This window comes from Dama dama, chromosome 21, assembly GCF_033118175.1.
Source record: "Dama dama isolate Ldn47 chromosome 21, ASM3311817v1, whole genome shotgun sequence".
NCBI lineage: Eukaryota > Metazoa > Chordata > Mammalia > Artiodactyla > Cervidae > Dama > Dama dama.
In genome coordinates, this window is record NC_083701.1 from 70,086,007 (window position 1) to 70,374,364 (window position 288,358).

A 288,358-nucleotide genomic window follows, 5' to 3' on the forward strand; every position below is an offset into this window, starting at 1 on the left:
TCTAGGTTGGGTTGGGATTTTGAGCATAACACTGAGATTTCTGAATTTATTATCCTTTAAAACAAAAAATAAGTAGCATTTCTAAAGATGAACTCATTTAAACCTTCCTTTCTTTTGATGGTTTTTGTAATAGATATTTTCATGATCACTGCCTCATTCTGCCCACCTCAGGATGATGGCCGTAACATAGGTGCTGCCAAGCTTTGAGCATTGATGTTCTGGGTCATAGGAGGTCACATTGATTCTTCAGAGGCTATCAACTCATCCCTTCATGTATATTGATGGCAGCCCTCGCTTTATCTAGTATCCATATGTTGTAAGTGTGATGCATCTTCCATCTCTTGCATACATCCTAGATTGCTTTTTCTGTCTTTTCACCTTACCTCCACTTCAACTTAGTTTCCTCATTTCGTAGATGTATCTTCCGGAGGTTCCCCTGTTCCTCTTCTTTCATCCCCAGGCAATTTGCATCCCAAAGCAAGCTAAACTTAATTTAGAAGGACTTTTCCATGATTTTTCCATCTTTCAGTAGTTACACGTGAATACATTTCACATTTTAAACCATCCTGTACAGACTCTTCTGTTTTCACCACTGTATTTTAGAACAACCATTCCATTTTATAGCAACTGATGTTTTACAGGTGGTCAATATTTATTTAGTAGTTAAAAATTAACTTCTTTAGAATCTGAGCCTTAGAGTGTCGTGTACAAGTTTGTCTAGATTCACCAAAAATCTAAAATAAGAAAGTCTTGGGAGAGAAGTTGTCTCTTGTAATACTGATCAACGTCAGAATTTGTTTTGTTTTTTCAAATTTAACTTTGCATATGTATTCTCTTCTTGCTGCTACTTAATCAGAAGAGAAAATACTAAATTTGTTAGTCATTTGGTTTCTGTGGCTATTAAAGTAGTATTTATCAGTTAAAAGAGATTCTAAAAAAAAAAAGATTCTGAGGAATACCTCTACTGACATCACTTCAGTCTTCCTGTCATTACACCTGGTGCTTAGCTTGGACACAGCAACTTAGAACCGGAGGGGATATTGTAAAATATGTATACATATGTAAATAGTTGTGTATTATATAAATAGACTGCAGCTATTTTGGGGGGAAAAAACTTTCTTTTAGAAAGTAGGATAGGATTAAGAAAACTTTTGCTTGATTGGAGTTGGTATTTCTATCAGGATTCTAGGTCAGGTGGAGTTTGACTATGTGGATATGACATGTGTCATTGAGAATTCTAGGGAGATGAAGCCAAGAAGGTGAAATATAGCACACATTTCTGATGTGGTAAATGGATCCTCACGATCTGTACCAACTATATAGCACACAGAAAGGTGGGTACCCAGTTGACTCCAATACAGCAACTGTCTTTGAACAAATTTGGGGGGTATTCATGAGGTTTAAATAAAATTTATAAAAGTATCATCTCAGAAGTTTGAAGACTTCCCATCAGGGTTCAGACAGTGAATTGATAGCAACAGAAATAACTTCTGTCCCTGGGTGACATGTACTGAGGCAGTAAAAATTTACTGGTGTACATTACTTAATCCAAGCCTCTTCGATGATTCTGTTTTGTCTGAAGTTTTGTGCCCTTTTGTATAGGTGCTTGGAGAAAAAAAAAAAGCAAAAACTTTAAGGTGCTCTTTCACCTTAGTTTTTTTTTTATAAGGAAATAAGTATACAGTCAACCCTCCATATCCACAGGTTCCATACCCATGGATTCAACCAACCACACATCAAACATATTCGGGGGGGAGAAAAAAAAAATCCCAGAAAGTTCCAAAAGGCAAAACTTGAATTTGCCATGCGCTGGCAACTTTTAACAAAACATTTACATTGTATTGCATGATGAATTATAAGTGATCTAGAGATGATTTAAAGTATAGAAAAGGATATGTGTAGATTATATGCAAATACCATTTTTTTTTATTGAAATATAGTTGATTTACAAGTTGTATTAATTCCTGCAGTATGGCGGAGTGATACACACGCACATTCCTTTTAAAATTCTTTCCCTTGGCACAGATTATTGAATGTGGTTCCCCGTGCTGTACAGTGAGACCTTACTGTTTATCCATTCTGTTCGCCTCTGCTACCCCCAAGCTCCCAGTCCACCCCTCCCCCACCCGCCCTCCCCCTTGGCACCCTCGAGTCTGTTGTCCATGTCTGTGAGTCTTTCTGTTTCAGTCTTGGGCATATATCCAGATAAAACTGTAATTCAAAAAGATATATGCACCTCTGTGTTCATAGCAACACTATAGTGGTAGTCACCATACCATTTCATATAAGGGACTTGAACATCCTCAGCTTTTGGTCCCCCTCCGGATACCAAAGGATGACTGCAAATCCATCCTTACTGGGCAACCTGCTACATAATGAGGATGATGAGAGTCCCAACTAACATCTCGTCGGAGTTTAGGATGTGCCATGCCAAACAGGCAGTAGGAAGTACCTCACTGAGTCCTCACCGCGGCAGTCTCGAACGTGGTAGTCTTGTCGGCCCTTTCCAGCTGTGGTCACGGAGACGTGGAGAGACTAACCTGCCCGGTCCGTGTCTCAGGGCAAAGCCAAGACCCCTCATCTCTGGTCTTTAGACCTAGCTCTTCTCCTGTGCTGCCTAGTGCTGCTAATTAGTACTTGGATAACTTAGCATCACCTTTCCCGTTGTCTGTAATAAAAACTGGCCATTTAGAAAAATAATTTTTATGAAGTTATTACTCTTTCCTTAACCCAGTAATGAGAAAAATACCCCCCCCCCCCCCAATTTTTTGCTACTGTGGAGAAGGCATATTTTTTTCCTCTGTCTTCAGACTTTACAAATCTATTCTCATCCAATAAATTATTCTTAAGCCAAGCAAGGTTTTTTCTCCTAAAAATAAATGTCTAAGTAAATCTCTGTTTTACTGCATCATGTGACTAAGTGTGAACCTGACTTTGCTTTCTTTAAAATAGTGTGGCAGATAATCTTGACAAATTAATTACCCATGTCTTATTTCTTTGGAGTTGATAGGCATCAGACAGATTTATCAAGGTCTTTAACAAATGAAAATTACTTAAATAAAAACATTTGGGTTTTTGTCATTTACTGTATAGAAATGAATGTGCACATGAGAACGCTTGGGTACTTCCAGTCCATTCAATTATCAGGTAGTCATGAAATTTTAATGTAAACTTTCAAAAATTGTTTATATATGGAATAATTTTAGACTTATGAGAACATTGCAGATAGTACAGGGAGTTTTCCATATGTCCTTCAGTAAGCTATAAGATTTTGATAATTTAGAATAGTTGTAGAAATTTTATGTTCTGGGCAACTGATAATCTATGTACCCTCAAGTGACTCAGAATATTCAAATGTGTCTAAGGCATTCAAATATAAAATGATATATACTTAGCTAATTTGATTGTGCTTTTCTCATTCTGTAGCTCCATAAAATATCAAAGAGTGGGCTGAATTTCTTTTGACCGTCAACATACATTAGATAAAGTATTCTTTAAAAAGTCTGCTACTTAACATTTCCTATACCTGTAGAGAAAACTTCAATTATTTGAAATTTGTCATGAGTTGAAAGATTAAGTTTATAAAAATGAAAATGATTTTTTTTCTTCTAAATATATAGAATTTTGTTTGAAAAATCCAGTATGAAAGAAGTTTAGAGCATATTTTAGCTGTGGAAGACTGTATACACTTCATTTTTAAGCATGTATAAAAACATGAAAATAAGGTTTCATGGCATTTTCATGAACATGTTATTTGGAGGTTAACATTCCTATATTAACTTTATTATGATCTGTTTTCTCACTTTTAAAATTTGTGCAGCATAAAAGCACAACATTTCATTTAAAGTGGAACTTCGTATCCATCCCCTCACCCCCACCCTGGAAGCATGTCCTGTACTAGTTGTATCTGGTCAACTGGCTCTCTATGAATCCATTCTAATGATTCTTTCTTGCTTCCATCCATGTCAAATCCATATAATCCAATTTTTGTGAGAATTTTTAATGCTCAGCAAGATTTTTTAAAAGTAATTAAGTGTGAGAACTGGTTAGCCATGGAGCCAGGCTCACTTTTTATTGAAAGGTGGTAGAATCGTAGCTGTGTGAAAATTATGTTACTCCAATATAATTTGACTTTCTGCTCTCAATTTGACTTTTAAAAAAGAAAATTGCCAAATACAGTTTGCTTTCTTTAATAAAATATGTTCATAGAAATCCCCATACTTAGGGAGTGCTGGGAACAGTGTTGTGTAACATATTGTATAATGAAAAATGTGGGTTTCCCTGGGGGCTCAGATGGTAAAGAATCTGCTCACAATGCAGAAGACCAGGGTTCGATCCCTGGGTCAGGAAGATTCCCTAGAAAAGGGAATGGCAACCCATTCCAGTATTCTTGCCTGGAGAATTCCATGGCCAGAGGAGCCTAGCGGGCCAGAGTCCATGGGGTCGCAAAGAGTCTGACATGACTGAGCGACTAACATACATAATGAAATATTTAGAGTTGATTTTGTTTTGAGCATATAAGCATTTACACCAGTGACGTATTTTCCTTGAGCTCTGATGACTGGTTTTCCCATTTTTATTTTTTGGAGTTGAAGCGTTTAAAAGACTGTGTTTCTGTAGAGAAGCCAAGATAGTGGGCATTGCTTGCTCTCCCCGTGTGATGACATAACAGTGCTTATGGTGCTTTCCTCCCCTCTCCACCGATTTTTATCCTTCTCATAGATGCACATCGGGAATTCCTTCACAGGCCTGCTTCTGGATATGTGCCAGAGGAGATCTGGAAGAAAGCTGGTAAGAATTGTTTAAAAACATGAGTTTAGTGTTCTGGCAGCTGTGTGCAGTTGTTAATGCAGTGATGTGAAGAATGACAAGGAAGGACTTTACCGCTAACAGCAACAAAATACGCCCCCAACACACACACACACACACTTTAAAAATCCTGATGAATATTCTTAAACCAGGCCTGGTTAGAGCACAGAATAGTTTCTATTTTATAGCATCTGCTAGTGCTACTGTAGTGACGGTCTGGTGATACTTCTGTTATAAACCCCATTTTTCAGGGGCTGTAATGGTTCCAGCTTGGAAGCCTGAGGTTTCAGCTTGCATGCACCTTTTCCTTCCTGAAAATGAAGTCTGGTATTTTACTTTAGCCTTATCTTCTAATTTTTTTAATTGAGCTATAATTGACATCTACCTTTTAAATGCTTTTAAAAAATATCACAGCAACAAATTCACCAGTTGAGGCACTCAGAAATCTTGTGGTTACCAACATTTTTTAAAATTGATCTTTTGTGCTAATTAATATGCAATGACCAAAGCTAAAATAAGTTAGATGACAAAGTTGCTAAATTTATGTTTTCTTTTCCATGTATACTGTCTGATTTTCATTAAGAGATACTGTTCTACATTTTGAAGTAGCTTTAAGTTTCTGATGACTCATTGACTTACTGGGCTTAAAGAAATTCAAATTTAGCAGAATCTTGGTGGGACACCAGTAAGTTGAGCCAAAACCTTATTTAAAAAAAAAAAAAAAAAAAAACTCAGATAAATTATAAACCTATTTCATGACTTAAAAATGACATTGCAAACACATGATGTGTCTTTGAGTTTCTGTAACTCCAACTGTTAGTGTTTCCCTGATGGCTCAGGGGTCAAGAATCCACCTGCTAATCCAGGAAACACAGGTTTGATCCGTGGGTTGGGAAGGTGTCCTGGAGCATGAAATGGCAACTGACTCCAGTATTCTTGCCTGGGAAATCCCATGGACAGGAACCTGACGGGCTATAGTCCATGGGGTTGCAAAGGAGTCGAACATGACTTAGTGATTAAACAACAACTCTAACTGTTAAAATGGTTTGTCCGAGCTGAGAAACTGGAAAATGCTATTTCTGCAAACCATCAGACAGGTGTGGGCCAGTAAACCCCCAGTCAAGGAGAAAAGAGTTTTTTTCCTACAGAAGATTTCAGTTTGGGTTTTGATTTGACCCAGTTATTATGTCTGTAGTTCTGTGCAACTTGGTGACTCTGGTGCCTTGACTCTTATTCGAGTTGTGTGGGTTTTTTTTTTTTTTTTTCTAAGAAATAACTCTTTTGTAAGAGTGATAAGGTGTTTCAAAATCTGATAGTATTCTAGGCTTAGCAGCTTAGATTAAGAACCAAAGAGAAAGATCTCTTACATGTCTATTATACAAATCAGATAGATCCATTCAGCCTAAAGGTTAAGGTTTATATGTGTTGTGTTGTGTGTGTGTGTATGTATGTATGTATAGCCGGTCTGTATAGTCTTACCAGATCTACCACATTGCCTCTAAGAAGATTTCCTACCAAGATAATAGTTAACACTCTTAGGCTGTTAAAATGTGCTGAGTGCCACATGATCTGGAGAAAGAATTGCTGTGTCTTCCTTCTGACCATTTTTCTTCCCAATTTTGAGCTGTCAGTGCAACTTATTCCAATAAGAGGTACAAAGAATTGCCATTTTGGATAGCAGAAGGATAAATTTTTGTGTTGAGGGAGAGAGTTTCTGTATTTCCCTTACTTGTGTATATTTGAGTTAAATCTTGATAGTTCATAAAGAAAAATTGACAGTGAAGTCTTGTGTAATCCAAATTCTTTCTGTGCTATTATCTGCTCAAGTCTTTGTTTGACTGCTATTAAGTGAGAGCAGATTTTTCTGTATATACTACCTTTGTTGGAAAGTCAACTTGAATAGCTATGCACAAAGGAAATCCTACCGTAAGTGGTAAGCAATTGGAAGCAGATTCAAAACAGAGCTATGTACTTTGCACTTAATCAGTTGTTGTTTTTTTTTAACTTGGAATATTGTAATCTATTGAGTCCACTATTAATTTTTCTTCACTGTCTGGTGGATTTCTCAAATCAGTTCTAGGTATACTTTGCATTTTGGGTACTCTGAAAAGAGAGAAAGAGCAATACTTGTTTATGTAGTGTCCATGCATTTTCTGAGGGTTAAACCTTATCAAACCAATGTTTAGAATATTTATAAAATGTACCTATCCATCTATATTAGGTCTTCAGTCTAAAATCTGACCTGGAAGTAATTTTCATTAAATTTGTATTTTTATCACAGTGATATCCCTAATCTGCTGCATAAAAACAGTTTGGGAACAGTTTTCTATGGATAGCTGCCAAATTTTAGGGGGAGTCTATTGAATCTTTGAAGGACAGATGACAGTTTCACCTGGAAGTCTCAAGTAACTGCTTGTCATATGTATAGGCTTTTAAAAAGGCATTTCTAGTGTTCAAAGTGTCAAGGCATCCAACATGAGTAAAACACCAAAGGCAGAATGTGACATCTACATTCAGCCTGTTAAAATTTGAAAGTTTTTTCCCCCAAGATTCTAAAATTCACTAAGGGCAATTTTTTTTTTTTTTAGACAAAACATATAAAGTGTGTCTTTGCAATGAAACTATTATACATTACCTTTGTGACAAATATAGGTAAATAAAATCAAGTTTAAAGCATTTGAACAATATCAAATGCTAATATCAATTATCTAAAATTCAATGGAATGTAACCCATGTGTCTTTTTTTCAGAGAAAATTATAATTTTGGAATTATGTCCTGTGCTCGAAAGTACATCATATAATATTTTGCACCATTTTATTTTTAAATGATTTCAAACTTGCAGAAAGAGTTGCAGAAAATAGTATAAACAATCTCATATAACTTTCTCCCAGTTTTCCCTATTTCACCATATTTGCTTTGATGTCTTCTCTCTGTGTTTCCATCTTTCCTTCACTCTTTTTCTGTTTATGCATTATATATATATTTTTCCCAAGCACTTCAGAGTAAATTGCAGACGTGATATCCTTTTACCCTAAACATTTTACTGTGTATTTCCTAATAAGAACAAGGACATCCTCTTATATAACCATAGTATGGTTACCACAATCAGGATATTAACATTAATACAATATAATTATTTAACCTCTAGACCCTATTCAAAGTTTGCATGTTACCCTAATAATACAATGTAATAACAAGATACATATTAAATATTTGGAATCCTAACAAAATATTGAAGGCCATATCACTTTTCCCCTAAAAGTGGTATTTTTAAAAGCAATAGAAAAGGTAACAAAATATACTCTGTAGTTTAAAAGGTCTTTATAAAATTGGAGAAAGGCTACCATATATATAGTTTTTAAATTGCAACTGTTTTCTTCAGTACATTTTTCAAACAATCAATGAATGTTTGCTGTTGGTAATAAATATTCAAGCACCTTGTAAATGTCCTACCAATTCTCTTTGCTGATCTGTATATGCCTGTGGGATTAGAATAGGAATGCATAATTTAAATATAAATTGCCTGATTTGCATATACAATTAGTCAAGCTACAGCTTTGATCGTAAGCAAAAATTATTGTCCTGTATTACCACTTAGATAGAATTTTAATTCACCTTGAATATTCAAACCAAATTAGACCCTGTCTATACAGTTAGAAGGGCAGTGCTTCCCTAGTGCCCCAAGCCTTTACGATAGGATAATAAAGGTATCTTTCCACCTGCTGGTGAAGGTGCTGCCACCTCTGTGCAGTGCTCTGCTTCCATCCAGGTTTTAAATGCATATTTAAAGCAACCAAAAAATGCTGAACATATTTCAGTTAATATGTCCTGTCTGGATCTTTCCCTTTTAATTTAGTTTATAAAATCTAGCAGACAGTAGTTACAAATGAGTGAACTTCAGAATAGTGCTGTAAAAAATGGTGGAGGCTACGAAAGTCATGATTATTAATTAATAGTGGAGGGCTTCTCCTGATCCTCAAGTCATGAACTATGGAGGTGTGAAATAAAACATAGAAATTTAAAGAACTCTAGGAGTATTTGTATCTCAACATTTTTAATCTGCAGTATAACATTTTTATTAGGAATCTATGTTTTTAATTAAACAGAACATTTAATTAAGGTGCTTTTTAAGTGAGTGAAACAAGTAAGTGCAAACACTTGAATGAAACATGTCATAATTAGTTTTAATAGAGTGTTAATTGGTACGAGATTTGCCAAGTTAATAATTACTGCTTATTAAATTTTCAATTAATCATTGTCATTTTGCTTTGAATAAAGATGAAAATTAGATAAACTAATTCAGGGGGAGGATATTTTCCCTTGTTAATTAGAACAGTTAATTTTTTTAAATGGAAATTACTTGTTTTAGTTGTCAATCTTATGTTGTACATTAGTCAAATCTTTGCACCCTTTCCACAGCCAAAAATAAAGAGCTAATTTGACACCTTGCAGGTTTGTAGTCAGGCCTGATTGTTTTGGCCTGCAGTATGATTCAATTATATTTGTCTAGTGCAACAGTTGGTTATGCAAAACTACTTATATTTGATTCAGTAGATGGACTACAACTGAAAAATTTGGAAATGAGAAAATGATTTTTTTTTAATATCCGCATCACTTAGGAAATGAAAAGCTGGATCTTCCATTTGTTTCATCTTGGATTTTCTTTCAAAGGTCTGCATTAATTGTCATGAGACACCTTTTCATTACTGTATCTTTCACCAGCAAAACAAGTGTTTGCATTTATATATGTGTCTGTGTAAAATCTATTCCCTTCCTCTCGTTTCCTGAAAGCATTACCCATGGACTCTCTATGTTCATATTTCATTGTGGCAAAACACCTTATTCTTCTTCGTGGGTCTCAGTTATGTAGACGGATTTCTTGTGGTAATTTTTGTCTTCTGACTACTTAGTCTGATCTCAGGATCCTGTCTGGAACACTAGTTTGGTAGTCCAGTTATCGTGAGGCTACAGAAATATAAAAGGTATTCCCAGGAGTGTAAATTAAAGGAACAAGGCTTCACCCTTTGCGTTTCCTAAATATTTCCAGAACGTGGGCCTTTAGAGGTCTGGAAGACCCTCCCGGTACGGGCCGGGAGTCGCGCGTGTCTCGCGTTCTGTGGTGACGGGTCGGGAGCCCGGGCCGCACGCTAACCGAGCTTGTTCTCTTGTCCGGTCCCCCCTGCCCGGCCCGCAGAGGAGGCGGTCAACGAGGTGAAGCGGCAGGCCATGACCGAGCTGCAGAAGGCCGTGTCCGAGGCCGAGCGGAAAGCGCACGACATGATCACGTCGGAGCGCGCCAAGATGGAGCGCACGGTGGCCGAGGCCAAGCGGCAGGCGGCGGAGGACGCGCTCGCCGTCATCAACCAGCAGGAGGACTCGAGCGAGGTGAGGCCCCTGCGGGAGAGGCTTCGGCTCCGAGGGCGGGTCTCGCGAGGGCGGGAGGAGACTAGCCGAGGTGCATGTTGGGCCAGAGACAGACTCGTGTCTGAGGGGGAAACGCGCGGTGCAGGGAGGCCTGGCACTTAGAAATCCGCCGAGAGCTGACCAAATTTTGTCTTTGTTAAAGACCTGAAAGAACACCTGCCGCAAAAAAGAGTTTTAGCGTATTTGGTGGGGAACAGATTCAAGTGAAATGCTTAGAACTTCTGGCACTAGAGATTGAAAACTGAGTGTGTATGTGTGTGGGTTATCATATATCTGTGGTTTCCTTCTAAAAGCCAGGATTTAGGACAGAGACCCTATCTAAGCTGTGTCACCTGAAGATATATTGCAGGCAGGGGTCAAATTTATTTCCTTAACTATTGGTTCTGAAGTTCAATGCTAAACCAACTCTTGCATCAGTTAAGAATTCCTAAGAGATCTGCACTGTCTGTTCTTGCACGTTATGTGTAATAACCATTACGATGGTCATTTCATAAGCATCACATCACTGGCAGATGTGATGTTACACATTTTAGTGTTATTACAGTGTATTAGAACACACATACACAGGTAACCTAAATGGCTGAAGGATCACGGAGGTAACTAAAACACAGTGTCTAACAGGGTGCCTTTTAAACAGAGACTGTGAAGTCAGAACAACATGATAATGCTCTATATTAATACAGCACCCCAATCCGCAACCCAAGATAGCCTTAGAGAAGGACTGCCCTTAGCTTGTCACACCACGCTGAACTAGCAAAAGCATATGCTGATAAATCAACGGTCCACTACAACACATATCTATAATTCATGAAGGAGAGTAAGAATTTAATTTGTACCAGGCTTCTCTGTAGATGAAAGACCCTATGGGAATTACTCGATACCCAGAGTTTCTATTTAATGTGTAGCAGATGAATAACAAGGGGACAAAAGGAATTGATTTTCAACCTTTGAAAGTTTCCCAGGAAAGGAGGGACAAAGGGAAGTTTTCTATCCTTTACCACCTGACTTCCATTGTTTAATTAAACTAGATATGAATTCAATTTTATTGGCATCTTATGGCTAAGATGTTTAAGGACTTTGTTCCATGTTTTTTGAAAGAACATTTTATTACCATCTTTTGGACAGAATTTGTCCTGCTCTCTTCAAGTTAGTGATACTGTGAGGCACATCATTAAAACATTATCACTTTCATATAAACATTTTAGGGCTGTTATGCATTATAAGAATATTTTATAGGTCACTAAATTCTGAAGATAAATATCTTAGAGAAATTGAGAATTAAGTCTTTATATTTGGCTAATAGTGCTATATCTCTTTAGTATCTATAATCTTTGTACCTTTATATCCAATATCCAGAAGAATATATGAACTTGACACTGGTATTTAGCATGATAAAAATCTGGTGTATCAATCAGTAGCTATAAATAGTAGATAGGATGAAATAACCTAGATATGAGTGATCTTCTAAGGTAACTGTTTTTTTTTTTTTTCCTGATGTCTTGAGAAACTGATTTTTAATATAGTATTACCCTAGTCTTCAGTGACATTTCTCAAGGATTTTAAAATAGACCAAGGCAATGGCAACCCACTCCAGTACTGTTGCCTGGAAAATCCCATGGACAGAGGAGCCTGGTAGGCTGCAGTCCATGGGGTCGTGAAGAGTCGGAGATGACTGAGCAACTTCACTTTCCCTTTTCACTTTCATGCATTGGAGAAGGAAATGGCAACCCACTCCAGTGTTCTTGCCTGGAGGATCCCAGAGACGGGGAAGCCTGGTGGGCTGCCGTCTATGGGGTTGCACAGAGTCGGACACAACTGAAGTGACTTAGCAGCAGCAGCAGCAGCATGCTAGTAGAAAAGGCTTGGAAGTCAGAGGGCCGCATTTAATTTCTGGCTCCATAATTCTGTGATTTAAAAAAAATAAAACACTAAACCTCTAAAAGCTTTGGTTTTCTCATCTCATGTGGTGGCTACAACTCTGAGACATAATCAGTTTTAATCACATTGCAGGTGAAGAGGCTCACTTGGCTAGTCACACAGCTGGGGGTTGGCAGGATCTCCACTGGGGCTCTCAGCATACCACCCTCCTTACTTTGTTTCAGAACAATGAAATAAGGATCATGAAGGTATTTTTGGATACAGATAAAGAAAGGCAATTTTAATCTGGTTTCCTACTTCTGTTCTTAAACCGCAAGACCACTTGTAAGACTTGCGGGGGATTGAGGCTCTCGAGGCATCACGCCTCTTCTCATCAAAAGTAATATAGACGTTTTCCAAGATGGAAGAGAGGTTTCATTTGAATGAAGCCCAGACTCCTCCAGACTTGCCCATGAGTCCACGGGCACATACATACACACACACACACACCCCAAACACACACACAAAGGGTTTAATCAAGGACTTGACTAAAAGGGGGGGGGGGGTGGTGGTTAATCTATTAGTCATAAATTAATGCTGAAATTCCCCTGAGGAATAACAGTGTCTGAGAACAATCTAAGTTGTATCTTTTGCTCAATCTTAGCTTGAATTTGTAAAGAAATACTTTTCTTCCCTCTCAGGAATTTAAGACTGAATATACAATTTGGAATCTAGCAATTATTTTCCTGCACCCTGTTCTTTCCTCACATTCAAGAATGTGCACCTCTTAGAAGAAATCACCTGATAAAAGCCACCCCAGCAGTGATGCTTAGACGTCACCTCAAGTCTAGGAAATCCTGGGCCCTTTCAGAACAGAGCCAGGACAACTCTGGTTTCTTTGGGCTTGGATAGAGTTCCCTTTCCTACTCCCGCCTTACCACAGTTGGCCCCAGGATAGGGGACTCTGTTAGGTTAGGACTTCATGGCCCAGCTGATCTGCAGAGAAGGCAGTGTAGATGCTACTCAGAATTCTTAGCTGTATTTTTATATTCAGAGAGTTTTCTTGAGTTTTAGCCATTTGGCCTCAAACAAGACCCAGCTCCCCTCCATGGATCAGAGCCTTGACATGGCGAAAGGGCTTGTGTAACTCAATGAAGCTAAGAGCCGTGCTGTGAAGGGCCTTCCAAGATGGATGGGTCCTGGTGAAGAGTTCTGACATGGCCCACTGGAGAAAGAAACAGCAACCCACTCCAGTATTCTTGCCTAGAAAACCCCATAGAGTATATGAGAAGACAAAATGATATAATACTGGAAGATGAGACTCCCAGGTCATAAGGTGTCCAGTATGCTACTGGGAAGAGCAGAGAGCAATTCCTAATAGCGCCAATAAGAGTGAAGCAGCTGGGCCAGGGTGGAGATGACCCTCAGCTGTGGATTGTGTCTGGTGGTGAAAGTAAAGTCTGATGCTGTAAAGAACAATATTGCATAGGAACCTGGAATGTTTTGTCCATGAGTCAAGGTAAACTGGATGTGGCCAAGCAGGAGATGGTAAGACTGAACCTCCAATCTTAGGAATAGATGGACAAAATGGGCAGAAATGGGCAAATTTAATTCTGATGACCATTATATCTACTACTGTGAGCAAGAACCCCTTGAAAGAAATGGAATAGCCCTCATAGTCCATGAAAGAGTCCAAAATGTGGTACTTGGGCACAATCTCAAAAAGAACAGAATGATTTCAGTTGCTTTCTAAGCAAACCATTCAACATCCAAGTAATCCAAGTCTGTGCCCCAACCACTGATGCCAAAGAAACTAAAGTTGACTGGTTCTGTGAAGACCTACAACACAGCAAAAAATGATGTCCTTTTTGTCATAGGGGATTGAAATGCAAAAGTAGTAAGTCAAAAGGTAGCCTTAATAACAGGCAAGATTGGCCTTGGAGTACAAAGTGAAATAGGGCAAAGGCTAACAGAGTTTTGTCAAGAGAACATGCTGGTCATAGCAAACACCCTTTTCCAACAGCACAATTTGACTTTACACATGGACCTCACCAGATGGTCAATACCAAAATCACATTGATTATGTTCTTTGCAGCCAAAGATGCAGAAGCTATATAGAGTTAGCAAAATTAAGACCTGGAGCTGACTGTTGCTCAGATCATGAGCTCCTTACTACAAAATTCAGGTTTAAATTGAAGTAAGGAAAACCGTTAGGTCATTCAGATATGACCTAAATCAAATCCTTTTTGATTATAGTGTAGGTGGTGAATAATTCAAGGGATTAGATCTGGTAGACAGAATGTCTGAAGAACTATGGACAGAGGTTCATAAGATTGTTCAGGAGGCAGTGACCAAAATTATCCCAAAGAAAAAGAAATGCAAGAAGGCAAATTGGTTGTCTGAGGAGGCTTAATGATAACTGAGGAAAGAAGAGAAGCAAAAGGCACAGGAGAAAGGGAAAGATACACCCAACTGAACGCAGAGTTCCAGAGAATAGCAAGGAGAGATAAGAAGGCCTATTTAAAAGGAACAATGCAAAGAAATAGAGGAAAGCAATAGACTGGGCAAGACTAGAGGTCTCTTCAAGAGAATTGGAGATATCAAGGGAACATTTCATGCAAGGATGGGCATGATAAAAGACAGAAACCATAAGGACCTAACAGAAGCACAAGAGATTAAGAAGAGGTGGCGAGAATACATAGTGGAACTATACAAGAAAGGTCTTAATGATCCAGATAATCACAGTGGTGTGATCACTCACCTAGAGCCAGACATCCTGGAGTGTGAAGTCAAGTGGGCCTTAGAAAACATTACTCCAAACAAAGCTAGTGGAGGTGATGGAATTCCAGCTGCGGTATTTAAAATCCTAAAAGATGATACTGTTAAAGTGCTGCACTCAGTATGTCAGCAAATGTGGAAAACTCAGCAGTGGCCACAAGACTGGAAAAGGTCAGTTTTCATTCTAATCCCAAAGAAGGGCAATGCCAAAGAATGTTCAAACTACTGTACAATTATGCTCATTTCACATCCTATCACAGTCATGCTCAAAATCCTTCGAGCTAGGCTTCAGCAGTATGTCAGCTAAGAATTTCCAGGTGTACAGGCTGGGTTTCAAAGAGGTAAAGGAACTGGGAATCAAATTGCCAACCTTTGCTGGATCATGGAGAAAGCAAGCGAGTTCCAGAGAAACATCTACTTCTGCTTCATTGACTATGTGAAAGCCTTTAACATGTGGATCACAACAACTTGTGGAAAATTCTTAAAGAGATGGGAATACCAGACCACCTTACCTGTCTTCTGAGAAACCTGTATGTGGGTGAAGAAGCAACAGCTAAAACCTTACATAAAACAACTGACTGGTTCAGAGTTGGGAAAGGAGTACGTCAAGGCTGTATATTGTCACCCTACTCACTTAACTTCTATGCAGAGTACATCATGAGAAATGCTGGGCTGGATGAAGCACAAGCTGGAATCAAGATGGCCAGGAGAAATATCAACAACCTCAGATATGCAGATGATACCACTGTAATAACAGAAAGTGAAGAGGAACTAAAGAGCCTCTTGATGAAGGGGAGAGAGTGAAAATGCTGGCTTGAAACTTGCCATTTAAAAAATGAAGATCATGGCATGTAGTCCCACCACTTCTTGGCAAATAGGAGGGGAAGAGTGGAAGCAGTAACAGATTTTATTTTCATGGGCTCCAAAATCACTGCAGATGGTGACTGCATCCATGAAATTAAGACACTTGCTGCTTGGAAAGCTATGACCAACCTAGACAGCATATTAAAAAGCAGAGACATCACTTTGCTGAGAAAGGCTCATATAGTTAAAGACAGTTTTTCCAGTGGTCATGTACGGATGTGAGAGTTGGAGCATAAAGAATTGAGCACTGAAGAACTGATGCTTTTGAATTGTGGTGCTGGAAAAAACTCTTGGGACTTCCTTGGACTGCAAGGAGATCAAAGCAGTCAATCTTATAGGAAATCAACCCTGAATATTCATTGGAAAGACTATTGCTGAAGCTTAACTCCAGTACTTGGGCCACCTGATGTAAGGAGTCAACTCATTGGAAAATACCCTGATGCTGGGAAAGATTGAAGTCAAAAGGAGAGGATGACAGCAGACAATGAGATGGTTGGATAGTATCACGGATTCGATGGACATGAATGTGAGTCGGCCCTGTGAGATAGTGCAGGACAGAGGAACCTGGTGTCCTACAGCCCATGGGGTCACAAGGAATTGGACACCACTTAGAGACTGAACAACAGCAACCAAGATCCATGTAGCATAGCGCTCCAGAAATTTTCTGAATTGTTCTTTATTTGTTGAAATGAATGATTGGTCTAGCCATCATAGCAATTGATTGAAATTTGTATATATTCCCATCAAATGTAGGATCCATTGATTTTTCAATCTGTACCCAGAAATGAATAGACATTCTTTTAAAAACTCATGTTTGTGACCTGTTATTTGATACATATTACTCTAAATTATATTCATTTATGTGTTTATTCTACCAATAACAAATTATTGAGCTTTTATTATGTGACAGAGATAGCACCAGGCGCTGGAGGTACCCTGGTCTCTACCTTTGTCCTCACCATAACTCGTTAGAAGAGTCAAATCACTAAATTCTCAGTCTTAATGGAGTTTAGTACAAAGGCTTCTGGAAGGAAGTTTTGTTTCATCTGACGCTTAAGGATAAGTCAGCAGCTATTCTGTAAGCTACCCTCCACACACTATCCATGCCACCCTCATATTGCCTCATCCATTCTCTAATTTCACTTTGGTTTATAGACTAGTAATAGTTATCACAACCATATGAAAGATACTGGACTGCTTAGGCAGATACAAGCAAATGACATTTTCTGTACTTTATCTTTTATAGTGTATTACATGTTTCATCAAGAATGTAAAGCCAGTATTAGCATAAAATCAAAAGAAAGGAAAATCATTGAATCTGGCTGTCCTCAACTGTTTTATTTTTTTCTATATTCACTTCTAGTTCCTATCTGTAAACATATATAGTCTTTTTTTTTTCCAGTGAATATTGTTAAGTTAGAACTATTTCAAAAGGAACGTGCTGCAGCATTTCTTTGAGATCCATAACTTTTTCTAGTTCAGGAATTCAAAGGACATGACTGGAATTGAGCCTCAAACAGAAAGTCAATAATTGTGCTGTTCCAATAGTTAGTTTTGTGTTGAAGCTATTAAAGTGATATTTCACCACAGATTGAAGCAGTCTTTATTCATATTCCTAAGTAGGTGCAGAAATGCACATGCTTATATTGGGTGGTTTTGTGGCACTTAAGTAGAAACAGTGATTGAACCTTCAGACTTCATTTCCAGAACTTTCTGAGCCCTAATATTGTAAACGGGTCAATCTGAGAGGTTCATCTTTTTTGCCCCCTCTAGAGTTCATGGAGCCATCCCCAGGGGATCCTGTGCAGTGCGACCCAGACTCTAGGGATGGCCCCAGGGGACTCTCGCATGTAGCCACCTCGAAGTCTCACAACATGGCTCCTGGAAAAGCCCTCACAATCTGATCAGCCCTGTTGATCCCCAGAAGAATCTGGAGCTTTCAGAGTAGGAGCTGAATCTATGCTAATTCAAGATTTTTGCTTATTTGTTTCATTTACTAAAAGGCCGGCTGTCTGAATCCGTAGATGTTCATGGTGTAGTGGCTGATCCACTGGGCCCAGAACGATCTGGCGTGATTCACCTCTCGGAACTTTGGTTTGCTCATCTATGAAACTGGGATAATGTTTCTGTGACTTATCTGGGAAAGTGGGTAAGAGGTACAAGTAAGATAAGTAGAAATATTTTTTATAAAAAGTCTCCTTACAAATGAGCAGTGTAAATATGTAAGAGAGAGACAAAAAAATCAATTAAGAAGCTATTGTAACAGGAAGGGCAGGGAAGAAATTTCAATAATAACTGTGAGATAGGAAAGGAAGGGAGATCAGGAGAGAAGCAAGGTCTGTCGGGTTTGGCTCTGAGAGGTTGTTGGGGAGTTTCCAATGAGATGACAAAGTCTTTGGCCTGATTGTTGCCAGTGACTGAAAAGGACCATGCCAGGGAGTTGGGTTTGGGGATTACTGACTCAGATAACAGGGGAGCATCCTGGTAGTGCTACAGAACAGGCATTTGAAAGGAAGAGAAGCTCACGAAGGAAATAAAGGCAGGAAGATGATTTAAGAGTCATTTTCTTAACAGCCAATAGTTAAAACCATGACTGAAAGGGAGCCTGTAGGGAGGAAAGTATATTTCTTTTCTTTACACCAACTTCCCTCCTTGCCAAATATTTAGAGGCACATAAAAAAATAGAAACCAGAAAGGTTATAGTATAAGAAACAGAATTTTTGTATCTTAAAACCAAAGTTAGAGGGACATGCCACAAGGAAAATTTGTTTTTTAAATTTTTAAAAAAATTTTTTGTCTATGCCAGTGGCATGTGGAATCTTGGTTCTCCAACCAAGGGTGGAACACAGGCCTCCTGCTTTGGGAGCATGGAGTCTTATCCACTGGACTGCAGGAAAGTCCAGCGATGGAAATTATCTTTAAAAAGGATGAATGGGGAGATGGTCAGTGGTAAATCTTCAGAAGATCTGAGGGCAGTAAAGGAAGGAGAAGAAGTAAGTGGCCACTAATGACATGTTAGTGGAAGTAAGGACTCGTTCTAGCTGTGTAGCTGTCGGTGTCCATCAAGGGGAGGCACCGGACCACGAGCTTTCTGATTGTAAAGGTTGAGCCCTGCAGAGATGTGTGTGGTCTCATTTGCTTTCAGCCAGCGCCAGGAGGAGGAGGTGGTATTAGTTCCTGCCATTTATTCACGATCCACTGAGCATCCAGACCCCTTAGTTAGCACTGATATGATCCTGAATAATCCTATAGTTATACTTCCTACTTTATAGGTACTGCCACTCTAGGAGGTTAAGTAATTTGCCTGTGGTTCTAAAGCCACTAGTGATGTAGCTGGAGGTGAAAAACCAAGAAAGAGTGACGCTGAAGCCACTCAAAATTAGAAGCCATTCCATTACATACCATGATAATACCTTTTCTTTGGTTACAACTTCCTGGTCCAACATCTGTCAACATTTATGGTTGAAGTGCCCTTCTAACATTATTCCTGCCAAAACAGGTTATGAGAAGGATCTGCAATGGACAAGGTGTGGCATTTTAGAAAGAGTGGTTTGCAGTCCAAAGACTGTGAGTCAAACCTTGCCTGTGTAATTTCATAGATATGGAAGTTATTTACTGTAAAAAGTTACTTACCTTTTGGGAATTTCAATTATAATCATTCTGCTTTATTCTTTGGGCATCACTTGTGTGCAAGGGTTTTTTTTTTTGTTTTTTTGTTTTTTTGGAATTATAGGTGGATAATAGCTGCAGAAACTTCTTAGGATAAAATGTTTTGTTTCTTATAAAAGGAATTTCCAACGGTAAGAACCAGAAAAGCTATTTATTATTTTGCTAGTAGGACAGAAAGACCAGTCTCTCTGTATCTAAAATAACCAGATGAAGGAAATAATTTTGTTCATAGGGACAAAAAGAACTGTTGATATGAGACAAGTGTCAATAGTCCTTGACATACAGCACTGGCACCGAAAGCTTCAACTCATCATTTCCACGTCGTATGTAGTGTCAGTACATTTATAAAGGGAGGGCTGTGTTCTGCCTCCTATTCTTCATCTGAATCCTAGCCTAGTTTTGGAAAATGGCTGATTCTCATGATAGGGAGGAAGAATATTCCTTATGCTGAAAAAAGAATAATATTATCACAAGTAAAGGAAGACTATAAAGTGCCATGGACTTTGGGAACGAAATTTGCTATGAAATGGTATTCTTGAGGCGTCTATTCCATTGTGGTAATTGTCACCAGAATCATTACTTAAAAGACTGAAAGCAAAGCTCAGTTATCTGAAAAATCAATGAAGAAAACAAGCAACTATTAGGAAGTACTAGCTTGAATATGAAAAGCACAAATTGAAAAACATAAAGTTAGATGAAGCCATTGACCACCTTAACACCCTGCCTTTATGGATATACCCCTATGGATATACCCCTGGGTATGATACACAGTTTGCAGTTTTCCACCTTTGTGAATGACAGAAAGCTTAGAAACTAAAAATGATTCAAATTAGAGTACTCATAAGCTTCTGCACTCATAAGTACTGATAAGATCCATGGTTCCCAGAAGTGATGGCTGAGAGGCCAAGTGCCCCTGGTCTGGCATCGGTCTTACAGGTATGAATTAGTTAACAGGAAATTTCGTAGAGCCACCCAGAAGGACTTAGTAGAAATTTGCCTGTTTTCTAATGACTTTATTTTTCAGATATTTTTTATTTATTTGACTGTGCTGAGTCTTAGTTGCAGCACGCGAGATTTTCAGTTTTCACTGTGGCATGCAAAAACTCTTTGTTCTCAGCAGGCAGCAGGGAACTCTGTTTCATGTGGGATCCAGTTCCCTGACCAGGGATTGAACCTGGCCCCCTGCATTGGGAGCACAGAGTCTTAGCCAGTGGACCGCCAGGGAAGTCCCTCTAATGAACTTTTAAAAAGGAGTATGCACTCTGGAGTTTTCCATTTGTGAACACTTGAGCTAAAGTTCCCTACACATTCATTGCAATGCATTGTCAAGAGCAATAAAAAATACACAGGTTTCTTCCCACCAGCTTATTTGAATTACTCTTTGTTGCACCTTGCTAAAGTCGTAGGTTGTGTTTTGTCTCAGTGGTGGGTGGTAAATGAATGGGATTCAACAACTTCAGAATGGGACTGGAGGAAAAATGAGAGCCCTTGAATCCTGGATTAGAATCCAGAGATGCTCGGCAAAAAAGTCTCGTTTCCCAGCAGCTTTATAATCCAAAACATCTGTTTCTATATTTGGCATTATTCCACTTTTTTGTTCTTAAAATTGTTCCCATCTTTCAAAACACTTTAAAAAATAAAGAAGTCCCCATTCTGTCTCCTCCTTCCATTCCCCAACACATGCATTTGTAATTACCTGGTTTAGTCTGTGTGTTTAATCAACTTAAATTGAGACGGTTACCTACATCTGATTTCAATCTGAAGGAGCCCTTGAGAACCGGGCAGTCACGGCCTTGTGTCTGCCAAGATGTGACTCTGCCAGGAAACAGATAGGACTCACACCAGGGTATTTCCTAAAGGAGCCACTTGACTCAGATTAGATGTTTAATTTCCTTAAAATACTGTTTTGGATCTAGGTCTGTGTTCTCTAGTTGGGATTTTCTAATGTAATTTAGGAATTTCACTTATTTCTGAGTTTGTTCCAGGATCCAGCTGGCATTGTTTGAAATGCCTAAAGCTCAAGGAAGTAAACACCCTGGGTGCTGAGTGTCATACCTCCCTGCTCTGGAGGATGGGCGGGCCATGTGTGTTCAGATCTCTGTGCACCATTGTCCATGCAGTAAGATTGAGTTAATTTTGAGAGAGAACGGCTTCTGGTTATGGTCATGAAGCCTCTGATCAGAGGCACATATTTTTTGAGATATTTTCCTGGGAAAATTAAACTGCAGTAGAAAAAGATTACTTTGTTCTGGTATTGACTATTAATTGTAATTAAATTTTTATTTATAACATTAGCATAGAAATCAAAGCTTCTAGATTTCCTCAGCTATGTTCACTTGAAACACCTTCTACTGGCCAGACTCTGAGATCTTAAAGTTTTTGTTTTTTCGTCTTCATTAGGCTGTAATTTCTGAGTGGTAAAGAAATATGAACACAGGACTGAGCTCTTTCTAAACGTTTTATGCTATCATTCTTGAGTTTATAGGCTTCAAGGACTTGAAAGACTTTAAGAGCCGTTTATTTGTTAGCCAAATTAGGACGAATGCTAAAATTTCCTTAGCATACTTTGCACAGTGGTGAAAGCCACAGTCCAGGGTGATGAGCTGACATTCCACTGGCGCATTTTTCATAGGCTTAAGAGCCCACCTTAACCCAAGCCACCAGCATGCTGAAAGCAAAAATAGTCACAGGAAACACAGTGGGGAGATTTTTTTCGTATCCACATAGATCGGGGCTTTAAAAAACTATATTTTAATTGTGTTAACAGCCACATACCTTCAGCTGGTTGGGGTTTACCAGATTACAGTCAGAAGTTTGTTTGGCAAGAAAGTAAAACCAAGGAAAATAAAGAATAAAAGGATGAATGGTACAGAGCTAAGATCACTGGATACAACATTGCACAGTGGATGGTCTTGCCAGAGGAGGCACAAACATCTCAAGGAGGCTTCCTGAGTTCCCCCTGCTCCTAGAAGGGCCCTTAGGACACTGCCATCGTCAGCGTGCTCCCCGAAGCTCCCCCGTTCCCCGGGATCTGCCCAGGCAGGGGCTTTTCTGCCTAGTGCCCCTGTGCCCAGCTTCATGGCGTGTTTATCTCAGAGGCAGCCTCATTTCTGCTTCTCTCACTGCTTGGAAAGCACCAGTGGAGACTCGCAGTAGGCTTGCTAGGGTGCTAAAACTCTCTAGAGTTTTTAATTTCCTCTGCTTTTCTGACTGCTCAGAGCTGCTGCGGTACAAACAAGCTTCAAAGGAACTCCATCAGCTAGAAAGTAGTATATGAAAAGAGAATTGTTTACCCAGCTTTAGTAGTTCTGGTTTTTTTAAAGCCAAAGTTAGGTGATATGACTCTCTCATTTCACAAATATTTATTGAGCACCTACTGTGTGTGTGTATATATGTGTGTGTGTATAAATCAGGTACGGGGTCCTTAGAAATATATCAGAGTAAAACCAAACCAAGGATCCAATCTCAAGGGAGCTGAAGTTAACAGGGATTGTTTTTAGACTTTCCTACCATTTGGTGTTCAGGTACAGTGAATAATTAATTGCAGTAGGGAGAACTAAATGCGTGCCCCACTCTCTGATCTATGTTGGAACAGGGAATAGAATCCTCTGTCTAGTCCACTATATTCCTTTGAATCTAATAGTTCAGTTCAGTCACTCAGTCATGTCCGACTCTTTGCGACCCCATGGACTGCAGCACGCCAGGCCTCCCTGTCCATCACTGACTCCCGGAGTTTACTCAAACTCATGTCCTTTGAGTCGGTGATGCCATCCAACCATCTCATCCTCTGTTGTCCCCAGAGCATTATCATAGTTCCTTTGTGATTCCTATTAGTGTCTAGAAAGAAGAAGCTTCTGCCAGGACTGGTGTCTTTGTATCTTTCCAGGATGGGTATTCGCATTAGGAGAGGAAAAATTTCAGATGTAGCAGTTGTTAGTATGGTGAACAGAAAATTTAGATGCGAAGATACTAAACCTAAAGAGAAGGAATTTTACAGCGAAAACAGGAAAGGGTTTCAAACCAGTTTGTGTAGATGTCTTAAGAGTTTGTGAAGTCTGTGCAGTCACCGCACCAAAACCTGCATCTTCAATGTGTTCAGCGTGTGTACAAATACACACATGGATTTTTCATTCTCTCAGTTCTTAAAAATAAGGGGTGAGGGCAGTGCTGCCTAGTTTCTTTCTCAGAGTTTGGCCCGGTCCTGGTGCTAACGGGAGATGTCACCCTCTTCTGCCTCCTCCCGTAGAGTTGCTGGAACTGCGGCCGGAAAGCCAGCGAGACCTGCAGCGGCTGTAACACGGCCCGGTACTGTGGCTCCTTTTGCCAGCACAAAGACTGGGAGAAGCACCACCACATCTGTGGACAGACGCTGCAGGCCCAGCAGCAGGGGGACACGCCCGCCGTCAGCTCCTCCGTCACGCCCAACAGCGGGGCCGGGAGCCCGATGGACACCCCGCCGGCAGCCACCCCCAGGTCGACCACCCCAGGGACCCCTTCCACCATAGAGACGACACCTCGCTAGACGTGCACTCAGAACTGTCGGAGGAAAGACAACACAACCAACGCGAAACCAAGTCCTCATCCTCAGATGCTCAAAGTTGTTTTTTTTTTTTTTTTCCTTTTTGTTTTCGTTTTGTTTTGTTTGTTTATAGACGAACTATCCTGGTTCAGTACTTTCAGCAAGAGAGAACCTAACTGTATCTTGAGGCGATCGTAAAACAGAAGGCCAGTAACGGGTCATAATGACTTATTGTGGATAACAAAGATTTCTTTTCCTTAGAGAACTGAAAAGAGAGCAGAGAATATAACATGAAATGATAGATTTGACCTCCTCCCTGTTATTTTCCAGTAGCTGGGATTTTAAACTAGATGACCTCATTAACCGATGCTTTACCAAACAGCAAACCAAGAGATTGCTAATTGCTGTTGAAAGCAAAAATGCTAATATTAAAAGTCACAATGTTCTTTATATCCAATAATGGAGAAAAAAAAAAAAAAAAGAGGAAAACCCTCAAGGGCATGAGCATTGGCTACAGCGGTAGACATTTTAACAAGAAGATGAATGGCGTCCGTGGGTTGCTAACTGAACTTTGAAGACCCGCTACATAACGCGCAGATGTGTAGCATATTGGAAGGAGACACAGATGTTCGGGGTTTTTTTTCCTGTTTCTGAAAAGAAATAATAATATCCAGGTCAACAGAAGGAAAAATGAAAGATGATTTTGCAGTGGGATATGTGAACACAACAGCAAGAAAAAAATGCCATAACACAAAAGGCTCCTTTATATATATATATAAGTATATATACATACACACACAGAAGTAAGAGACTCAGCCTGCAGTTATTAGCATCCTGGCAGCTTTGACACCAGCCAGCTGCTGCTCTAAACAACCCTCAACGTTTCTTCACTTTTGCAAGGTTCCACAGAGCAAGACATTGGGTCTATTCCAGCTCATTCATTTTATATTGAAAAATAATTTTTAAAAAAATGGTGGCTCCAGCTCCAGCCCCTTTCTAAATTTTTTCAACCCTACCCTGTTTGGATTTTTAATTAAAAACTAGTAGTTCTCTTGGTGTTAAAACACTTCTGTCCTGTGAGGTTTCCCAATGGTGTTTTTCTTGTAAACGTGCTGGACGACTGTGAAGACGCGTTGTAGTTTAACCACGTGCCCACATTTAGTCTCTTTATTCCTAGTTGGTGAGAAACCTGTATCTTTCTATGCTGCTTTTATATCTGTATGTATTAGTGGTATTTCTCTAGTAGTTAAAAAAAGAAAGAAAAAAAAAAAAAAAGACTTTTTTGGTTGTCCTCAAGAAAAGAAAAGAAAAAGGCTATCTTTCGGAGCTGCTATTTCACTCTCTTATAGGATTTTTTTTTCCCCCTGAAAACCAGCATGCTTCACGGAATGCTAACATATTGGTGTTTTTGTAAGAGGGATGTACATAAATGTATTTTGCACTGTCACAATGACTCCCTAGGCATGCTTTTTTTTTTTTTTTTTGAGCAAACTTTTTAAATATGCTAGATCCATTCCACCAAGTTTAGCTGTAGCATAGAGTAGTAGTGGATTTTTTTCTTTTCTTTTTTTTTGATGAAAAATCATTATTAGGGACTTTTGAAAAAAATAACAAGATATCCTACTTTAAAAAAAAAAAAAAGACAGTGCATGTGTATCGCTGTAAGGTTGTTTAAGTATTTCTAATTTTACAAAAAAAAAAAAAAAAGATAAATCATTAGAGCTCCAAATGCCGAGGTGTAGACTGACAGCTTTAACACTGCTGAATGCCAGGTTACACAGTGTTCTTACAAAAAGGGAAGTCAGCCAAAGACTGATCTGATGGACCAAAATTGGAATTTTGAAAAGCACCAGTACTACTTTCCAAAATGATCAGCAGGTTAAACATGTTCAGCAAGGTATAGTGTGAATCCATTAACCCTTCGTCGTCCAGGGTCCAGACCAGAACTACGTGTTAGTTTTGAAAACGGTAGCCCAGAATGTGGTTGTGTGCTTTACGGGAAGTCAGCAGTGCTGCAGGCTGTGTAGACAACCAAAGTTTTCAAGGCTGGGAAGACACTACTCCACGTACATACACACGCCAGGCATTTATTTAAAACTCTAAAGTGGTCCGTTAACTTGGGTTTGGTTTTGTTTTTAAATAAAGCCTTTGGATACAGTTTTACATGGCTTTTAAATATCTGCATAGAGGTAATCCTAAAATCTCTTTAACCTAACATTATTTGCATTTCCCCCTGTATTTTCATGTGCAAGTTGGCTTTTAATTTTGTTCAGGTGGTGTTTTTCTGTTTTTGTTTTTTTTTTTTTTTAATGGCTTTTTAGTTTAGAAACTTCTGATGAGCAAGTGAATACATCTATCCACATGTTGAAAGTCCATCTGCCAGCACACCTGCTTAAAGTGACATGAAAGCACATAACCAGGCTCTGAATGGGTTATATTTTATCATGGTGCTCCCAGAATCCTTTGACCTCACTCTGCTTTCTAGTCTGCTGATGACACTGGACAGTCCTTCCTTACAGAGCTATTATATGTTCTAGGCTACGAAGGGTTAAATCATCCCAAAAATGAGGTATGTCATACCCACATGTCTTTATTTCTAGAAGCTGTGATGTATGTGAAACAGCACTGTTATTCTTAACACTCGTGTGTAAAATAAGGATTTAGTACAGTACGTCTCATTACTTTTAATTCAGGGCACCCTGAGTGAAAACAAATACAAAAAAAAAAAAAAAAAAAAATCCCTAACTCTGAGCTCTATCTCGAATTCCTCTTCCTCCTTCCCCGCTTCCTCCTCCTCCTCTCCTCCTGTTTTGCTACATTCTCCTCAGTGGCAAAAAGTTTCACTCTACCTCTGACAGCATGTATATTGCACCAGTAGCTAACAAAAACTGGTCTAGTCAAACCAAATGGGCACAAAAGAACCAGGAAACCAAAAGTTAAGTTCATACAGCTGCGAACCATATCACTTCTTGGTAACAATGCAGACCTCATAAACCTAAAGAAGAGAAAGAAAAGAAAAACTTTTGTTACTTTCCTTTTTTGCTTGTCACTTATATACAGGCTATGTGAGAGTATAATTTGTAGGTATAACACATTTAAAAAAAAAAGTTATCTTCATTGGATAGAATTGAATGGTGGTCGCTGATAGGAATAGGGCGTCCTCTATCTCTTATCTCTGTCTCTGACTCTTTTCTCTTTCTCTTTTTTCTCTGTCATGAGACTATGTGTGACAGGGCCACCTGTCTTTTTTTTTTTTTCTTTCCTTAACTTTTTTTTTTTTTTTTAAATGTGTAGGTGCATGTCTTGGGGATTTAAGAAAAAATTTCAAGGCTGGTTTTCTTATGCAAAGCATGCCTACGTCTGGAATACTTAGGGAAAGAAAGCGACTCCATGTTGTCCGAATTCCTCAAGGGACAGAAAAAAAATTGGAGACTGTCGAAATGCAGATTTGAAGTAATTTTTTTTTTAAATTATTATTTTGGGTTCTGCGACATTATTGTGAAAAATTAAAGTTGTTGTGCAATACTTAATTCAGACATGTACCACAAGTTAATGGTAGACTAACACTGGGGGGGCGGGGTCTAGGCATCATGCTTTTGTCAGCATACTCTTGAGCTTTGAAGTCTACTATGTCTGAACTGTGGTTTCTTGTTTATCCTTTTTTTTCCTTAGTTGGACTGTAATGTATGGTCTGTCAACCTGTGAATCTTTAAAGTATGATTCAGGTATTGTTGTATTCTTTACTGTGTAATAAAAAAAAGTTAAAAAATAAATACCTCCTCTCGCCTCCCTTATCATCAGTGTCTGCCATTGGCTGTCCACACAGCGGCTCGGGCCTGAGCGTCTGTCTTCATCCTCCCTGGTGCTGAGCGCACGTTCGTAGGGTTTATTCAGCCCACACAACGTGCGTCTGCAGCAGGAGCTGACTCCTCCGTGGTCGATGAATAGGCCATGATGTCAGAACAGTGCCAGCGTCAAGGTGGCTCAGGGCGATGTTTACCCAGGCAGGAGGTGTTGGAAGAATGGGAAGAGAACCACAACCTCCCAGAGAAAAGGAGTGTGTGGGTGACTTAGTTGAGCTGCTGCGTAGGCAGGGCAACCAAGGTCTTCTGGCTGCTTTTTGACAAAATTAGAAACGAGTTGCCTGCTCCTGGTTTGATTGTGCCAGAAAGACACATCCCAACGTGGTGAAGGTCTGGCTCTTAAGTTCTCAGCTCCTCCTGGCAACGTGAGTGGCAGACCCACTGTTGCAGAGCTTGCTTACACCTACCTTGCTCATCATCCTCTGAAACCTGCCATCCTCTCTCCTCGTCCTTTTGTATATTGTTAAACAACTTCTGTGGCAATCTCTGCCTTTGTTGGGAGGTCTGAAGTGTTCCCTCTACTAACGTGTATTTTTTTTTTTCATGCTCTAGTTACAAACTCAAGGTATGAAGCCCCCAACCCTTCTCCCTGCAGTCCATGAATCCTGTAAATGTTTATGTATAATTTTCAAATCACAGGATTTTGATGTTGTTTTTTTTATTTTGAAATTATGTACTGTGTTGTCGCAGGACTTTCTCTTCCCTCAACTTTCTCAAAGGGTTCTCAACTTTGTGGGCTGAAGAATAGTTGCAAAGAACAAGAGGACAGAGTCCGTGAAAGAGCCTGTGTCTGGAGAGAGTGAGTACTGGTTAAGGGGAGGGCGGCTTGAGACTGGCCATTCAGCTTCCTCCCTGTGTCAGCTGGGTCCTCGTCCCAAGACCTAGCTTCTCTGACTTGTCTTCCTGGGATATGTGCCTTTGTTCACATTTCTTCCTCCAGAAACAGACAAGGGAAAAAATGCAAAAAAAAATTTTGTTTTAATCAGTAATGGATACCTCCTCTACAATTGTGATAGGTAGGGTTAGACACTTAACGTAGCAGTTAATGACTTATTTTTGCAAAAGACAAGCCAACCTGACCTAAGGTGCCTACCCTTATAATGTGTTAATATCTTATTTTTTCTCTTAAAAATCTTAAAAACCGAACAAGATAGCAACCAGTAGGTAAGAACAGAAATGAGACTCACTGAAGTAGTTCCCTTATGAACAATTCTTGAAAACACGTCTGTGACACTTTCATGCAAGTGGATATGTTGGACAAATGGCGAATGCTTTGTAATTTATATGAAAGACATGAGCAAAATCTTGAGACTTCTAGGTAGTGGACACCATTTTTTTTTAGAAGTGTTAATGATGTATTTGATAATATAAAAGAGTATGTCTGCCATGAAAGAACATTACAGCCATTTTTCTGGAATGGAATGGGAGGGAATAAGCAAAGGGGCTGGTTCTGTATGGGTATCTATACCCTTAACCCAAAATGAATAAATAAAGTTGTGTTTGCTCAAAGCTGTCCCTCGTCAGTCTCTTCTCAGTCATACTGGGGAAACTGAGTCAGATCAATACAGAAGCTGTTCCCATCTCCCCACCTTTCCATCCATAAAACTGCGGATGTAAGACCAAGGTACTGTGGTCATTTGCTTTGGGAATTTTCAGATTCAGATAACATTTTTGAAAACTCTTTAAGCATATACATGGGGAGTCTATGAGAATTCCTCAAGACCAGTACAATTATCTATTTTACTATAATAAAAATAATATTTGAGTGCAGAGACAATTTACAGTGGATAAGAGAAGGATTATATGCTCTCTGTTCTCAATGTCCTTGTGCTGGAGTTCTGTATTCCATTGTCAAGAAAGGGATAGATTACACACTAAGAATTTTAGACAGTGGGAGAACACGGCTGCCTGGATGCCGTGTAGGTCCCCACGTGAGTCAGTGGCAGCCGGGACCCTTTTTGGTGCCTACTATGGGGCCAGCACCCGGCTAACACTCAATAAATACAATGAGTTTGCAGCTAGAATAATGTACCAGTTTTCCCAGAAATGAACAAATCTGCTGGAGGAACAGAAAGCAAGAGGAATGATTTAATCAGCTGGAGGAATAGTTTGAAGAGGAAGAGATGAACTCATAGGCAACTTGCTCAGATGGTGATGAAGAGGCAGTGCCTTGCTTTTGACTCCCCTCTGCAGTTACCGTTATTACCATTTACCCGATTCCTGCACTTCCCAGGTGCAGCTAGTGGTAAAGAACCCAGCTGCCAATGCAGCCGGTTCAAGAGACGTGGGTTGGATCCCTGGATCAGGAAGATCCCCTGGAGAAGGAAATGGCAACCCACTCCAGTATTCTTGCCTGGGAAGTCCTATGGACAGGAGCTCAGCAGGCTACAGATCGTAGGGTCACAAAGAGTCGGACCCAACTGAACACACGGTGGCCACATGATTCCTGGCAGATCCCTATAACGTGGATAAGGGATAAAAAGAAATGCAAGGCAGTATAGGCGAAGAAACAGCGGTGGACTTGAGGGTGGCAATGCTATTAATTTGGATGGCTGAGGAAAGAAGTGATATTTAAGATGAAACATGGGGGTAGAATGAGTCACATGAACGTCTCAGGGGTGAGCACGCCAGGAAGAAGGATGTGAGTGAAGGCTTCTAGGCAGAGAGTTCGAGGAACTGTCAGTAGTGACATGTCTAAGAGGATGGTATGGCTGCGGTCAAGTTAAGCAGAAAGCAGGTTTACAAGGCCTCACGGGTCACAGGTGACACTTTTGTTCCCTGGGCCCCACTGCAGACTTGTAGAATCTTATAGCCAGATATGCAGCCACATGTAGAGAATGTGAAGTGAAAGTGAAAGTCACTCAGTCATGTCAGACTCTTTGCGACGCCATGGACTATACAGTCCATGGAATTCTCCAGGCCAGAATACTGGAGTGGGTAGCCTTTCCCTTCTCCAGGGGATCTTCCCAACCCAGGGATCGAACCCAGGTCTCCTGCATTACAGGCGGACTCTTTACCAGCTGAGCCACAAGGGAAGCCCAGTGATAAGGAAGCCCTGATTATTGGAGAACTAAGCCTGTCTGACCAAATGGTTGGACAGGCAGGTGGTCATCTTAGAGCAGGGAGCAGAGGGAGCAACGGTCTCCAAATCAGTTCATAACTCACTTTGGGGGAACTTTCATTTGCTTCAGGAAATGTTCTCAGGATGAACTGCAAAAGAGTGAGGACAGAGAGATGCCAGAGAAAGAGGGTATGATGGCGCTCTGATCGGAATGTCTCCCCTCCAAAATTTGTATGTTGAGCCCTAATCTCCAAGTTGACAGTATTATGAGGTTGGAGGGAGTGGGCGGGAGGTGATTCAATCTTGAGGGTGAAACTCTCATGAATGGAATTAGTGCATTTATAAAAAAGACCCCACAGAGATCCACCACTTGAGGACGTGATGAGAAGTCTGCCCCAGAAGAGGAACATCTCCCCACTTTGCTGGTATCCTCATCTCAGACTTCCAGGCTCCAGAGCCATGAACAATAAATTTCTGTTCAAAAACTACCCAGTCTGTGATGTTTTGTTGCAACAACCTGAATGAACTAAGACAGGAGACAACGTTCTTGGCAGAGGTGACTCCATGAGTGCGAGCATAGGTGCCAAAAAAGCAACGTGGCGTGTCTGTCTGTGAAGGAACACAGCCCTGAATTTTGCTGAAACGAGGCAGTGTTGGGTTTTTTTGTTTTTTTCAGAGAGAGGCAAAGTTTCATAATAATAGCCTTTCTCAGGAAACTGATGATGGCTTGACTTTCCTGTGTGCAAAAAGTATATAAATACATTATTGATTTTTGGCTTATTTGCAAGTGAGGTCACCATTTTCTCTGGCAAAGAGAAGGATTTTTGTATTCCTAATTAAACTTGTCTTCGATGGTGTATACTACTATTTTGGCTTCCCTGGTGTCTCGGTGGTAACGAATTTGCCTGCTAGTGCAGGAAACAGGGATTTGATCCCTGGGTCAAGAAAATCCTCTAGAGAAGGAAATGGCAACCCACTCCAGTATTCTTGCCTGGGAAATCCCATGGACAGAGGAACCTGGTGGACTGGAGTCCATGGGGTCGCAAAGAGTTGGACATGACTTAGCAACTAAACAATAATACTGCTGTTTAAAACCCATCTTCTGGAGGTGTGATGAAGGATAGTCAAAAAAAAAAAAAAAAAATGGCAGTCTTTTAAAATTCCCCTTATTACAGTTGTGTACTTTACTAACAAAGTAACAGACCGTAAAATTAAGGCAAGTACAAACCATCTCTTTTGATGGCAAATAGTACTTTCTCTTTGCTCTGTTAGCAAAGACTTTGAAAAATGTTAGGAAGCAACTTTTTCTTGTCCTACCATTTAATATGTTCCCTATAAAGTAGGCATAAAGTAATAACTATCATTTTTTGTGGAATTAAATGGAATATAAAGAATACAAACACACATGCATACACATACATATATAAGCACACACATATACATATGTGTACATGCATATACTGTATATACATATTTGTGTCAGTTGTGATTACTACCTACTTTTATGAAATAGTTTTACAACATTATCAGCTAAGTTTATTTCAATAACTTGGTAATCTAGCGTTCTGAAACAAAAATATTAAGTTGAATTCAAATGTGCTTACACAAGGTCTGAGTCTGATAACCCAAGGCTGAAATAGAAACTACATGTAAAACAGTTGCAGCTTAATCTACAAGTTACTCAGCATTTCTTAAAACACGTTCTTTGGAACAATGGTTCCAGAAGTCAGTAATAGGCAACTCATGGGGAAAAAATGTAAAAAGTGTTCAATGATCAACCCATGGTTAATGTTATAATTTATATGCTCTAAGGGATCTGAAAAGTCTAGCTCTGGAATGATCAGGTAGTTTTGTGTACTCTGATATTTCCCAAACTTTATATGAATGCTTTCATAAGGCACTTACTCATATAAACTTCTGCAATACATTTTTCCCTCTCATTTATCACATTTATTATAAACAAGCCCTTGCATCTTATCAGTCCCTCCCCTTGTATATATTTTTTTTACAAAGGTCAGCTCTTTATCATCCATAACTGTACACCTAAATGACCAGTCTTTCCCAAGTTCAACTTTTAACAAAAGCCTTTATTGGCTGTTCAATTGTCTCTGGAATAAAGACTGAACACCATGGTCTGGATTTCAGGCCCTTCATCACTAGTCTCCCTCCCTCCTCTCTGCCTCTAGATTGCACTACTATCCTTGACAAGTCTCCTTACCAGCCGTATTTATTTGTTTATGGCTAAATTAGCTATCTTCTGCTGTGGGCTGTACACGGGTTGGAGAAGGATTTCAAGAAGTATTTCAGAAAGTAGTGAGCTTATTAAGAACAAAGAGCAGACTTAATCAGAGAACTGCAAGCACAGTGGGCCAATCTCCTGACCGATCAGGGGGAGGCAATGCTTTGTGTATGCTAGTAGCCAATTTGGGGGTTTCCCTGGTGGCTCAGGTGGTAAAGAATCTGCTTGCAATGTGGGAGACCTGGGTTCGATCCCTGGGTTGGGAAGATCCCCTGGAGGAGGGTATGGCAACCCACTCCAGTGTTCTTCCCTGGAGAATCCCCATGGACAGAGGAGCCTGGAGGGCTACAGTTCATGAGGTCACAGAGTCAGACACGACTAAGCACAGCACAGCACAGCCAATTTTTATAGTCTCAAGACAGAAAATTCCTGCTGGAAGGGTGGCATTATATGATTGGTTGAGGAACTATTAAAAAGGAGAGACATTACTTTGCCAACAAAGGTCCGTCTAGTCAAGGCCATGGTTTTTCCAGTGGTCATGCGTGGATGTGAGAGTTGGACTGTGAAGAAAGCTGAGCACCAAAGAATTGATGCTTTTGAACTGTGGTGTTGGAGAAGACTCTTGAGAGCCCCTTGGACTGCAAGGAGATCCAACCAGTCCATCCTAAAGGTGTTCATGGGAAGGACTGATGCTGAAGCTCAAACTCCGATACTTTAGCCACCTGATGCAAAGAACTGACTCATGTGAAAACACCCTGATGCTGAGAAAAATTGAGGGCAGGAGGAGAAGGGGACAACAGGGGATGAGATGGTTGGATGGCATCACCGACTCGATGGACATGAGTTTGAGTAAACTCCGGGAGCTGGTGATGGACAGGGAGGCCTGGCGTGCTGCAGTCCATGGGGTCGCAAAGAGTCGGACACGACTGAGCGACTGAACTGAACTGAAGTGAGGAGCTATAGGGTAAGTACTGGGGTGGGCATTTTTACCTAAGAAGGGGTCAGGGAGCTGTCCAGTAAGGATCAGGGAGGCTCTTGGCAGCAGTTACTGTGGGGCTCAGTCAGTTCTGGAGATGACGCTGCACTGTGACCTTGGTCTAGAGTGCCCCATCCTCCTGTCTGTGTGCCTTTGCCCACACTCTCTTGCCACAAGAGAGCTCTCAGTGGGCCTCCAGTGGGAAGAGTCCCTGCTGGCTCCCTGCCCTTACTTCATTCTCTTCTGTAACACAGACAAGATCACTTCCTTTTCATTCATGAACTTGTCACACTTAGGCCTGTTCTGCTTCTTTGACGACAGTAGATGGAAAGTTAAGAGAGTGGTTAAAGATAGCATAGGGCAGGAATTAGGGCTTCCCTGGTGGCTCAGTGGTAAAGAATCCGCCTGTAATGTAGGAGGTACAGGAGCTGCGTGTTCGATCCTTGGGTTAGAAAGATCCCCTGGAGGAGGGCATGGCAACCCTGTCCAGTATTCTTGCCTGGAGAATCCCACGGACAGAGGAGCCTGGAAGCCTGCAGTGCATAGGATCGCACAGAGTCAGAAGCGACTGAAGTGCTTAGCACAGCACAGGACGGGAATAGACACGTAGCCCCAAGTGGACATCTGGCAACAGGGAAGAACTGTGTGGAAAAGAATGAAGTCCGTCCATCCACACCTCTGGGCCCTCAGCGGATGCCAGTCCCTGTGTGGTCACCGAACTCGAAGGTCCAGGATAGACCGGTTGTGGCCACACCAGTTTACATTCTCACAGCAGGACACAAGACACCCTCCCCAACATTTGTTATTTGCCGTCTTTTTGTTAACAGACATTCTAACAAGTGTGAGGTAATGTCTCACTGTAGTTTTGACTTGCATTTCCCTGATGATTCATGATACTGAACATCTTTTCATGTGCTTGTTAACAATATGTCTTAAAAGATCTGTTCAGATCCTCTGCCTGTCCTTTAATCATATTTTTTTTGCTATTGATTTATAATAGTTCTTTATATATTTTGGATATTAGACTATTCACCCCTTATCAGATATACAATTTGCAAATATTTTCTCCTATTCAGTAGGTTGTCTTTTTATTTTGTTGCTAGCTTTCTTTGCTGTAAAGATTTTTAGTTTAATATAGTCCCTTGCTTATTTTTGCTTTTTTTGCTTTTAATAGTATTATTAAAATAATATTACTTATTTGTATAGTTACCATTATATAGCAGAAAATATTGAGGTGTAGGAGGTTTTGCAATTGCCTAAGGTCACACATCTAATAAATTTGAAGTCAGGATTTTAATCCAGGTCATCTCACTCCAAAGCCTGTGCTTGGAACTGCTTTTTGTGTGTGCTGCAAATGTTAAGGATTATTCCAGTTCTAAAATAAAGTTCTATGTCACTAACGCATTTAAATGCTATTCTTTATTTGGGTTTTAAATGTTTAGAGAAAAAAGCATGCTATAATTTGGGGGGGTGGGAACAGATGTATACTTCATTTCTCTTTTGTAGCATGAATAAGGGAGCACTCTTTATAGGTACAACCATGCTCTTTATTCCCTGCTTGGAAGAACGAAGTGGCTGTTTGCAAAGCAATGGAGTAAGAAATGTATTATGCCCCAATTGGGTGGAATGCATGCCATTAGAAGGGAAAAGATCCATAATCTAAGTCACTCTCTCTCCATGGTAAAATGTTCTTGTGACTTAATTAAGGAAGAGAGAACATGAGAGTTCAATAGGAGTCAGAGTCTGTCCTGTTGTTCAGCGTCTGAATGGATTTTCACACCTGATTTCCATCTGCAGATGTAATCAGCAAGAATGAAGAGGTTTGTGAAGAGAGCCCTTATAAAGTTCAAGGAAGCAGCACTCCAGATATTTTAGTTAGGGCTGAGAGTTACAGAGCAAATCCATATTTCTCATCATTTCTACCGGGAGTATTAATCAATATAATCAATGTGACTACTTAAGAAACAATGCTTGGACACAAACATCAGAAAGAGAGAGGGGTACTGAACACTGTATGTTAACTAGCTTTTGGACTTAGGAGAAGCAATGTCACAGTCAATGTGATATATAGTTGCTATAATCATCATATGGTTTTTTGAGGCCAGTTTGCACATGTGTGGCAATTAAAAATGATATAAAATTGATTCTCTAAAGCAAACCTTCTAGAAATGATACATCTAATCATGGGTGGTTAAAAACCCATACTGTCCAATACATCATTCTTCCCAATTACAAAGTAGTTGCTTGTACATTCTGTTTAAATAAGTAAAATTCATTTTTTTCCTACTACCAGTTGAAAGAATTAGCTCAATAAATATGAATTTCTAACCTCTGTGTTAAAGGAGGGGGGCTATAATTGGAAAAATTTTGAATGAGACATAACCCACAATTTCGTGGATTTGTAAGATAGTGAGGTGATAAAGCTACTGGTAGAGCCAAGATTCTAAACAAATGTGTCAGCTGTCAAAGCTTAGTTGCCTTGGACCCCATCTAAGAGTACTTCCTAAATGCGTTAGAAACAGAATTCTCCCTCTGTTCTCTGCAATCTAATGTCTTCATGTCAGCTGTTTGAAGGGGTATACTGCCTGGCATGATCTTGATATTTAAGTATGGAGAACTTGTATCATGTAAATACACAGAAACCAACTGAAGCAAGGACAGTCAGGCTTCAACAAAATGCAGCTGTCATTATGCAACAGTTCTAGCTTTCCTTGCGCTCCCTTTTTTCTGGACCTCCGGTCTATTCTTTCTGTGAATGAGCTTCCTCTGAAAGGTCTGCAGTTTCTATTTCCATGTGACATCGGGTTGCCATTTCCGTGGACCTACATCATGTTTGTGGCCACTGAGCATCTTTTGAGCAGACTTTTTATGTTCGGGGAGTTAACCACATGGCATGGAAATTCCTACCTACTTAATTTTGAAGTCAAAGCTTGATTTCCCAGCCTCTAGCTCAGGAGTAGGCTCTACCAAATGAAGTCACGCTTCTGAGATAGTCTTATTCAGAAGGGACCATCAGGTAGAGTTGCTGCGTAGAATCCACATTCTCAGGAGAACAGCAGGGCATGAAGGAGAGATATCAGGCACTCCAGACATAGTAATGCAGATGTCCCAGGGATGATGACATGCGTGCACGCAGTGTCCGCTGTGTTAATAAGCCACATCCGTGCTCAGAAGGGCCTCTACTGAAGAGGTTTAGTGTCAATTTGGGTGTGGTTCTTGTCCGTGAGTCTTTAAACCTCCTGAGATTTTCCATTAGTTTTCTAATACTTTACAATAAGCTATTTTTCTACTTTAACTCACATGGGTCATGTTGTTCATAAATGAGATCTTTGGTAAATGATGTAAACTTCAAAGTGATCATTTTCACCAGGTTCAGAATTCAGGAATATCAAGTACAATGAATCATATCAAGTAATAGGCATACTCTGAAGTGATAAAATAGGTCAAACTGATTCTATGATTGTCTACAAAGAGGATGAGTGTGAGAACTGAGTCAGTACATCTTGGTGCTTAACAATGTAGGTGTCGCAACCAAACAAAGTTAGATTTGAATCCTAGCTATTACTTATTAACTGACTGATCTTGATCCTGTTATTCAGTTGTTTAGATTTTCAGTTTTATGATCTGAACATGGGGACTACAAAATTATAGTTTGCTTAGCATATGAAGAGTATGCAGTCCTTACAGTGCCATATGTAGGTATTCACTTTTATTTTTGTGATTTGTTGATGTGGATAATTATTTACGGGTTATTGTCCAGGAGCTTTTGTAAAGACAATGTGATCAAGGCCATCACTGGTTCCTCACATCATACTAGCTGAATTAGTCAGGATAGAATAGCTGATGCAACAAACAACCCTATAATTTCAGAGCCTTATCACGTTTACAGTTTATTTAATAATCAACAGTCAATTCATTGTTGGTCACTTCCCGTCCAAATGGCAACTCAGGGACCTCAATCATTCTGCCTCTTTCATCTCTTCCCTTCTCTGAGTTCTTAGAGTCCCATCATGTAGCCAACGGATGTGAAAAGAGAACGGACGGTTGTGCACAGGAGAGATGTAAAGGACAAGCGTGGACGGGTCACACATCACTGCTGCCCATATTCTACTGAACAGACCTTAGTTTCTTTCTGCTTCTTGGGCAGAGCTTCGTTTCATATAGCTATGTCTAAGTGCAAGGAGAGCTTGAACATGTCATACAACTGTGTGCCCAGAGGAAAGAGGATAACAATTTGGTGAACAACTAGCTTGTCTTCACCACGCTATTTCACTCTTTCGGTCTTGAAAAAATAGAAAAGGGCTTCAAAATTGGGATGGAGCAGCAGCATCTTTTGTTTAGAACTTTACCATCTAAACCTTCTGTGAGATTCCTTGTGTGTTTCATTCAGAATAATGAATGTAAATCCCAGCCCAACTATATATGAGGCGAGCAACCAGCTAATTCATAGTTCTTGCTCATTCTGAAAAATATGATAACTGGATTTGGCTGTTTTCTAAAGACAATCCTTGCTTTAAAATAAACTGAAAGGGACCCAGATTCTATTTATTTAGATGTAAAGAACAGCAATTACAAGAAGTATAAATCCTAACCATTTTAAAGGTTACACTTCACTTATAGATTGGTTGATTAATAGAAACAAATAGATCTAAAAAAGAATCTACTGCATCTCTCTTAGTAGGAATTACTTTAGGCCCAGTAAACCATACTGATAAGTGGTCATAATTTTTATCTCTAATTGTACCACCAAGGTATAAAATGTCAACATGTAAATTTTTATCCTGAGGAATAAAAAAAAATGTTTAACGAAAAAAAAGTTTTTTTAAATTTTATTCCTTGAGGTATAATCAAATACCATCATTATTTATTTTGCTGCTCAAATTGTTCCATTTTTGGTCATTGAATGCTCTTTCTACTTTTTTTTTCCCCAATTATTTTTATTAGTTGGAGGCTAATTACTTTACAATATTGTAGTGGTTTTTGCCATAAATTGACATGAATCAGCCATGGATTTACATGTGTTCCCCATCCTGAAGCCCCCTCCCACCTCCCTCCCCATCCCATCCCTCTGGGTCATCCCAGTGCACCAGCCCTGAGCACTTGTCTTATGCATCCAACCTGGACTGGCGATCTGTTTCACACTTGATAATACACATGTTTCAATGCTATTCTCTCAGATCATCCCACCCTTGCCTTCTCCCATAGAGTCCAAAAGTCTATTCTATACATTTGTGTCTCTTTTTCTGTCTTGCATATAGGGTTATCGTTACCATCTTTCTAAATTCCATATATATGTGTTAGTATACTGTAATGGTCTTTATCTTTCTGACTTACTTCACTCTGTATAATGGGCTCCAGTTTCATCCATCTCATTAGACCTGATTCAAATGAATTCTTTTTAATGGCTGAGTAATATTCCATGGTGTATATGTACCACAGCTTCCTTATCCATTCATCTGCTGATGGGCATCTAGGTTGCTTCCATGTCCTGGCTATTATAAACAGTGCTGTGATGAACATTGGGGTGCACGTGTCTCTTTCAGATCTGGTTTCCTCAGTGTGTATGCCCAGAAGTGGGATTGCTGGGTCATATGGCAGTTCTATTTCCAGTTTTTTAAGAAATCTCCACACTGTTCTCCATAGCGGCTGTACTAGTTTGCATTCCCACCAACAGCGTAAGAGGGTTCCCTTTTCTCCTCACCCTCTCCAGCATTTATTGCTTGTAGACTTTTGGATAGCAGCCATCCTGACTGGCGTGTAATGGTACCTCATTGTGGTTTTGATTTGCATTTCTCTGATAATGAGTGATGTTGAGCATCTTTTCATGTGTTTGTTAGCCATCTGTATGTCTTCTTTGGAGAAATGTCTGCTTAGATCTTTGGCCCATTTTTTGATTAGGTCATTTATTTTTCTGGAATTGAATGAAAAATTTTAATGGGAAGTGAACACCAATACATATCTACTTAACTTTGAAGGGATAAGTGTGAATTCTCACTAAATCAATATAAATAATACCAGTTATCTCTTGTTAGTGAAAGTGTCAAACACAGGCAATATATTTCCTACCCAAAGGTATTCAGATCAAATTTATGATACCTTACTGATCACTCAGTTGTGATTGCTCTGGCTTTTGAGTGTTGACACTTGGGACATCAGTCATTTTCAGGTATAGAAAATACAAGAGAACCAGTTCCAAGATAACCATGTCAACAATGGAAGTTTATTGCAGAATTGGAAAGGACTCAAAGTGACAAATCTGTGACGTGAAACTGCCATGCAGATGTCACTGGTGAATGATGGCACTCTTGTTCTGATGAATCTATTCTTGACCTCAGAGTTCTTTACTTATTCCATCTCCAGTAGCATTCTCAATATATCAGAATTAGCACTTGTGATGAAACAGTTTTATGACCTTTGGGCTAAACTTTGGTGGTCTCACAAAACTGTTAAAAGGGATGGGAAGTTAAAAACATCCAAATAAGCTTCATTGTTGAAACTGGGTGGACTTGAGCCTCCAACCATCAACAAGGACCCTGGATCCTCAGACATTAAGTCACACTTGGATGGGGCTGAGCAAACTGAACTGGAATTCAGTCTTTCTAATTGGGAAAAAAGTAACTTGCTCTCAAGAATGTAAAACCATGCTGGTTCCCTTGGATTGGGGTCTGGCAATTCTGGTCATTCTCCACAAGCCTAAGAAGCTTAGTTTATTCCCTTGAAGAAACCCAAACTACTGGGCTCAAACCAAGGCCAGATGACTGCAGTGTGCAGGGATTCATTCCTGCCATGTGCCTCAGAATTCCAGTTCAGTTTGCTCAGCCCCATCCAAGTGTGACTTAATGTCTGAGGATCCAGCGTCCTTGTTGAGGGTTGGAGGCTTGCAATATAGCAAGTAGTGCTTCTCTAACTTATGTGACTCCATTTTTTGTCTTATCCTATGAAGATTTCCCAATGAAAGACGACCTTAGAAAAATTAATATATATGAGTTTTACTGAAAAAGGATGTAATATACACTGGCAAATGCATCTTCAAATTAGAGGAGTGTGTGTGGGTACATGTGTGCATGTGTGTGAGAGAGAGAGAGTCAGGACAAAAGAGGAAGAGAAAGAAATGTAGTAAGAGGCAACCTTTCTGTTTTAAATCTACTTTCTGTTCTACTTCGTTTGGGTGAAGAAGAATTTTATTAATACTTACAAACTTAAGAACATTTCTATTTGCTTTAGTGCAGTGAATTGGTTAGTAAGGTTTTATAATTATGCCTGCTGTATAGGGTTGGCCAAAAAGTCTGTTATGGAAAACCTCTAACTTTTTGGTCAACCTAGGGTATTTTTCATAATAAATAATGTAGTGATTTTAGACACAATTACACACCATGATTAAAATTCTATACTTCTTCTAAATGTCTATGATTAGGCAAATTACAATAAGGTGAAATGTTAGATTCAGAATTTAAAAATGCTTTTTTCTAAGTATAAAAATATATTTTTTCCTCAAAAAGATAGATCGTGTTTTTGTTCAGTCACTCAGTCATATCCGACTCTTTGTGACCCCATGGACTGCAGTATGCTGTGCTTCTCTGTCCTTCACCGGCTCCTGGAGCTTGCTCAAACCCATGTCTACTGAGCCAGTGATGCATCCAACCATCTTGTTCTCTGTCGTCCCCTTCTCCTCCTGCCTTCTATCTTTCCCAGCATCAGGGTTTTTCCAGTGAGTCGGCTCTTCACATCAGGTGGCCAAAGTGTTGGAGCGCCAACTTCAGCATCAGTCCCTCCAATGAATATTCAGTGCTGATTTCCCTTAGGATTGACTGGTTGGGTCTCCTTGCAGTTCAAGATACCCTCAAGAGTCCTCCAACACCACAGTTAGAAAGCATCAATTATTCAGCACTCAACCTTCATTAGAGTTCAACTCTCACATCCATACATGACTACTGGAAAAACCATAGCTTTGACTATACTGACCTTTGTTGGGAAAGCAATGACTCTGCTTTTTAATATGCTGTCTAGATTGGTCATAGCTCTTCTCCCAAGGAGCAAGTGTCTTTTAATTTCATGGCTGCAGTCACTGTCTGCAGTGATTTTGGAGCCCAAGAAAATAAAGTCTTTCACCGTTTCCATTGTTTCCCTGGCTATTTGCCATAAAGTGATGGGACTGGATGCCATGGTCTTAGTTTTCTGAATGTTGAGTTAGAAGTCAGCTTTTTCACTCTCCTCTTTCACCTTCTTTAAGATGCTCTTTAGTTCCCCTTCACTTTCTGCCATAGTGTTGGTGTCATCTGCATATCTGAAGTTATCCTCATAATCTGAAGTTATTCATATCTGAAGTATTTCTCTCGGCAATCTTTATTCCAGCTTGTGCTTCATCCACACCAGTGTTTCTCATGATGTACTCTGCATATAAGTTAAATAAGCAGGGTGACAATATACAGCCTTGATGCACTCCTTTCCCAATTTGCAACCAGTTGTTCCATGTCCTTCTAACTGTTACTTCCTGACCTGTGTACAGATTTCTCAGGAGGCAGGTAAGGTGGTCTGGTATTCCCATCTCCTTAAGGATTTTCCACAGTTTATTGTGATCCACACAGTCAAAGCTTTCAGCATAATCAATAAAACAGAAATAGATGTTTCTCTAGAACTCTCTTGCTTTTTTGATGACCCAACTGCTGTTGGCAATTTAATCTCTGATTCCTCTGCCTTTTCTAAATCCAGCTTGAACATCTGGAAGTTCTTGGTTCACATACTGTTGAAGCCTAGCTTGGAGGATTTTGAGCACGACCTTGCTAGCATGAGAAATGAGTACAATTGTGTGGTAGTTTGAACATTCTTTGGCATTGCCTTTCTTTGGGATTGGAATGAACACTGACCTTTTCCACTCCTGTGGCCACTGCTGAGTTTTCCAAATTTGCTGGAAAATTGAGTGTAGCACCATAACAGCACCAACTTTTAAGATTTGAAATAGCTCCTCTGGAATTCCATCACGTCCACCAGCTTGGTTGGTAGTGATGCTTCCTAAGGCCCACTTGACTTCACATTCCAGGATGTCTGGTGAGTGATCACACCATTGTGGTTATCAGAGTCATTAAGGTCTTTTTTATATAGTCCTTCTCTGTTTTCTGGCCACCTCTTCTTAATATCTTCTGCTTCTGTTAGAACCATATCATTTCTGTACTTAATTGCACCCATTTTTGCATGAAATGTTCTCTTGGAATCTCTAATTTTCTTGAAGAGATCTCTAGTCTTTCCAATTCCATTGTTTTCCTGTATTTCTTTGCACTGATCACTTAGAAAGGCTTTCTTATCTCTACTTGCCATCCTTTGGAACTCTGCATTCAGATGAGTATATCTTCCCTTTAACTCTTTAATGTTGGTAATAAAATGTTGATGTTTGTTTACTTCTGACTTAAGTCCCATGTGGTTTGTAGCTTTTAATAACACTAAAAGAGTTTGGGAAGACACATAATGATCTCAGACTATTTCAGTGTTGGGCAGTGAATGATTTCCTACGTGCACTAGTGAATACGGACAAAACCAAATATACAATTTGACCAAGTTCTATTAATTCTTCTCCTCATATTCTCTTGAATTTTTCTCTATTAATTCCATTCCAAACCAATTACAGTAGCTTGTTTACCTCCCAGAGCTAAAGTAGATGTAATTCTAGAAATTATCCAATAATATAGTGTTACCTTGAATTCTATTACACAGGCTATCTTCAAAAGTATCTGTCACAACTTACAAGATGACCTCCAATAAGGTCAATAGGTACTTCTTAAATAATTGGGTTAAGTAATTGTGTCAAACTAGAGGTGGTATAGTTATTCCTGAAGAATTTGAAATATTATTGAGAAGAAAGCACTTTCCTACATAAACAATTTGACAGTAGTAAAAAGTAGTATAGAACCAGGTGTTAAATTTTACTGGAATCTATATAGTAATATAAAAATTCAGAGATGGGAGACAAAATGGGTCACTATGAAAATGGCCTACCATGTCTTATGTATCAGCAATAATCATTTAGAAAATTTATAGAAAAAAGAGATTCAATTCATAATAGGAAAGGAAGGAAGAAAGGAAGGGGGGCAGGGAAGGAGAGAGGAAGGAAGAAATCAGAATCCTTATTCACTGATGGTGGGAATGTTAAATGGTGTGGCTCCTGTGGAGAATAGTCTGGCAGTTCTTCAGTAAGTTAAACATAGAATTACCATATGACTCAGCAAATTTCATTACCAAAATAAATGAAAATAGGCGTTAAAAACTTGTGTGCAAGTGTTTATAGCAGCATTATTCACATTGGTCAAAATGTGGGGACAACCCAAATGATTAATGAATAAACTAAATGTATATCCATGCAATGAAACATTATTCAGTCATAGGAAGGAATGAAATACTGATATAAACCACAGCATGGGTGAGCATTAAGAATGTTATGCTAAGTGAAATAAGCCATACACAAGGACAAATATGTGTGATTTAACCCATTCTAGTATTCTTGCCTGGAGAATCCCATGCTCAGAGGAGCCTGGTAAGTTACAGTCCCTGTTGTCGCAGAGTCAAACATGACTGTGCAACTAACACTCTGTTCCATGAAACCCACTGGAGACAGAAAGCAGATCTGTGATTCCCAGGAACTGGGGGGAAGAACTGCCTAATGGGTACAGGGTGTCCTTCTGAAGTGAGGAAAGTGCTTCGGTACTAGATAATGGTGATGCTTGTACGACATTGTGAATGTAGTTAAGGCCACTGAATTGCACACTTCAAAATCGTTAAGATGACTAATTTTATAGTATGTTTATTTAACCATAATAATTTTAAAATGCAAGGGAAAGCTGAGAGGATAGCAATTATTGGGGAGGATTTATATCCCCAGGTAACATAAAACTACAAAAATTAACTGAATGTTGTTCATGTGCTGGAATAAATGATAGACTAAGGGAGCAAAATATAAATCTCCCAAAATAAGCTCAAAGTTTTAAATATTTAGTATGTAATATAGTCTTTAAAACTGGAGGACAATTTTAATTATTTTATAAATGATTACCTGGTAATTGGTGGATAAAATTAATTGATTAAAGAATTAAATGTAAAAAATGAAATAATAGAGGAACTATAAAAATACTGATGAATGTATGAATTTTGAATAAAGAAAATCATTTATAAACTTAACATTAAAATATAGTGATAAATGAGAAAGTTTGACTATCTAAAATGTTAAAATATATGTTAATTTAAAAACTTTATACAATAGAATCAAAAGGTAAAAGATAAATGGGAAAACATTTGCAGTGTATATGACAAAGGCTTATTATCCTCCATAAATAAAGAGATGCTTAAAAAGGGAAACATTTAAGAAATTTGGACATGAGTTACAAAATAGGTTTTTTTGACATTCCTTTAGAAATTGCAATGAAAAATCTGAATTGGCTTTCAGTTACTCTAGTTTTCCACGTACCACACAGTTTTCTCAAAACATCTGCCTTGGTCTCTCAGCTCCACAAATCTCTCTCCTCAAATGAGTGATTTACTTTCATTCTCTGCCTCTTCTCCAGTCTTCTGGGTAGGTCCTTCCTACTACCGTTTCACTAGATTTCTCCATCCAGTATCCTTGGCATTAGGTATTGGTCTACACAGGAAGAGCTGTCTGCCTTACCAACACAGGGAATGATTCAGGCCACGTTTCCTACAGTGAACACAACCAAGTGGAAACTGAAATAGGAAAAAACCATGGTAAACATCATGTGGCAGCAGCCACATGACTTTTGAGCACTTTTATGATCCCCATAGCTAATTGGAAGGAGGGAACACGGGGTGCTTAAGTTCCTGAAGTGAAATAGGTAGGCTCAGAGCCATTGTATTCGTATATACATATACACATATATATGCTTTTACCAACAATTCCCCCTTACACACCCACAAAATTGAGATACACATTTATAAGGTCAACCTACGGATTTCAGACTTGTTCAATATATTATCAGATTATGGGGAAACAGTGCCTCAGTGAGTGAAAATTACATTAATTATTGTTGTTTAGTAGCTAAGTCATGTCCAACTCTTGCAACCCCAAGGACTGTAGCCCTTCAGGCTCTTCTATCCATGGGATTTCCCAGGCAAGAATACTGGAGTGGGTTGCCATTTCCTTATCTAGGGGGGGGTCTTCCTGACCCAGGGATTGAACCCACATCTCCTACATTGGCAGATGGATTCTTTACTACTGAGCCACCAGAGAAGCCCTTAATATTAATTAGTTAACTGCAATATAAATTAATATTAGCATATTAATAAAATTAATGTCAGTTTTAAGCCAGACTATTTGGTAAGCAAATGTATGAGTGAGAGCCATTATATTTTGATATGTCTCTTGGTGTGGGTGCATTAAAATTAATTTTTTCTATTTTATCACACACGTTATTATAATCAGTATTTGCTTTGTACCTTGCAGCTCACCATTTCTGTTGAGTAATACATTTTCCTAAATTTAATTTGTGTACGCCTATGCTGGCTGTCTAGACTGTGTGTCTAGGACAGAGACGTGTTGTAGCATTTTGATCATATCTCTTACAGTGAAACTCTCTATTCCTTTGGTCTCCAAAGTTTCCCTTGGTCGTACTAACCACAAGCAAACAGCACTAGAAAATTCTACTGACAGACTAGAACACTTGTGTTCTGAAACTTTTGATAAGAAAATTGATCTAGCAGCATGTCAATACCAAGGAAAATCTATTCAGCATTTGTTTGATTTGGGTGCTATCTACTAGTAGTGATGGTTACTAGATATATCAATGACAATCTACAGATTTAATGATTCAGCAGGCACGTGTTATATGAGTTCCACGAAGTACCATGCTGTTCTAGCAATTTTCCTTTAACATGTTTATGGCCAGGCTTTCTATTAATTTAATCCTATTTCTTGATATTACGCTTTTGTTTTATTTTGTCTCTTATTTTTCAACCTTTTTTTGTTGAATTTTATTGACTAGGTTTTTTTTTTTTTTTGAATCGGTGATTTTTCTATTCAGAATGATCTTTAGTTGAATGTGGTTCTAAAGACACAAAACCCCTGAAATTATTATCCTTCTAATTCCAATTTATCCATGAGATTATCAGTAAGAAAATCATCCATTTAATTCTATTAGAAACTGAGAAAGGAAAATATGGGGAGTTAATCACTGAAGCTGCAAAAACCATATGCTGTGATCTAAAGAAGTAATTATTGGCTCAGATGGTGTAGAACATGCCTTCAATGCGGGAGACTTGGGCGCAATCCTGGGTCAGGGAGATCCCCTGGAGAAGGGCATGGCAACCCACTCCAGTATTCTTGCCTGGAGAATCCCATGGACAGAGGAGCCTGACAGGTTATAGTCCCTGGGATCGCAAAGAGTCGGACATGACTGAGCAGCTAACACTTTCACTTTCACCACTTGTAATAAAAGATTCGTGCAGAGTCCAGTTAGTGAAAGGTACAGATATCAGAAACATTAGGGAATCGAGTTATTCCAAGAAGATGGAATTGAATACATCATTTGCAAAAGAATCCTAAACACCCATTTCAAATATAAAACAAGTCAATGGGAAAATATGACTTGGTTTGCAATTACACTTTCAGGAACACAACTATTACATAAAAGCTACCTGTGGTGAATCTTTATCTTTTCCATTTTTATTGTGGTAGATTATATCTCTTTTAAATTATAAAATATTCTTAAAGACACCCTTTCACTAGTGAAATGACAAAAGTCACTCACCTTCTAACACTGTCTCATTTTATACCACTTTGTGTTGTAAGCTAACAAAAAAGGCTTTAAGGCTTCAACCAGCCAGAAAGACAAAATTAGTTTTTGAAGGTTGAAAATGAATGTGTTGCCTGTCCAATCCTGTGTAGATATGAACTCAAGTTCTTTAAGCAAAGTAAAACTTGAACTTGTTAGTTTCAAAAAGTATTTTTTACATATATTCTATATTTAAAAAAAAAGACAACGCACTTGAATGAAGATCATGATAGACAGTTACATCTGAGATGTAAGAAAAATTCTGGCTTTACGAAAGTGTCAACATAATCAGTAAAAAATTATTTTTGATGACATGAAGAGGAAAAGTGTTAGCAGAATGAGAAGAATTTTTGAACAGCAGATACACAGCAAAGTCCTTTTCCCTTGTCTGCCAAATGCACCCACACTTGTCATCAGTGAATGCAATTACATTTTTTTTTTTTGACAATACAGAAGAGACTTTTGGCAGTCAATGAGGGCTAATTTTTTCTTCACTTGCATACTCCTTTTAGCCACTGTGAAGATGTGAGCTGAAAGATGTTCATAGGGTTGACTTGTCCCTCAAATATGAATATGTGAAGAAATTGAGACAGAACTTGGAAACCGAAAGATGTAGTATACTGTTTTACATATGAACACAGTCTTGGCCAAAAGGTTAAATCACTTAAGGGTAAAATAGTCCCTTCTGCTATTCTTGTTCATTTTTTAGACAAATGAAATTTTATTTTTTGGACAAAGAAAAAATGATAAAATAACAAAAATCTCTTCATAACCTTCTTAGGCAACAAATAGTGTAAGACTTAATAGTTGCAATCTATATAGTGTAATCAGAATTACATGGCAAGAATTTATAGCACTTCTCAATGCATATTCACATTTGTTATCTTCCATGCAATTCAGATAAGCATCCTGACATATTTTAGTTGTGTAAATGTTAAATGTATCACGGTCTTTGGATTGTTCATTGGTCTGTGGTCACTTTGATGAAGAAAAATGTGTGGAGAAATCAAATTCTCTCAGTCTTATTTGTTCTTAACACCATATCACACACACACATTCACATATACACATACAGTATTTCCTGAAGTGTTGGGTTCAGTGAGAATGAGACTGTTTCAAAACTATAAAACTCAGACATAATGAAACAATCTGGTTTTTATAGTCACTGATTAATCAGGTAGGGAAAAAACTGACGTTGGAAGGCTAACTACAATAGCATACAAGACTGCATTTTTCTGCAACTCCAATAATTACCAGTTATACCTTCTAACACTGTTAGTACTGTGGCAAAGTGGAAAATATTTCGTTTCTAACTGGAATTCAAACTTACCGTTAAAATTAACCATGCTGTTCCTGTCATCCGCTATCCCTTATTTATTAAGATAACTTATGTGGCAAATATTTTTATCTGTTTACCTAAGTTTTTCAAAGTCAATCTTTGTTGAATTAAATTTTTTGAGATCCTAGTGTTCCTAGCATTAGTTAAATTGCACTCCTGGGACAAAATACACTGCAACAAAATATTTGCACTTAACTTCTCATCATGTACGGATGTGAGACCATTAAGACCACTTAGACCATTAAGAACACTGAGTGTGGAAGAATTGATACTTTCAAATTGTGTTGCTGGAGAAGACTCTTGAGATTCCCTTGGACAGCAAGACGATCAAACCAGTCAGTCCTAAAGGAAATCAAGCCTGATAAAGAGTGATGCTGAAGTTAAAGCTCCAATACTATGACCACCTGATGCAAAGAGCTGACTCGTTGGAAAAGACCTTAATGCCGGGGAAGACTGAGAGCTGAGAAGAAGGGAGTGACAGGATGAGATGGTTGGACGGCATCACTGACTCATGGACATGAGTTTGAGCAAACTCTGGGATATACTGAAGGACAGGGAAGCCTGGTGTGCTGCAGTCCAAAGAGTCAGACACGACTTAGCAACTGAACAACAACAAACTTCCCATTAACCATTACTATCACATGTAATCAATAGAATACTAGTTCTAATTGAAATACTTTATTTAACATTTTCTAACAGGTATACTGTTACTGCCCACACATCAGTAAGTTGGACATGAGTGACCCACATGCATTTAGAAAGAGGAAATAAAAATGAGGGCCTCCTATGTAGGTTTCTCAGAGAAGGCAATGGCAACCCACTCCAGTACTCTTGCCTGGAAAATTCCATGGGCAGAGGAGCCTGGTGGGCTGCAGTCCATGGGGTCTCGAAGAGTTGGACACGGCTGAGCGACTTCACTTTCACTTTTCACTTTCATGCATTGGAGACGGCAATGGCAACCCACTCCAGTGTTCTTGCCTGGAGAATCCCAGGGACGGCAGAGCCTGGTGGGCTGCCGTCTATGGGGTCGCACAGAGTCAGACACGACTGAGGCGACTTAGCAGCAGCAGCAGCAGCATGTAGGTTTCTGATAGTAGAGATGACTTCTTGGCAGGCTAGTTGTATTTCATTATTCAAACTCACCTGTTACCTTCTGCTCACATTTTCAAAGGCAGCTGTATTCAGTTGGGTGAGCTTTATTAGGCATTCTAGAAATAAAATAAGTCAGATTCAAGTCAGATAGAGTAACTGGCCAATATGAGGACTGACTGTACTGAAATTGGGTCTTCAATTTCATAAGTACTTTAGTGGTCTCATCACTATGTTGTCCTGACAAACAAGGCTATAGGTGGCCTGATATTGGCGGCCCTTTCTTTCCTCCTCATATTCTCTCTGGTGCTACTCTCTACACTCTCTCGTTTCTCTTCTCTTACATTTGTATCAACACCTACTTATAATACAGTGGTGTAACACAAGCTTCTCTCTTCTCAGCATCTTTATTTTTGTTAAATATTAATTTATTTAGCAGCACCTGTCTTCATTATGGCACACAGGATTTCTGATCTTTGTTATAACATGTGGGATCTTTAGTTGGGACATATGAACCCTTAGTTGTAACCTATGGGATCTAGTTCCCTGACCAGGGATTGAACCTGGGCCCTCTGCATGGGAACACAGAGACTTAGCCACTGGACCACCAGGGAAGTCCCTCAGAATCTTTAGACAATGGAAAAGGCATAGTGAAAGCCACAAAATAAGCTGAATATAAAACCAGAAGTCCTTACCAAGTAGGCTCATAAATATCATTAATTTTTTTTCTGACTCCAGTTAAGTTGTTTTCTCTTTAATTTTCCCCTAGCTCTAGCATTAAAACAAGGGCCAAAAATAATTCAGTAGTCTTCATATTTTTAATGTTTTTTTTTTTTAACTTTACTGGAGTATCGTTGATTTACAAAGTTGTGTTAGTTTCAGGTGTATAGCAGAGTGATCAGTTGTACATATACACATACCCACTCTTTTTTAGATTCCTTTCCCACATAGGCCATTATAGAGTACTGTGTAACATTACACAGTAGGTCCCTATTAGTTATTTTATATATAGTAACGCGTCTACGTCAATCCCAATCTCCCATTGTTTCCCTCTCTGCTTTCCCCCCTCATAACCATAAGTTTGCTTTCTACCTCTGTGAGTTCAGGAGTCTCTAGGAGGTAGAAAACTGAAAAAAAATTCAAAGAATAGTAGAAAGCTAAGACTGGGAGCCTATGGAAAACAATTATTACCTAGAAAACAGAAAATGTATACCTTGCTGTATTTTGCTAGATATTAACAGCCCTCTGCAGTATTGGATCTCATTATCCTGAAATTTCGAGCAGGTACAATTAGAGAAATGAAAGATACAAATTTGATTAGTGCATTTTCTGTGATTGTTCACTGCATAGTCATCTTTAATAGAAACATGATATTTTTAAAGTAAGACAAACAATTGTATCAGAAAGAAAAACACATGGAGTTAGGGAAACTCATCTAGATTTTGGTAAAGCTGAGGGAATCTGATCTTTTTCATCAGCACAGTTGCACTGTAGGCTTGGGATAGCATTTATGAAATTAGACAACATAACCATATGTCTAATTTATTGTAATCAAATTAAAATTACTTGGCAATATTTTATTATTAACGTCTCACAAATATAACTAGCAAATGATAGTTAATTGTGTAAGTTACCTCAGAAAATGTTTGCAAATCTGTAAACCAAGAATTAATATAATTATTCAGTTAGTGAGTCACATTATTAGATACTGGGTTTTTCTTTTTCTTATAGATGAAGTAGTTGAGAGTTTCACCAGGATACAATGAATATGTGCACAGGGTTGAGAGGTACATATAAAATGTCCTATAATTATTTCTGCTTTCGAATCAATAAATTCAAGCTCTCATTTGCTAGTTATTATCCCTCGCCTCAAATAATTATTTAAAATGTACTAATAGCATATTGTGTGTTTGATGCACAAGGCATAGGCTGAGATTCAGCCTAAATAAAACTCAGAAGATAAATTAGACAAAAATGAGATGTCAGACCCTCACAAGTAGGTAGCGATTAAGTTTATGTTAACATTCATTTGCTTTTGCTATTTTATAATGTAATTTCTTCTTATTATAAAAAATAGCAAAAAAACTTGGGTCTAGAAAGAAATATAAGGAATAAAAGGGGGATCAAGATGGCAGAGGAGCAGGACGTGAAGCTCACTTCCTCCTACACAAAGGTTAAAAACAGACCTTCAAGTGGAACGACCTCAGATGCTCACCTCAGACGGCTGATACATATCAATGTATGACAAAACCCACTGAAAAAATAAATAAATAAATAAATAAAGGAAAAAAAAAAAAAAAAGATAAGAAAATGCTGACCTCAGACTTCCAAAAAGATAACCATGTAACCAAGTAGGCGAGAAGGAAAAGGACAAAGATGGAGGCAGGAAGGGGCCTGCACCCCAGGGGAGGAGAGAGCCGTGAGGCAGGAAAGGCTCCTGCACCAGGGGGGTCCCCTCACTGGTGGGCGATCAGACTGGAAGGAGGGGGCGCTTCGAAGGCTGGGAGCAGAGCCCAGCAACCAGTCTGTGGACGGCCAAACAGACGGGAATCTGCACAAAACGTCAGGCCCGCTGCCCTGCGGTCCCCTCTCTGAGACACTTGTCTGTGGGCGTCGGGTTGGGGCTGGGTGCTGAAACTCAGGCTCCAGACCCAGGGAGAGGGCCAGCTTTGGTTGCACAGAAACGGCCCGGAGAGGCTGGCCTGTGGCAGCTGAAGCAGATTCAGAAGACGCCTGGGCCCACCAAAGTGGCAAGTCACTTGCCATAAAGAATGTTAGAGACAAAGAAGGATACTACATAATGATCAAAGGATTAATCCAAGAAGAAAAAATAGCAATTGTAAATATATATGCACCCAACATAGGAAAACTTCTATATATAAGCCAAATGCTAACAGCCATTAAAAGAGAAATCAACAGTAATACAATAATCGTTCAGTTCAGTTCAGTCACTCAGTCGTGTCCGACTCTTTGCGACCCCATGAATCGCAGCACGCCAGGCCTCCCTGTCCATCACCAACTCCCAGAGTTTACTCAAACTCATGTCCATCGAGTCGGTGGCCATCCAGAGATGGCCAGAGATGGCCATCCAGCCATCTCATCCTCTGTCATCCCCTTCTCCTCCTGCCCCCAATCCCTCCCAGCATCAGGGTCTTTTCCAATGAGTCAACCCTTCGCATGAGGTGGCCAAAGTATTGGAGCTTCAACTTCAGCATCAGTCCTTCCAATGAACACCCAGGACTGATCTCCTTTTGGGGGGACTTTAATGCTCCACGCTCATCAATGGACAGATCATCCAGACAGAAAATCAAAAAGGAAACACAGGCCTTAAATGACACACTACCACAGATGCACTCAATATTTTTTTTTTTAAAGAAGAGTTTATTTTGTATTGGAGTATAGCTGACATAGGAGAACCCAGTTCAATTCCTGGGTTGGGAAGATCTCCTGGAGAAGGCATAGGCTGCCCACTCCAGTATTCTTGCCTGGAGAATCCCATGAACAGGGGAGCCTGGCAGGTTACAGTCCATGGGGTCACAAAGAGTCAGACACAACGGAGCAACTAACACACACAAAGTTTAATACAGTATAAACATAATTTTAATATGCAGTCGGAAACAAAAAAACTCATGTGACTTTCCTTATTGTGATATTCACTTTAATGTAGTGTTCTCATACTGAATCTGCAATATCTCCAAGTTTTACCTATACTAAGACTTAGAGATAATGGCAGCTGAGAGTGGAGGAATAGTGATGCACATTGAAAGAATATATATCCAATATACAGTGGAACAATCAAGAAATGGACTTATGATAAGTTGGGTATAGAAATAAGTGAAAAGGAAATATAAAGTGCATTTTAGTGACAGGTATGTGAGTGACTGGTGATGACAATCAATAAAATGAGAATTATTTATTAGTTATAGGAAGAAAAAGAACAGAAAAAAAATCTGATTATTTTTCCCTCTATAAGAATGCGAAAAAATATTTTTTCTTGTCTTTGATTTTCAGTTTCACTCTAGTATCCCCAGGGTTTCCCAGGTGGCTCAGTGGTAAAGAATCCACCTGCCCACAAAGGAGATGCAGGAGATCTGGGTTCAATTCCTAGGATCTGGAAGATCCCCTGGAGGAGGGCATGGCAACCCACTCCAGTATTCTTGCTGGAAAGTCTTACGGACAGAGGAGCCTGGCAGGCTACAATCCATGGGGTTGCAGAGGGTCAGACAGACTGAGCACTCACACGCATGTGTACTATTCCTACAAACACTTTTCTCAGTGTTTATCAGGTTTCTTTAATCTGTGCTTTGCCATCTTTTTTTGGGGGGGGGGTGGAAATCATCAGTCATTATGCTTCAAATATTGCTTTGCTTCCATTCTCTTTCTTCCCTTTCTAGGACTCAATTGCATGCATATTAGAACTCTTAATTTATTCCATTTCTGTATTATCTCTCTTTTTTCTCTACAGCTTTAGTCTAGATATTTTTTTCTGTACCATCTTCCAAATAACAAGTGCTCTCTTCACTGAGTTTAATCTTCTGTTAAATCTACTGTGTCAGTAATTATATTATTGCCTGTTGGCTCCAAGCCCATTCTTCTGTACTCTGCTTCTTGATGCTGAACCAGGACTCTACAAACCACATTTCTGCTTTGTCAGCTGGTTCTGCACTAGCATCTAACAAGAGGAAACGCTAGAGGGAGCGTGCAAGATTGGAGGAGGAAGAAGGAACTTGTTTCTTACTCTTAATGTTCTGTGAGTTTCCTATGAGATTTCTTTCTCCTAGCAGATCATTTGAGCATTACCTCCAGCCATACTTCTTGAAATGCCTTCCTGTAGCAACAGCTGAATCCAGTTTGCTCATCTCCTGTTCTGAGACTACAGAATCTCGGAGATTAAGTCGCAGTCTCAAGAACATCAATACCAGATGGCCAGTGCCTCCTCAGAGGCCCACGTTTCAGCTTCATAGGACTCCTCCTTAAGGTTTGTAAGTTTCAGGAATGTCAATGACTTCCCTTTGTGTCCCTATTTCTGCTGTAGGTGTGGTAATAACTAATTGAAGTTGCTACTTTATGATATTTTAGAGATCTTATCCTACTTTTTCAGTTACTTAATAAATTTATGTCTAGTTAACTATTCTCTATGTTAAGCTCTTCTGTTCAAATTAGTGGTTGTGGTTTTCTCTCCTGGGTCCAGCTACTTTCACTTATTTCGTTCTTATTTTCAGTTGTATTTCTCAATTCTAAAATTAACATGTGTTTTTCTTTTTGAAAACAGAATTTTTACTTTCCTGCTGAAAATCTTCATTGTGTCGTCTAAATATTGAGGATAAAATCATACATCTTAAGAGTTAGGGTCTGTTACTTCTAATATCTCAATATCTAAATCACCTGTGAGTCTATTTCTGCTGTTTTATTTGTATGCTTTTTTTTTTTTTTTTTTGCTTGTTTGTGTTTGATCATTAGGTCTTGTCTCTTGGTATCCTTTGTAATTTAATGATGAATGCTACATATGAATATTTGTAGAGGCAAATTGAATCTTTGGCTGTATTAGAATCCTCCAAAATATTTATGCTATTTGTGTCAACCAGTCCATCCTAAAGGAGATCAGTCCTGGGTGTTCATTGGAAGGACTGACGCTGAAGCTGAAACTCCAATACTTTGGCCAACTCATGCGAAGAGTTGACTCATTGGAAAGACCCTGATGCTGGGAGGGATTGGGGGCAGGAGGAGAAGGGGATGACAGAGGATGAGATGGCTGGATGGCATCACCAACTCGATGGACATGAGTTTCAGTAAACTCTGGGAGTTGGTGATGGACAGGGAGGCCTGGCATGCTGCAGTCCATGGGGTCACAAAGAGTCGGACATGACTGAGCAACTGAACTGAACTGATCTGAACTGTGTCAATCAGATCAAGAAGATCATCTCAATCAAATCAGGAATTATGTTGACAAAAACAATTTTCAATCTTTTTAGGCCCCAACATATTTTAGTTTGTCTTTACTTCTAGGGTGTGACCCTTAGGGGTTTCAAATAAGAACTAAGGTATTTTACATTGGTGACCCGCTTCCTTAATGTATTCTGAACTCCAATTCTTATGCCTCAGCCTTATAAGACATCCAAGAATTTTTTTCAGCTTCTCACTTTATACCTGAGAATCAGCATATTCCTTGAGGGGTTGAAGGGACCCTCTGTCTGTTTCTTCCCTCTGAGATGTCAAGTTATCACTGCTTTGTTAGTGCTCTTATATCTTAATGCATATTTTTGAAATATATATACATTTTATCTAGTTTTAGAAGCATTCTTACTCTATTTAGTAATTGTGTGTGCATGTGTTTTTTTTTTCTCACCTGTTCAAAAGATCCCCATTATACTAAGTAGGTCAAAGATATTCCCTCTTTGAACAAAGAGTAAATAAAACATTGCAGTATTATTTTACTAAAACAACAGTGTATCTTACTTTATTCTCATTCTTACCTTATTCTTCCATACCTTATTCTGATAGAATCATGACTCATGGAATGGAAAGCCTTCTTTGGTCTTCTAACCATGCTCTCCTAATCTCAACTGTATCACTCAAAGTGAATCCTCAAGGTATTTTTTCTTCTTTTTTTTTTCTCTTTTTTAAGCAGACAAGAATGTCCTAAACTGTTCATTAGGCAGGAATTTTACAAACCCTACTTGTATTAGCAGTGACGTTGAGAGTATTGCGACTTCTGCAAGCCGCACAGCGAGAACCCCCAGTCGTGTGGCGGAATTTGCGGCCCCTGCCTCGGCCGCGACTTTCTGCCTGCAGACCTCAGCCTCCTCATCCCGCTGTGTTTGTGAACTGGTTTGATGATCCACCGGACGCCAGGGTTTCTTCTGAGAGCTTTATGGAATGGAGCAATGAGGATGACCTCAAAGAATTTTTATATAGACTCTTCTCCAACCCAGGAGGAATTCAGGATCTTCAGGGCCCTATGGTGGTGTCCGGCATGCTCCTCGCAACTGACTGAAGGCTTCAAGCAAACCTGAGCTGGTTGACAGCATGTTGGACAGGCTTGCCCGAGGCGGCACCCTTAGGACCTGGGCGTTTGGGGCTACCGCAGGGCACACCAATTGATATATGACATAACCTTGCTTGGACATTACTTTGCCAACAAAGGTCTGTCTAGTCAAGGCTATGGTTTTTCCAGTGGTCATGTATGGATGTGAGAGTTGGACTATAAAGAAAGCTGAGCGCCGAAGAATTGATGCTTTTGAACTGTGGTGTTGAAGAAGACTCTTGAGAGCCCCTTGGACTGCAAGGAGATCCAACCAGTCCATCCTAAAGGACATCAGTCCCCCCAGAATTTAGAAACGTTAACTTGCAATATCGATTGCAGTATCCACCTATGTCAGACATTTTTACTAATATGCAAAAATTGAAGTAGTTTCTCCACCAACTTATTTATTTACTAATCAGTTTACTGATTACTAATAGTTTACTAATTATTTACTACTTAACTATCTGGGTAACATTGGTTTACTTCAACTATTGTCAGAAAGAAGTTAGAGAGTCCTTTTCACTTATTCAAGTTCCTACAAACAAATTGCAAGTATGCCTAATAACTTGGATATGGCTAGAAAAATTTTACTTTATTTCCCTTAGAAAAATTTTACTGGTTTTGCAGCATATATGTTTATATATGTGTATACTTTTATATGTATATGTATAAAGTATGGATTTCCCTGGTGGCTCAGATGGTAAAGAATCTGCCTGCAATGTAGGATGCTTGAGTTTAATTCCTGAGTTGGGAAGATCCCCTGGAGAGGGGAATGGCTACTCACTCCAGTAGTCTTCCCTGGAGAATTCCATGGACAGGGGAGCCTAGCGGACTACAGTCCATGGGGTCGCAAAGAGTAGGACATGACTGAGCAACTAATAGTTCACTTCATATATTATGTACAGACATTTTAAAAAGCGGAAGAGTTCATTTAGATCATTTGAAATGACTGTGTTAATATGAGCTTGAGATTTGTTTTCAAAAACAAATTTAGGTCAATAGAAAAACTTTGGACATTGTGACCAAATGGTCAAAGGAGTGAAAAACATCAGGCTAGGATATCATTTTACTATTATTGGAGTCATGCAGCCTTAGGCTATAGGCAGTATATAAGGATATAGGATACACTTATCTATAAGTATATAAGGATATAGGATATAGGCAGTATTGACAAAGATGCAGGAATTGGTCAACTTTAAGTTATTTAAAGTTAGATGGTGTGGACTTTTACTAACTTTAGTGGTCAAGTAAATGAAATACCAGGTCAAGTAATCTAGGCAATGGGGGTCAGGGTTCAGGTTTTTTTGAAGAGATAATAGAAGCTGATGGCATAAAAGGGTTGTAGGTCACATGAGCCACTTCTTTTAAGTAACAGAGTCACTGCCATAGCTATTATAAATAGATTTCAGTGTGTTCCTGCAAGGTCATGGCTGAAACCCAATTAGGGCTTGGGTTGAAATCTCTGCTTGTCATGCTACTGTATGCATCTGAAGTCATATCCCTTTCGATTGCTTGGGAAGACAAAGTTGCTTTCCTAGTTTGTTATTGACTTCATTCCTGGAAAATTTTAGAATTAAGTTTAGAAGTGTTTAAGAGACTGATACACATTTTTTATTTCTTTGCTTCATTCAGTTTTTCCTCAATTATTGTCTCATAACAGAACCAGATTTCCTAAAACAGGAAATCCTTTCCATTTCCTTATTGTGCTTTATTTTTTCCTATAGCATCTATTATTATTCCCTGGTGGCTCAGACGGTAGTGAAACTGCCTGCAATGTGGGAGACCTGGGTTCGATCCCTGGGTTGGGAAGATCCCCTGAGGGAGGGCATGGCAGACCACTTCAGGATTCTTGCCTGGAGAATCCCCGTGGACAGAGGAGCCGGGTGGGCTACAGTCTACGGGGTCGCAAAGAGTTGGACACGACTGAGTGACTAAGCACAGCACATAAGTTATAACTTATATAATATATTCATTTCAGTTATTTAGCTCTTTCTTCCCATCGGAATGTAAACTCCTCTAGGGCACAGACTTTTTTTTCCATTGTTGTATCTCCAACACGTAGAGCATTGTGCCTGGCCATATACAATAAAATGTTGTTTAATGTATGAGAATAACTACTGGAGTCACTAGAGAAAGGAACCCTCACTTTTCAGGTTTTTAAAGCAACTTGAGAGAGCTAAAAATGAAGAAATAATTCTTTAGCATTACTTTGCCTTTGAAATTACAGAATATCATTTTTATTTTGAGTAGTATTTATTCCAATCACTACCCTTTCTTTTCTAATAGTACTCCAGTTCTTAAAAGTTATGGTAGAGGTGGTAATTATGTTCTTTTGTATTCTAGTCATTAATTAAACAGGTTAAACAAAATTACTGAAAACCTTATAATGTTCTGGGCACTCTGCTAGATGCTCTAGGTTTGGAAGTAAAGGATATTTGCTTGTCCTCAAGAGGTTTTTCAGTCCTGTAGAGAAAGCTGCAAGAAAACAAAAGCTTAGAACATGATGCAATGAGATGTGTGCCCAGAGTGTGAGGAGAATCCATAAGTAAGGCATGCGATGTAAAATAGGAGGGTCAGCAAAGATTTGCTAGAACAGATGTTACTTTAACTCAGCACTGACTGATACACATAATAAAAATATTAGCAATCATCACTCATTGAGTGCTCATTATGTGCCAGGCAATTTACAACCCTGATGTCATTATCTCTTTTCGAGAACATTCATGTGGTGGATATTATTATTATTATACTATAGATGAGGAAAGCGTGTTCAGAAATACTGAATTGGTAACTCGCCCAAGATTACACAGGCGGTTAAGTGGCAGAACAGAAAGCTGGAGCAAGATGCTGAGGCCAGCACAAAGGAAGCACTGATTAATACAAAGACGTCCCAGAGCACGACAAGGCCGGAAATAATGGAATCAATTACGTATTCTTCGGAAGATGAGGGAAATTGTTTCATCTAATGCTGGAGGTGAAGAACAGAGTCAGATCATGACGAACAAGGATCATTTCAAGAATTTTGAAGTTTCTATTGGTTTTATCCAGATACTCCAAAGAACTGTTGATTACCTAGGCCTGCACAGGAATTGGTAGGAAAGTGTGAGACATTAAATGTTCCTTACTTTAGTAATCTCTCACTCTTTAGACTGATGATTGATTGACTGATTTTGAAAAGCACTTGTCAACATTTAACGAATCTCCCACCATGTGGCTGCAAGCTCCCAGAACACAAACCCCGACCACACTGCTAATCTTCTCCTCAGCTCTTCTGCTGGAAGATTTGGCCTTCAGGATGACAGGCTGCTCTGGGAGCTTCCTCATCCCCAGAACTTTGAGCTCGATGACACCACATCAATGATACCAGCAGCTAGTCTTGTTCTTCACAGCTTTTAGCCATGTCTGCTTGCTGACCAAGGTCCACAATTGACCAAAGTTGACAGTTGGGCAGAAGCTCTGGTTCCTCTTTAAGTAGTAATACCTCATACCATCTTCCCCAAAGCATCTTGTGCAATATTGTTGAAGTCGATCCTGTGGCAACGCACGTCACCAGCATTACCCTCCTTCCGGGTGTTTCCAGTGTTTGCCGATGTGACTGTGGTCCAGGCTCAAGTGGCCCCTAACAGACTAGAGAATTTAAACACGTGCTTTATTCTGTGGGTTTGTGGGAAAGACTGAGAAGGAAGGAGAGGGGAGGTTTAAAAGGGTTTGAAAAGCAGCATTTCTACAGAGCTTGTCCCCTGTTAGGTTTTTTGAGATTTAAGGGATGGTTCAGGAACTACTAATTAACTTCATCCTACCATATATCAGAAGAAGATATATGGAGAAGACTCTTGAGAGTCCCTTGGACAGCAAGGAGACCCAACCAGTCCATCCTAAAGGAAATCAGTCCTGGGTGTTCATTGGAAGGACTGATGTTGAAGCTGAAACTCCAATACTTTGGCCACCTGATATGAAGAGTTGATTCATTTGAAAAGACCCTGATGCTGGGAAAGATTGAGGGCAAGAGGAGAAGGGGATGACAGAGGATAAGATGGTTGGATGGCATCACCGACTCAATGGACATGGGTTTGGGTGGACTCTGGGAGTTGGTGATGGACAGGGAGGCCTGGCGTGCTGCGGTTCATGGGGTCGCAGAGTCGGACACGACTGAGTGACTGAACTGAACCATATATCAGAGATGGACTTGGATTTTCATGTCATCACAGTGATTTTCACAATCATTCTGTGAAGCAGGAATATTGCCTCCATTCTATGGATGAAGAAACAGCGTATTAGCTAAGTATCTTGTCAAAGGTCACATGACTGTCAACAGCAAAGTCCGATTTGAAGCTTATTTCAAGACTCAAGCTCTACCTTAACCTGCTTTCATCTCTTGAGACTGATTTTTCAACCCTCTAGGTCAAGACTTAATAAAGGATCAATGGGATCAATTTAATGGTTCTGAAACAGCAGTTGAAAAAATACGATTCAGAGACTAGAATAAAATAAAATAGAGACTATCAGAGTCCACTAATGTAGTAAGGCTCAAGATCGGTTGAAATTCTTGTTTCAGTTAGACATACATACATATAAACATAAGTATTTGTGTGTCCTGAGTTGTAAAGGGAAATGTACTTCTTCTTATTGGCTGAGGTTTAAAAACTTTGAAAAGCTCCTCTAGTGAAATAAAGATCAGATTACAGCTGTAACTTTAACCCATTTATTACTTCCTCCTATAAAGGTGAAAGCTTGTAGGTAATCGACAAGCCGCACACTTCACAGCAAGGGTAGGATAATAAGGAAAAACAGCTTCATGAAGCCTGAAGAAGGATAGCAGACTAGTCCTCTTCATTTCAGTGCATGACAGGCTACAAGCCTTCTTTATTTAATCCTCCACCTGCTGTATCAAGGAAAGATAGGGCGTAATTACTGTTTCAAAGAAAACAAATATGTGAACCATTTATTGAGGCAAAAAAATGAGGGATTTCCCCACTCCCTCTTCCTACCTGCCTCTGGATTTTGAACCTGTAATGAAAGAGAAAGAACATTTAAATTTAAGTGTATGCTAATATTTGTATTTATTGAACATGTGCTTCTGCAGATTTATTATCTATACTGTATATAATTATAAGTAAAATCCAACTAAACTCCATGCTTGTGGTTTAAGGTACAATCTGTTTTTCATTGGAATCCAATTCTGTGAATAAACATTTTTATAACACGTGGATTAGTAGTAAGAGTAGGTGGTTAAAAAATGTTATGTAAAAGCAGTAACTTAAGTCAGTATGTTGAAGGAACAAGAAAACCAAAATAGTACTGTGGCTCCTTTTATTTCAGTTCAGTTCAGTCGCTCAATCGTGTCCCACTCTTTGCAACCCCATGGACTGTAGCATACCAGGCCTCCCTGTCCCATCACCAACTCCTGGAGTTTACTCAAACTCATGTCCACTGAGTCGGTGATGCCATCCAACCATCTCGTCCTCTGTCATCCCTTTCTCCTCCCACCTTCAATCCTTCCCAGCATCAGGGTGTTTTCCAATGAGTCAGCTCTTTGCATCAGGTGGCCAAAGTGTTGGAGTTTCAGCTTCAGCATCATTCCTTCCAATGAATATTCAGGACTGATTTCCTTTAGGATGGGCTGGTTTGATCTCCCTGCTTTCCAAGGGACTCTCAAGAGTCTTCTCCAACACCACAGTTCAAAAGCATCAATGCTTGGGTGCTCAGCTTTCTTTATAGTTTAACTCTCACATCCATACATGACTACTGGAAAAACCATAGCTTTGACTAGATGGACCTTTGTTGGCAAAGTAATTTCTCTGCTTTTTATTACGCTGTCTAGGTTGGGCAGAGCTTTTCTTCCAAGGAGCCGGCGTCTTTTAATCTCATGGCTTCAGTCACCATCTGCAGTGATTTTGGAGCCCAAAAAATAAAGTCTGTCACTGTTTCTACTGTTTCCCTGTCTATTTGCCATGAAGTGATGGGACTGGATGTCATAATCTTACTTCTCTGAATGCTGAGTTTTAAGCCAACTTTTTCACTCTCATTTCATCAAGAGGCTCTTTAGTTCCTCTTTGCTTTCTGCCATAAGGGTGGTGTCATATGCATATCTGAGATTATTGATATTTCTCCTGGCAATCTTGATTCCATCTTGTGCTTCCTCCAGCCTAGTGTTTCTCATAATGTACTCTGCATATAAATTAAATAAGCAGGGTCACAATATACAGCCTTGATGTACTCCTTTTCCTATTTGGAAGCAGTCTGTTGTTCCATGTCCAGTTCCAACTGCTGCTTCTTTACCTGCATACAGATTTCCCAGGAGGCAGGTCAGGTGGTCTGGTATTCCCATCTCTTTAAGAATTTTCCACAGTTTGTTGTGGTCCAATCAAAGGCAGAGGAACAAGAGATCAAACTGTCAACATCCGCTGGATAATCAGAAAAGCAAGAGAGTTCCAGAAAACATCTATTTCTGCTTTATTGACTATGCCAAAGTCTTTGACTGTGTGGCTGTTGAAGCTGAAACTCCAATACTTTGTCCACCTGATGCTAAGAGCTGACTCATTTGAAAATTCCCTGATGCTGGGAAAGATTGAGGGCAGGAAGAGAAGGGGACAGCAGGATGAAATGGTTGGATGGCATCACCGACTCAATGGACATCAGTGTGAGTAAATTCCGGGAGTTGGTGAAGGACAGGGAAGCCTGGCATGCTGCAGTCCATGGGGTTACAAGGAGTCAGACACAACTGAGCAACTGAACTGAACTGAGTCAAAGGCTTTGGCATAGCCAATAAAGCAGAAGTAGATGTTTTTCTGGAACTCTCTTGATTTTTGATGATCCAGTGGATGTTGGCAATTTGATCTCTGGTTCCTCTGCCTTTTCTAAATCCACCTTGAATATCTGGAAGTTCACAGTTCATGTACTGTTGAAGTCTGGATTGGAGAATTTTGAGCATTACTTTGGTAGCATCTGAGATGAGTGCAATCGTGCAGTAGTTTGAGCATTCTTTGGCATTGCCTTTCTTTGGGATTGGAATGAAAACTGACCTTTTCCAGTCCTGTGGCCAATGCTGAGTTTTCCAAATTTGCTGGCATATTGAGTGCAGCATTTTCACAGCATCATCTTTTAGAATTTGAAATAGCTCAACTGGAATTCCATCACCTCCACTAGCTTTGTTCGTAGTGATGTCTAAGGCCCATTTGACTTCGCATTCCAGGATGTCTGACTCTAGGTGAGGGGAATCCTAAAATATGGGAATATGTAGATTTCTCTGTATGTATACAAATGTCCCAGCTGTTGTTAATTTCTCCTGGAAGAAACTTAGACACACTGAACTTCTGAATAAACATTTTACTTTTTAGCAAAGAAAATTAACTACTTGCCTATTAAATCAGCTTTGAATTTATCATTTTCCTCTTTACCCTTTTTATATTTAAATATTAGTTTTAGTGCTGTTTTGAAGAGCCTAGATTTTACTCTCAATCATATTTAGATAGATTTTTATAAGTCTGAATGAATTATTGTAGCTAGCTAGTTGAGTAAATTGTATTTGGGTTTCTAACTAGTCAGGTTTTAGAGAATTAAAAGACATAAAATTTAATTGCATAGTGTCAATGATTTACAAATCCATGATGACACCAATCTGAGTGGAATTAGATATAGTGAAATAATTCCACGTGTGTCTCACTCACATCACAAGATATTTAAATTTATATAATCCAACTCTTTTCATAGTGTTGCTTACTATAAATTAATACAGAAAGTCCTTAGGATGCTTAGCAATTGTCAAGGAAATTGACACAGTAAACATTTGTTTCCTGTCCTTAAAATTGTGTACATGGCAAATTGATGGTGCTTAATGGATTTCACTTTTTCAGAACAAAGATAAATAATTATGTATTGGCTGTGGAAATTTTGAAGTTGTTAAACACCTACCGCTTTTTGGCTTATACTGCCCTTTCCTGAGTCCCTTGTTCAGGAGGTGAAGGCTAGAATTTGTGCAGAGAAAATGTGTTGTCTCAAATGACTGAGAGGTAAAAAAAAAAAGTAGGGTAAATTCAAGCATGACTGGATTCAGAAGCTCACATACTGGGACTTAGTATCTGGTTTCAACTTGTTGCCCAGGTCTGCCATATTTTGGCTTCATTTTCAGGGTCCATGTGGTCACAAGATGGTAGCAGCTGCTCCAGCCTCATACCTCCTCAAATCAAAGCCAAATCCAAGGGGGAAATGTCCTTTCTGTTGAAATATCTCTTTGTGTTGTTCAAGTAAAAGTCCTGAAATTAGTTCTGATTCATTCTGACTAACTTGGTTTGAGTTAAGTGCCTGCTCTTGGATCAATCTTTGCAGCCAGGGGAATTCACAGTTCTGACTAGCTGAACTTGAACCTTATCCCAGGAGCCAGGAATGGAGGCTGTATTGAAAGCATATGGATTGAAAGTTAGGAAGGGGAACTGTTTTTAGGATAAAGATGAGTGGGCTACTGGAGAATCAAAAATATTTACAATGCTCTGATCATTTTTATTTTCTTTAAGCTAATTCAACATTTTTTGTGAGAATGGGAAATTTATGTACATTTATCAGCCTTAGTCTGAGGAAAATATATATGGAAGGAGCCAGTCACTTACTGACATTGTAATCTGGGGCAGATCAAAATATCTTTGATCCTTGTTCTGAGGAGACCAGAACAAGCAAATGGGGATAATATTGTCTTTCTACTGCCTTATGGGTGGTTGTGAAGAGCCAAACAAATAATGCTTCTAGTAAAAGCTATAATATCTAATATTTAATGAGCAGTTTATGTAGAAATTGCATTGTTTAATCCCTACAATCATTCTGTACTATAGGTACTACTAATACTACTTGTTTTTAAATAACCTAAGGCTTATAGCTACAGCTGCTTAGTCATGTCCAACTCTTTGCTGCCCCAGGGACTGTAGACTGGCCAGGTTCCTTGGTCTATGGAATTTTCCGGGTAAGAATACTGGAGTGTGTTGCCATGCCCTCCTCCAGGGGATCTTCTCAGCCAGGGATTGAACCTGTGTCTCTTAATTCTCTGCATTAACAGGCAGAACTAGCACTACCATCACCTGGGAAGGCTTGTGGAGGTTAAGTAATTTGCGTACTATCAAGCATACAGCAATTAAAAGACTGAGTCAATGACTATGAGTCCAAGACTCATGTCTATCTGGCTACCAAGTTCATGCTGATAGCCACCATGATAAAATTATAGGGAATTGTCATTGGAGTCTTCAATTCTAAGATTCACATGTTTTCATATTTCAACATTTTAAAAAATTGGTATACATCTTATAACGAATGGTCAGAGGACAATCATGATGTAGTAGCCATTGCTTGAACTTGGTTATTGCCAGTCTTATTGTTATTTCAATTAAGTCTGATGCATATGTTGAGTTTGAATGCTATACAAATATTATTAAAATATTACATTATGAGTTAGCATTGAAATGGAAAGTCATTTAACAGAAAGATACAGAAACAGAGCAATTAAGCCTACATGTGATATACTGAAGCAAATATCTATGCCCAGAGGAATAGCCAGTTTCACACTTTCTTATGAGGCAATGTCAACATGTTTTATGGGATCTCACAAAGGAAGATCCCTCAAAGTAGAAGCCATCTTATGTTTGTTACTGACATATGTGCTAAAGGATTGCCTGTCAAATGACAATCTTTACCAAAGCCATAATGAAGTTACTTTGCTTATATTTTCCATTCTATGTAGGAATATGGTGACAAAGATCTATGTCCAAGTAAGTCTCAGAGATCTCTTTTTTAAAATATAAAATAAAATGTTAAGTGACAAAAGGCATTGTGCCAGTTTAATGGCATTGGTTTTCTTTTTTTAACATATATAAAACATTTGTTTTTCTTGTAGCTTATGAAGTCTTAAATTCTATAAAATATGGTATTATTGTATTATAGAAATAAAAATTTTTATTTTTTGAGTTTTTCTTACAGATCTGTAGTAGATCAACCATTTTTAGGCTCTTTAATCTAAAAATGAAACCATTAATTCTGAAAGCTACATTATTGGAGGCTTGTTTAAAAAAAAAACTAAGAAAAATTACATTTAACAAATTATATAATTGGCTAAAAGAATAGAAACAAGAACAGATTTCTGGCCAGGTAATTACTCAGCCTATCCTTTCCTTAGCACATACTAGACAAAGATGGGTATAAAGGTCTCAAAGCTTTTTTAAAAGCTTTATTTTTTGGCTGTGCTGGGTCTTCGTTGCCGGGCAGGCCTTTCTCTAGTTGCGGAGCTGCAGCGCATGGGCCTCTCTTTGCAGTGGCTTCTCTTGTGGGGCACGGCGCTCTAGGGTGCTCGGGCTTCAGGAGTTGCAGTCCTGGGCTCTAGAACACAGGCTAATAGTTGTGGAGCATGGGCTCAGTTGCTCAGGGGTTTATGGAATCTTCCTGCACCAGGGATCGAACCCGTGTCTCCTGCATTGGCAGGCAGATTCTTTACCATTGAGCCACCCTGAAATTGATTCCTAATCTGGGGCTCCAGATTGCTGTTTATCAGCTCTACTTCTACTTTGGTATAAAAGGGAGTTTTAAAAAATATTCTCTATCATCCATAACCATAAATTCATAGAGAAGAAAGAGGGAATCTGTTGAAATCCATGAGGACTTATTTCTTACCATTAATGACTCTCCTTGCTGTAAAGAATTGAACTTTAACTTACTAAGCCTTTCCAACCACAAAACAATTATTACAGAGAAAGGGTATCCATTCTCAATGTGCTTGAAGTATTTACTTAAAAATCTCATTTAAAAATTTAATTTATGTATTTTTAAATTGGAGGATAATTGCTTTATAGCGTTGGGTTGGTTGTGCCATACATCAACATGAATCAGCCATAGGTATGCATATGTCACCTCCCTCTGAACCTCCTTCCCACTTCCCACCCCATCCCACTCTTCTAGATTATCACAGAGCCCCAGTTTGAGCTCCTTGCATCCTATGGCAAATTCCCACTGGCTGTCTGTTTTACGTATGGTAATATATACATTTCTATGCCACTCTCTCAATTTGTTTCACCCTCTCCTTCCTCCACTGTGTCCACACATCTGTTTTCTATGTCTGTGTCTCCACTGTTACCCCTGCAAATAGGTTCATCAATACCATCTGTCTAGATTCCATATATATGTGTCAATATATTTGTTTCACTCTTTCTGACTTACTTCACTCTATATAATAGGCTCCAGGTTCATCTACCTCATTAGAACTGACTCAAATAAATTCCTTTTTATGGCTGAATAATATTCCAATATATATATGTACCAGAGCTTCTTTATCCATTTATCTATTGATGGACATCTAGGTTGCTTCCATGTCCTAGCTATTGTATATAGTGCTGCAATAAACATTGGGGTACATGTGTCTTTTTCAGTTATGGTTTTCTGAGGGCTATATTCTCAGTGATGGGATTGTTGGATCATATGGTAGTTTTGTTCCAGTTTTTTTTTTTTTAAGGAATCTCTATAGTGTTTTCCAAAGTGGCTATATCAATTTATATTCCAAATTACATTACAACAGTGCAAGAGGGTTCCCTTTTCTCCACATCCTCACCAGCATTTATTGTTTGTAGATTTTTTGATGATGGCCATTCTGACTGGTGTGAGGTGATAACTCATTGTAGTTTTGATTTGCATTTCTCTAATAATGAGCGATGTTGAACATCTTTTCATGTGCTTACTAGCCATCTGTATATTTTTGGAGAAATATCTGTTTAGGGCTTCAACCCACTTTTTGATTGGGTTATTTGTTTTTCTGGTATTGAGCTGCAAAAGCTGCTTATATTTTGGAGATTAATTTTTGGAGATTAATCCTTTGTCAGTTGTTTCATTTGCTATTATTTTCTCCCATTCTGAAGGTTGTCTTTTCACCTTATTTATAGTTTCCTTTGCTGTACAAAAGCATTTAAGTTTAATTAGGTCCCACTTGTTTATTTTTGTTTTTATTTCCATTAAGCTAGAAGGTGGGTCATAGAGGATCTTGCTATGATTTATGTGAAAGAGTGTTCTGTGCTGTGCTTAGTCATTCAGTCATGTCTGACTCTTTGCAACCCCATGGACTGCAGCCCGCCAGGCTCCTCTGTCCATGGAGATTCTCCAGGCAAGAATACGGAGTGGGTTGCCATATACTCCTCCAGGGGATCATCCCAACCCAGGGACTGAACCCAGGTCTCCTGCTTTGTGGGCAAATTCTTTACGAACTGATCCACCAGGGAAGCCCAAAGAGTGTTCTGCCTATGTAAAAACCCCATTTTGATCAACCTTTGCAGTTATTAAACTGTAGAAATCCACAAGAATGTCTTATTCAGTGGCTGTGAAGTCACTGAATGAAATAAAATCAGATTTGGCCTGGTATTGCATGGAAGCTCACTAGCAGGGCCTGGGGCCTTTTTCCTTGGAAGTGAACCTACTTAGCACTGTTTTTCTGATGCTCTCCTAAGTCTCCAGGTTCAGTAATAACAGAATCTTTTTACCACTGGATTATCCTGAAAAAAATACAATTTATTTTTTAGGAAAATTTCAATATGAGTAAATTGGGTTTGATCTCTAATTTCATATCCTTAAAACTTTATAGACTGCCATTTTAGTCTTAAGAGGTCCTCAAACCATGCAGTTTTGCAAATAAGTAACAATGAATAAGTTCTTAGAAACTGTTACTGTTACTACTGCCAGTATGGACTCGTCTGTCTAAATACTTTGTGATTTATAGCATCCCTTCACACGTGTTTCTCACTAAATTCTTTCATGTTCGTTGTAGAACACCCTATAGAATTGAATATGTGAGATATATTTTTGCCTCAAGTGCTGGTTTCCATACACTGACTCCCATCTTCTCTGTTACAAAGGAATATCTGTGCTTTGTTTGATAGAGCCTCCAAAGATGATGCAGTGTGTCTGTCAGAACAACTTTGAGTTAGTCAGGGTGGGTAATCTGCCTAGTATTAGAATAGTCTTGATACAATGTGAAAGCAAGTGTTGGGAATTTGTGATACAGCCATAAATGAAGTGTTAGTCACTCAGTCGTGTCTGACTCCTTGTGACCTCATAGACTACAGCCCAAAAGTGATGTGAAGTGTAAACTATTGGAAAGGAAGTTGATTAACACATTGAAAGCATAGAGGGAAAATCGAGGGAAAAACATGCTCTCGCCACACCTCGGAAAGTGTCACACCTCGGAATTCTTGGTTATTTAGCTATTTTTAAAAAATTTTTAAATAATCTGTCAGGCATACTCAGTCTCCATTGACTTTGGTGTTGGGACATTGATTTGGGATTTTTTGAATTCTGCTTGTATTTATCATATAAAAAAGGATTATCTTGAAAAAACAGTCTTTCATAAACTGAACATTTTATTCTGAGTGGAACTTTCCTCATTTGCTTTATTGCATGTATATGTTTATGATTTTTTATCAGGATGATGAGAATTATTTAGATTTTAATTCTTAGGATAGACTCCAGGGCATGTTCATACAAATCAGGGTCCTGGCAAGCCTCCGTGAGCCAAGGCCCCTCGGAGGGAGCCAGCAGCAGGAAACGATAGGTTGAGAGGCAGTGAGCAGAAGCTCATATCTGCACATGTTTATTTTCAATAATTAGGCATAGTGTTAATAGAAACATTCATTTGAGGCAAACGCTGGTTATTTGCACAAATAGTGGAAATATGTGGTGCTGTAGTTTTGCTACGAAGATTACAAGATTAACTAAGCAAGAAATACTCAACTCAATGTAAATTTAAGAGCGTATTTCCTAAGAGAATTAGAAATAGAATAAACTTCAAAATGCCTAATATGTTTTATTTCAGAACAATGTCCTTAACATAATTAGCTCTATTTTCTTTTAAAAGGCTTCACTGAAGTGTAATTTATATACTATACAATTCATTTTTTGAGTGTAAAATTCAACACCTTTCAGTATACTCACAGTTGTGTATACATCACCACAACCAATTGTAGAACACTTCACTGCCTGAAAAAAAAATCCTGAAAATATGGTATATTAATGCATATACATGGGATCTAGACAACGGTGCTGATGAATCTACTTGCAGGACAGGAAGAGAGACACAGATGTAGAGAGTGGACTTGTGGACTCGGAGCCGGGGGAGGAGAAGGTGGTTGACTGAGAGTGTAGCACTGACATGCACACACTGCCACGTGTAGAACAGATAGCCGGGGGAAGGCGCCACACAGCCAGGGAGCTCAGCCGGGCGCTCCGTGACGACCTGGACCGTCGGGTGGGGGCAGGCGGCTCAGAAGGGAGGAGGACATGTGTGCTCATAGCTGGTTCACGCTGCCCTACAGCAGAAACTAACAAAATTGTAAAGCAATCATACTCCAATTAAAAATAGATGAGTAATTTTAAAAAAAGAAACCCTGGACCCCTTAGCCACTGCTCTCTAATCCTCTGGTATTTCCACCATCCTTAGGCAATTGATTTTCTCATTGTATAGATATTCCAGTTCTGTACAATACGTGGTCCTTTGAGACTGATTATTTAGCTTAGTCTATAGTTTTCAAGGTGCGATTACATTGTAGCATGTGTCGATAATCTATTTTCATTGATGACTAATGTTCTGTTGTAGGGGTATACTGCTTTTATCAGTTGATAAATATTTGGGTTGTTTTCATCTTTCGACTCTTATGAAGAATGCTGCTAAGAACATTTGTGTATAAATTTTATGTGAACATATATTTTCATTTCCCTTAGGTATATACATAGGAATGGAATTGTTGGATCATAGAGCGATTCTATGTTTAACCTTTTTTTTTTTTTTTATGTTTAACCTTTTTAAGGAACATCTAGGCTATTTCCAAAGTGGCTGCAGCACTTTACATTCCCATCAGCAATGTTTAAGTGTAACAATTTCTCCATATCCTGTCTGTTACTTGTTATTTTCTCTCTCTGTGTGTGTAAAATGATAGTCATCATAGTGACTGTGAAGTGGTATCTCGGGGTTTTGATTTTTATTTCTATATTGGCTAATGACACTGAGTATCTTCTCAGACATTTGTATATCATCTTTGGAGGGCTATCTATTCAGATCCCCTGCCTATTTTTAATTGGATTGTCTTTTTGAGTTTTATTAGCTCCTTATATGGTCTAGATACAAGTCCCTTATCAGATATATCATTTGCAAAACTTTTCTCCTGTGAGTTATCTTTTCACTTTCTTAATAGTGTCTTTTGGAGCAAGAAGTATTTAATTTCGATGATTTCCAGTTTACCTATTTTCTTTTCTTGTTGTTGTTTTTGCTTGTGTTTTTGGTGCCATTTCTAATATTATCTGATCCAAACTAAGAAAGACTTAGAGCTAACATTCATTCTAATATCTTTATAGCTTAGGCCTCTTAGGTTTAGTTCTTCAATCTAGTTTGAGTTAATTTTTGTATATGGTGTAAGGTAAGGGTCCGACTTGATTATTTTTCATGTGAATATCTAGCAGTCCCAGCACCATTTGTTGAAAAAACTATTGCCTTGGCATCTTTGTCAGGAATCAATTGGTTGTAAATCCAAGAGTGTGTTTCTGGACCATCAATTATATCCCATTGTTCTATATGTCTGTTCTTAAGCTAGTGCTATGTTTTCTTTCTTTCTTTATTTTTTTTTTTTTGCTTACCGTGGTTTTCTAGTAAGTTTTGAAATTTGTAAATGTTCAGTTTAGTTCAGTCACTCAGTCGTGTCGACTCTTTGCAACCCCATGAACTGCAGCAGCCAGACCTCCCTGTCCATTGCCAACTCCGGAGCTTTCTCAAATTCATGTCCATTGAGTCAGTGATGCCATCCAACCATCTCATCCTCTGTCGTCCCCTTCTCCTTCCACCTTCAATCCTTCCCAGCATCAAGCTGTTTTCCAATGAGTCAGTTCTTCATATCAAGTGTCCAAAATTTTGGAGTTTCAGCTTCAGCATCATTCCTTCCAATGAATATTCAGGACTGATTTCCTTTAGGATGGACTGGTTGGATCTACTTGCAAGAGTCTTCTCCAACACCACAGTTCAAAAGTATCAATTCTTCGGCACTCAGCTTTCTTTGTAGTCCAGTTCTCACATCCATACATGACCACTGGAAAAACCATAGCCTTGACTAGACAGACCTTTGTTGGCAAAGTAAGGTCTCTGCTTTTTAATATGCTGTCTAGGTAGGTCATAACTTTCCTTCCAAGGAGTAAGCATCTTTTAATTTCATGGCTGTAGTCACCATCTGCAGTGATTTTGGAGCCCCCCCACCCCACCAAAAAAAAAGCTGTCACTGTTTCCACTGTTCCCCATCTATTTGCCATGAAGTGATGGGACCAGATGCCATGATCTTAGTCTTCTGAATGCTAAGTTTTAAGTCAACTTTCACTCTCCTCTTTCACTTTCATCAAGAGGCTCTTTAGTTCTTCTTCACTTTCTGCCATAAGGGTGGTATCATCTGCATATCTGAGGTTATTGATATTTCTCCCAGCAATCTTGATTCCAGCTTGTGCTTCCTCCAGCCCAGTGTTTCTCATGATGTACTCTGCATATAAGTTAAATAAGCAGGGTGGCAATATACAGCCTTGATATACTCCTTTCCTGATTTGGAGCCAGTCTGTTGTTCCATGTCCAGCTCAAACTGTTGCTTCTTGACCTGCATGCAGGTTTCTCAGGAGGCAGGTCAGGTGGTCTGTTATTCCCATCTCTTTTAGAATTTTCCACAGTTTGTTGTGATCCACACAGTCAAAGGCTTTGGCAGCACTTTAACAGCATCATCTTTTAGGATTTGAAATAGCTCAGCTGGAATTCCATCACCTCCACTAGCTTTGGTCTTAGTGATGTTGATTCCTAAGGCTGAGTTCAGACTCCAGTATGTCTGGTTCTAGGCGAGTGATCACACCATCACGGTTATCTGGGTCATTAGGATTCCTTTTGTATAGTTCTGTGTATTCTTGTCACCTCTTCTTAATAGCCCCTGCTATTAGTTCCATACCATTTCTGTCCTTTATTGTGCCCATTTTTGCATGAAATATTCCCTTGGTATCTCTAATTTTCTTGAAGAGATCTCTAGTCTTTCCCATTCTATTGTTGTTGTCTATTTTTTTGCACTGATCACTGAGGAAGGCTTTCTTATCTCTCCTTGCTATTCTTCAGAACTCTGCGTTGAGATAGGTATTTCTCCTTTGCCTTTAGCTTCTCTTCTCTTCTCAGCTATTTGTAAGGCCTCCCCAGACAATCATTTTTCCTTTTTGCATTTCTTTTTCTTGGGGATGGTCTTGATCACAGCCTCCTGTACAATGTCACAAACCTCTGTCAATAGTTCTTCAGGCACTCTATCAGACTTAACCTCTTGAATCTGTTTGTCACTTCCACTGTATCATTGTAAGGGATTTGATTTAGGTCATAAATTAGGGAATGTATATCCTCCAAAATTATTCTTCTTTTTCAAGATTTTTTTGGCTATTCTGGCTCTTTTGCATTTACACATAAATTTCAGAATTAATTTCCTAATTTATCAATTTTATAGGCCATTGCTACCTTAACAATATTAAGCCTTACAATCCAGGAACATGGATGTCTTTCTATTGACTTGGATGTTTAATTTCTTTCCACATTTGTAGTTTTCAGTGTATAACTTTACTTCATTGTTTGAGTTTATTCCCAAGTATCTCATTACTTTGCTGAATTGGTTTATTAGTAGTTAGTTCTATTTTTACAATAAACTTTCAGTGGCATATTTAAAACAAAGTTTGATTATATTCTCAATACTTTTGACAACATTAGAGACATTCTGGGTTATGGCAAAACATGGTTTGAAACACATAAAAACTTTATCATTTTTTTTTTTTAGGTAATTTAATAGTGTGGTGGAATAACAAGCAAACTGTTCATTTTGTGACACTAAATTTCCATTATTTTGCATACTAGGTTTAGCTAATGATATAGATCTGAACTTAAGAAAATCATAAGTTAGATGCATGAAATTCTCTAAATCATTCTTTCTCAAAATGAAATCATACCAGCAGTATGTACTAGCATCAGTTGGAAAATTGTTCGATACTTTTGAGTCCCACTTCTGATTTATTGAATCAAATGTCTTGTCACACTGCACTGACTCCTAAAGCTTTATAGTAAGTTTTGAAATCAGATAGTGTGAATCTTAGGGATTTTTCAAAATTGTTTTGGCTATCCTATGTCCTCTGCTTTTTTTTTCATATAAATATCAAGGTCAGCTTCTCAGTTTCTACAAAAGCTTTCTGGGCTATTGATTGGAATTTCACTGACTCTATCTATCAGTTTGAGAAGAATTGATGTCTTAATAACATTGATTCTTCTAAACCATGGATACCATATCTTTTTTTTATTACTCTCACCAATGTTTTATAGTTTTAACAGACAAATCTTTTTTAGATTTGTTGTTGTTTACCCTCTAAGTCATGTTCAACTCTTTTGGGACCACATGGACTGTAGCCCTCCAGGCTCCTGGGATTTCCCAGGCAAAAATAATGGAGTAGGTTGCCATTTCCTTCTCCAGGGGATCTTCCTGACCCAGGCATCAAACTCGCATCTCTTGCATTAGCGGATGGATTGTTTACCACTGAGCCATCAGGGAAGCTCTAAAAAGGAAGCCCTTTTAAGGTTTAATATACAAATTTTGTTAGTTTATTTCTAGTTTTTGAATGCTATTTTAATAGTACTTTAAAATTTTCAATTTGCAATTTTGGGGTGCTTGAATAAAAATTACAAATGATGTTTCTATCTTCTGTGTGTGCTTAGTCACTCAGTCATGTCCAACTTTTTGAGACCCCAAGGACTGTAGCCCACCAGGCTCCTCAGTTCATGGGATTCTCCAGGCAAGAATACTGGAATGCATGTCATTCCCTTCTCCAGGGGATCTTCCCAACCCAGCAATTGGACCTGGGTCTCCCGCACTGCAGGCGGATTCTTTACCATCTGAGCCACCAGGGAAGTCCATTTATATCTTAAGACCTTGCTAAACTTACTTACTAGATCCAGTAGCCTTTTTTTTTTTTTTTTAAATTCTTGGAATTTTCTGCATAGACAATCCTGTCATCTGAAAATTTTTAAAAAGTTTTATTTCTTTTTCCCAATCCTTTCAATTCTTTTTCTTTCCTTGTTGCACTGGTTATTATTTCCCATACAGTGTTAAATAGGAGTTATCAGAGAATAAAACATTTTAAAATGTTTTATCTACTATTACATGATACCTGGAAGTGAGGGAGAAGGGTTTAAAATATAGAATTATAGCATTCTTGTTTTGTAATAATTAGGAAAAAATCAATTAGCAGTTTTTAAAAAGAAAAGAATAGATTATGCAAAGTTATACACCAGCATTTTACAACAGAAATGGGAGGTATGGGAGGACCTTGGAGATCCCTCTGTCCAACTCTCCTATTATACATTGAGTAGAAATGAGGTTCTCTGTTGCAGTGACTGGGAAATTTTGGTTATAATAATCAGATGTCTAGATGCTTAGCCCCATTTTCTTTCCCAGGAAAGATAATTTCTTGAGACATGATGACATCTCCACCACCAGTGGCTTAAGTTTTAATTTTGGGTGTCCAGATCTCAGTCTCTACAGCCCTAACCTGCCACTTAGAAAACAATCCAGGGACTCCCCTGGTGGTTCAGGGGTTCAGAATCCCTCACCCAGTGCAGGGGACAGGGGTTCGATCTCTGGCTGGGAAGATTGCACGTGCTGCGTGGTAACGGGGTACATGTGCCGACTCCCGAGCCTCCCCTTAGAGCCAGCAGGCCCCAGTAGAAGAAGGCACCGCAGTGAGAAGCCTGCGCTCAACTAGACCGTAGCCCCCGCTCGCCACAGCTACAGAAAGCCCACACACAGCAACGGAGACCCATGAAGCCAAAAATAAATAATACATATTGAAAAAAAAAACAAACAAACCAAAACACTCCAGCTTTGTGCTTTGAGACGTGCTCCTTCTGTCTGTAACCTCCCCTCTGCAGGGGCTGCTTAGAGATGGGTACTGATGCTTGGATCCACCCCTAGAAATTCTGACCTGATTGGTCTGGGGTATGCCCTGGGCATCGGGACTTTTAACAACTCACCCTGTGATTTTATTGTGCTAATATACTCCTTCCCAGAGCTGTTTGGCGCTCAGAACTTTAGGTGGAAGCTTGTTATAATCTTCGTGTCAGATGCGATTCAGGTGTTTGGGACTTTAATAGACACCAGGCCCTTCTTTGGCTAGCTGAAGTATTTGGTGTCTATTGCCCTTGACCAACTGCCTGTGTGACCTGCTGGGGTCTTACCGGGTAATTTCTGCTGCTGGGGAAACAGGCTTTCTGTGCATTGACTTTCAATGACCTTCCAGCCGCGATTCCCTCCCGGCCTTCACCTGCAGATGTCTGCCTGCCTGTTCTTACCGGCTGGCTTGGCAGAACTGCTCGCACCATCTGTCCTGGGCTGTCTGGACCAAGAAGCTTTGAACAGGGGGCGGACTTTCCTGTGGAGTCAAAGGTCAGCCATACTACTCTGGCTCAGAGCAAAGATTTTCTAGTTAGCTCTCCCTCACAACTTCTGACATGGCCTCAACTTCTCACATTGTGTCTTAAAAGAGATGTGGAATACACATATATATGGGAAGATTTTTATGTACATATAAAATAAAAAGCAAAGGGGCATATTTGCGTAAAATGGAGGCATACACACCTTATTTAACAAAATATATTTTCTCTTGATTTCACTGACCATTTTATTGGCTGTAATAAGAACTATTCCAGGACCAAAGAGTTAAAAGGCTAACAAACTGAAACCACTCCTGATGTGGAAAAAGAAGCATTCCTCCTGATTCTGTTTTCAAGCTCTATAAACACCATATGTTGAGTGGACAGTATTATAATGTTTTGGCTTAAACTGTGGTCTGTTTTTCTTTCTTTTTCTTTTTTTATCCCCTTGAGATGAACCTAATTGATTCAAAAGACAAAAGACCAAGGACATTACAAGAGAAACAGGAATCGAATACTAACAGTTCATGTACATATGGAATTACTTATTTTACCATCAGAAAATGTTCCCTTCATGCAGAGAGTGGCCAAAGTGATTCTTTTACCATCTGATCACTTGGTTAATATACAGAGTTCTGTGCTGCATTCCTGGCCTGGAAAGACATGCCGTAAAGTAGATACATAGAAAGGTCTCTTACCTTGGCAAAATTGGTCAAAGTACAAATTTTGCTGCTGAGAAACTTGGGAAAAATGTGCATATACCCAATTTCACAAGATCATGGGTTCTTTTTCTCTGGGAAAAAAGGTCAAGTTTTATGGATTATGAACCTTAATAAGAGTTAAAGTCCTTTAGAAAATTATTCTCTACCTAAATCTATCTCCACATCACTTTTTGCAGCCCGCCCTCTCTCCTGCCCAGAGCCACTTCAGTCCCTCACTACGCACATTCAGACTTGCTGTTTCAAGTTGTTCTTGGGTGATGAGTGAGAAGGCCTAACATTTGTATAAGATGCTCATCGCGTTAACACAATTGAATCTGTGAGCTCAAGGGCTTAATATGCCACAAGTCAAGGCACTGTATTATCGAACATATGTATTTTTTAAAGAGTAAGCATTCCTGACATCAAGCATATGCTTTATGAAACTGATAACATTCAGTCCAGTGTTGTTTTATGTCAGCATTGGAACACCTGGGTGTACCTCAGCCCTATGCACCAGCAGACAATAGAGTTCTTAGCGGTAATGTTCAGTAAGATTCATCATCCAGTAAAATCACTTTTGTCAAGGGCTGTGCCACAGACAAGTTGCTCACTAGCAGTGGGGGCCACATTTGTGACTAAAGAGGAATGTCTAAGACCTCTTCAGTTCAGATATTCAAAGGAGAGTCCTTCATGATATCAGGCAGGAAAATGCATATACCTGTAGCCATCTAATTTCACAACTTGCAGGGCAATGCACACCCCATCCTGGAGGTATTGATAGACAGGAGGGTCAGGATGGATCAGGATGCAAACCTAATGTGGAACCCGCCCTGTTCCCCACAGTCAAATAAGCACACCTCCTTTCTCCTGGGAGCAAAACACATGGGTTTAGAATGATGGGAACTAGATAAGCAAGCAGCTGAAAAGGAAGCACTATTTCTTTGGCCCTGGATGCTTTCCAAGTAACATTTTTAGGAACACTAAAAATATAATCACATCTCATATTTTTGAGCATTTATCATACATTAGGCACTTTTTATAATTATCTAATATAATCTGCACACAGAAATGCTCCTCATATTTATTATCTCCGTATTCCCAAAGAGGAAACTGAGACCAAAAGAGAATTTCACAAAAAGTTAAGTGATGGGTTTATGTTTAAAACTTACACTGAGGCTGGTGTCTGCATAATTAGCCATCATTTTATAGGGGTGTCTCTGAATAAGCACTTTATCTATATCGTCTTATTAATTCTTGACAATACTATGAAGTACTATTGTTTTCCTACTTTACGGATGAGGCTTAGAAAGCTTAGAGAGGTTAAAGAACTTAAGAGAATTCTCTCTAAGAGCTTAGAGAGAACACATCTGTACATTTCTGGAGGTGGGGCCCAAACTCACACACGTTGACCAGAAAGAACTACCTTCACCTCCTTGCAATACCTCCAATGCTTCTGATCAACCAGGGTCAGCAGAGACTGCATCCCTGTGGTCTTCTGCTTGCCTCCTCCTTTCGCCCTTGGCATTGCTGTCTCCACCCCATCCTAGGGTGAGCTCACATGAGTACATCTGACTACACGGGCTGCAGGCTCACTCATTTCACCATTCCTAGATTCCAGATCGTGGCAAGCTGCATTTTCAAATCACATAATCATTATACTTTAGGACTAATATTAAAACTGTTGGATGGTACTTCTACCTATGTTTGCCCTTGTGACAGAAAAGACCTATGCAAAATGAATGCACTTTCCAACATCGAAGTATACTTCAAATAGAGCTTAAATACTTAGACTTTTAGTCTGACCAGGTGCCTTTAGAAGACGAGCTGCCTTTTCCTCAATAAACATTTGATATGAAGAAGCAAAAGTTAGAATATATTTTCCCTGGATTCTATAAAAATCACATTTCTTGCAATAGAGCATCATAAATTTACTCGAGCCCTTTCAGATATTGACTTGAATATATCAAATATAAAATACATTCACATATCTTAATCTGCACATGTTTATGGTAGTTGGTCCCTGTGGAATTTCTCTTCTCATTATATAATGACTCTAAATGCTTTGGGAGGCAGGGAGAGAAGGAACATTCCTTTCAATATCTCCCAATGATAAAAGATAGACATCTTTTGTTTGATGAGAACTATGGTCAAAACAACCATTTAAAGTGTACACAAAAAGAAAGCACAGAGCAAAGTACAATTGAATAAAACCAGACCGTGAGTCTCTTTGGCACAGAGATTCCAGATATAGCACAGATGGATCCACAAAGAGGCCAGCATCATTAGACTTTTAAAATAGAGATGCAATCTTTGATAGGAGGTGGGGAAGGAAAAGCCTTCTTGGCGGCTGTTCACTCTGGAAATCTTTATCAGAGAATACAAGGAGTTTCCTTTTGATAATGGCCTCTTGGATAGAGCTAATCCTTTAATTTTGGATTCCCCCTGTTCTCTTTTGCCAACTACGAATACTTAAAACAGTTCCCAGATTTCTAAGGTGTATGAGAGTGCAACTGCAAACTCTGAACAAAGTGTGAACAGTTCACTACATTATAAGACATCTTAGCTATTATTCAGTCTTGAAACTCCAAATTTGGACTTTTGTGTTTACCTGAATAGCATCACATGGGAATCTCTGTTTAGAAAATTTTCATGTTTGTGTAAAGGTCAGGGTGTTTTCATGGTTTCCAGTGATTTTCTGACAGAGGATAGAAGGGTTCCAGATGTTGGGATGATAGCAGGAACCATTGCCCTGAAAAATCAGAAGCACCTGATGCGAGGGACATCCTAGAACAGGGGAGAGAGTATTAAACAGAGAATCAAAATTGTAGATTTCCTCCTGAGTCTGCCATAAACTTAAGTTGCCTCCCCTGGATCTCAGCTATTATACTGGGTGAACTCTGGGGGCCTCTTCCAAAAGTCTAAGCTATAACTTTATTGTTGTTATTTGTAGCTATTATTATTTTTATTATAACTCACTTTGTACAAAAGTGTTTGAGGTCATAGTTTGAAAAAAAAAAAAAAAACAGAAAACCTGCAACTGTATACAATAAGCAGATAAATAGGTCAAAGGAAAAGTAGACTTTAGTCAAAATAAAGATCATCTGAAGCACTGTCTACAACAATGTTAACTATAGTCAGCATTTTGTACTGTATATGCCCAGTATTTATTTCTTACAACTTACAGTATTTATCTTACAAGTTATATTACAGCTTACAACTAAAGTTGTAAGGTTTTTTTTCTTACAACTTTATCTTTGTACCTCTCAACCACCTTCAGTCAATTCCCCCTCTCTCCACTCCCAGCTGTTGATAAGAACAAACCCTATCTCTTTTTCTATGAGTTTTGTTTGTTTGTTTCTTAGATTTCACATATAAGTGAGGTCAAACAGTATTTATCTATTGGTCTTATTTCATTTAGCATAGTTCCTTAAGACACATCCACGTTGTTGCAAATGGCAAGATTTCCTTCCTTTCTTGTGGCCAATATTATCCATATATCCATATACATATACTTATACATATATACTACATACAGTAAGTCCCCTACCTATGAATGAGTTCTGCTCCAAGAGCATGTTCCTAAGTTCAATTTGTTTGGAAAGTCCAACAAAGTTAGCCTAGGTACCCAACGAACACAATTGGCGATGTAGTACTATGTAGGTGTTTAATACTTTTCATACAAATAATCCATGAAAAACAAATGCAGAAAACAAAGAAAACATTTTTAACCTTACAGTACAGTTCTCTGAAAAGTACAGTAGTACAGCATGACAGCTGGCACACAGGGACTGTATACAAGGGAACAGGCAAGAAGAGATGCTGACTGTAGGAGGGAGAGGAGGGGGGAGACTGAAGAGCCGGAGAATCACCAGCAACGGGGAGCAGAGGGCAAGCTACAATTTCACTCGCCCCTGACATTGATGACAGGGGTTTTGGGTCCTCGCTAGATTCAATTCTATCTACCTTCTTGAAAAATTGATCCAGTGATGCCTGGGCAGCAGTTATTTTTCTCGCATCACATTTGACATAGCAGTGCTGGACTGCGTTGTGACCGGGCGGCTGCAACCTTTGAGTACCATTCTACATTTGGGTTCCGGGCCTCAAAATTGGGCCTCGTCAAGTAAAGAACATCTTCTTGCCATTTCTTGCGTTGTGAACCTCTTTGGTCCTCCGGTTACATATTCTCCCTGTTGTCTCTCTCTGTCCTTTCTCTGGGCCTCCAGTTCTACCAGGTCTTCACTCATAAGCTTCTTGTGTTGCCCAGCAAGAAGCTCAATGAAGTTGTCCTCGTGCAGACCTAGCTCCAGCTTCTCCTTGATGGTCATGAAGTTGCTGAAGATCTCTGAACTCCTCATCCACCTTCTCAAATCCACGAAAATCGTGAACAAACTGTGGGCAATTGTTCTTCCAAACTCCATTCATGGTGACAGCTGTAACTTGAAGCCAAGCAAAAATCAATGTTTTCATAGCCTTGTAGATGTTATAGTTCTTCCAAAATTGTTTCAAGTTTGTTCCTAATTCTCAGTTCAGTTCAGTCTCTCAGTCATGTCCAACTCTGCTGCCCCATGGACTGCAGCACGCCAGGCCTCCCTGTCCATCAGCAACTCCCAGAGTCTACCCAAATTCATGTCCATTGAGTCGGTGATGCCATCCAACCATCTCATCCTCTGTCATCCCCTTCTCCTCCCACCTTCAGTCTTTCCCAGCATCAGGGTCTTCTCAAATGAGTCAGCTCTTTGCATCAGGCGGCCAAAGTATTGGAGTTTCCGCTTCAGCATCAGTCCTTCCAATCACACTGCCTGACGCAAAGTGTGACATAAATAATAATTCTTGAAGGTCACTATAACCCCCTGTTCCATAGGTTGGATGAGCAGCGGAGTATTCAGTGGCAGACTGTATCACTCTTCACCCTCCTTGATGTGCCAGTCGTATTGCTGACCCTGTTCGTGATGCCAGTTGCATTGCTGTATCTCACGGTGTTCACCGACCCAGGGTAGGCAAGGTGCGAACTAAGAGGCTGGAAGAAGACATGCTCATTCTCCCTGGCTGGCGCAGCCGCTGTAGCGGCAGCCATAGCGTAACCCAACGCAACACCACCTCTCCCCTGGCTGATGCAGCCGCCGCAGCAGTAGACACCTATATTTTCTGCTCTTGTGGCTGACCCCACGTACACAGCCGTGACGCAGCAGCAATGCCGCTGCCTTCTAGGTGGAGCTCACATATCCCTACAGCACAGGGCGGCCTGTGACCGAGCACGCACCTCACGACGCACATGCGCAGTGCTACAGATGATCTCGGCTGCTACGTAGTGAATATTTACAAAACATGGGGCGAGAGAGCCTGAACACCCGTCTTGGCCAATTTGCCCTCTCCCCACACAGATGCACTATTTTGATGTTGGGGTTAAAGTCATTCAAGAATGCAGCCTGGAGCATTTTTGAGCAGCAAAATATATTGAATGGGATTTCCTTCTCCAAACAATATTTCCCTATCTTTGGGATAAAGTGGTGGAAAAACTAGTCTTGTACAATGGCCTGTGTATTCCAGGCTTTGGGGCTACTCTTCCACACAACAGGAATGAGCTCTTGGCTATGTTTTCAAGGGCTCCTGGGTTTTCTGAATGATAAACTAAGAGAGGCTTCGGCTTCTTATCTCTGAAAGCGTTGCCACCAAACAACAAGGTTAGCCTATTCTTGGCTGCTTTATAGGCTGGCATCAACTTTTCCTCCTTACTGGTGTAACTTTAGTCTGGCATCCTCTTCCAGTACAGTCCTATCTCATCCCCATTAAAAACCTTCTTGGGTAAATATGTGCCTTCATCAATAATTTCTCAAAAAGCCTCAGGAAATTCCCGGGCAGTTATTGTATCTGCACTTCCACTTACTGTATTTGCCTCGCCACTTACTTTTATGTTGTTAAGATTGGCTCTGACCTCGAACCAATGGAAGCAGCCACGGTTGGCTTTAGAAGATGCACCCTCTGATACTTCAAGTCTTCATAAGGCCATTCAGCTTTCTAAGTGGGGCTTGATGCTGACGCTGATCCTGCATCCACACTCTGAGAAGTTCCTCCATCTCCTTTATCACTTTTCCATGCTGATGCTTCGTTATATTATTGTTGATGTCATCAGCATAGCAGACCTCACATGTTCCGTGATTTTCTCCTTCAGAATTGTGCCGGTGGTTGAACTACTTACGTTATAAGAACAAGTAATATCTACCCACTTCTGCTCCACTCTCTCAATTCTTTTCGCTTTTGGTTCTGTCATTACTGCATGGTGCTTCTTAGCAGTACCAGCTACATCCCTGCTGCTTTTATGTTTGCTTCCAGACATCCTGTGCTTGAAATAAAGATACCGTACTACTGTACTCCACGCAGGAATGTACAGTAAAGTACACGAAAGCAGAACCACCTGGGGAGGATGCTAGCCTGAGACGATGTACAGGGGCATATGAACTAACGTACGCGATTGGACATGCAAACACAAGTTTGCATCTTTGAAAGTTTGCGACTTGAAGGTCCATATGTATGGGTTTATTGTGTGTGTGTGTATATATATATATATCTCATCCTCTCTTTTTCCATTCATCTGTCTAATGGACACTTAGGCTGTTTCCATGTCAATGCTGCAGTATATGTGGAGGTGCAGATATCTTTTTGACATGATAATTTCATTTTATTCAGATGTATATGTCCTGAAGTGGAATTGCTGGATAAAATTTTCTTATTTTCTTTCTTTCTTTCTACTTTGGATCCTTCCAAGGTAAAACTGGGGTCATACTCACAGAGTTAATAACAGAAAATGAGGAGTCAATGCTAAAGACTCAAGAAAAATAATTAACGTAATAAAATTCCAGTGGTAAAGAGATAGAGATTCTATAAAATTCTGCCATTTCTTTCCTGATTAAAAAAAAAAGGCTTTTTAGATACCAACCAGATTGTCAATCCTATAATTGTATTTATTTGCCAGATTCATGACAAGAGAAAATATATTCTTTTCTAACTGCCAAAATCATATCTTACTATCAGGATTATTATATTTACATTTTATAAGGGCTGTAAAGAGCCTAGTACAGTTTCAATGACACAAGAACCTAAATGACTATTTCCAGATTCTGTTTCCTACAGTACCACTCCAACCTGGCCAACGGTTAGTTTAGCTTCTTGGTGGTCTTCTTCAAACAAAGGACAAGGAGAGTGAGTCCCATAATCAACTACACTCATAGTATATGTATAAGTTTTAGTTTTATGTACTGAGTTTTAGTTTTATACCGGCTGAGTATTTGTGTGTTGTCCCTCTCCCCACCAAATTCTAATGTTGAAATCTAATCCCCAGTGATGGTATTAGAAGATAGCCCTTTGGGAGGTAATTAGGTCATGAGGTTAGAGCCCTCATGAATGGGATTAGTGTTCTTTAAAAGGGATCTCAGAGACCTCCCTTGTTACATACTGTCATGAGAGGACACTGCAAAAAGACAGTAATCTATGAACCAGAAAATGGACTGTCATCAGACACTGAATTTACCAGTACCTGAACTTGGAATTTTCAGCCCCCCGTGAAAAATAAATTTCTATTGTTTCTAAGTCACCTAAGTCTATGGTATTCTGTTATAGTAGCCTGAATGGACTAAGACACTGAGACATCAGTGATGGAAGTTTTTAAAAGTTCCCAGTCTTCAAAGGTGGCTTCCTAGGTGGAGCTAGTGGTAAAGAACCCACCTGCCAACGCAGGAGGCTCGAGAGATGTAGGTTCAATCTCTGGGTTGGGAAGATCTCCTGGAGAAGGAAATGGTAACCCACTCCAATATTCTTGCCTGGGAAATCCCATGGACAGAGGAGCCTGGTGTGCTACAGTTTTTGGGGTTGAAAGCTGGACACTACTGAGCATACACACACACACACACACACACACAGTCTTAAAAGGTCACTCACTAACGGAGTTTAAAAATTTTTTTTCATTCCATTTTTCTAACATTTGAGGTCTTACCATTCCAGTCTTATTAACAAAACAGTACGATATAACTTTCTTAAAGATTAGGGAAGGGACCACTATTGTGCTCTACTTGACCTTCAAAAGCCATCCTAAATCTGTTGGGAAGCAAAGAGGATAACTATAATTTGATCTGTAATGTTGGCCCACCAGGAGGGGACTCAAAGAAAGGTACCATAGATTTATTTTGTGTTCCATCATTTAAAGTCTTTGTATAAGATATTTCACATATATTATCACATTTTACAGATGAGGAAACTGAAGGTAGGAGAACGGGAATAATGTTTACCAAATTTAGTATATATAAGCCTTTTCTGATGTTGTCTCTTTAAAATAAGAAAGCATTTATTAATTTAGGCTCCTCTGTCCATGGGGATTCTCCAGGCAAGAATACTAGAGTGGGTTGCCATGCCCTCCTTCAGGGGATTGTCCCAACCTAGGGATTGAACCCAGGTCTCCTGCATTGCAGGCAGATTCTTTACCATCTGAGCCATCAGGGAAGCCCATTTATTAATAATTACTTCATTAAAATTCAATGTTAAAGCTTTTGCTGTCTTAGTAGATTACGGTTTGTAAAAATCTTCAGGTAATAAATTTAAATAAGGAATATTAGACCATAGACATTTAAGGAGAAAATATTGTTAAGTTACATATGTTTTCTCTTTGCAATAATGAATGGTATCAGTTTTCTGTTGGCCTACATGATTATCTACTTCTGTTTATGATATAACTGTAATAATTTCACCCAAAGTTCCAAGTACAATGTACCAATAACTGGTTTTATATTTCCTATAATACAGCTTGATCTCATTTTGTAGTTTATCTTTATTTTCATAATCAGTATTTTCCTTGAACTTGCTCTCAATGCAATTATTATGTGAGTTTTCAATGAGTTGATTTTCATTCAAATCTGGTGTCTTAGAGAGAAATGTTTTGTATTAAAAATATTGGGGTAGATCAACTATTTGCCTTTCAGCTACTGTTTGGCAAAGCCCTCACATTCTGCATATCCTTAGAGCAGTCTCAAGGGGTGAATATGTCTTGCTCAAGATCTGTCTTTAGGGACGTGAGGGTCTGACCCAACAGGGACAAGGCCTAACTGAGAGATGATGCCTTTAAAGGATGTGTCAGAATACCCTTCCAGAAGAGAAAAATGAAACAGAAAAAAAATATCCAATACATCTGGGAAATGATATACTCTACTGTACTTTCCATCTGGTAAGTGAAAGAACAAATTACATTATTGATTAACATATCTCATGGATGGATTTTATCTTTTCAGTACTTCTAGAGGAGGTTACTAGTACATAGTTCTGTATCAAAAAGCTGGAGCCAGCAGAAATTGCACTTGTCAGTTGATCGCAGATGCCACTTTTTAGGAGAGCCTTGTAGGAAACAAAGACTATCACATGGGTTTTACGTACCTTTCTCTAAAAATCACTCAGCCTTTTGCCAATTGCATGAGAATGAGCCAGTAGAGTTTTATTTGGTCATGTCATAATCTTTCTTCACTAGAAAAGTTGCCATCCCTTCTACAAGTCTAGAAATCTTAAGCTGCAAAGTACCAATCTACAAAGTCTATCAAGACTTCTCAGTGCTTCACTCACAAGTGCACGTGGTTTTTTTTTCTAGAGACATCCAGGCCCTCAAGCTCTCTGCTTTCTCCCTTTCTGCCCACTTCCTTCTCTAGTTCAATCATTCTACCACCTTTCCCTCTTCATGGCCAGCACAATACTTCCCTTATGTTTTCCCTTCATCTGCCCCACAAACTCTCAATTATGGATCAGTCCATCCATATGCCAATAGTTTTCAATTCTAGAGCTGCTTTTTCATAAATTTCTCCTGTGCTTGCAGTGCCTCTGTAAACTCTTTTCATCCACAAAACTGTGTTATTTCCTCTTCTAAGACTTAGTTCAGATGCCCCCTCGTCCTGAATCCTGACTTGGCCTTCTTCCTTTACTCTGTTCTTAAGTCTTTACTCTGTTCTTAAGTCTTCTGGGTTGCCTCCTTAGAACCAAAGTACAGTTTCATCCTATATCAATAATATTTGTTAATTTTTCCTGGCCTGTGGACTATAATTGTTTTAGGCAAGGCAATATCCAATCATTTTATTTCCTCAGAATCTACCCAGGAGTATGCCACACTGTAAGCATTTGTTGGACAAATAAACGAAGAACTTATTACAAGTCTGAGCACATGATAAGATAAATGCCCTCAAAGGACTCATGCATGTCTTTCTCTGGGGAAAGGCAAAAATTGAAAATAAGAACAAAACATGAAGATTTAGTTAAGACTAGTAGCCTAACTGCTAGGAATACAAAAACACCCTAATTTGCTGTTTAAGAACATAGACTTTGGAGCCAGGGTTCAAATCCTAGCACTCTCTGGCCTCATTTTCTTCATCTGTTAAGTGAGATAAAGAATACTCTCTAACTCTTGTTCTCATTAAATAAGGCTAAATATGTAATAAAGCTAGACTATGCCTTGTATTCGGGGAAGGCAATGGCACTCCACTCCAGTACTGTTGCCTGGAAAATCCCATGGACGGAGGAGCCTGGTAGGCTGCAGTCCATGGGGTCGAGAAGAGTCGGACATGACTGAGCGACTTCACTTTCACTTTTCACTTTCACGCACTGGAGAAGGAAATGGCAACCCACTCCAGTGTGCTTGCCTGGAGAATCCCAGGAACGGCGGAGCCTGGTGGGCTGCTGTCTATGGGGTCGCACAGAGTCAGACACGACTGAAGTGACTTAGCAGCAGCAGATGCCTTGTATTACATGCAAAGATGGGCACAATAAAAGACAGAAATGGTATGGACCTTAAAAAGCAGAAGATATTAAGAAGAGGTGGCAAGAATATACAGATGAACTATACAAAAAAGGTCTTACTGACCCAGTTAACCACAATGGTGTGATCACTCACCTAGAGCCAGACATCCTGGAGTGTGAAGTCAAGTGGGCCTTAGGAAGCATCACCACAAACAAAGCTAGTGGAGGTGATGGAATTCCAGCTGAACTATTTCAAATCCTCAAAGATGATGCTGTTAAAGTGCTGAACTCAATATGCCAGCAAATTTGGAAAACTCAGCAGTGGCCACAGGACTGGGAAAGGTCAGTGTTCATTTCAATCTCAAAGAAAGGCAATGCCAAAGAATGCTCAAACTACCACACAATTGCACTCATCTCACATGCTAATGTGAGTAACGCTCAAAATTCTCCAAGCCAGGCTTCCACAGTATATAAACTTCCAGATGTTCTCAAACTTCCAGTATGAAAACTTCCAGATGTTCAAGCTGGATTTAGAAAAGGCAGAGAAACCAGATATCAAATTGCCAACATCCATTGGATCATAGAAAAAGCAAGAGAATTCCAGGAAAACATCTACTTCTGCTTCATTGACTACGCTACAGCTTTTGACTGTGTGGATCACAACAAACTGTGGAAAATTCTTAAAGAGATGGGAATAACAGACCACCTTACCTGCCTCCTGAGAAACCTGTATGCAGGTCAAGAAGCAACAGTTAGAACAGGACATGGAACAATGGACTGGTTCCAAACTGGGAGAGGAGCATGTCAAGGCTGTATATTGTCACCTTTCTTATTTAACTTATGTGCAGAGTACATCATACAAAATATTAGTCTGGTTGAAGCACAAGCTGGAATCAAGATTGCCAGGAGAAATATCAATAACCTGAGATATGCAGATGACACCACTCTTATGGCAGAAAGTGAAGAGGAATTAAAGAGCCTCTTGATGAAAGTGAAAGAGGAGAGTGAAAAAGTTGGCTTAAAGCTCAACATTCAGAAAACTAAGATCATGGCATCCAGTCTCATCACTTCATGCTAAATAGATAGGGAAATGCTGGAAAAAGTAACAGACTTTATTTTCTTGGCTTCCAAAATCACTGCAAATGGTGATTGCAGCCATGAAATTAAAAGACAATTGCTCCCTGGAAGAAAAGCTATGACAAACATAAACAACATATTGAAAAGCAGAGACATTACTTTACCAACACAGGTCCATCTTGTCGAAGCTATGGTTTTTCCAGTGGTCATGTATGGATGTGAGAATTGGGCCACAAAGAAAGCTGAGCGCCAAAGAATTGATGGTTTTGAACTGTGGTGTTGGAGAAGACTCTTGAGAGTCCTTTGGACAGCAAGGAGATCAAACCAGTCAGTCATAAAGGAGATCAGTCCTGAGTGTTCATTGGAAGGGCTAATGGTAAAGCTGAAACTCCAATACTTTGGCCACCTGATGTGAAGAACCAACTCACTGGAAAAGACTCTGATGCTGGGAAAGATTGAAGATGGGAGGAGAAGGGGACTACAGAGGATGAGATGGTTGGATGGCATCACTGGCTCAATGGACATGAGTTTGAGCAAGCTCTGGGAGTTGGTGATGGACAGGGAAGCCTGGCGTGCTGCAATCCATGGGGTTGCAAAGAGGCCGATGCAACCGAGTGGCTGAACTGAACTGAACTGAGCATTTAGCAATAGCATCAATTGTAATTTAAGAACTATTCTAGTCCTCCAAATAAATCTTGGTCTCTTTACTTATTGTAGCAATCTTAGACTTAGCAAGACTTAGAAAAGTGAATGCTTTTCACCAGTTCTAAATTAACTTAAATATAACTTAGCATTTTAGGTTTTTTTTTTTTTTTTTTTTGGTTCCATGCCTCATAACATGTGCAATCTTAGTTCTCCAAACAGGGATAAAATCTCTGTGCCTCACATTAGAAGTACAAAGCCTTAACCCCCGGACCACCATGGTGTGCTAACTTTACATTTTAGGCTGTCATTTTAACTTTTGTATGACTTATAATTTGAGCCTCCTAGGTTTTTTCTGGCTGGCTTTACTGGTATATTCTTGTTTTTATTTATTTTTGGTTGCACTAGGTCTCTGTTGCCACACTTGGGTTTTCTCTAGTGGCAGCAAGCAAGGACTACTCTTGGTTGTGGTGTGTGAGCCTCTCATTGTGTTGTCTTCTCTTGCTGTGGGTCACCAGCTCTAGGTTCACAGGCCTCAGTAGTTGTAGCCTGTGGACTCAGTTCTTGCAGCTTGCAGGCTGCTCCATGGCATGTAGACTCTTCTTGTACCAGAGATGGAACCCGGGTCCCCTGCATTAACTGGCAGATTCTTATCCACTGTACCACAAGAGAAGTTCAGCATAAGCTTGTTGTTAACAACAGAATTCTAGGATAGAAGGAAATAATAGTACCAGATGCAAGGAATCAAAATGTCTACATCTGGATTGGCAATGGTGATCCCATTTGCCAGCTGACTAAACACAACATAATTGATGCTGAGATACTACACTGCCTGAGAAGAGGAAAGTAATCTCCAAAGTTTAATATCAAAAGGATATTAGTTTGATATTAACTTGAATTCTTTTCTCAAATTAAATATATATTTGTTCTGGTTGTTGTTCAGTTGGCAAGTCATGTCCAACTCTTTGTGACCGCATGGACGGCAGCACACCAGACTTCCCTGTCCTTCACTATCTTCTGGAGTTTGCTCGGATTCTTGTGGATTGAGTAGGTGATACTATCTAATCATTTCCTCCTTCACTACTCTCTTCTCCTTCTGCTTTCAATCTTTCCCAGCATCAGGGTCTTTTCCATTTAGTCAGATCTTTGCATCAGTTGGCCAAAGTATGGGAGACTCAGACTGAGCATCAGTCCTTCCAATGAATGTTCAGGGTTAAATTTTTTAGGGTTGAATGGGTTGATCTCCTTGTAGTCCAAGGGACTTTCAAGAGTCTTCTCCAGAACCACACTTTGAAATCATCGATTGTTTGGTGCTCAGCTTTCTTTTATTATCCAATTCTCACATCTGTACATGACTACTGGAAAAATCATAGCTTTGACTATATGGGCCTTTGTCAGCAAAGTGATATCTTTGCTTTTTAATTACTGTCTAGGTTTGCCATAATGTTCCATCAAAGGAGCAAATGCCTTCTAATTTCATAGCTGCAGTCACCATCCACAGTGATTTTGGAGCCCAAGGAAATAAATCTTGTCACTGCTTCCATTTTTCCCCCATCTATTTTCCATGAAGTGATGGGACTGGATGTCATGATCTTCGTTTTTTGAATGGTGAGTTTTAAGCCAACTGATTCACTCTCCTCTTTCACCTTCATCAAGAGGCTCTTTAGTTCCTCTTTCCTTTCTGCCGTTAGAGTAGTATCATCTTCATATCTGAGGTTGTTGATATTTCTCCTGGAAATCTTGATTCCAGCTTGTGCTTCATCCAGCCTGGCATTTTTCATGATGTACACTGCACATAAGTTAAATAAGCAGGTTGACAATATGCATCCTTGTCATACCCCTTTTCCAATTTGGAACCAGTCAGTTGTTCCATGTAAGGTTCTAACTGTTGCTTCTTGACCCACATACAGGGTTCTTAGAAGGCAGGTAAGTTCATCTGGTATTCCCATCTCTTTAAGAATTTTCCACAGTTTGTTGTGATCCACACAGTCAAAGGCTTTCCTTAGTCAATGAAGCTGAAGTAGATATTTCTCTGGAATTCCCTGACTTTCTCTATAATCCAGTGGATGTTGGCAATTTGATCTCTGGTTTCTCTGCATTTTCTAAATATAGCTTATACATCTGGAAGTTCTCAGTTTTTCGTACTGCTGAACTCTTGCTTGAAGGGTTGTAAGCATAATCTTAGTAGCATGAATAGTAAGTTCAATTGCCTTTCTTTGGGATTGGAATGAAAACTGACCTTTTCAGTTCTCTGGCCACTTCTGAGCTTTCCAAATTTGCTGACATATTGAGTCCAGCACTTTAACAGCACCATCTTTTAGGATTTTAAATAGCTCAGCTGGAATAAGGCTCACTTGACTTCATACAGGAGGATGTCAGACTGTCTACTCTGAGCGGTCCATCTTGTGTGGGCCCTGAATGGCATAGCTCATAGCTTCACTGAGTTACACAAGCCCCTTCACCACAATAAGGCTATGACCCATGAGGATCCATGAAGTCTTGTCCTTTTCTCTTTTTGAAAAAAAACATGTACTACAGATTATTTACTGCAATGATTCACTAAGCGCATCATTTTACAGATGATGGGAATATCTTTACTGGCAGGACTGTAAAGTCCTATTTTCAAAGGTGTTAACAGTTTTAATATTATAGCTGATTGCTGTGTTTTAGGCAAGCACATCGGCTAGAGAGCACCACTAGTAGAGTGTCCCTATCTGTTAGCCACTACTTCTTTTCTTGTGCTAAGAGATTTCTGATTTTGTCCAGAATGGCAAAGTGTCAGGAGAAAAGTATTTAACCTCTCAGCTTTTCTTACAGTTAGGGTTGCCCATGTGACACAGTTCCTCAAATGATATTTTTGAGAAATACTTTCTTGACCTTCCTGCATTAAAGTTATCAATAAAACCCTTGTGATAAGAAAACCCTTCTCCTCTTTCCCCTGTCTTTTCTCCTCTCTGGAATGCTATTGATAGAACTGAAAGTACAGCATACATTGAGCAGCATTGTAAGGTACATCTGGACTTCTGTGCAGTCAGTTCAGTCACTCAGTCGTATCCGATTCTTTGTGAACCCACGGACCGCAGCACGCCAGGCTTCCCTGTCCATCACCAACTCCCGGAGCTTGCTCAAACTCATGTTCATCAAGTCGGTGGTATCATCGAGCTCTTGCTTGCAATATGAGGCAAATAAACCTTTTCTTTAAGCGACTCAACAATTATAATACATACATGTATATATATATAAATAATCTCAGAAGCAACAGATATAAGTGCATTTGTAACTTGATTCACTAATTCCAGACAAATGAAATCCCTTGAAACAAAAAAGTAACGTATAACATACAGGTTTCAATGTTGTCCATCATCATGCTCACCCTAGCTACTTCCAGCTTCCAATCTTTGCTCCCCAAAATCCATTCTCCACACAATAAACAGAACATTTTAAAGAAGATTAAGTAGGTTCTGTTACTTCTCTACTTAAAATTCAAGTTTTTTTTTTTTTTTAAATAGCAACTAAAAAAGATCTCAGAAGCCCTGTGAGGCCTAAAGGTCTGGCTCCACGATGTTTTCTTCTCCTATATCTGGTCCTCTCTACTTTTCTGACCTCTTCTCATATTCCAAGGCATAAGAACATAAGAACAAATAGTCTGTTGGTGGTATTTTGCCAGGCGCTGCCATGCATATTAGTTCAAGAAGATAGGAACAACTATTTCTAGCCGACAGCTCGTCTTTCTAAGGCTAAGATTTACCATTTCTATTTTGGGGGAGTGGTGCACAAAAATGTGGTAAATGGCCACTGCCTCTATCTATACAGTGGTTTCTATTAATCTAGTCATTTGTTAAATCTGCTACTTTATTCATATTTCATGCTAGACCAAATGCTAAAATTGGATACAGCAAATGTCTAAATTATCCAATTGAGGAAGATTACAGAGAAGTAGACAGTTTTACCCTTGGCATCTCCCTGTATTCTTCCCAACGGCAGGACACATGTATTGTTTGTGAGGAGGTTGCCTTTCCATTCAAGAATATAATTTAATTACATCATTAAACTGTTTCAATTCCTGAGAAAAGTAGTTTGAAATTGTTGTAGCCTTTATGCTTCTGTAGCTAATACAGCAAGCGCCTGTTGAAACAGTCCTCTCTCTGGCAGCCCGGTGAGAGGTGAGCGACCCAGTTGACTACCGAAACCAGGTAATGTCTAGTTTTCCAAAGTGAGGCATTGAGATTCAAATTATTGAAACCATTTGAATTCACAACTGTTTTTCCTTACCAATATTCTTCATTGCAAAAAAAAAAAAAAAATCCATATCAAGCCCTGAAGTGGTTATTTCTCAGTTTCCCCTCTGATTTCAAAACAAATTCTCTGAAAATCTGGACTCCTAGGACCAGAAACAGTCTGTCTTATGGTCAAACATACCAAGTTGGGAAAGCTGAGGAGAGCAAGAATGCTGCTTCAAACGATCCAGAGGAAAAACCATGAAAATTGATAAAAAAAAAAAAAAATAACTTTTACTTACTCCTTTTCTCCTCTAGCTTGTTTGAAGAAACTTTTTAATGATCACTGTTAAGAGAAAATGCCTGGTCTTCCTCCTTCTAAATTTTGATTTCCAGATGTACTCAATGATGGTTTAACAAGAAGAGCATATGTTTTCAACATGATTTCAGTTTGTAAGGTCTTGCTACCCTGAAATGCAAAGTTGCAGGGTGATTATATCTGACCAGCAGACTTTAAAAAGATGCACCAGAGATTATCCTGCCCCATTTTCATCTTTCTCGTCATCCTCCTTTAATCAAGCACCCTTCATTTAAAGAGACTACAGTACATGCATTATGCACATGTATGGCTTTGCATTATGATTTGTAGTAGTCCGTGTGAGTCTTTCAATCAAGGGAAAAATTTTAGAGATTGGATATAAGTGATTTTGAAAGAAGGGCAATTCATTTCATCCTCTCAGAGCCAGGAACTGCCTAATTGATTACATCATTTTAGGATGAAAGTTTTAGTAATTAACATTCACATAAGTTGAAATCAGAGAGAGCATTTAGTAATAAGAAATCATGGTTCATCTCCAAGGACCAGACCACTTAGCTTGCTCTTCAGTGCTACTGAAAACGCCACCCTGCCTCTGGCCCTGGCAGAATAACCTGGAAGTCATCTTTCCTTCTCTCTGTGTAGCCAGAGCCAGTATGATGGCCTGCCATTGTTTCCTCGGAACTCACTGTGGGTCGAGCAATAAGATGCTGAACAAGTGGTGCACAGTATAAGCTGCTTTGAATCCTCTCATCTCCTTCCTCCAGTCCCTGCCTCAGTGAACAGATTTGTGGCATCCACCTTCCTTACCAGATGCAATAGGACATCACTCCCCTCCTCAGGCCTGCAGGGTATACTACTTGCCTCCTGACCTGGTGTTTCTCTGATGTGGGATTTTCACTACAAAGGGAAAGAGATGTTAATACCCACGGGACCACTCCTGGCCAGCAAGAAGTAGAATATGACGTCTTACCCTTGTGTCTACTGGGAAAATATCTTTGAGAGCATTTTATAAGATTCCTCAGAGCTGTCCGTTGTGATGGCCAGCTCAATAACTTGACCCAGTGTTGGCTATCCCCATTTCCCTGTTTCCCTGAAATCACCTCCAGAATGTTCTACCTGTTCATTCGCCTTTGTCCCAGACTCTGTCTTCAGGAGAATTTAGTCTAAGACACAGAAATGGCATAAAACAAGATTCACAACTGTATTAAGAAGAGGCTTCCATTATTTTTAGCCTTCCTATTATTCCATAAGCTACCTGGCATCATTTAAAAGAATCTACTATCTGTTTCAATTAATCAGAATTAATCTCATGGATAAGGCTATATGTACTAACCAAGGCACATATATTTCCAAGGTGATAATTTGTCATTCTCTGATTATTGATTTAAACACTATACTTCAGTGTAAATTTTGTGTAAAAATAACGCTTTTGTCAGATTTAACATGGCTTCTCAGACTTTTAGAACCCAGTCCCTATGAGGCCCTATGAGGCCAGCCAGAACAAGGCACTGTTGCCTGATCGTTAGGCACATGGAACCCTAAATTTGAATCTTGACTCTGATACTTACTTGGGCAAGTTACTTAGTATCTCTATGCCTCATTTTCCCATCTGTAAAGTGGAGGACGTTCATGGCCAAGATTAGATGAATTAACGTGCAACTTGCTTTTTAAATATTTAGTAAAATCTTACTCTTCTTTGAAAAGGAATCAGCCTGATCATGAATTGTGCCCCAAGTATCTCTTCTAACTGCGATTTGTTACTCGCCTCTCAATACTAACTTAATGCTTTCTGGTTATTTCTCTCCCTTGTAGTCTGCATCCTCAACTTCTAGATGATCATGCCAGACACTACCATCTGGTCACCAAGACCCCATTGTTCTCTTTTTACTGGCCACGCATCTCGTTCAGTTTAGATGTTAGGATGGGCATGTGTCTAAGTTGCAGCCAATAGTAGAGGGCAGAAAGGATGTACCTTGCTTCCAGGCAGGGCTTGTGAACACCTCCCTTTAGATGCTCTGAGCTCTTTTCATCCACAACCAACTATATGCAAAGGATATAGAGTTGTATCTTGTACCTCAGGAGGGCAGAGCCACAGATGGAGCCTGGGTTCTTGAACAATCCAGTAGGGCTCTACTTGGCAACCTAGAATATCCTTGTTGTTATGCCCAAGATGACAAAGCTAGTACGTAATGGAGGCTGGATCTGAACCTGGATCTATGCAGGTTTTCTTTTTCTAAAACACCCTGCTAAAACTATGCTAGGTAAGTAAAGGAGGAAAACATTTTTCTATCTGCTTTGACCTTGTTAATGGAAAGCAAAGGACACATAAGGGAAAAGATTTTAAAGTATTTACAGGAAAGAGTTCAGACATGGGTAACTTTTTTTTTCCCTTTTATGTAGCTTCAGTAATTTAGACCTTTATCTAGGTATAAGTCATACGTATTCATTTCAGATGAAAGTGTTTTGGGGCTGAAGATTTAGACATTTAAAAATCTTCACTTTGAATACACAGACTGTCCATAAACTCAAAGAAATGCTTCATGTGAAAGCACTGTAAAGGTTTCATTTGTCTTGTTCTTCAGAGAATGTTATTAAAAACTAATTTTTTCAGATGAAATGAATGTGATAAGTGATCTAAAAAGCTATCAGTTGTTCACAGAGAGAGGCTTGTGTCTTATTCGTCTCCACAGCCCCAATGCTTAGCACTGACCAGGGCACAATGAGTGAGAAAAACCCCTGCCTGAGGGCTACAGATGGAGAAGTCAAGTCCTCAGAGGGTTAGGGATTGCTTCATGTCCGCAAAGCTGATGAAGGGTAGAGGTATAATTCAAATCCTAATTTTTGGTTTTCATTTTCACTGTCCTTTCCACTCCACTATACTTTTTGTTTAAGTTTATCTCTACATTTGTCTACTCAACAATTCTGATTGGTTGTTTCCAGTGAGCCAAACCCTACACTAGACACTAGGAAAGAAAGATGAAAGCTATGATTCCATCTGAGTTTGTAAAGCTAACAAGGAAAACAGTAAATAATCAACAGTAAGTAAGTATGACATAATGTGATTTGTGATATGAGTTACATAATAAATAAACATAAACAAGTACATAAATACATGTTGGCAGCACTTTATAAAACACTGCTCAAAGTGCTTTTAAAGTCAGATTTTATTTAAACTTTGCAACATTTTCAATGTTGTTGTTTAGTCTCCCAGTCAGGCACACCAGACCTCCCTGTCCCTCACCATCTCCTGAAGTCTCCAAGTTCATGTTTATTGCATTGGAGATGTTGTCCAGCCATCTCATCCTCTGATGCCCTTTCCTACTTTTGCCCTGAATCTTTCCCAGCATCAGCATCTTTTACAATGAGTCATCTGCATCAGATGACCAAAATACTGGAGCTTCAACTTCAACATCAGTCCTTCCAATGAGTATTCAGGGTTGCTATCCCTTAAGATTGACTGATTTGATCTCCTGCAGTCCAAGGGACTCTCAGGAGTCTTCTCTAGCACCACAGTTCAAAGGCATCAATTCTTTGGTGCTCTGCCTTCTTTGTGGTCCAGCTCTCACAGCTATATGTGACCTTGGGAAGACCAGAGCCTTGACTATATGGACCTTTGTCAGCAGAGTAATGTCTCTTCTTTTCAACACACTGTCTAGATTTGTCATGGCTTTCCTGCAAAGAAGCAATTGTTCTCTGATTTCATGGCTGTATTATTATTCCTGTTTTACAGATAGGAAATCTTGCAATGACATATAAATCTAGAACGTGCAGACTGCCTGACTGCAGATTTTACTTGGCTAATTCTATCATAATATGTACTACCTGCTTGAATTCACATCTTTTAGTCATTGGAGTGGAGACAATATAAACCACTGGTTCCAAAATTTCTGCATTGTAGAATCACCTGGGAAGCTTTTAAAAATTCTAATATTCAGGTGACAATGAAACCACAATTCTATGATTGGGAGCTATGCATCAGTATTTTTAAAAATATTTCCAAGTGATTCCAATGCACAGTAAAGTTGAGGACCACTGATACAAACTATAAAGACTATATCAATGTAAGATTTTTCTCTTCTATCCAAACTTTTTAAAAGAACTTAGTTTCTAAAAGTTCAAAATCAGAATACTTATGGATATCTAATTTCAGTTATCTTAGCAGTCTTGTTTGTATCGTAGGTGGGCATGGTACAGTGTTTGTTGAGCCAGTCTCTGATTGATTAAGCAGTTATCATTACTAGTCACAGGCCAGACACTTCAAGCTTAACTCATGGGTAAGCTTTAGAAAAAGTAGTCAGGTTTTGCCAGAATGCCAGAGGCACAAGGGAAAGGGAAATTCATTCCTGAAAACAGACCCTGGGAGCTGAGTCAGTGGGTTCTGCTTGAGTGAATGAAGTGAGTGTTTATGAGGACCTCTGCCACCAGCAGGCGGTGTCAACAAAGCTCAAAGAAGTGGGTTTGATCATTTTTAAAAGAAGAAGTAAGGTTTTTTTAAAAAAGTTAATTATGTATAAAGCAAAAAAGCAAGGAATTTGAGACTAGATCCTGTTTACTAGTCCGGGATTGCCACATTCTACCCTTGTGACTTTAAGCATTTTTTTACCTCTCTTATTTTAGAATAAGATTAGTATGGAGACAATACTTTTCTAATGATGTTGTTGTGAAAACTAAATGATTTGTCAATTGGCTTGTGAATAACTCATAGATCATTAAAAGTGGTTGTTGCTGTCACTGTTAAAAGTTCTTGCATTAAAGCAATTCTATGGTTTTCTCTGATCTTTATTCTCATATTCAGGCTATGGATTCCATACCTAGCACAAAGAAGCATGATAATAATCTTTTATGCTGAATTCTAATTTTTAAACATGTGTAGCTAAGTTTCATTTTATATAATATCTGAATAGGTACTTTCAGGCAAATCGTGAGTAAATACTTAATTCTTATGACCATCTTCTCTCTTTTTTATTAATAGTTTGCTTGAAAAGGACCTGTGCATGGAGAGAATAGCTATGAGTCAGATCCAGAAAGGCTAGGATGCTCAGGGTTGGTCGAACAGTGATTGTGAACATAAAAGAAAAGGCAGAGATTCTGTGTTTGGCAGTAACCACAGGAAATGAGCCCACAAGGGGTCCCAAAGAGAAAAATATGGGAGATGAGGCTTATGAGAAGAAACAGAATCTGAGACCACTAGCTAAACACCCAAACTGAATTTATGATTCCAAGACATCATCCAAGATCTGCCTGTTTTGGTTAATCTGGTTCAACGTTATACATAGAAGAAACCCTTGGCAACAAAGACTGATGTAGAAGATGGAGCCTTATCTAATTGCTTACAAGGAATATTATCAAAACTCAACCAGACTTTTGTCACCTAAAGGGCTTTCTATGATGAGATCCACAGTCATCAAAAGACCCAGTTAGGCACATGGTTTGGAGTGGTGAATATTTTTTATATTCCCCTCCAAGAAAACTCAGCCTAAGGGGATTGTTGTTTGGGATCTACATGGAAAAGAAAAATCTTGAGGAAAGCCAAGAAGACAACACTCAAAAGGCTGTGTCATGAAGATGAGACCAAGGCATCATTCTGAATGTCTAGGTTTGTTAGAGGCATGGACTACCCCGAGTGCATTGTCGCTAATGTGATGTGATTACTCTTTGTTCATCTCCTTCTGTTTTGCTCTCAGGTATTTCCTTTCAAAATCATGATTTCATATATTTTAAGCCATCATGTCCTTTTTAGCTCTACCTATATATCATGACCCACTGCAGTACTCTTGCCTGGTAAATCCCGGGGATGGAGGAGCCTGGTAGGCTACGGTGCATGGGGTCTCAAAGAGTCGGACACAACTGAGTTGCTTTCTTTCTTGTATATCATGACTCCCAGGAATGGCTCCTAGCACCCTCGCAGGTCACTGGATTTCTTAGCGATTCATTGCCCTTGGATCAGGTAAAGACTTCTAGTCCAGTCATCTGCATACAGGGAGAGGAATTTTACAAAGTCTAGTATTGCTGCTTAGCCACCAGATCTTTGGTTAAGGGCAACTTCACTTTGAGGAAAATGTGAATGGGTCAGGAATTATGACTGACACATCCAGCACTTTCCCAAGGCTGCATATAAACTAGATAGAAGTGGAACTTGAATTCTAACTCCCTGGGTTTAAGTACAGGGCTCTTCATCACATCACAGCTTCCTCTTAGGTGTAAAAAAAAAATCTGTCCCTTGGTCACGTAAAGCATTTCTCCTCATCCCCACCCACATTTATACACTTGTACTCATGTGCACCCACACAAGCAGTCTCTCCCTCCTCTGCCTTTATTCTCATTCTCTCTCTCTCTCATACCCGCTCTAGACCACAGCTTAAAAGAGCTTATGCCTAGAGTCCTGTGTGTTCTCTAGCGTGGTTGAACCATGTGGATTTGTAATGTTAAGATAATGTAACTTTCTTCTCAGGGCCAGGGGTCAAGCACTAGATTTGAAAAATGAATCTGCTCTGATAACTAGTTGAGAAGATGAAGACCCATTCACAGTCATCATAAATGCAATTTCTCTAGGTAAAATCTCCTTTGAATCCTTACTCATCACATTAGTTGTTTCGATATGCATTTCAGATCATGTAGGAAAAAATGAAAAATCACTGCGGGGACAATGGTGAAGCTCTCTGACATTAATCAAGCCTGTCACTAACCACCTGAGCTTCAATATTCAAGTCAGATTCCTTAGGGACATTAACTTTTTTCTTTTTCCTTAAAAATGAAAAGACAGGGAAGTAAATGTCTTCCCTTCATTCGCTAAACCCATGATTATGAATATTTTATTTGTGACTCAAAATAAGAAACTTCGAAGTGTGAGAAAAGCATTGGAAGCTAGAATTTTGAATTAGTAAATGAACCAGTTCCCTGCTATTCCTCAAAAGAAAGACATCTTTTAGAGGTTATGAGAAATCCAGTGGTTTTTGGAAAATTTTTGGCAAATGTCTAAAAATATGTTTTGAATGTTTTAAACTCAAACAAATTAAAAACATATTTTTTCCTGGCACTTCCTTCCTTCATTTTAAAATATATATATATTTTTCAGGGAAATTTTAGGCATGTGGCTCTAATTTTCACTTAACTCATCATGATACTGTTTCATAAGATCTATTCGATGACTAGAAATCTTTGCCTTTTTAAAACTAAACTTTTAAAAAACCTTTTAAAATAACCTTTAAAAAAGTTTTTTAAAAAGCTTTATTTTTTAAAAATGGGAAGTCAAAGAAATCAGAACTGGAAAAGGACAAGGAAATCCTGCAGATTTTACCTGACAAGACAGGATCAACCTTGATTCATTTTCTTCAGGTGAGACTTAATTCCTTGAAGTCAAGTATTTTTCTGGAACGATGGCCTAATTTGGAGGGGACCTCTTTCATTATGACACAAAGTAGGAAAAACCATTCCAGACCTGATGATAGTACCCACGTATCACGCTAGTGACCAGAAGTGGTTCTGTCCTATAGAAAGGCGTTGGGCCTTCAGTTTTCTCCCATTATCTTTGAAAAGGTCTTAACGCCCTTCTGTGTTTCCCAGGCAGTGTTGTTCTTGTTCAGTTGCTCAGCCATGTCCAACTCTTTGTGACCCCATGGACTGTAGCCCGCCAGGTTTCCCATCCATCACCAACTCCCGGAGATTGCTCAAACTCATATCCATTGAGTCGGTGACGCCATCCAACCATCTCATCCTCTGTTGCCCTCTTCTCCTCCCACCTTCAACCTTTCCCAGCATCAGGGTCTTTTCAAATGAGTCGGCTCTCTGCATCAAGTGGCCGAAGTACTGGAGCTTCAGCATCAATTCTTCCAATGAATATTCAGGACTGATCTCCTTTAGGATGGACTGGTTGGATCTCCTTGCAGTCCAAGGGACTCTCAAGAGTCTTCTCCAACACCACAGCTCAAAAGCATCAATTCTTCAGTGCTCAGCTTTCTTTATAGTCCAACTCTCACATCCATTCATGATTACTGGAAAAACCATAGCTTTAACTATATGGACCTTTGTTAGCAGAGTAATGTTTGTGCTTTTTAATAAGCTGTCTAGGTTGGTCACAACTTTGTGTGAGTATAGGCCACGTCTAATTTTCTTACTCATTCAATCTTTCAGCAGATTTTTGTTACACTAAAACTTGCAGTAGCCCAGGAACTGTCCAAGATATTAGGGTTTAAAACTCAAAAAAGACAACAACTCTGACTTCAAGAAGTTCAAAGCACAGTAGTTGAGAAAGTAAGTTAGTAAAAGTATAATAAAGCATTAAAATAGGAGTATGTTGAAGACTGAAAGTTGGTATTTCCAACCCCAACAAGGAAAGACTTGTGTGTCAGACCAGGGTCTTACAAAATGAATAGATCTTCACCACACAGACATAAGCAGGTAAATTTAGGCAGAGGGAGCCATATGAATGCAGACATGAAAGTGAAAACTCCTGACTCATTTGGATATAGCCCAGGCATTCGGCATGACTGGTACTGTAAGTGAGAGGTGGATGTAAAATGGCCCAGTGAAGGGCACAGCAGGCCTTGTTAAGGACTTGGGACTTTATTAGAGACAGTGGAGATGATTACATGATGTTTGCCTTTTAGAAAAATGATTCTGGTGGCTTTATGGAAGACTGATTGGGTGGGAAGTGGGGAAAAAGAAGAGAGGAAAGTTTATCTAAAATACTTACCTAAAAATCTGAGTGAGAGATTACTGGTATCTGAATAAAAGGCAGCATCCACAAACTTGGAGAGGAAGCATTAAAGAAGCAGAACTGACAAAATTGGCTGTCTGTTGAAAGAAATGGCAAGATGGAAGTACGTGAGTATTGTAGGATTATGTCAAAGAGGAGAAGAATGGAATTTCCATATGGAAAGTGTGGGAAAAGGTTGATGAATTTTGTTTAAAGTATGGTGAATCTGAACTGCCTGAGAGACATCCATGTACGCAAAAAGTATGTATTTCTGATCAAAACTTACAGGTTTCCCACTGTATGGCTCTTAATGAAATAGAACTGGTAAGCAGACATCCCAAACAGATATATTTCTTTTACAGAATTTTAAGAAACTTTCCAGACAGAACTAGCCCTATTTTCACAGCTAAGTCCATTAGAAGGGGATGGCAGAGGATGAGGTTGTTGGACGACATCATCAACTCAGTGGACATGAGTTTGAATAAACTCTGGGAGCTGGTGACGGACAGCGAGGCCTGGCATACTGCAGTCCATGGGGGTGGCAAAGAGTCAGACACGACTGAGCGACTGAACTGACCGACTGAACTGGCCCCTTAAGAGACCTCCCATTAAGTCCTCGCCATGAGTACCCCGTTGCTAAAGGCCCACTGTGCATTCCCCATTCTCACAGTTCCCATGTTTGCTATTGACTCCTATCTGATGGCAGAGTTTGTTTTGCATATAAGAGGTGGGATGTGCCATCAATACCCACCTCCCATGACAATTTCTGTAAAAGGTTTATATGCCGTTGATATTTACGCTTTATGAATTTACTCTGTTTTACTGTTCCCTGTGGTCTTTATCATTGCCTCTGAGTTTTAGATTGTTGATAAGATTCTTGTTTCTAGCAATCTCTGGGATCAGTCACATTAGTTAATATATTTGTATTAAGGTTACACTCTCCTAGGAATGTGATCATATTTTCACTCTTCGCTAATGAAAATTCATTTTAATTACTCTTGGATAAATTCAGTTCATTGTCTCCAAACACCTCCACCCAGGGTGCTGTTTTGTACACACAAAATGCAGAACACTTATTGTTTCCATTGTTTTTTTGAAATTAAATCTTGTCCTTCTCTATGACATGCATTTCATTTTACTGTTCCTTAGTATTACTCTTATTGCTATTTACATTTGTGGATGTGTCTAGTTAGAGACTATTTTTTGTACCTTCCTTTATTGTCCAGAGTACTCAGTTTGGCAATAGGCATAAAATTAAGAACTCCATAAATATTAATCAGATGAATGAATAAATATTCTCCATAGTGATCTTAGAATCTGCAATAATATGGATATTTGAGTCAGATAGGTCTGGATTCAGATTCCCTCCCAGTTGTTTACTTAATATATGTTATTTAGTTTCTAAAAGCCTTACTTTCTTCATCTATAAAGTGGAGACATTACAAAATTGTAACAATAATAATAGTAGCACTGATCATACACTTAAACTGTACTAGTCATAAAACTACACAGATACAGTTTTAAAATATTTTATTATACTTTTATGATTGAAACATGATTGACTTATATTAATTAATTAATATTAATTTTAGACATATGACAGAGTGATTGGATATTTTTATAAATTATACTCTATATAAAGCTATTATATGATATTAGCTATATGCCCTGCACTGTACATTACATGCATGTATCTTATTTATTTTATGCACAGCATCTTTTGATTCCCTTCACCTATCTTATACCTCTCCCAATCCCTCTCTGCACTGGTAAACACTAATTTGTTCTCTGTATCTCTGAGTCTATTTCTTTCTTTCTTTCTAAGTATACATTTTAAATTTTTAAAAAATTTTATATTTAAGAATTTTTTGGCTGTGCTGCATGGCATGTGGGTTCTTAGTTCCCTGAGCAGGGATCTAACTTCCCTGCACCCGCTGCTTTGGAAGCACATAGTCTCAACCACTGGACCATCAGGGAAGTCCATGATGAGCTTTTTTCTGTTTTGTTATATTTGTTTATTTTATTTTTAATAGTCTACATTTAAATGAAAATATTCTGTATTTGTCTTATTATGCTTGTTTCACTAAGCATAATACCCTCCAGGTTCATCCATGTTGTTGAGAAAGCCAAGATTTCGTTCCTTTTTATGGTTGAGAAATATTCCATTGTGTCCTTGAGTATGTGTGCATGCTCAGTCATATCCTGCTCTTTGTGGAGCCACGGACTGTAGTCTTCCAGGCTCCTCTGTCCATGGAATTTTTCAGGCAAGAATACTGGAGTGGGTTGCCATTTCCTCCTCCAGGGGATCTTCCCGACCCAGGATCCAACCCCCTTCTCCTGAGTCTCCTGCATCAACAGGTGCATTCTTTATCAGTATATGTTTATATACACACATATATATACGTGTATATAAAGGCCATATATTCTTTATTCATCTATCAATAGGCACACAGGTTGCTTCCATATCTTGATTTTCATAAATAATGCTACAATGAATAAATGTGTATCTTTTCAAATTAATGTTTTCATTTTTATCAGATGTATACCAAGGAGTGAAATTGCTATATCATATGGTCCTTCTATTTTTAATTTTTTGAGAAACCTCCATACTAATTTCTGTAATGGCTATATCAATTTACATTCCAACCAATAAGGGTTCCATTCTCTCTATATCCTTCTCAACACTCCTATTTCTCGCTTTCTAATGATAGCCGTTCTGATGGGCGTGAGGCGGTGTTTCACTGTGGGTTTGATTTGCATTTCCCTGATGACTAGTGATATTGGCGTCTCTCAAGTGTCTGTTGGCCATCTGGGTACTTTCTTTGGGAAAAAGCCTATTCAGATTCTCTACCCAGGTCTGTCTGGTCAAGGCTACGGTTTTCCCCGTGGTCATGTATGGATGTGAGAGTTGGACTGTGAAGAAAGCTGAGCGCCGAAGTATTGATGCTTTTGAACTGTGGTGTTGGAGAAGACTCTTGAGAGTCCCTTGGACTGCAAGGAGATCCAACCAGTCCATCCTAAAGGAGATCAGTCCTGGGTGTTCATTGGAAGGACTGATGCTGAAGCTGAAACTCCAGTACTTTGGCCACCTCGTGTGAAGAGCTGACTCATTGGAAAAGACCCTGAACCTGGGAGGGATTGGGGGCAGGAGGAGAAGGGGATGACAGAGGATGAGATGGCTGGATGGCATCACTGACTCGATGGACATGAGTTTGAGGCAACTCCAGGAGTTGGTGATGGACAGGGAGGCCTGGTATGCTGTGATTCATGTCGCAAAGAGTCAGACAGCGACTGAACTCAACTGAACTGATACATTGTGTTCCCATCAACTGTCTGTTTTATACATAGCATCAGTATGTGTCAATCCCAACCTCCGGTTCCTCCTGCCCAGCTCCTCTCCCCCTTGGTATCCATACATTTGTGCTCTACCTCTGGGCTTCTAGTTCTGCTTTGACTGTTTGTTTACTGATATTGAATTGCCTGAGTTCTTTATATATATTTTAGATATTAACCCCTCATCAGACATATCATTTACAAATATCTTCTCCCATTCAGTTGGTGGCCGTTTTGTTCTATTGATAGTTTTCACTGTGCTGAAGTTTTTAGTTTTTGCCGTTTTTTAGTTGATGTTCTGTTTGTTTATTTTTGCTTTTGTTTCCTTTGCCTTAGAAGACAAATCCCCCCCCAAAATATTACTAAGATCTATGTCAAAAAATGCATTGCCTATATTTTCTTCTAGTAGTTTTATGGTTTTGGATCTTACATTCAGGTCTTCAATCTATTTTGAGTCTAATGTTGCATGTGGTAAGAGGAAATGTTCTAATTTCAGTCTTTTACATTTTACATGCAGCTTTTCAATTTTCAAACCACTTTCTGAGGAGACCCTTTTCCCCAATGTATATTCTTACCTCCTTTGCTATAAATTAATTGACCATAAGTGTGTGGGTTTGTTTCTGGACTCTATATTTTGCTCCATGGATCTATGTCTTTTTTTTTTTTTTTTTCATTTATTTTTATTAGTTGGAGGCTAATTACTTTACAATATTGTAGTGGTTTTTGTCATACACTGACATGAATCAGCCATGGAGTTACATGTATCCCCCATCCCGATCCCCCCTCCCACCTCCCTCTCCACCTGATTCCTCTGGGTCTTCCCAGTGCACCAGGCCCGAGCACTTGTCTCATGCATCCCGCCTGGGCTGGTGATCTGTTTCACCCTAGATAATATACATGTTTTGATGCTGTTCTCTCAAAACATCCCACCCTCGCCTTCTCCCACAGAGTCCAAAAGTCTGTTCTGTATTTCTGTGTCTCTTTTTCTGTTTTGCATATAGGGTTATCGTTACCATCTTTCTAAATTCCATATATATGCGTTAGTATACTGTATTGGTCTTTATCTTTCTGGCTTACTTCACTCTGTATGATGGGCTCCAGGTTCATCCATCTCATTAGAACTGATTCAAATGAATTCTTTTTAATGGCTGAGTAATATTCCATGGTGTATATGTACCACAGCTTCCTTATCCATTCATCTGCTGATGGGCATCTAGGTTGCTTCCATGTCCTGGCTATTATAAACAGTGCTGCGATGATCATTGGGGTGCACGTGTCTCTTTCAGATCTGGTTTCCTCGGTGTGTATGCCCAGGAGTGGGATTGCTGGGTCATATGGCAGGTCTAATTCCAGTTTTTTAAGGAATCTCCACACTGTTTTCCATAGTGGCTGTACTAGTTTGCATTCCCACCAACAGTGTAAGAGGGTTCCCTTTTTTCCACACCCTCTCCAGCATTTATTGCTTGTAGACTTTTGGATAGCAGCCATCCTGACTGGCGTGTAATGGTACCTTATTGCGGTTTTGATTTGCATTTCTCTGATAATGAGTGATGTTGAGCATCTTTTCATGTGTTTGTTTTTATTTTAACCTGACTACTTTGACTACTGTGTCTTTGTAGTCTGAAATCAGGGTGAATTATATCTCCATGTTTTGTTTTGTTTTCTTTTCTTTCTCTCAAGATTACTTTGGCTATTTAGGGTCTTCTGTGGTTCCATGTGAATTTTAGAATTATTTGTTTTACTTCTGTGAAAAATGTCATATGAGTATTTTGATAAGAATTGCATTAAATCAATAAATTGCTTGAGGTAGTATGGTCATTTCAACAACATTAATTCTTATAATACATGAACACAGAGCATCTTTTTAATTTATTTATACGATCTTCAATTTCCTTTATCAGTATATTACATTTTTAGATTATAGATTTTTCACTTTTTTGATTAAACTTATTCTTAGGTGTTTTATTCTTTTTGAGGAAGTTGTAAATTAGATTATTTTCTTCCTTTCTCTTTCTGATAGCTCATTACTAGTATCTATAAATGCAATAGATTTCTATATATGAATCTTGTATCCTGCAACTTTACTAATTCATTTCTAAATTCTAATTCTTTTTAGTGAAGTCTTTTGGGTTTTCTATATATTATTGTCATCTGTAAACAGTGACAATTTTACTTCTTCCTTTCCAATTTGGATGCTATTTATCTTTTTCTTACCTGATTGCTATGACTAGGGCTTGCAATACTATGTAAAATGGAAATGGCAAGAGTGGGCATCCTTATCTTATTACTGAGCTTAGAGGACAGAATTTCAGCTTTTCACCATTGAGTATAATATTAGCCATGGGTTTGTCATAAATAAAAAATGTTTCCTCTATACCAACTTGAGAGCTTCTATTGTGAACAAATGTTGGATTTTGTCAAAAATGCTTTCTTTGCATCTATTGAGATGATTGTGTGATTTTCATCCTTTGTTTTGTGAATGTGATCATCATAAAGTTTTTATATGTTGATCTAAATCTACTTGTTTTAAACTGACTCTCATTGAAGTTCAAACACATTCTAAGAGATTTATATTTTTTACCACTCCAACTACAGTTTGTTTTTGATGTCATATTTCATATTTTCATGTCAATTCTTTAACTGTTTATTGTAGTTATAGTTGATTTTTACAATTTTTGTCTTTTAACTTTCATACTAACTTATTTAAGTGTTTGATTCACTGCCTTAACCACATATTTTCCTTTACCATGGAACTTTTCCCTTCCTATATTTTCTTTGTTCTCATTATAGCCTTTTCTTTTTTATTTAAATGTGACACTTTAACATTTCTTGTAAGGTTAATTTAGCAGTGATGAACTCTTAGTTTTTGCTTGTCTGGGAAACCGCTTGTCTCTCTTTCAATTATGAATGACACCTTTGCTAAGTGGCAAATCCTAGAATGTTGGGGGTATTTTTGTTTCAGTACTAGCTTCCCTGGCAGGTCAGACATTAAAGAATCTGCCTACAGTGCAGGAGACCTGGGATTGATTTCTGTGTCAGGAAGATCCCTTGGAGAAGGAAATGGCAGCCCACTCCAGTGTTCTTGCCTGGAGAATCCTATGGACAGAGGACTCTAGTGAGCTACAGTACATGGGGTTGCAAAGAGTCACACAAGACTGAGTGGCTGACACATTTACTTTAAGTGTATTATGCCTCTCCTTTCTGTCCTGCGAGGTTTCTGCTGTAAAATCAGTTAATATCCTTATGGGAGTTTTCTTGTATGTGACTCTTTATTTTCCTATTTTTACCTTTAAAATTCTCTCCTTAACTTTTGCCACCTTAGTTATGTTTTAAATATCTAGAGCCTTCTGATAAGTTAGTAAGCCCGACTGGTTTCAACCAGCTTCTCCCTAGTGTTGGACCCTAGGGCTGGGGTGCCTAATATGTGGCTTAAAGCTCTTGCTTCTTAGGGAGGACTTCCAAGCCTGTGATATTCCCCCTTCTCGTCTGAGTCACCCACTAGGGTTGTGAGTCCCTACTAGATTGCTTATTGTCCTCTCCTACCAGACTTCGTGTGGTCCTTTCATTACAGTCTTGCTTGTAGAACAGTTCTGCTAGTCTTCAGGTTGTTCTCAGCAAGAGTGGCTCTATATGTAGTTGTAGTTTTGATGTGTTTGAGAGAGGTCACGAGCTCAGGGTTTCCCACTGCACAATCTTGTTCCCACTCCTCTGTCCATGGGGATTCTCCAGGCAAGAACACTGGAGTGGGTTGCCATGCCCTCCTCCGGGGGATCATGCCAACCCAGGGATTGAACCCAAGGCTCCCACATTGCAGGTGGATTCTTTAATGTCCGAGCCACCAGGGAAGCCCAAGAATACTGGAGTGGGTAGGCTATCCCTTCTCCAGGGGATCTTCCCTACCCAGGAATCGAACCGGGATCTCCTGCATTACACGCAGATTCTTTATCAGCTGCACTACCGGAGAAGCCCATTATTATTATTCTCATTTTGCAGACAAATAAAGTGACAGCGCAAGAAAGTGACCAGATCAGACTTTCTTCAGATTTAATGTTAGGATTTAATAAGGCACCGTATGTAAATCAGACAGCATAGGGCTTGGCACACTTTTAAAAAAATTGTTGATATGTGTTAGTTGATTTCCTTCATTGTGCCTATCTAATTCATTTGTAAAACTCAGAGGACTTGGACAGACCGAATAAACCAATTGAGACAGTTTTGAAAATGAAAAATATTTTGTATTCAAACTAGTTAAAATTATTTTTCCAGTTACTCATCAATCAACCATCAGACCTAAGACCAATGGGTGAGGAACTCTAGTTTTATAATGACAGAATGAAGAATACAAAATGCATTTTAAAAATAAGATTCAAATTTAAAAGTCATGATTTCTACTCATAATGTTTAAGAGCCCTTTTTAAAATGAAAATTACTCATTTAGTGCCCTCTGGATGCAATCAGTATTGTGGGATTTAAAATGGATCACTCTTTCTTGCCCTGGTGGCACTGAAAATCTGAAGGGGCAAACTTAACAGAAGTTCCATAGGCTGACCATGAATCAACATTTGCAATCTTTCTTTTAAAGTGTGTGTACTTGAAGTTTGAAGGAGACAGATCCAAGAGATAAAGGCCTTTACATAAAGCTAATCTTAGCAGTGTTTTCAGCATATTTTTGTCTTATGAGCAAATTCATAATTACTTTGTGTTTCAGCTCTTTTTAAGTCATCTGTATGTCGTAAAGTAACTTTGAACTAAATTTACATTTTATCTCTCTGTCTTTCCATGTGCATTTCATTTTCCTTTAACCACTGGTTTTGAAATCCCTTTGCCTAAAGTTTTTATGTTTGTTTGGGGAAAGTTTCCCACATACAGCCTCTAACTTGTTTTTTAGGCAGGGATATATACACAGTATCTTGAACAGTGACTGGTAATCAGTGCAAGCTAAAAGATTTTTCTCAAACATATTCGGTTCTTTACAATGATGCATCCATGTCTTTCTCATGGTATAGCCCCTGTAAGCCTATGTGTCTCACTCTGACTCTTTACTCCTTTTTTCTCCCTGTTTCCCCCCATAGAGATGAGTTTAATGGCTCCAGGAGAGGACACACAGAAAGGCAGTGAGTGGGCAGAAAAGAGACAGAGGGGAATGCAGAAATACGCACATAGGGCCCTTCCTCCAATTCCCAGGACATTGCAAACCTTTTGTCTTGTTACCGAGATATCTGGGGAGATACTAATAAAAAAAAAACAATAGCCAGAAAAATTATCTCAAAAATAAAAAAGAGATTGGTCAACATACAGATCAAGCAGTTTGGGGGTTTTGGGGAAACTTTTATACCTTCAAAGCTTTGTGCTATGCAGTGGCATCTGGGGATTGACAACTAATAATTATCAACTGATAATCAGCTCTCGTTATTTACTATCATTTAAAACAATCTTCAGGAACAGAAATCATGGCTTATATTTCTCTCTTTGTAATTGGTACTTGGCACACAGTAGGCTTTCATTAAATGCTTGCTTGCTCAATGAATGAGTGAAATTTCTTTGTCCACAACAAAAGGTATTGAAATTTTTCATAGAACTAAAACCAATATCTAGAAAGCAAACTTTCCTTCCAAGTGCTCTGAACATAGAAATCTTATGCTATTTCCAAGATGCTGAGAAACTTGTGTAAATAATGACATTACTGACATTTCTTTTAATTATATTAAGGCCAAGAATGAATCTTAATTAAAATAATTTAGAAACGTCTCAATATCAAGATGAAGAGAAAAGGGAAATTAAACAAGTGGAAAGCCCAAGAGAAAAAGCTCTTGTGTCTAAAGAAATATTAACCTTATTCTCTGTATCTTTCATATCAATCATTTGGCAAATATATATAAGCCACCTTATGATACTTTTCAATTTGGTGTCTTCTACTTAGGCTTCCCTGGTGGTTCAGCTGGTAAAGAATCTGCCTGCAACGCAGGAGACCTGGATTGGATCCCTGGGCTGGGAAGATCCCCTGGAGGAGGGAAAGGCTACCCACTCCAGTATTCTTGCCTGGAGAATTCTGTGGACTGTATAGTCCACGGGGTCGCAAAGAGTCAGGCACGACTAAACAACTTTCACTTCATTCCTACCTAACTTTTCATATATTTATTTTTCTCTTTCCAAATGTAGTGTAGATTCCTTAAAACAGAGACTACTGTATGTTTATCACATACATAGCCCTTTTATTTCCCACTCCAGTGTTCTTGCCTGGAGAATCCCAGGGACAGGGAAGCCTGGTGGGCTGCCATCTATGGGGTCACACAGAGTCGGACACGACTGAAGCGACTTAGCAGCAGCACTTTTTTTTATACAGTGTATGTGCGTGTGTGTCTGTGTATGTTTCTCTGCATGTGTATAACAGAGATTCACATCCTTTTTGAATCATATTTTAGGAAAGGTGAACACTAAGAGGAAGAGCCAAGAACTAAGGCTGCAAGTGAATTCTTAGCTGGCACAGTCACTTACACAAACCGATGACATTGACTTGCATGTTCACACATGTTTACAGTGCTTTGTATCTTACCTGTAAATATGTGTGAACATGTAGTAGACGCCATCGATTTGTGTAAGTGATTATGCTAGCTGAGCTAGTAGTACATAATTGGCCACATATGGAAACTTGTCCACTTGCAGACAGGCACATCCACCCACAAGTGATTGGCTGTGTCCAACTTTAGAGAGTTATTTAGTGGCATTCAAAATCAACCATAGTATTAACATACTGTGAAAGACAGTTCCAATGTCTTTCTAAGGCACTTATGAACTGGGTCTTTCCAACTGATGGCAATATATATTGTTTTTTTTTGGATTTGGACAGCAGCTTTTAAGAACTAAGACTACTGAAACTAAAGTTTGCTGAGCACCTAGTGTTTATTCTGAAATTCATTATTATTGTGTCTTGCATCAGCCAAAGTAATCACTGACAAAAAGCTTCTAATATTTCTTAGCTATATAAATTGTCCCTTTTTCATGCATTTAATGTTGGGAGGATTGGAAGGCAGAGTCCATCATTAAAAAAAATAAAACCTTACTATAGAAGATCAAGTACATATCAAGAATCCGGAGAGTGAATAAAAAACATTTTGCTTTGCCCTAACTTCCCTGGTAGCTCAGATGGCAAAGCATTTGCCTATCGTGCAGGAGACCTGGGTCGGATCCCTGGGTTGGGAAGATCCCCTGGAGAAGGAAATGGCCACCCACTCCAGTGCTCTTGCCTGGAGAATCCCATAGATGGAGGAGCCTGGTGGGCTACAGTCCATGAGATCCCAAAGAGTCAGACACAACTGAGTGACTTCACTTTCACTTTAAGTCATCTATATGTTCATGAAAGTCCTCCTTGGACCAGCATGTGCTGTTCCTCACAGTTCGCCCTCTCCTTTGGCCCAGCCTGCCAGGATTCCGTTTCTTTTCTCTCGACCTCAAGCTATTACATCACTCCTTTGGCCTCATCTGGTTTCCCAAGAGCAGGGGGAAGTTGCCTCTGAGAGCAGAGGATAAAGGACAGTAGGTTTTCAGGATCCAGTCTCAAACTGAAACTCTAAACGGCAATCTTATTATTGCTCAACTGTGCTCTGAACACAACTTTGGGAGTTATTTTGCTTTAAGGAATCTGTACTTCTTGTTTTGTTCTGCAAAAGATCCCCTCCTATTATCCTAGCTTTGTGTTTATTATGATACACCCCAGAAAGTAGCTGATGGGAGAAGGAAACCAAATTTTACTATAGAACATAAGATGATACTATCACACATTTTTGCCTCCTATGCCTGTATCTTCCACATTTTATCTCGCTTTATTTCTGTTAAGTTGTCTTATCTCAATGTACTTTGTGATAGTTAAATTTAGTAAATCATTAGTTCGACTTTGCAATTTACTCACCTTATTACATCAACTCATGTTCTGAATGGAAAGCAAAAATGAGTGATTGCCGCAACAACTGTTTATAGAAAGGCTAAGAGCCTTAAAAAATAAAATATAGTAATAATAATGATATTGGTAATAATAAAAGCCTTGAGGATAAACACTTCAGGCACTGTCCTAAGTGCTCTATATAACTTGTTTAATCCTCACAACAATGATAAGAGGTGACGCTATTCTCATTTTACAGATGAGGACACTGAGGCAGAATGAGATCGAATAATTTGCCTAATAGCTAGCGAGAGGGAGAGCTGAGATTCAAACAGTTTGGTTCTCGAGCCTAAGTTTATAACTGTCACACTATTTAAAAAACATTGTGGGCAATGCCTCTATCACACATATTAGCATATAAACAATTGGTGTTTGAAAGGCACAATTTAATAGAGCAAAGAACTACATACTGAAAGAGAACTGGCTTGCTGATCCCAGAGATATAAGCTCTAACCTCATCTCTGCTGCTTATTAATATACGGTCTTTAATTGGAAATGCCCTTGGGAGCCTCCTTGGTTTCTGGCATAACTCAGTGGGTAAAAGACCAGTCTATCTTGCAAAGTCTTTAAGGTTTATTGATTTTTATCATGGTCACTGGAATTAAGAAATCAGGCAGCATATGGGCAATGGAAAGCATATTTTCTGCTTCTGTTATGTTTTATTGTGATTCATTTCAAATACTTTTTAGTTCAATGTGCTGGAAGCCATTTGCCATCCAAAATTTTAATTATTAATGTAAAAGTGTTTAAAAATATGTCCATTAAGGCTGATAAAGTTGTGTCTGATTAATGGGCTTTTCATAAGTGCACTGACACAAACTTTTTTTTTAAATTAATTCAGCCTGCAAATGAACATCATCCATTTTGCTATCATATTTTATCAGTCTGTAAAGCGCATTCTCACTTTAGTTTTCAGCTCTGAATGCAGAACACTGTGAAAAATGACAGAATTTTAATGAGAAAGTGAACAACATGCCATCAACACCCCTTTGCCAGTAAAAATGGCACAACATCAAAGCTTTAAATCATGTTCTCTCCACACCTTTTGGACATCTGTGATTCTGTCTAAGTCCTCAAAATCTGCCACATCCATCACCAGGTGCAGCCTTTAAACATGGAGGCGCTGTCTCCTTCACTGGTTGGCATGGCAACAGTTGTCAAATCATCCCTTGATAATGCTCTTTAATTGATTGTATAAATTATTCTGAGATATGTGATTGCAAAATGATGTAGTGAGGCTCTTAAGAGTGCAGATCAGCCTAGCTGCATTTAAAGATGCATTGTATCCCCTCCCTTTGCCCAGGAAACTGACCCTCTTAGAGTGCTGGAACACTCGGGAAGCAGCATAAATATTAAGTGTTAAGGAAAAGTTTAAAGCAATGGCACAGTTAATCGCTACTCCCAGTGCAAGTTAACTTACTAAAAACCAATAGGCAGCATACTGCATGCAGATGTAAAGATATGTCTTAAAACCACATGTAGAAGTCGGTCTATTCAAAGATGGCATTATTACCAGAACTGAATTTTTATTGCATTGGTAGGGAAGTTACAGGGTCTTTGGAGACACATGGCGTAAACTTTCTTCGTCGGCCTGCCTTGGGCTCTTTCTTCTCATGATCCTTTGTATACAATGAGTACAGAGCGTGTTGCCAGCGTATTGGCTCTCCCGTTGCTGCCATCTCAGCTGAATGGCATTTTGTGATTTCTGGCGTCTCAAGTGATTCAACGTGGAAGTGATTAACTGGGAAACTATGCCTAAAGCATCCCCTTATTTTCAGTTCAAGTCTTTTTGTTTCCCCTCCATAAAATATCCTAGCTAGCTTTCCCTCCGTTTTCAAACTGAAGTCCAGTGCAATCTACATGAAAGTGTAAGTGTGGTTCCCAGTCCAGCAACATCAGCAGCACCTGGGAATGCAGAAATGCAGACACGCTGGAAACTTGGGGATGGGACCCAGAAGTCTATGCGTATAGGCTCTCAAGGATTCTGATGCAGTCACATTTGAGAACCACGGGAACAGGCTAGTCTTAGTTGCATATTAGAATTACCTAGAGAACTTCAGGGCTTCCCTGGTGGCTCAGACGGTAAAGTGTCTGTCTACAATGCAGGAGACCTGGGTTTGATCCCTGGGTCGGGAAGATCCCCTGGAGAAGGAAATGGCAGCCCCCTCCAGTACTCCTGCCTGGAAAATCCCATGGAAGAGGAGCCTGGTGGGCTACAGGCCAAGGGGTCACAAAGAGTCGGACACAACTGAGCAACTCCACTTTCTTTTACTTTTCTTTTCTTCAGAGAACTTTAAAAACTATCAAAACATAAGCTGCATCTCCCAGATATTCAGATTTAATTACTTTGTGATTCACCTGGTACTTTCCTGTGTGATGCTAATGAGCTAAGAAGATTGAGGTACCTTGGTATGGGACAATGACGTTGAATGTAAGATGCTGAAGTGTTTGGGAGATGGTTACTAACAGACGTTGTTACAGCATTCTTTTTGCTTCTCTTTCACATTTGTCCCTATTTCACATTTGTTCATTTAGTTGTACTTTCACCATTCATTTACTGTATATTATATGCCATGTGCTGTATTCAGCTTTGAAGATATAATGAGAAACATAGTCTTTAAGTTGGGAGGAGGGGCAGATAATTAAAAAAGTGAGCAAAAGAAAGTAAAAGCATATGTAATTACAAATGGTGATAAAGTCTCTGAAGGAAACAAGTCAAATGCTATGATGAAGAATCCAGTGGACCTGCTTTTTATAAGGAAAGTCTAAAAGGGGGATATTTAAGTTGAAAGCTAAAGAATGATTGCACAAGATTCTCTGATTTGGTGGGCTCTGGTTGTGGCGCGCAGCTGTGTGTTTGGGGAGAGATGGGGAATATACTGAGAAAAGATCATGTATACAACCTGTTCTGAAGGAAAGCACTTGATGTGTTCAACGAATTGAAAGTGAAAGTGAAGTTGCCCAGTCGTGTCCGACCCTGCGACCCCATGGACTGTAGCCCACCAGGCTCCTCCGTCCGTGGGATTCTCCAGGCAAGAGTACTGGAGTGGGTTGCCATTTCCTTCTCCAGGGGATCTTCTCGACTCAGGGATCGAACCCGGGTCTCCCGCATTGTAGGCAGACGCTTTACTGTCTGATCCGCTAGGACTTCCCTGGTGGCTCAGACGGATTTGATATGAGATGCAATAAGGAACCACGTAGGAGCCATTGTGAGGTCTTAAGAAGAAGAAGTAATGCCAGGAGATTACTGAGGTGATTTCAAGTCAGTGAAGTCAAGGAATCTTTTTATTTATTTTTTTCAAGGACTCTTAAACTAATCACTTTCAGCAGGTTTATAGCTGCTTAAACAGACTGCTGCCACTTCAGCTCAACTTTTTGACATCCATCTCTTCAGGAACTGTTGGCCTTCTTGGCTGGAGCAGCTTGGGATGGTATGCTGCCTGAGCTGACAGAATCTAGTACTGACTTTTAGACCTAGAGGCATAATAAAAATTTTAAGATGTATGTAGATTTTCCTGGAGTGACTCAGAGTTTTAGCTTCGTCTTTAATTACTAGCAGCAGTAGACATTGACTTTACTGTCTATGTAGTGGGAATAACTATTTATCTAAGTAAGTTGAATATGTAAGGAGGAAACTTAGATTTCCCCTTTTGAACATGTTCGGATTCGTTCTGCGAGATTTCTTTGTGTCTCTTGTGTTCTTCTTTAAATTCATGTTCTAAATGTTTAGTACCTTCTACAAAGTCTTTCTGGAATCTAATTTTCTAAAGTACATATATCCTGGTTTATTATTGCCACAGGTTATTTCTGTCTTTGAATTTTAGTGTCCTATAAACATCAAAACTTACTTTGGAACTAGCCCTAACAGAGATGAGGGAATTGTAGCCAAGTTACCTACTAAAAAGTATATCAAACCACCCAGTAATTGTGTCCATTTACCATACAAGAGGTCCAAAAGTTTGAAATAATTAAATTAGATTCTATTAAACCTAAGTTTTATGCTAACTTTGTAAAGAAGGATACAATGAGGTGGATAAAACTGGAGCTTATTGTACAGAGTGAAGTAAGTCAGAAAGAAAAACACCAATACAGTATATTAATGCATATATAAGGAATTTAGAAGGATGGTAATGATGACCGTATGTGCAAGATAGCAAGAGACACAGATATAAAGAACAGACTTTTGGACTCTGTGGGAGAAGGCGAGGTTGGGATGATTTGAGAGAATAGCACTGAGACATGTATATTACCATATGTGAAATAGATCACCCGTCCAAGTTTAAGGCATGAAACAGGGCAATCAAAGCCGGTGCACTGGGATGACCTAGAGGGATGGGGTGGGGAGTGAGGTGGGAGGGGTGTTTGGAATGAGGGGACACATGGCAGATTCATATCAATGTATGGCAATAACCACCACAATATTGTAAAGTAATTAGCCACCAATTAAAATAAATTAATTAATTTTAAAAAAGAAGGATAGCATGTCAGAAAGAATGCAATTTTAAAGGAGCCTTGGCAAATACTACCTATTAAAATTGTTTTAAAAAGGAATACTATGACGATTAGCAGGAATAGGGCTTCTTAAAAAATATTTTTCACCTTAACGCTAAGGATACAATAGAAACGGTCACTGGTAAGTTAATGATCTATGCTCTAGCAAACACGTTGTCCTTCAGGGCTTGTTGGAGATCCAGGATGAGAGCAAGTCAGTCAGCCCACAAGTCAAGTCTAGGAGGCTTGCTCATTTCACTCTTTAGAGGTCATCAGAGGGCAAGGAGAGGATGCTCTTGTAGATCTTCTTGTCCCACTTTAGAGACTTGGTTTAATAGTCGTATAAATAGTGTAAGATACTGATTAAGATGGTGACTTTATTCTCAACTTGTTGCAAAAAAGCTCTAGACCTAGTAGCTCCCAGGATTTTCCCTGGGGCAATATCATTTCACTTTGAAAACTTTTAAATATATATGCAGAGAAGAATAGCATTTTCTTTCTGAAATTGCATTTATTGACAGGAAGATCATGAAAAAAAAGAGAAAAAAGGAACTTCACATTGTGTAGACATCTGGAATGGAATGCAGGAATTATCTTTTATATTCCACAAAATAATATACCAAATTATCTCCATTCACTCTTCATTTTCAGACTGTACTCAACAGGCACATTGTACGGGAAACCTCAGCAGTTAGAAACTGTGGAGAAAGCAAGTCTGGAGTTCACACATGTGCAGACAGGGAGCATGCCATGTAACCCGTAACGGCGCCGCATCAGTGCATACTGGGACATCTTTGTGCCAGTGTTTCCCCTGGGATCATTAAGAGTGGCACTGTGAGCCCAGAGGGCGAGAGGAACTTACTTTTTTAACGAATTTACTTATTTTTGATTATTTAAGAATTTCTTTTGGCTGCGCTGGGTCTTCATTGCGTTTGTGTGAACTTTCTCCAGTTGCGGTGAGTGAGGGGTATTCTTTGTTGGCTGGGCGGGCTTCTCATCGCAGTGACTTGTTGCAGGGCACAGGCTGTAGCCCCGTGGGCTTCGGTCGTTGTGATGCACAGGCTCAGTAGCTGTGGCTCGTGGGCTCTAGAGCATAGACTCTGTCGTTGTGGTACACGGGCTTAGCTGTTCAGTGGCGTGTGGAATCTTCCCAGACCAGGGTTCGAACCCGTGTCTCCTGCACTGGCAAATTCCTATATACTGTGCCACCAGGGAAGTTCAGGATGAACCTCTAAAAGAAAGAGTTTCTCGGAAAGAGGAATAAGGACATCATTTATTGAATATTTTTTGAATGTTTACTGTGTGTCGAACACTAAGGCTATAAGAAGTTTATTGTGTATCGGGGGGATATAGATGGTCAAAAAAAAAATAATTATCTTGATGCTGGGAAAGATTGAGCACAGGAGGAGAAGGGAGCAACAGAGGGTGAGATGGTTGGATGGCATCACTGATTCAATGGACAGGAGTTTGAGCAAACTCTGGGAGACTGTGAAGGACAGGGAAACCTGGCATGCTATAATCCATGGGGTCACAAAGAGTCAGACACGATTTAGTGACCACACAACCAAACAACAAGATGAAATGATAAAATATGTGATAACATTAATAAAAGGCTAATATTTATTGAGCATTTACTGCCATGTCAAATGCTTTTCGATCTTCATTTAAACTTCACAAAACCTAGACTTTTTTGTGAACTCTACTATTTCTATTACTGTAACTATTACCATTGCTATTGTTACCTCATTTTGCAAATGAAGAAACTGAGGCCCACGCAGTCTAAACTTGTCCCTCGGTTTAATCACCAGGTAAGTTGAAGAGTGGAGATGCACACTCAGCTTGAGTGGCTCTGGAGGCTGGGTTTAAGCTCTCAGTGATGCTGCCTTGGCAAGTGGGGGGCAGGAAAGGAATCCCGAGATGGGGCCTGTGTCTGGCCTTGCGGAGGAAAGGGGCAAATGCTTCTTTGAGAAAATAACTGGCTAGGAACTGCCTATTCTTTTTTTCTCTCACAGGGATAAATCTGTCATTTTTCTACCAAGGGAAGTCTAGAAGGAAGTTGGTGCTGGGCTGGGAGGCTGTACAGACTTATAGTACAGAGCATTGACCTGGAGCTCACCTGGGGTGAGAGCATCGCTCACAGCCTTGGAGCCCTGCAACCTGAGGTCAAGATAAAGATTTATACCTATAGGTTCATTATGGGAGATGAATTAAATGAGTTTATCTCTGTAAAACATTTACACGTGGCACACACTGCACAAGTGTTAAATAAATAAATTTTAAAAACCATAATACATATACATAGCAGCATAAATTCTTTTTTGGGAGAGTTGATCACAAAATGGCTTTGCTTAAGAATGCTTTCTAATTCTAAAATTTTTGTCATTTTAGGTATACTATTGAGGTTTTTGGTGGTAACAAGGGAGGAGGGCCTTGGGGTGAGAAGGACTCGGGGTGTGTGTGTGTGTGTGTGTCTTGGGTTTCATAAAAAGAAAAAGCTTGATATTGGTGTTCAAACATTACTGGATTCAAATCCTCCCTGTCTCTTAGGTCTTGAACATAACAATTTAATAACTTTATTTTCAATTCTTATTGGAGAAATGACAAAAAGAACTCCTATAATTAAATGAATTATTTTTTATGACAAAGCTTGACATTGAGTATGGACTAAAATGGTGGCTGTTAAAAACATTATCACTTATTAGGGCAGTAATTTAGGGACACCCAATTTATCTTAAGTTTTCACTTTCCTCCTATATATATCAGGATTATGAAAGTTATAGTATTTATATACACAGTATTGGCTTCCCTGGTGGCTCGGATAGTAAAGAATTTGCCTGCAATAAGAGAGGCCCGGATTTGGTCCCTGGGTTGGGATGATCCCCTGGAGAAGGACATGGCAGCCCACTCCAGTACATTGGCCTGGAGAATCCCATGGACAGAGGAGCCTGGTGGGCTGCAGTCCATGGGGTCTCAAAGAGTCATACAAGACTGAGCAACTAACACACACACACACACACACACACACACACACACAGTATTAATAGCTAAGGAAGTTATTTCAGGGAAAGACAAAGAAATGTGTAGGATAGAAATGAAATTTCATCAAATTGCTGTTTCTTTGATAGATTATCAGGTGTAATAGTTGACATATTTAGGAGTCCTGTGTATTGATGCCAGACAAGCTTAAATGACTTGGAGGGTTTCTCCCTCCGAGTAGCTTAGTAGACAGTGGGCTCAGCTGAACTGACTCAGGTAGTCAGTTTTACTGCCAGGTAATGATCTTCCGATGGCCCTCATATTGCCCTTAAGTGTGGGAAACTACTAGCATTGTTCCTGGGCCTGAAGATCTGTAGAGGTATTTTTAGGTGCTCAGATGAGCGAGGTGCTCCCTAGCCCCTCTCAGGGTCACCTATAATTAGACACTGCGATGTATGATCAGGGCTCATGTTCTCCTGGCAGGCTCGCTGTCAGGCATCTAGTCTACCGGCCTGGGCAGGCTCCTCCTGGAATTCTGGCCATGGTGTGTTATGACCACCTATGCCTGACCTATGCTGTGAATAATGTCAGTGCAATGCATATGTTGTTTTGCTTTTCTCCAAGTTTTTTCTCCAATCAACCTTATATTGTGTTTGTATTGTGCTTGAACAACATGTACCAAAAATATGTCTTGAAATTGTACTTTGAGTTGTAAGATCTTCTCATAATAAGTGACTTGAAAGCCTGAGAGCAAACCCTAGTGAATAGTCCCATTGAAGAATTTGTGAGCAGAAGGCCTCACACTTCACTATTTCAATTCTCTCTCTTTTTCTCTATCTACTCTCTCTTTTTCTTTTTGCTGGGTGATGGCATTTGGTCCATAATTCTTTCAAGTTAACTGTCCAATTTATTTTATGAGAAATTTTGATGATTCCATGGGAAGGACCTGTCCTTACTTGGGAAGAAGTGAATGAGAGGTGAGCGGTACCTTTTCCCTGGAGGCCAGGAGGATGGCCACAGATGGAAGATAGCTCTGGAAAGTGTAGTGACAGGTTCACAAGTCTGCAAGCCAAAAACCCTTTTCAGAGGAGCCCTGCGTTGGGCTGGAATAGGCCACTCCTTGGACCCCTGCTTCGCTCAGACAATGACTAGGGGCAGCCTCCAGGGAGCATTGTCTTGCCAGAGGGTACAGACACATCCAGAGGCACAGCAGCTCAATCTGCCAGGCACCCACGCTTCAGGAAGCAGAGATCTGAGTGCTCTTTCCATGGCTGTTGCAGCCATAAGACCCTGTAGTCTCGGGCTCCTTCCGTGCTGCATCACCAACCACAGTACCCCGAGCTTGTCTGCTCCTGTCCTGCTGACCTCCCTGCTGCTTCGTGAACACGTTGAATGCTATCCTGCCTCATGGCCTTTGTGTTAATAACTTCACCTCCCTGGAAAATTCTTACCGTATACTTATCTCTATGGTTCCCTTCTCAGTTTGCTTTTCCTTCAAGAGTTCCTTCTCAGAGTTGCCACCCGTGACCGCTGCATCCAAAATAACACGTGCTCTCTGTTGCATCATATTCCATCTCTCTCTCCTTTGTTTTTCTGTTTTGTGTTTGCTTATTTTCTCTGGTGGTTTAGTCACTAAGTTGTGTCTGACTCTTGTGACCCCATGGACTGCAGCCTGCCAGGCCCATCTCTCCATGGGATTCTCCAGGCAAGAATACTGGGGTGGGTTGCCATCTCCTTCTCCCTTGTTGTTTTCTGTTATTTCCACTAGAACATAAGCTTTGTGAGAGCAGACCTTTCTTTTGTTCACTGATAAATGGCATGCCCCTAGATGAAGTGTCTCTCACGTAGTGCTCAGTAAATATTTTTGGAATGAATACATTTTTATTTGCATTTCACATAGTCTCTCTTGTTATAAACAGTACCCTTACATGCCAGGAGGGAAATCTATTACTTTAAAGCATATGAAAGTAAGAATTATTTCCGTCATCTGCTGAAGAATCTCTGCCAGAAAGGTGATAAATGTTCTTATTGATTTTTAATTTCATGACACAGATGGGTGGGGGGAAAGTACATCCTTATTTTTAATTGACTTCATTTATTTACAAAGTCTTGGACTCAAGTGAGCCTTTCTAACAATGCAGCAAACTCCACTCTCTGAATCAATATGATGTCTTTTGTTTAGGCTTTAACACTATAGTGGTGTGTGTTACTCACCACTGTGTAGTTAGTCTCTGGATATTCTAACCCCTCCTAGCATTATCCATCTTTCATTCCTTTTATACAAAATTAATTTTACATCTAGCTTACATTTTTGTGTTCTAGTGTCCCTATTGGATTATTAGTCTCCGTAGGATTCAAGGACTCCACTAATCAGTATCCTCTATTTTGCTGACCACATGGAATGCAACCCTTTCCTTTAGATTATTACAGCTGATGTTAAATGAGAACCTAAGCCTGATTCTTTTGACCCACCCCTGGATACCTCTTTTATATACTCAGTCTATTGCTATGTATCATTATTCCTTGCTTATATTCCTCTCATTCACTTTCTGTTTGTGTGAACATGTTTGTGTGCAGGCCAATTTTACTTCAATTTTAAACTGAGATTTCATGAGATCTAATTAAGTATTTTTTTCTATTGCTCAAATATACAGTATCTACTACAGGAATCCCTTTCTGCTCTAATCTTTTAATGAAACTGAAAAGAAATCAATCACATTTTTCTGGCGTGGGTTGGTTGTTATAAACTCATGCTGTTTGTTGCTTATTTTATGTTCTTATGCATTTCACAGAAATATTTTTCAGTATGCTTCCACTATTCTGGCAGATTATTACTAAACCTTGATCATACTGTTTGATTTCAAAAAATTAAATACTATCTCTGTATTTCTTCATTCTATCTCAGTTCTTACTGATTTAAAAAATGACATTTAATATGAAAGGATTAAGTAGTTCATCTGACAAATGTATTTGTATCTATACTATTAGTTACTTATAATATATGAAGTTTTCCAAATGAATTTATTCATAAAAATATAATATCACAGAAGCATTCCCCTAAAGACAGTGTGGCTTTATGAAGTACAAGCAAAAGAAGGGTTATGAATTTATCAGCTTTGTCATGAAGAAAAGACAGTGATGGTCAACTTATTGGTTAGCTAGGCTAACATAACAAAGTAACACAAATTTGGTGGCTTAAAAGAGCCCCCTCTGAAGGCTCCACAAAAGAATCCTTTCTCCCCTCTGCCTAGTTTGTGGTGGTTGCTGGCAATCCTTGCCTTAGAGCAGCCTCACTGTACTCTCTGCCTGTACTGTACTCTCTGCCTGTACTGTCCTCTCTGCCTGTCCTCTCTGCCTGTACTCTCTGCCTGTACTGTACTCTCTGCCTGTACTCTCTGCCTGTACTGTACTCTCTGCCTGTCCTCTCTGCCTGTACTGTACTCTCTGCCTGTACTCTCTGCCTGTACTGTACTCTCTGCCTGTCCTCTCTGCCTGTACTGTACTCTCTGCCTGTACTCTCTGCCTGTACTGTCCCGGGGCCTGCGACCCTGCGTCTCCTCTCACTCTCTGGTCAAATATCCATCTCCTTCTCTTACAGATAAATCTCGGTCATCATGTCCATCGAGTCGGTGATGCCATCTAACCATCTCATCCTCTGCCATCCCCTTCTCCTCCTGCCCTCAATCTTTCCCAGCATCAGGGTCTTTTCCAAAGAATCAGTTCTTCGCATCAGGTGGCCAAAGTATTGGAGTTTCAGCTTCAGCATCAGTCCTTCCAATGAACACCCAGGACTGATCTCCTTTAGGATGAGCTGGTTGGATCTCCTTGCAGTCCAAGGGACTCTCAAGAGTCTTCTCCAACACCACCGTTCAGAAGCATCAATTCTTTGGCTCTCAGCTTTCTTCATGGTCCAGCTCTCACATCCATACATGACTACTGGAAAAGCCATAGCTTTGACTAGGTGGACCTTTGTTGGCAAAGTAATGTCTCTGCTTTTTAATATGCTGTCTAAGTTGGTCATAGCTTTTCTTCCAAGGAGCAAGTGTCTTTTATTGTAAAATAAGGTAAAACTCCAGCATAAAGACTTTTTCTAGAATACTGACTAAGTTATCCTTTAGCTAGCATCTTGCTTCAAATACATTGTATATAATCTATCTTAAAAAATAAAGCAAACTTGGAATATGGTTCCCATACTTCATATTATTACAGCATCTTTGATGACAGGGAATTGTACAAAGAACATTCATTACCTTAAGCACTCTCCTCCTTCTTAAACACGGAACAAATACAAATAGTTCCTGTGGTAGACATTAGTGTTCACCAAGAATCCTGGATCTTCAGGGAACATATGCCCTTGGAATTAGATGTGGACTTCTGACTTGCTTTGGTCAATGAAATTTGGGTGGGAGTGAGGAAGATCACTTCCAGGCTAAAGTGTGTAATGGTTGGTGGGCATGTTCTTCATCCTTTAATCCCTGCTGCAGAAGATTTGAAGCATTATGTTGAAAAGGTGGAACTGTAAGGTGATGGAACCTGTGTTATTTTGTGTCCCTGCTCACCTGTGATGACAGCACACCAGGCTGATCTCTACTGGATTCAATGTGAATGAGAAATAAATGTTTTAGACCACTGGGATTTCAGTGGTTGATTGTTAGCACAATATAATCCGGATATCCTGACTGACAAAGTGCATCTTCTTTTAAGAAAGGAATTTTCACCCATAATTATCAGATTGCTTGAGAAAAGTTATTATAAGACTATATTATTGCTTTTACATAAAGTTAAAATACACAAAGTGCTAAAAAGTTTATAGATCTTTACTTTTCTGACTGAAAGATTAAAGCCACATTTCATAATCTATTTTGCTTTTTTCTACTACAGGGACACCAACAGTGTCTCCATATTTTTAGTATGTTTAAGGGAGATTATTATTATAAAAGTTCTGCCTTTATAATTTTATATGTTCTTGTGAAAGGTGATTTGTTTTTATTTCATTTATTTACTCTCAGTTTAACATTAAGAAAAAGATATAAGGATCTATGACATGCAAATAAAAAAATGTTTGCTTTATTCTAATACAGAAGTTAAAAGCCAATTAAAATTTTTTTGTTTCTAAAAATTGAAGTCAGGGGAAGATGCTGGAAAAAGCTAAATCTGTTTACCAGTCCATAGTTTTTATTTCATGAAATCTTCTTTTACATGTTTATCTTATATGCAAATACACGATGCTTCTTTTCCTACTCAGTCTCACATACATCCTGGAATCCCCTGCGAGCTATCAGCCTGGGAGAATAGTCCTTTAAGATTTTGCTGTCTCTATTCATCACATATACTGTTGCTTTGTACATGTTTATTTTGCTAGTTATATGTGTTCAGGCAGGAGTTCAAATATGTGATTCTTGTTCTTGCTTTCCAAGAGAATTCTCTTGAGGGAAGAAAAAAGCAATGTACATGTTTCTCTTCTTATTTGACAAAACCAAAAACAATCCTGGATTTAGACACTTACAAGGAAATATGTTCCATACAAAGTAAGAGCAGAGTACTTTGTTTTTCTTCCAGCTTTGAAAACTGACCCACTTTTATTATGAGAAAAGTATAGGCAGCATAGCGTTGACTCTAAAAGCAAGAGATCTTTTCTGCTCCGTTACCAGGCAGAAGGGACATGAATTTGCAAAGTAAAATTTTTTAGGATAGGAATAAATGAGTCATGGTCATACTTTGTGTTTAAGAAGGATATAATCTTTTCATGTTGGGACTAAGTTGAGAAAAGTATGCATACTTTTGAGCACAGGAAATGCTTAAAATATTTAAAGGGAAAAAACCAACTGTTTAAAAATCCAGTTTAAGGAAAAATGATGCGACTTTTCGAAGAGAAGGAATAGTCAACTTCAAGTCAGTTCCTGGGCCCATAAGTGCATGAAGTTCATAAAAATGTCCCCACCAACCAATTATGATTACTCTCTGACTTTAATTACTTTTCAACTGATGTGGAACTCAAGATATTATCAGCTTCTGCTTTGCTGAGACAGACAGTCGGGCAATAGAGTAGAGGGCAGAAAAGGAACAAAAAAAAAATCAGAATGATGAATAGAGAACGCTACTTGAAAAAACTTACAAAATTTTTTTTTGATAGGGTCTTTGTTGGACATTTTCTCTGCTTATCTGCTTGTATTTTCACTTTCAAGTTGATAACTTCCAGACTGAGTTGAAACACGATGATGTTTCTGCCATTCTCTTCAGGGTTCATTGTGACTTTTTTTTTTTTTTTATCATCAGCAGAAATAGAGGGAGAGTGAATTAAATGGGAGCTGCAGAACTTGTGAGTGCGATAACAATACAAATGGATTTTCTCTAACAGAGAAAAACAGCTGTCTCCATTATTTGAATGCTTCACCTTTCTCCATTCCATTAATTGGGTCTTTGATCACAAGCTGAGGTGGAGAGGCCCTGATAAGGAATAGGTTATTAGTAAAGTAGCCTAAAGGAATGAATTGGGCCTGCTACTTGCTGCAGAAGATGAGATAAACTCATAATGCCTGTGGATGTGAGTGGTGGAGAGTGATAGGGCCTCTGACTGCCCTGAACTGCTTGCAAAGGGAGAAGACTAATACTCTAGTGCTATGATAGCTAATGCAGGATATAAATTTAGCTCCCGGGAATGGAATAGGATAAAAATTCCATAAAGAGTTTTCTGTAAATGGCTTACACTTTTATATCAAACTGTGACAGCGTAGTCACTAAAAAAAAAAAAATAAATAAAATAAAACAGTTTCTTGATCTCAGTATATGTTGAATACAACTGAAAGCTTTCATATAAGAAGGAGGAAAAATGACTGTTAAATTTGTTCACCAAGACATTAATAAGAGCACCCTTTGAAGTGCGGCAAAGCTAAATTGGAGGAATTAAATTTGATTGAATCTAAGCCTGTTTATTTTTCACTTTTGCAGAGCAAGTGTTGAGTGATTTGTAATACTTCATTGGAAATCTTCAGGAACTTGCTATCATGTAATCCATTTTTTTTTTGGTGAAGAATACGACCGCAGGGGACAAGGCCATATTGGTTTGTTGTTAATGTACTGGAAAGAGGTACTATGGAGAAAACAGTTAATATTAAATTACGAACACAAGGTTATCTTTCTGCTGCACATGCTCCACCGCCCTAGGCAGGGGTAATCTGTTAATAGCATTCAGCCAAAATGACACCATTAAGCAACTGAAGCTACACATCTTTTGCAAGCTGAATGATGTATAAAGCTGGTTTTCTATCATCCTAGATGCAATAAATTATCCATGCTGCTAAAAATTGATACAAGACAGGAGTTTGATAAAACAGGCGCCCAGACATAAATGGAAGGCCAGTCTGGCAGGAAATGACATAAAGGTGTGAACGCTGCTATCAGGGTGTTTTTATTTTTGTTTTCTCTCCCTGCAGCTCTGATTTTTAGGTTTTAGGGGCCATGATGGCAAATACACTATCGTGGCATTTTCACGGTAGAGAGTAAGGAGTGACTGAGAGAGACAGAGAGAGAGAGAGAAAATGAATAACACATACAATTATGCAGATGAGCACCTCGGGAAAGGTTTGGTTGTCAGGTCTACTTTGAATGAATCATTGCATTTCATCTTTAGTTTCTGATTGTCAATGCCTGAACACAAAGCGAAGGACATTATAAATGGCTTGCATGGAGAGTCATCTGATTGGTGTGAAGTACATTAGGAAACCATAACCTACTCATACTCATTGCCCTTTGTATTATTGGTTCCATCAACATACACAGTAAATAGCTGGGGAAACAATTTAGGATTATTTCCCAGGATAGTTTTTTCTCATTTTAAATTAATACAAATGCTCAATAGACTTAAGAGACACAGAGCAGCTATTTGCTCTAGCAGAGATTCTCACAGTATCAGGAAAAAAGATTTTCTAAACTGCAGTGGCAATATCAGTGAAAGAAAGTATTATATTAATTCAATGTACACATATTAAATTTGTACCATATTCTCCAGCTCTCTGGTAGGCACTGGCCATGTAAAGATAAAAGAAATCATCCCTTAAAACCTTACAATCTAGTGGGGACTCAGACAATTGCAATGAACTGTTGTGATGAAAGAGGTGTGCCTAACGCAGTAAGTTTGGAGGAAAGTCTTGCCAGGGGATGAGGGCTGGCTTCACAGAGGAAGTGACCAGCCCAAAGAGAGGTTTTTGAATATCTTATGAGAGAGAAAATAAACATCACCAATAAATCCAACCACAGTCCTTATCATACATAGTTCATAAGATTTTGAGGGTAGAATTATCAGTATATACATAAGCAAGTAACTGTAGCCAAAACATGGAACTCAGCACACAAACCAAAGGAGGAGAGTTTGTGAGGTGTTTCCAGAAGCCGAGAAGTGAAAACTTTAGAGTGGGCTGCGGTAACCAGAAAGGAGAGATTTTTGGGGGGTCCAGAACATCATCCCAGACCCTCTCTCTTTCTTCACTCCCAACTATTCATGGTTCCGGTGTGTTCTATATACAAAATATCTGTCGTCTGATATACTTTGTCCATCTTTATGAACATAACTTTAGGGAAAGAAAAATTTTGATTTGTATCAGTGCCACAGGCTCTTCACTGCTATCTCTGCCTCAGTTTTGCCCCTATTCAGTCCCTTCTCTGGAGAGAGGCCAGAGTGATTTTTCTTAAACAAAAATTGAACTGTCAAACCCAGTTCGAATCCTGTGCTATGCTTGCCATAAAGCCAAGACTGAAGCCCTTAATCTGGTGCATAAAGCTCAGTGTCTTCTGGCCCGGCCGCCTCTTGAGCCTATCTACGCTTCTCATTAACTGCATCTGGGCTCCAGGCACTGCAGCGGTCCTCAGTTTACCAACCCCTATCCACATTCAAACCCTCAAGCTTTGGCTGTTTTCACTTATACTTTCTTCCAAAACCTGTCATCTCATTCCTTCCCTTTTCCAAACTCATTTGCATTTATTATTCAGAGGCTGGGACTTTCCCTGAAAGATAAATATGGGGCAACGTGCCCTTGTCTCTGCCCTTGCAGCACTCCCTGTTTCTCCCAGGTATGTCTGCAGTTCCCCTGGAGACGGGGCATTCTGTGAGGGCAGGGTCTGTTGGTTTGTCCACTTCATATCTCCAGATCCCTACACAGTGAAATCCCATCATGGCAAATAGATGGGGAAACAGTGGAAACAGTGGCTGACTTTAATTTTGGGGCTCCAAAATCACTGCAGATGGTGACTGCAGCCATGATATTAAAAGACACTTCCTCCTTGGAAGGAAAGTTATGACCAACCTAGACAGCATATTAAAAAGCAGAGACATTACTTTGCCAACAAAGGTCCATCTAGTCAAGGCTATGGTTTTTTCAGTGATCATGTACGGATGTGAGAGTTGGGCTATAAAGAAAGCTGAGTGCTGAAGAATTGATGCTTTTGAACTGTGGTGTTGGAGAAGACTCTTGAGAGTCCCTTGGACTGCAAGGAGATCCAACCAGTCCATCCTAAAGGCAATCAGTCCTGCGTGTTCATTGGAAGGACTGAGGTTGAAGCTGAAACTCCAGTGCTTTGGCCACCTGATGCGAAGAGTTGACTCATTGGAAAAGACCCTGATGCTGGGAAAGATTGAAGGCAGGAGGAGAAGGGGATGACAGAGGATGAGATGGCTGAATGGCATTGCCGACTCAATGGACATGAGTTTGAGTAAACTCCGGGAGTTGGTGATGGACAGGGAGGACTGGCGTGCTGCAGTCCATGGGGTCGCGAAGAGTCGGACATGACTGAGTGACTGGAACTGAACTGAACACAGTGAGAGTAAATATTTGTTGAACACTGAATAAGTGATGTGGACAACACACAAATAAAACCTGGGGAAATGGCTGGGGATGACCTCAGGAAGATATCAGGACCACAGGGGATGAGTTGAGATCATTCTGATTATTGGAGACATTCCTCACTGACCGAACCAAGTAGAACTAAGCAGTAAACTCAGTTTGGGAGATAAAGAAAGAAAGAAGGGTGGTTTTTAAACTGCAGTGTCTTAACAAGAAATAAACCTTTATTGGAAAAGAAGAAAAGATTGGTCAGTAAATTTTAGATGTCTGGGCTATTTTCTCCTGTGCTAAATTGTTCAAATTGAACTAGGATATTCCATGCACTTGCCATATAGTTGCTCAACATTGAACTTTTATTTTGTACTGTATAGACATTTTGATATCAGAGGGGGTAGTCTTGAGGTAGATATAGCATAGGGAAGTTATTTTCAATATCTTTTACCAAGACTATATACAAATATCATGGTGAAGCAACTATAAATTCAAAATTAGTTTAACAATAACTAAAAATTGATTAAAAATCAGATTAACAATAGATTTCTTAGGTAGCATTTATTTACTCTTTATCTTGCTGCAAAAACTGGTAGACAAATGAATGAAGAATAATGATGATTTGCAAAATGTCCATAGTTGGGGAGAAAGTACTGAAAAAGTAAGTGAACAAATAATTACAATTCAATGTCATTAAGTGTTTTAACAAGGTGGTATGTAGGGCAGAAACTGAGGGAAAGAAGAGAAAGGAAAAGAAGGCAACAATTGAGCTGCATTTCAAAAATCCAGAAATAATGGGTAAAGAAAAATACAAAGAGGAAGGATGTTAGAGGCAGAAAAAAAACCAAAGATATAAAGTGAAAAGAATAATTTTAAAAAGATTTGTGAGCAACTATATGGTCACATCTAAAATGTGGCTTCCCAGGTAGTGCGGCTGCTGCTGCTGCTGCTAAGTCACTTCAGTCGTGTCCGACTCTGTGTGACCCCATGGACTGCAGCCCACCAGACTCCGCCGTCCCTGGGATTCTCCAGGCAAGAACACTGGAGTGGGTTGCCATTTCCTTCTCCAATGCATGAAAGTGAAAAGTGAAAGTGAAGTCACTCAGTCATGTCCGACTCTTCGTGACCCCATGGACTGCAGCTCACCAGGCTCCTCCGTCCATGGGATTCTCCAGGCAAGAGTACTGGAGTGGGGTGCCATTGCCTTCTCCCAGGTTGTGCTAGTGGTAAAGAATCCACTTGCCAATGCAGGAGACTCAAGAGACACAAGTTCGAGTCCTGGGTAAGGAAGATCCTGGGGAGAAGGAGATGGCAACCCACTCCAGTGTTTTTGCCTGGAAAATTTCATGACAGAGGAACCTGGCAGGCTATAGTCCATGGGGTCGCAAAGAGTTCAACATGACTGAATGTACACATACACACACACACACAAGATTTTTCACAACAGCTGTTTTCTCAAATATTTTGTCTTGTGTTCCCCTTAAGAATTCTTATATTGTCAGATCCTTCAACAATCTTGGTTTCCTAGATAACTCACAGGGTATAAATAAGGCCCTCCTGATATGGTTTATCTCTTTAGCTGCAACTGTCTTCTGCTTTAACACTAGACTGCTTGCTGCTTCTTTCCTACCACGCATTTTTTTTTCCTCCATGCATTTTTAAAAAATGTATTTATTGTTAATTGAAGGATAATTGCTTTATAATATTGATTTGATTTCTGCCATACATCAACATGGGAGACCCAGGTTCAATTCCTGGGTTGGGAACATCCCCTGGAGAAGGAAATGGCAACCCACTCCAGCATCCTTGCCTGGAAAATTCCAGGGACAGAGGAGCCTGGAGGGCTAAGGTCCATGGGGTCGCAAAGAGTTGGGCATGACTGAGTGGCTAACACACACATCAGCATGAATTAGTCATGGGTGTACACATGTCCCCACCCTCTTGAGCCTCCCGCCCTCCTCCCAAACGTCCTATCCCTCTAGGTTGTTACAGAGCCCCAGTGTGAGTTCCCCAAGTCAAACAGAAAATTTCCATTGGCTATCGACTTTACAGATGGTCGTATATACGATCCTATGCTGCTCTCTCCACTCATCCTGCCCCCACCGTCCTCCCCATCCCGCCCTTGTCTGTACGTCTGTTCTCTATGTCTGTGTCTCCACTCTTGCTGTTGCTCTGCAGTCACCCAGTTGCGTCTGACTCTTTGTGATGCCATGGACTGCAGCACGCCAGGCTTCCCTGTCCTTCCCTTTCTCCCGGAGTTTGCTCAGACTCATGTCCCTTGAGTCAGTGATGCCATCCAACCATCTCAGCCTCTGTCATCCCCTTCTCCTCCTGCCTTCAATCTTTACCAGCATCAGGGTCTTTTCCAATGAATTGGCTTTTCACAGCAGGTGGCCAAAGTATTGGAGACTCGACTTTAGCATCAGCCCTTCCAATGGTTATTCAAAGGGTTCATTTCCTTTAGGATTGGCTGGTTTGATCTCCTTGCAGTAACTCTCAAGAGTCTTCTCCAGCACCACAGTCTGAAGGCATCAGTTCTTCAGTGCTCAGCCTATTTTATTGTTTTAATATGCTGTCTAAGTTTGTCATTGCTTTTCTTCCAAGGAGCAAGAGTCTTTTAACTTCATGTTTGTGGTCACCATCCATAATAATTTTGGAACCCAAGAAACAGTCTGTCACTGTTTCCAATGTTTCCCCATCTATTTGCCATGAAGTGATGGTACCAGATGCCATGATCTTCATTTCTTGAACATTGAGTTTTAAGCCAGCTTTCTCACTCTTCTCTTTCACCTTCATCAAGAGACTCTTTAGTTCCTCTGTAGTTATTTTTGGTGGCATCTTTAGGGTTTTCTATGTGTATATCTTGTCATCTACAAACAGTGAGTGTTTTACTTCTTCTTTTTCAAACTAGATTTCTTTTTTTTTTTTTTTTTTTCTTCTCTGATTGCCATGACTAGGACTTTCATAACTATATTGAATAATAGTGATGAGAGTGGGCACTTTTATTCCTGATCATAGATGAAATGCTTTCAGTTTTTCAACATTGAAGATAATGTTTGCTATGGGTTTCTTATATGTGGCCTTTATTATGTTGAGGTAGAGTCCCTTTATGCCCACTTTCTGTAGAGTTTTGATCACATATGGGTTTATAATTTTGTCAGAACATTCTTGTGCACCTATTGAAGTTACCATATGGATTTTATTTTCCAATTTGTTAAAATGGTATACCACATTGGTTGATTTGTGTATACTGAAGAATCCTTGCATCCCTGGGGTAAACCCACTTGATCATGGTGTATGATGCTTTTAATGTGTTGTTGGATTTTGCTTGCTAGTATTTTGTTGAGGATTTTTACATGTATGCTTGTTAATGATATTGGCCTGTAATTTTTCTTTCTCTGTGATATCTTTGTCTGGTTTTGGTATTAGGAAAATGGTGACCTCCTAGAATGAGTTTAGGAGTGTTCCTCCCTCTGAAATTTTTGGGAAAAATTTCAGCAGGATAGATGTTAGCTCTTCTCTTAATATTTGATAGAATTTGCCTGTGAAGCTATCTGGTCCTGTGCTTTTGTTTGTGGGAAGATTTATTTATTTTTCACTGCACTGGGTCTTCCTTGCTGCGCATAGCCTTTCTCTAGTTGCAGTGAGTGGTGACTACTCTCTAATTGCAATGCAGAGGCTTGTGGTGGCTTCTCTTGCTGCAGAGCATGTGCTGTAGGGTGCCTGGGCTTCAGCAATTGTGGTGCATGGGTTGCCCTGAGTCATGTGCAATATTCCTCTGCTAGGCATCAAACTGAGGTTCCCTGCATTATCAGGTGGATTCTTGACCACTGGACCACCAGGGAAGTCCTGTTGGAAGGTATCTGATCACAGTTTTGATCTCAGTGATTGTGACTGGTCTGTTTACATATACTTTTTTCTTCCCAAGTCAGTGTTGGAAGGTTGTATCTTTCTAAGAACTAGTCCATTTCTTCCAGGCTCTCCTTTTAATTGGCATGTGGCTGCTCATAGTAGTCTCTTGTGATCCTTTGTTTTTCTACGTCGTCTGTTGTAACTTCTTTTTCATTTCTAATCTTATTGATTTGAGTCTTCTTCCTTTTTTTTTAATTGATGGTTCTGGCTAATGATGTGTCAATTTTGTCTATCTTCTCAAAGAACCAGTCTTTAGTTTTATTGATCTTTGCTATTGTCTCCTTCATTTCTTCCTACTCTGATCTTTATGATATCTTTCCTTCTAACTAACTTTAGGTTTTTGTTGTTCTTCTTTTTCTAATTTCATTAGGTGTATGGTCAGTTTTTTTTTTTTTTTTTTTTGTTTAATTTGATGTTTTTCTTTTTTCTTGATATTGGCTTGTCTTGCTGTAAACTTCCCTCTCAGTAATGCGATGCTTTTGCTGCATCTCATAGGATTTTGGTCATCATGATTTCTTTGTCATTTGTTTTTATTTCCTCTTCTATTGCTTCTGTTATCTCTTGGTTATTTAGAAGTATATTGTTTAGCCACCTTATATTTATGTTTTTTACAGTTTTTGTAACTGATAACTAATCTCATAGTGTGTGGTCAGAAAAGATGCATCATATGATTTATTTATCAAGGCTTGAATTGTGACCCAATATTTTATGTATCCTGGAGAAATGTTCCTTGTGCACTTGAGAAAAAATTTTATTCTGCTGCTTTTGGATGGAATGTCCTATATATACCAATTAGGTCCATCTGGCTTAATGTGTCATTTAAGGGTTGCATTTCCTTATTAATTTTCTATCTGGATGATCTGTCCATTGGTGTGAGTGGAGTTTTTAAATCTCCCACTATTATTGTTTTTCTGTCTGTTTTTCCTTTGATAGCTGTTAGCATTTTCCTTATGTATTGAGATTCTCCTATGTTGTATGCACATATATTTGCAACTGTTATATATTTTTCTTTGATTGATTCCTTGACCATTATGTAGTGTCCTTCCTTGTCTCTTCAAGTAGTTTTAAAGTTTTTTAAAAATTCTGATACTAGTACTGCTACTCCAGGCTTCTTCTGGATTCAGTTTGCATGGAATATTTCCCCCGCTTCTCACTTTCAGTCTGTACGTGTCCCTAGGTCTCAAGTTGGTCTCTTGTAGACAGCGTATATACGGATCTTGCTTTGTTTCCATCCAGCTATTTTGTCTTTTCTCTGGCACATTTAATCCATTTAAATTTTAAGTAATTATTGATATACATATATAATCCTATTACCTAATACTTTATTGTTTCAAGTTTGCTTTGTAGATCTTTTTCTTCTCTTATGTTTCCTGCATAGAGAAGTTCCTTTAACATTTGTTTTAAAGATGGTTTATTGGTGCTGAAATTTGTTAGCTTTTGCTTCTCTGTAAACTTAATTTCTCTCTCAATTCTGAATGATATCCTTGTTGGATAGAATAATCTTTATTGTAAGTTTTTTCCTTTCATCCTTTAAGGTATATTCAGCCACTCTCTTCTGACCTGTAAACTTTCTGCTGAAAGATAACTCATAACCTTATGGGGATTCCTTATGTTATTTGTTGCTTTTCTATTTTTCCTTTTAATGTTTTTTCATTGTGTTTAATTTTTGTTAGTTTAATTAATATGTCTCAGTTTGCTTTTCTTTTGGTTTATCCTGTATGGAACTCTCTGGGCTTCCTGGATTTGGGTGCCAATTTATTTCCCCTTTGTTAGGGAAGTTGTCGATTATAATCTTCTCAAATATTTTCTCATGCCCTTTCTTTCTCTCTTCTTCTGGAACCTCTATAATTGAACTATATATGGAGCCCTTAACATTGTTCCAGAGGTCTCTGAAACTGTTTTCATTTCTTTTCAGTCTTTTTCAAATTCTGCTCTGCTTCAGGTATTTCCACCATTCTATATTCCAGCTCACCGATCTGTTTTTTTTTTTTTTTTTTTTTTGCTTGTTTGTTTACATCGGTTATTCTGCTATTGATTCCCTCTAGTGTATTGTTTCATCTCAGTTATTGTGCTTTTCATCTCTGCTTTCTATTCTCTAGTTCTACTATATCTTTGTTAAAATTTTCTTCCGTTTTCCTAATCTGCGGCTTCATTCTATGTATCTGTGCCTCCATTCTATTTCTGACATTTTGGATCATCTTTGCTTTCATTGCTCTGAGTTTTTCCAGGTAAATCTTGCTCCTTCATCCGCTGCATGTTCCTCTGTCCTCTCATTTTCTTTAATTGACTGTGTCTGTGGTCTCTGCAGACTGTAGGGTTGCTTTTCCTCTAACTTGCAGAGTCAGCACCCAATGTGTGGCCTGGGACCAGTGCTTCGGGTAGTCTGACTGGTAGGGTGAGTCTAATCCCTGTCTTTTGGTGGATGTAGCTGGGTCCTGTTCCTCTTTTGGGCAGTGCCACCTTTAGTGGTGTGTTTTAGAGTGACTGTGAACCTCGTGTGACTTAAGGCAGCCTGTCTGTTAGTGAGTGGGCTGTGTACCTGTTTCACTTGTCGTTTGGCATGAGGCATCCAGCACTGAGGCTTGCTGGCCATTGGGCTGTGCCAGGTCTTAGTGTTGAGCTGGAGGCATCAGGGAGATCTCTCATTGATTAATCCACTGGGAGTTCTCTGATGGTCCAACATCCTGGACTTGGGTCTCTCACCTCAGAGGTTTAGGTCCATCCCCTGGTTGGAGCTCCAAGACTCTGCAAGCCACTCAGCACAAAAGAGAAGTGGGGGGGGCGGGGCAGAAAACCAATGAGCCAAACAAACAAAAATGGACAGACAAAACTCCAAGACAAATGGTTGAAGCAAAACTAAACAGAGAAGACCACAGAAAGAAACACACACTCATTAAAAGAAAAGAAGAGGAAAAAAGTAGAGAAAAGAGGAGACAAAAAGTGCAATAAATCCAATGAGCAAACCCACAAATAAAACAAACACTAAAAACGAAGCTAGCAAAAACACAAAACTGAGAGCAAATCAAATGCAGAAAGCAAGCTAGTAAAGGCCAAGAGAACATAAAATAAACACACCAATACCATTGAAAGAAGAAAAAAATAATGACTAAATTGAAATGAAAAGGAAATGAAAAAGTACATCAAAGGAAAGGCAAAAGCAGAGAAATATTAGATATAGTTAAAATAAGATAACAACAAAGCAGAACAAAGGAAAAAACAAAAACATGGGAAAATGCAATATAAAGAAAAAGTACAGTTGTTGCTATGCTCTCATCTGAGACTCCAAAGCTTCCCACTGTCCTTGCCAGTTGGGGGGCGTTTTCCAGTGTGCATGGGCTACCCTGATAACTCAGCTAGTAAAGAATCCACCTGCAATGTGGGAGACCCTGGTTCGATTCCTGGGTTGGGAAGATCTGTTGGAGAAGGGATAGGCTAACCACTCCAGGATTCTTGGGCTTCCCTGGTGGCTTAGCTGGTAAAGAGTGTGCAGAAAATCTTCCTCCTTCACAGCTCCATCCCAGAGGCACAGGTTATGTTCCAATTCCTTTGTCTCTGTTTTTCTTATTTCTTTTGCTCTTCCCTTTTATATGGAGATTAGCTTGCATTTTGAAAGTCTGAGGTCTTCTACCAGCATTAGGTGTTCTGTAGGAGTTGTTCCACATGCAGATGTATTTTTGTGGGGAAGAAGGTGATCTCCATGTCTTACTTTGCCATCTTGAAGGCTCCCCCCTCCATCTATCTTTTAAATACTTGATAATCTCACCACTGTAAGTATCATTTCAAATTTTCTTAACATGCTTTTGCTACAAACGACTGACAAAGAAAACATTTATTTGAAAAAGTCACCTCCTTGATTTCTTGATCTGTGCTACATCTGCCTTAGACATTAAATAATTACATACTTCTGAAAAGTAATAGATTTTCTGGGATGACAAAAACCCAAAAACATCCAAAGAGATTATCTTGTTCAACCTCTGACCTATTTAGGAAAAGAACTCCATTGGACAGGGCATTTCTGGTCTCTCTATTATGGTTAATCTGTCGTTGTTGATTACAAAAACACTGCCAAGAGGAAAGTGAAGTCGGTGAACCCTTTATTAAATAAAAGATAGGCTTATTCTAGAGCTTTCAGTGACTTTTCGTTTAGGCCTGAGTTTATGCTCTCCTGACTTCTTTGATTCTAATTTTTAAATAATCTAAAGGGACTTCTTTCTAAAGGACAGGGAGAGGATGGGTTCATTTGCCTGTTTGAAACAAACATGCTTACTCTCTGCTCTTCACTTTTTTCTCCCAAATTTTCCTCACTTTGCTAAACTAGATCATTGCATTACTCTAGTTTTAATACTAACTCCTGACTTCATGAGATACATTGCATTACACTCATGGTGTGAAAAAAAAATGTGATTACAGCATACTGTAGCAGATGTGGCAGGAAGAATACTATTTCTAAGCCTGTGGGAAGTCATTGAAAATTTCCCAAAGAATTATTTAATAAATTCTTCTGCTCATGCAACTAAGAATGAGATTATTGCTGATATATTCATTCAAGACAAAAAGTAACATAGAAAAGAGAAGATTGTCTGGTTAGAGAAAGACATGAAAGCAAAAAGATTTTAAGACACAATTATAAATGAGCTTATAGATAGTCTAAAGAACATCTGGGTAGTCTACAGTGAATATTTAAACTCTATAAAAAAATCACAAAAATTAAAAAGAATAAAAAATTATTTTCCAAGTGCCTTTCATGCTGTTGGTGAGTGGATCAATGTGACTGCTGGAGTTAACTGCAGAATTGGTTTTTATGTCACTAACACAGATACTTGAGACTTTAAAAGATTTTTTTCCTAAAGTTCCCAAGAGATCTTACTTGCTAAATAGTTCACAAGATAAATGGAAACTTTAGGTTCTTAATAGGAACTCTACTTTTGACAAATTTACTGCAGGATTTTTCTGGAAGTCAAGTGACACATCTAACAGTCAGTTTGGGTTGTTTAGAGCTCTGCATGTTTCTGTAACCTTTCCTTTCCATTCATTTACTTTTATGCAGGGAAGGGAAAGAAACCAGTTACTTGCTTCTTTGTTATAACACAAGTGTGATTCCAGTAATTAGGAAAGCAGTGTCATTACCACTGTCTTATCGATTTATCTGAAATTTGACATTCAAGACTAATAATTTCTAAGAGTCATAAGAATAGTTTGGATAACACCTACAATTTTTACCAATAAATTCTGTCCATAATTATTCTTCTATGGTTTTATGTACATTTTGAACTGTTTTTCATATCATTCATATTCTGTTATTCCCTACATAGCATAGTTTTCACATGTGGAAAACTTCACACTATGTATTTGGAAAATGTTGATACTCATGATTTGTGTATTGTCTTCTAGAAAATTTTATACCTATCAAATAAACAGACTAATCATTCATTTTTTTCCCTGTATCTGATAGATATATGCACTTACCACATACCTTATCCATTACTGTTTTAGCCTCTTAAAAATACTTTTTTTTTTTTTACCATCTTTTGCCTAAAAAAAAAAAAACTCAATGAGACTCTAACAGTTTGAAATTTGTCACACCTGATCAACATCTCTTTCTACTCACACACTCTCCACTTATAAGCTTAGATCAAACCACAATACATGCTTAATTGAGTTAAGATCAAGGAGAGCTTAGAAAAATGCTTAGAAATCATGCTGAAAGACATAAATCTCAGAAAAAATTAGTTGAGAACTGCTCTACAAAGTAGGAAGCACAATTGGAGAGAGAGAGAAAAAGAAATAACCCCCTATTTCAAACAATTAAAAGCAGTGTATATAGGTGAGTGACCAGGGTTTCTCAAGTGTCTCAGTGGCAAAGGATCACCTGCCAATGCAGAAGACATTGGATCGATCGCTAGGTCAGGAAGATCCCCTGGAGGAGGAAATGGCAGCCCACTCTTGTGTTCTTGCCTGCAAAATTCCATATACAGAGGAGTCTGGCAGGCTACAGTCCATGGGGTTGCAAAGAGTCATATATAACTGGGCATGCAAGAGCAGGGCCAGAACTTCCATTCTATTTAGATGGAATGATGGGATGAGGAAATGGAGATGGTGCAGTGGAGATGGTGAGGAAATAAAACAGACATGCCATCTTTGCAGGGAACAGTAGTAAAGGCAAAGTGAGAGAGAGTATCTTTGTGTGATAGCAGCCCTACACCGACTACCTGTTCTGAGGGAATTGTGAATACTAAAACCATTCACTCACATGCACAATATTTTATATTTAAAAAACCTATATGCAGAGTACATCATGTGAAATGCTGGTCTGGATGAATCACAAGCTGGAATCAAGATTCCCAGGAGAAATAACAACAACCACAGATATGCAGATGACACCTCTCTAATGGCAGAAAGTAAATAGGATATGAAAAGTCTCTTGATGAGTGTGAAAGAGGAGATTAAAAAAGCTGACTTGAAGCAACATTAAAAAAACTAAGGTCTTGACATCCATTTCCATCACTTCGTGGCAAATAGAAAGAGAAAAAGTGGAAGCAGTGACAGATTTTATTTTTTTGACTCCAAAATCACTGCGGATGGTGACTGCAGCCATGAAATTAAAGGACGCTTGCTCTTTGGAAGGAAAACTACGACAAACTTAGGCAGTGCTTTAAAAAGCAGAGACGTCCTTTGCCAAGAAAGGTGTGTATAGTCAAAACTATGGTTTTTTCAGTAATCATGTACAGATGAGAGAGTTGGACCATAAAGAAGACTGTGCACTGAAAAATCAGTGCCTTCAAATTATGGTCTTGGAGAAGACCCTCGAGAGTCCCTTGGACTTCAAGGAGAACAAAACAGTTAATCCTAAAGAAAATCAACCCTGAATATTCATTGGAAGGACTGATGCTAAAGCTAAAGCTCCAATACTTTGGTCACCTGATGCAAAGAGACACCTCTTTGGAAAAGACCCTGATGCTGGGAAAGATTGAAGGCAAAAGGAGAAGGCAGCAGCAGAGGATGAGCTGATTAGATAGCATCACTGACTCAGTGGACATGGATCTTGGCATACTCTGGGATATAGTGAAGGACAGAGGAAAATGGCTTGCTGCAGCCCCTGTGGTCAAAAAGAGTCAGACACAACTTAGTGGTTGAACAACAATAACAAGGTGTACCAGAGAGAATTTCTGCTGGTCAGGTATTTTGACCTGGTCTCCCTCTCTACACAGATCTCTTCCAAACTTATGGTCCAGGGAAAATGTTATCATTCAAAAATGATATAAACAACATAAAAGCACAGGATCAATACAAAAATATTAAGTAAAAAGGGAGAAGAAATAAATAAAATAAATGATAGATGAAGAATATCCACTAGAGAAATGTTACTAAGAGGTATTTAAAAAATGAGACCATATATGTTCCTGTGACTTGTAAAACAGATATATTTTGCAAGTATATTCAAATATATTTTGAATTCAAAGTAGAAATTTCAGAGGGTAGGAGAGATATTATGAAAATAAGAGGAGATAAACAGAAGCAGATATATTTCAAGAATTAAAAAAGGGGAAAAAACAGCATTTTCATTATAGAGACCATTTTGTAAGTAGCACAAGGGAAACTCAGCACTATTGAAAATGTAAAGTATTGAATTGACCCAAGAGTTTGCTGGGTTTTATTCTGCAAGATGACTCTAGTAGCACTTTGTTATCTTTAACTTCATTCTGAACAATTTTGTTAGATTGTATTGTGACAGCTGTTGTATCAGCATGTATTAAAAAACTTATCAAAATTGGTGAATTTTTGTGTAGCCATGTTAATATTGAAATTGGAAGAAAAGAAGAAATATTATGGCATGTTATGCTTTATTATTTCAAGAAAGGTAAAAATGCAACTGCAACATACACATACACGAAGATTTGTGCAGTGTGTAGAGAAGGTGCTGTGACTGATTGAATGTGTCAAAAGTGGTTTGCGAGGTTTCATACTGGAGATTTCTGATTGGATGGTGCTCAACAGTCAGGTAGACCCATTAAAGATAGAGAGAGAGATAGGGATCCAATGAAGACATTAAATGAAAACAATCAATGCTATACAACATGGGAGATAACTGATATACTCAAAATATCCAAATCAAACATGGAAAATCATTTGCGTCAGCTTGGTTATGTTCATCGCTTTGAAGTTTGGGTTCCACGTAAGTTAAACAAACAAAAAAAAAGAAACCTTCTCGATCATATTTCTGTATGTGATTCTCTACTTAAATGTAATGAAAATGTTCCATTTTTAAACAAATTTTGATAGGCAATAAAAAGTGGATACTGTACAGTAATGTGGAATGGGAGAGATCACAGGCCAAGCAAGATGACCCACTACCAACCACACCAAACGCTAATCCCCATCCAAAAGGTCTTGTTGTGTATACGATGAGATTGGAAGAAAGTCCTCTTTTATGAGCTCCTTCTGGAAAACCAAATGATTAATTCCAACAAATATTGCTCCCAATTAGACCAAATGAAAACAGCACTCAATGAAAAGAATTCTGAATTAACAGAAAATGCATACGCTTCCATCAGGATAACACAAGTCTATGTGCTGCTTTGATGACCAGGCAAGAACTGCGACAGCTTGGCTGGGAAGTTCTGATTCATCCACTATATTCAACAGACATTGCATTGTGGATTTCATTTATTTCGATCTTTATAAAATTCTCCTAGTGGGGAAAAAATTTCTATTCCCTGGAAGACTACAAAAGGCACCTGAAACAGTTCTTTGCTCAAAACGATAAAAAGTTTTGGGAAGATGGAATTACTAAGTTGCCTGAAAATGCAGAAGTTGACTACAATGCTCAATAAAGTTCTTGTGTGAAATTAAAAATGTGTTTTTTTTTTAACTTAAAAATTGAAGGAACATTTTGGCCAACTTTAAGGACAGGATTGAGATGAAGTGGTGATGAACAAAGGATTAAAAATAGAAGGATAGATACTGAGCACAAAGAAAAAGAGAATAAAACATAGGAGAAGTACTTTGACATTTTCTTCATTTTTTTATTGCTGCATACCAAATTCTGCTTCCCAGATTGCGCTAGTGGTAAAGAACCTGCCTGCCAATGCAGGAGACATAAGAGACGTGGGTTCAGTCCCTGGGTCAGGAAGATCCCCTGGAGGAGGAAATGGCAACCCACTCCAATATTCTTGCCTGGAAAATTCCATGGACAGAGCAGCCTGGTGGGCTACAGTCCATGGGGTCAGACACGACTGAGCACACAACACACACACACCAAATTCTACAAATTTAATAGCTTAAAACTTAATAGCCCGTTTATTATCTTATAGTTTTTGTGGAGTAGAAAAACAGCATGGCTTGACTGCATTCTCTGCTTAGGGCTTCATGAAGCTGAAATTACATTGACCAACTATACCATTACCTGAAATATCTGGTGATGAACCTTCCAAGTTTATTCAGGTTGATGGCAAAACTCAAGGATTTTGGCTGTGAACTGTGGGTCACCCTCACCCTTTAGAGTGCTGCCTGCATTCCTCATTAGGTTACTCCATCTATCTCAGAGCAGCAATAGCACATCAGATTATTCCTATGCTTCTAATCTCTTTTTCTTTTGCTATCAAACTGAGAAAATTCTCTGCTTTTTAAAGGGTTCATGTGATTATATTTGGCTCATTCAGATAAACTCCTTATTGTGAGATAAATTGTGCCATTTAATGTAACATAATAATGGAGGAGATAAGTCATTGTAATCACAGGTTTCAAAGACTAGAATGGGGAATATTAAGGATGATTTTTAGAATACCGCCTAACACTGAAATGTAGCTACAGAAATTCCTCCAAAACGAAGGGAGAATTAAACTTACAGTTTCAAAGGGCAAGTTGTCCTTAAAAATAAATGCAGATACCATAATGATGGATTCATGTCATTCTACATTTGTCCAAATCCTTAGAATGTACATCAAAATGGAATGGTAATGTAAGCTACCGACTTTGAATGATAATGATGTGTCAATGTAGTTCATCAGCTGTTACAAATGTACTGCTCTGGTGAGACTATTGATAATGGGGGGAGGCTATGCATGTGTGGGGGCAGGGCATGTGCAAAATCTCTGTACCTTCCCCTCAATTTTGCTGTGAACATAAAACTGCTCATAAAAAGTCTTACTAGTAAGTGCATGCATGCTCCGTCACTAAGTCATGTCCAACTCTTTGTGACCCTATGGACTGTGGTCTGCCAGGCTCCTCTGTCCTTGTGATTTTACAGGCAAAAATACTGGAGTGGGTTGCCATTTCCTCTTCCAGGGGATCTTCCCAACCCAGGGATTGAACTCTTGCCTCCTGAGTCTCCTGTATTGGCAGATGGATTCTTTACCACTGAGCCACCTGGGAAGCCCAGTAAGTATGGAAGTTAATGAATAAATGCATAAGTTTAAAATTGACGCATATCCTAGAAACACTACAAAAAAAGAGAGAGCAGCACTGTTCACAATAACTAAGATATGGAAACAACATAAATGTTCATTGATGGGTGAGGATGGATAAAGAAGCCTCATAAAAGAAGTAAATCCTGTCCTTTGTGACAACATGGATAAAACTTGAGGATAGGCTGCTAAGTGAGAGAAAGAAAGAGAAAGAAATATACTAAATAACTTCACTTATACCTGTAATCTAAGACAATAACGCTCACAGAAGCAGTGAACAGAATAGTGGACACTATGGGAGAGTGGAGAACGGGAAGATGTTCATCTAAGTGTAGAAAGCATCGGTTATGCAAGATGAGTAAGTTCTTGAGATCTAACATACAGCATAGTGTCAATAGTTAATAAGGCAAGTATAGCTGAGATTTGCTAAGAAGATAGTTTTAAATTAAGTGTTCTTATCATACACACACACAAATAAAATACAGTAGCTATGTGGAGATAATGTATATTTAATTAGCTTGATTGTGGTGATAATTTCACAATGTACATTTATGAAAACATCAAGTTGTAGAGCTTAAATATATACAATGTTTATATGTCAATTATACCTCAATAAAGCTGTTGGAGAAAAGATTTTTCTTCTTTGCTTACAGTATAAAAAAAAAATCAATGCACCCAAAAAGCATAAAATTCAAACTGGTCTCAGATTTTTTCCTACTGACATTAAATGCTAGAATAGAATTTAGCATTTCTTGTGAATGTCTCAGAGAAAGAAAGTATAAACAAAGAATTTTATGCTCAATAAAACCATTAATTAAGCATAAAATTCACAGACAAGCATTTTAAAATATGACAGAAAACAAACAATATAGTTTTAATTAAGCATCCTTGAATAAAGTATTAGAGGACTTCAGCCAGCCAAGTAATGAATAGAAATACTCCCAAGTGGGCTTGTACTCACATAATCAGGGTTGTCTGCTACAATATATATCTGCCCCCGGTTTCAATGGCTTAACAAAACAAAAGTTTATTTATTGCTCATGTATTTGCCTTGTGATATGAATTTTGACTCCTTCCATGTTGTAGCACAGTCATATCCTAAAGCCTCCTCAGAAACCTTCTTGAATATTCTGCATTCTACCAGCTAAGGAGCAAGGTGAAAGAGGGTAGAATCATAATTACTAGGCCAGGGTATTTCCTTGGTATCACGTTTTCATTGGTTAGAACCTAATCTGGTGCCCCCAGCCTAATCCAAAGATTTGCATAATTTTCCTGTGTGTCCAGGAAGACTGAATGGATTTGAAGGCTATCTGGCACTAGGAACAGACTCCAGAATCTCCCTTTCCCGTCACAACATGTTGTATCTCATTCCCTCCCTCACGAAGCACACACTCCTTCTCTAAGGCAGACAATTCCAAATCCCACCCAGTTACTCCATTTAGTTCAAGGGTAAGGCAATGCACAGGCTTCTCGTCAGATCCTGATCTGGCTCCTGTGGGCTAATCCGACTCTTTGTGACCATACGGACAAAGCCCTCCAGGCTCTTCTGTCCATGGGATTTTCCAGGCAAGGACACTGGAGTGTGAGTGTTATGCAGAAATATCAAAATAAATAAAAATAGAAATTAAGATATATGCCCCTTCCCCCCACTCATTTAATATACGGTAATGAAGTGGTCCCATCATAATTCTCTGTTAAGGCATAGCATGTGGAAGTCTTGTCCCAAGTATGGAGTCTTGGCTCAAGTATGAAGCATAGTTGGTCCAATGATCACTTCTGCAGTTAATTATAAGAGTGATTTTATATATATATATATATATATATGACAGATATATTTAGCATTAGGCAATTCACTCACTTTGGTTCCCAGACTAGTGGTATAAGAGCTATAATAAAAGGGAAAACCAAGTGGAAAACCCCTGAAATTGCCCTTTCCCCCACAGTCAATATATTAAGTGAATCAGCAGAAGCCATATGATATCCTGAGTTCAATGCTAACTGCCTTCATTCATGTCTGACTCTTTGAAACCCTGTGGACTGTAGCCTTCTAGGCTCCTCTGTCCATGGTATTCTCCAGGCAAGAATACTGAAGTGGGTTGCCAAGTCCTCCTCCGGGGGATCTTCCCCATCCAGGAATCAAACCCATGTCTCTTATGTCTTCTGCATTGAGAAGCGGGTTCTTTACCACTAGCACCACCTGGAAAATGCAATGGCCACATAAAAGCTCAACTAAACATTACCTTGGAGAAGATATCCTGTGTGTGTGGAGCAAGTCCTTTAAGAATGTGGTGTACATATTGAAGTAGTAGCCATTACACATTGTTTCTGTGGTGTCAGGATACTGAATGCCTGACCATGAAACATAGAATACAATCAGAATTGCTTATTACAAAGTATTTTCATACCAACAAAGTCATGATGTACAGCATTAATTCACAGCACAGTGGAAATGGTACCTTTGGGAATGAAGCCAAGCAGGCCTGGAGGACACAAATGAATCCCATGAATGGATATCACAGAGCCCCAAGTCACCCACCTCTGCTGCATCTATGCCGCTCACATCTGTGTCCTGCCTTTGAAGTACCATCTCCTTAGAACACTAGCCATCCCATGATGACAAGTTGGTTACAGCAGATCGTCATCACCATGGAAGTGTGATACAATCTCTCAAGATCACAAACCAGCCACTTGATGGCAGATTAATACCAGAGTCCTACCCTGAACAGGGCCTGAGTCCGCCTTATGACTTCCCTTACCAGCCATGGTACTTTGCTCAGCAGTACCTTCCAAATGTGTACAGAATGTCGGATTTATTGCTATGAGATCGTGTAGAATGATGCCTCAGACAAAGGAAGATGGTGAAGAAGATGCAACAATGGGTCCTTGGTCACAGCATCTGCTAGCCGTACCATAGACCCTAAACACTTCAGCCGTCAGCCTCTGATTACATTGAAACGATCTCCTAAAGGCTTAGCCAAGACACCAACTTGATGATGACATCCCGTTATTTGGGGTGCTGTCCATCAAGGTGGAGTATATATACTGGATTGACAGTTGTTATATAGCACTGACCTCTGCCTGATGGAAAACATGGAACTAAGAACCAAGGGGTAGAGGGAAGAGTGGCCCCTCTCACCCACCGGTCCTCACGGTGACTTTGTGTTTCCTGTCCCCTTAAGGTTATTGCCTGCTGGACCAGAGGTCTACTTTTAGGGAGGGTTCCTTCTATAGGGGACAGAGCAAGCAAATATTTTTGTTTTATTTTTCTTTCTCTCTCTCTCTCTTTTTTTTGGTGTGTGATGGAACCATTTAGAACATTCATTTTCCTTTTAAAAACAGCTTTTCCAAATTTCCCTTAACTTTCCTGAGATACAGTTGACATAGCACATTCTGTAAGGTTAATGTGTACATGTTGATTTGATACATTTGTTTCTATACTGCAAAATGATTACAGTGAAAGCTTTAGCTGACACCTTAGCTACTTCACATAATTGCTATTTATTTTTTGTGGTAAGTATATTTAAGATCTACTTTCTTGCAACTTTCAATAACATAATACAGTATTAAATGTAATTATCATACAGTACATTAGATCCCCAGAACTTACTCATCTTATTACTAGAATCTTGTACACTTTGGCCTCCATCTCTCCATTTCCCCCACTCCCCCAACCCCTGGGAGCAACCACTCTGCTCTGTTTCTTTGAGTTTGGCTTTTTTATATTCTACATACAAGTGATATCATTCAGTAATGTCTGTCTTTGTTTATTTTAATAAGCAAGATGCCCTCAAATTCATCCATATTTTTGCACATGGCAAGATTTTCTTTTTTCTCATAGCTGAATAATATTCCACTGTATATGTATATATATACACACACATGCATCTTTATCTATTTATTTACTAATGAGCACTTAGGTTGTTTTTCTATCTTGCCTATTGTAAATAATGCTTGAATGAAAGTGGAGTGCATATATCTCTTTGAAATTCTGTTTTCATTTCTTTTTGATATATACCCAGAAAAGGGATTGTTGGATTACATGATAACTCTATTTTTAAGTTTTTGAGGAATCTTCATATGTTTTCCATAGCAACAATATCAGTTCAGTTCAGTTCAGTCGCTCAGTTGTGTCTGACTCTTTGCGACCCCATGAATCGCAGCACGCCAGGCCTCCCTGTCCATCACAAACTCCCGGAGTTTACTCAAACCCATGTCCATCGAGTCAGTGATGCCATCCAGCCATCTCATCCTCTGTCGTCCCCTTCTCCTCCTGCCCCCAATCCCTCCCAGCATCAGGGTCTTTTCCAATGAGTCAACTCTTCGCATGAGGTGGCCAAAGTACTGGAGTTTCAGCTTCAGCATCAGTCCTTCCAATGAACACCCAGGACTGATCTTCAGGATGGACTGGTTGGATCTCTTTGCAGTCCAAGGGACTCTCAAGAGTCTTCTCCAACACCACAGTTCAAAAGCATCAATTTTTCAGTGCTCAGCTTTCTTCACAGTCCAACTCTCACATCCATACATGGCCACTGGAAAAACCATAGCCTTGACTAGATGGATCTTTGTTGGCAAAGTAATGTCTCTGCTTTTTAATACGCTGTCTAGGTTGGTCATAACTTTCCTTCCAAGGAGGAAGCGTCTTTTAATTTCATGGCTGCAATCACCATCTGCAGTGATTTTGGAGCCCCCAAAAAATGAAGTCTGACACTGTTTCCACTGTCTCCCCATCTATTTCCCATGAGGTGATGGGACCAGATGCCATGATCTTAGTTTTCTGAATGTTAAGCTTTAAGCCAACTTTTTCACTCTCCTCTTTCACTTTCATCAAGAGGCTTTTTAGTTCCTCTTCACTTTCTGCCATAAGGGTGGTGTCATCTGCACATCTGAGGTTATTGATATTTCTCCCGGCAATCTTGATTCCAGCTGGTGCTTCTTCCAGCCCAACATTTCTCATGATGTACTCTGCATATAAGTTAAATAAGCAGGGTGACAATATACAGCCTTGATGTACTCCTTTTCCTATTTGGAACCAGTCTGTTGTTCCATGTCCAGTTCTAACTGTTGCTTCCTGACCTGCATGTAGGTTTCTCAAGAGGCAGGTCAGGTGGTCTGGTATTCCCATCTCTTTAAGTATTTTCCACAGTTTATTGTGATCCACACAGTCGAGGATTTGGTGTAGTCAATAAAGCAGAAATAGATGTTTTTCTGGAACTCTCTTGCTTTTTCAATGATCCAGCGAATATTGGCAATTTGATCTCTGGTTCCTCTGCCTTTTCTAAAACCAGCTTGAACATCTGGAAGTTCACGGTTCACGTATTGCTGAAGCCTGCCTTGGAGAATTTTGAGCATTACTTTACTAGCGTGTGAGATGAGTGCAGTTGTGTGGTAGTTTGAGCATTCTTTGGGATTGCCTTTCTTAGGGATAGCAACAATATACACTCCCATAAATAGTGCACAAGGGTTTCCTTTTCTCCATATCCTTACCTATACTTATCACTTTGGTGAAAGTCATTCTAGGAGTATGAGGTGGTATGTCATTGCAGTTTTGATTTGCATTTCCCTAGTAATTAATGAAGTTGAGCACTTCTGCATGTACCTGTTGGTCATTTGTATGTTCTCTTTGGAAAAATGTCTATTTAGCTTTTCTGCAAATTTTTTAACTATTTGCTATTTTTTGAGTTGTGTGAGCTCTTTATATATGTTGAATATTAATCCTTTCTGAAATAAATAATTTGTAAATATTTTATACCATTCCATACATTGCCTTTCCAATTTGTTGACAATTTTTTTTTTTCTCTGCAGAAGGTTTTTAGTTTGAGGTAGTCCAATGTATTAATTTTTGCTTTTGCTGCTTGTTTTTGGTGTTGTATCAAAAAAATTACTTCTGAGAACAATGCCAAGGAATTTTTTCCTGTTTTATTCTAGGAGTTTTATGGTTTTAATTCTTACATTTTAAAGTATTTAATCCATTTTGAGTTAATTTTTGTGTATGGTTTAAGATAAATTTCCAGTTTCACCCTGCATATAGGTATCCCATTTATCCAACACCATATCTTGAAGAATTATTTTTCCCTGTTGAGTATTCTTGGCTTTCTTCTCAAATATTAGTTGACCATATATGCGCAAGTTTAGTTCTGGGTTCTCAGTTCAGTTACATTGGTTTATGTGTCTACTTTTATGCCAATATAATTCTGTTTTGATTATTATAGCTTTGTAGTACAATAGGAGTTGTGATGACTACAGCTTTGCTCTTTCTCAGGATTGCTTTTGATATTTGGGGTCTTTCCTAGTTCTATACAAATCTTAGGACTTTTTTTCTATTACTGTGAAAACTTCCACTGGAATTTTGATTGGGATTGCATTAAATCTATAGATGACTTTGGGTAGTATGCACATTTTACCAGTATTATTTCTTCTGATCCATGGCTAAGGGATATCTTCACCTTTGTGTCTTTCTCAGTTTCTTTCCTTGCCTTGTAGTTTAAGCATGCAGATCTTCCACCTTGTTGGTTAAATTTATTCCAAAGTATTTTATTGTTTTTGATACTATTGTGAATGCTTGTTTTCTATATTACTTTTTCAGATATTCTATTGTCAGTATATATAAACAACTGATTTCTATATGTTGATTTTGTAACCTGCAGCTTCACTAAATTTGTTGAATAGTCCAAACAGTTTATTGTTGGCACTAACAGTTTATTTAGGATTTTTAAAAATAAATTTTATTAAGTAAAATCTTATTAGAGGAGTGGTTAAGATGGCAGAGTAGGGGGAATTTGACCTTATCTCTTTCAACAGGCACACAAAATTGCAATAATTTTCAGAGAGACTATCTATGGGAGCAACTAGAAGACTAGCAGAAAACATCATCTGCAGCTAAAGATATAAAGAAGGAGTCACAGTGAGACTGACAGGAGGGACTGGGATATGGTATAGTCAACAGCCACAAACCTGGGTAACTACCCACACGTAAGAAGATAATTACAGTTTCAGAGGTTCTCCCCCAAGGAGTGTGAGCCCAAGTGCCACGTGGGGCTCCCCAGTCTGGGGGTCCTGCACCAGTAAGATGAGCCCCTAGAACACTTGGCTTTGAAGATTCATTAGATTTACTTTGGGAGAGCCAGAAGTTCGCGAGAAATAAATACTCCACCCTTAAAGTATGTACACGAAATCTCACATGTTCCAAGATCCAGGGCAGAAACAATTTGAAAGACACTTGGGTCAGGTTCATCTGCTGATCTTGGAGAGTCAAACCAAAAATCTGTACTAGATACATAGACACAAAATGAAAGGGATCCATACATAACACTAAAGATTGTTGTTAAATCACAAGGGAAGAGAGAAAAGAACAATGAAAAGAATCCTCAAAACTATCCCAAACCAACAAATAAAATGACTTAAAAGGTACATACTTATCAGTAATTACTTTAAAGATGAAAAGGATAAATTCTCCAATCAAAAGATGTAGAGTGACTGAATAATTACAAAAGAAAAAAAACAATATATACTCACTACAAAAAATGTCATATCTAAAGGCACACAGACTGAAAGTGAAAAGATGGGAAAAGGTATTCATGAAAATGGAAACAAAAGGAAAGTCAGGTAGCAATACTTATAACAGACAAAACAGACCTTAAGACAAAGACTGTAACAACAAAGAAGGACATTACATAACGATCAAGGGATTGATCCAGGAAGAGGAAATAGCAATTGCAAAAGTATATGCACACAATATAGAAGCAGCTAAATTCATAAAACAAATAAACCTAAAGGGAGAAATTGACAGTAACACAATAACAGTATGGAACTTTACACCTCACTTACATCAATTGACAGATCATCCAGACAGAAAATTAACAAAGAAACACTGGCTTTAAAAGAAACATTAGGCCATAAAGACTTAATAGATATCTCTAAGACATTCCATCCAAAGCAGCAGAATACACATTCTTTTCAAGCACATATGGAACATCCTCTAGTACAGATCACATGCTAGTCCACAAAACAATATCAGTAAGTTTAAAAAGATTGAAATCATATCAAGCATCTTTTCCAACCACTAGGAGTATAAGACTAGAAATTAACTACAAGGAAAAAACTCCAAAACAATAGAAGCTGAAAAAATCAAAAAGGAAGTAAAAAAAAAAAATAGATCTGGAGACAAATAAAAACACAAAGGTCCAAAATCTATGGTGTGCAACAAATGCAGTTCTAACGGCAAGTTCATAGCAAAAAGAAAAGCCTACCTTGGGGAATAAGAAAAATTTCAGATAAGCAATTTAACTTCATATCTGAAGGAACTAGGAAAAGGAGAACAAATAAAACCCAAAGTTAGTAGAAGAAAAGAGACAAAAAATCAGTGCAGAATGAGAGACTTTATAAGCAATAGAAAATATCAATGAACCTAAGAGTTGGTTCTTTGAAAATATAAATGAAATTGATAAACTTTAACCCAACTCATTACAAAAAAAAGAGAGAGGACCCAAATCAATAAAATCAGAAATGAAAATAGAGAAGTTACAGTCAATACCACATACATACAAAGGAATATAAGAGATTACAATGAACAATTATATGCCAATAAAAAGGACAAACTAGAAGAAATGATAAATTTCTAGAACTGTATAATTTCTCCAAGGTGTATCAGGAAGAAATAGAAAATATGAGCAATCAAATTGCCAGCAAAGAAATTGATGAAGCAATAAAAAACAAACAACAAACAAAAATCTAGGGCCAGGTGGCTTCACAAGTAAATTCTACCAGGTATTTTGAAGAGGAGTTAATAACTATCCTTTTCAAATTATACCAAAACATCACAGAGGAAGGAATGCATCTGAACTCATTCACTGAGGCCAGCGTCATCCATATAAGAAAACCAGGTGGAAGATATCGCACATAAAAAATTACAGGCAAATATCACAGATGAGCAATACTGAAAAAATTACCAACAAAATATTACAAGCCTATTTCAGCAAAACATTAAAAGGAACATATACTGTGATCAAATAAGATATATCTTATTTGCAAGGATGGATTGATATTCACAAATCAGTCAATGTGATCACATTAATAAAACATAGGATAAAAATTACAAGATCATATCAACAGATGAAGTGAAAGCATTTGACATAATCCAAATATACATCCACAGTAAAAACTCTCAAGAAAGTTGGAATAAAGGGAACAAAACATAAAAAAGGCCATAAATAGCAAGCCCACAGGTAACACCATATTTAATGTTGAAAAGATGAAAGCATTTAGTCTAAGATCAGGAGCACAACAATGATGCTTGTTCTTGCCACTTTCATTTAAAATAGAATGGCAAGTCCTAGCCACAGCAAATCAAGAAAAATAAATAAAATTCAAATTGGAAAGGAAGAAGTATAGCTCACTGTTTTCAGATGACAGGATGCAATACATAGAAAAATTCTAAAAATTTACCAAAAAATTGTTAGACTTCATCAATGTGTTCAGTGAGGTTGCAAAGTACAAAATTGATATACAGAAATTTCTACCACTAACAACAAACTATCATAAAAAGGAAACTAAGGAAACAATCCCATTCACAAGTGCATCAAAAAGAATAAAATACTTGGGAAGAAATCTAACTAAAGATTTTAAATACCTGTACTCAGAACACTATAAGACACTGACGAAAGAAATTCAAAATGACACAACCAAATGGAAGCCACACTGTGCTCATGACTTGGAAGAGTTAATGTTGTTAAAATGATCATACTACCCAAGTCAATTTTCAGATTCAATGCCATCATTATCAAAATACTGCTGACACTTTCACAGGACTAGAACAAATGATTCTAAAATCTGTATGTAACCACCAAAGATCCTGAATAGCCAGAAAACATTAAGAAAGAAGAAAAACCCCAGGAGCTATCTCATGCCATGATTTCAAACTATACTATAAAGCTACAAAAAGTTAATCAAAACAGTTTGGTACTGGCAGAATAACAGACACATAGATCAATAGAGCTGAATAAAGAGCACAGAAATAGACCCACAGTTATATGCATGATTAATGTATGACAAATGAGGCAAGAATATAAGCGAGAAAAAGACAACATCTTCAATATATGGTCTTGGGAAAACTGGACAGCTACATGTTAAAGAATCACACTGGACTGCTTGCTCACACTGTATACAAAAATAAGCTAAAAAATAGATGAAAGACTTCAATGTAAGACCTGAAACTGTATAATTTCTAGAAGAAAACATAGGTTGCACACTCTTTGACATAGATTCTTTGTAATATTTGTTTTTTGGATCTGTCTCCTCAGGCAAAGGAAACAAAAGATAAAATAAACAAATAGGACTACATCAAGCTTCTTAGCTTTTGCTACTGAGCAAGAAATTACCACCTAACCTAAAGGCAGCTTGCTTAAGGGAGAAGAGATTCACAAATGACACATCTAACAAGGGGTTAACAGCCAAAATATACAATGAACACATATAATTAAACATCAAAAACACAAACAACCCAGTAAAAAAAAAAATAGGCAGAAGATCTGAATTGACATTTGTCCAAAGAAAACCGACAGTTGGACAACAGACATAGGAAAAGATGCTCAACATCACTAATCATCAGGGAAATGAAAATCAAAACCATAATGAGATATCATCTCACACCTGTCAAAATTGCTGTTATAAAAAGAGAACAGGTAAGAACTGTTGACAAGAATGTGGAGAAAAGTGAATTCTAACGCACTCTTGGTGAGAATGTAAGATGATGCACCCACAATGGAAAACAATATGTAGATTCTTCAAAATAATACAAATAGAACTAACATGCATGCGGGCATGCTAAGCTGCTTCGTCAAGTCTGACTCTTTGTGACCCCATGGACTGTAGCCCACCAGGCTCCTCTGTCCATGGGATTCTCCAGGCAAGAAATTCTGGAGGGGGCTGCCAGGACCTCCGTCCTCCAGGGGCTCTTCCTGACCCGGGGGTTGACCCACGTCTCTTAGGTCTCCTGCACTGGCAAGTGGGTTCTTTGCCACTAGCACCACCTGGGAAGCCCAGAACTATCATATGATAAAGCAGTTCTACTCTTGGGTATTTACCTGAAGAAAACAGAGAATTTAAAAGTCTTAATTGGAAAAGATATGTGCACCTTTCTGTTCCTTGTAGTATCTTTTACAATAGCCAACATATGGAAGCAACCATGGCTTGATGCTGGTAGATGAATAGATAAAGGCTATATGGTACATATATACCATATATAGTATATATACATTGTGTGTGTGTTTGTGTGTGTGTATACACACACACTATATACATCATGGAGTATTTGTCAAATATAAAAATAAATGAATTCTTGCCATTTGTGATAACATGGATGGACTTAATGGTACTATGCTAAGTGAAATAAATCAGAGAAAAAACAAACATTTTATGATTTAACTTATGGAATCTGAAAAACAAAATAAATGAACAAATACAACTAAACAGAAGCAATCATAGACTCAGAGCACAAGCATGTAGCTTCCAGAGGAAGGGGTGTGGGGTGGGAGGAAAGAAATAGGAAAAGGACTTTGAAATATATAAACTTTTATTTACAAAATAAATGTCACAGGTATTAAACTTACATCAGGGGTAATACGGGGTGTCCCGGGTGACTCAGACAGTAAAGAATCTACCTGCAATGCAGGTCACCTGGGTTTGATGCCAGGGTCGGGAAGATCCCCTTGCGGAGAGCATGGCAACCCACTCCAGTATTCTTGCCTGGAGAATTCCATAGACAAAGGAGCCTGGTGGGCTACAGTCCATGAGGTCGCAAAAAGTCACACGACTGAGTGACTAACACACTCTCATGGGTAATAGAGTCAATAATTATGTGATATCTTTGTATGGTAACAGAGGAAAGCTACAGATATCGTGGTTATCATTTTGAAATGTATAGAATTACTGAATCACTCTGTTGTATACCAGGAACTAACAGTGTTGCAGGTCGACTATACTTCAAATACAAACAAACAAATTCATAGAAGAGAGATCAGATTTTTGGTTACCAGAGGCAGAGGGTAGTGGAGGGAGGGGTAATTAGATGAAGGTATTTCGAAGTTACAATCTTCCAGTTATAAAGAATAGAGATATAAGTTACAACATGATAAAGATAACTAACAACGTATGTTAAAAGGAAAATTGTTAAGAGAGTAATACCTAACCATTCTCATCAAAAGGAAAATTTTTTTCTCTTTCTTTAAAGTTCTATCTTATGAGAGCTGGATACCACGAAATCTATTGTGGTATTTATTTTGTGGTATATCTAATTATGTTACACACCTTGAGCTTAAGTTGTACGTCAATTTTATCTCAATAACTCTGGAAAAAAATTTAGAAAAGTCAAAACTGTGGTGGCAATAGGCTCATCTGTGATGCTAGGTGTTGGTACTAAAAATAGGAGATTAATTGCAAAGGGGTATGATGGAATTTTGTGGGTGAAGGAAATGTTCTATATCAGAGATTAGTAAACTTCTATAAAGGTACAAATGATGAGTATTTTAACTTTGCTGGTCATATACTCTCTGTGGCTTCCACACAACTCTGTCATTGTAGTGCAGAACAGCCACAGACAACACATAAATGAAAGGGCATGGCTATGTTCAAATGATTTTTGTAAAAATAGGCAGTGCCTAAATATGACCTGTGAGCTGTAGTTTGCCAATTCTGTTTTGTATCATTAGCATTGCACCTAGATAACTTTATTTGTTCAAAGTTTCAAAATCTTAATATTGGTGAATTCTTACCTCAATTATACCTTGATAAAGCTGATTTTTTCAAGTGAAGAAAAAATCGACACATCTGCAAAGAAACAAAACAAGGATTTTTTTGTAAAACTTAAAGTTATACCTTCTGGTGTGGTCGTTTTGGACCCTCATTTCCATAGACCAACAAAGAGAAGACAGGACCCTGCTTGTCAGGAGCCCTAACAGCTGCCTCTAATAGCAGCGGCAGGGAGGAGCGTGTCTGGAACTCAGGAGACTGGCTGTGGTGTTTCTCGCTGCTTCCATATTTGGTACAAACTATAAACCGGTCACTGCAGCAACAAAGGCCCGGACAGGGTCTGACAGCTGGGGGCACAGGCCTCTCGGGCATAAAGGTCTGGACTACCTCGCCAGACAAGCAAGACCAGCAGACGTGCAGGCTGAGGGAGAAAGAAGATAGAGGCAGCGGGAATGGATGGACTGGAACCACAGGCACTTCAGTTGAACCCACTAAACCTTCTTCTTTTTTTTTTTTTTTTTGCTTGTTTTTGTTTTAGAATTGTGATAAGCTATCAGTCTGAGCAAGCAGATGCCAGGAGTGGACTGAGAAGGTAAGTCTGTTCTTCGCTCATACTGCCTGGATCCCACTAGTCTGGTGTGCAACCAGCCCACTTCCAATCACCAGTTGCTTCATTTCGGGGGCTTGAAGAGCTCTCAGGTTTTTCCCAGAGCTGTGTTATGTACCTGAAAGTTGCAGGAAGCATTTTAAGGTTCTCACACCAACATCAACAACAACAAAACGGTAATTATGTGAAGTGAAGGGCATGTTAACTACTCTTATTATAAAAAATGTTCCACAATATCTATGTGTATCAAACCATCACAGTGTACACTTTACGCTTCCGCAGTATCATATTAATTATCTTTCAGCCAAGATGAGAGTAAATGATTGAGGGAGCTGGTTTGTCAATGATCTTTATTCATTGGGTGATAGAATAAGTGGGGGAAGGGAGAGGAGAAGAGAGAAGGATGGAGAGAAGAGGAAAAGGAAGGAGAAGGGGAAAGAGAGAGATTTTAAGGAGTTGGTTCACATGGGAGCTGGCACATGTGTTGTTTATAAGACAGGCCAGCAGACTGGACGTTTAAGGAAGCTGATATTGTAGTTTTGAGTTCAAAATCTGCAGAGCAGGCCAGCGGGCTAGAAACTTGGGCAGGGTTTGTTTTTTTTTTTGTCACAGTCTTTTTCCTTTTATTTTGGTAAAACATGATTTTTCAAATACAATTTTATTTTCCTTAAGAAAATTTCCATCTGTAAATTACATGAAATATGTTGTATATGTTGTAACACTTACTTTCTAGATCTCAGCCTGGGACTCTACCCCTAGATGGAGCTCTGGTTTCTTGTTGAGCCGGGAATTATCACTATTTAATTTGCAGGAAACACCACAAAGGAAAGAAGAATCACTAGAAGGAATGAATAGCTGAAGCAAAGGTAGTCTGCGGAAGTCTAAGCTGTGAACGTTTTCATATTACATCACTGCAACACTCAACTGATTAGTTTATAAAAACATATTCCTAGTATATTCCTCCTGTGTTTCTATAGAAGACCTTCAGCAGAGGGTAGGTCACAGTCTTGGGACAGAACTCTGTCTTCTTCAGGAAACCTCAGTCTTTGCTCCTAAGGCCTTCAACTGATTGGATAAGGCTCGTGCATATTTTGTAGGGCAATCTGCTTTACTGAAGGTCTACCGATTGTGAATGTTAATCACATCTAAGAAATACCTTCATGGCAACATCTAGACTGACCAAATGACTGAACACTATAGCCTAGACAAGAGGACACATAAAATTAGCCATTGCATGTGGCTTGTGTTTACACGGTTTCACAGCATTTCCTCATGAGATTTAGCCTTTGTTGCCCATATGGTGACTTAACACACTCTTTATTGGCATCCTTCTCTTCCGTTTGTTATTATATTACTCTGATACCTCCAAAAGAAATTATGTGCTTTTGAATGCTTGGAAGGTTATTTTGTTATTAACTTTTGAAACATCTGTAGGAATCAAATCTTCTGTAACAGATTAGATGAACAGATAGATAATTCATTGGATATTTCTTACAAACTACCCTAAGTTTCAAATATTATTATGAATGCCATTGTATAGACAGCTGAAGAGTCCTCCAGACTTAGAGAGTAAGAGGCTCACTGACGTTTGCAGTTCACGGGGAGGTGGAGAGGAGAATATGGAAAACCGTACTTCTAATCACGTGCAGAGGCCCCAGGATCCCTCTCATGAGCCTGTGGAAGAAGTTTAAAAACTGGAAAGCACTCTGGTGTAGCCTTTCAAGGATCCCAGGCAGCAAATTGGCACCAGCACAGCGGCAATCCCCACGATTCCCTGGCATCACAGGGGTGGTGTTGACGGTGCTGCTGCAGGCTGTGTTGACGCTATCTTGAGACAAGGAACAAAACCTTTATTTGTCTTTACGTCCTGGGAAGGGAAGGCAGGTTGCTGAAGCACCACCCAGTTTTAACTGTATTTTCTTTTGTCCCAAAATTAGGGGACTGAGGATGAGATACAGAAAGGAGAGGCAAAACACTATAAACTAATCGATCTATATTAAACCATCTCAAGATTTTATGTGCCTAAATGTATGAATAAGCATGAACATAGGGCTTATAAAAATCATGGTAAACAAGTAGGTAAAGGAGTTAATGAAGTTAGATGTTCCTCTTTTATCTCAATTTAGTAATCTTATTCAAGAAACTTTAAATTTTATATATCTTAGGATAACTCTGACCTATCTGTTTAAATTCTTTGGTGTAGAAAAATAGCTAACATTTATTTTACTCTAATTAAATACCACACACAGTGGTAGACTAAAGATATTATAACTATTGACTCAGTTAAGCTTCTCAATAGTCCTATTATTATACATATGTACTATTTTATACTCATTTTATAGAAAAGGAAATTGAGATGGAAAGATCAAATAAATGTCACAGTCTGTAATTGGAACAATCAGATTTGGAACTCAGATTGTTCTCCTCTAAAGCTCTACATTTATTAGGACATTATGCATCTATGAATGAAAGTATTAAATAGCTACTGGTACTTCATTGGCTAAAAAGTAAGTTATACTGTATGGACAACTTCTTAGCAGGGATTAACTCAGGCATTGGAAACAGCTTAGCTCTCATGGTCAAGAGTTTTTCTTTGAGGGTAAACTTAATTTTAGGCTTATCAGAGACTATTGTCCTAAGACACTTATTTGCAGTAAATCTCCTAGTCAAAATCAATTATGTTGAGCATTTTAGACCAAAGCCCTCCTTTCACATGTAAAATACACAAATTTACACTAGCATTATTTTAGTTGATGTTTTGCCTCTATCTAAAGAGTTCACTCATCTTAAGGAACATAACAGGATGAGGAGTAAATGGAGAAGCTGAACAATTCATCTTAGACCTCATGGAAATCCATAGTGGGCTCTTTATTAGCATTTCCAGTAGTCAAGTATGGATGTGAGAGTTGGACTATAAAGAGGGCTGAGTGCTGAAGAATCGATGCTTTTGAACTGAGGTGTTGGAGAAGACTCTTGAGAGCTCCTTGGACTGCAAGGAGATCCAACCAGTCTATCTAAAGGAAATCAGTCCTGAATATTCATTGGAAGGACTGATGCTAAAGCTGAAACTCCAATACTTAGGCCACCTGATGTGAAGAACTGACTCATTGGAAAAGACCCTGATGCTGGGAAACATTGAAGGTGGGAGGAGAAGGGGATGACAGAGGATGAGAGGGTTGGAGGGCATCACCAACTCAATGTACATGAGTTTGAGTAAACCCCAGGAGTTGACGGACAGGGAGGCCTAGTGTGCTGTAGTCCATGGGGTCTCAAAGAGTCGGACATGACTGAGCGACTTAACTGAACTGAACTACTTGGCATCAGCCTCAACTAGGCTGCACCAAATATTTTTAATATTACATTATCTGTGATCCATATTTTTTTAATACATGATTCACCTCTACTCAGCAACTAATGGACTCTCAATTTTTGTAAAAGGAAGCAAGAAGAATGAACAATAGATTTAACCAAAGATACTCTCATGCAGAAAATATGTTCTATCTCTTTTCCTAACAGTTCTGTGTGTCTGTGACCAAAACTGGTCCTGAGCCAGCTTGAGAAGGCTGAGAGAGTCTCACGGCCTTTAGACAGCCCAGAAAGTTAAGGCCAGTTGTTTGACTTGTGCTTGGATTGTCCCATATTTGTTTTAGTGCTTCTAAGATACTGACTAAGGGCTTCCCAGGTGGTGCTAGTGGTAAAGAACTCACCTGCCAATGCAGGAGACAGAATGAGAGCTGGGTTCGATCCCTGGGTTGGGAAGATCCCCTGGAGGAGAGCATAGCAACCCACTCTAGTATCTTTGCCTGGAGAATCCCATGGACAGAGGAGTCTGACGTATTACAGTCTATAGGGTTGCAAATTGTCGGACATGTCTGAAGTGACCAAGAATAACTGATGTGTCAACAACAAAACAGAATAGGAAAATTACAACTTCTCATTTATTTTGATTTATTGGAATTGATTTAGCAATTTTGTAGGGTTTTTGTATGTATCTGTCACTTTATCTTCTGATATCACTGTGAGGGCAGCATCAACACAGAATACCCTAGGATCCTTGAAAGCTGTATCCTATAAAGCAGTAGAAGATCCAAGAAACATTAGAAATTGGGACTTAGGTTCCAAATATCAATAAATTAATGATAATTTTGGAATCCTCAAAAGCATCATGAGTAAATGTTTCCTGATTAACTTGGATAACATAAAATATTACATATTGTTCATCCCAGCCAGAACAGAGGGCAATGTGTTTTGCCTAAGTGTCTCAGTCATTAAAATTTAAAGTATCTATAAAATTACTTTTCATTAAACTTTAGGAATGACTTGTTTTGGACTCCAGAGCTGGATTTACATATGCTGAGGTTATATTTTATGATAAAAGGGAAGATAACTTTTGTCTTCCATCTTAGAGAAAAACCTACTATTTTCAGAAAGCTTGGGCATAGTTATATCTGAAGAGGATGAGGTTTATACTTTCTCAGTTCCTTGGAGAATACTTTATAGCTTTCTTTAACTTTGATGTTCTAGTGCTGGCTCCATCAGGGAGAGGCTATTTTTCAGTGGTGTGGAGGGTACTCACCCAAGAGCTTTTTGCCTTATGTTATGAAACTTTAAAGAAAGAGTTTTAAATATATATAGAGAGGTAAACAGCCCCAAAATGAGATGCAGTGGATATTTTTGGGGGTTAAGAAAGGCAGGAAATCCATGTGTTTATGTGAGCCTAAAGTAAAAACAGATTATAGATGTTCCACTGTGTGTGTGTGTGAAAGAGAAGGAGAGAGGGGAAATGGGAAGGACAATTATCTATTTTTTACTTGTTTTTGGCTGCAGTAGGTCTCTGTTGCTGCGCGTGGGCTGTCCTCTAGCTGTGGAGAGTGGGGCCTCTTGAGCGTAGCACGGAGACTATAGTGCGCTGGCTTCGTTATTTGCCGCGTGGACTCTGTAATAGAGTACATGGCCTCGGTTGCCCCATGGCGTGTGAGATCCTCCCAGACCAGGGATCGAACCTGTGTCCCCTGCACTGGCAAGTGGATTTTTAACCACAGGACCACCAAGAAAGTCCCAGGAAAATTACTTCTCTTCTTCAAAGTTTTTTTAGCTGAAGAATTACCATCAGGCTTATTTTCCTTTTGCACTAGGGCATAGGCATGCTTAAGACAATACACTTAGTGAGTCCTTTAATGGCCCTAAGGAAAAAATGATTGCATATAAAAGGCATTATTTTATATTGAACTAAAAATATAGGCCGTGATCTACTTAGAGTTTCCAAGTTATGTGGCATCTCTGGAGGATGAGAGAAACATAGAGTGAGGAGAATTTACTCTTGGGAATACACTGCTGTTCACTAACCTCCATTCAAGCTTTAGGCACAAATTGAAATCATCAGAGTTCACTATCAGTGTCAATGCAGTATAGCATTGACACGGACGTTGAATAATTGGGCTACACGCTGCTGTGTGGAGTGTACTTACCCAAGAGGTTTTTGCCTTATGTTATGAAACTTTAAAGAAAGAGTTTTAAATATATATAGAGAGGTAAACAGCCCCAAAATGAGATGCAGTGGATATTTTTGGGGGTTAAGAAAGGCAGGAAATCCATGTGTTTATGTGAGCCTAAAGTAAAAACAGATTATAGATGTTCCACTGTGTGTGTGTGTGAAAGAGAAGCAGAGAGAGGAAATGGGAAGGACAATTATCTATTTTTTATTTACTTATTTTTTGGCTGCACTGGTAACAGCAACAATGACAAAGCACTTGTGAAATGAAAGTACTTTATTTAGCATAAGTAATTTTAGAATATTCACCTGTAAGCTTACTTTGTAAAATGAACCGAAAAATGAAGAGTAGAAATATTCAGTTTGTGTTAAACATCAAAATTCTGTGCTATAATCTAAGTAATTTGTAATTTCATTTACTTTACCCTAATGCAGTCTTCAAATTGCATTAATTTCACAAGAATGACTTAGAGACTAAAAGCAACAAAAAAACTGATAACATATTCTGGATGGATTGATTTTTTAAAAATAGCTAGTACTTCAAAATAGCCTCCCTTATTTGTTTTGTAGTTATTTTAATGAAGCCATTGTCTTGATAACAACCTACTTTAAATGAAATTATATGATGTCTGGGTCTCCTGAGTTGCAGGCAGATTTCCTACCATCTGAGCCACCAGGGAAGCCCATATTATGTCTTTATGTTTACTCAAATCTTAAGAAGGGCTTTGTTATAAAACTAGAAATTTAAGAGAAATAATCTCTCTCTTGAGTGGCAGATTAGTATCATGACCAGTGATCGGTGCTCAGAGACATTCTCTTTCCTCTTAACCTCAGCCTTGCTGTCTCAACCTTTTTGTTTGCTTGTTTCAAAAATATTCTTATGTAAAGCATACTCCACAAGTATTATTACTCAGGAAAAGTAATAATTCTCTGGTGTGTCTGAACTGATTACTTTCCCCACCCTCACCTTAAGGGGTTATATCTAAATTTTCAAGGGCACTGCTGTGAAAATGAAATCCCAGACAGTCTGATACAAAGATCTCTTACATTGTCTCTGAAAAGTTAAATCATTCAATGATTATTTTTGCTTTATATATTTGTAAGTGGAGATTTGCATATCTTTGGAGAAATTCCTGTAAACATGAAGCTCAGTCGTGTCTGACTCTGCGACCCTCTCACAGGCCCCTCTGTCCATGGGGGTTCTCCAGGCAAGAATACTGGAGTGGGTTGCCATGCCCTCCTCCAGAGGATCTTCCCAAAGCAGGGATCAAACCCAGATCTCTCACATTACAGGTGGATTCTGTACCGTCTGAGCCACTAGGGAAGCCCAAGAGGGCTGGAATGAGTAGCCCATCCCTTCTCCAGGGGGGATCGTCCCAACCCAGGAATCGGTCCAGGGTCTCCTGCATTGCAGGTGGATTCTTTACCAGCTGAGCTACCAGGGAAGTTCAATCATGAGATTAGCTCATCCTAATTTCCAACCACAGTGGAGTTCTCAGTGTTCTTATCAATTCTAACTCATGCTTGGTCAGCCCTTGCTTTCCAGTCTTTTGAAGGAACTAAACTGGTAGGACTCTGTAGTTGATTGATTGAGTATGGCTGCTGTCCTGGTTTGTATCTTAGGCAGCTGAATGGCACCTAAGAAACGAAGGAATGCAGAAGGAGCATATATGTGGTAAGTGATGATGCATTACTCTGACTCTTGCTGAGTCTGAAATTTTTATAGGATATTCAGGAGGCAGTTGTACATTCCCACTCCTGTTGATTTAGTTTAGAAATCATCTCCTCTGGAAAATCTTCTGTAATCACTCAATGTAAATTGGCTCCTCCTTTATGCTCCTTCATTGTTTCATTTGTTTCTCTGTTTCTCTATTGCTCTTCTACATTATATTATGCTTTCTGCTTATGTTTCTGCCTCTTCCACTAGCTGTAAATTTCTTAAAGGCAGAGATTATATCCTATTCAATTTTGAAATCTGTAAACCAAACATGGTGCCTGACACACAGTAGACATTGATTATGTTTGACAAGTGAATCAATAGAAGAATGATTCTCTTTAACTTTGAAGGTTGTTTTTATATTCTGTAGATGTAAAGGCTATTGTCATAAGTATTCCAGGGTCAGTTACGAGATTCAAGGCAACTGACACAGATAATAATTACCAGAAATCTCTGTGCCATGAAACATTTTTTCACCTAAAACACATTAGTCTCAAGTCACAAAGCCACTTTCAGATCAGCGCTTATTTGCACATAGCAGTACTGCTGCTACTGCTAAGTCGCTTCAGTTGTGTCTGACTCTGTGCGACCATATAGACTGCAGGCCAGGCTCCTCTGTCCGTGGGATCCTCCAGGCAAGAATACTAGAGTGGGTTGCCGTGCCCTCCTCCGGGGGATCTTCCTGACCAGGGATTGAGCCCAACTCTCACTATGTGTCCTGCACTGGCAAGTAGATTTTATACCACTAAGGCCACCTGGACGCCCCAGATAGCAGTACAGGTGGTATTAAAAAATCCAAATATTATCATAAGTCATGTCCAACGCTTTGCAACCCCGTGGACTGTGGCCTGCCAGGCTCTATCCACGGGATTTTCCTGGCAAGGATACTGGGTGGGTTGCCATTTCTTCTTCCTGGGGATCTTGCCCACCCAGGGATCAAACCTCAGTCTCCTGTGTCTCCTGCATTGCAGGCAGATTCTTTACCCACTGAGCCATTGGGGAAGTGTTTCCGGGGCCACATGCACCTAGTAAAAGTCATTTATGCCATTTGCAGCTTATGTTCGCAGGGAATTTTGAAGTCTTGTAATCCATTTGGCTGCAGTAGCCTTTAACCTTTAGAAAATTAAGCTATGATTATGGCAAGAACAGGAATAATGTGGGTCAATACTAAGCAAAAAAGCTTAAAAAAAAAAAAAAAGGATAACAAGGGAGGGGATTACAGCCTTTTGCAAGGTGAGAGAAAGAGTCAGTAAGGCAAAGATCGGGAGGCTTAACATGGCGGTTAAAAAAAAAAAAAGCTCCAGAAGGGATGATGGAGACGGCAGATGCAATAAATTTAGGACTGTTTTATGTCTTGAGGGTTGATATTTCTGTCAGTCAAAGTTCCAACAGAAAACAGATGGTGCATTCAAAATGATAATTCAGTGAGGATTTCTTTACAATGTGTTGTTTAAAAGTGTTTGTAGAGTTACCGCAAGGGAAAATGTAATAGCTTGGAGATGACTATTCTCATTTCAGCCTGAAGAAGAGGAGGAGCCAGTGGCCTGATCCTGGAAAAACAGGATCTTAACCTTTCGGGGAGAGAATCAAATGAGCAAATCAAATGAACAAAACCCTCCTTCTTTTCTCACCTCTGTCCTCCTAACGGTGCTTTTCGTAGACCTTCTTCAACCATAAGCGAGAAGTCATGGGAACTCTGGTGATGCAAAGGATAATCTCTATGAATTTCCAGCGAGTTTTCATCTTTATAAAGAATAAAAAAATTATATTTGATTTTCTATGATAACACATCTACTAAACATATCTTTCTTGGCAGAAAGTCAGCTCTCTGTACTGTGAAAAGAAATTCAGTTACCAAATCATGAACATGTAATTTCATTAAGTCTTAGCCACAGACACCACAGCATTCCAGAGTTGGGACTTGAGTGACCCTGATTTTATCAGACCCGATGTTAATGGATAGTTTAGAGTTTTTTTTTATGGCACGTGCTAAATCCCGAGATAGGATGTTCCCACAATCTGACTGAAGTTATACCAAGTGATCCTCAATTGAAAGCACCCTGAGAGACGTAAATGTAAGCAATTCATAGTCACTGTCCTCCAGGAGTCACAATTATGCAGACGTGGCAGAGGTTCCTCAGTTCTCCGGGATGAACAGTGTTGTAGTACGCAGTGGGCTCTGATAAAGACGTCCTCAAGAAGACACACAGACCATTCCTCCGTGAGTACACGTTAGGGCGGCTGACGTGGGAAAGACTGACTAATTTGCTGATTGCTTTGGGACATTAGCCAGTTGCCAGACATAATTCCTCTATTAGTTTTTTTTTTTTTTTTTTCAGTTTTAACCTGAAGAGTTTTAAAAACTCTCTGCATATCTAATCCTACCTACCCAATCCCACTATCTCAGACATATAACCACTTGCAAATTTGGGGTAACGTATCGCCTTATAGAATTGTTCTCATTTTAAATGCTTTAATGTAATGTGGCATACTAAACACGGTGCCCAAGAGGTAGTCACTCTATTTCATCAATTTATTACTTTTACTGTTAGTGTCATTAACGGCTAGTCTACTTACTGTTTTATCATTTGTACTTTCATATTCTTAATTTTTTGCCTTTACTCATAAAAGAAACCCCTCATATGAGCCCACTTAGTCTCAATTCAGTTCAGTTGTTCAGTTGTGTCTGACTCTTTGCGACCCCGTGGACTGCAGCACGCCAGGCCTCCCTGTCCATCACCAACTCCCGGGGCTTACTCAAACTCTTGTCCATTGAGTCGGTGATGCCATCCAACCATCTCATCCTCTGTCGTCCCCTTCTCCTCCTGCCTTCAGTCTTTCCCAGAATCCAGGTCTTGTCACATGAGTCAGCTCTTTGCATCAGGTGGCCAAAGTATTGGAGTTTCAGCTTCAGCATCAGGCCTTCCAATGAATATTCAGGACTGATTTCCTTTAGGATGGACTGATTGGATCTCCTTGCAGTCCAAGGGACTCTCAAGAGTCTTCTCCAACACCACAGTTCAAAAGCATCAATTCTTCAGCCCTCAGTTTTCTTTATAGTCCAGCTCTCACATCTATACATGACTACTAGCTTTGACTAGACAGACCTTTGCTGGCAAAGTAATGTCTCTGCTTTTTCATATGCTGTCTAGGTGTGTCATAACTTTTCTTCCAAGGAGCAAGTGTCTTTTAATTTCATGGCTGCAGTCATCATCTGCACTTAGTCTACATGCACAAATATTTAACTCAGAAACTAAAGGCAGGTAGGCCATGAACTGGTCTGTGATGTTTATAGCTGAAGAGGCAGGGAGGTCATAGGCCTGAATCTACTACTCAGGTATCCAAAGGCTCAACACTGATTATCACAAAGTCAGAGGGTTAGCCCAAGTATATAGGGAACACTAACACTACATTGAAAGGATCCATAGCTAAGCCTTAAATGCAAGGGCTATCAGGGACTTCATGAGGGACTGTCTTATCCTACATGCATCTGATTTCAGGTCACAGATACAGGAAACACAGGCTGATGGTGAGGGGTAAGTGAAGAGCCCTTTAGTCACTCTTTAATTAGAACTGAAAATAAGACAAGTAATTGGATTTCCTGGAGATTTATGTGAGGTGTTGAAACTTGCTAGTAAGTGATAAGCATGAGGTAAACTCAAGGCCCAGAAGCAGACTTTGAGGATCATGGTGAAAGTACCTGCCTTTCTCATTTCCCTTAAGTCTCTTTCAATCATGGCAAGTACCACTGATGGAATCCTCTTCTAGAGGTCATGAAGAGGGCAATATTTTGCTTCAGAGCATAGTCTTATAGGAGACCTGAACATTAGGGGGTGCTATACTTTATGGGCACCCTTTCCCATATACCAACCACTGAGGCTGGACCTATATCCATGACCAACTAGTGACTTGGAAAAAGTAAGCAATGTGTTGGGGTATTCTGTCATTGTTGTCTACTGTTTTCAAAAACTCAGATACTCTATAGGAAGAGCTTCTCAGAAAGAAAACTAATTGTCAAATCTCTACAGAGAAGCTCCTCCCCTCAGTAGAGTTACTGGGTACTTGCCTGGGGCTTGAGTTCCTGAAAATAAAAACTGAAAAATTAAAAGCGATAGCTTCCATTTTGTAATTATCCATTTACTTCTTAAAACTTATTTTTATTTAGATTCAAAGGCAACCAATATAGTGAAAATTCATAGGAAAATGTGACATAATTTGTTCTAGATATACCTATGCATGAATAAAACATAGCTAGTTCTTCTTGAGATAACAAGGTGTAATTATCTTGGATAGAATTAATCTAACACAGGGGAAGATGAAATTTTTACTACTTGGTAATCCAAATAATCTTTTCAAGTTACTCATGGAGAAAAAAATTATTAACTTTTCTTCAAAACCTTTAAAAATTGCTAGTTTTCCCTATGTTCATATTGTTCCAGAGAATAGCTTCTGATATTGACAAGGATACTTTCTCTACATTTGATGTACAGAAAACTTTTAAGCTTAATATACTCATGTTTTCACTTAAACATATATAGGATATATTCATATTTGTTTCAATTTCCCCAAACAGAAAGTCTCCAATGATAAAAATAGAAATATATGTATTATGTAAATACATATATTATGTATCTATTGAAGCACTACCCATACTGTACTTACTATCTACTTCAATTTCCAAGTAAAATTTCTGCTATAGATTACGTTAACCTAGACCAATAGTCTGCAGGTATATATTACTGAGAAGTCAAGGAGTTAGGGACCGTTTAATAAAGAGAGAGAAATTTGTCAAGGAGCATTATTCCATCCTAAGCAGCAAAGATGCCATCACCTGTTACAGCTGCTAAAGAACTCTCTGTGTGTGTGTGTGTGTGTGTGTGTGTGTGTGTGGTCTCTTGAATTTAAAACATGAGAACTGAGGTTCAGAAAAGTAAAATATAGTATCTGTAGCCACAGAGCTAGATAATGGCTCTGTGCAACAACTGATTCAAGATTTCCTAAGTTTACTATTTCTTTCATCTGATTATAACAGAATGAGGAACTGAGGAGTTCTAAAACATGAGCACTATTTAATAGGGGAAAGATCCTTTAAGGTTTCTGTTTGTTTGTTTTTTCAGTTTTTAAAAAACTAGTGTTTATTGGAGTATCATTAATTTACAGTGTTATGTTGGTTTCTGCCATGCAGCAAAGTGAATCAGTATCCACTGTTTTTCAGATTCTTTTCCCATAAGGGTCATTGCAGAGTATTAAGTTGAGTTCCCTGTGCTATACAACAGGTCCTTATTAGTTATTAGCTATCTAGTTTGTATATTGTAGTGTGTTATGTGAAATGTAACATGGCTCAGAGGGTAAAGTAACCACCTGCAGTACAGGAGACCCAGATTTAATAATCCCTGGGTCAGGAAGATTCCCTGGAGAAGGAAATGGCAACCCACTCCAGCATTCTTGCCTGGAGAATCCCCATGGACAGAGGAGCCTGGCGGGCTTCAGTCCACGGGGTTGTAAAGAGTTGGACACAACTGTGTGACTAACACACACATATATGTGTAATCCCAGTTTCCCAATGTATCTCCCCCTTTTCCCCCGGTAACCATGAGTTTGGTCTTCCCAGGTGGTACTAGTGGTAAAGAACCTGCCTGCTAATGCAGGAGACATAAGAGACGCAGGTTCGATCTGAAGTCAGGAAGATCCCCTGAAGGAGGGCATGGCAACCCACTGCAGTACTCTTAGCTGGAGAATCCCATGGAAGAGGAACCTGACAGTTTATAGGATCACACAGAGTTGGACACGACTGAAGCGACTTAGCAGGCATGCAGGCCACCACGAAATTTTCTTCTACATCTGTGACCCTATTTTTGTTTTATAAGTAACTTAATTTATACCAGGGTTTCTTTGGTGGCTCAGATGATAAAGAATCATCCTGTAATGTAGAAGACCCAGGTTCGATCCCTGGGTTGGGACGATCCCCTGAAGAAAGGAAAGGCTACCTACACTAGTATTCTTGTCTGGAGAATTCCGTGGATAGAGGAGCCTGGTGGGCTATGGTCTTTGAAGTCAAAAAGAGTCAGATACAACTGAGTGACTAATGCTTTCACTTCACTTTTATATCTTTAAAAAAAATTCCACATATAGGCGATACTATATGATGCCTTTCTTTGTCTGACTTACTTCACTTAGTACGATAATCTCTAGATCCATCCTTGTTGCTGCAAATGGCATTATTTCATTCTTTTTTTTGTTGCCGAGTAATATTTCATTGTATATAAGTACCATATCTTTATCCATTCATCCATTAATGGATATTTAGATTGCTTCCATGTCCCAGACATTGTAAATAGTGTTTCCATGAACATTAGGGTGCATATCACTTCAAACTATGGTTTTCTGTAGATATATGCCCAGGAGTGAGAATACTGGATCATACAATAGCTCTATTTACATTTTTTTTCTTTTTTTTTTTTTTTTCATTTATTTTTATTAGTTGGAGGCTAATTACTTTACAATATTGTAGTGGTTTTTGTCATACATTGACATGAATCAGCCATGGAGTTACATGTATTCCCCATCCCGATCCCTCCTCCCACCTCCCTCTCTACGCGATCCCTCTGGGTCTTCCCAGTGCACCAGGCCCGAGCACTTGTCTCATGTATCCAGCCTGGGCTGGTGATCTGTTTCACCCTAGATAATATACATGTTTTGATGCTGTTCTCTCGAAACATCCCACCCTCGCCTTCTCCCATAGAGTCCAAAAGTCTGTTCTGTACATCTGTGTCTCTTTTTCTGTTTTGCATATAGGGTTATCATTACCATTTTTCTAAATTCCATATATATGTGTTAGTATACTGTATTGGTCTTTATCTTTCTGGCTTACTTCACTCTGTATGATGGGCTCCAGTTTCATCCATCTCATTAGAACTGATTCAAATGAATTCTTTTTAATGGCTGAGTAATATTCCATGGTGTATATGTACCACAGCTTCCTTATCCATTCGTCTGCTGATGGGCATCTAGGTTGCTTCCATGTCCTGGCTATTATAAACAGTGCTGCGATGAACATTGGGGTGCACGTGTCTCTTTCAGATCTGGTTTCCTTGGTGTGTATGCCCAGAAGTGGGATTGCTGGGTCATATGGCAGTTCTATTTCCAGTTTTTAAAGAAATCTCCACACTGTTCTCCACAGTGGCTGTACTAGTTTGCATTCCCACCAACAGTGTAAGAGGGTTCCCTTTTTTCCACACCCTCTCCAGCATTTATTGCTTGTAGACTTTTGGATAGCAGCCATCCTGACTGGCGTGTAATGGTACCTCATTGCGGTTTTGATTTGCATTTCTCTGATAATGAGTGATGTTGAGCATCTTTTCATGTGTTTGTTAGGCATCTGTATGTCTTCTTTGGAGAAATGTCTGTTTAGTTCTTTGGCCCTCTATTTACATTTTTAAAAAGAATCTCCATACTGTAATCCATAATGGCTGTACCAATTTACATTCCCAGTAACAGTGTATAGGATTTCCCTTTCTCCACACTGTGCATGGATAGTTTCTTCTAAATCGCCTGAATGGTATAGGATTGACAATGAGCTGTTTCTTTATTTTAGAGATTAATCCCTTGTTGGTCACTTTGTTTACAAATATTTTCTCCCATTACATAGGTTGTCTTTTTGTTTTGTTTGGGGGTTTCTGTGCTATGCAAAAGTTTTGAGATTAATTAGGCCCCATTTGTTTATTTTTGTTTTTATTTTCATTACTTTAGGAAGCGGATCAAAAAAGATCTTGCTGAAATTTATGTCAAAGAGTGTCTGGCTATGTTTTCCTCTAGGAGTTCTATAGTATCCAGTCTTACATTTAGCTTTTTTTTTTTAAAAAAAATCTATTTTAAGTTAATTTTGTGTATGTTGTTAGAGAATGTACTAATTTCATTCTCTATGTACATGTAATTGCCCAGTTTTCCCAATGCTACTTATTTGATCAGGTAAGTATATCAGTTCAGCTCAGTTCAGTCACTCAGTTGTGTCTGACTCTTTGCGACCCCATAGACTGCAGCATGACAGACTTCTCTGTCCATCACCAACTCTTGAAGCTTGCTCAAACTCATGTCCAGCAAGTCAGTGATGCTATCCAACCATCTCATCCTCTGTCACCCCCTTCTCTTCCTGCCTTCAGTCTTTCCCAGCATCAGGGTCTTCGTATGAGGTGGCCAAAGGATTGGAGTGTCAGCTTCAGCATCAGTCCTTCCAGTGAACACCGAGGACTGATCTCCTTTAGGATGAACTGGTTGGATCTTCTTGCAGTCCAAGGGCCTCTCAAGAGTCTTCTCCAACACTGTAGTTTAAAAGCATCAATTCTTCAGCACTCAGCTTTCTTTCTGGCCCAACTCTCACATCCTACTACTTTATGTAGTAGTAGTATCATATGGATCATGTACCATCATGGTACATGACTACTGGAAAAACCATAGCTTTGACTAGATGGACCTATAAGATAAGTATATATTCCATTATATCTTCTTGCCTCCTTTTTCATAGATTAGGTAATCATAGATGTGTGGGTTTATCTTTGGACTTTCTATCCTGTCTCATAACCTATCTTTCTGTCTTTGTTCCAGTATCATACTACTTTTATGACTGTAGCTTTGTAATGTATTGTGAAGTTCAGGAGCCTGATTCCTCCAGCACCACTTTTCTTTCACAGGACTGCTTTAGCTATTTATGGCCTTTTGTGTTTCCATACAAATAGTAAAACTTTTTTGTTCTAATTTGAGGAAAATGCTATTGACAAGTTGGTAGGGATTGCATTGAATCTATATATTTGGGTAATATAGTTATTTTCTCGATATTGATTCTTCCAACCCAAGAACATAGTATATCTCTTCATCTATTTGTGTCATCTTTGATTTCTATTGTTAGTATCGTACAGTTTTCTGAGTATGGGTCTTCTGCCTTCGTAGGTAGGTTTATAGGGCATCCCAGGTGGCCCACGTGGCAAAGAACCTGCCTGCAATGCAGGAGACCTGGGTTTAATTCCCGGTTCGGGAAGATCCCCTGGAGAAGGGGATGGCAACCCACTCAAGTATTCTTGCCTGGAGAATTCCATGGACAGAGGAGGCTGGCAGGCTGCAGTCCCTGGGGTCACAAAGAGTCAGACATGACTGAACGGCTAACACTTCCACTTCCAGATAGGTTTAGTCTTAGGCATTTTATTCTGTTTAATGTGATGGTAAATGGGATTGCTTTCTTAATTTTTCTTTCTGGTATTTTGTTGTTAGTGCACATAAATGTGCACTAAATGTTTGATAGAATTTGCCTATAAAGCCATCTGGTACTGGATTTCACTGTTGACAATTATGTTTGCTGTAGGTTTGTTTTATTTTTTAGTTTGTTAATGTGGTGAATCACAATGATTGACTTACATATATGTAAACATATTTACATATATTGCATTTTCTGGGATAAAGTCTACTTGATCATGGTGTATGATCCTTTTAATGTGTTTTTGGATTAGTCTGCTAATACTTTACTCAGGACTTTTGGGTCTATGTTCATCAGTGGTGTTGGCTTGTAATTTTATTTTTGTATTATCTTTATCTGGTTTTGGTATCAGGGTGATAGTGGCCTCATAGAATGAACTTGGAAGTATTATTTCTTCTGCAATTTTTGGGAATAGTTTGAGTACAATAGGTATTAACTCTAACTAAAGGTATTAACTCTCTAAATGTTTGATAGAATTTGCCTGTAAAGCCATTCAGTACTGGATTTCTGGTTATTGGGTTTTTTAACTACAGTTTCAATTTCAGTAACTTTGATTTACCTGTTCATATATTTCATTTTCTCCTGGCTAATTCTTGGAAGGTTGTGCCTTTCTGAGAATTTGTTCATTTCTTCAAGATTGTGTAGTAATCTCTTATGATCCTATGTGTTTCTGTGGTATTGGTTGTAACTGCTCCTTTTTCATTTCTAATTTTATTGATTTCAGTCCTATCCGTTTTTTTTTTTTTTTTTCCTTTATGAATCTGGCTAAAGGTTTGTCAATATTGTGTATCTTGTTAAATAACAAGTTTTTAGTTTCATTGATATTTGCTATTGATTCTTTCATATGTCTATTTTCATTTCTTTCTGCTCTAATCTTTACAATTTCATTTCTTCTACTAACTTCAGGTTTTTTTTTATTCTTCTTTCATTAGTTGTTTTAGATGTAAGGTTGGGGTGTTCATTTGAGACTTCTTGTTTCCCAAGATAAGATTATATTGCTGTGAACTTCCCTTTTAAGACTGCTTTTGCTATCCCATAGGTTTTATATTATTGTGTTTTCATTGTCACTTGTTTCTAGGTATTTTTTTACTTCCTCTTTGATTTCATTGATTATTTCAGTTCAGTTCAGTCACTCAGTTGTGTTCAACTCTTTGCGACCCCATGAACTGCAGCACACCAGGCCTCCCTGTCCATCACCAACTCCCGGAGTCCACCAAAATCCATGTTTTATGAGTCAGTGATGCCATCCAACCATCTCATCCTCTGTCGTACCCTTCTCCTCCTGCCCTCACTCTTTCCCAGCATCAGGGTCTTTTCAAATCAGTCAGCTCTTCACATCAGGTGGCCAAAGTATGGGAGTTTCAGCTTAAAGAATGAGGTTCATTGGTTATTTAGTAACAAATTATTTACCTTTCATGTGCTTCTGGTATTTGCAGTTTTCCTTTTCTTATAATTGATTTCTAATAGTGTTATTCTAGTCTTATAGTTTTCTTCATAGGAAAAGATGCTTGATACAATTTCTATTTTCTTAAATTAACCAAGGCTTGATTTATGACCCAAGGTGTGATCTCTCCTGGAGAATGTTCCATGTGTGCTTGAGAAGAAAGTGTATTCTTCAGCATTTGGATGAAATGTCCTATAAATATCGACTAAGCCTCTCTGGCCTAATATGTCTTTTGAGACGTGTTTCTTTGTTAATTTTCTATCTGATGATCTACCCATTGGTGTAACTGAGTGCTAAAGTCCCCCAATATTATTGTGTTACTGTCAATTTCCCCTTTTATGGGTGATAGCATTTGCTTTATATATTGAGGTGCTCTTATGGTTAGGTGCATATTTACAACTGTTATATCTTCTTAGATTGATCCCTTGATCAGTATGTGGTGTCCTTCTTTGTCACTTCTAGAAGTTTTTATTTTAAAGTCTATTTTGCCTGATATGAGTACTAATATTCCAGCTTTCTTTTGATTTCCATTTGCATGGAATATCTTTTTCCATTCTCTCACTTTCCGTCTGTATGTGTCCCTAGGTCTGAAGTGGGTGTCTTGTAGACAGCATATATACAGATCTTGTTTTTGTATCCATTCAGTTAGTCTGGGTCTTTTGGTTGGAATATTTAATACATTGACATTTAAGCTAATTATTGATATGTATATTCCTGTTACCATTTTCTTATTATTTTGGGGTTTGTTTTTGTGAGTCTATTTCTCCTTTTATGTTTCTTGCCTAGAGAAATTCCTTTAGCACTTGTAAAGTTGGTTTGGTGGTGCTGAACTCTTTTAGCTTTTGCTTATCTATAAAGCTTTTGATTTCTCTATTGAATCTAAATCAGAGCCTTTCTGTGTAGAGTATTTTTGGTTGTAGGTTTTCCCTTTTCATAAGTTTAATGTATCATGCCACTCCCTTCTAACCTGCAGAGTTTCTACTTAAAAATCAGCTCCTGAAACTTACATTACCATATGTAAAATAGACAGCCAGTGGGAATTTGCTGTATGGCTCAGGAAACTCAAGCAGGGGCTCTGTAACAACCTAGAGGGGTGGGATGGGAAGGGAGATGGGAGGGAGCTTCAAGAGGGAAGGGACATATGTCTATCTATGGCTGATTCATGTTGATATTTGACAGAAAGTAACAAAATTCTGTAAAGCAATTATCCTTCAATTAAAAAATAAATAAAAAAAACCCAACTCCTAACATTACAGGGATTATCTTGTATATTATTTGTTGATCTTCCCTTGTTAATTTTAATATTTTTTTCTAGTTTATTAGTATGTGTCTCAGCATATTTTTCCTTCAGTTTATCCTATATAGGTTTCTTTGTGTTTCCTGGGTTTGGTTAACTATTTCCTTTCCCATGTTAGAGATGTTTTTGACTATAATCTCTTCAAATATTTTCTCACACACTTTCTCTTTCTCTTCTTTTTCTGGGACTCCTGCAATTCAAATATTGATGTGTTTAGTGGTGTCTAAGAGGTCTCTGAGACTGTCCTCATTTCCTTTCATTCTTTGTTCTTCATTCTCTTCCACAGTGGTTATTCAGCCATTCTATCTTCCAGCTCACTTATCCATTCTTCCGTCTGTGTCTTATCTGCTATTAATTCCTTCTAGTGTAGTTTTCATTTTAGCTATTATCTAGTTAATCTCTAATTATTTGTTCTTTAGTCCTTCTAGGTCTTTGTCAAAGTTTTCTTGCATTTTCTCCATCTGTACCTTCATTCTTTTTCTGAGATTTTGGATCATTGTTACTATTATTACTCTGCTTTTTTTTCCCACATAGATTACATATCTCCTCTTCATTTAGTTGTTCTTATAGGTTTTTATCTTGCTCCTTCATCTGCAGAATATTTCTTTGTCATCTCATTTTATCAAGCATACTCTATTGGTGTTCTTTCTTCTACAGGCTGAAGGATCATTGTTCCTCCTGCTTCTGTGTCTGCCCCCTAGAGCCTCATGCAGGCTTCTTGTTGAGAGAGACTATTTCCTCTTCTCTGGTGGATGGAGCTGGGTGGGTCTTGTTCTTTGCAGGGCAGAGTCTGTACCTTGACATAGGCAGGGAGATGTCAAGGGGCATATTCTGAGGCAGCTGTGAGCTCAGCATGACTTTAAGTAGCCTATCTTCTGAAGAATGGGGCTGTGTTCCACTCTTGTTGGTTGTTTGGCCTGAGGATTTCCAGCTCTGGAGCCTGCAGGTTTTTCAGTGGGCCCAGGTCTCAGTGCTAAAGGTGGGACCTCCAGGAGAGCTCATGGCAATCAATATTCCCTGGGGCTTCTGCTACCAGTGTCCTTGCTCCCATAGTGGAGTCTCTGTTTCCCCCAGTCTTACGGAGCTCCTACACTCAAGCCCCACTGGCCTTCAAGACTAAATGCTCTGGGGGTTCTTCTTCATGCCAGACTGTCTTGGAGGACTATTTTTATGTAAGGACTTCCCTGTGTAGCCTGCATGGGTTTAATATGTTTTGGTGTGAGGGCTGTTTTAACTATAGATATCATCACCAACTCAATGGACATGAGTTTGAGTAAACTCGGGGAGTTGGTGATGGACCAGGAGGCCTGGTGTGCTGCAGTCCATGGGGTCGCAAAGAGTCGGACATGACTGAGCGACTGAACCAAACTGAACTGAATCTGCTATTAAATCAGAAGACAGTTGCTTCTTGGGAAGAAAACTATGACAAACCTAGACAGTGTGTTGAAAAGCAGAGACATTACTCTACCGACAAAGGTCCATATAGTCAAGGCTATGGTCTTCCCAGTGATCACATACGGTTGTGAGAGATGTACCATAAAGAAGGCAGAGCACCAAAGAACTGATGCCTTTGAACTGTGGTGCTGGAGAAGACTCTTGAGAGTCCCTCAGACAGCAGGGGGATCAAACCAGTCAATCTTAAGGGAAATCAACCCTGAATACTCATCAGAAGGACTGATGCTGAAGCTGATGCTCCAGGAGTTTGGTCATCTGATGTGAACAGTCGACTCACTGGAAAAGTCCCTCATGCTGGGAAAGATTGAGAGCAGAAGGAGAAGAGGGCATCAGAGGATGAGATGGCTGGAAGGTATCACTGATGCAATGGACATGAACTTGGGCAAATTTCGGCAGATGGTGCAGGACAGGGAGGCCTGGTGTGCTGTAGTCCACAGGGTTGCAAAGAGTCAGACACAACTGGGCCACCGAACAATAGCAACACCTCCATCCTCTGTATGCTGGCCATTATCCTCTCAATGAGAGTTGTGACTGGTGTGGTGATGAACAGAGCCTGCACTGAATTTGAGCGAGGCTTCTCCATTGCTCTGTGGTCGTCACTGCCCGGTCAGGGTGGGGTCTGCTCCCTCGTTGTTGGAGTCGAGGCCCCCAGCTCTGTTCCTCAGCTGTGTTTCTGATCTTCAGTGTGAGGCAGGCAGACTGGAGTGCTCCCACTGGGAGAGAAGTCACTGAGTATTTCTCTTCTGGAGCTGCTCACCTGCGGATGCACTTTGTTGAATTACTTGTCATCCTTTGCGCCAGCTCTCCAGATTACACTGTTGTTGGCATGCTCTCAGCCCCATCTTAACTGTGGGTATGCCAGCAACTGGCCCTGGTGTCTCAGGAGATTTTTGCAACAGGCCACCAGCATAAATCCATGGAAGTCATGTTCCAGGATTGCAGTTACCATGCAAATGGACCTGCTATGGGTGCTGTGGGCGCAGCTCAGACTCTGGCCTGGTCCTGTCCACCCTGTCCCGACCTCCAACCCCATCCGGGTGTACATGCCTCACAAAGGCTATAGCTGCTAAAGCTAGACCTGTCTTGGCTGTGGGAGCACTTGTGGTCTGCTCAGATGTTTTAAGGTGTTGAAGTTACAAAGCCAGTGACAGGGGTGTCAATGCATGGTTTGCCCAGCTGTGAGGAGTGATTTCCTCCTTTTGTCCTTCTTCCATGGCCCTTGGGGCTTATTTTCAGCCGCAGCCCTGGGTGCGGGCCACCCACAGAGTCCTGCTCTTGAAGCTCGCTGAGCACGTGAGTCTGCCCGAGCGAGGAGCAGGCATGCAGATGGCAGTGGTCAAGGTGGCGATAGCACCTACCACGGAGAGGATGAGGTGCAGTCAAGTGCAGCCGCGGCTGGGTGCAGGAACTCCGTTCCACCGGGAGCTCTTCTGAGTGCCCAGAGAGGCAGAGGCCAAGGCGAGCGGAGAGAGGCTGCAGCGGGGGCCTCTCCCCTTTCACTTCGCTCGACAATGGTGCTTTGTTTCTATGGCCCCGGTTTGCAGATTCCCTCATCCCCATCCTCTCAGGCTGTCTCCTTGCAGCTGACAGCAGTCTTCCCTTGGGTTTGCTCTCCAAATTCCATGTTCCAGCACCTAGCGCCCTGCCTGCACTGGCAAAGATATGTCTTCGTCTAGGGTGTGCAGGGCTGTACCTCACACTGTCTGTGTAGGTCTCACGTTGTCCTGCCGGCCACACGCTGGTTGCTGCAGTCCTAACACCAACTCACTACATCGCGTCTGACTCTTGGGATCCCACGAACTGTAGCCCGCCAGGCTCCTCTGTCCATGGCAAGAATACCAGAGTGGGGTTGCATTTCCTTCTCCAGGGGAACTTCCTGGCCCAGGAATCGAAGCCAGGTCTCCTGCACTGCGTGCAGATACTTTACCAACTGAGCTATGCAGCTTGCTGTCCTTTCCTGTAAAAAGCCCCCAAAGCTTCCCATCTGTCCCAGTTTATCCTGCTGCTGGTGAGAGGGCTTCCCCAAGGACAGGAACCTCTCCTCTCCTTCAGCACCCCGACCCAGGGGCACAGATTCTGTCCCACTTCCTTCCTTCTTTCTTCTCCCTTCTCCTTTTGTGGGTCCTATATGTGTGGGCAGGGATCTTTCTTGTCCTTCCAGGTAGGTGCCCAAGGTCCTAGGCTAATGTTCAGCTGGGGCTCTGTGAGAACTGTTCCATTCTTCGATGTATTTTTGATGCGTTTATGGGGAGAGGTGAACTCCACACCCTCCTGTGCCTCTGCCGTCTTGACTCCTCTCCAGAGGTTTTGGAAATCAGAACCAGAGGAAAGTTTTCAGAATTTGGAAACTGTGAATCAATTCTTTGGTGATGATTGAGGACGTAGGGCTTCAGTACTTAAAACTGAGAATTTAAGAAAATTAATTGCAGTTCTGAAGATAATATTTTTTCTCTTTTTCATTTTTTTCTTTAAACCTTTATTTTTTGAGCAGCTTAGTTTTTTGACAGCAAAATTGAGAGGCATGTGCAGATATTTTCCCTAAACTCCCATATACACATAGCCTAATAATACTTATTCTTGAGTGATGTGGTCTCTGTGGTTAGGTTGTAATTTCTTGAAAGAAATTACTTTATACCACGTGTATCTTTCTAAGCACCCTGGTAAGTTCTGTACACATTATAGGGAGTCAACAAATATTTGATCAATGAGTCAGGAGAAACTGAAAAATAAAGAACTGATGTTAATATGCTTTGCCCAGTGAATAATTCACTGCCTTGTATAATCCCTCTGGGATGCCTTTCTATCTGAAGCCAAACAGCATCACCATATCCTGTGGATGTGTGTGTTTGTTTCTGTGTGTTAAGATTGCACTTGCTGAGAGATTGCAATGTGTCAGGCACTTGGTTAAGCATTGGATATAGATTATTTTATTTAATTCTTATCACAGGCTTATGAAGTAAATTCTAAAACAAAAGCAAAAACAACCAGAATGTGCACTGGGAAAGAAAAAGATACCAATTTAACCAACATGATCAGTGTCTGATAGTAATAGGAAATCTAAGAGAAATTCTCCACTGATAAGATTAAAATGAATTGTCCAGTTTACAATGATCTAAAGGGTTATAAATAATTGCGAATCTTTTAACCTTTTCTTAAACATAAAATCATTGAGGCTATGGATTTTATTTAAGAGTTAACAAGTTTAAAAATATAACCACATATATAAAGTATAAAGTGAAGTCGCTCAGTTGTGTCCAACTCTTTGCGACCCCATGGACGGTAGCCCACCACACTCCTCCGTCCATGGGATTCTTCAGGCAAGAGTACTGGAGTGGGTTGCCATTTCCTTCTCCAGAGGATCTTCCCAACCCAGGGATCGAACCTGGGTCTCCCGCATGGTAGGCAGACGCTTTTCAACCACATATATGAGTTTATGCAAATTTGAAAATGATGGTCACTAAAAGAAACATGAGGTATAATTTCTTAAGATCCTGGAAAGAGTCAAGTGCATTGAGAAGAAATTTGCGGCTGATGATTGACACCGTTAAAAATGTTATCTTAAGTATTTCAGCAAGTTTAACAAAAATGAAAGCCAGTTAGCTACCAAAGTAAGCTAGTTGGTCTTAAAAAATACAAGTATCATAAATAGCAGAGAAATTCAATCACAATGTAAGTATTTATGCCCAAACACATTCCACAGAAAATGTTTATTTGGTAAATGTGCATTTCACTAAATTATATTTCGTATTATTGCACCAAGCAAAATATGTGTAATCTTCTTTTAATGACATCAAAACAGGACCTAACCATCTGTCTTACAGTATTTCCTATCACTCATTTTTGTAATGAAAGAAAAACAACTTAATGCCCTACAGGATAATATTTAAGATGTGGAAAGTAGCACCTTTGTGTTCTGTGCATTTTTAACAGGATGGCAGTCTGATGTAGGTGCAGAGGGGATCCTGCAGATGGTCTTTTCTTTATGGCTTGTTTCGATAAGCACTACCGAAATAGTTCTTATCCAAATCTGAAAGATTCATTCTTTCAGAAAATGACTCCAAACTTCCTTTTATTTTCCCTGAAATTCATTCACTGCTGTGTGGACCAGAGCCCCAGGGACTCAGCAAGCTTCGCGCTAAACAGCCTTTGTTCAAACAGTGTTACGCAGCAAGCTGGCATCTGCTCTGAGAGCCAGGAGTCAGAGGCAGACTGGTCTCCCGGGTATTTCAGCAGTACAGTGCGGTCCTCAAAGAAGAAGCTATCTGCCTGGGACACAGGGTAAACCAGTGCCACGCTGGTCATAGTGAAATGTCGCAGCTGTGAGCCCTCAGCTACGCTGGGATTCGTGACCCCTGGAGGAGAGGATTTCTATCCGGGGCCAGAGATGATGCTCGATCCCTTGAAGCTTCTGTGTAATAAAGTTTTACTAAAGTATAAAGGGACAGAGGAAGCTCCTGACGTAGGTATCAGAACAGGGGCAGAAAAATACGCAACCTCCCCCCCCCCCCCCCACCGGCTAGTTTGTAGCAAGGGGCTATATATCTGTTAAAGAATCAGCTCAAAACTGAGAAAGTTGCATCAGGCCCCTCTCCCACAACATGCATTTTGAGACAGCATTGGCACAAGGTGAGTCTTCCGTATACCAATGGACATGAGTCTTAAAGAAAGGCAAATTTCCGAGCAAATGCATAGTTTCATGAACGTAGCTTAGGAGAACATGTCCATGCCTAAGACATACTGGTTTGTTGAGCCATTATCCATTCAAGGTTTGACTCTTAGGCAGAACCGACTTGAAGAAAGGCAGATTCCAAGGCAAATACGTAGTTCATTAACATAGCTTAAGAAAATCATTTCCATAAAACATGCACTGGTTAGCTCAAGGTTTGAGAAAAGTTACATTCAGACAGAGTCAGGTGTCCTCATGACAGCACAGAATTTAAAAGAACCTTCCTTTAAATTTTGTGTAAAAAGGAAAAAAAAAATCTGCCACTTGCAGCTTATTAAACAAGTTCACTTTTGAAATACCATCTCCTATAGTCTTCATATGTGTGTGTGTGTGTGTGTGAGTCGTTCAGCTGTGTCCGACCTTTTGCGACCCTATGGACTGAAGCCCGGCAGGCTCCTCCATCCATGGGATTCTCCAGGCAAGAATACTAGAGTGGGTGGCCATGCCCTTCTCCAGGGGATCTTCCCAATCCAGGGAATGAAACTGATCCTCCCACATTGCAGGCAGATTCTTTACCATTTGAGCTATCCGGGATTACCATTTTATAATTCACTTAGCAGAAACCAAAATTGCTATTTAAAAAATAATAAATTGTGTTCATTTCTTTATATAGTTTTTCAAACATAGGAATGCGCCCAACAGCAGCAATATTAATGTGGCTTTTATTAACTTAATGCCACGATTTTGCTGTAACTTTCACCTCCACAACCAGTAATTAAGTACTTGGTGATTTCCCTCTCTAGGCACTTGGATTTCCTTCCTTCTATAATGGCCCCAGTGAACTCTGTAATGATTCATCACCAATAGGGTCCACGCAGCAACTTCTTTAATTGCCTCATATCTTCCTCTCTCCCCCAAAATGGAATTCATAAATGCAGGTGTGGAAACATAAATAAAGGCATAATGTTTTCCATCTCTTCTTGACAACTGCTTTACTTCATTCAGGTTTCTGCTTATAACACCTTAGTCTCAATGGAGTAACCCACAGGAGGAACTTCTCAGATGCTAAAAACACACACACACTATAAATTAATCTTTGCCAGTTGAAGGAGCTAAGGAAAAAGAAAAGAACTCACACAATCCAATGTAATGTATTAGATATCTAGTGACATAGCTTTACATTTAAACTTAATTTGTTTGATCCCTGGGTCAGGAAGATGCCCTGGAGGAGGGCATGGCAACCCACTCCAATACTCTTGCCTGGAGAATCCCATGGACGGAGGAGCCTGGCGGGCTACAGTCCACGGGGTCGCAGAGTCAGACCTGACTGAGGACTGAACAACACTACGATGTGCAGATTTAGGCACCAAATACTAAAGAATAAAAAGCTGGTTCTTTCTGATAAATATGGTCAAATGGTTAATACTTAACTGTGCTTTTTGGGAAAATGGACATATGTTACATAAATAGGACTGTAATGCATTTGAGAAAGAATACATTGTGAACTTTATCCATAGTGGTTGAAATAATATAATACTATTTGAATACCAAAATAAATGTTCCATGTTTCCGTATGATGCCATATTTATATAACATATCTATTTATAAAACACTCTCTTGCACTCTATTTTCTTTAGGGTTTACCACAGTCCCGTAAAGTAAGACTATCATAATCCATGTCGGAGGTTTTGAGATGACTGTACTGTGCTCAGTCACGTCCGACTCTTTGCGACCCCGTGGACTGTACCTGCCAGGCTCCTCGGTCCATGGGGATTCTCCAGGCAAGAAGACTGGAGTGGGTTGCCCTGCCCTCTTCCAGGGGATCTTCCCAACCCAGGGGTCAAACCCAGGTCTTGTGAGTGGATTCTTTACCATCTGAGCCCCCAGAGAAGCCCATTGAGAAGGCTAATCTAATATTATTCACTTATTGTGCCATGAAATCAGAAATTAAATCCTTTATTTATTCATTCAGCCCATTAATACTTTTCTAGGTGTTAGAATCCATGTTTTCTAATGACGTTTTAAAATTTTTACTTAGAAATAATTGACATACATCACTGTACAGGTTTAAGGTATACAGCATGATGGCCTGATTTACATCTGCTGTGAAATGTGATAAACACCAGGTTCAGCTAACATTTAGCATCTTGGATAGTTACAATAAGAGGGAAAGAAAGAAGAAAGAGGAAAGAAAAATATCTCCTTGATCTTAGAATTCTTAGGATTTATTTTCTTAACAGCCTCCTTCTATATCATATAATATATAGTCATCATGTTGTACATTAAGTCCCTGGTGTTTATTTATCTCATAACAGGAGGTTTTTACCTTTTGATTATATTCTTTCAATTCCCCCTCACCCAACGCTCTGTCTCTGATAATCGCAAGTCTTATCTCTTTTTCTATGAGTTACCTTTTTTGGTTTATATGATTTTTTCTTCGTATTCCATACATAAATGAGACAGTAAGTATTTGTCTTTCTCTGTATGACTTATTTCACCTAGTGGAATGCTGTCAAGGTCCATCCCACTTCTGATACTGCAAGATGAATTTTTCTACACTACATAGGGTTTCCCAGGTGTCACTAGTGATAAAGAAGCTGCCTGCCAAGACCCATGGGTTTGATCTCTGGGCCGGGAAGATCCCCTGGAGGAGGAAACAGCAACCCACTCCAGTGTTCTTGCCTGGAGATGCCCATGGACAGAGGAGCCTGGAGGGCTGCAGTCCATGGGGTTGCAAAGAGTCAGACACAACTGAAGCGACTTAGCGTGTAGCACACTATACATAGTCTCTCAATGAATACCCTATGATGGCTCTCTTGGGTCACAGTTCTTTATTGACATTGTGATAGCAAAAGTGAATTGGTGATTCTATACCTACCTTTTAATACAGTTTGATATGAAATGAAGTTATAGAGGTATGACTGTAAAAAGTTCATGGGGTTCAATAAATTGCATTATGTCTGTCACATTTGAGTAAGAAAACATAGCAGTGGAAGGAAATATGATAGAGCAAAATTGTATCAATGTATCAAATGTATCAATGCAAATTTGCTCATATTTTCATAAAGAAAAGGCTGTGTTTTCACTAGGGTACTGGCACTTCCTGTGTTCAACATGTAACACAAAACCTAACAGGGAATATCATCAAAGTTATTAGTAGGCATTTCATCTCATGGATACTAAACTAAATAAGCTAAAGATGGGCCTAGACAATTGCTCTATTTTTTGCCTTTTGATGATGGATAACTGCCATGATACCACAAGGCTGCCTGGGCATGTCTGAAAAAAACTCTTTTCAATCTGTGTTTTTCCCAAGGAGTATAGGTTCATTTATTATTTTTTGAGTACTTATAAAAATGCTTAAAAGCTCACAACTCTATATTACTTTGCATGCTTTTATTCATTTATTTCTGCACTCATTACACCAATTGCACTGCAATAGAACCAGGGACTTCCAGCAATGCAGGAGGAATTGGATAGGTACATATGTGAGAAAATTACTGGGCCATCTCTCTTGCATTTGGTCTCTTGCATTTGACCAAACATTGTGACTTTTGTTTTGAGCTTTTTAACTCATTTATTTTGGGACCATGATTAGCAGCATAGATAACACTTTTACAGATATAACTTGGAAGAATGATTTTCTTCGACACACTTACTATAGGTTTAAAATATGTTGATAAATTAATCTATTTTCATATATGATACTTCAAGATCAAGAAAAATGTTCATTGTGGGGAGTTCCCTGGTAGTTCAGTGGTCAGAACTCTGCACTTTCACTGCCATGGCCCTGGGCTCAGTCCCTGGTCAGAGAAATAAGATCCTGCAAACCTTGCAGCAAAAAATTAAAAATTAAAAAAGATTCATTGTACATAGTTGAGTAATTCAATAGTTTAGGCTTTAGAAGAACTGGTTCCTAGTTCAGACTTTTCTATTTTCTTAATATTTTTTGATCTTTGATTCATTCCTCTGAAAACTGACTGTAATCACATCCTGTTTATTTTCTGGACATCTTGAAACTTTGTTGAAGTCACTATTTAAATGGAAAATGACAGTGATTTTCTTGTTATTATTATGGCTTAAAAGGATTATTAAATTATTTTTTTATTGACTTTATACTTTCTCTAAAAATTGGTGGTTTGGTATGTTTATCATTAGACTTTTTTGGTTGTCTTTTACTTAACATAGAATTTCCTGAAATATAAAGTATTAATAAGTCACTGATGAACTTAAACAATGGTACTGGTAACTGAGCAACATACTAATATTTTCCCTTTCAATTTAACTTTTTTGTTACTAAAATAGTTAATATTGATACTTACATTGTTTATATTTTTGTGGTTTAAAAAAAAATCAATAATATATATGCCTTTGGATATTTGTATACTGTAATCCCAAGTTTCCTGGTTGGAATTGTATGTACTTTAGGAAGGCTTTTGTCTGGAACCTATCTGGTTGAAATGAAAGACCTTTTCTTTGTCTTCTCCCAATCCTTTCATTGTAATAATTTTAAATGTATTGGAAGGATAATCTGAATGCCATGTTTTACAATATATAAATACTGAAACATAATCAATTTATATATATCAGAAAAGAAAAAGAATAATTTTCTGTTATTGATTTCTGGTTTGATTCTATTGTGGTCAGAGAACATACTCTCTATGACTTGTGTCATTGGTTTTATAGCCCAGAATATGATCTTAGTAACTATTCTGTTTGTAATTAAAAGAAATATGTATTCTGTTATTATTGGGTGTTGTGTTTTACAGATGTCAATTAGATGTTAATTGACAGTGTTGTTTATATTTTTAAATCTCTGTCTTTGTTTGCTAGAGCTTCAGTAACATTGTACCACAAACTATCTCTTTTATGTGACTTTTTTTATTATCATAAAAATGCTTGAGATTTACACAACTAAATTTTAAATGCACATTACAGTATTATGGACTATAGGCATAAAACTGTAGTTTTTAGTGTACAAATCTTTCACGTTCTAGGTTAAGTTTCTTACCAAGAATTTGATTCTTTTTGATGTTATTGCAAATGGGATTGCCTTCTTAATTTCCTTTTTGTGTAGTTTATTGTTAGTGTACAGAAATGCAATTGATTTTTATATGATGATTTTGTGTCCTGCAACTTTACTAAATTTTTAAATTAACTCTTTAACAATTTGTTTGTGGAGTCTTTTGGGTGTTCTACACTTAAGAATGTCATCTGGAAACAGACAATTTTATTTCTTTCTTTACGATTTGTCTGACTTGTTTTGTTTTGCTTTCTAGTACTATAGTTGGAATTATATGTATGTATATATATATATACACACATATATATATGGCATATGTATACACTAATAAAGCTCCAATTTATAATTGAATAGAAATGATAAGAGTGGGCATCCTTGCCTTGTTCTTGATTTTATGGGAAAAGTTTTCAATTTTTCACCATTGAGTAGGATGTTAGCTGTGGGCTTTACATATCACCTAATGACCTCCCAAAGGTCCACCTCCTAATACTTGATCTCACTGTGTTAAGATTTCAGCATATGAATCCGAGGGGGACACAAATCTTTTGTCGTGTCTTCCACTTGGAGAGTACACTGATAGGCTGAAGATGAGCATCACTCCTGCTGCCTTCTTGCAGGAAAAATCTCAGTTTTGTGCTCTCCCCAAAACTTGCAGAGCCTTGCCGGCTACAGAAAGATCCCTAGCTGCCCTAATTGTCTGGGCCACACCAGCTCTAAGTACCCTGTGTGAGTTGAGGCAGAACGCAACCCTATTGGAAAGCACAGTGACAGTCTGGGGAGCTGACTCCATGCTTATTACTCCCCGGAAAGGAGCAGCAATCTCTCAGAGCTGAGTTGGCCAGCTTGGGGGAAGGAATGATGTGGGTAAAGTAAAACTGCTCTTTGCAGTTTCTCAGTTGGTTAATCTCCTATTGGCACTCATCTGACATTCTGCAACTTCCTAGCTGGATTCCGAACTTCTCCTAAAGGGATTGCATTGCTTATGTTGTTAAATCTGTGTTTCTGTGGGCGAATGAGAGCTCAAGCTTCCTATGCTCCCATCTTGTTGACCTCACTCCCCTCTCTACTCCCCACTTCTTCAGTACTACTCCTAAGCGATGTATAAAGGAATAGATTCAATCAGTGCAACTGTCAATCTAGCATATACAGGCTCCAATTAACCACAAAACCAAGATCTTTTAAAATAGCCTTGAAGAGTTTCATGTTTATTCTCTGAGCAGGTTTTTCAAATTAGAAATTAACATTTGAGAGAAAACAAACAGAGGGTTGTGGCAAACCAGGGCTAAAAAATCTCACATTAGCACATGGTCATGTGGATTCTTTTTTCAGGAAAAACATTTGAGATTCCACAGATTGTCAGTGGAAAAACAAAAACAGGATTCCCGTTCATTTCCAAGTAAGGCAAAGTCTGCATAAAACTTATGTGTTTCGGCCCTGTTCTCTCAAAAGCAAAATCCATTTCCCTGGTAAAGCACGCCTAGTGCACAGTAGAGAAGATACTGGACAAATCACAGAAATATTGATTTTAGCCTCAACACTACTATTACCAGCCCTGGTATCTGGAGCCTCAGTTTCCTCATCTCCAAAATGTGATGCTGATAATACCTTCTCTACTGCTTTCACAGAATTTTTTGAAGATTAAGTGAGATAATATATGAGAACCTGTTAAGACATAAAATATACAAGGAACATTTATTTTGTTCAATTGCTTTTGTCTTGTAAACATCACTTAAAAAAATCATAGACTCAGATGATAAAGAATCTTCCTGCACTGCGGGACACCTGGGTTCAATCTCTGGGTCAGGAAGATCCCCTGGAGAAGGAAATGGCTCCAGAAGGAAATACACTCCAGTATTCTTGCCTGGAGAACTCCATGGACAGAGGAGCCTGGGGGGTTACAGTCCATGGGGTTTCAAAGAGTAGGACATGACTGAGTGACTAACACACAGTATTAAATACAGACAACATCCAGAAGTGTGCTGCTCTGAGGGGAAAAATTACCGACTTACCGTGTTTGCTGGTATCTATGGGATAAATACTTCCATTATAGCCAATTCTTAAGCTATCAGTTCACAAAATTCCTGAATATTTAACAACTGGCTCTTGGGAACTTGTGGTGAATGGCTCCTGCATAGCTCTGGAATATTAAAGAATATTTAACCAGAATAGAGAGAGTTTTGAGAAAGAAAAAGCTCAACTTTTTACTTACTGTTCTTTGCAGTGGTTCTAGCTTTTTGCTCTCTCCCCTAAACTTTTTTAAAGCTCTCCCTTATCTGCTAAATCAACTATGACTGCCTCCGGCTGTTATGAAATTTGAAAACTGGCTGAGTATTTGTTTTGTGACAGATACACAAATTCTATAATATGAATATCAAATGCTGTGACAGTTACGCTAAGAATATGAAAATTCATTTCATAAACCACACTAGAAATTAAATAATAAAACTACTTTGTAAAACCTGGCAAAAATATATACTGGAAAAGAAAGAAAATTCACATATAATATGCTTTCATTCTCCAATGGGTTAGATGTAGTGGCATGCGAAGATAATAAGCTCTGTCATCAGACATTCTATGTTCAAATCTAGCACAGTCACTGTTCAATATTTGTTAATGGGCAATTCTCCTCCAAGTCCCCCGGCACAGGTATGTCATCTATTCAGAGAAGACAATAGCACACATCCTCTTGCAACATGAGTTAGTTTTGAGGCTACATGAAGCTCAGAAGAAACAAAAGCAACTTTTTATCCCGAGATAACCTCAAGAATCAGACACACTCAGCTTAGTAAAAGTCTCCAAGATGAACCTTTATTACTTATTCAAGAGGAAAACCTTGAACCTTTCCTGAAAGTTAATAACAGATATATCTTTGATTTTTATAACCTTGATATCTATTGCTATATAATGACCATTTAAGATATATTAATAATAACAAGTAAGGAACTTCTTTTTGAGCAATGAAAATAATAGGCAGAGTTGTTATTTTAAAAACGTATTTTTACTGAAATTAGATGACCTACAATATTCCATTGATTTTAGGTGTACTACATAGTGATTTGACATCTTTTGTTTTTAGATGCTGTATATAAGAGTGAGTATACAGTATTTCTCTTTTTCTGATTTGTTTCATTTAACATAATAATAACTGATTATTACTTAATACATTAATAATATTAACATTAATAGTAACATTGATAACAATCAGATCCAACCATATTGTCACAAAAGGCAAGATTTCATTTTTGAATATGGCAGGGTAAAAATATATTTGTGTATATTTTTATCACACTTTCTCTATCTATGGACATCTAGATTGCTCCTTAGCTATTATAAATAATGCTTCAATGAACATGCAAGTACATATATCTTGTCAAATTGGTATTTCATATTCTTTGCCTAAATACCCAAGATTGAAATTTCTGGATTGTACTTCAATTTTTAATTTTTTGGGGAACTTACACATTGTGTTTCATAGTGTGATGCTCCAATTTACGTTCTTTATATCCTCATCAATACTTGTTATTTATTGTCTTTTTGACAATAACTGTTCTGACAGGTATGCGGTAACATCTCATGTGGTTTTGATTTTCATTTACTTGCTGACTAGTGATTTGGGGCAGTTTATCATATGTCTACTGGCCTTCTGTACGTCTTCATTAGAAAATCAGAAAGATGTTGATTCAGGTCCTCTCCTTATCTTGTTGTTTTTCAGTCACTAAATCATGTCTGACTCTGATGAATGGATGAATTTAAATGGAACGGACGAATTTAACCCAGATGACCATTATATCTACTACTGTGGTCAAGAGTCTGAGAGAAGAAATGGAGTGACCCTCATAATCAGTAAAAGTCTGAAATGCAATACTTGGGTATGGTCTCAAAAACAACAGAATGATCTCACTCCATTTCAAAGGCAAACCATTCAACATTATAGTAATCCAAGATGATGCCCCAGCCACTGATGCTGAAGAAGCTGAAGTTGAGCAGTTCTATGAAGACCTACAAGACCTTCTAAAGTGACACAAAAATATGTCCTTTTCATCATAGGGGATTGGAATGCAAAGGAGGAAGTCAAGAGATACCTGGAGTAGCAGGCAAGTTTGGCCTTGGATAGAAGAGAAGTGAAAAGTAAGGGAGAAAAGGAAAGATGTACCCAACTGAATGCAGGGTTCCAGAGAATAACAAGGAGAGATAAGAAGGCCTTCTGCAATGAACAATGCAGAGAGACAAAGGAAAACAATAGAATGGGAAAGACTAGAGATGTCTTCAAGACAATTAGAGATATCAAAGGAACACTTCATGCAAAAATGGGCATGATAAAGGACAGAAATGGTAAAGACCTAGCAGAGACAGAAGAGATTAAGAAGAGGTGGCAAGAGTACACAGAACTGTACGAAAGAGTCATAATGACCTGGATAACCACAACGGTGTGGTCACTCACCTCGAGCCAGACATCCTGGAGTGTGAAGTCAAGTGAGCCTTAGGAAGCATTACTAGAAACAAATCAAGGGGAGGTAGCAGAATTCCAACTGAGCTATTTAAAATCCTAAAAGATGATACTGTAAAAGTGTTGTACCCAATATGTCAGCAAACTTGGAAAACCCAGCAGTGGCCACAGGACTGGAAAAGGTCAGTTTTCATCCCAATTCCAAAGGTCAGTGCTGAATAATGTTCAAACTATTGGACATTTGTGGTCACTTCTCATGCTAGTAAGGTTATACTCAAAATCTTTCAAGCTAGGCTTCAGCAGTACTTGAATTGAAAACTTTCAGATGTACAAGCTGGGTTTAGTAAAGGCAGAAGAACCAGAGGTCAAATTGTCAACATTCGTTGGGTCATGCAGACAGCAAGGGAATTCCAAAAAAACATATGCTTCTGTTTCACTGATTACACAAAAGCTGCAGTTCACGGGGTCACAAAGAGTCGGATACGACTGAGCGACTGAACTGAACTGAACTGAGCAAATGAACAACTGAACAACATGTGATCTGAATCATATCTGTGAATCTTTACTGACACTTTCAAACTACTTGTTCTGGGCTTTATAGCAGATGGTATTATAGGCAAATATCATTGTATATTAATAGCAGGTCTTTAGCTCCAAATCCCTGTTTATTTCCCCTAGTAATTTGCCTTTGTTGATCTCTGCACTTCATTCCGCAAATTCCTAAATCTTACTGATCACTATCTTCTTCTATAAAATAGGATAATTATTTACCCCTTTACCACAGTATAGAATGTCAAAAAGAGACCCTATCTCTCTTAAGGCCTAGAGGTGAGCCAACCTACACTGCTCCTCCATATGCTTCCTCCTCTGGACCCGAGTATGGATATATTTAGACTATGAGTATTTCAATACAAGTAGGTTCCTCCAAGACTTGTTCCATCCAATTAGCTACAAAGAGGTGGAGAAGGAAAGAAAGTCACACAAGGAGTAGAATCGAAAAACAGAAAATGATTTCTCCTCTAAGACCTACATAAGGGTACTCTACTTGGCTTCCTAAGAATGATAGTGTGTTCTTTCAGCTGGTTAACTTTAGGTCTAGTTTTACCAAAAACAGTTAAATGGGATAAAAGAAAGAGAAGAACAAAGGCAGAGGTCACAAAAAAAGATTTAATTTCTTTCTAGTCCTACATATAATCCCTCAGTCCTCCCACTAAAAATTCTATTCCTCATATTAGTATCCCATTTTGAAATATTGAGGATTCTATTTTTTCATACCTCTTTCTCTTAAGGTGTGGCGTGATGGGGGTAGGGAAAAATAGGGGAAGGGTCTTAAATTTTCCCATAACTAGTGACCAGCAATCATGATTCATTCCTAGTGTATTTGAAATAAAGGTAAAAATATATGCAAATTTGTCATAATCTCATTTTCTGACATAGCAATATGGAATAAATATCTGTAGCATTTTTATGTTAGTATCATTGCACTTATTTAAATTTAAATTTATGCTAAGAGAAATTGCCTAAGAAACCAAAAGTAAAAGCACAGTTTTTAGACTTTTGAGTAATTATTAATATAATCCATAATTTTCAAGAGCTTGCAAATGAGGTCATATAAACTTCATAATTCAAAGAGAAATAGATATGTTGTAGGGGAAGAACATTTAGATGTTAATATTACATAGTGCATAAGACTAATGAGAGAAAAATTTTCAAGAAAAAGAAAGGAAAAAAGATCAAGCATTCAACTGAAAGATTTCTATATTTTATAATACAGAAATATATACTATATGCAAAATATAAATGACTCCTTCACTGTAATAAAAATGTATATTTGACAAGGAATTGAAAAAATAGTTGTATATTAAAGAGATATGTTGTTGTTCAGTCACTAAGTTGTATCCAAATCTTTGCAACCCTATGGACTACAGCATGCCAGTCTTCCCCATCCTTCACTATCTCCCAGAATTTATTCAAACTCATGTCCATTGAACTGATGATGCCATCCAACCACCTCATCCTGTTTCCCCATTCTCCTTTTACCTTCAGTCTTTTTCCAGCATCAGGGTCTATTCCAGTTAGTCAGCTCTTCACATCAGGCGGTCAAAGTATTGGAACTTCAACTTCAACATCAGTCCATGCAATGTATGTTCAGGGTTAATTTCCTTTAGGATTAACTGGTTTGATCTCCTGGCAGTTTGAGGGATTCTCAAGAGTCTTCTTGAGCACCACAATTTGAAAGCATCAATTCTTTGGCACTCAGCCTTCTTTATGGTCCCCTTCTCACATCCATACATGACAACTGGAAAAAACACACCTTTAACTATATGCAAAATGATGTCTCTGCTTTTTAATATGCTGTCTAGGTTTGTCATAGCTTTTCTTCCAAGGAGCAAGCTGTAGTCACTGTCTGCAGTGATTTTGGAGCACAAGAAAATAACGTCTGTCACTGTTTTCATTTTTTCCCCATTTATTTGCCCTGAAGTGATGAAATCGGATGCCATGATCTTTGATTTTTGAATATTGAATTTCAAGCCAGCTTTTTGACTCTCCTTTTTCACCCTCATTAAGAGGCTCTTTAATTCCTCTTTGCTTTCTGCCTTTAGAGTGGTATCATCTGTATATCTGTGGTTGTTGATATTTCTCTTGGCCATCTTGCTTCCAGCCCTGATTCATTCAGCCCAGCATTTCTTATGAGGTACTCTGCATACAAGTTAAATAAGCATAGTGACAATATGCAGCCTTGATGTACTCCTTCCCCAATTTCGAACCAGTCCATTGTTCCATGCTGCTGCTGCTGCTGCTGCTAAGTCGCTTCGGTCGTGTCCGGCTCTGTGAGACCCCATAGACGGCAGCCCACCAGGCTCCCTCGTCCCTGGAGGGAACAAGGAGTGGGTTGCCATTTCCTTCTCCACCATTGTTCCATATCCATTTCTAGTTGCTGCTTCTTGGCCTGCATGCAGGTTTCTTAGGAAACAGGCAAGGTGGTCTGGTTTTCTCATCTCTTTAAGAATTTTCCACAGCTTGTTGTGATCCACACAGTCAAAGTCTTTAATGTAGCCAAGGAAGCCAAAGTAGTGTTTTTCTGGAATTCCCTTGCTTTCTCTATGATCCAACGGATGTTGGCAATTTGATCTTCAGTTTCTCCATCTTTTCTAAATCCAGCTTGTACATCTGGAAGTTCTTGGTTCATGTATTGCTGAAGCCCAGCTTAAAGTATTTTGAGCATTACTTGGCTAGCATGTGAAATGAGACCAACTGAAGGGGAGTTTGAACATTCTTTGGCATTGCCCTTCTTTGGGATTGGAATGAAAACTGACCTTTTCCAGTCCTGTGGCCACTGCTGAGTTTTCCAAATTTGCTGATATATTGAGTCCAGCACTTTTGTTAAAACTGCCTCACCATGGCATCATCTTTTAGGATGTTAAATAGAGCAGCTGGAATTCTATCACCCTCCATCAGCTTGTTCCTAGTAATGCTTCCTAAGGCCCACTTGACTTCATAGTCCGGGATGTCTGACTCTAGGTGAGTGACCACATCAACATGGTTTTCCGGGTATATAAAACCTTTTGTATAATTCTTCTGTGTATTCTTGTCACCTCTTCTTAATCTCTTGCTTTTCTGCCTTTCTATCGTTTATCATGCCCATTCTTATATGAAATGTTTCCTTGGTATCTGCAGTTTTCTTGAAAAGGTCTCTAGTCTTTCCCATTCTATTGTTTCTTTGTATTGTTCACTTAAGAAGGATTTCTTATCTTTTCTTTCTATTCTTTGGAACTATGTGTTTAGTTGGACATATATCTTTCTTTTTCCTTTGCTTTTTGCTTTTCTTCTATTCTTAGTTATTTATAAGGCCTTTTCAGATAACCACTCTATCTTCTTGCATTTCTTTTTCTTTGGAAAAGCCAGTGATATCTGTGCTGCAATAAACTCAGAAACATCTATGGTAAAGAGCTATTCTTTTGGTAATGAGATTGTTACTTCACTACTCAAGTCGGGTAGCAAGTAAGTGGAGTCACAGTGAGGCAGTTATGAGTTCAGTTAGAAGAAGCTCTAAAAATAAGTGCTTTCTAATCATACAATAGGCAATTTCCTGAAATAGTTAATATCATTGTTGGAAGTGTTCAGTCAGAGGTGGCCTGACCACTGTTGGCATGCAACTGGCCTGATTTGTATATTGGATGGGAAGCTGGGTTAGATGACATGCTATGTCAAGCTTATTTCTCAATGTGGTGATTTGGTGCCTCAGCAGGATTACAGCACAATTAACAGTGGAGAACTTAATGGTTAACGTCACAACTGACCCACTGGTTTGTCAAGTACATCTGTGCTTCTACATGGAGTCAGTTCTTAATGATGTATTTCTCCTTTCTTCTCTATTTTCAAGCAATAGTGAATGAAGATTTTTCCTACTGCGATTACCAATTTACTGGGCAGAGCTGAGGCTTGGGATGGAAGTGATGTTAGGGAAACAAAAAAAAGGGGGGAGGGGGGAGCAGCTGCCTTTGTGTTTCTAGGCACAGAAAAAAGTGATCCAGACCAGTCAGAGACAAAGGGAGTGATGAACTTGGGGACAAAGAACAAATGGAATGTGATGAGGGAACAGAGAAACAGACTTCTGAGAAATACAGTGAGGAAAATGCAAAGTGGGACGAATGAGACTATAATGGAAGAGAAGGACGAAAAGATATGGGCCTAAGAAAAGAATGAGATAAAATCAGAAGAAGCTAATGGAAAACACAAAGAGGAAATGCAAAGCAAAGGAGGAACAAACACAATTTATTAAGCCACATTTTGGTTTCCATTAAGGGTCTTCTTTCCCGAGTAGGGAACAGAGCAAGGAGTGAACATTTGTTGATGTGTTGGGGTGTCCCTCCAAAATGCCACAGCGCAGATTATTCCAGATGGGCTTGGTCCCCAGCAAGCTGCCACAGTTCAGAGTAGAACCATGTCTCTCTGCTTTCTCAGTGAGAAGGACCGAGAACCTTCTTCAAGCCAAACAAAAATCTTTTTAGTACAAGAATGATTTTTGATGAGTAAATATTTCTTAACCTCTGGTTATTCTTCCAGGCCAAGTAGCCTTTCAGCTTCCTCATTAATCACTGGGTTGCACACATATTCTATTCAACAAAAGGCAAAATAAAAATGAAATGTTTATCATTCTGCTTATAATCATGAGCATTATTTATTTTATTTTTTTTTAATTTACCAGTTATAGAAAACGAAGGTAACTATGACTATCTATCCTTTGGAATTCTCATTAGCCCTTTTTTTGGCCACCCAAGTGTAGGATAGGCCCTCTTCTGTGGGTATCAGCTTCAGACACAGTAGACTGCACTAGGATAGAGAATCAGAAGGAACGGCTGCAGCCATCAGCAGGAAATAAAAAAGAAATCTGATGGGATATTATCTTAGCCCAAGCAGTAATTTTTTAAAACACTGAGATTCCTCTGTTGTCTTTCTTGTCTTCATAATTCATTAATGGCATTTTGTTCAGCATCTTGTCTTGAGCCCCTTTGTTCTTTTTTAACCCTCATATTTTATATATGCCAGATACTCTGCCACAGAGCCTTGTCATAAAAACGCATCAAAGTGCTTGTAATGCTGTATTTATATGCACTGAACTGCTGTCATCTATTACTCTGTAAGTGGTATCTCTCCCTATCTCACTTTAAAACATCCCTCAATTATCTTTTACTTCTGGCTCAATATTTACTACTTTCTGTGTTTTTATTTTGAGAAAACAATCGTATTAGATTTTTAAACAAAGGCTATGCAAATATTTAGGAATTTTAAAATGCATTTAGAAAATTATTTTCAAGTTATGTTCTTTAAAAATGTAACTGACAATTTTCATATGTTCAAATAAGATGGATGAAAGTGCATCTATGTTTTCTGAGTTTGCTGCTTTAAAAATTGAACAACTTTATCCTGCGAGTAAAAGAACTCATTTGTGCAAGTTACAAAATGTCTTGGCTGCCAGTCTGAGACTAAATGTGAACTTTTGGTGGTTGAAATTCATTTACTTCTGGCAAAATGTGACTTCCTGCTTCTAAGAATAAAAGCTTGAAAAGACTTATTAAAGGGAGTCTCCAAAAAGACTTCTTAAACTTCAAACAGGTCTTACAAAACAACGTTCTGATGAGTTAAGTGCACATGAATTAGAAGCATATGTATTAAATTTCCCTCAAAATACACATGGGTTTAAAAATTAAGGGCGGAGAAAAGACTCTTGACAAAAAAACTATTTTAGGTTTGGCTAAATCCAAACCATTTGAAAAGTAATTCTAAGGAATGGGATAAAAGATAGATTAAAATTCTTAAACATCTTCGGGCCTTGAGTGTGCTTTATTTATTTATTTATCTGTGACTTAAGTTTACTTGAGTAGGAAATGCTGCATTAAAAAAATTCTCCTTAAAAAAAAAAAAAAAGAGGAAAGAAAACTGCCTGGGAGCAATATCCATATTTTGAAAACTCCAAATGCCTGGGAAAAAAGTTTGAAGCTCTGGAAAATCTTAAATCAAGACCAGAACTGCCTGGAGGAAAAATAAGACTTTATTCAAGGGAGTTAAAACTTTTGTCCTGATCGTGGCGTATGTTCCATCAGGAAAAGCTGAAAACCTTCCAGGTCGTTGTTTCTTCATCTCTCACATTGGTGACGTCATGTGTTCTTTCTCCTCCAAATACACACACACACACACACACACACACACACACACACACATACACACAAGTACATAGAATTGACTGGATAATGCTTGTCAGCAATATGAATGTAGAGGAAAAAAAAATCAGTAGTAATGTCTTAATTAAATCAGGCATAATGCCACAGTATTCATTTAAATGGAATGACAGTAAAACATGAATGGTTTCAAAATGATTGACTTGATTGATGTGAACCTAGAAATACTGGACCAGAAAAATACTTGGTGTGCCCCATTCTTACGTAAGACAAAGGCTAGCATTTACAGTTTCTGCGCTGTTTAGTTGCTCAGTCTTGTCTGACTCTTTGCGACCCCATGGACTGTAGCCCGCCAGGCTCCTCTGTCCATGGAATTCTCCAGGCAAGAATACTGGAGTGGGTTGCCATGCCCTCCTCCAGGAGACCTTCTCCAACCCAGGGATCAAGCCCAGGTCTCCTGCATTTAGGCAGATTCTTTACCATCTGAGGCACCAGGGAAGCCCAAGAATGCTGGAGTGGGTAGCCTATCCCTTCTCCAGGGGATCTTCCCAACCCAGGAATCGAACTGGGGTCTCCTGCATTGCAGGTGGATACTTTATCAGCTGAGCTACCAGGGGTAGCTGTAAGCTACCCTTACAGTTTCTTCCTGTATCTTGTTCTTAAAATGTTCCTTTTCAATACATATCATGGACTTGGTGTCTATGTAAGCCACAGAAATACCAGGTCACTCAAAATACATTACAATATGACTATTGTGGGAAGGGCATAAAACTAAAGCCATAAACCTAAAAGTGACATAGATCTGTGAAAAACATTTTAAAATAAACTATAGTTCAGAGTGCTTGGGACCATAAAATTGTCATTTTCATCCTTCTAGCTTGTTTGTTGTTTGTTTGGGTGAAGAGTTAAGTAAAATTTAAGCAAAAACAAACCGGGGACAAGGCTTAGATAAAGTACAACATTAAAGGTCAAATCAGTTCAGTAAGTATTTATTACGCACTTGTGTCATTCCCAGCATTATGCCAAATATGTAATTTAAAAGACAAATATTGTCTTGACTCTCAAGGTACCAAGAATCTACAGTGGATTTAAATATTTCATGTACCATTAGTACTACCTGTATGACCTTCAACAATTTGTGTACACTCTTTAAGCCTTATTTTTCATGTCTATAAAATGGAGATACTATTATCTTTCCTGTAGATATTTTGGATATTAGTACAATTCTAGCTATTAATACACAGCCAAAGCAGTGATTTCTCTGGAAGAACAGAGAAGACAGAGTGGCTATACTCTGCAGTGGAGGAAGGTGAAGAAATAAAATAATTTTGAACTAAACCTTTGAATTAGTTTGTTTTTACTCTGAAACACACCACCTCAAAACATAGTGGCTTAAAATAATGAACGTTTATTGTTTCATAAAAATCTATGGTTTAACTGTGTGGTTCTTCTAATCTGGGCTGACTTGGCTGGGCATGAATGGCATAGAATTTCCTCACTTTATGTCTGGGACCTTACTTGAGATGTCTAGGGGGCTGGGACAACTGGAATAGCTGGAACTTCTCTAAGGTGATCGCTCTGCATCAACAGGCTAGCCTGTAATCATCCTGGAATCAACCCTTCTGGAACAGGGTTTCCAGAAGCCAGAGAGGGCAAGTTCTAATGTACAAGCCCTCGCATCACATTTGTTATTGATTCATTGGTCTAAGCAAGCCACATAGCCAAGATCAGATTTAAGAAGAGGAGAAATAGAATCCTCTCTTGAGAGAAGAAATGGTAAAGTCATGTGGCAAAGGGAGATACTTACAAGGAGATCTGAACACACTGGGGCTAATTATGGTAACAATGTACCAAAACCTAAAAAAAGAAAAGTTTTTGCACTTTTGTGTGCATAAAAATCACTAGAAGTGCTGCTGGGGCAGACTTATCTTGTTCGTGTATTAACAAAAATGATAATTAGATCTTGAATAAAGTTATTTTCATCATGTTTGAGTTCAGCATTGAAGAATGCGAAGATCAACTCTGACTTAAGAACCCCATTCAGGAGGGCAGCTCCCCCATGCCCCCTTTACCTGCTTATACAGGCGCATGGCTGTAGCGGCAACACTCAGCTGTCTGTGTGCCTCAAGGAGCACCAGATCAAGGACAGCCAAGCAATTCCGAGGCATTTGTGACACCCTCCCCCATCACACACACACATTCTGAGATAATTAACATAAAGATGCAAAGTTTGTCATTGTCAGACCTTAACAACCTACATGTAGCAATTACTAGGCATCCCATGTGTGTGGTCAGAGTGCAGATATGTATCTGGGCCCGGATCAGAGGCATAAGCAATTGCTTATCTGCTGCAGCACAGCGCCAGAGTGGAACCAATCATGACATGTACAGAAAATATCTTGTATAGAGGTTTACTAAAAATAAAAAGTCTTGGGTAAAAACGTGCTTTTTTCCCCCCTAACTTCTGGGATTCATGATTATGGAGACATATGGATGGGATAAAACTTGAAGCTGCAAAATTGAGACTGTAAACAGGGACAGTTGTCAATACGTGGCCCATTATAGAATAACCTTTCCATATTAATTAAATAAAAAGATCTTGCCATAATCTTGGGAGAAATAAAAGTTCAGCTACTTGGTCTCTACTTGAAGCCGTACATCGAAGGCCTCTACTTATTCAAGTATATCAACTTCAGGATCTAATAAATGCTCTCAATCACTAAAAAAATCATTCATGGGTTGTTGTGACTTGGGCTGGAATAGATCAATAGCTCTCTAACATGTTCATTATGTTTAATATTTTATGCATGTATAAGATGATTGATCGTCTAAATTGTCTGGATGTGATTACTCATCTTAAGTTCTGCGCATGACCTGCTTGTTTGCAAAAGGACTTTGTTATTAAGAAGCAATAATGAAGTACTCTAAGTTTATAGGTTTATTTTCAGCCATAAAGATACAGTCCATTCAATTCTCAAGAGTTTTGAAGATGCTGAAGGTAGTAAATATCCCTGCTGGTCTATAATAAATGAATTTCTATGCCTGAGATTTTTCAATATAATAGTTTCAGTAACATTCTTATACTAAGTGTTCACTTGTGGATCTCTAAAAGACATAAACTAGAGAAATAAATTAAATCTGAATTAAACCATTTTATTAACAATTGCTTTATTCTACAAAGAGTTAGACAATATATCTCTTTGGTGTAAACCTGAAACATTCCTATTTAATATGGAAATTTCCTCTACAACAATCTTCTACTTCTAACTACTGGGTTTCAACCTTCAGACATTCTTTTGTTTTTTTTTTTCCAGATATTCTTGACTGTATACTTTGGCCATGAGATTTTGGAAGTCGTTTAAATGCCTTGTCCCAAGAGCTTATTGTCTCATCTAAATTGGATTTATTTCCTGATGGCCATAGCTCTGCTAACTGCTTCCTAATTTCCTCAGTCCCCCTGGCTGTTGAATGTGAGGATTTCATTAAAATCCTTCTCATCACTTTGTTCTCCAACAGGTTCCAAGACCTGAGATTTCCATCACTAAAGGATTTGAACATTTACCTTTTTCCTCTAATTTCTGTTTTTGCTAGTCTACATAAAGTTTTTATTTTATCTCTTTTAGGTAATTTCAGTTTAATACATTCTATGAGTTGTTTTCATTGTGCTCTATTTTTTCATCTAATATATTTATCTATTGATTCATACATTTACTACACGCTGGATTGTTGTCAACAAAGCAGATAAAGCTGTGAGCAACTAAAACATAAACCTCTGTCTTCTTAGAGCTCACATTTTACTAGAGGAGACAGAAAATAAGATAAATACAAAGATATATGGACTGCTATGGTATTAAAAATAAGTGTTAAGGGAAATAATAAAACAGTAAAAGGGACATGAAATATTAGAGGTGGATAAAGTTCTAGGTAGGAGGAATGGAGAAAGTCTCACGAGGAGATGAATTTTTGAGGAAAAACTGAAGGAAAGAAGGAGCCAACTGTAATATAGTTAGGATAATTCTAGTTGCTATAAGCCCTCCAAACTCATGGACTTATTTTTTTTAAATGTGCATCTTTCATTCATATAATAGTTCAGTGCAGGGAGGCTGATAGGCAGGAGATCTCCAGGACACAGATTTCCTAGAGTCAGGCCAAATCTCACAAGTTATGGGCACAGTCTTCCAAGTGACAGCCTTCACTTTAGGTGCCAGCTGCAAGTTTGAGGGTCCTCAGGCCACACTTCTGACCAACAGGCTACAAATTCAGGGGCTCCCACTATCCCTCTAAGGTTCCCTGGAACAACTCAACGTGCACAGGAAAGTGCTATACTTACAAGTTCAGTTTTATCCCAAAAGGATTCAAGTTTAAGCCAGCTAAAGAGAGAGCAGTACCTGGTGAGGTTTCGGAGGGTCCTAGAGCAATGATGGGTGATAATACCCCTGCCAAGGAGGGGTGCTCCCCACTCCCATCTTTGAAATCCATAGTTTTTAGCAAGGAAACATTATGTAGGCATGATTGGTTGAACCATTAGCCATGTTACTCAACCTCCAAATTCTCTTTCCTCCTGGGAGGTTAGACCAACATCACATAGCTCAAAGAGCCAACCAATCACATGTTTAGTTTTCTGGCATGTCCAACCCCCAGCTTCAGTCATCTCCTTAGCACAAACAAGGGTTCCATTATGAATAATAGAGACACTCCTATTGCTCTGGAAATTCCAAGGTAAAGCTTTAAGTGTTTTATGTATTTATATTTATTCCTCTCACTCCTATCTACTATGTATACTTTTAATTTAAACATTGAAATGTGTCGATATAAATCCTTCTTATGTGCAATGAGTAGGTAAAATCCATGGTATATTGAACAGAATGCTCAGAAAGGTCTGACTTTAAGTGCTGGGGGAGCAATTAGCCCTAAGTAAAACATGACTCTGGTCCCACCTAATAAATCTTGAAGCAAAAATGTGAAAAGATCAATCTGATTCCAAGTAACTTAACTACATCCTATAAGAAAGCTAAAAGCATTTATTTCCCCAGTCCTGTGGGAGCTGTAGGTGCTATTTCTTCTAATTCTTTCAGGGAGCCCTCTCCCTCGCCACGGATATTTCCCCAGTATACACGTGCTGATCAATTTTCTGCTGAATATCCAAGGGGAACTCCTACAGATCCCCATCATGCTTTCTGTGTGCAGATCTCTACTCTCCAGAACGCGGCTTTTTTTCGGTTTCTCTGAATTCTCAACTTGCGTCTCTTCAACTGAAGATGTATGTCCCGCTCCACATGTCCTCATTCTCCGTGTCATGTCCCGGAAGTTCTCTCAGAGCACATAGAGATTGGCCAGTTATAGGATTCAACTCTTTTGTTTCCTGTCTTTGCTGGATTAGTCTCCTTTGTTACCTGATGTTCAATAGGTTGAAAATGGTTATTTCATATTTTTATCTCTTTTCTCTTGTTGTTTCAGATGGCAGGGTGAATCAATTCCCCACTATTTTATCTTGATTGGAAGTGGAAATTGGCAGTGTGTTTTTTATTTGTTTTTTTTTATTTTGCATTTGTGTTCATGTTTTAAAAATATTATACAAAGGCAGTAATTATAATAAATATTTTTTAGAGGAAAAGAATGCTTGTGTTTAAGGAAAAGAGAGTTCTAAAGTTTTCGAGAGTGGTTGAGAGTTATCTATTCTCCAAAGAAGTTATTTGGAGAAAGCTAAGCATTTCATTATGTTCTCTGTCTATATATATGTGTGTGTGTGTGCGTATACACACTCTTCTTTCCTTTGCGTACTTTTTTTTGTGGAGATTTTAACTATTCATTAATTTTAAACTTTATATGCTATGGCTTCAGTATTTTTTCTTTGAATAATACTTCCAGGTGTCCTTAAATAACACTATTTTCCTGGGCAAGAATCAAACCAGCAAACAAAGAAAAGCAATCTTATCTTTGCCTTGAAGCAGCTATCCTTCTGATCACTTTATCAAGAGAGAGAAAGAATTTGTGGAAGCAGTTTGGAAGAGACTGACCTACAAGTGTGTTTATGTAAGCATATTGTCACTTTGACAAAGGCCACGGGAAGCTGACTGCCCAGAACCTCTGTGTTTAGAGACACTCAGAGGGTTGAGGATAAGACAACATAGGAATTTGGGGTCTCACCAAACGTCAAGATGCTTCATTTAATAAAGTCATCACTTCAGCAACTTTGTTAAAAGAAAATTTTGATTTTGCTCTGTTTACCATATGGAGTAAAGCCCTACAGGCCTCCTGACAAAATAGGTCATCATCAAAGAGGGAGATGGAACAAGATTTTATAGACATTCAGGGAAAAGCTAATAATATACAAAAGATATGAAGAGCGGTAAGACAAGGTAGGCCGGGACAAACTTTATGGAAAAAAACAAAAAACAGTGGCCTATAGCCACAGAGACCAGAAAAGCCAAAACAAACAAAGAAATCCCTAAATTGGCATGCCGCCCAGCCCGGGGAAACAGTTTAAAAACTGAAATGGAACTTGATCTCGACTCCCAATCTTGAGTCCCTCAAGGCCATTCTAAAAGAAATAGAGGGTGAATGTAGATGACTGGAGGGCATGCTCCTTCCAGTAAAGAGCAAATCCACAACTTCTTTTTCCAAGGAACCATGGCTTTTTAAACTATATTAAACCATGATCCTCACCCAGCACCTCATCCAGGGGCTCGTTTCTCACATTTTTGTTTTATACTATTTACTACCACACTGCAGAAGTGTTGAGATCTTTTCCTTCTCAATCTTTGCCTCATTTCCATTCAACTCTCTACAGTTTGCCTTCTCCCAGTGCATACAATTATCACCTCTCCATTCTAATTAGCTTCCAAGCTGCCTATATGCCGTCCCTACTCTTATGATATTGGCTGCATATATTTTGATCTCTTAATTGGCTTTTGATTCATCCTATTTTACAAACTGTTGCCAAGTGCTTTATTTTTTTCACTTCTATATACTCTTAGGGACGCTTTGCAGTGTACTTTTTTCTTTAGCATGTCTTTTTTCAATCTAGTCTCCTACTCAATATAACTTGAATCTGCTCTTGCTGGCAAGATAATAAGTCTCTGAAAAAAAACCTTTACTGAATTTTTTGTGTTTTTTTTGTCATGGTGCACAAAGCGCTGGCAGATCAATTTTTTACAAGGATTTATTTTCAGTTGATATTCCTGGACTCTGTCAGGGATGACAATCACTTTCTATTGAAGCTAGGAGACTAGGAAACTTCTCCCCTGCAAATCACATTTGTGATAGTTGGTAATGTCTTGAAAACTGTAGGAGGTAGGCATTTGAAAAGTGTGATTTCTTGACAGACTGTTTATGTACTAATGTGTAAAATTTCCCAAAAATCTGCTCTGCCATTTCTGTTGCCCATGGGGTTGAGAAATCCAACAGCTCTGTATGGTGGTAGATGTCTAATTATGTTGCACTGGTTGTCTGCTCCCATTGACTGTCACTTGGTAAAATAGTCCATCAGAGTTTCTAAAAATGTAAAAATAGCTATTTTTCTTATAATTTTATAATATTTTAAAGTTAAAATACTCGTTTCAGTTTATTACATGTATCAAGGATTTATATTGACACATTCCAATATTTAAATAAAAAGTAAATATAACATTTAAAAGTGAGAAATAATATGGAATGTAAAACACGTAAAGTATTACCGTTACGATAATAGCTGTTGCAATCTTCAGTTTGTTATAGTTTTATTTTTAACTACCCACATTTTGAGTTAAATGAGTAAAATGAAATGAGTGATTCTGTTTTAAGGTGTCATTAGAAGAAATAACTGTTAACTCACTTGCATGAAGAACATTAGAAACTAAAGAAATCTGTGAATCATTTGAAAATTGGAAAGTGTGGATAAACAGTAATCAGGTATTTCTTGTTGTTGTTATTGTTGTTTGTTTAAGTCACTAGCTAGGTCAAACTGTTTAAATATTCTATGCCTCAACTGCCTCATCTGCAAAACAGAGATAATGAAAATCTTTAACTCAGAAGATTGTAGTGAGGATTAGATAAGATGACACATATTACAGTGCCTGCCACATGGAAATACTCAGTAAACGCTAGCTTTAACTCTTATTTGACTAAGTAGATTGAATCAAATTATACTTAAGCCTTAAGCAAATACACTGTTTCTAGTACATTGTTGGAAGTACTATATTAAACTTTTCAGTTTCTGGAGTAACCTTGAGTTCTTAAATATGTGCATGTTTCTGTGTGATCATATTGGATGAGAAAAGTGGGTTATACCCTAAGTACTTCACCGAGTCTCTCTCATCAGACAGGTGTAATCATATTAACATCATCACCAGAGGAATTGAACACAGGAAGGAAGTCCAGGCAAAGCCTTGGGAGTGGTCACGTGTTGGTTCAAGGGGACTTAGTGCTCCCTAGATGTATCTGGTTAAGAATGGAAGAAAAAGAAGGGTTGACTGCAAAGGGTTATATGAGAACAGGACAAATTTAGGGACCTGAATGACAAAGCCAAGCCACCATTATGCCACATATGACAAATAATCCATATTAGTGAGAATTTTTCTCCTGAATAGTTTTATAGTTTAGGAAGAAATCACCAACAAAGCTTCTCTATTTTAGGAGCATCAAGAACTTATTTTTAGAATGCTGAAGACTTGCCAGACATCTATATTACATCTATTATTTTATTTAATCCTTCTAACATCTTCCATGAAAGAGATATTCTTATTTTTGTTTTACAGACAAGGAAGCTGAGGCTCTGAGGGCTTAAGGAGCCTTCCAAAGTTACAAAACCGCTAAGTGTCAAAACTAGTGTTTGAAGACAGACACGCCCAATCTTCATGTGCACGTGATCAGTAGTATATGTGCTTCCCAATGTACTCTTTCATAATATTTCAATCTTTTGGCTACTAGAAGTTGACTTTGTGGCTGAGCTGGTAAATCTCTCACGGTATGTCAGTAGAGTGGTATGGGATCTCCTGGAGAAGGAAATGGCAACCTAACTCCAGTATTTTTGCCTGGGAAACCCCATGGACAGAGGAGCCTGGCAGGCTACAGTCCATGGGGTTGCCAAGAGTCACATATGACTGGGTGATATCTGAGCACACGCACATGCATGTATCTACTTCATGGAACTATGGGCTATTCCAGATACTCTAGGGCTATGTTTGCATTTGTGTTTCCAGTAGTCTTTGAATAGACATGTTTAGAAGAATTTGGGGGTGAAGCCATGAGTTTTAGGAACCCAAGTTTTCATGTCTTCCCACGGGTCCCTTAGAAGAGTCCTACAGACGTTAGAATGCTGACCTTACAGCATCAGAGGGTAGCACTCCCTTGTTCACCTGAGGAAAAAGCAGGATGAAGCCAAGGGAGGAAAGGCTGATACATGGGATTTCTGTGTCATGCTTTGTGGTCTTACTCCTCTCAGATAACAAAGACTTAAACACAAAATGAACTCGGTGAGTCATTGACACCACAAGTCTCCCAGTGTGAGCAATCTCCCTGCAGGAAGTCATCTTCATCTGTTTTGTTCCTGTGGAATGTTCATGAACATTGCAGGGATGAGGCTCCTAAAAGAGCCCCTAATTGGGAACTGCCAAGACCAGAAGACTGACTCTGGAAATGTTAGGTTCTAGGAGATAGAGCAGAGAGCGTCCTCTAACAATAAGAGTCATAGACAGCTGCTGCGCTCCAGGAAAGATCAACTGCACCCAAGAGGATCAATCACTGGGGGTCCACCAATAGCTTGCTTCACTTTTAGAATTAGCCAATGGGAAGAGAAGACAGAGCATTTGGCTGAGATGGCCATGTCGATAATATAGTATAAATCACCATATAAGTCTATGTACTTTCAAGAGAGATAAAAAACTTGTTACTTTTTTATTCGTGGCTTCAAGCTGCTGCAGGACAAGGCAACTCACAATCAAGTCCTCCTATATAGGTCTCAGTGAAGAGAAAGAAGAAATTTTCATCAAGAAAACTGGCATTATTATATCTATTTTATAAATGAGAGAACAGAGACTCATAAAACTTAAATATATTTTATAATATACAGCAACTAAATAGCGTAGAGCAAGTTATCTTCCCAAAGTTACCAAGCTCAAAGCTGATAGTACTGACACCAAAGCTGTATAAGTGTGTTCCCTTCATGTGGGTCTACTTCCCCGTAGGATATATTTATACGCTTTCAGCATGATCGGCTTTATTTTGCAGCCCTATCCCACTTCCTGAGGTCTTCAGTTCTTTTTGAATTAGAAGAGTTGTTGCCCTGGACCATGAACCTAAATAGGCCACAATAGTTATGTTGATAGCATTTTTAGCATTCTTTTTTTTTTTTTTTTTTAACACTGGACTGCTCAACCCAGAACTTGGAACTGACTATTGATGCTACCATTGTGCCAGGGAACTGAGTTTACTACTCAACTTCCAAAGTAATAGCTCCCTGCCCTCAAGTCTCTTCCTTCAGACCTACTCAGAGCAGTTCCACATAAGAAAGGCTCCAGCCTGGCACTGCTGAGTGATCTTGGAACTGTACCCCTCTCATCCCAGCAGTCTTATTACTGCACTTTGCATTTTTGTTTAAATTGATTACTTCCCAGGTTTGTCTTCAGACCTGCTGAGTGAACATGTTTCAGATTACCTCCCCCAAGACTGATTAGCTGCATGTTTCTGAATGGAATCTAATTTTCCTCTTTTCTTCTCATATTTGTAATCTCATTAGATCCATTTGTATTAATTCCTAGTCTCCTGGTGTGTACAACAGCTTCCAAATTTGTAACATCTGCAAATTTTATTAACATGCTGTGTGTTCTGCTTTCACATCATTAATGCTAACCATCAATAATCCAGATGTTAGAGAAGACAGGAGCTTCATGCCGACCCCTGTGGCCCTCACAAGAGACAGCTCTCTGCTCTGAACGTTGCATTTGTCACACCTTTTATTTATAACTATTCTGCCAAATTGATGTTAATGTGATCACATTTCTCGAAGTCTAATGGTCATTAAAAACAAAATTTTAAAGTTGTAGCTCTTATTTTAAGGACTGGAATGTCACACTCCAACCTTCTGTGTAGAAATTGCAATTAAAAATGCTGTAGCTATAAAATTCTTCAAAAAATCCATGCTAAATATTTACATAACATTTTCTTATTCCTAACTTTCTAATTACCAGTGAAAGTCATTTTATAAGTATCCACTGATTTGGATCAAGTGAGTCTTTTTTTTTTGTTTGTTTGGGAAAAGAAAATTAATTAATATTTACTGAGCATTTGTGAAAATATGTGGTTCCTAAATTCAGATGAATGAGAGCTGGGATTTGATGAAATTGCTAGTTGAATTCACTGAAAGCTACACCTTTATGGTTTTCCTACTCATACTCTTATTTAAATTTCTCTTTGCGAAAGATATTTAATGGATTGAAAATATTTTATTAGAATAATTATCTAATTGTTGGCATTGATATTTATGATAACATTATTCATAAGGTGATTCTTCTCACTTTAATGAAATCTATTTTTAGAGGTCATTTTAGTGATTCTCATTTGAGCAATCTCTTTTTAAAAAGTCTATGCTGCCCTGTGTTTTTCTCTTTTTTCAATTTTATTGTCTTTCTGTTTTAGCTCATTTCTAGAACTGATCATTTTGGAGACTTAATTCTGTTTAATTCTAGCATCTTAGAAACCCACCGATTACATTCATAAAGTGTGCCATGTTCTGAAGGAGTTTTACTCATAATTCATCAAAATTATGTATAGTATATTTAAACAATGTTTGACAAATTTAAAATAGCAGGCAGTAGTCAGATCAAACTATTAATGCATTGCTAATGATTATATTTTATATACAAATAGTTCCATTCTTCAGTATAACTGTACATATTTTAACTCATTTGCACATGGGATCTTGATGTAGACTACATGTAAGATTGACTGATTCCATTCTAAAAGGGAAGAAAATTGGAATAAAAAAGAATTCTGCTTATTTATTCAAAGTCTTGCCTATGAAGTATTGAAGAGAAAGTATCCACAGGTATGCTTGCTCATGGGGAAAGGCTACAACTAAGATTCACTATAACAAAGGCTATTATAACTGACTTTTCTCTGTCTGAGGACTAACAATAAAAGATACTGAGGTAAAAATAAAGCCTATATAATTTGGAAATGAATGCAGCTTAAACATTACTAAAACTTCCTAATCAAATAAAAGTTGACTTTTCTACTTTTGGAAATAGGCAATTCCAGACACGTGCTCAAGTAATTAAATAAGAACCCAACTTCCTTCCAACTTCTGGCTCTGTAATCTTTACTGGGAGGGTTTGGGGCTCAGTCAAAAGACAGCTGCTGTTATTTCAGGTATCACATCTGTATTCTAGACAGAATGAGGAAAGAAAAAAAGATGAGAGAAGTAGAGATGAGGCTGTCCTCTTTCATCAGGAAAGCAACAGGTTTTCCCCAAGCTCTACCTATATGTTCCTGTTTACACCGCAAGAGAATCTGAGAGGTGAATATTTTTTGACATCCTTCTGAACTGACACTCTGAGAAGCCAAGAACCCAGGCAAACCTCTTTCTGCATAAAATTTGAGCCAGCCTTCTTGATTTTCTAACTGAAAACCCTAGAAGATCTTTGTAGCTACATACATCAAAGGATATGAGGCTTAAGTTGTCTAGGAAAGGAATACAAAAAACAGGAATCATGCCTCCCTGTTTATTGAGAAAAGCCTGTAAAAATGGACTAGGCTAGTTCCTAAACGCTCACAGGTTCAAGAGGCAGGACTATTCAGGGTATAGGAGAATGAAGGACTTGGGATAGAAGCCTGACAGCTCTGCCCTTTACTAGCTTCTGAGGTTTTGGCAAGTTAATTAACCTCAGTAACCCTCTATTTCATGACCTCTACAGTGTAGTAGGGATAATTCTTACTTTAAGGGTTATTTGGGAAGTAAAAGAGATACTGTATGAAAAGAGTTTGGGACAAAGGAACTACCCAATAATGACAGTAACTGAAAGCAGTGTTAGAGTGCGTCTACTGTTCCAGAGTTTGGGGAAGGAGGTAATCCATGACCACATCTCACATCTCTCTCTCATGGAACAGGGAAGTTCTGAGTGAGAGCTTCATTACCTAACAATGTTTAGCTTAAATCGAAGGCTGGTTATGGGCCTGAAGACTTGTGTTCATTATATCCAATTCACAATAAATTTAATCAAAGGAGAAATGTAGGAAATAGACCTGTAAGTCTATTTTATTGCCATTTAGACTTTGAAAAACTAAGAACATGAAAAACCAGCCGTTTAAAATGCTCCTTAAAAGTTAGGCTCTCTCAAGATAAAAATCACTGTGGAAGGTGACTGCAGCTATGAAATTAAGATGCTTGCTCCTTAGAAGAAAAGCTATGACAAACCTAGACAGCACATTAAAAAGCAGAGACATCACTTTGCTGACAAAGGTCTGTATAGTCAAAGCTATGGTATTTTCAGTAGTCATGTACGGATGTGAGAGTTGGGCCATTAAGAAGGCTGAGCACTAAAGAACTGATGCTTTCAAACTGTGGTGTTGGAGAAGACTCTTGAGAGCTCCTTAGACAGCAAAGATATCAAACCAGTCAATCCTAAAAGAAATCAACCCTGAATATTCATTGGAAAGACTGATGCTGAAGCTCAAATACTTTGGCCACCTAATGGAAAACGTCAACACCTTGGAAAAAACCTTGATGCTGGGGAAGAGTGAGGGCAAGTGGAGAAGGGGATGACAGAGGATGAGATGGTTGGATGGCATCACCGACTCAGTGGACATGAGTTTGAGCAAACTCCAGGAGTTAGTAAAGGTGTGTTGCTGTTCATGGGATTGCAAAGAGTCAGACACGACTTAGCGACTGAACAACAGGGTGGTTATAATTTAGCAGCCTTGCCTAATCAAAGATATCTGAACTGAGTAAGTTGAGATTTCTAGGTCTCTTGAGTGGCACCATGGGAAGATGATGAAGAGATTATTAAAAGGAGGCCAGTCTGTGGATGAACGTCCTTCAATACTCAAATTTTTCTTTGTGTATCTTGCATATTCTAGTTCGTTGAATTAATAGCATAGTATTAGCTGAAAATCCAGAAAAGGAGAAAACACAAGATGTTATCAACTGATTAAAAATCCTCTCTTTAATGAAATAAAGTGAACATCAGCTCACAGAGAAACTGATCTCATAAAGGTGATGAGAGCTCTTTGGCCTTTGTGAGATACAGCTTCAGAGTATTCTCTTGGGGTTTATACTGCTCACTTGTCAGTCATCTTCATGAGACCGTAGGACACTTAAGTGCAGGAATGGAACAGCATTCTAATTGGATCTCTAGCTTTAGCACAGACTCTCCTACGTGGTAGGCATTTAGCCAATATTGAATTGAATTAATTCATAAGAAAAATGTAATGGGAAGTAACAGCGACTAGTATTTCAGTGAAAACAAAGTGGGCATCTTCAAATAAAGGCTTCTCATTGAATTTCTGATATAATAATAGCTGAGTTTTACCTAATTAAGAAGCTCACCAAAGTAAGTGAGATGAGTGTGTTACTGTGGAGCTGCTCACACTGAAGGGCTTCCATTTCCCTGCCTCATCATTTCTGCCAGCCAGTCAAAATCCATGCAGATCATACCATCTTCGTGAAGTCTTCTCCTTTAAGGCCAACAAATGCTGACTTTTCTCTCTTGCTTCATGTGTGTGCGCTTATCAACTTAAAGACGACAGTCAGCCCAGAGCTCTTTTAAACTGGATTTTCTTATTTCCTAATTGTTTCCTAAGTCTTGCATTTTTCATTGGTTCATTCCTGTACTCACTCAGTAATGATTTTATGTGCTAGGGTAGTTGCTCTAGGTGCCTGGAATATATTGATGAAGAAGTCAACCAAGAAGATTTCAAATGCAAAGTCAAGAACGTCCGTTTGCCTCTTTATACACGATACCTGAACCCTTAAGTATGCTGCAATCAATTTTGTTGGGCTGAATCTCATCATTAATTGGGAGAGCATATTCCAAACAGCAGGCACAAGGACTCCCAACATGACTATTCCTTCTTACACCAGTGCCCATTTTAAGGCCAATGTGTGTGTTTTCAGACGCTTTGTCATGATCCACTCTTTGTGACCCCATGGATTGTAGCCCACCAGGCTCTTCTGTCCATGGGATTCTTCAGGCAAGAATACTGGAGTGGGTTACCATTTCCTCCTCCAGGGGATCTTTCTGACCCAAGGATTGAACCCGGGTCTCCTGCTTTGCAGGTGGATTCTTTTAGCACTGAGTCACCTGGGAAGCCCTTTGAGACCTGTATTTGTCAGCCTATTTGAGGCCTATACTTGGCACCATATTCTCCCACTTGAAGCCTTGGGACTCAAGCTTTATCTGAGAATCACTCACATGCTTGCCTCAAATTTTCATGAATGGTTCCTTGTCTTTCAAGGGGTTGGGAATTATCTTAATTGGGTTTTTGAGGAAGAAGTCCAAACCTAATGATAGGTATATATTTGATGATGGTAGTAGAAAACCTAGAAGTTTGAACTTTTTCTTTCCTCTTCTGACCAATATGCATAGATGGTGTTTAAATTTAAATTTTCATGCAACTTCCAGCAAACCAGGAAGTCTGGAATCAACATAGGTAAAAACACATGCATCATCACAGAGTATTAGTAGGTATACCAGATGTATCCCCTCAAAATTGGAGTTTTCATTTTTCTTGTATCCAGTAATATATAAACTACTACTGGGGAGCCTTCCTCTGAAATATCACTCTGACTAATGTTCATTTGTGTTAGTCTAGTCTTATGAAGAAGTAAAAATTTTAAAAAAGAGCAACACTTCTAACAGATTTATCACTGCAACTAAAATTTAATCACTAAAAGTTAATAACTAAAAGTTATTTGGCCTTCATATAGTAGAACCAGAATTAAATCTGTCTGATTAATATTTCTACTATGTGACTAATATTAATAATAGAGAAGTTTATCATTCTCAGCAGATGTAATATTCATTTCTCATGATGCTATATCTTGCCATTTCAAAATCATTAATGACCATAGGTATCTTAATTTTGATATGTATGTTAGTTGCTCAGTCATGTGCCCAACACTTTGCTACCCATGGACTGCAACCCGCCAGGCTTCTTTATCCATGGGATTCTCCAGGCAAGAATACTGGAGTAGGTTGCCATTTCCTTCTCCAGGGGATCTTCCCAATCTGGGTATCAGATCCAGGTCTCCCACATTGCACTTTGATATATCTCCCTTTATAAAATAGGGAGACAGTCTTAGGTTACCTATTCTGGTGTATAGAACAACAATTAAGGCATAAATTCTAGTTTAAACTGTGATTATTACTCATTCTGGAATGTGTAACATTTTTCTCTGGTTTTGAGAACGTCTTTTGATTACAAGAAAAACGTGATTGCAAGAGTGCTACTCATGAAGTTAATTTGATTTTCAGATAAACTGCAGTCTAGTATTCTCAAGAAAAAAATGACAGAGAATTTTAGGAATAATGGATATTCTGTATGTATAGTACATCATAATAAGATTTTCATACTGATAAGGAATGTTATTGCTCTGTTGTTAGTAAAACCATCTGGTTAAATGTTTGTGGATTTTCCCTTTGAAAAAAAGCATGCATGTAACATAGTGATAGTACTGTTAGAAAAAATTATTTAAAACTTAGAAATATACAAATGAGATAGATTACTGTGTGTCATTTCATTGTACTTCTTGGATCCACTTGCTATTGGCTAGGCAATGTCTGACATTTTAAGGGCAAAACTGATGCTTTCAAATTGTGATCCTGGAGAAGACTCTTGAGAGTCCCTTGGACTTCAAGGAGATAAAATCAGTCAATCCTAAAAAGAAATCAACCCTGAACATTCATTGGAAGGACTGATGCTGAAGCTACGCTCCAATACTTTGGCCACCTGATTCGAAGAGCTGACTGACTGGAAAAGACCCTGATTCTGGGAAAGACTGAAGGTGGGAGGAGAAGAGGGCAGCATAGGATGAGATGGTTGGATTGCATCACCAACTCGAAGGACATGAATTTGAGCAAACTCTGGGATGTAGGGAAGGACAGGAAAGTCTGGTGTGCTGCAGTACGTGGGGTTGCAAAGAATCGGACACAATTCAGTGAACAACAATGAAATTGACTTGTAGATTTTTTTTTTTTTTTCCTGGAAAGATGCATATAAGATCTGTCCAGTGAAATGAATGACCTCAAATGCTTCAGGATTTGGCCCTGTTAGACAGTAATTTTTTTTTTTTTTGGTCTAATATAACAAACCAATCCAAATATTCCTTTGTTAACTTGCCTTTATATGCTAGCTTATCAAAAGAAAACAATTTTGGACCAGCTTTAACATCTTATTAGTTCCTTTATTAATTACTAAACTAAACAGTCATTGACATGTGCTCATTTTATATTTACCTTTTTGAAAATTATATTTCTACAATTAGCAAACAAAATGAATAAAAACAGAAACAGGAAAGCTCTTATATTCTTTCCTTTATTCCCCTTTCCCAGTAGTTTCTTTTTACTTTCCAAGGTCCTATTAAGTTTCTGATTCAGCTCTTTTTTCATTTCTAGTTTACATGTAATTCATAAAATAATTCACTGTCCAGAAATCATTTTAAAGATTTTACCTAAAAATATATATTTTTTTCTGTTAGTAATAAAGATCAACCAAATAACTTATTTCCATTGAGAACTGCAGGGTACTGGAGCATGAAGAACCATCAATGTTGATGGTACATCACTGTAACGTAAGCAGTACATTTGTTTCTGGGGAAATGACTGAATTATAATTTATTTTTTTTACTTTGAATTTGTTATTAAGAGTTTTTCAGAGCAGTTTAAAATTAACAGCAATACTGAAGGGATAATCCAGAGATTTCCCATTTGCTTTCTGCCCTTCTCATGCGTAGTCACCTCCATTATCAACATCCCTCAATGGAGTGGTACTTTTATTACAATCCATGAAGCTATACTGACACACCCTAATCACCCAAAGCCCATGTCTACATCGGAGTTCTCGCGATATTGTTCATTCTATGAGTTTAGACAAATATATAAGGACATGAATCCACCATGATGGTGCCATACAGGATATTTTCACTGCCCTAAAAATCCTCTGTGCTCTGTCTATTACACCTTCCTCTCTCCCCAACCCCAACCACCCTCGACCTTTTGTAGTCTCAGCATTTCCTTCTCTAGACTGTCATACAGTTGGAGTTCTACAATATGTAGCCTTTTCAGATTGACTTCTTTTACCTGTGAGCAGTGCGGTGTTGCTCAATCTTGTCCAACTCTTTGTGACCCCATTCTCTGCAGCCCATCAGGCTCCTCTGTCTATGGGATTATACAGGCAAGAATACTGGAGTTTACAATTTCCTCCTCTAGGGGATCTTCCTGACCCAAGGGTAGAAACTGCATTTCCTGTATCTTCTGCACTGACAGGTGAATTTTTTACCACCGAGACACCTGGGAAGCCTGTCCCTTTTCTTAGCAATACGTATGTAAAGTTCCTCCATGTCCTTTTATGGCTTCATAGCTCATTTCTGTTTAGTGCTGAATACATCCCATTGTCTGGATGTACCACAATTTATTTTTTCATTCACTTTCTGAAGGACAACTTGGTTGCTTCCAAGTTTTGGCAAATGTAAATAAAACTGTTATAACATCCATGTGCAGGTTTTGTGTGGACATAAGTTTTCAAGTCCTTTGGGTAAATAAATGCCAAGAAACAGAATTGCTGGATCATATAGTAAGAGTATGCTTAGTTTGATAAGAAAAATGTCTTCCAGTGTGGCTGTCCCATTTTGAATTGACTGTGCATTCCTTTTGCTCTACGTAGTTAGGCTCTAGCTATAAAAAGTAGTTGTATATTGAGTAGTTTCAATGAATCTAGAATATTTACACACAAAAAAATCTATCTGAAGCTTGAGAAGAACTATAGTTCAGTGACAGGGACCAAGAAGTGAAAACAAGAAAGAAAGAAGCTGAAGGGAAGCTGCTGAATTAGCCATGAAACATAGATCTCTGCTAGCTCTTTGTTCTTCATCTTAACAATTTCAATCATTTAATTATTCATAAGAATCTTTCCTATCTAGGACTGTAGAACCAGTCTTATCTCTGGTCTGGAGTATAGACAGAAGGATCTCTGGATAGGTATTCCAGTGATTCAAGAATGAGCAGGATTGACTGCTACTCCTAATATGAACTTGATACCCAGTTCTATGGAAGTTAAACCCTTGCTTTACCTCCCAGTTCCTCTGTGACTGCCTTATGCCTTAAATCTTCCTATTCTATGCTCCAGCTCTGTGGCAGCACGTTCCTACTTTATTTTTTAGTTCTTCAGTGACTTGGCCCTTCCCTATTCTTCTCTCTCCTTTATTTGGAATATAATCTGAAGAGTATCCAGTATCTCTTGCTTTTAGTGACTGCATCCTGTCTCTAGATTTCAGGCTTCATTTCATTCTTTGATGTCTGACACTGGCCATCTACACGCCTTCCTGTACTACTACTTCTTGTTTGTTGGTGTTTGTATCAGCCTAGCCCTCTATATTCTTGACCCGGTTGGATTTCCCACTAGATTTGAGGCATTTTTAATGTGATATGCCTTCTTTGTCTCCTTTTATGGCCTACACTTGAACTCATATACATGTAGCTGCCCTATCCTAAAACCTGAATTTGTGCTTTCAGAGTTCTCATATCTGAAACACAGACTCTTCTCCACCATTTCTCAGCATCAATTATGACATTTTGCCAAAAGTTAAGAAAAAACAACACTTGCTCCATGAATGGATACTGGTAGATAGATTTCTCAGAGTTCCAAAGAAAAGCAAGGAAAGATAAAGACTTCCTCAGTGATCACTGCAAAGAAATAGATGAAAATAATAGAATGGGAAACACTAGAGATCTTTTCAGGAAAATTAGAGATACCAAGGGAATACTTCATGCAAAATGGGCACAATAAAGGTTGGCATGGACCTAACAGAAGCAGAAGATATTAAGAAGAGGTGGCAAGAATACACAGAACTATACAAAAGAGATCTTAATGACCCAGATAACCATGATGGTGTGATCACTCACCTACAGCCAGACATCCTGGAATGTGAAGTCACATGGGCCTTAGGAAGCATCACTGCAAACAAAGCTAGTGGAAGTGATGGAATTCCAGCTGATCTTTTTCAAATCCTAAAAGATGATGTTGTGAAAGTGCTGCACTCAATATGCCAGCAAATCTGGAAAACTCAGCAATTGCCACAGGACTGGAAAAGGTCAATTTTCATTCCCATCCCAAAGAAAGGCAATGCCAAAGAATGCTCAAACTACTACACAATTGCAATCATCTCAGTTCAGTTCAATTCAATCACCCAGTCATGTCCGAATCTTTGTTACCCCATGGACTGCAGCACGCCAGACCTCCCTGTCCATCACCAACTCCTGGAGTTTACTCTAACTCATGTCCATTGAGTTGGTGATGCCATCCAACCATCTCATCCTCTGTCGTCCCCTTCTCCTCCAGCCTTCAATCTTTCCCAACATCATGGTCTTTTCAAATTAGTCAGCTGTTCACATCAGGTGGCCAAAATATTGGAGTTTCTGCTTCAACATCAGTCCTCTGAATGAATATTCAGGACTGATTTCCTTTAGGATGGACTGATTGGATCTCCTTGCTGATTTCACATGCTAGCAAAATGATGCTCAAAATTCTCCAAGCCAGGCTTCAATAGCACATGAACCATGAACTTCCAGATGTTCAAGCTGGATTTAGAAAAGGCAAAGGAATTGGAGATCAAATTGCCAACATCCGTTGGATCATCGAAAAAGCAAGAGAATTCCAGAAAAACATTTGCTTCTGCTTTTTAGACTACCCCAAAGCCTTTGACTGTGTGGATCACAACAAACTGTGGAAAATTCTTAAAGAGGTGGGAATACCAGACCACCTGACCTGCCTCATGAGAAATCTGTATGCAGGTCAAGAAGCAACTGTTAGAACCGGACATGGAACAACAGACTGGTCCAAATAGGGAAAGGAGTATGTCAAGACTGTATATTGTCATCCTGCTTATTAAACTTATATGCAGAGTACATCATGTGAAATGCCAGCTGGATGAAGCACAAGCTGGAATCAAGATTGCCAGTAGAAACATCAATAACCTCAGATACACGGATGATACCACCCTTATGGCAGAAAGTGAAGAAGAACTAAAGAACCTCTTGATGAAAGTGAAAGAGGAGAGGGGAAATGTTGGCTTAAAACTCAACATTCAGAAAACCAAGATCATGGCATCTGGTCACATCATTTCATGGGAAATAGATGGTGAAACAATGGAAACAGTGACAGACTTTATTTTCTTGGGCTCCAAAATCACTGCAGATGGTGACTGAAACCATGAAATTGAAAGACACTTGCTCCTTGGAAGAAAAGCTATGACCAACCTAGATAGCATGTTAAAAAACATTACCAACAAAGTTTCATCTAGTCAAAGCTATGGTTTTCCAGTAGTCAAGTATGGATATGAGAGTTGTACTATAAGGAAAGCTGATCACTTAAAAATTGATGCTTTCGAGCTGTGGTGTTGGAGAAGACTCTTGAGAGTCCCTTGGACTGCAAGGAGATCCAACCAGTCCATCCTAAAGGAGATCAGTCCTGGGTGTTCATTGGAAGGACTAATGCTGAAGCTGAAAGTCCAGTAATGTGGCCACCTCATGGGAAGAACCGACTCATTTGAATAGACCCTAATGCTGGGAAAGATTGAAGGCAGGAGGAGAAGGGAACAACAGAGGATGTGATGTTTGGATGACATCACCGACATGATGGACATGAGTTTGAGTAGCCTCCAGGAATTGGTGATGCACAGGGAAGCCTGGTGTGTGGAAGTCCATGGGGTCACAAAGAGTCAGACTGAGTCAGACTGAGCAACTGAACTGAACTGAACTGAAGAAGATTTCTCACTCTTAACTTATAATTTATCACCCAGAGAATTTCAGTAAGCTTACTGGTAAACCCTTGTAACTTTACATTTGTAATACAGAAATGTCTACATGTTTAATTCTTAAACAGTTGTATTTTACTTGTAACATGCTTTATCACAAGTTCATTAGACACATGGGTATTTTCCAAAGTCCTCTTGAGAATCTAATAGACAACCCAGAAAGTTAGGGTGGATATTTCACATGGTCCATTGCTTTAATAAACTCATCCATATACATGAAAACATTGCAAACCATGGATATAAGGATATTTTATTTATTTTATCAAATAAACAACTGGGACTACTTTCACATAAATTGCAACTAAATAAGACTTTTTGATGGCATTTCTGAATTTTATTCCTAAATCTTGTCCCTGGGCTCTTTGCCTAATGTATTTTTAGTTGCTATAACAATAATGTACTAATATCTTGAACATTTAATGAATAATGAACTAATAGCTCCCATTTAATGAGCCAGGATTTGAACTAGGAAATCGAGACTTTCTGATATGAATTAATCACTTCTTCTAGAAAATGCATTTATTACATTGCACTTGAGAAATTCCAAAACTTAAGACTTTAATAACAACTATAATAACAGCTTATATATTAGTCTTCCTTTTAAGCCCTTTATAAATATTGAATCACATAACCCTCATAAAAATCCTGAGGTTGGTACTATTTTTTTTTTACTTTATATATGAGAAAACCAAAACAGAGATATTAACCAATGTGCCTAAAATCACACTGCTATAGAAGGTTTGGCTTTCTTTGTCCTAGGTTTTCTTAAAATGAAGAATGAGCAGTATGTCTATTCTGTGCTTTAGAATGTGCTCTGTGTATGTGTTCAGTCACTCAGTTGTCTCCAACTATTTTATATATATTAGTGTGCATCAGTCCCAATCTCCCAGTTTATCCCTCCCTCCCTATTTGTTGATTGTTAAACTCATATCTTTATGAGACTGAGAATGCTAATTTAGCTAACTGAATAGCTGGAAAATGGTATAATGCATGATTCAGGTTTTCCGAAAACAGAAGATACAAAACCAGTCACTTCTCAGTCTGCCTCTGTCTCAGTGGCGCTGACCTCTGTTCTCTTTCCTCATCTTGTTCACCTTTTATTCCCATTTCCTGACTGCATCCCCCCCCACCCCCACTTTGAAAAGCATCACTTGTGTCCGGAAAGCCTTATGGATTATCTTCCACTGGACAGATTCAGTTTTAGGTCCATTAATACTTTGAGTATTGGCTAATATGTTTGTCTGATCTTTCATTTGAATGCATTTCCCTAATATCGAATCCCTAAATTGTTTTAAATTCTCCATTAGGATCATTGGGGGTATTTAAAAATGTATGAAGGTTTGATGCCTCTTGATGTGAACCTGTCAGTCACTGCCGATGTCTGCAGTCAGAGGCTCTGGTGAGGAGGATATGAACCACTGCTGGACATAAGAGGAGAACTGTGGAGTCTTCAAGGGCATGAGTGATATTAACATGTCTCTAATTTAATGCTTTTATCAGCTAATTCTATTTTCTATTCAGACTGTATTGTTTTCTTTCAGGTTAGTGAATTGGTGAGATAAAATGAAGAAGCAAGATAAGAAACAAAATTTTCTAAGCATAACTCCACCAGCTTCTGAAATGCACACTAGAAATGAGCTTAAACCTTGACGAAAGGTATTTTAAAACATTATTTAGACAAATTTTTAAAAGACTGTTTTTCTCCCAAATAAATCTAGAGTATAGTCTTCTTTTAGGAAACATCCAGAACAACTCAACAAGAAGAGAGGTAGCACTGGTTCAGAAGCATTCAGATGTCTATTCTGAAACTCTAATGATGAGCCATGCTGGGAAGTCAGTTACTTCACTATTATTTTGAGTTATAACCATGGAGAACCAGACTGGACCAATTCAACAAATTGTGACATTTGTAAGATTTTCTCTGGAGGGAAAAGAAAAAAAAAATTCTAAGTCTTTCCACTGCAGTTTGAGACCAAAATCTTTGAAGGTTGTTTATTTCCCCCAAAATAAAGCAATTCTGTTGGTAGCAATTTGATGGTCATGATTGCTGAGGTAAGTTTACTGATGCAAGGTGTTTGGATTATACTAAAGTCTGAGGCATTTGTTTGGGGATGAATGGTCTCAGGTCATGGCCAGAGTCAAAGACATCAACATGTGTGGATCAAGCAAATAATTGTCACAGTCAAGAACACATACGTCTAGATTAAATGTATCATATGCTGAAATATATCACTTATTTAGCATTTATATTTTAAGTAGGTATTATTTACATTAACTTGGGTGACCTCAGTACTTGCTACTATTATGACACCTGTGGACATATTTCTGTGAGTTAATATTGTTTTGAAACTTAGATATCACATTTCTTATGTGAACACAGTGATTCTGTATTACTTTTAAATCAGATGGTGAATTAGAATAACTAAAGCAAGGCATTAAAATAATGTGCACAAAAAATGTCCTTTTTGCATTATTAATTTTTTCACCCTCAAGAAATAAATCCTGAGATTGTCTTTCCCTGATGGAAAAACTAAGCTAGGTTGGCTGAGAGCTCAGAAGAATTCAATGAGGTCAGACAGGGGAAGACTTCATGATTCCTGATCCTCATTGATGCTGGCCAGCAAAGGACACACCCTCCCTATTTCTCTCATTTTGAAGAGAGACACTTCAGTGGGCACAATACAGCTCTCAGCCATAGGTTCAGGGTATTATACTCCGCAGCAGGGCTCCTTTTCATCCTGTAGGAAAATAGGCTTCCATTATAACCCTCAACTCTCTGCAAGAACACAGTTAAGGGCTGAATTAAGCTATTGCCCACAATTGCAAAAAATTGGATACAACGTCTTTTCGTTCCTTTTGAAGACATAATGACAATGCATAGGCTTTCTTGAAGTGGAACAAATGTGCTCAGCAGGCTGATGGGAGCATAAATCTGTCTGTGACAACTGTAATAGAGTTACGCAGGCTACTGCTTGTTAATCAAGAGTTTAAGTCTTAGCTGAATAATCAAGTTCTGTTGATTTCTGTTTTTTGAAGATCAAATCAAGCTAGTTTTCTCCCACAGATTTGACACTGCTCATCTCCTGTTTCTTTTTTATCTCTCCTCGTGTTTGCTCATCTTTAATGTAAATGTACCTTATGGATTGTTGAACTTTCTAGAGACTCCTGCTGTGTTGATTAATTGCTAATGAATGCTAATGAAGGAGTGAGGTGAATCTACACTATGATGTAGTTAAGGGATGATTGATTAGATTTAGCACTAGTTGTCAGAAGAGTACTTACCACAAGAACAACAAGTCCATAAATATGCACAGAGTGGATGGTAGTCTCCCTCTGTGACTTTGGCCTTTCAAGTTCCTGGGTTATTTGAATCAAAAAAAAGACTAACCTTTTAGGTTTTGTAACTGAAATTAGTTTTCTTGTTAAAAAAATAGTAATTTTACTGATGGGTTTTAATGAAAAATTGATGATCAGTAAATATTTAATTGTTAAAATATTTGACAGATTTTTTAAAGGATAAAAGTAATCCTAGTAAAAAATAGGCTTTACCAAATATGTTTCGAATTCATGTAGTTAAATAATAAATTAACTGACTGCAAGCAGGGCAGTGCACAGTTATTGTTCATAATTATTTGTGTCTTGGTTCATCTAGAAAATGTACTGAAGTTCTAAAATCAGATTCTATGATTCTAATGAATTTGATTTTAAAAGTCAGTTCCTATTCTTTTCCCATTTATGACACAGTTTTAAACTTCCTTAACCTACTTGGTGGAAAAAAAGTACCTCCATGGGCCCCTCTCTCCTGCTAAAGTTGCCCTTAAACAAACAAAAAATAGCTCAGGAGAGCTGAATAATGTTGGAATTTGTGGAAGGACAACTGAATTATAATGCCCTCCTTTCCTACCAGCTTTGTGACTTAGTTGAGACATAAGATAAAGCATTTCAGAAGGAAATCCATTTTTAAAAATTTAAAAATTGCTTATATATATGTATGTATATATACCAGTTATTTACCAGCAAAAAAAATTTTTTTTCTTTCATGAACAGCAAAGGACTGTAACTTGGATAGACAAGGTATAGCAAATGCCATGGACAAGCCCAATAAAATTATTTATTCACAAAGCTAATGTTAGAGAATATGATTTAAGTTTGCAGCAGCAATAGGTGTGATAGTATAAAGGATCAGATACAGTCTCAGGCTCAGGTAGCATTGAGGACTCATGGACCTCTCCAAATGGGGACTAGCTTATATTTCTTACATGATAGAGAAGTCCAGGAGAAAACCTGTTCCCTGTAGGTAGGTATTGCCCAAACAATAAATGGGCAGGAAGGGCTAAGACACAGATATGTAATTCATCTCCTAAACCCACAATCAAATAAGTCGGATCCCTCACCCAAGAGAGGCTAGAGGAAAATATCAAAAGAAAGAGGAAAGTGAAACCCCCTTCACATAGCAAGGAATATTAGGAGGATATTTTGGGGAAGAATATTGCTCCCAATTATGAAAAAAGTTGATATGATCTACCTCAAGTCAACAAAAATCCATTAAAAAATAAAAAGGAACATGTGAAATATTACTATAAAAAGAGAACAGCTTATTATGAAGAGTGGTGATGAGACATCAATTTTAAGAAGCACAGAATTAGATCAAGCCAGAGTTCAGAAATATATACACTTAAAAATTATTTCTTGAGAAATGTGTCAAGATAAATATTAAAAAAAAATTAAAAAGTTATAGATTAGTGTTATCTCCTGGAGAGGGAAATGGCAACGCACTCCAGTACTCTTGCCTGGAGAATCCCCTGGACAGAGGAGCCTGGTGGGCCACAGTCCACGGGGTCGCAGAGTCGGACACGACTGAGCCGCTGACTCACACACTGTGCTATCTACATGATAACTGTAGATAGAGTATATATATTTCTAACTGATCAGATATTAACATGTGGATTCAAGCATAGCTCACTGATGCCTTTTTTCATGTAGCTATTTTGGCCTTGTGTTTTGTTGTCATGCTATCAAGTAGTATACTAGAGTAATATTCCATTGTATATATGTACCGCAATTTCTGTATCCATTTATCTGTAGATGGACATCTAGGTTGCGTCCATGTCCTAGATATTGTAAAAAGTGCTGCAACGAACATCTGGGTACATGGGTCTCTTTCAATTATGGCTTTCTTGATATGGTACATGACCAATGCACATGGAATGTAGAAAGATGGTACTGAGGAACCTGTTTGCAGGACAACAGTGCAGACAGACACACAGAACAGATTTGTGGACACAGTGAGGGGAGGAGAGGGTGGGATGCATTGAAGGACTAACATAGAAAGATATTACTGTATGTAAGATGGATGCAAGTGGGAATTTGCTTTGTGACACGGGGAACTCAAGCTGATGCTCTGTGACAGCCTAGAGGGGTGGGATAGGGTGGGAGATGAGAGGCGGCTTCAGGAGGGAGGGGACATGTACACTCTCGCGGCTGATTCATGTGGCTATGTGGCAGAGGCCAGCATAATATTGTAAAGCAATTTTCCTACAGTAAAAAAAAAAAAAAAAAAATAGTCCACAAGATACTAACATTTCTTGTGCTGGTCGTGCGTAGCCACCTCTCCAGTGGACTCTGAACTCTGTGCTTGGCGCCTGTGGGAATGACAATGGAAGGATAAGACCCCCCTCCGGGCAGGGGAATCTTGAAGAAGAGAAAACAGACACTAATCACCCCTGCCTCCAGACAGTATCTATCGAAATGTAACCACAGGCTTATCGGTTATTAACTTGTTGGAATGTAACTGCGGGCTTATTGATTATTAACTGTTTGAACACATAACACGTGAATGATGGGGTTATTGTGATTGTGTTTACCCTTCCTTTGTAAGCCTCAAGGGATTGGGGTGGTGGGTTTGGACACGTACACATGGGGTATAAAAGATTTTCACAAATGCTGGTCGGGGTCCTTGGCTAAGAGGAGGCTTTGCCTTGGGCCCGCAGGTGTAATAAACTGCACTCCACTAAAAAAATTAAAAAAAAAAAAATTTAAACAGAGATCATTCAATGTAGAGCTGCATATTATTTTGATGATCAGATTGAGTCAGTTTTACAATCAAATGTTTCTAACAGTTTTACCAAGGGAACATTTCTAAACTTTTTATCATATAAAAGTTATTACATATTCTGTACTTAGTTGCTTAATCATGTTGCTTCAAAAGATGTAGAATATAAGTTTTAGCTGTTTCATTTGTTTATAAAGATTATAGAGTTGGATAATAAAACTGAGCTAATTGCTTGAGATAAGGAAGATGTGTAAAATACTAATAACTTTAAATTTAAGTTCATTTTAAAATCTATATTTCATACTACTTTATTAGAATATACTATTTTATTTCTTTTTCAAGAAGGTCTTTCATATGGCATGCTTTATTTTTTTTATCTGTTTTCTAACATTTTTATTCACAGATCATAGAATATGTCTATTCCTCCACAGTACCACAGGGATGTGAAAATGTAATTGCCTTAATGTTAACATTATGTTGTAGGCAAGCATCTGAATGATAACTGAATATTTCTTTATGGATTATTAATTGAATTATCTTTTCTTAATGTTTTAAAGATTAGATAGATTGTGCCTTAAGTCTTTATATCCTATAGGTTTTCCTATCTTATTTAATTGATCAACTTATGCATGTGCTTATATGTATGTTTTATTTTGCCATCTGAGCATGTGTCTATTTTTTAAGATATATCATTTTACTCTTTTTCTATAGCTCTTCCAGAGCAGGACAGCATTAATCAATAGCTAGTTGAATCTTTATCTAACTCACATAGTATGGCCTCTTGATTCTGGATAGTTTCAAATAATATGTTCAGAAAGTTTGCACGAACACAATATATTTGCTTTTTAGTCTTCCTTTTCAGACATACGTCTTGAAAAAGGTTAGATACTATACAACTTCATAAATTCAGGACAGCCATACCTTAAAATAAAAGTAAATAACTAAAACTTTGCTTCTCTTTTACTAAGTTAATTACTTATTCTTGACTAGAGGGAATGCTTAGTACATCATGCTAGTATTTTTCTGTCATATTGATGCAGTTTTTCTGCAAATATTCTTGTGCAGCCCAATAAATGTCTTTCTTTGTTTTAAATTCCTTCTTGGATATTGAAAAAGACTTTGTCTACTCTGGTAGAAACTAGTGAAAGTTGTTTGCATCCCTTTATCTCTTAACCTTAAATAGCTTTAATATTTTCTTTTGTCTTGACTTTAGAATTCCATTTGTAATTGCACTGTTCCACCTTTGCAATATTCCTAAATCCATCATGAAACACTAATATGGACAGTACTCTCAAGGGAAAAATAAAACTCTTTCTTGTGAGTTAGGTTCTGGTCATGTGTGAATATCCACATTTAATTATTAGTGTAAATTCTCGCGTGCTTGCTCAGTCACTAAGTCATGTCCGACTCTTTGTGACCTCATGAACTGTTGTCTACAAGGCTCCTCGGCCCATTTTACAGGCAAAAATCTTGAAGCAGGTTGCCATTTCCTACTCCAGGCTATCTACCTAACCCAGGGATCAAACCCACATCTCCTGCATCTCCTGCATCGGCAGGTGAATTTTTTTACCATTGAGCCATCTGGGAAGCCTGTATCTCTAAAACTTTGGAGTTACATCTGCCACAGTATATATTAAATAATTGCATAGGGGGAGAGAATTAACAAGTGTAGGTAAGTTTCTCTTGGGTGAGAGCTGAAACTCAGAGCTGATGATGTGAAGAAACTCCCAATGGTAGAAATCATTTAGTTCTAGTAAGAACAGAAAACTGATACTTAATTTTATATTCCAGAACATGACAAGGTGGAATTTAGAGGAGTGCTTTATGAAAGAATTTATTGTAGTTAGAGACAGAGGAAAGAAAGAAGAAAAGAGACTACTAATTAGTAGTCTCTATCTTTGGCTTTTAAATTTTTTATTATAATGTGTCTTATTGTGGGTCTCTTTGAGTTCATCTTATTTAAAGTGTGTTGAGTTTCTTTGTGTTTTTATTCAGTTATTTTTAATTAAAAAGCATGTATCTGCCATAGACTTTGGTCCTCAAAGAACTTCATTTCAAAAATGGGGAACTCAAGTTCAGTGATTTTCAGTGACTTGGCCATAGTTTATAAAACTAGTGTTGTAAGGAGGTAAGATATACACATTTGAAAGTTTGTTTTGGAGTTATCTACTGGGCCTTATTTTCAAAATCACTGCAGATGGTGATTGCAGCCATGAAATTAAAAGATGCTTGCTCCTTGGAAGGAAAGCACTGACCAACCTAGACTGCATATTAAAAAGCAGAGACATTACTCTAGTCAAGGCTATGGTTTTTCCAGTAGTCATGTATGGATGTGAGAGATGGACTATAAAGAAAGCTGAGCGCCGAAGAATTGATGCTTTTGAACTGTGGTGTTGGAGAAGATTCTTGAGAGTCCCTTGAACTGCAAGGAGATCCATCCAGTCCATCCTAAAGGAAATCAGTCCTGACTATTCATTGAAAGGACTGATGCTGAAGCTGAAGCTCCAATACGTTGGCTCCCTGATGATGCTGGGAAAGATTGAAGGCAGGAGGAGAAGGGAATGACAGAGATAAGATGGTTGGATAGCATCAGTGACTCTATGGACATGAGTTTGAGCAGGCTCCTGGAGTTGGTGATGGACAAGGAGGCCTGGCATCCTGCAGTCCATGGGGTCACAAAGAGTCGGACACGACTGAGCGACTGAACTGAGCTATTCTCAAAGGCAATATAATTAATGAGAAAAATGATTAGGGTACAAATGAAAAGAAACAGTAGCAAAGATTACAGGAGGATTGTTTGTGTCTAATAAAAGTTTATCCTCCTGTTGTTGCTGTCATCACCCAGCTATGCCTGACTCTGCAATCCATGGACTGCAGCACGCCAGGCCTCCCTGCCCTTCACCATCTCCTAAAGCTTACCCAAGTTCAAGCCCATTGCATCGGTGATGCCATCCAGCCATCTCGTCCTCTGATGCCCTCTTCTTCTATCCTCTTATCCACCTATACACCATCCCCAAATTAGTATTTGAATAACTACTGAAAAGGATCAGGAGTTCTATTAATCCTAATTGCTATTTCCCTCCGTAAACATAACTGTCTTAAGGAATGCAAAAGAAATTTAGCCCATTTGTTTTTCTTTAAAAAAACTTTTCCTTGAAGTTCTCATTTATCTTGTCCAAGACATAACCAAATGTGGTTGATCAAGCATATTCATAAAATTATTTTCCGTGCAAACAGGAATTGGAATGACTCATGAAGGATTACATTTTTGTTAAAATTTTATAGTCAATTTGAAAGAGACGTTAAAAAAATTTTTTTGTTCCTCTTTTCAGGTGGTGCTAGTAGTAAAGAACTGGCCTCCCAATGCAGATGTAGAGTCATGGGTTCGATACCTGGGTCAGGAAGATCCCCTGGAGGAGGACATGGCAACCCACTCCAGAATTCTTGTCTAGAGAATCCCATGAACAGAGGGGACTGGCAGGCTACAGTTCACAGGGTCGCAAAGAGCTGGACATGACTGTAGTGACTTAAGCACGCATTCACATACATAATTTAACATTTTAACCATTTTAAGTTCATAGTTTGTGGTATTAAAAACAATTCTTCTTGTTTTACAACCATCATCACCATTCATTCCAGAATTTTTTCTTCATTCCACCTGTAATCTGGACTAGTGAAATACAAACTCTCCATGCACCTGGTAACAACTATTCTTCCTGCCTTTATAAATTTGATTATTCTAAGTATCTCATGTAAGTGAGTTAGTGCAATATTTGACCATTTTTGTATGTCTTATTTCCCATAGCATGATATTTTCAAGGTTCACCTATGTTGGTGGCATATGCCAGAATTTCATTCCTTTTTAAGACTGAATAATATTCAATTGTATGCGTATACAACATGTTGCTTATTTGTCCATTCTTTGATGGATGTTTGGATTGTTTCCACCTTTTGGCTTCTGCAAATTATGCTGCTATGAATGTGGGTGTACAGTTTGACCCCTTTTAAAAATGACATTTCTCTATGGACTTCTCACGTTTCCAGCTAAGTTGTTTCTCGCTGTATTTTTTTCTCCCTAGGCAATCAGTGCATAAATTTTTCCCTTTACGTCCATTTCTACCCTCTACTCTTGACCTTCTTATCCTGTCTTCCTTGCACCCACTGCCAACAAAAATAAACCCCTCCCAGTATCCACTTGAAAAGCATGCAAGGCTATCTCACACACAGGTAAGATTTGGGTCTTTGTTAGCAGTGAAATTTGGTTAACGAGTTTATTTCTTCTTTATCCTCTTGTCACATTCTAGAGTGTTATTGTCCCAGACTTCTCATTAACATCTCATTATTATGCTCCTTCATATATTGCGTTTGTTTTTAGGTTTCTCTGAAATGCCCTGCTAGCAAAATATCACTGTGTCAATTGCCAAGAACTTTTACTCTGTAGCATTGGAAATACATTTGATATCTCTTAGAAATGAATAGTTCAGGAGTTAGTGGCCTAAAATGCCAAGTGGAACAAATAAACTGCACCTGAAGAAAAATGACCAATGAGTCCACATTAAATTTATCTTCTTTCTTAGCCTCTTGTTAATCCTTAATTGCTAGAGACATGTAGGAGGATAAATTTCACAGCTATTGTACTGGCAGAATGCAATTTGAATGACCAATTAATTATTGGTCTGTCATGATATTTAATTTAGATAAAGTAGCTCTTTAGTAAACTGTTGCTTTCCTGACACACGGTCAGAAATTACTTGTCTAAAAAAAATACACATTTCTGTTGAACCAAGGTCTAGTATACCCTTGCCCCTTTACTCATCAAAATAATGCAGAGCTAAAGAAATATCTGAATTCTCTGTATAGCTTTAATAATAATGTCCCCAGAGACCAAATAGGAGGACATGAATAGCAAACCAATCTCACATCATCACCTTGATGATCATGTACTACGCTCCCTCATTTTTCCTTGTGACAACCTAGAAAAGACAACACTGGATCCTAACCCGGCCCACTCTTCTAGAGATGACAATAGTGGATTTAAAAAGAAAGGAAATCCACAATTTCTCAACATCTGTATTTTCTGAGAAAGTTGCTGCAACACTCTTGAGTTAAAACTGTCAAAGTCCAGCATTAGATCAGAAAGAACCATGTACCATAGATGGTACTTTTCACATGTCTTTTTCCTGGAGCTTTTGAAGAGTAAAGACCAAGTTCATGGCAACACTTGCTCCTCTGCAGCCAGGTGGGCTTTCTGGGAGAAGTGCACTTTAATACTCAAAGCAGCAGTCAAGAAAGATTCCTGCCAGAGCATTACTAAGGGTAGATTGACAGGAGAGCTCCTAAGCAATTTTCACACTCCAATCTGCCACCTTTGTCTCGTGTAGATGCATTATAATTGTAGCTTTGAAGCCATTTGGCAGGATTTCATCCCTTAAGAGAAACAAATAATTGTTAAAGACCATGCGATTAAAAAGAAATATACCATGGATGTGGTAATTTGGTCTAAGCTCTCTGATTTCAGGTAGGTGACTGCTCTCTTATATCTTATATTTTAGATTATCCTGTCCTTGTCTCTCTGGTGACTGAGTAACCTGTAGAAATCATTCTGCATTTTGGAAATAAGAAAATGAAATTATTTTTATGCCATCTAGGTTGTTTCCATATAGCTTATAAAACTATAGTTTAGACCATTTGCTAGAGGGGAAGCCATGAAATCCTTTTCAATTGTCTTTCCTAAAAGAATTGTGAGAATTATTGCAATTCCATGTCAATATCTTTGGTGATGTCTGTCAGTGTAAAATTACTTATTTATTATTTTGTAATGTTCTTTATTGTGATAAAATTCACATAATATAAAGCATACTGATTTAACTATATTTAACTGTGTATTTCATTGGCACCAAGTACATTTTTATTGTCCTTTATTCTGTACATTATTGTATGGTATTGTGTAACTCTCATCACCATTCATCTCCTGGATTTTTCACCTTCCTAACAAAATTCTGTCCCCATGAAACACTAACTCCGTAATACAGTCATTGACAATAGTCTAATAATAATAGCTGTATTATTATACCAAGTTTTATGGCAGCCACTTTTACATGTACTTCCTCACTTTTAAGCCATACAAAATTCTAGGGAGCTCCTGAAAATCAAAGGGTTAAAATCTACCCAAGTTGATAGGCACTAAATGGACAAGCAAGATTTGGATGTAAACGACTTGAATTGAGCCTTCTTAACCACTGTGATTTATTGCTGATTAACTCCATACTACTTCCCATAAAACAATTTAAAACTATTACAATAGTTTTTGACTCTTTATTGAAAGTGCTCCATGCTCTCATGGCTACTTCAGTCATTTTCTACTACACATTTCTTTCTTTCCACTGAAACTGTGTGCTTTGTATTTAAAACAACAACAATAACAACAACAACTTCGCTTCCTTATGTCATATTTGTTACCTAGAAACACTGGGCTGGGAGAAGCACAAGCTGGAATCAAGATTGCCGGGAGAAATATCAATAACCTCAGAGATGCAGATGACACCACCCTTATGGCAGAGAGTGAAGAGGAACGAAAGAGCCTCTTGATGAAAGTGAAAGAGGAGAGTGAAAACGTTGGCTTAAAGCTCAACATTCAGAAAACTAAGATCATGGCATCCGGTCCCATCACTTCATGGGAAATAGTTGGGGAGACAGTGGAAACAGTGGCTGACTTTATTTTTCTGGGTTTCAAGATCACTGCAGATGGTGACTGCAGCCATGAAATTAAAAGACGCTTACTCCTTGGAAGGAAAGTTATGACCAACCTAGACAGCATATTAAAAAGCAGAGACATTACTTTGCCAACAAAGCTCTGTCTGGTCAAGGCTATGGTTTTTCCAGTGGTCATGTATGGATGTGAGAGTTGGACTGTGAAGAAAGCTGAGTGCCGAAGAATTGATGCTTTTGAACTGTGGTGTTGGAGAAGACTCTTGAGAGTCCCCTGGACTGCAAGGAGATCCAACCAGTCCATCCTAAAGGAGATCAGTCCTGGGTGTTCATTGGAAGGACTGATGCTGAAGCTGAAACTCCAATACTTTGGCCACCCCATGCGAAGAGTTGACTCATTGGAAAAGACCCTGGTGCTGGGAGGGATTGGGGGCAGGAGGAGAAGGGGACGACAGAGGATGAGATGGCTGAATGGCATCACCGACTCGATGGACATGAGTTTGAGTAAACTCCGGGAGTTGGTGATGGACAGGGAGGCCTGGCATGCCGGGATTCATGGGGTTGCAAAGAGTCGGACACGACTGAGTGACTGAACTGAACTGATCTGAAACTCTCCAAAGAAACCAAAGATTTCATATTTTAGCATTTTATATACCTAATGGCTTCAGAATGTGTAGAACTTCTATTTATAGAATGGAAATAGTGTTAGGAAAATAAATCCATGAATTTATGAACACTGACTTTGTTTCATTCAAAATCAATCCATTTTTGTGAAATCTTTCTCTGTTTTGTTAAATAAACTTGAATTAATGTACTACTCTCACAAGTAAAACAAAATGGATATTTTTCCAAAGAAGACATGGATTGCCAACAGGCATGTGAAAAGATGTTCATCACTGTAATCATCAAGGAAATACAATCAAAACCAGTGTGATATCACCTCACACCTGTCGGGATGGCTATTATTGAAAAGAAAAAGCACAAGTGTTTGTGAAGAGGTGGATAAAAGGGAACCAATGTGTGCTGTTGGTGCAAATGTGAATTGGTGCAGCCACCAAGGAAAACAGTATGCAGGTTCCTCAAAAAATCAAAAATAGAACTACCAGCAATTTCACTCCTGCGTATTCAACTGAAGAAAATGAAAAAGATAGATGTGCCCCTGTATTCATTACAGCATTATCCACAATAGCCAAAATATGGAAGCAACCTAAGTGTCCATTCATATGTGAATGAATAGAGAAGATGTGGTACACACACACACACATGGAATATTACAGTCATAAAAAGAATGAGCTCTTTACTTCTGTGTCAACATAGATGGACCTAGAAAGTATTATGAAAAACTAAGTGAAATAAGTCAGACAAAGACAAATAGTGGATGGTCTTACTTATACTTGGAATTTAAAAATCAGGACAAATAAATACAATAAAACAGAAAAGAGTCATAGAAACAGAGAATGAACAGGTGGCTCCCAAAATGGAGGGGTGTGAGAGGACAAATAACTAGGCAGATTAAGAGGTACAAAATTCCAGGTATAAAATAAAGTCACAGGGGTGTGAATATATTCAATAATATAAAAACTTTGTATCATGACAGATGGTAACTGGTCCTATTGTGCTGATCAGTTAATAATGTGTAAAAGTATTTAATCATAATATAGCACATCTAAAATTAATAATTATTGTATGTTAATTATAACTTAAGTAAAAGTTGTTGAATTAAAAAAAAACTTGCATAGTATCTTAATTGCTCTATTCAAGGGATTGGGGGAGAGACTAGACAATTCTTGTTTCAGAATATTAGAAGACTTATTTCATTTCAATATGGACACAGACCTCCAGATATATATATGCATTTAGAGAAATATAATCATGCATTGATTTTTTTGTACATATGCTTATCCATCATAAATTAAAACACAGGTATGTTTATCAAACAAGAGAAACTGTTATGTACCTGATGTGCAATTCTCTTAAACACCCATGTTTATTTTTCATCAGTACTAGGGTTGTGTTCTAAAATTATTTTTTGTTCATCTCCCTAAAAATATATTTTACTCTATCCTGTGTATATATGTGTGTGTGTGTGTGTGGAACTTCCTGACAGAATTTTTCTTGATTTTAACAACAAAGAGCAGAAATGAGTTAGAACTCAGAAAAGTGAGAATCCAGATCTCAGAGAATGCTGAAATCATTGGACTCAAAGCCAAAATCTGTAAATGGCTTTTATGCTTGTAGCTCTTTCTAAAAAATGGATACTGCCTTTGTTCTTCATGGATTTCCGGGAAGAATGACCAGTGTGTTTGTGATAAAAAGCTTTGAATGCTTCGATAATTATATCAGTCACACTTCTTAGTCAAGTTATAAAATGCATGCTGATTTTAATAAAGGCATTTTCCCCCTCTAAGTATTTATAAAATGAAATTTCTGATCTTCTAGTTATTGCAATTCATGTTGGCATTAGAACTACATCCCTACATTTACCAATTCATCCTTTTCAAAACTAAAAATGTTAAGAAATGCTGAAATGAAACAGTGTAGGAGGAAAATGCAAATAGTATTATAATGTAATATGATATTAAGCTTTTCCTGGTTCTTGGATATTACGTTAGCCACTTGAAGAATTTTCCTTTGGTTTTAGCATTTCATCTTTTAATTTTTATCTATTTATTTTTTAATTTTTAAAAACTTTTTTATTTTGTACTGATGGTTTAGTTGAGAAGTCATGTCCGACTCTTGCAACCCCATGAACTAGCCAGGCGTCTCAGTCCATGGGATTCTCCAGGCAAGAATACTGGAGTAGGTTGTCATTTCCTTCTCCACGGGAGTTTCCTGATCAAGAAATCAAACCTGGGTGTCCTGCATTGCAGGCGGATTCTTTACCAACTGAGCTAAGAGGAAAGCCCCTATTTAGTATTGGAGGGTAGCCAATGAGCAAAGAATGTTGTGATAATTTCAGGTGAAGAGCGAAGGGATTCAGCCATATATATACATGTATCCATTCTCCCCCCAAATACCCTGGCATGCAGCTGCAACATAACGTTAAAAATTTTATTTTTGATAAACTTTATTTAAATATAATTGACATTCAATCAAATGCACCAATTTAAAACGTTCAGTTCAACGAGATTTGACAAATGCATACAAATGTGTAACTGCTAGTACAAAGCATGGAAACATCACTCACCTGAATTTTCTCACGCCTTTCTGCAGTCAGTCCCTTCTCTCCACACTGGTCTCTTGAAATCACTGATCTGTTTTCTGTCATTAAAGATTCAGTTCAGTTCACTTCAGTCACTCAGTCATGTCTGACTCTTTATGACCCCATGGACTGCAGCACATCAGGCTTCCCTGCCCATCACCAACTCCCAAGCTTGCTCAAACTCATCTCGTCGAGTTGGTGATGCCATCCAGCCATCTCATCCTCTGTCGTCCCCTTCTCCTCTTGCCCTCAATATCTCCCAGCATCAGGGTCCTTTCCAATGAGTCAGTTCTTTGCATCAGGTGGCCGAAGTATTGGAGTTTCAGCTTCAGCATCAGTCCTTCCAATGAACACCCAGGACTGATCTCCTTTAGGATTTACTGGTTGGATCTCCTTGCAGTCCAAGGGACTCTCAAGAGTCTTCTCCAACACCACAGTTCAAAAGCATCAATTCTTAGGCACTCAGCTTTCTTCACAGTCCAACTCTCACATCCATACATAACCACTGGAAAAAGCATAGCCTTGACCAGACGGACCTTTGTTGGCAAAGTAATGTCTCTGCTTTTTAATATGCTGTCTAGTTTGGTCTTAACTTTCCTTCCAAGGAGTAAGCGTCTTTTAATTTCATGGCTGCAATCACCATCTGCAGTGATTTTGGAGCCCCCCAAAATAAAGTCTGTCACTGTTTCCATTGTTTCCCCATCTGTTTCCCATGAAGTGATGGGACCAGAGGCCATGATCTTGGTTTTTTTCCCCAGCTCTGGGATTCTCCAGGCAAGAACACTGGAGTGGAGATGAGTGCAATTGTGCAGTAGTTTGAGCATTCTTTGGCATTGCCTTTCTTTGGGATGGTAATGAAAACTCACCTTTTCTAGTCCTGTGGCCACTGCTGAGTTTTCCAGATTTGCTGGCATAGTGGGTGCAGCATTTTCACAGCATCATCTTTTAGGATTTGAAATAGCTCAACTGGAATTCCATCACCTCCACTAGCTTTGTTCGTAGTGATGCTTCCTAAGGCCCACTTGACTTCACATTCCAGGATGTCTGGCTTTAGGAGAGTGATCACACCTTCGTGGTTATCTGGGTCATTAAGATCTCTTCTGTATAGTTCTTCTGTGTATTCTTGCCACCTCTTTTTAATATCTTCTGCTTCCATTAGGCCCATACCATTTCTGTCCTTTATTGTACCCATCTTTGCATGAAATGTTCCCTTGGTATCTCTAATTTTCTTGAAAAGATCTCTAGTCTTTCCCATTCTATTGTTTTCCTCTATTTCTTTGCACTGTAAATTGCTCTGCAAATGGTTGTAATTCTGGTGCGCCTGTGTAAAGAGGTGTGCTCATCATCTCTGTACTCTCCCATCCTGGGTATGAAGTCACCTTCGTCATGTTTTTTAAATTCAATTTACCAGTGCTGCTCCTTCCCTTCTGACTAACCCAATTATTAGTGTGCTTAAGTGGTGTCATTTCTTAAACAGAGACTGGACCCTGAATCCTTCAAATTTTATTTTTAAATCCTTGCTGTCTACTTCTTCATTAACTTCTCAGCATTCAATCTCAGATGTTTCCTTCCTCTGCCATGGGATCGCCTAATTGTGCAAACAATGTATTCTTAAATATTAAAAGGTCAGGGTTTGGTTATGCTGAATGATAGAGGTTTAGACAATGAAACACGAGATTTGAGGCCTGTGACATCAGTCTCCACTGTGGCTGGCTTCACAGAAGATGGTCCGAGTGTGGAAATAGGTGATGCCTATTTTCCTGTCCTTCAGTTCAGTTCAGTTCAGGTCAGTCACTCAGTCGTGTCCAACTCTGCGACCCCATGAATTGCAGCACGCCAGGCCTCCCTGTCCATCACAAACTCCCGGAGTTTATTCAAACTCATGCCCATCGAGTCAGGGATGCCATCCAGCCATCTCATCCTCTGTCGTCCCCTTCTCCTCTTGTCTCCAATCCCTCCTAGCCTCAGGGTCTTTTCCAATGAGTCAACTCTTTGCATGAGGTGGCCAAAGTACTGGAGTTTCAGCTTCAGCATCAGTCCTTCCAATGAACACCCAGGACTGATCTCCTTTAGGATGGACTGGTTGGATTTCCTTGCAGTCCAAGGGACTCTCAAGAGTCTTCTCCAACACCACAGTTCAAAAGCATCAATTTTTCGGCACTGTCCTTAGGTTTTACTTAATGCTGTATTCTGGGGGCACCACGGTGAAATTACACTCCCAATTATTTCTCTGCAGCACAAGCACCCAGGAAAAATCAATATGACCAAAACCTTGACCTCTAGCCTATCTCCTTTGTGTATTGCAGATTGGATACAGGAAAAAGACTGTTATGGATCTAATAACAACCAAATGCTAAGTGTCTCTAAATCAAAAGATGAAAAGTTTCTCTAGCTTAACCCTTTTCCATCTGGCTTCTATAGATGTAAAACTAAAGTGCCCCTGGATTTTTATTGTGTCAATAATGACTTCAATAAATAATCAATACTGACCTGTTTGAATGTAAAGGTCGACTATCTTTTTCTAAGTATGTGTTCAGAAATTCAAGCTTTTATTTTCATGGTATTCAGCTGATCTAACTTAAGAGGAAGAATGAGGAAACCAACCTCTATTAAATATCCACCATTTGCAAGGTCTCTGTTATGAGTTTTATGTATGCTGTCTCATTTATATCATTAAATATCCCTACGTGATAATTATTAATGTTTTGACTTTCAATTATTAATGTTTTGACATAATTGTAGCAAAATTGAGGTTTGAACCCATGTTTGTCTGGCTGCAAACCCACACCACTTTCAATTCTGATTTCTGTTGTTAATAACCTTGAATAAAAATTTGAAATTTCTGTCTTATGGAGTCATTTGCACCATAAGAGTGAGTATTCTATTCTTTTTATTGGGAAATAATTGAAAATGTAAAAGGTGATAAAGAGTAAGGAACAGTTTTATGCACCTTGTCCCTGCTAACTATTTTAGCTATTTTTTATGATGCACGTCAACTCATTCAACTTCTCTCAGTCTTCGTTTCTCATCTGTAAAATAAATATATCATCACTTAGCTACTTAAATTGACTATGATAATCTGAATACATTTAAATTATAAAGCACTACATAAATACATATATCCACATTGTTTTAACTTGTAATAGGTATATTAGTTTCATAGAGCTGCCATAACAAAACATCAAAAACTGGGTGACTGAAAATAATGAAAATTTATTGCCCCAGAGCTTTGGAAGTTGGAAATCTGAAATCAAGGTATCCCCAGGGCCATATTTTCTCTGATATCTCTAGTGGAGAATCTTTCCTTGGTGCTTCTGTTCTGGCACTCATTGGCAAAATCCTTGACATTCTTTAGCTTGTATGTACAGTTGTTCCTTGGTATTCAAGGAGGATTGTTTCCAAGAGTCATGTGCATACCAAAATCCAGCAAAAATAAATAAATAAAAACTGAATCTGTGGTTCTGCATCTGCAGATTCAACCAACCACTGAATGTGAAGCATTGCATGTATTTATTGAAAAAATCCACATATAACCAGACCTACCCAGTTCAAAACTGTGTTGTCAACCGTACACCATTTCAATCATGGCTGTCTGCTTCCTGTGTTTTTTCACATTGTCTTCTCTTTGTGTGTGCTTATCTCTGTGTCCACATGGCCCTGTTTTATAAGGTTTAGCACCCAATGTAATGACCTCACATTAACTTATTTCTGTACAGATCCTGTTTTCAAATACGTCACATTCTGCCTTAATGAGTGTTAGGACTTCAACATAGCTTTTTGAAAAGGCACAATTCAATCCATAAAAATTGAATCATTTTGAAAGTAATGGTTAGTGACGAGAATGCAAAAGAAGTAAAAATGCAACGAAGACTAAGTCCTATGTACCTATATGTTTTCTTTATCAGAAAAGCAAAGAAAAATCCCTGTATGACAAACCTCCTTGGTGATTAGGATTCCTGATACCAGAATATCCATTATATTCCCGGAAGCTGTCAGGATCATCAGGCTGAGTGATCACAAGATAAGGATTTTGAGGCCTCTAAAGATCCCACAGTTCTTGCAGATGGATCACAAAGTTGCTTAGATTATATGATTTTACCTTTGGACTCAAAATAAAGGTCTCTTTGGTAAATGAGACAGATTATTCAGTTGGAGCTGGGCCTCTGATAACTTATCCCTGTAATTTTTTCAAAGTATGTTTCACAAACCATTGTTGTCAGAATCTCCTGGGAACTTAGAAATGTATATTCTCAGGTCTCATCCCAGATCCTCTGAATCATAAAATTCTGGATCTAGGGCTGAAAACTCTAAGTTTAATTATCCAGGTGCTTCTGATGAGTCACAGAATTAAGTGCTTTTTAATCAGTTATGAACAACTGATGAGTCTGTAAATTTTTATAAAATATAAATTTGTCCTTTTCTCTGTCCCAGAATTAGAATTAGGGGGACTCTGAATTAGAGGGACTGAGATAGGACTTGTGAACTGGTTTAAAAAGCTCCCCATGTGATAAACACTTCTGGTTTAGAACTATCCAAGGCCTGCAAACTGTGCCAGAGTCAAGTCCAGCTCAGTAACCTTGAATGGATTAGAATGAAGTCACAGCAGTTCCTGGGAGTCAAGGACCTTGGTGCTGTCCTTGGTGCTAATCTATCTCCACCTGACGCTTTCAGCCCAAAAGTTTCCTTGTTTATGGATTCTGTCAAGTGCTGGGCTATGAATTAAACTGTTTGCTGACATTTACCATGACACCTCCCTGACCATGAGATTTAACTTCAAGCATTTATGTTGCCCCATCTTACTGAGTTAAGTCTGGATGATACTTATCACAGAAGAGAATCAAAACTAACATAAGTATACTGTAATGACCAGACAGCACAGTTAATAAGTTGCTCAATTACTGTTTCTAGAACCTGAGTATAAGCAGATGGAGAGTGGGACACATAGGAATCATGGGAAGTAAGTAACAACAATTAGACACCTGAGCCACAACATAGGGGCTGGGATTAAGGGAGATGTGGCTCAAAAGTGCAGTGGATAATTTTTGTTGTCCACCACCAGTTAAGAATTACTGTCTTATTAGGTGCTGACTGATCAAGGTTTCCTGGTATTTGATATTAGTCTCTTCAATGGCAGAATTCATGTAGGTTCACCTGAGAGTTTTTCAACAGAGAGAGATGCGTACACACTTCCTTTTTCTTCTCTTTTCTGGCATTTATTTTTGATGAACAATTTGACAAATAAATACCTTTAGTTCATGCTGTTGGATTATTAGAAATAAGGAGGACTGAAACAAGCTGAAAGACCTACTAATTCAGAAAAGAACAATTATCTCTACACAACTCTCAGCTTCCCTTTGCTTTCAGGCAAGGACTCACCTGTCATCTTACTCTTTTGGAAGCAAAAAGACAACAGTGTTCATAAAATTAAATATTTCATCATTGTATATTAAACCACACAGCTTTGTCACTAATGAATATAACAAACACCAATGCATTGCAAATCTAGGGCTTAAATCTCAAATCCCAAAGCTCTTTTTATTAGTTGCAGAGCATTGAAAGTGGGATGTGTCCTTGGATGCCATGGAGATAAGAAATGACTTGAATCTTTTAACATTTATTCACTGGAACTGCTGTTTAACTGAGTAAATAGTTGCAGACATAGTAGGAAGCTTAACTTCTCTCAAAATATTTCATATTATCACCACACAACCTAATAGACCTATTTGCAGTTTTACAAAGAGCTAGAGCTGCAGCTGCATTGAATTTAACAAGGTGTCTCTTTCCAGGAACATCAGCCCCAGTAACTTGCATTAATTGAAAGCAGAAGAGAGGGAGTGCTATTAACAATGTAGCTCTGAATGCCTGAAAAGTCAGGTTGTAAAAGGAACCGGAGCTATATACAGTGTCCAGATTCTGAAATTCCATTACTTCTCAGTTTCAGGAATACAAGAATATGATATTACCCACTGCTTTTGAAAAGCCATCTAAAAATAATCTCCTTACATTCCAGATACAATGAGCTTCAACCATGGTATTATTGCCTCAAGGCATTTGAAGTTGTGGAGGAACTGAATCTTGTCAGTTGTTATAAATTTTACCAAGCTGTTAGAACAGATGTTTATGCCTTACTATCTTTCAACTCCTCCACTGTTACCTGAGTTTTAAACTTATGCAAACAAACTTTAAACTATTAGCCAAACTGGACTTTAGGAAATGCCTATCATTTGATGCAATACTTTCAAATGGATTCAATTATATAATAAACAAATGAGAACTACTTAGGTGCAAAATTGGTATTTTGGCATAATCTTATCAAATTACTTGTTTTGCATGCTTTATCTATACAGACCATGATTTCAGAATGGTTAGATAAGAGAAGTGTAACTTTATCATCCAATGGGGTCTTGTAAATCTGTCATATATTATTGAACTAAAAACCTGTAATTCAATAGCTAAAGTGACCTAAATAATATTTTTCCTATCCCCTTTCCTCCAAAAAAGTAAGAGAAAGAAGAAAAGATCATGGTAAAATACAGTCCTTTCTCCTCGCTCTTATTCCTGAGTCTGGTAAGGTGCTCAAAACATTTCTATTTAGTTATTTTTGAAATCCATTTCTTTTAATTCAAACCAGCTGTATTCTCTGAAGAACAGGCTGGAAAAAATATTGTTTGAATAATCCTTTCCCAAGCCTATACATTCTTGGAGTTAGAGCTAGCTAAACCCATGAATGATTTACATTCCTGTATATTGTAAGAGCTTTATAGTTTCCCATCAGTCTCCCCCGCCCCCCGACCCAGATCCCGAAGGGTTTCCCAAGCAATAGCAGATTCACTAAGAACACAGCTAATTTAATCACATTTTTACTAAAAGACATTTGGGGGGATAGAAAAGTTTTTGTTAGAATCTCGGTTTTAGATAAAATTGGGCTGATAAAACTGAAGGAGAGCTTTTTTCTATTACATGTATTGCTTGTTTTTCTGCTACATTTAATTGTTCAAATTGCTTCTCTCAGAGTGAATCCAATCTCATAATTATAAATAATTAATGTTTCTCTTGAGCAATACTAAATCGAGCCATCATATGAAGGATACAAACAAGAAGTAGCACCCAGTAAAACACACGCCTTAATAATTACTACTAAATCAAAACCAAAGTGAAATCTCCAGAGGATTTGGGCCTTAGAAAGATACATGATATGAGTGACTTGATTCAAAAGAAGGAAGGATAGATGGAATTTTTTATTGTATGGATGTCTTCATGGGACTATTGCAAATTGCTCCATTTACATAGCAAAACCAACATCTACATGACCATCACAATTTTTATTTAAATAGGTAGCCTATCCCATATGACTTTTATAACTGACAGTAATTTTGCATGTAAAAAATTTTATTTAATTATGTACTTCATATGCAACTTAGATACGTTTCCAAAGGCAATCTATAGAAAATTAATCCAACAGCACATGTTCTTGCCTGAGAGGCCCTTCCTCAATATCTAGTGTCTGGTCTGCACTTTTCATTCTGAAATACTGATTAATGTGTGGAAAGAACAGCAAAGTCATGACCGTAACTTCTAGATCTTGAAAATGAATACTTAATGAAGAGCAAATTGCTGGTATGTTTTCTGGTTAAATCAAACCCTGGATAGCTAGAGTTATGAAAAGGGTAATAAAGTTTTTATAACAAGCAATAAATACAAATCTCTGTTAGGACTGATGGAAGAAGGTAGTTCATCATCTATTTCTGGCCCCCCATTTCCTCCTTGCAATTACATGCAGAAGGTGCTTTGTTTTGTATTCAAAATTGTGGAGGGCAATTCTGTCAGAAGCTCATTGCTATGTGAGAATTCTTCGGCTGCAGCTTTATTTCGTAGAATGGGTTGGAGGGAGATTTTAAAGCTTTTGTGTAGTTGCTAAACCTCCCATTTATTTAGTACACTACAGCAAGTAGGTAAGCTTACGTCATTCATCTATTCATCCATCTGTGTCATCCATTCATACATCCTTGCATGCATCTATTCTTAGTATGTGGGAGGCATGCTAAGTTTTAGGAAAATTCTACTCAATGGTAATAGGAACTGAATAAAATAGGAAATGTTTTCTGATGACTTCTAAATGTGAGTGCATGCTAACTTCTTTCTCACTATTGGCAGCAGCAAGATGGTCCATCTGTATGCCTACTCTCCCTTTTATTCCTATCTTGAAAGGTATTACTACAGAAAACCTGGGCATCAAGTGCCTCCTAAGGCAACGCAGGGTATATTAAAGATGGGAGCCATTTCTGCTCTAGAATAGCAAGCCTTGTTTAGGTCCAGACAGTCAATGATTTTTCTCACTCGGCATATTTTGACACTAAGCCAAGACACTAGAAGATGCTTGCTTAAAACTCCTTCAGAGCTCTATAAAGTGCCATGAAAACATAAAATACCACTTTTAAAATGTTCAGATACTCCTTCTTATAGTAAATACATGTAGGTACTACATTTAAAATTTCTAAATTTTAGAACTAAAACTAGAAGGGTGAGGTTGCATATTTCTAATCTATTGTTAGATTCAATTTCAGAATAGTTTCTTCCTCAATTGGATACCCAGTTTTCTTGCTCTGTTATGTCATTTTTGATACAGGAAACATGTATGTCTTGGTTAGGAATCACTTGACTTAAAGAAAAACCCACTGGAACAATGTTGAACAACAACAACAAAAACTCCACAAAAGTATGTTGGAAAGATATAAGAACATCCTATAGAATCTAGGTGGCAGACATCTGACCCAGTATATAGAAAGTTAATCAGCAACTAAGCTAGCAATTCTTTCTGGTCTTTTCTCTTCTGGTGTCCCAAGATCGTTGTTTCCTTCTGGATGTCTGCAACCACTTTCTCTCTTTAGACTAACTTCCTCTTCTTTGTCATATACTTGGAACACAAAGGACAGCCCTGTACCTTTACTAGTCCTCTCAGCTTTAGCACTTCTGATTAGCTGAAGTGCATCTTTGTCTGCAGCTGCTGCTAAGTCGCTTCAGTCGTGTCCGACTCTGTGCGACCCCATAGACAGCAGCCCACCAGGCTCCCCCGTCCCTGGGATTCTCCAGGCAAGAACACTGGAGTGGGTTGCCATTTCCTTCTCCAATGCATGAAAGTGAAAAGTGAAAGTGAAGTCGCTCAGTCATGTCCAACTCTTCGAAACCCCATGGACTGCAGCCCACCAGGCTCCTCCGTCCATGGGATTTTCCAGGCAACAGTACTGGAGTGGGGTGCCATCACCTTCTCCTGTATCTTTATATACCAGTTTCAATTTCCTAGTCAAGAGACTCTGATTGACTTGGTTTCGCCAAGCGATTTGACTCGCCTGAATCAGATATTATCCTAGCTATAATATTTAGATCCGGACATTTTTTCCTAGGGTGGTGAAATCCACAGACTCATTTTCACAAAAATACTTCAAAGGAAAATAACCGTGGAGTTACATTTCTTCCTTTGAACTTTCTTTATATAAAGTAACTTTTATTTTTATGTAGAGGCTCTTCCCATATGAGTTTATGCAAAATAATAAGTTCTAAGTGAAAAAGAAAGATTAAGTTTTAAAATAACAAAAGTCTGCTGAGTCAATGCTAATACATTACTTTGAGCAATGTTTTTTCCCTGCTGAAATGAAGCATTTTGTTATTATCTACCACCTCATTATCCTGTGAACATCTTTAATGATGAATTATAATAACACATTCAATTTAATGTGTTTTTTATCTAGAGATTTTCCCTTTTAACTGTTTTCATTAGCTTTAATTAATTGGCTTTTATTAATTAATTTTAAACTTTTGATCAAATAATTTTAAGCTCTCACATGATATCATGTTCCCTGAAATCAGTCAAGCGGTCAAGGAGTCTGAAGAAATAATTATTCCATTGCATACAGATTAGGTTCATAAATTATCTGATATCTGTCCTCTTATCCTATTATTGGATTTTGTAATTTTCTCTTTACCTGGTCTTATTTAACTTCAGTTTAGCCTCCACACTTCAGATAGTATTGTTTTAAAATAAAATATTTGCTTATGATATTCCTTCTCTCTCCCACACTTCCCCCCGCCCAAAAAAATCAACTCTTTTGTTTATATAATAAAGCTGAAAAACCTTCTTAGCCTGGCACCAAGACCCTTTAAAGACTCTTCCCAAACTAAACCTAATCTTATCTCCTATTGTTTCCATTCCTCAAGTTCGTGACACAGCCAGGCTGTTATTTCCCAAACAGTTCATGTTATTCTATGCTGTGCCTGAAACAGCCCTCCTTCAAGCCTAACTAATCTGGTGAACATCCTCCTCACCCACCTCGACTCCTTCTCACTGCCTCCTTTACCTTCAAACCTAGGTTAGATCTCAATTCTTTGAGCAGCATTTCCTGATTCCCTCCGGTAGAGTTACTTGCCACCCAATTAAAGTGACAGTAACTTTGTATCCTAATCGGTTATATGCCTGGGACACTGTCCACCCCAATTGTGATTTGCCTTGAGGCCAGTGATCTAGTTGGAAGAATTTCATCTCCAGTATCTAGCACAGGGTTCGCGTGTGCTCAGTAAATGTTAACCCAAGTGCACATATAAACAGATAAATGAATAGAATAAATGAGTGAATGAGTCTATTATAAATCACTTGGTGTGCTTTGTCAAATCATCTGGATTTTTTGGAGGGTTTTAATTTCTAATGATTAAAGAGGTTATTATTCTACTCTTACTGCTATTTCTGCAACATGGCCCTTGATTATCCATATTTTTCTAGTATAGTTATTAGGATAAACTTTTCAACTTCTTTGTTGATTTCCCAGTTAATTATTTGGTTTGCCATCTTGTCTTCTTCACCATGATTGAAACTGGGCTTCCCTGACAGCTCAGTTGGCAAACGATTTGCCTGCAATGCAGGAGACCCCATGTCGATTCCTAGGCTGGGAAGATCCACTGGAGAAGGGATAGGCTACCCACTCCAGGATTCTTGAGCTTCCCTTGTGGCTCAGCTGGTAAAGAATCCACCTGCAATGCAGGAGACCCAGGTTTGCTCCCTGGGTTGGGAAGATCCCCTGGAGAAGGAAAAAGCTACCCACTCCAGTATTCTGGCCTGGAGAATTCCACAGGGCCGCAAAGAGTCAGACATGACTGAGCGACTTTCACTTTCACTGAATTACTTTAGTCCAAATATGTTCCATAAATTATTATTTGTATCCTGATGCATAAAAATTCAGAAGTAGTCTCATTGTAAAATTTTGTTCATTTAAAAAATTAATAGTCCTCAGACTTACTCTAATGTTTAACCCTAGACTGATTTCTTGATTGTTTAAACAATAAACAGAAAAATTCACCACATTATCAAAATTATCCATGAAAATGTATTCTTGTGTGATCATTTTTAGTGCATCCTCACCCTGGGACGTTATAAGCTGCTGGCCTTTCCAATGCTTCAAGTCACAATATAGTTCAGTGTTAATGCCAATTACACAGCCAGCTGGATAGTTTTGCAGTGTATACAGGTATTCACGATGACCCAATGACCTAATTACTTCATTCATTTCAGCAGGTGACTATAATTTCACATGGTGATATTTCAAAATATTATCTCAAGTCATCCACATTACCTCTGGTTAGTCAAGAATAAATATGGAACATTTCTAACCTAAAATACATTTCATCAGTTTACAGTTCCTTTTATTCAGCAAATCTTGACTAACTGGACTTTTAATATATTTAAGAAATTGCTCATATCATTTCTTCCTGCTCTGACTAAATTTCTGTGCCAAAATTTTAGTGAAAAAAATTATGCATCGTTCCCATTCTGGAGAACATAAGCAAAGATGGTTAGTTACAAGAGGTCAATCCTGACTTCAAACATTTTACAAATTAGTTGGGAAAATAGAATGCCATCAAATAACCATGATATCCTTTTAAGGGGGATGAAACAATGGTCCATGAACCCATGGAGAATGAAAAGATTTCCTCTAGTTCTGAGAAATAATCTTGTTGGTATAAGTAGCAAGCAGGAACTACATCTAATAAACACCTACCTACTCTGTGCCGACATGGAAAGAACACTCTACATAAATCAATGTATTCATTCTTCACAATAATTCTGTGAGGTAAGGATTTTTCAGACAAAGCAACTCAGGTTAAGCAATACATTCTGGATCCCACAATCTGGAAGACAGAGTAGTGTCTTTTTTTATTGAAAACATATTATATTCACTCTTTACACATCATAGTTTTTAAAATTTATTTATTTTTAATTGAAGGATGGCTATAGCTTTGTAGCATAGTCTGAAGTCAGGAAGGTTGATTCCTAAAAGTTCCATTCTTCTCTCTTAAGATTGCTTTGGCTATTTGGGGTCTTTAGAGTTTTCATTTGAATTGTGAGATTTTTTTGATCTAGTTCTGTGAAAAATGCCATTGGTAATTTGATAGGGATTGCATTGAATCTGCACATTACATTTGGTAGTATAATCATTTCACAATATTGATTCTTCCAGCCCAGGAACATGGAATATCTGTCTATTTGTTTATGTTGTCTTTGAGTTCTTTCATCAGCGTCTTACAGTTTTTTGTATACAGCTCATTTGTCTACTTAGGTAGATTTATTCCTTGATATTTTATTCCTATGTTGCAATGGTCAATGGGATTAATTCCTTAATTTCTCCTTCTGATATTTCACTGTTAGTATATAGAAATGCAAGTGATTTCTGTGTATTGATTTTGTATTCTGTACTTTACTAAATTCATTGATTAGCTCTAGTAATTTTTTAATGATATCTTTAGGGTTTTCTATACACAGTTTCATGTCATCTGCAAATAGTGAGAATTTTACTTCTTCCTTTCCAATAGGATTCCTTTTATTTCTTTTTCTTCTCTGATTTCTGTAGCTAGCACTTCCAAAACTGTGTTGAATAATAGTGGTGAGAGTGGGCACCCTTGTCTTGGTCCTGATCTTGGAGGGAATGCTGTCAGTTTGACACCACTAGAATGATGCTCGCTGTAGGGTTTGCCATATATGGGCTTTATTATGTTGAGGTAGTTTCTTTCTAAGCCCATTTCTTGAAAAGTTTTTATCATAAGTGAATGTTAAATTTTGTCCAAAGCTATTTCTGCATCTAGTGAGATTATCATATGGTTTTTATCTTTCAATTTGTTAATAAGGTGTATCACAGTGGTTGATTTGTGTATACTGAAGAACCCTTGCATCTCTGGGATAAACCCGACTTGATTATGGTGTAAGATGTTTTTAATGTCTTACTGAATTATGTTTGTTAGAATTTTGTTGAGGATTTTTGTATCTCTGCTTATTAGTGATATTGGCCTATAATTTTATTGTGTGTGTGTGTGTTGTCTTTGTCTGTTTCTGGTATCAGGGTGACTGTAGCCTCATAGAATGAGTTTGGAAGTGTTCCTTCCTCTGCAAATTTTTGGAAGCATTTTAGAAGGATAGGGATCAGTTCTCTAAACGTTTGATAAAATTAAACTGTGAAGCCATCTGGCCCGGGCTTTTGGTTTTGGTGAGATTTTTGATCATAGTTTTGATTTCAGTGCTTGTAATTGACTTGTTCATAATTTCTATTTCTTCCTGGTTCAGTCTTGGGAGGTCAAACTGCTCTAAGAATCTGTCTATTTCTTCCATGTTGTCCAGTTTGTTGGCATATAGTTGCTCGTAATCGTCTCTTATGATCCTTTGGATTTTCTGCTTTGTCTATTGTAAACTCTTCTTTTAAATTTCTAATTTTGTTGACTAATTCTTCTCCTTTTATTTCTTGATGAGTCTGGCTAATTGTTTATCAATTTTATTTGTTTTCTCAAAGACCCATCTTTTAGTTTTATTAACCTTTATTATTGTTTCCTTCATTTCTTTTTCGTTTGTTTCTGCTCTGAGCTGTATGATTTCATTCTTTCTACTAACTTTGGGGTTTTTTTCTTCTTTTCCCATTTTTTTTAGGTATAAAATGAGGTTGTCCATTCAATGTTTCTCTTGTTTCTTGAGATAGGATTGTATGGCTAAAATCTTCCCTCTTAGAACAGCTTTTGCTGCATGCTATAGGTTTTTAATATATATATATATGTATATATATTTAATTGATTGATGATTGCTTTACAATGCTGATTTGATTTCTGTCATACATCAACATAAGCTAACCATAGGTGTACTTATGTCCCTGCCCTCTTGAATCTCCTTCCCACTTGCTACCCATTCCCACCCTCTAGGTTATTACAGAGCCCCAGTTTTAGTCCCCTGAGTCATTCAGCTAATTCCCATCGGCCATCTATTTACATACATTAGTATATATGCATCCGTGCCACTCTCTCCATTTATCTCACCTTCTCCCTCTTCTCCCCCACCCTTGTCCATAAGTCAGTTCTCTGTGTCTGCATCTCCATTGCTGCTGTGTGAACACATTCTGCAGTACCGTCCTTCTAGTTTCTATACATAGGTGTTAACACACAACATTTGTTTTCCTCTTTCTGCCTTGCTTCACTCTGTGTAATAGGCTGTAGGTTCATCCACCTCATGAGCACTAACTCTACCTCTTTATGGCTGAGTAGTAATCCATTGTGCATATGGACAGCAGCTTCTTTATCCATGCACTTGTTGACGGACGTCTAAGTTGCTTCCATGTCCTAGCTACTGTATCTAGAGCCGCAGTGAACACTGGGGCACATGTGTTTTTTCAGTTTGGGTTTCTTCAGTATTCACTTATATGCCTAGAAGTGGTTTGCTGGATCATATGGCAGTCTTTCTCTTATTTTTTGACGGAACCTCCATACTGTCTTCCATAGTGGCTCTATCAATTTACCTTCCCTCCAGCAGTGTAAGAGGGTTCCCTTTTCTCCACATGCTCTCCAGCACTTGCTGTTTGTGGATTTTTTTTTTTTTTAATGGCCTTTCTGTTTGGTGTGAGGTGATATCTCATTGTAGTTTTGATTTGCATTTCTCTAATAATGAGTGATTTGAGCATCTCTTCCTGTGTTTATTGGCCACCTGTATGTCTTCTTTGGAGAAATATCTGTTTAGGTCTTTGACTCACTTTTTGTTTTTTAATTGGATTGTTTGTTTTTCTGGTATTGAGTTGTGTGAGCTGCTTATACATTTTGTAAATTCATGTCTGTCAGTTGTTTCATTTTCTATTATTTTCTCCCATTTTGAGGGTTGTCTTTTCACCTTGCCTATAGTTTCTTTTGCTCTGCAAAAGCTTTTAAGGTGGATTAGGTCCCACTTATTTGTTTCTGTTTTTATCTCCATTGCTCTAGGACGTGGATCATAGAGGATCTTGCTGTGGCTCATGTCATACACTGTTCTGTCTATGTTTTCTTCTAAGAGTTTGATCATTTCTGGCCTGACATTCAGGTCTTTAGTCCATGTTGAGTTTATCTTTGTGGATGGTGTTAGAAAGCATTCTAATTTCATTTTTTGGACATAGTTGTCCAGTTCTATGAGCACCACTTATTGAAGAAAGTATCTTTGTCCCATTTATATTCTTGCCTCCTTTGCCAAAGATGAAGTGCCCATATGTGCAGGGGTTTAACTTTGGTCTTTTTATCTTGTCCATTGGCCTATATTTCTGTTTTTGTGCCAGTACTATACTGTCATGATGATTGTAGCTTTGCAATATGGTCTGAAATCAGGTAAGCTGATTCCTCTAACTCCTTGGGGTCTTTTGGGTTTCTATACAAATTGTGAATTTGTTTGTTTGTTTGTTTCAGCTCTGTGAAAAATGCCATTAGTAATTTAATAAAGATTGCATCTAATCTGTAGATTGCTTTTGACAGTATAGTCATTTTCACAATATTCTTCTTCCTACCCAGGAGCATGGAATATCCCTCCACTTGTCTATATTGTCTTTTATTTCTTTCATATGTGTCTTATAATTTTCTGTGTATAGTTTTTTTGTTTTCTTAGGTAGGTTTATTCCCAGGTATTTTATTCTTTTAGTTGCAATGGGGTTGACTCTTTAACTTCTGTTTCTGATTTTTCATTATTAGTGTATAGGAATGCAAGTGATTTCTGTGTTTTGATTTTGTACCCTGCAGTTTTACTAAAGTCACTGATAAGTTCTAGAAATTTTCTGATAGTATCTTCAGAGTCTTCTATGTACAGTTTCATGTCATCTACAAATAGTGAGAGTTTACTTCTTCCTTTCCAGTCTGAATTCCTTTTCTTTCTCTTCTCTGATTGCCATAGCTAGGACTTCCAAAACTATCCTGAATAGTATTGGCGAGAGTTAGCACTCTTGTTTTGTTCCTGATCTTAAAGGAAATGCTCTCAGATTTTCACCACTGAGAATGTTTGCTGTGGGCGTGTTGTATATGGCCTTTATTATGTTGAGGCAGTTTCCTTCTGATAGCTTACATTGAACGATGTTTCTCCTCTCTGAGAACCCCAGATCCATATCCCCCCCTCAAGAGCCCCAGACCCCTTTCTCCTCCTCCGGGACGTCTTATCAACCTACCTAAGAATTGACTCTTTCGTTTCTATGCCCATTTTTTTGTAGAGCTTTTACCATAAATGGGTGCTGAATTTTGTCAAAAGCTTTGTCTGCATCTATTGAAATCATCATATGGTTTTTACCTTTCAATTTGTTAATACAATGTATCACATTGATTGATTTGCATATATTGAAGAATCTTTGCATCCCTGAGCTAAACCTGACTTGATCATGGTGTACGATCTTTTTAATATGTTGTTGGATTCTGTTTGCTAGACTTCTGTTGAGAATGTTGCAAATGTTGAGAATCTATTGTTCATTAGTGATATTGGCCTATAATTTTCTTTTTTCATGATATCTTTGCCTAGCTTAGGTGTCAGGGTGATTGTGAGCTGGTGGAATGCATTTGGAAGTGTTCCTTCATCTGCAATTTTTCTGAACAGTTTCCGAAAAATAGGCATTAGCTCTTCTCTAAATGTTCGATAGAATTCCCCCATGAAGCCATCTGGTCCTGGGCTTTTGGTTTGTGGAAGATTTTTGATCACAGTTTTGATTCACAGTTTTGTTTGTAATTAGCTTGTTCATAACTTCTATTTCTTCCTGGTTGTCTTGGGAGGTTGAACTTTTCTAAGAATCTGTCCATTTTCTCTCGGTTGTCTATTTTTTTAGCATATAGTTGCTCATAATAGTCTCTTATCATCATCCCTAGTATTTCTGAATTATCTGTTGTGATCTCTCCTTTTTAATTTCTAATTTGTTGATGTGATTTTTCTCCCCTTTTTTCTTGATGAGTCTAGCTAATGGTTGTCAATTTTGTTTATCTTCTTAAAGAAATAGCTTTTAGTTTTATTAATCTTTACTGTTTCCTTCATTTTTTTTTTTTTCATTTATTTTTGCTCTGATCTTCATGATTTCTTTCTTTTTACTGACTTTGGGGTTTTTTTGTCCTAATTTTTCCATCTTCTTTAGGTGTAAAGTTAGGATGTCTCTTCAATGTTTTTCTTGTTTCTTGAGGTAGGATTGTATTGCTATCTACTTCTCTCTTAGAACTGCTTTTGCTCTATCCCATAGGTTTGGGGTTGCCATGTTTTCATTGTCATTTACTTCTAGGAATCTTTTGACTTCCCTTATTTCTTCAGTAACCTCTTCATTATTTAGAAATATATTGTTTAATCTCCATTGTTTTTGCAGTTTTTTTTTCTTCTTGTAATTGTTATCTATTGTTATCTATTCTCATAGCTTTGTGGTCAGAGAAGATGTTTAATATGATTTCAGTTTTCTTAAATTTACTGAGGCTTGATGTGTGGCCCAAGATGTAGTCTATCTTGGAGAATGTTCCATGTGCACTCGAGACAAAAGTAAATTCTTCTGCACTGGATGGAAAGTACTGAAGATATCAATTAGTTCCATTTGGTTTAATGTTTCATTTAAGGTTTGTGTTTCCTTATTTGTTTTCTGCTTTGATGATCTTTTCTTTGGTGCAAGTGGGGTGTTAAAGGCCTCTACTATTATCGTGTTGCTGCCTATCACACCTTTTATGTCTGTTAGTATTTGCCTTATGTATTGAGGTTCTCCTATGTTGGTGTTGGGTGCATAAATATTTGCAATTGTTATGTCTTCTTCTTGGATTGATCTGTTAATCATTATGCAGTGTTTGTCTTTATCTATTGTCGTATTCTTTATTTTAAAGTCTATTTTTTCTTAAATGAGAACAGCCACACTATCTATCTTTTGATTTCCATTTGCATGGAATACATTTTTCCATCCTTTTACTTCAGTCTGTATGTGTCTCTAGGTCTTAAGAGGGTCTCTTGTAGACAGCATATGTGTGGGTCTTGGTTTTGTATCCATTCAGCCAGTCTGTGTCTTTTGATGAGCATTTAACTCATTTACATTTAAAGTAATTATTGATATATTTGCTCATATTTTCATTTTCTTAATTGTTTTGGGTTTGTTTTGTAGGTCTTCCCTTTCTCTTATGTTTATTGCCTATATAAGTTCCTTTAATATTTGTTGTAAAGCTTGCTTGGCAGTGCTAAATTCTAACTTTTCTTGTCTGTAAAACTTTTGATTTTTCCATCAATTTTGAATGAGACCCTTGCTAGGTGGAGTAATCTCAGTTGTAGAATTTTTGTTTAAGTACTTTGAATATATCCTGCCATTCCTTTCTGAAACTCCAGAGTTTCCACTGAAAGATCAGCTTTTAATTGTATGGGTTTTCCCTTGTATGCTATTTATTGCTTTTACCTTGCTTTTAATATTGTTTCTTTGTGTTTAATCTCTGTTAGTTTGATTAGCATGTGTCTCGATGTGTTTCTTCTTGGGTTTATCTTGTCTGCACATCTTGGACTTTATTATTTCCTTTCCCATGCTGGGGACATTTTCAACTATAATCTCTTCAAAAATTTTCTCAGACCCTTTATTTTTCTCTTTTTCCTCTGGGACCCCTGTAACTTGAATGTTGGTGCATTTAATATTGTCCCAAAAGTCTCTGAAGCTATCCTCAATTATTTTCATTTTTTCCCCCTTTATTCTGCTCTTCAGCAATTATTGCCACGATTCTATCTTTCAGCTCACTTAGGCATTCTTCTGCTTCCATTAATCTACTATTGGGTCCTTCTAGCATATTTTTAACTTTAGTAATTGTGTTATTCATCTCTGTTTATTATTTATTTCTTCTATGTCATTTTATCTTCACCTCTCTATGTGAGTCATCCAGAGGGGTTTGCTCCTGAGTCAGCCCTGGAGGACTTGGGTCTGCTCCAGGGAGGACCAGGTATGGAGGTGGTGCAGTTGCTTGGATTGGGAGCCTGGCAGTACCAGGTACTCAGGGGAGCCAGCAGTTAGAATAGCAGGGAATATGGTGCTCTTGGGTTTTTATCTAGCCTCTGGTTCTTCTGTGCCAGTGGGGATTTTGCAGGGGAAGGGAGGGTGGCACAGGAGCTTGGATTATGGGGACCCTGGCAATGCCAGATATTCAGGGGTGCCAGCAGCAATTGTCACCAGGGGTATGGAACCATTAGGATTTTGCTAGCTTCTGACAGCTCTGACCCAGTGTGGATTGAGCATGGAGGTGGCATAGCTGCTTGGATCCTGGGAACTCTGGGAGTGCCAAGCGTGCAGGGACACCAACTGCCTTGGCTGTAAGAGCTATGGTCCTATTAGAGCCTTTTCCTAGCCTCCGGCAGCTGGCAATCAGAGGGTCTCTTTGGTTGGTCCTTCTCTGTTGCTTGGCCTGTTCGAACACTTACAGGACCCCTGTTGGAGTCCTTTTCTGTTCCTTGGTGCATCAGGCGCTTAAAGGGCCACCCTGGAGGAGGTCTTTCCCTGTTTCTCAGTGCATCACGCACTCAAAGGGCCACCCTCTCTGGGCTCTTTCAGCTGTGCCATGCTGATGTGCGGGGAGAGAGAGGCTGTAGAGATGGCGCCACCCCAGTGTGTGACTCAGCTGTATCCCTCTGTCTCAGCGTTTGCCCGGCTTTCCTTCACAAGCATTTCCCACTGGGATCTCCTCCCTCGGGCCCCCTCAGGCTGTCACCCTGCAGTCAACAGCCGACCTTGCCCCAGGACTGCCTCCAGTCTCTATGCTCCAGCCCCCAGCTGCTGCACTCTCTAGGGAACTTGTGTCCCTGTCCAGGTACACACGGCTGTGGGAGGATGGTCTGTGTGATTCTCATTCCATCTGGACTGTCACAGGTCAGCTACTTATCCAACAGCCTCAAATGCTTCACCTCTGTTCCAAACAGTTGTCCTGATGTGGGGATCTGACTCCTTCTTCAGGTACAGATCCAGTCCTACTCACTCTCCTTTTTCTCCCTCCCTCCCTCCTCTGTTCTACTGAGTTTTACATCGTTCTATATATTCTTTTCTGGTGGAGAGGTACTCCTGCCTGCTCTTAGCTGGTGTTCTGCAGGATCTTCAGTGTCTGGAGGTGTATTCCTGAAGCATCCATGGAAAGAGATGTACTCCACATCCACCTACTCCTCTGCCATCTTGGATCTCTACCAGAACTGTGTTTGAACACACATCCATAGGATTCCCAAACTTCCAAAGCCATGGAAGACAAATAAGGAGCAAGATTTCAACTGGCAGAGATAGCAGTGGTGGGGAAAAGATGCTAGCATATTCACGTGTGTTCCTAATTACCTGGAGGCTTTACTCTCCCTTGACATCCTTGAAAGCAGAGTGACAGAGAAACTAAGAGGTTGAAATAGCATCAGCTAAGTTCAAGTCTTGGTCATGCCATAGACTAATCTTTGAATTCAAGGCAAGTTTCTTAGGTCTTCTGAGCCTCAAGCTCCACATGGGTTAAATGAATCTAGAGTTGTGATGAAGATTAAATAAAATGTTAGTACAGTGCTTAGGTAGTAGTCTTTGCTCCATAAAAGGTTATTATTGGTATTATTATTATACTCTAGGCATAGGCTTAAAAAATTTAAGTATAGTGATCATAGTTGCATGACCATAGTTGAACGCTGATTTCCTCTAAATTATTATTTTTTTTTTTTTTTGGTCAATGATCTATATATTCAGAGCATACCAACTCATTAAAACCTGGTGTCACTTATAATTAACTTGCAAGAAACTGTTGCCTCAGTAAGCTTCACTTCTCTCCTGAATGTAAAAAAATCACATAACAGAAGCCTAGAAAACCTGCTTAATCCCAATTGTCACTTCAGTCCTCTGGCCACATGTCAGCTGGTTACAAGTTAACACAAAACAGAGGAGATGACCATAGAATACTTTTCCAATTTATTGAGAGATTATTTGCAAATATAATTGTATTAATATATATTTCAAAGCATACAATGGGATGATGTATTCATATACATTTGTGGAATGATTACAAGGTCAGAATAAATAACACATCACTTCAAATCATTAACTTTGTGTGTACGTGCGTGTTGAGAACACTTAAGACCTACTTTCAGCAACTTTCAAGCTTTATTGATCATAGTCACCATTAGATACTCAGAGCTTATTCATTTTATAAATGGTATTTTATAGCCTTTGACCTGTATGTCCCCATTTTCCCTTTCTCCCAGTCCCTGGAAACCACCATTATATTCTCTATTTCTATAAATAAGCTTTTATTCTCTTCATTTAGTATTATCTATATGTGATATCATACAGGATTTGTTTGGCTTATCTCACTTAGCATAATGCTCTGATGCCCTCCAAGTTCCTCCATATTGTCACAAATGTCAGGCCTTCCTCTTTTATGCTAAATAACATTCCATTGTATGTGGGGAAATAATCTGAAAAAAATAGATACATGTATATGTGTAGCTGAATCACTTTTGTGTATACCTGAAACAAATACAACATTGCTAATCAACTACACTCCATTACAAAATAAAAAATTTTTTACAGTTGCAATGAAGAAAGAGTATGTTTTTGAAGTGTATTAAGCACATCTACCTACAATGCGGGAGACCCAGGTTCAATCCCTGGGTCGGGAAGATCTCCTGGAGAAGGAAATGGCAACCGGCTCCCAGTACTCTTGCCCGGAAAATCTGATGGACAGAGGAGCCTGGTAGGCTACAGTCCATGGGGTCGCAAAGAGTCGGACACAACTGAGTGACTTCACGTTCACTTTCACTTTCGAGCACATAGGCTCTTGTGTAATAAAGCAAAAAAATAGGCAAAAATCTAACTTGACAGATTACACGTATATCCCTGTATTTATTATTTATATGCAGAGATGCATAAGACTAAAAAGATCAAAATGTAGCTAAAACGTTTTTCTTAGGGGAGACACTTGAAGCAAATTAGTATGTATATGTTTGGTTTGTTGCTCATTAAGGCCAGCTTAATTTTTAGTGCAGTTAAATTGCCAAGTTATTTTATTGCATAAATTGCAATTTTTCCTTTCTTTTTGCCTGTTAAATTTCATAAAGAAGCATGTAACTCAATGTCATAACCTAAACCCTCACAATATCCTGAGTTAATGCCAGTAGGCTAAATGAGCAATGTACCTTCAGACATTTAGCTGTGTAGTGTATGTGTGTGCGTGTGTGTGTATACATATTCAAGATAGTCTCAAATTGACTTTTTTGGACATGAGATGCTTCTAATCAATATTGTGAAACAACTTTAACTGAGGCTTCCCTTCTAGGCATTTTTGCCTTAATTACTCACTCCCTATCTAAATCACAGCCTTCTGCCTGTCATTTTTTCAAGGCCCAACTGTGAATCCAAACCAGGTGACTATGCGAATATGTTGGAAAGCAAACTGACATAACACACCTGAGCTTCTACTTTGCTCAGGGCAGTGATTATTAACACGAGAAATCCGTAGTGAGTGAAATGGCCAGAGTTTCCACAGGACTTATTGCTTACAGCTTTTGGGTCCCCTGGCCTTTGCCAGCTGCTCCACACCTGGACCTGGAGAACAGAAACATCCCGCTTCAATTTATCTTTCCTAGACTTGTTGCTTATGGGACTCAGATGCCAGGTGACAGGGCTCAGAAGCAGCAGTGAGCGTCTCCACCTGCGCAGCTCCGAATTCCCCAAAGAGCCCTTGTTCTGACTCTGATGCAGACACCAGCTTTTTAACAGCGTGTAGGCTTTAAGCCTAGGGGGGAAAGAGAACTTATACAAAGCTCATGTTTTAGTGTGAGAACGTTAGCCTAATCTGGGACAGATTGATTAAGTGAGCAGGAAGCTGAAGTCTTCTGAAATGTTCAAGGACTTTGTCTTCCATGGGACAGGAGTGCAGCAAAGAGTTTCTTTTTGAAGGCTTTTCTGTTGGATTTCTGGAACTCCAGAGAAGTTTCCTATGCCTTGAAATTCTGTGAGCTACATGAAGGTAGTAGAGCATTATACCAGTTGGCACATATTAGGCACTAAGAAAATGTTGTTTATCAAATGAATGAAAAACAAAAGACAAAAAACATTGCCTTTCTGAATTCTAAAAGCACCATATGCATTTTGGTGATTAAGAGCACAAGCCTTTGATGGGTAGAACCCAGTTTCAGATTATAATAATAGTTCTGCCAATTTTAAGAATGTGACCTAAGGTAAATCCCTTAAGCTCTCCAAGTTTTAATTTGTAAAATGAGGATAACAATAATAACTTTCCCATATCGCTGTTTTTATGATTAGATGAGACAATGTATGTACCAGGGTGGGTTTCATCTCCCTTCCTACTCGATACGTGATATTTACCTATGCTAAAACAAGTCAGAGTAGCAAAAGAGACCCCTTTTTTCACAATAGGATACAGGGGACATGCTATTTGAAAGTTAATCTTGGCAGCATTATGGTCTCAATTTTCTTTTACAAATTAGACTGGCAACCAGCCTATGTTGAGGGCTCTGTACCCTCTTTTCTCCCACTCTCAGAATCTTGAACCCCACTCAGAAGAGAAGTCAACAAGTAGTGTTTAGGGTTCCTAAGACAATCTCTTTCAGGAGCCCTTCAAGCAAGAACTATGTGGCCAAGAGTCTTCATTTTTTTTTTTTTTTTTTTTTTTACAAGACTGTGACCTAAAAATTAAAAAAATATATATGTTGAAACAAACTTAAAGGACAACCATGCAGTTTCTTTACAATGCAGAAATAATTCAGTCTCAGAAATAAATATGACCTGACTTTTTGAAATGCCATAATGAAGAATTGGAAGACTGCCCTCACACTTAACTGCTCTTACAAAAACGTGAACTTTGCTCAGGCAGGCCTAGAGAGGAAAGAGCCTGTTGGCAGATGGGGTAACAGGACACACACTTCCATCTTTGTTTCTGCTGTCACACTTGCTGGTAACCTGCTGGAAGAATTTTGCACTTCCTCTTCCTGGAGAAGCTGGATGTAGCTCCCAGAGCAATACAGCTCCTGGGATAATGTCCACTCACCTCCTCCAGTCTTAGTGGTCCTCCTGAAAATGCACTCTTCTTTGGGAGTATGAATCTTCTCTCCTTTTTCACCTTCCAAGTCTAGGGAAAGTGGTAGGTGGCATTCAGGCTAGCATTGTTTTACTCTTTTTTATGGGTTATATTCTCTAAGGAAAAAAACCCATATGCTCAGAATATATCCAGTTCTCAACTACACCATTGGAACCAGGAAACCAATCTTCAATCAGTACATTACAATGACTGATGGCTTGTACAGGAAGCTGCATTCAAGAAGACATGATACATGTATATCTATAACTGCATCGCTTTGTTGTGCACCTGAAATTAACACAACATTGTTAAATCAAGTATACTCCAGTATAAAATAAAAGGTTTTAAAAAAAAAAAGATAGTAAGGGAAATTCCCCCTACATGAGAAAGTGACCCAGCCTTCCTCCTGCCTAACTGACAAGGACAGCAGCTTCTTCCTGGTCCCCATGTCACTTCCTCCCTCAAGTGTCACCAACCAACGGGGGCATCCTACTGATGGATGATGAGTCACACGTGTGCCAACCTCGGTATCCCCGTTGGGATACCACTGGGGCTTCGCTAACAGCACCCACCTCGTACATTCCCAACTTCCGAAGCCGCGTGAAACTGTTTGCACGTCACATGAACCACATCTTCTCTATGTACTGGCAATGGTGGATTAATCACATCAGTTTCTCAAGAGAAGCATAAATGTTAAATGACAGCATTAACATGAGAGTCTACAGAAGAAAACATCAAGAAAACATCTGTGGATAGCTCCCTTCTTTGCCGACGTTGAGATACAAACAGTAGTGAACAAAAGTCTAATTCTCCTTCTCAACATCTCATTCCGGATATGATTCATCATTTCAGAAATACTCACATGAATTTTTGTTTTGCATTGACAAATATAGAATACCTAGAATGCCAAGATAGCCAACCTAGGGTATCTGGCAAGTCAGTATATCATGTTATAATTATAACAGAATACACACATACACATGCTGTTGTTGAATAAATCTCTCTTATTTTACAGCAAAAAAAAAAAGAGAGAGAGAGAGAGAGAGAGAGAGAGAGAGACGATTCCCAGGGGCATGTGGAGCGAGAAAGGAGAGAAGAAGGTAGGAAAGCAGCCCGACAGGCCCTGAGTGAGAAGAAGGAGGCGGCCTAAGGCAGAGGGTCTGTACTGACAAAGAGTAAGTGTCAGGACACCAGGCTGGACTTTTTACGCTGCTGTGTATTCTATATGGTTGTGATATCCCACTCAAATGCTTGAAAAGCTGACATTTTGTATCATGTTTCCTCCTTTTTTCTTCCTTTGTCTTTTTCTTCTTCTTTTCTCTCTCCCTCTCTCCCAACATATGTATACCCAAACACAACCACACACAAAAAAATTATATGCACCCAATAGTGACTATTTTCACAGAAAACTTTGAATCCTCGAACAGTGCACTTAGCTATGGTTAACTTGCTTCCTGGCTAAGCAAGGGGATGATTGATGCAAGCTAAATTCACTAATGAACAACTTTTTTGGATATCTCAGCCAGCTGGGAAGATTTTGTCCTCAAAATTGTTTTTAAGCACCATTGTTTCTTACTGGAAACATGCGGAAACATGCGGAAAACAATCACACATCACATCAGTTTCATTCAAGGCACTGCTTCCCCTTACGTCAAATGTGAATATGTAGCCTTTAGAGCTATTACAGGGAAAGGTTGGAGGAGGTGACCTGGAGTCTACTCAATATATTCAGTTGTCAAATATTTTTTTAGTGTAGTGAAAGGATGATTTAGACAGGGCATCAATTATACATTTGTTTCTCTGTGTGGCATTGGAATAGCACGTTGTGTTCCACTTTACCATGGAGATATAGATACTTGCTAAAATTTAGCTCCTCTTGTAGATAAAACATGAAGTTATCTACCTCCCTTCCACTACTGAAATCAACATTTAAAACTCAGTATGTTTTTTTTCATTTTTTGCATTACTATGCTTGCATTTTAGCAGGAACTTACTGGTGATACATTGATTTTTTCTCTGAAGCAAGATGAAAATCTGTAAGAATACAAACGGGTCGTTTGGATATCTCAAATTGCAGAGGAAACGCTGTGAGTTCATCCTCAGTGAATAGATTTAGCTTTATCATTCTCTTCTTTTCCTTCCCTTTAGGCAATGGTGAGGCTAGAGACAGAAAATTAATTAATAAACCACATCTCATATTTTTAAATTCAAATTAAAACAAGGGTAAAATTGTTTCTGTATTTTATTAATTTATTGAATTAGTAATGGAACAGGCTTGGTTTAGACTTATGCAAACTGCTTTCCCATGGAATACCTCTTTCAGACCTCTGCAAGCTTCTTAGTTATTAAAATCATGGTTTAAGGAAAGACCCATTTTGGGGGGAGAGGAGTTGCAGTCCCTGGACTGAGAATTGGACCTTGAATATGTTAAAGTTCAATCTCAGTATCTCAGTGTAGTAAGGTCATTCAGAAAGACAAACTGGATGATAGAACCCACTATCCTAAGAAGGTGAATCTCAGATTAAAAGGTGCTTTTCCCCTTGTCTCCACTTTAAAAATAACTTTCAAATTGATAACTTGCACTCACACAAAGTAGAACCAAATGTCCTATATATTCCTTTAAAAAATGAAAAGGTCAGGATGGAGTCATGGCAATAAAAGGGATCACAAGTAAGCAGAGAGGCTACCTCATTTCCTGAGAAAATATTTGACAAGGAGCAAGAGGACCAGTTTCTGCATATCTCCTTTACAATTAGACCATTTTCTGGTGCAGTGTTAGAAATCCTTTCTATACCAACTACATGCAGTGAGAAGTTCCGTAAAGGCTGACTATGTTTGCTCACCTTGTTGTTCCATCCTTCAGAACTGTGCCTGTACAGAGTAGAAGAGCAGATGCTCTATGGATGCTTATTGAATGAATAAAGAATCAAGGTTGACCGCTGCACAAAGATCAACCTTCCTTATCCACCCATCTTTCCTTCTGAGACGTCAGGCTGGAACAGTCTCTTCTTGCTTGTACCCAGAATATATAAAGAGCCCTGAAAATCTAATAACAGGGAAAAAATAACCCATTTTTTAAGAGGCAAAATATTTGAACAGATACTTCACGAAAAAAAGACACACAAATACCAAATAAGCACATGAAAAGAAAATTGTTAGAGAAATATAAATTAAAATCAAAATGATATACCACAATGCATCAATTCAAATATTAAAATGCTTGAAAACTGGCAATACCAAGTGTGATGAGGCTGCAGAACAACTCTGAAACATTGCTGATGGAAATGCAAAATGGTATACTCATTTTGGAAAACAGTTTAGTGAGTTCTTATAAAGTTAAACATAAAACCTACCATACGTTCCAGTAATCCTGTGCTCAGGTATTTACCTAAGTGTTTTTCTTTTTTTTTTTTTTCTTGAAGTCTATCTGATTTACAAAATTTCACATATATAGCAAAGTTATTCGTATATGTATATATACATATATATGTTTTTAAAAAATTCTTTTCCATCATAATTATTATATCAAAAATAGTTCCCTGTTCTATACAGTCGGTCCTTGTTTATTTTATATATAGTAGTGCATATATGTTGTTAATAATTCAAAATTCCCACTTCATTCCTCACCTCCCCCCCTTTACTCTTTGATAACCATGTTTGTTTTCTATTTCTGTTTTGAGAATAAGCTCCTTCATATCATTTTTATTTTAGATTCCACATACAAGTGATATCATATGATATTTTTCCTTATCTGACTTAAATCACTTAGTATGATAATCTTTAGGTTCATCCATATTGTTGCAAATGGCATTACTGCATTCTTTTTTATGGCTCAGTAATATTACATTGTATGTATATACACATCTTCACATTGTGCACATACGAAAAGGTACTTTATTCATCTGTCTGATGGACATTGATTGCTTTCACATCTTGACTATTATAAATAGTGCTGTAAAGAACATCGAGGTACATACAGCATGTATCTTTTTGAATTATGGTTTTCTCCAGATATATGCCCAGGGGCAGGACTACGAGGAACCTCCATTCTGTTTTCCACAGTAGGTGCATCAATCTATATTCCTACCAACCGTGTAAGAAGGTTTCCTTTTCTCCACACCCTCTCTAGCATTTATTATTTGTATGCTTTTTAGATGATGGCCATTCTGATCATGGTGAGGTAATACTTCACTGTAGCTTGAGCTGTTTATACATATTAGCACATTTGTATATTTTGGAAATTAAGCCCTTCCGTTGCATTATTTGCAAATATTTTCTCCCAATTGTAGGTTGTCTTTTCATTTTGTTTATGATTTCCTTTGTTGTGTGAAAGTTTTTAAGTTTAATTAGGTTCCGTTTGCTTATTTCTACTTTTGTTTTCATTATTCTAGAAGATGGGTCCAAAACATATTGCTGTGATTTATGCCAAAGAGCGCTCCATGTTTTCTTCCAGGAGTTTTCTAGTATCTGGTGTTACAGACCCACAGCCTAAGACCAGCTATTAAACAGATTCAGTAAAAGAGTCTTCACCTCATGCTTTATTGTTTTGCTGTTGCAAGTTTATTATGAGTCATAACATGAGAAATCATCACCAATACTGAATCAGAAAAGGGTAAGGTGTACAAAAATTTGAGCATTATATTTCTGCTAAGAAGACTACTTTCTACACATTGCCACTTAATCTGATTCTCATAAGGAGTCATGTGATGCTGCTCTATCTACCAAATAAATTTACATAATAGGAGTCAAACTAGAGAGTGTCCAGCCTGAACATGATCAAGTGACAGATCTTTTAAGGCGCTATATATCCCCATAGTAGAACACAAGTATAGCTGGTAGAATTGACACTGAGGACAGATTCTGGTATATGATTACTTGTGCTAGGGACATAGAACTGAAGTAGCACCTTTATTCAGTTTTATAATCTCACAAAAAAAGGCTCAAATCTTTGGACATCTAACCCTTTTCTGATTCAGTATTGGTGATGGTCTTATGCCATGTTTATATATTTATATCTACATCTGGCTTCCTTTGACTTACTCAATGCATATGACACATGAGCAAAAGCCCTTGGCTCATTCCATTAATTTGTCTTTCAAAAAGAGCAATATTCTACATCTCCAAAAATATTAGGCCCATTCGTTTTATTTCATGAGGCTTCCATCTATTATTGTATTCTTCCTTGAAAAGCAAAGCTGGTTTTATAGGCCAATATTCTACATGGAATTCCAGCTGAGCTATTATAAATCCTAAAAGATGATGCTGTTAAAGTGTTGCACTCAATAAGCCAGCAAATTTGGAAAAATCAGCAATGGCCACAGGACTGGAAAAGATCAGTTTTCATTCCAACCCCAAAGACAGGGCAATGACAAGCAATCTTCACACTACCATAATTTGTGCTCATTTCACATGCTAACAGGGTAATGCTCAAAATCCTCCAAGATAGGCTTCAACAGTCCATGAACCAAGAACTTCATATGTACCACCTGGATTTAGACAAGGCAGAGGGATCAAAGGTGAAATTGCCAACATCTGTTGGATCGTAGAAAAAGCAAGGTAATTTCAGAAAAACATCTACTTCTGCTTCATTGACTACATTGAAGCTTTTTGGCTATGTGGATCACAACAAACTGTAGAAAATTCTTAACAAATGGGAATAACAGAGCACCTTACCTGTCTTCTCAGAAGCCTGTTGCAGATCAATAAGCAACAGTTAGAACTGGACATGGAACAATGGGCTCATTCAAAATTGCAAAAGGAGTGCACCAAGGGTGTATATTGTCACATTTATTTAACTTATGTGCAGAGTACATAATACGAAATGCCAGGCTGGATGGATCACAAGCTGGAATCAAGATTGTTGGAAGAAATATCACCAAACTCAGATATGCAGATGATACTACCCTAATGGCCGAAAGTGAAGAGGAACTAAAGAGCCTCTTGATGAAGGTGAAAGAAGAGAGTGAAAATCTGGCTTAAAACTCATTATTCAAAAAAACTAAGATTATGGCATCCAGTTCCATCACTTCAAGGCAAATAGATGGGGAAAAAAGCATAAACAGTAGCAGATTTCTTGGGCTCCAAAATCACTACAGGTGGTGACTGCAACCATGAAATTAAAACACACTTGTTCCTTGGAAGAAAAGTTATGACAATCCTTCCTAGACAGGCTATTGAAAAGCAAAGATATCACTTTGTTGACAACGGGCCATATAGTCAAAGCTACAGTTTTTCCAGTAGTCATGTATGGGATGAGGGCTGAGTAATAGGGGCTTTAGAAATATGATGCTGGAGAAGACTCGAGAATCCCTTGGACAGCAAGGAGATCAAAGCAGTCAATCCAAAAGGAAACCAACCCTGAATATTCATTGGAGAGACTGAAGCTGAAACTCCAATACTTTGGCCACCTGATGCAAAGAGCTGACTCATTGGAAAAGACCCTGATGCTGGAAAAGATGGAGGGCATGAGGAGAAGAGGGCGACAGAAGATGAGATGGTTGGATGGCATGACTGACTCAATGGACATGAATTTGAGAAAATTCCAGGAAATAGTGAAGGACAAGAAAGCCTGGCATACTGCAGTCCTTGGGGTCGCAGAGTCAGACACAACTTAGCAACTGAACAACATGAAAATTCTACATGGGGAACACTGGTGATTTCATTTCCAGCTTTTAAAAAAAAAGTTTGTTTTTTAAAAAAATTCAAGACATATAGTATTAAAAGTGTTAGCATTTCTATTAACAAGGAATGATTTTAATTTTGGTTGTATGAACTGGATATATATGGCTTATTTCTTAATTCTTAGGACTTGCATTATAGGTCTTTGCTTGAAAGCAGGATTGATAAAGGTTGTCTATTTACATATCACCTAAAAAGTCAACTGAGTAAAAAAAGAATTATAATTAACTCTTGTTTTTACTTGTATCTTGAAGATTTAAAACTACTTTTGGATAAATCTGATCCATGTTCCTTAATAAGCATAATTTTTTTTCTATGCCAATAGCATAGCTTACTTGTCATAACTAGGAATAACCTTAATATGGTCCTACTATTTGATCACTATAAAAATGAATTACATAAAGAACAAACAAAAGCGAGTTAAATAAGCTTAAGAATTCAAAGATGCAAATCATCATTTTTGGCAAATGTACTCCTACATTTGGTTTGCTTATGTCAAGCAGTTCCAATTGCAAGTCAAAATTGTTAGTTAAGAGTTCATTTTGCAACTAATTCATCCCAGAGCGTTCACTGCTTGGGCTAAGTTGCTTCAGTTGTGTCCGACTCGGTGTGACACTATGGACTGTAGCCAGCCAGGCTCCTCTGTCCACGGGATTCTCCAGGCAAGAATGCTGGAGTGAATCACCATGCCCTTCTCCAACAGATCTTCCCAACCCAGGGATCGAACCCACATCTGTGTCTCCTGCATTGGCGGGCGGGTTCTTTACCACTAGCGCCACCTGGGAAGGATTCACTAGGAATGTTACATTGCTTAAAAATAACCTCTTTGGCTGGAATATGCAGGTGATGATAACTGCTTTACACATTTCCTAGGTAAAACTATTGCAGATATACTCCAAAAAATTAAAATGCAGGGCCTCAGTGGCCCATTCTTCTTGAGGTTTTGGTGGAAACCCAGAACTGCTTTCTAAAGAAGACCTTGCCATTTTTTGCAGATACTATCTTGATGTATCTTGGGCTAGCATTTATTTAGGCACAAATACTGATTTGATTCCTGAATGAAATTATTGATTACTGAGACATATGAATCTGTTAGTTGGATAATAAGCGTTCTTTATTTCAGATTTTTGTCAGAAAATATAATCTCAAGCTTTCTGATGCTCTTTGTTCATAGAAAAGAAAATCATAAAGTTAAAGGAATAATCCTGAATGTTATAATGTTGACAATGTTTATCTCTAGATTTTAGGATTATAAACGGTAGTGTTTACTTGCAAGTTCCTGTTGGGTTGGGCTTTTCCTACTTGTGTGCGCCTTGTGTAATATCCCCATATTCATTAATAAAAGGGGTTTGATTTTCTCTCTTCTTGCTCCCTGGTGACAATTAGTATGTGACTTGGAACCTAAAAGTGGGAGTTTGAGTGTGAATTTAATCTAGAATGAGAGACTCGATGTCTAAGGAGCTGTTGGGATTAATTCCATATTTTACAGTGCTGGGGTTTGTGCTGTCTGCTGTGATGCATTAGCATTATCTGTAGCTTTTCAGAAGGGCAGACTCTGGCCCCTCGGTAGTCCTATTGAGCTAGAACCTGGAGGAGAACAAGATCCCCAGGTGGTTTGGATGAACATTGAAATTTGAGAAGTCCAACCTCACCAGTGGCTTCCCAGTGGCCCAGAGGTAAAGAATCCACCTGCAATGCAGGAGCCACAGGAGATGTGGGTTCAATCCTTGGGTGGGAAGATCCCCCAGATGTGAGCATGGCAACCCACTCCAGTATTCTTGCCTGGAGAATCCTATGGACAGAGGCGCCTGGTGGGCCGCAGTCCATGGGGCCGCAGAGTCAGACTTGACTGAAGCGACTTAGCACACACGCACTCTCCCTAGTGTTCTGTGGTGGGGCCACAGCATCTGGACGGGCTATTTCAGCTATAAATATTGTTGGATTTTCTTCTTCCTTGCTCTCTGGATCAGCCCTTGTTCCTACTCATTTTCAACCTGGTCACATCAATTTTGCGAGTTCTTCATATTCTTCCAATAATGTTGCTTTTTGCTTAAGATAGAGTCAGTCTATTACTGGCAATCAGGAAAAGTCCTAATTGATGCACAGGTTAATTCTTTTAAAAATGTCTCTAGAATTTCTAAATTTTCTGTCATGTCCATATAGTACTCTTATAATTAGTAAAGTTAAAAAAAAATTTTTTTAATGTATGCCTGCTTGAAACCAGAGAACTATGAATTTAGATCACATTACTTTGGTCCTTAATATTTATATAATATATATATTTTTAAAATCTCCATTGTATTTTGGTGTTATGTCCTCTGTCAATAGTGAGGGGTAAATCAGAAAGTTTTGTGTGGCATTTACTGTTGTTTTTGAAAGGTTGTTTCTTGAGGATATTAATCATGAATTTCACAGTATCCCCTTTCTGAGGATGTACTGTACTCTGTAATCTTAAATTATGGTAAAAGATTTATGAGCACTCTTCTGGCTGAATCTGTAATCCACCCAATTTTCTTGGTCTTACTTTAGGCATTCTAAGATTGTTATTCCCTGGGCTTCATTTTACTATCCTGACACTTTTCCTTTTGTTCTAATTGTGTGCGTGTGTGTGTGTGTGTGTGTGTGTGTGTGTGTGTATTTTCTGTTTTATCATAGGAAGTGGTTAAATTAATGAAATGATGAATGTACTGAATAGCCCAAAATAATTATTAAACATTCTATCACATGCTTCAGAACATCAGAGATGAAAGCAACCCAAGACATTTCTCTTCCTGACAACTTTCTATGATCCAGTATTAATCACCAAGAATTGAGGCAAACTGGCAAGAGACAGAGGGAGAAGCCTAAACAGAGCTGTGGCCTGTTACCTGATTTAGATAACTCGGGCAGGGGTTAGTGGGTGTGGAATGTGAGAGGGGAAAGCAAGGGAAGAGATGGGGAATGGAGAGCATCCTTTTGCTGAAATGGCCAGCTGTTCCTTCCTGTGCGGAAGACTGACATTTGACACTGCTACCTGATGTCTCCCAGGATGATCTGTAATATATATGTTTAGGCCTAGGGATTATTCAAGAGGCTTAAAGAAATTCTATGCCCATTATCAACCTATAAATGCTCATTGGATTTTTATGACTGTTAATCCCTACTATGACCAGGACTCATTATGGCAATAATGGCTACTCTCCCAGGGCACAATTTATCATTTGCCTACATTCTATAAACAAGCCCCTACCCATCACTGGTTAAAGATGCTTTTATAATTCACATTATTCTGCTACAGCATCTCTGAACTTGCCCCTGAGTCATGACCCATATCTGGTGCCACCTATCTGTTCTTTTGCTTTCAATCCAATAGCCATATGAATGAATCAATAAAAAATAATTGTTTTTTTTTTTTCATTTATTTTTATTAGTTGGAGGCTAATTACTTTACAATACTCTAGTGGTTTTTGTCATACACTGACATGAATCAGCCATGGATTTACATGTATCCCCCATCCCGATCCCCCCTCCCACCTCCCTCTCCACCCGATTCCTCTGGATCTTCCCAGTGCACCAGGCCCGAGCACTTGTCTCATGCATCCAGCCTGGGCTGATGATCTGTTCCACCCTAGATAATATATATGTTTCAATGCTGTTCTCTCGAAACATCCCACCCTCACCTTCTCCCACAGAGTCCAAAATTCTGTTCTGTACATCTGTGTCTCTTTCTGTTTTGCATATAGGGTTATCGTTACCATCTTTCTAAATTCCATATATATGTGTTAGTATGCTGTAATGTTCTTTGTCTTTCTGGCTTACTTCACTCTGTGTAATGGGCTCCAGATTCATCCATCTCATTAGAACTGATTCAAATGAATTCTTTTTAATGGCTGAGTAATATTCCATGGTGTATATGTACCACAGCTTCCTTATCCATTCATCTGCTGATGGGCATCTAGGTTGCTTCCATGTCCTGGCTATTATAAACAGTGCTGCGATGAACATTGGGGTGCACGTGTCTCTTTCAGATCTGGTTTCCTCAGTGTGTATGCCCAGAAGTGGGATTGCTGGGTCATATGGCAGTTCTATTTCCAGTTTTTTAAGAAATCTCCACACTGTTTTCCATAGCAGCTGTACTAGTTTGCATTCCCACCAACAGTGTAAGAGGGTTCCCTTTTCTCCACACCCTCTCCAGCATTTATTGCTTGTAGACTTTTGGATAGCAGCCATCCTGACTGGCGTGTAATGGTACCTCATTGTAGTTTTGATTTGCATTTCTCATTTACTTTTCCTATGGCAAGCATTTAGTATTAACTCATCGCATGGGCTTCCCTGATAGCTGAGCTGGTAAGGAATCTGCCTGCAATGCAGGAGACCCCAGTTCGATTCCCGGGTCAGGAGGATTCCCCTGGAGAAGGGATAGGCTACCCGCTCCCAGTATCCATGGGCTTCCCTCGTGACTCAGATGGTAAAGAATCCACCTGCAATGCGGGAGACCTGGGTTGGTCCCCTGGGTTGGGAAGATCCCCTGGAGGAGGGCATGGCAACCTATTCCAGTATTCTTGCTTGGAGAATCCCCATGGATGGAGGATCCTGGTTGTTGCAAAAAGTCAGATACGTCTGAGCGACTAAGCCCGTCACAGCACAGCACAACTCATTGGATCCTCACAAAACTACAAGATAGGTAGATACCATGATGTTGCCTCCTTTTATCCAAACAAGAAACTAGGAAGCAGAAGCTAAGCAAACTCTCAAGGTTACACAGTAGTGGAAAAATTGCTGGGCCTGGACCCCCAGAGTCTGCATACTTCATCACTTTCCTGTGATCATGTCACTGCTGCAGATTGCACAGGAGACAGCAGGGGTCTTACTAACTCCCCATCTGGGAATTTGCTTATTGTTTACTACACTCTTTCCACTGGAATTCACCCGTGTACTCTAACGATGGTTTTTACTCATAGCCCTTGCTCAAACTTCTTCATCTCCCCCAAGCAGAAGGCCAGCAAGATCCTGTGAGAGCCACTGGCTATTCAAGGAGTTCTTAAAAACTCTCTTTTAGCATGCCAAAGAGCAATATAAAGCATACAACGACAGGCACCAGGTCTCAGGAGAGAAAATCTGACAGTGAGATACCATCTGTTTCTACTCCTATCTTATATAGACCATCTGTTCTTGCTCAAAATACTGCACAAATGAAACTTAGGGTCATTTAAGGTCAGAGGAATCATCAACCTCTCAACAGTGTCTATCCACACCCTCACCCTGTCTTCTCCTGCTCATCTTGCCTGGTTTATCAATGCCCCACATTTCCCTGCCCAAGCCTGCATCCAGCCTTAACAACTAGATGGACAATCTAGTTGGAAAATAAGGCATGGGGATTACTGGGTTCGTGTCAGCGTAAAGGCTGACTCCAGCAGCTGGTAAAATTGAAAGCAAGGAGATGAAATTTTAAGCAAGGAAACCTCCCTCTCACAGTAAACAGGGGGTCAAAATTTGAATGCTTGGTATTATCTTGCATAGGGAAGAAGTGTTGAAAGGAGGGATTATGCCTATTCCATTCCTGGTTTTATAAACCTTGCTCCCTCTCACACTTTTGCTGACCACCCCCCTAAAAAAAGTGAAAAGTGAAAATCACTCAGTCCTGTCCGATTCTTTGCAACCCCATGGATTATACAGTCCATGGAATTCTCCAGGCCAGAATACTACAGTGGGTAGCCTTTCCCTTCTCCAGGGGACCTTCCCAACCCAGGGATCCAACCCAGGTCTCCTGCATTGCAGGTGGACTCTTTCCCAGCTGAGCCACAAGGGAAGCCCAAGAATACTGGAGTGGGTAGCCTATCCCTTCTCCAGCAGATCTTCCGGACCCAGGAATTGAATCAAACTGAGGTTTCCTGCATTGCAGGCAGATTCTTTACCAACTGAGCTATCAGGGAAGCTCCCCAAATTATCAGGGAAGCTATTAGGGGCTGACTCCCCTGCACTTTCTTAGCTCTGAGATGACTCTTTTAAAAAAAAAAAACTGGTTCAATGCATCTCAAAATTTTTCACCAAAGAATTCGTGACTTTAGAGAATTCCTGGTAATCCCAAAAGGATAACTTAGAGCTGCTTTCTTTAGGCACAGACTTTCTTTAAAGTCTCTGTATTTGATCTTAAAATTTCATGTAAACTTTGCATTCTACTCAGTAAACTATATGTGCTAGTTTTAATATTAAAATAGTGTTTTAAATTACTATTGAATACATTTATTCAGGAAGATGTACCAATTTTTACATCAGTCCATGTACATTCTGAAATAATCTTGCATATATCAGCTTCAATTTCATAAAACCAGGAGGCTATACTTTTGTAGCTTGGTATAAATTTCTTATAGCATGTTAAGAATGAAAATTTAGAATATAATTTTAAGACCAACTTACATGCACTGAACTGAATTTTCACAATACTCTATATTTTAATGTGCTTTCAAATTGAAATGAAAAATGAAAAATATCAGTATATACCTTCTAAGGGATAGAGAGATTTTTCCATCAAATTGTAAATCAGATGCTCAATTCAATTAGATAGGTATAAATAATCTCTCCAGGTTGTAGTGTGTAATCTGGAAACATAATTTAGACATGATTCTTTAAAAACATTTATGTAAGCAAGTAAAAGCAATACATTTTAGGGTTTGAGTGTTTGATGGCTTGATTTAAAAATATAATTTGTAGGTCCAGAATCTTCAGAAGTATCTAAATATCAAGACTTCAGACTCTGGAGAAAGAAATAAAAGCAGATCATTCTGGGCAAATTTCATTACATTAAAAAAAAAAAATGTTACAAGAATTATGCAACATTCATTCAACAACTGCTTAAAACTGTTGAGTTCCAGAAAAAAACTAAGAGGAAGGCAAGCAATCTTTCTTCTAGGCAGCATATTTTGAAGAAGAGAAGGCAAATACAACAGAATTTAAAGTGGTAATCTTTAGCAATAATCTAGAGCTCAGATATTCTGAAATCTTGATAACATGTAGATCCAGGTACTTTGATAATTACTCAGATGAGGAAGACTTAAAGTCCTTGTGTAGGCACTGATAGCTTTGACTGAGATATGCTTAAATGTATGACCCCCTAGGCCTGTGTGTAGATGGTTCAGGGCCATATCTAAAGGCAAGTCCAAAACTGTTTTCCAAAAGCTATACAGTTAAGTGCATATTTAGTATTCACTTATTGTGCAAGTACTCTGGAGGTTACAAGGCAAAATAACCTTACAGATTTGATCTTATTATTCATGTACTCCAACACCCACCTTGCCTACTATGAAAAGACTATTCCCTAATAACTTGTGCAGTGGTGCTCAAATTTAATGCCTGAACAATCTCTACCATTTTATGTGGTATTTTATTTATTTGATCATTTATTCAACAAATGATTTCTGAGAACCTGCTCTATGTCATGCTCTGTCTTAGATTCTGGGTATATGTCAAAAATAAATAATAAATACATGAAGCTCTATCTTCTCATTCTTTGAGGTTTACCATTTATAAAAAATTAAATAAATCAATGATACATAGATAGAAAATGAAAATGGCTATAAAATAGCATATTTATATAGAGAAAACCAGGATTGACTTCTTTGGATAGTATGTCCAAGAAAGGTCTTTCCAAGGTGGATATATTTAATCCAAGGTCTAAAAGGAAAGCGAGCTAGCCCTGTGAAGAATCAGGGAAAAGCAGTCAAGCATATCCCAAGCCCCTTGGAATGTCTGAGGACCAGAAGGAAAGCCAGTGCGGCTGAGCCACCATGAGTGAGGGAAGGAGCGCACGTGATGGGGTGAAGATGGCCGAACGAAATGAAGTTCTGAATTCATTTTAAGTATAATAGGGTACCATTTAAGGGTCTAAGGGAAATTATATGATATAACATATATTTTTAAACTACTGACTCAATGGACATGAGTTTGAGCAAGCTCTGGGAGATGGTGATGGACAGGGAAGCCTAGAGTGCTACAGTCCATGGGGCTGCAAAGAGTCAGACAGGACTGAGCAACTGAACAATAGGTACAGTATATCTGCAGAGAACAGATGTAGGAGAAAAAATAAGACGCAGGGCATCCCGTTTCAGGTGTTACTGACCTAGTTTCAGAAGTCTGATTGTGACTTGGACTGGAGTAGAAAAAATAAAAATACTTTGGGGACATATTTTAGCATTATTGGCCTAACTTGAAGAGGTGAGAGAAAGACTGGCTCTAATAATATTTTTTAGCTGGGAGTCCATTTAGATGGCATCGAATACTATGGTAGAAAATTTTGGTTGAAGGGAATCCCTCTAGTTATTTTCAACCTGTTAAGTTTGCAGTGCTTGAGAAACTACCAAATAGAAATATAAAAGATAGAAAATTATATACACAAAACTAAAGAAAATGTGGCTTGAGATCTACATTTCGAAGTCAGGAGCATAAAGCTGGTATTTAAAGCAGTGGGAATGGACGAGATCACCAAAAGTGTGTAGAAAGAGCGAGAAAGGGTTCTGAAAAAATAATAACATTTAAATGTTGAATACAGCAGGAGAAAACAGTAAATGATGCTTCTAAGAAGCCAAAGATAGCAGTAAAAGAATCAGAATTAGTGTCATCACAAAACAGGGTCAACTATTTGAGGTAGAACAGAGTGATCAACACCACTGACCACTTCTGAGAGAGCTAATAAGGAGTGGATATAAAGCTTATTATATTAGGTTTATTAACATGGGGTTCACTTGTACCTTGATAAAAGCAAAATCAGTAGAGGACACAGGCTGAAGCATATTAGGGCTGTCTGATGAGTGAATGGAATGGGAGGAGGCACAAGAGAACAAAGGTTGGAATGCAAGGGAGCTATTTCAGGACAGTGACATGTTAACCTGTCTGGTCAATGTCTATGTGTATCGTTTAGCATCAGGTGACAGAACTGGGTGGGGAAGAGTGAGATCAGATTGGTGGAATGTGACTGCATAGCTGAGGAATTATTATAAGTCTCAGTAATAATAGCATATTGTCCCCAGTTAGTTACAATAACTATTCTGCAATTCACTAGGTTTGTGACTATGGACAAATTAGTAAGCCTCTCTCTACCTCAATTTCCTCATCAATAAAATAAGATTTGTAAAAAAAATCTGCCTCAAAGTCTCGTGAAGACTTAACGAGGTGGTGTATACAAAGAGCTTTGTGAAGTGTCTGTCTCTATTAAATATTCACTAACTAGAATTATATTATCATCAGTGGTAGTAGTAGCAGGAGTAATAGAAGTATAGATAATTAAAAATTAAATGTTTGTGATACTAAAACAAAGAGATTTCACTGTTTAAATTATAGCCATTAGACTCCTTATCCCTCAGAAGGAAAGAATATTTGAAAGTTTTAGTTCAGTTCAATCACTCAGTCGTGTCTGACTCTTTGTGACCCCATGAACTGCAGTGCACCGGGCTTCCATGTCCTTCACTATCTCCCTGAGTTTGCTCAAATTCAAGTCCATTGACTTGGTGATGCCATCCAACAATCTCATCCTCTGTCATCCCCTTCTCTTCCTGCCTTCAATCTTTCCCAGTGTCAAGGTCTTATCTAGTGAGTTGGCTCTTAACATCAGGTGGCCAAAGTATCAGAGCTTCAGCTTCCATATCAGTCTTTCCAATGAACATTCAGGGTTGATTTCCTTTAGGATTGACTAGTTTGATCTCCTAGATGTCCAAGGGACTCTCAAAGAGTCTTTTCCAGCACCACAGTTCGAAAGCATCAATTCTTTGGTATTCAGCCTTGTTTATGGTCCAACTCTCACATACATACTTGATTAGTGGAAAAACCGTAGCTTTGACTATATGGAATTTTGGTGATAAAAAATAACCCAATCAAAAATTGGCAGAAGAGTTAAATAGACATATCTTTTAAAGAAAACACATAGATTGCCAAAATAACATTGATTATTAGAGAAATGCAAATCTGTAATGAGGTATCACTTCACACCAGTCAGAATGGCCATCATCAAAACATCTATAAATAGTAAATGCTGAAGAGGGTGTAGAGAAAAGGGAGCCCTCCTACACTGTTGGTGAGAATGCAAATTGGTACAACCCTTGTGGAGAAGAGTATGGCGGTTCCTTTAAAAATTATGTTCTTGCTGTTGTTCAGTTGCTAAGTTGTGTCCAACTCCACAATCCCATGGACTTCAGTTCACCAGGCTTCCCTGTCTCCTGAATTGGCAAGTGTGTTCTTTACTAGCACCCCCTAGGAAGCCACATGTGGTACATACACACAATCAAATGTTACTCAGCATTAAAAAAAGAACAATGTAATGTCACTTGCAGCAACATCTCTGGACTTATACCTCCTCATACTGAGTGAAGGAAGTCAGAGAAAGACAAATATCATACAATATCACTTCTTTGTGGAATCTAAAAAAGAATTTTACAGATGATCTTCTTCTTTTTTTTTTTTTTAATTAGTTGAAAACAGAAATAGAGTCATAGATGTAAGGAACAAACTTATGGTTTCTGGAGGGGAGAGGTGAGGGTGCAAAGTAGTTAAGATTGACAGACCCAGAGAACCACGGTGGTGTGATACCCACCTAGAGCCGGACATCCTGGAGTGTGACGTCAAGTGGGCCTTAGGAAGCATCACTACAAAGCTAGAGGAGGTGACGGAATTCCAATCGAGCTATTTATATGCCAGCAAATTTGGAAAACTCAGCAGTGGCCACAGGACTGGAAAAGGTCAGTTTTTATTCCAATCCCAAAGAAAGGCAATCCCAAAGAATGCTCAAACTACCACACAATTGCACTCATCTCACATGCTGGTAAAGTAATGCTCAAAATTCTCCAAGCCAGGCTTCAGCAATACATGAACCATGAACTTCCAGATGTTCAACCTGGTTTTAGAAAAGGCAAAGGAAAATTTGATCCAGAGATCAAATTGCCAACATCTGCTGGATCATTGAAAAAGCAAGAGAGTTCCAGAAAAACATCTATTTCTGCATTATTGACTATGCCAAAGCCTTTGACTGTGTGGATCACAATAAACTGTGGAAAATTCTTCAAGAGATGGGACTACCAGACCACCTGACCTGCCTCTTGAGAAACCTATATATAGGTCAGGAAGCAACAGTTAGAACTGGACATGGAACAACAGACTGGTTCCAAATAGGAAAAGGAGTACGTCAAGGCTGTATATTGTCACCCTGCTTATTTAACTTATATGCAGAGTATGTCATGAGAAACGCTGGGCTGGAAGAAGCGCAAGCTGGAATCAAGATTGCCGGGAGACATATCAATAACCTCAGATATGCAGATGACACCACCCTTATGGCAGAAAGTCAAGAGGAACTAAAAACCTCTTGATGAAAGTGAAAGAGGAGAGTGAGAAAGTTGGCTTAAAGCTCAACATTCAGAAAACTAAGATTATGGCATCTGGTCCCATCACTTCATGGGAAATAGATGGGGAAACAGTGGCTGACTTTATTTTTTGGGGCTCCAAAATCACTGCAGATGGTGATTGCAGCCATGAAATTCAAAGATGCTTACTCCTTGGAAGGAAAGTTAAGACTAACCTAGACAGCACATTAAAAAGCAGAGATATTACTTTGCCAACAAAGGTCCGTCTGGTCAAGGCTATGGTTTTTCCAGTGGTCATGTATGGATGTGAGAGTTGGACTGTGAAGAAAGCTGAGCCCCGAAAAATTGATGCTTTTGAACTGTGGTGTTGGGGAAGACTCTTGAGAGTCCCTTGGACTGCAAGGAGATTCAACCAGTCCATCCTAAAGGAGATCAGTCCTGGGTGTTCATTGGAAGGACTGATGCTGAAGCTGAAACTCCAATACTTTGGCCACCTCATGTGAAGAGTTGACTCATTGGAAAAGACCCTGAACCTGGGAGGGATTGGGGGCAGGAGGAGAAGGGGACGACAGAGGATGAGATGGCTGGATGGCATCACTGACTCGATGGACATGGGTTTGAGTAAACTCCGGGAGTTGGTGGTGGACAGGGAGGCCTGGGATGCTGTGATTTATGGGGTCGCAAAGAGTAGGACATGATTGAGTGACTGAACTGAACTGATATATTATACAGGTAATTAATAAGGACCTACTCTATAGCACAGGGGACTCTACTCAGTACTCTGTAGTGACCTAATGGGAAAGGAATCATAAAAACAGAGTGTACATAAATTTATATGTATAACTGATTCACTTTACTGTATGCCTGAAACTTACACAATATTGTAAATCAACTATACTCTAATAAAAGGGAAAAAAACCCAATAAGGCAATAAATAAATAATTTTGAAAAGGATGGATAAAGCAGGAGAAAATCTGTCTACCACAAATGCAGAAAACAATGTTAGTTTTAACTCTGCTTCTGACAAGGCCAAGTCATCTTAAGGAAGCCTATTCAACCCTCTTTGAAATAATTTTACTCATCTATTAAATGAAGATATACTGAGTTATTTCTTAGTTATCTTCAACTTCTAAATTCTATAATTAAAACATTCATGAAGCTTGCAAAAATATGAATAAAATAATAGGGCAGAAAAGCCTAGATATGCCAGAAACATACTTTATTGTCAGTAAAATGCCAGCTATCTCCAATGATATTTTTATATAAAACATAATAATACATATTTATATATTTGACTTGCTTATTAAACCCACAGATTAAAATTACATTTATAGGATTGGAGCTTATTAAACAGAGTTGGAAATATGGTAGCTACTACTCACATGCTGAGTTTTCAATTTCAATTAATTAAAAGTTTAGTTATTCAGTTATACTTATTATACTTCGAGTACTCAATAGCCACATGTGGCTAGTTGCAGATATAGAATATTTGTATAATTCACAAAGGTTATTGAGCAGTGCTAATATAGAGTATTCCCCATTCCTTTTATATTTTGGACATATTTCATGGGATAGTTATTTTGCTAGCTTCATCTTCCAGAATAGTACTAGCAAATGACCAAACCTGGAACAGATGCTGGAGTGTCCTCTGAGAAAACATGGCACCATTAAATTGTCATCTCCTCCTAACATTTGTTAAAATTTTTCTTAGGTTATACACCTGAACAGTACTTTTTAAGACAGAATATTCAATGACAATTCTTCCTGAAGTGTTATTCTTTAATTTGAAGCAGTATTTTAAATGACTTGACTATTTGCTATCTTTTAATTGAATCTATAAAGCATAACATAAAATTCTGAAGATCTATAAGGAAAATCAGAAAGTTGAAGAACAAATGCTGTCAACACAAATGCATTTGGAAAAAAATTTTGTAAACCAGGGATGAGATATAATCTCATTTGCTTCAGACTCTGGCAAAAGGCAGTCGTGACTAATTAATTCAGAGATGTTTTTATTTTGGTTGCATGGGATAGATCTGTTAATGGAGACAATATATAAATCAAGAAGATCCAGAAAAGGATATTGAATATTGGTAGCAGTAAAAGGGGAAGGCTGTCAAGAACTAAAGTCTGCAAAAATCATCTTTCCATAAGAGATAAAAACTTGCTGCAGACAGATGCTCATAAGACCCCAGCTTTGTTGAAGAGGACAGCTTTATAAATAGACACACAATAGCAGCAGCCAGCTGTTCAAAATAATTGCCAGGAGATATTTGGTGATGACAACCTGAAGAAAGTCATCAATGCAATTATTTCACACCGGATCAGTCCAGCAGATCTGCTGAACCCTCTTGACTGCTGCGAGTGGATATAATATTCATTGTTCTTGGGATGCCAATGTTGCTTGCTCATTTATTCTATAATAAACAATGATTTCAACAGTGATTATATTGTTGCATAATTATTAGTAATTAAATCAGGGACAACTAACTCAGGGGATTAAAGTTTCAAATATGGGAGGCTAAGTTTCAATACACTTATGTCTACAGAGAAATGCTCTGTCCCAGCATAAAAGACTGGGTTTGTATCTCTAGTCATTTCAGGAAAGCATACCAGCTGGCTGTAAGTCAGGACAATGTCCTATTGTTAATGTCTTAATCATTGTATCATGAAATAGACTAATTTCCCAATAGTTCTATAAACTTGATCAGTGGTTTCCTAAACGCATTTATTTTATAGCTACTAGTGTTCATCATTCATTTCCTTTCATTACTTCTTGAATGACCCGCATTTTTTTCTTTTCAATGCTTTCAATGCTTTCTTCTCAAAAAGCCAAATTAGTTATATAACTATCCATTTCTATGGCTCAACCATAGTTTCATGAACTTTTCAGTTCTTCCTGGGAATTTTGTGTTAAAATTTTGTATTATTTGATTCACATGCTAATAATACTTTTCCTGAGACTTTTGCAATATAGTGTTTTATATAAGGCTTAAACAAGTGTTTGTGGAAGATCTACTTTCCCCTTGAAAAAATCAGATTTTCATGAACCAGCATCATGAAGCAGATATTCAAGGGTAAAATATAAACTTTATTCACTCAACAAGTGTTAACTCAATGATAATTATGTGTGTAGTGGAAATAAAGTTATGAAATTCCAGTGGGGAATTTTATTAGCTAAGTAAAATTAAATGGTATTTCACACTTTAAGTTGTGCAAAAGTAATGAGGCTTTAAACTTTAAATTGGTGACAGGACAATTTATCTACCTGTAGCTTTGGCATGTTTTGCTCTTACCAACGTCTCTTTCTCTAGACACTCTTCCCTGAATAAATACTTTGGTTTGGGGGATATTGATTATATTAATACATATTTCTTGAGCATCCATTATATGCAAGAAACTACTGTGGGATATAGAGCAAAAGAAGTGAAAATGACTGCTCTATTATTAAATAAAGGCTAAATAACTGGCAAGTTAGGCCATAGTAGTGTCTAGTTAAGATTCCAATTCTTAACGTAGTTATATATTTAAACCAGTCCTAATCAAAACCTCAGCAACAGCTTTTGTAGAAATTGACAAGTTAGCTCTAAACTTTATATGGAAATGCAAATGATCTAGGAAATACCTACTCTAGACCTTTTGAATGCATGTATAGTCATGTATTTCATACACAAATAGTGCAATGTTAGGAGACATCTCTAGAGTTAAAAAATTTAGAAGGTAAGAGATAATTATTTTAATCATATTTTCAATGGTCAACATTTACTTCTTCCTGCCATAGTTGATGAAACAATTAGATATCTTTTTTTCTATCATCTTTCCTCTGCAGCCTTCTAATTTTGTTGTCAATTTTATCTTTACTCAAGATTTATAAAATTTTCATTCTGTTCTATTACTGTTAGTACATAGTTGCTTAGTTTTAGTTCTATATTTAGTATGATTTAATATTCATCAATAACATTTTCACCTCAGCTTTTTATTTTGTTGCATCACTTGGCTGGCTAGATTCCATCCTAGAGTAATTTTTTTCTATGAGAAAAGCATTTTCAATAATTTTTTCATAGATTCAGTACTCCCCAAACTTCTGCATTTTTGTTGTTTGTTACCAAGTTATGTCCAACTCTTTTGTGACCCCATGGGCTGTCCAAGGAATTTTCCAGGCAACTTAAACTTCATTGCAAACCTATAAAATAAGTATAGTGATCTCCGTTTAACTGGTATAAATACTAATGCTTAAAGAAACAAAGCAAATTTCCATTATCATGTAATTATTTAACAATAAACAGTATTAAAATATAGATTTGTTTGAGTCCAAAAGCTATGATCTATTTATTACATATCCTAGTCTGCTATGGGCTAGAAATATTTTCAAGATATGCAGCAGTCCTTCCTTCCTTCCAACAAAGACCTATGGCAATAAACATCAGAAAAGACTGTGTTTGCCCAGAGAAGTATGAGATGGCTTCTAAATGGAGAGACAGACTGAGCTGGGCTTTGAGTAGCAAGTAACTTTTCATTTGGTAGAGGAGCTAGAAATGGCATCCTAGGCAACTAGCACATCATGGAAAAGGCATGGAGACAAGGCATTGCCGGAAGTGGTAAGTGGTCTGAGAAGGGTGAGCAAAAGCAGTGAGACTGGTAGATATTTAGGTCAGATTGCAAAGGCTTTGAAGATGGTGATAAAGAGCATAACGAAGGACTCTTTATGAGCCAGGAGCCTTTGGAAAGAAGACTTACTAGCAATTATCTTTATTGAATAGTCATAAGCTTCCAGACACAGCACAACCAAATCATCAAAATCAACTGGATTTACTCAGTATGAGAATCTCTAGGTCCATCCATGTTGCTGCAAATAACATTATTTTGTTCTATTTTATGGATGAAATTATTCTATTATACATATGTACCACATCTTCTTTAGCCACACCTCTGTGGATGGACATTTAGGCTGCTTCTATATCCTGGTTATTGTGAATAATGCTTCAATGAACAATGGGGTGCATATCTTTTTGAATTATGGTTTTCTCCAGATAAATGCCCAGGTGTGGGATTGCTGTAGGATAGCTCTATTTTCAGTTTTTTAGGGAAACTGCATACTCTTCTCTATAGTGGCTGTACCAGTTTGCATTCCCACCAACAATGTATGAGGGTTCCCTTTCTTCCATATCCTCTCCAGCATTTATAGTTTGTAGATTTTTTGATGATGGCCATTATGATCAATGTGAGGTGACACCTATTGAGTGTTATGCTGTGCCAAGTCGCTTGAGTCATGTCCGCCTCTTTGTGACCCTATGGACAGTAGCTCATCAGGTTCTTCTATCCGTGGGATTCTCCTAGAAGAATACTGGGTTGCTGTGCCCTCCTCCAGGAGATCTTCCCGACTCAAACCTCCCGATCAACATCGCTAACATCTGCATTGGCAAGCAGGCTTTTTACCACTAGTGCCACCTGGCAAATTCAATACCTATAATATGTGGAACCTAAAATAGAAAAAAAAGACTACAAATGAATTTATCTACAAAGGCAAAATAAGAGTTACAGATGTAGAAAATAAGTTTATGATTACTGGGAAGTAAGGGAGGGAGGAGGGATATTTTGGAAGATTGGAATTGAAACATACACACTACTATATATAAAATAGACAATAAGGACCTACTGTACAACAGAGGGAACTCTGCTCAATGCTCTAAGTGCCTATATGAGAAAAGAATCTAAAACACAGTAGATGCATGTATTTGTATTATGGATTCACCTGCTCTGCATCTGAAACAAACACAATATTGTAGATCAATTATACTTCAACAAAAATTTTTAAAAATCAATTAAGTTCAAAAAACCAATGAACTCCCAAACCAGAACTGGAACAAGTATCAATTATCTCAACTCTATAGGAGAGATCACTTTTAAGAATGGACAACAATCATAGAATTTCATAAATGTCCAATGAAATTTTGATAATTTGAGAACCAATAGTATCAGCAGTTACACAGAACAATGTTTTTGTGGATTGCTAGGAAAATGAACAACTCATAGGGAAGCAACCAAGATCATATACTATCATGAATTTCCACTTTCAACACAGTACTAATTAGATGTGGGAAATGTAGTGGCCTTTAAGACATCTGACTCATGTCACTTTCAGGCTGAAATGTCTTAACGGTTTTTTTCTAACTTGATCATAATCATACTACTTTGGCAGCTGTGTGGAAATGTCTAGAATTGCCGC

At 38.6% G+C, this 288,358-nt stretch overlaps 1 protein-coding gene and 1 long non-coding RNA gene across 2 annotated transcripts in view; both read left to right on the plus strand.

The window, feature by feature from the left end:
* Nucleotides 1-25,634, plus strand: part of RUNX1T1 (RUNX1 partner transcriptional co-repressor 1) — a 140,109-nt gene extending 114,475 nt beyond the window's left edge. The window contains 3 exon segments of the mRNA XM_061123808.1: nt 4,723-4,791; nt 10,005-10,195; nt 23,649-25,634. Coding sequence (XP_060979791.1) covers nt 4,723-4,791; nt 10,005-10,195; nt 23,649-23,924 — 536 coding nt within the window. The 3' untranslated portion in view covers nt 23,925-25,634.
* Nucleotides 25,635-55,174: 29,540 nt separating this feature from the next.
* LOC133042386 (uncharacterized) lies at nt 55,175-194,532 on the plus strand. Its single transcript, XR_009689484.1, has 3 exons — nt 55,175-55,232; nt 160,312-160,365; nt 194,430-194,532. It is a non-coding gene; the product is annotated as an uncharacterized LOC133042386 (long non-coding RNA).
* The last annotated feature ends 93,826 nt before the right edge of the window (nt 194,533-288,358 follow it).